The sequence below is a fragment of the Mixophyes fleayi genome, chromosome 12, assembly GCF_038048845.1.
Source record: "Mixophyes fleayi isolate aMixFle1 chromosome 12, aMixFle1.hap1, whole genome shotgun sequence".
Taxonomy (NCBI): Eukaryota; Metazoa; Chordata; class Amphibia; order Anura; family Limnodynastidae; genus Mixophyes; species Mixophyes fleayi.
The window spans coordinates 78,756,313-78,971,450 of record NC_134413.1 but is presented as its reverse complement, the minus strand read 5'-3'; the positions used below and the strand labels follow the sequence as shown (position 1 = coordinate 78,971,450).

Here is a 215,138-nt window from a genome sequence, read left to right as displayed (position 1 = left end):
AGAATTAAAGTATGAAATAGAATTAAAGTAGGAAATAGAATTAAAGTATGAAATAGAATTAAAGTAGGAAATAGAGTGGTATAGAGTTGTAGTGTGGTATAGATAGAGTGGTCCACACAATATAATAATAAAACCCTCAACTGGTCTGAATTCCACCAAACAAGTATCTGGACTGCGTAGTGGGGTGGCCCCGGTACACAATTTGGTACCGGGGCCACAATACCTCCTCCAAACATGGTACAGACAATTCGTCATTGAGAGACCCCAGACAGACAGGGTCGAAGTGTTATTGTTTGACTTTGTAAACCCAAAAAAATGTCCCTGTTGCACATAGTCGTGCAATGAAGACTGACTTTTTCATTTAAAGGCACGATCTTTAAAGTGTAGTGTTTGTCAGTCTAAGTCATATTATACTTTTGGTAAAATTGGTTTATTTTGTTCCTCTTTATGGTAATTAATTAGTAATAGAATTAAAGTAGGAAATAGAATTAAAGTATGAAATAGAATTAAAGTATGAAATAGAATTAAAGTAGGAAATAGAGTGGTATAGAGTTGTAGTGTGGTATAGATAGAGTGGTCCACACAATATAATAATAAAACCCTCAACTGGTCTGAATTCCACCAAACAAGTATCTGGACTGCGTAGTGGGGTGGCCCCGGTACACAATTTGGTACCGAGGCCACAATATAATTAAAAAATTGGGCATCAACTGTCACCGTTGTTTAATATCTGATACACCTAAATATGGACTGCACAGTGGAGTGGCCCCGGTAGTAAATTTGGTGCCGGGGCCACAATACCTCCTCCAACTTCCAAGTGTAGTGTTTATAAAGACACACAGCGTCGAAGTGTTATTATTAGTTGACTTTCTTAACCCTAAAATTGTCCCTGTTGCAAATATTCGTGCAATGGACAGTTACTTTTCTATTGAAAGACTCAAGCTTTCAAGTGTAGTGTTTATAAAATATAAACAACAATACAGTAGTTTTAGAGCACGTCAATACCTCTTGTTTTAAATTATGACACGGCATTTTACTTTTGGTTTAATTTCTTGAATTTTTTTACATTTGGTTTTACTTTTTGAACATGGCAAACGACTGTTGCTTGGTCATATAATGCAAAAAAAAAAGTTCCAAGATGGAATTGTCCTTGGGCCCTCACACCCACCCTTATGTTGTTGAAATAGGACATGCACACTTTAACAAACCAATCATTTCAGCGACAGGGCCTACCAAACAACTTTGGCTGAAATGATTGGTTTGTTTGGGCCCCCACACCAAAAAAGCTATTCATCTCTCCCTGTACAGACTAAACAGGCTCTACTGAGGCAAGATGTCGTCCTCATCCTCAACCTCTGATTCCTCTCCCCCTACAGTGTGTACTTCCTCCTCATCACACATTATCAATTCGTCCCCGCTGGACTCCACAACCACAGGTCCCTCTGTAGTATCTGGAGGGCAGTGCTGTACTTCATTGAGGAATTGATTATTCATTTTTATAAACATCATTTTTTCAACGTTGTGAGGAAGCAACCTCCTTCGCCGCTCACTGACCAGGTTCCCCGCTGCACTAAAAACTCTTTCCGAGTACACACTGGAGGGGGGACAACTCAGGTAAAATAGAGCCAGTTTGTACAGGGGCTTCCAAACTGCCTTTTTTTCCTGCCAGTAACAATATGGACTGTCTGACATGTCTACTTGGATGGTGTCAGCAAAGTAATCATCCACAATTTTTTCTATTGTGACAGCATCCAATGCAGCGAGAGTAGACATGTCTGCAATGGTTGGCAGGTCCTTCAGTCGGACCAGATGTTATCAGCATCCCCGCCAGTGCCTCTTTTGGGAAAACTGAGCTTTTTCCTCGCAGCCATAGATGTGGAAGAAAATGAGGGTGGAGCTGTTGGCATGTCACGGTCCTCTTCAGAGGACAATCTCCTGACCAGCAGGTCTTTGCACCGCTGTAGACTTGTGTCCGCCGGAAACAGAGACACAACATACGCTTTAAACCGAGGATCGAGCACGGTGGCCAGAATGTATTCCTCTGACTTTAAAAGAGTGACCACCCTCGGATCCTGGCAAAGCGTACGAAGGGCTACATCCACAAGAGCTACATGCTTGGTGTAATCGCAATGGCTTACCAGCTCCTCCCTCACTTTCTCCAGCTGCTTCTGCAACAGCCTGATCAGGGGAATGACCTGACTCAAGCTGGCAGTGTCGGAACTGACTTCTCGTGTGGCAAGTTCAAATGGCTGCAGAACCTTGCACAACACGGAAATCAGTCTCCACTGCGCTTGACTGAGGCGCATCCCCACTCCTTTGCCTATGTCGTAGGTGGCTGTGTAGGCCTGAATGGCCTTTTGCTGCTCCTCCATCCTCTGCAGCATATAGAGGGTGGAGTTCCAGCGCGTCACAACCTCTTGTTTGAGGTGATGGCAGGGCAGGTTCATGCTTTTTTGATGTGCCTCTAGTCTGCGGTAGGCACTGGCTGAATGCCGAAAGTGTCCAGCAATTTTGCGCGCCACCGCAAGCATCTCCTGCACACCCCTGTCACTCTTGAGGTAATGCTGCACCACCAAATTAATGGTGTGGGCAAAACATGGGACGTGCTGGAAATTGCCCATATTTAATGCCCGCACAATGTTACTGGCATTGTCTGACACCACAAATCCCCATGAGAGTCTAAGTGGGGTAAGCCACTGGGAGATAATTTCCCTCATTTTCTCTAATATGTTGTCAGCGTTGTGCCTCTTATTAAAGCCTGTAATGCACAATGTTGCCTGCCTTTGCATGAGCAGCCATTTTGTAGATGCTGCTACTGATGCAGCTGTTGCTGTTGCTGCGGAAGGGGATGCATCTACCCAGTGGGCTGTCACAGTCATATAGTCCTTCGTTTGCCCAGAACCACTTGTCCACATGTCCGTGGTTAAGTGGACAGTGGGTACAACCGCATTTTTAAGAGCACTGAGGACACTTGATCGTACTTCTCTGTACATTTTTGGTATCGCCTGCCTAGTGAAGTGGAATCTCGAGGGGATTTGGTACCGGGGACACAATACCTCCATCAACCCTCTAAATCCCACTCCACTGATGGCGGACACCGGGCGCACGTCTAACACCAACATTGCAGTTACAGCCGCAGTTATACGCTTTGCAATAGGGTGACTACTATCGTATTTGGTGGTCATGGCAAACGACTGTTGGACGGTCAATTGTTTTGTGAAAGACTTAGCGGTCTTACGACTTCCCCTCTGGGAAGATGACCGACTAACAGCAGCAACAGCAGCAGTGGCAGTAGTAGGCGTACCGCTGCAGGATTCCTCGGATGAATCCCGTATTGAGGAGGACTCAGTCTGGCTGCTGACTTGGGCTGCAGGACTGAATCTGATGGAGATTGTGGAGGAAGTTGACGAGGAGGGTGTTGCTGGTGTGTATCCAACTGGACCACGGGATTTAGGTGTCCCTGTACCGATGAGGGTCCTAGCCCCAGTTCCTGAACTAACCACTGAACTATGAAGGTTATTCAGGTGACGTATAAGGGAGGATGTTCCTAGGTGGGCAAGATCCTTACCCCTGCTTATTTGAGCTTTACATAAGCTACATATTGCCATACATTGGTTGTCTGGATTTGGATAAAAATAACTCCAGACCGAAGAGGTGCATTTTTTGGTCTTCTGACCAGGCATGACGATGGGCTTTTTCATCCCATGGACATCAGCTGTTTCCCCCCCTGGTGCCTCATTTACAATAACCACATCACCATCCTCATCATCAAGTTCCTCCACAGCGCCAGCTACATCATCAATAGCCTCCTCCCGAGCCACCTCTTCCCGTACAGTGATGGGAAGGTCAGGCTTGACAGCCACCAACACCCTTGGACTCGCCTTGGGGATTTGTGATAATTTCTCTTTAGAAGGCAGAGTTGTTTGCTGTTTTGTTGCTGACAGCATAACTCTCTTCAATTTTTTGTAGGGGGGGGGAGGAGGAGGAGGGCTAAGATCCGTGGGTGAAGCTGAACCACTAGTCATGAACACGGGCCAGGGCCTAAGCCGTTCCTTGCCACTCCGTGTCGTAAATGGCATATTGGCAACTTTACGTTTCTCCTCAGATGATTTTAAGTTTCTCTTTTTGCTACTTTTTCTTAACTTGGGCTTTTTGGATTTTACATGCCCGGTACTACGAGATTGGGCATCGGGCTTGGAAGACGACGTTGATGGCATTTCATCGTCTATGTCATGACTAGTGGCAGCAGCTTCAGCATTAGGAGGAAGTGGGTCTTGATCTTTCCCTACTTTATCCTCCAAATTTTTGGTCTCCATTATATGTAGCACAAGATACTGCAGAATGTGTGAACTTGGTAATATTGCAGTACCAATGGACTTATACTGCTGGATTGGTTTTGCAAATTTGGTTATAATTATTATATTTTTTTTTTTTTTTACATTTTTTATTTTTTTTTACTTTTTTTTTATTTTTAAAAAACTTGGGAATAGTGGGGAAATAACTATGCCCTTAGAAGCACAGAGCACAGGACACAGCACCACTGGACTGAACAGGACACGGCACAGGACCCAGCAGCACTACGGAACTCAGCAGGACAGAGCACAGGACACAGCACCACTGGACTGATACTGCAGAATGTGTGAACTTGGTAATATTGCAGTACCAATGGACTTATAATGCTGGATTGGTTTTGCAAATTTGGTTATAATTATTATATATTTTTTTTTTTTTAAATTTTTTATTTTTTTTTACTTTTTTTTTTATTTTTAAAAAACTTGGGAATAGTGGGGAAATAACTATGCCCTTAGAAGCACAGAGCACAGGACACAGCACCACTGGACTGAACAGGACACGGCACAGGACCCAGCAGCACTACGGAACTCAGCAGGACAGAGCACAGGACACAGCACCACTGGACTGATACTGCAGAATGTGTGAACTTGGTAATATTGCAGTACCAATGGACTTATAATGCTGGATTGGTTTTGCAAATTTGGTTATAATTATTATATTTTTTTTTTTTTTTTAATTTTTTATTTTTTTTTACTTTTTTTTTATTTTTTAAAAACTTGGGAATAATGGGGAAATAACTATGCCCTTAGAAGCACAGAGCACAGGACACAGCACCACTGGACTGAACAGGACACGGCACAGGACCCAGCAGCACTACGGAACTCAGCAGGACAGAGCACAGGACACAGCACCACTGGACTGATACTGCAGAACACAGCACAGCACAGCACAGCACAGCACAGCACAGCACAGCACAGAACAGCACAGAACTAAACAGCACAGAACTAAACAGCACAGAACTAAACAGCACAGAGGACCGCCTAACACACCCTCCCTCTACCCTGATCAATGCCCGAGTGAAGATGGCGGCGACTAGCGGGGAATTTATAGGATCCGAGTATCGCGAGATCCGACAACGGGATTATGAGTCAGAGCCTCAGTTTCACTTTTGAATTTGGCGCCAATACCCGGATCTGTCTCGGATCCGACTCGGATCCGCAACGTTCGGGTGGGCTCGGATTTCATAAATCCGAGTGCGCTCATCCCTAATTTTTTTCTGAATCGTTAAAATGGGTACAATATCCCATTGAGGTCCTCAGACCAAAAAAAAAGGTGTTGAACCCTTGGTATTGAAACACAGGTACCCAAACAGAGAAACAGAAAGTGATAAAAAAAAGAGGAAGATTAATTTGTTTGTAGTTTCATTCCATTCATGTCAGGTAGATGAGGAGCTCACTGGCTGAAAAGTGTGCTAACTATCACTTTTTTATCAGAAAGTGATAAAAAACAAAACAAATTAGTTTGCAATTTCAATCCGTTTATGTCGGGTAGTTGAGGAGCTTATTCTATAAAAAGACTGATACCTATATAGTGTGGCAATGGGAGTGGTTTGCCACAGGCCTCTCAGAGTGGAATTAGCTATGGAGCTAACAGTCTGCAGGTAAAAGGCTGTAAACCAAGTTATATACAGGTGTAGCACTGTGCTTATGTTCAGTTATGTACATGTCAGAGACATGTGATAAAGTAGATGTAAAATGTGATTTGCTTACATGCTTTAACATGTTTGTGTCCACAGCTAGCAGCAGAGCTGATTGGGGTGGCTGTACTGAATAGGCGTTACAGAACACCTGGGGAGACTTCCTTTAAAGACAAAGTGGAAGTGTCGCCTGTCAGTCATCCAAGCCTGTGGGAGGAGACCTGTGTATTTAACCTGGAGCTGTGCTCTTGTCAGATGTGACTGATGCTGAACTAGTTGGTCAGTCAGTAGTGAGCTGGGCTATGTCTAGTTAGCTGTAGGGTCACCAGGAGGTGCAAGCAAAAGGGAATGCTTGCTGGTGTCATCCTGACGGAAGAAGTGCTATTTATTGTGATGAAAACAATAAATATATTTGATTTAAAACAAGAAGTTTCATGTTGCTGATATCTGCTGGGTGTTCTTGCAACAGAAGGTGACAAAATTGCCATGAGAAGGGTGCGGTTTTGTTACAATAGGGATTGTTATATAGATTCTGCTAAAGTGTATCTAAAAACAAAACCACACAGGCATAATTTCCAGGAATGACAAGGTGGATATGGCCTTTAAGTGTTAATATGCAAAGTAGGATCGAGACCCAGATTCAAATGACTTATATAGCTGTAGTAAAGGCACATTCCCCCCTGATCACCTCCTCCCATGCGCGTATCCAAGACTTCGCCCGTGCTGCCCCCCTCCACTGGAACAAGCTCCCTCCCTCCATCAGAACTTCCCCTAATCTTTCCAGTTTCAAACGGGCTTTTAAACCCCACCTTTTTCTTAAAGCCTTCCAGTCTCCCACTTAATTTCCTACCTTTTCTTCTGCCTCTTCCCCTTCTTTCCCCTTCCTCTATCCTCCGTTCCTCCCTCTCTCCCCCGTGTCTCTCTGTCTGTCTACCACACCCTTTAGATTGTACGCTCCTTTGAGCAGGGTCACCTCTCCTCCTGTCTTCACCACTTTTAACACTGCTCTCCAGCTACCTAGCCCTCCTCCTCGAGGACCCTCTTCCCCCCGTCCCCTCTCGCTCCCTCCTCTCCCCCCTGGGGGTCTCCCTGTCATCCGTGCCCTCCCTCTTGGGCTCCGTCGTTTTTTGAGCTGCACCCACTTTGTGGAATTCCCTACCTCGAGGAATAACGGTTTGTAAGGAAATTCAATCCAGCTGCTGCGTTCAAAATAGATTGATGGGGTTCAAGTCTGACTTCGGGAAGACCAGTAAGGAGGGAATTACAATAGTCAATGCGGGAGATGATGAGTGCATGAATTAATGTTTTTGCGGTGTCTTGTGTCAGATATGTGCGTATTCTGGAAATGTTCTTTAGATGTATGTAACATGATATAAATATAAAGTTGATGTGGGGAACAAAGGATAGTTGCAAGTCAAGGATAATGTTCTTTTATTCTGCTTTTTTTTACAGCTTGAGGGAAATTGGCCTAACAGAGACTTCTTGTTATAATCTGGCTTCTGTAGTATGTAATAACCAGTCCCTGAGGAAACTTGACTTGTCTTACAATTGTAAGGCTGGTCCTCACTTTAATAACTTGATGACAGCTGTGTCCAATCCAACATGCCGGATTGAGGAATTGCTGTGAGTATAAAAGATCTGTATGTGGGTGAGACATTTACAGAAGTGTTGAGCACTGCACTGAAGCGGTGACATAAAACAAATTAAACGTTGAGTTTTGCTCAATAATCTTGTACAATCACCTCTATCACTGTCGACAACACCTCTATCTCCCCTTTCCCCCCAACTTCGCTGCCTCGGTGTCATCCTCGACTCCTCTCTCTCCTTTGGCCCCCACATTCTCTCTCTTGCTAAATCCTGCCGCTTCCAGCTGCGTAACATCGCTCGCATCCGGCCCTTCCTCTCCCAAGATGCCACCAAATGTCTTATTGACTCTCTGATCATCTCCCGCTTGGACTACTGTAACCTCCTCCTCACTGGCCTCCCCCAATCTCATCTTGCTCCCCTTCGATCTGTTCTTAACGCAGCCGCTAGGCTCATCTTCCTCTCTCACCGCTCCTCGTCTGTCTCCCCCTCTACCAATCCCTTCACTGGCTCCCCTTCCCCTTCAGAATCCTCTTCAAGCTCCTCACTCTTACTTACAAGGCTCTCGCCAACTCCACTGCACCCTACATCTCCACCCTCCTCTCTATTCATGCTGCATCCCGCCCTCTCCGATCTGCCAATGACCATTGCCTCTCCTTCCCCCTGATCACCTCCTCCCATGCGCGTATCCAAGACTTCGCCCGCGCTGCCCCCTCCACTGGAACAAGCTCCCTCCCTCCATCAGAACTTCCCCTAATCTGACCAGTTTCAAACGGGCTTTAAAAACCCACCTTTTTCTTAAAGCCTTCCAGTCTCCCACTTAATTTCCTACCATTTCTTCTGCCTCTTCCCCTTCATTCCCCTTCCCCTATCCTCCGTTCCTCCCTCTCTCCCCCGTGTCTCTCTGTCTGTCTACCACACCCCTTAGATTGTACGCTCCTTTAAGTAGGGTCACCTCTCCTCCTGTCTTCACCACTGTTAACTCTGCTCTCCAGCTACCTTGCCCTCCTCCTCGAGGACCCTCTTCCCCATCCCCTCTCGCTCCCTCCTCTCCCCCCTGGGGGTCTCCCTGTCATCCGTGCCCTCCCTCTTGGGCTCCGTCATACGCAGACCTTCCCCTCTCCCCTCCCCCGCCCTTGCTGTTCTTTGAGCTCACTGAGTTACTGTGCTTATTGTTTACTGTACTGTGCTGTCTCTCCTCGTATTGTAATTTCTTTTGTCCCTGTACAGCGCTACGGACACCTAGTGGCGCCCTATAAATAAAAATTAATAATAATAATAAAACAAATAACAATGGTGTACTGTACCCCATGGCAACCAATCAGATGCCGTCGCTCCTCAGTCTAAAACCCACAATGTCAGACAGCCACTCGTGGACGATGTTTACATCTGATCAGTTTCACTATGCATTTAATTTCATTTGCAGTCACAGGTGGTATTTAAGCATTTGGATGATACCTCTAGAAGGAAAGTAATTACTGAATTTTATATTGCATTTAAAGGAATACTGTAGCGCATAACTTTAATGCTGTTGTCCAGGATCAGTCTATAGAACAGGAACATATCAGTACTCGTACAGTCAGTTCTAATTCCAGTAAAAATAGTAATCTAAGAAAGTTTCAGAAAGGACTTGAAAATTTCTTGCAAGGACGAAACAACAGCTCTTTCAATCTGTATCAAGTTATTGTGGATATAATCGTAAAATACTAGCATAGGGAAAGAATGACAACTGAAACAAAAGAAGCAATAGAAACTTATTTTGCATAACTCAATACATGAGGTTAGCATGACACCAATGATGTCTGGATCAGTGTGGAGATCTCAATCCAATCTTGCCCAAGGATGGGAAGCACTTCACATCCAATACAATCTGCACATTGAGGAGAGTGGAAAATGATGTCTCTTCATCCAACAGTAAGATTCTGAAGAATGTACCCACCACATACCCTCTCTAGTATCATAAGAGTTAATTGTAATCCAATACCTATTTTAGACAATAGATGGCAGTACTTTTTTACTTCTACTAGTAGAAACCTTTGTACTCTCTCAATGTTACATTATTTGCAGCAAGTTCATTCCAGGAGTTTTTCACAAGCATGAACATCCCATATAGTAACTTGTATTCCAGCATCAGCTAGCAGTAGCATTGATTCATGTCTTCACCTGCAACAACACCATCCTAATCATTATGAAGTCTTGCAAAGTTCTGAAAATAGAGTCCCCAATGCAACCATGTCTTCCTAAGAAAAAAGTTTTGGCAGTAGGGCTGCTATTGCCAAATCTGATCCTCAATTATATAGGGGAACCTCTAAGACTAAGTATTGCCTACAAGTAAGGCGGTCTTGTTATAATCTATAAACAACAATTGACTGAAGCAATCATTTGCAAGAGTAAAAAAGCTTGACAAAGAGTATCCTATTTTATAGCAGATCCCTAGAGCCATGGCTACTATATAGCATTGGATCCGCATCCAATGTGTGCCTTCCGTTCATCAGTTTTGCACAGAATAGTTAAAGCAGCAGCTCCACACAGAAGATTTCTCTTCTTTAAAAACCAAGTTGGGTATCTTTTAAGCATGAATTATGTTTTGTTATGTTTCCTTTACAATAGCTCTCAGACAAACAAAAATGGCTATCAGATAGAGATATATTCAGTCTGCTACGCAGACACAGCCTCACCACTCTCAACATGTCATGTAATGTCAGAGGTCTAGAAGGAGAATGTCTCAGTGCAGAGATCAGAGGAGCATTCTAAAGTCTCTGCTCACTACATCATGTGCCATTTGACTGTGGTTGCCATGGTAGTCCATAAAAACCATTAATAGCAACCTGCAGAAAAAAAGAGAATCAAGGAAAAATAGTAAATACCAACATTCTTCTTACGCTCATCATCAGTAACTTAGGTTAAAAAAAGTACCTAATTTTTGCTGCTTTTGCTGTCCATACTGTCAAATTCCATCTTGATTCTATTTTTCTGGAACAGTAATTCCTTGGCTGTACAGGGAGGTTCAAGTCTAGGGGGTTTATTTAGTGTTACAACTCCGATTGTAGTGACATGTCTGATTTATTTTCTCCCCATTAATTGAGGCAATAAATATAATCCTCTATTGACGATATTTCTGAAAAAAATTCTCAAAGGCAACTGATCAAAGATCAACAATACTCGGATGCACCGGGAATGCTGGATCATGATCTTGTTATCTCACTGTTATGCAGCGAGGTTTTAATGCACATATTGTACATACTCTGGTTGTATCATAATGATTGATTTGGTAGCTCTTTATAACTTCTTTTATTGCTTTTCTACAGCTTGAGTCATACTCAACTACCAGAGAGTTCTTGTTCTACTTTAGCCTCTGCCATACATAAGAACCAGTTCCTGAGGAATCTTGACCTGTCTGGTAATAATCTGGCTGGCCCTCGCTTCAATGACTTGATGACAACTATGTCCAGTCCAACATGTCAGTTAGAGGAACTGTAAGTTCAACTGATCTATATGTTGACGTATACCAATTGTTGAGCACACATGAGACAAAGTCAAAACCTTGAGGCTCACTCCATAATTTGGCGCAAGGAACAATTATGTAGTGTAACCAATAGCAACCATTTCTCACTAATTTGTCTGCATTAAACTGCTAAATGAAAGGTGACATCTTGTTGTCTGTTATGGCTTGTTGCAGGGGTGACCAGACATTTGAACTCAGAAGCACAGAAAATCTTTTGCACCCTACAAAACGTTAGAAGCATGTTCTGGTTATGTATAATGCTGTTGCTAACAGTATTGGCATACCTTTCTTATAGTAGAAGGAGCACGCAAATGGCTAAATGATTTAAAATTATATATAAAACTATTTTAATAATATGCCCTTACTAGATTCAGGGATCGCCTCACTAAAGGCTAGATTTACTAAACTGTGGGTTTGAAAAAGTGGAGATGTTGCCTATAGCAACCAATTAGATTCTAGCTGTCATTTTGTAGAATGTGGTAAATAAATGACAACTAGAATCTGATTGGTTGCTATAGGCAACATCTCCACTTTTTCAAACCCACAGTTTAGTAAATATATCCCTAAGTCTTAAATTATATCTTATTAATGACAGGAAAGGTATAAGGATGAACATCATGCAATGAAAATATCTGAAGAATACATAAATACTTTAGTTCATAAATATGCCATATAAACTAAAAACATATAGCAGGTCAACTCATTACTGAATCAGATTCATAGGTATTCCTGCTCAAAATATAAAGATCAGTTTGTAAGAGAGAGTCGCCTTTTAGACGAGCGAAATTAAATAGTGACAGTGTTGCATTCGTGTTTACACTTGCCTGAAAGAGTTAATGTGTGGAGGTGGGTTGTACAAGGATGTGGAGGGGAGGTACTAGTGGCTTTGTTAGGTGATGCATTTCCTGGGATTAGTCACTCGTCTTACAGAATCCCACCCACCCACGCCAGTTTTATTAAGCTTAGAGTTTATATTTGGGCATAAGACGGTTTCAGTAGGATTACATTTTGGTGGGGGAGGAAGGCACTGCGATCAGTGGCTGATATAGACGGCCCTATCGTGGTTGGTCGCAGGTATCTGTCCCTTTACAAGGCAATCGGTTACTCTTGTCCCTTCCGTGGGGAGGGGCCTCGCCCGGCTCAGTGAGGGAGGGGGAGTGAGTAGTAAGGTGAGTGCAGTTTACTCTGATGCCAGGTTAGGGCCGACCAAGCAGTGGGGTTATGAGAGAAGTGGGTGGACTTAAGGCTATATTGCCATGTCCACGCTTGGTTGGGTATCGCTGGAGCTGATCTCCAGTGCCCTTTCTCCACCACCAGGGTTAATAGGTTATAATAAAACAGTTTTTTAGTGCCACTTTACTCAAGTCTCCGTGTCTTTATTCTATATAAGTTGGTGATATTATTTAAGGTATTGTGTGGAACGAAGAGCATACACAGTGTACTATTTATTGTTTAGTGGGAACAATAATTAGAGCACAGAGATCTATCCAGACAGTATCTGATACCGGTGGTAGTCATTTCACCGACTACCACCAACCCGATGGTACTTACCCCGACAAGGATTATCCAACCGTTACTTTTCCTACATACTTCACGACATGGATGTGGAAAAGGACTATTATATATTATTATGTTATACTGATTGCATTTACTGACTTTAACTGCCGGTACCTAGTATCGATATTCATTGTTTGCTTGTTTCATTGTACATTTCAAGCCTCTTATATAATCTATTGTCAGCCACTTTGGTGGTTATATGCCATTGTTTTATTGGCACGGGTTTTGATTCCCTTCCCTTTCTTTCCCAATCCTTTTTGCGCTATATCACATTTCCTTCATGAATATTCAGTCGCTTATTCACACAGAGCCCTATTGTCAGTGAAAAGCTGGACCATGATCTTGTGATTTCACTGTTATGCAACGAGGATTTAATGCACACATTGTACATACTTGGATTATATCACAATTCTTGATTTGTTAGATCTTTATAACTTCTTTTAATGTTTTTTTAACAGCTTGAGCCATACTCGCCTAACAGAGAGTTCCTGGTCTATTTTGACCTCTGCAATAAGTACGAACCAGTCCCTGAGGAGACTTAACCTGTCTAGTAACAACCTGGATGGTCCTCACTTCAGTGACTTGATGACAGCTGTGTTCAGTCCAACATGCCGGATAGAGGAATTAATGTAAGTTTAACAGATCTATATGCTGATGTATTATATATATATATATATATATATATATATATATATATATATATATATATATATATATATATATAATATTATATAGTAATTATTATAAAATATTATATATTATATAATATTAATATTATATATAATTGTTGAGCACTGAACGCAGTGAAATAAAATACAAAGCTTGAAGTTTACTTAATAATCTGCTACAAGGAACAATGATGTATTTATAACCAATCACAACCATTGCCCACTAATCTGACCACGTTCAGCTGCTTATAGGTGACATCTGATTGGCTGCTACGATTTACAGCCTATCATTGATCTATGAAACATGTTATTAATGAAGCCCCATAGTGCTTTTTGCTGCAGAATGCTATAGTTAGCTTTCATGTCAACTTAATTTAATGTCACATGTGCTTCTAAAAACATTTGTGTGATACCTCTGCAAGGAACTAATGAATCACTTATCTTAAGACATGTGCAACACAAAATAACCAATTAAGATCACAATTTTGCTGTGTGATATTTTCGGGTAAATTTGGGACATCTCAGTTTTTCTTTAAAATTATTTGTTTATTTAGTACGGGGTCACTGTTGTACATTTTAATGTGTACTGCATGGGTACATATGTACCTAAAGGGGGAGTGTTGCACAAAAATGCTTCTAAATTGTACAAAAGACATCTCATTATAAGTATAGGAAGACTCCTGGTCCTCGGACCTTCCATAACACCTGTGAAAAGTTAAAAGCAAGGGGCTTGGCTAAGCATTGAAGACAGATAAAGGTGTTCTTTTACTGTTACATTGAAGAGGGCCATAAAATCCTCATTTATCTAGCTTTGTATACTCTAAAATCAACACTAAACATATCAAAGCAGGTGCTAAATGACATTCTGCAACCATATGCCACATAAAATAGCATTTTTGTCAAATCTGACCCAAGTATCTGCAGCCAACTTACTACTCAAACCTGGGGTGGTCACATAACCCAGGGCCCGCAAACCACTGCATATACCAGGGTAATAGTGTCCCTTCTGTAACGGATTAGCTGGAATCTTGATTAGTGCTGGCTTACCTGAGGTACAGAATCTAACGAACTCCACGGTGTTCACCAAGAACCGCCGCAAGGCGGGATGGACTTAGCTGCTGGGAGTCGAAGGTCGCAGTCTTTAGGCTCGCCTCAAGATGTAGTATAGCGGGAGGAGCAGCGAGTTGCGTCTGTCCCGGAAGTGCAGCTTCCGGGACAGACAGAGCGGTGGTGGAACAAGGAGAAGGTAAGTTCCTAACAACTTCAGATTAATGGGTTCTTTCTTCACCCAAGCCCAGGTACTATACGTCTCCCAGCCTGTGCTGAATTAAGTCTATGCCATCAGTTCACTCCACTGGAGTCAGAAGACTGGCTCACTTCGCCGAGTGGAGGGTGGCTGTGAATTTACCTACGGGCAATCCATACCTTCATGCCTGCAACAATGACCAATTGCGTTAGTTCTCCTTCAGCCTCTGCTGCCTATACGAGCCTACAACTTGTGAACAGACCTCAGAGGCTTCAAGAGTTGTTGGGAAGGCTCTCTCTCTGGCCATCAACACTCCCACCAGTTATTTTCTATTCGCATTAGCTCTGTATTTGAAATTACATTGAACGGTTGTGCACCACATACCATCACATCAGGAGCCTCTGGAGCAGAGAACCTACAGCTGTACTCGTTGGGTAATACTTGGAACTATCTTTCAGCTATATCAGGCTGCAGTATTAATGGCATCACCTTACACCCAGAAGGTGTTTCCTTCGCTCTCAAACTAGGCTCCCAAGGGTATACTCAAAGTCACAATTTATACATTCCTGGTCTGGTCCACTTCTCTAAGTCAGCTGTGGCTGAAACCTGGACCTCCCTAAATGTAATTAAATCTGACCTGCTGCAGTGTCCTGAGATCATAATTTGTGACTGCACTAACCCCAGTGGTTTGCAATGGGTAACTATGCTCCACCATCGACCATCCAGCAATCCGTTGATTTGTTTTTATTCAAAGCAAAACTTGGAGGTCAGCAAACTGTTACACTGCCTCCAACCAATTAAAGCACTGCACTTTAACCACACATCTGAGGACACTTTATCTACCAATACATTCAGAGTCTATGATCAAGTTTGAATTTCTAATGTCACTGCTTCTGCTGTTTTTAATATGGGACTGGTCCTATGATGTTGCTTCCTTTTTTTTAAAAGGCACTCTAGCTCAGCCTCTGATCATCAGTTATTCATCAGCAACTTAAGTACCCCTCAGGTGCCTGGCCTCCAGACTGCCCCCATCAATGTATCACTCAGGGGGGCCCTATCAGATCCATCTTCCTCAAGTACTGCCAGAAGGATTTAGCAGACAGGGCTTTATCCACCCCTCATTGGGTAGGGCTATGAGTTCACTCCATTTTGACTCTCTTGGCAATTTGTTTCTAGACTTTCATGTAACAGGTCAACTACACCCAGAACTTAGGGGTATTCATTGTGGTGTAACATTGTGCAAGTCGCGACCCTCAGTATTAGTTGGCTGGCAAGGTATCAAATGAGGCAGAGGTGATGGAGCACCACGATGCAGGATGGAAGTCTGGATGCAGCAGTACGCAGAATAGTCAGCAAGCCAGGGTCAAAACCAGAGAGACAAACACAGCCAAATCAGGGGCAGGGGAATGGTCAGGAAGCCGAGTCAGAACCTGGAGTCACTCTAAACCAAAATCAGGAACCAAAGGAGAAATCAGGAACAAGCCAGGGTTAGAATCCAAATAGGTAATAACACACCAACAAACGCTGGAGCAAGGCTGAAGAACAAATACTCTGGCAAGCACAAACGGGGTGAGGTACGCAACCAATGGCCGATATGGCGCTGTGCGACGGACTGTGGTGCCTTGCACATGCAAACGGATAGTAAACAGGAAATATAATGGGGAATGTGCGTCGCTATGCAACGGGATGCAGCCATCGCATGGAGACAGGTGCCCGTCTGGAGGCAGAAGCAGGACGGCGTCTGACAGACTCATTTCCTCTCTAGTATGACCTAGTTTGCTTTGACTCAAAACACAAGTTGGGCACTCTAATCTCAATGCAATACTCAATAACAAGGTAAATAGTTATAATACAGATAGTCATTCTACTGTCTATATATTATTATCAGTAATGCAGCCTTAGCTTCTTCTTAAACTTGGCTCAATACATTTCCACCCTCACTAATACCAAACTGGCGCTTGCATGAATAGGCCTTGACCTGAAGGCCTCGGTTATGTCAAAATAACACCCAGTATTTGACAACCCATCCCTCACTTCCTTCCTTCATCTTAAGTGTCAAATCTACATTGTTCTCAGAATGTCTCAACAGAGCTAGGAGAGCACCCAGACACTACCCAATTCTTTAGAAAGAAATCTCAGCCTCAATTGCTGAATTCACACCCACCGAACCCCCAAAGTCCAACTCCCCAGGTGGATGTGGAGCTGGGAGCAACAACAGATGAACCCTCTCACTCACAAGCAGTTGACAACAATTGAGACATTTAAAAAGAAAAGAGCCTCTAGAAAATAGCTCCTGAAGAAATAAGAGCAGACTTTGGAACATTCAAGAAGCTGTAGAAACTCAATCCCATAATTTCCTAGTGTCTCTGTTTAACCATATTCTCCACTGGCATACCATAAACTGACTTGGTCATGGATAGTACACACATGGCCCTCAGGTTTAAAGCACCACCGGACACCAAAATCTGAGCAATATAATTATATGTTCATACAAAAATAAGGAAAAACTATTGTCTACCATCCATAATCGCCCACATATTGAATACATAAATCTATAGATACAAATATTTCGATGCTCCCTCTGCCATAAAAATACATTGGGAGATTAAAGGAATCACCCAAAAAATGTTAAGCTTTCATAATTATATAGATGGTGCATAACTATATAGTGGATATGTTGCCTATAGCAACCAATCAGATTCTGGCTGGCATTTATTTAGTACATTCTACAAACTGACAGCTAGAATCTGATTGGTTGCTATAGGCAACATCTCCACTTTTTCAAACCCGCAGTTTAGTAAATATACCCCTCAGTCAAGAACGGCAGAACTCCTTTTTGGTACAGAACGCCTCTGGAAACTAGGAGACCTTAATTTAAATTATTATATGGGCCTAACATGATGGTTAAGTGCTTGGTACAGTTTTTATGTTATAATATGTGTTGTGGGCCCCGGGGCCCCACACATGCTGCACCAATGGTAGTTCCACCACTGTACTGTACAATGTCCATGAATCTAATATTCTTCCAAATGTTGTATTTGGTAAATTCTGAATAATTATACATACCAATCATCACATTTCAGAGATCTCCGTTAGGGTGTGGTTTCTCCAGAAATTAATTTTAATATACCGTATATACTCGAGTATAAGCCGAGTTTTTCAGCACATTTTTTGTGCTGAAAAAGCCCCCCCATGGCTTATACTCGAGTGATAGTTAAAGACCACAATACACGGCCGTAAGGAGGGTGGTGCCTGCCTCCATAGCTTCAGCCCGCTTAAGGGCTGAAGAGAAAGAGAAGGAAAATATTAACTGAAGAGTTTGGTGGACAAACAAAATCAACTCACGGTCCCATTGCCTTATCCCCCAACTCACAAGAGTTTGGTGCTTGCCGTTAGTTCCGCAGTGGAACGCATGTGCGTTCCACAGACAGGAAGCTCGGCACTTGCAATGCAAGTGCCGAACTTTCGGCAAGCACCAAATTCTTGTGAGTTGGGAGGAGACATTAATATCTCTGGGGATAAGGCAATGGGACCGTGGGTATATATCTTTGCATGTGTATTTATATTATGGTGAGGTAGCTGAGCATAAAACATTACCTTTGTGTGTGCAATGATGTATTTTTCAGGAAGCGTGGTATTGAATGGAGCCAGGCTGCCCCCCTCTCTCCCTGAATGTCTGTGTAGTTCCGCAGTGGAACGCATGTGCGTTCTGGCACAGACAGTCTTACAGACATTCAGGGAGAGAGGGGGGCAGCCTGGCTCCATTCAATACCACGCTTCCTGAAAAATACATCATTGCACACACAGAGGTAATGTTTTATGCTCAGCTACCTCACCATAATATAAATACACATGCAAAGATATATACCCACGGTCCCATTGCCTTATCCCCAGAGATATTAATGTCTATAGCAGTGCAGTCCTAGTCAAAAGTTTATATAAATCACTTATAAGAAGATGAACAGGGAGAGATAAATGTGTATTTATGTGTCATATAGTCTTTGAAAAGATTTGTTGTATTCTTTTTGGGGGGGGGGTATTTTTGTAAACTGACAGATATCATCATCATCATCACCATTTACGGTATTTATATAGCGCCAATTCCCACCCTAGGCTTATACTTGAGTCAATAAGTTTTCCCAGTTTTTTGTGGTAAAATTAGGTCCCTCGGCTTATATTCGGGTCGACTTATACTCGAGTATATACGGTACTTATTTTGTTAAAATATTTGCATTTTGAAAATATGAATTGTAAATACCTCATCTGGGTCAGAATCGTGACCTCACTATTATACAGCATACATTGAATATGAATGCCACTTTGATTGCTCCACAACTCATGATTTGGTGGCACTTTATAACGTTATTTATTCTGCTTTTGTACAGTTTGAGAGATACTGGGCTGACAGACAATTCCAGCTCCCAGTTGTTCTCTGCAGTAAATAAGAACCAGTCCTTGAGGAAACTTGACCTGTCTAATAATAATCTGGATGGTCCTCACTTCAGTGACTTGATGACAGCTCTGTCCAGTCCATCATGTTGGATAGAGAAATTAGAGTGAGTATAACAGCTGTGGGTGAGACATATACAGAGACTGTTGAGCGCTGATCTGAAGTTGTGCTGACATTAGACAATGTGGAAACATTAACATCTACTCAATAACCGGATGCAAAGAACAATGATTTAGTGTAATCCATGGCAACCAATCAGATTTCATTCCACATTAGTCTGACTGCACTTGACTGCTAAAGGGTGACATCTGTTATGATTTACAGTATATCATCTCTATTTGCACCGTCCTTTTAATTGAACCCCTTAGTGTCAGGCGGCCTCACATGAAAAGACAAAGTCAAAATCAACCGGGGAGGGGGGGTAAGGTTATGTGAGCTCTCCAATGATTTAAAAAAAAATGTTTCCTACAGTTGCAGGACTCACCTATGTACTCTGCTTATGTGAAGTGTTGTGTGCACTACAAACACAGTAGTCCTTCACCTGGTAGGATTAGTTAAAGGTAATATGTTGTAATATATCTGGATATCCTGGCTACCAAGTTTGGAGGGCTGGAGTGGAAGGCATTGGTTCTGTTTCTCTGGTTGAGGTCTGGTAGCATGTCCTGTACAGTGTAGTCATAAATAGACTCCGGGTTCTGTTCATTGTGGATTAATGGATTAAGGGCAGCACGGTGACTAAGTGGTTAGCACTTCTGCCTCACAGCGTTAGGGTCATGAGTTCAGTTTCTGACCATGGTCTTATCTGTGTTCAGTTTGTATGTTCTCCCGATGTTTGCGTGGGTTTCCTCCCGCACTCCAAAAACATACTAATAGGTTAATTTTTTAGTTTGTTATTATGTTGTTAGCAGTTGTTGTTTTAATTTATGATCATATAAAAGTTATGTCTGTTCTAATGTCAGTTCATTGTAAATATGCGTGTAGCAAATACTCCTAAAAAAAATACTTCTACCTGAATGTGTGTCTACACTTATGGAATATCATGTTTATACAAACCGTATTTCGACCCCTATTCAAATCGTAACGTGTCTTAAGAAACGCTTTGATTTGAATATGGACAAAACTGCATATAGGGCCTGATTCATTAAGGATCTTAACTTAAGAAACTTCTTATTTAAGTCTCCTGGACAAAACCATGTTAGAATGCAAGGGGTGCAAATTAGCATTCTGTTTTGCACATAAGTTAAATACTGACTGTTTTTTCATGTAGCACACAAATATCAACTTTAAATTTCAGTGTACAAATAAGCTATCAAGTATTTGTGTGCTACATGATAAAACAGTCAGTATTTAACTTATGTGCAAAACAGAATGCTAATTTGCACCCCTTGCATTGTAACATGGTTTTGTCCAGGAGACTTAAATAAGAAGTTTCTTAAATTAATATCCTTAATGAATCAGGCCCATAATCTGCATATTCTTTTTAAACATGGGCATTACATCCAATTTGCATCCAGACTTGAATCAGCCCCTGAGTGAGAGCGATGTCTCAGGAGATTGCCACGTTGTGGGATTAATACGCAGGTTTGGAGTGCACACCTCTTGTAGGAATAACATTAGTGGGTATAGAATTTGAGTCATGAGTGAAATGTAATTTTGCATACAAGTCACCTGTTACCTTACATTACTTTTATCTCCTTCATGTTGTGTTTGTCTCTTATCTTGCAGTTTGGAGAATACCAAATTGACAGACCAACATGCTCCAATTTTGGTTTCACTGATTAACAAAACGAATCTGATATATCTGAATCTGAGTTGCAACAAATTTCAGGACCGTGGCTACAACGTCATCAAGGAGCTTATACAGAGATCTACCAGCCTGAAAGAGATCGGGTACATAGAACTTACTATTAATATGCATAGTTAGACACGAAGAGTAATATTTTTTTATACAGATGAACGACTAATAAAAATATTATTGTGCATATGTCTCATACGGTTATAGGATGTTGTCAGTTTATTCCAGTCCAATATATATTTATTTCTCTTTGTAATCTATTTATTTATATTGTTTTGTTGATCATTTTATGCACCACAAACACCAGATTCCTACTTTACACCACGCTGCCAACTCCTTCTGTGGACATGTGCATAAAGTACTTAAAAAGTGCTTTGATCAACTCTTGTTCACTGTAAAACTGTGAAAGGTATTTTCTAAATAATGAAATGACATATAACAATAAATTGTGCTGGTGTCAGTACAGATGTCATTAGCTGTCTCATTGTATGCAGGTGCCCTACATATAATGAGGTGCCCATGACGCTGGGATGCAGGCTTAAATATTTTGATCAAAATATGAACCAGTACCTCATGTTTTCAGTTTGCTAGACACACACAGATATGCAGTGTAAAGGATAAGCGCTGACAACTGTCTTTTTGTTTTGTATACATATATGGGCATTTATATTGCCACGCAGCTATTTCTCTGATATATTTTATATAGATATATATATACATATATATATATATATATATATATATATATATATATATATATATATACACACACACACACACACACATATATATATATATATATATATATATATATATATATATATATATATATATATATATAATATATTTAGAGAAAAAAAAAGCCTGCGCTCAGTATATATTGTAGATGGTACACTGCCACATGGCATCTGTAGCCGGTATCGAGGTAGACTCTCACTTGTTACATTTGGCAGTGTTTCCGGTGCACCCCACTGGTCATAGACTAGGTCCTATCATAATTGTCTATAATCTGTAGTCAGATGGAACATAGAAGTTTGTACTCTGTAATAGAAATGAATAATTAGTGTAGGCACCCATCTGAATGAGGTCACCTTGTCTTTGTAGATGGACACTCACAATTAGACCATAATTGGCAAACGTGGGTGTACAGACTAACTCTCCAGCCCCTTTTTTTATTTTCATACACATCAGCATTTACACATTTTTGGTTACAATCCCATTGGTGGCACCAAACATACCTTCAGACAATTAAAACATGGGACAGGAAAGTTTTTCAGTGGCAAATTGTGATCAAGTTTTTTCTGCCAATATTTAATTTGGACACATTGGGCCTGATTCATTAAGGTAAGTAAGTCAAAACAATGTGTAAGTTTTCTCCTGGATAAAACCAAGTTACGATGCAAGGAGTGTAAATTAGTTTACTATTTTAGACATAAGTTAATACTGGCTGATTTTTCATGTAGCACACAAATATTTGATAGCTTCATATTTTATACTGAAACTTAAAGTTGATCTAGGACAGACCCTACCCCAACTATAAATCTGTCCCCACATTTTAAATTTACCTCTCCCTCCAATGCAAAAAGGTTTTGCCAAGGAGCAAAGTTACTCATTTTGTTGGTTTACTTTCCTTAATGAATCATCATCATCAACAGCAGCTATTTATATAGCGCTACTAATTCCACAGCGCTGTACAGAGAACTCACTCACATCAGTCCCTGCCCAATAGAAGCCTACAATCTATATTCCCTAACATACACACACAGACAGACATAGAGAGACTAGGGTCAATTTGATAGCAGCCAATTAACCTAGTAGTATGTTTTTGGAATGTGGGAGGAAACCGGAGCACCTGAAGGAAACCCACGCAAACATACAAACTCCACACAGATAAGGCCATGGTCGGGATCAGGCCCAATAACAATAATTTATGCTTTCATCATTCTCTGTATTTATCTTGCAGACTTGGGAGTATTTTCATCCTCCCTCATTTAAAAAAGTAAAAACACCCCTCCATCATTCCCATGCCAATTAGATTTTTGGGGGATTTCCTAATTCCTAGGGAGGAATATTTGGTGACACTTTGACACTTTGTTGATTTCCAAAATTGCATTTATTATTCCCTGACTCCTTCTTAGGTGCAACAAAAATGTGCTCAATTTTCAGCTCATAGTATTTTAATGAATATACACTAGATACTATAGTGAGTTGCCTGTATTTATCTATTCCTGGATCTGTAATAGTGCGCCTGATCAAAACACGTACCAGTAGTTTAAGTGGCTACAGATAAAATTGACCCTAATCTGTGTCTGTCTGTGTGTGTGTGTGTGTGTGTGTGTGTGTGTGTGTGTCTGTGTGTGTGTGTGTGTGTGTGTGTTAGGGAATTTAGACTGTAAGCTCCAATGGGGCAGGTACTGATGTGAGTGACAAATATTCTCTGTATGGCGCTCCGAAATTGTGGCGCTGTATAAATAATGATGATGATGATGATGTTGATGATACTGGTGTTTTGCACAGAGGATATAGACTTGTGGCTTCATATCCCATGCCCTGTGATTGGCCTGATTATCCGATGGGCATTAATTATTTGCAGAATTTTGCACACCTTGGGATCCATTTGTGAATTATTTCATCAACACTGATTTAATGGATTCCTGTATGGGTCTAACTGATTTACCCATCTCTGGTAGCGGAAATATAACAGCATACAGCAATAGTGGTGACTTGCCTATATCTTGACTGTAATGTATATACATTTCCTGAATGGTGATTCTAATGTAATTTCTTGCTCTCTTCTAGACTCTTAAACATTCAATGGACAGAGAAACAGAAAGAAGACCTGTTGGAAATGCAAAGACCAGGTCTAAAGATCCACTGTACAAGAATAATCTTTCAAGATTTAACATTGACACAAAGGGGTGGACAGTGAACTCGCATAAAGTCACTGGACTAGTAAAGAGACGGATGGAATGTTCACCGAGATCTCAGTCTCTGACTTATTTAGGTTAAAGCATGTTCTTTCCATATATATTGCAAATTAAATATGGATGAGATAAGGGACATACAATACCCTATGGCTGAGACACAGTTATGTGGTGTGGTTAGAAAAATAGGGTGTTTACAATAAGGCAAATTGGTGGTTCACTTGTTTGTGTTTATCGATTTTTCTTTTCCTTTTGTGTATTGTTACAAATAATAAAAGGTATGGTCGAAATTACAGTCAAGACAGATACGTTGTCCAGATACTAAAACATTTTAACAAAATGTTAAGGTATCAAATAAACATTTTAAAAACAAACAAACAGGAAAAGCGTTAGTCTTTCTTTTTCTCTGACAGCGTAGAGCCTGCTATTATTTGTTTCTTTTGTTGTCTAAATTAAAATAAACACACTTGTACAAAAAACATGTTACAAAGTACAGTGAGAGAGCGAACACTTGGTATGTGTGATACAACAAATAAGGATGTACTTAATGTGCTGTTCATAGCACAGTACAGCTAGTAAATACTTATATAATTTGGTAAAATAATTTAATAATATATGCACAAGCCAACTGGCCTAAATGCACAGTTCAATGCCTAGGAAAACAGACTAATGTACACAATATACAGCTCTATGACACCTTAGCCCCAAATTAATAGTCTCAACAAGATGTAAATCACTAAGTAAGTTGCACAACATGACGTAATACACAAAGTGATAAGACCAACAACATCTAATGTGCCAAGTTATGTACACACTGTACACTATGCCAAACAAGATCTGATGTGTTAAGCAGTATACACACAATATAAGATGTCAAAGAAGCTGTCATATGCCCAGCAAGATGCCCGATGCTGTACCTGGGAGGAGCCGTGATGTCCTCAGCTATCACGTAACGCCGCTCTGCATTTCTCCACCAGGACCCACAGGTGCAATGCATTTAGACTGTTCCATGCAGGACCTCTCTCGGAACTTTGTCCATGAATGTTGAACAGAACTCCAATCTGGTGACTAGTGTACAACAGACCCAAAGCCATAATATAGCAGCAGAATCCACGTTATATAAATGTGCAAAACTTCTAAGTGTGGGATACTTCACTAGTCACACATTGGAGTGAGAAACCTAGGGGGAAAAAAAAGAATAAAAGATTCTTTGAGACCCCACGCGGAGTCTAAATACAAATAACAAATCAGAATGGCTTTCTTATACTCTAACCAATCAGAACAAAGCCACACAGTCCTTGGCATCAGTGCTCCACAAGGATTAGTTCGTCATCGAACAGTTTTTTTTCTCTCTGTTGGTTACAAGGAAAATGAGAAGAAATACAAGAATCTCATTGGAATTAGGAGTTTAATAAAGTGGAGAACAAGGGAGTTTGGGTGTATGTGTTATTTTTTTTAAACAGTATCTTCCTAATGGGCATTACAGGTCCTAGCAGGTTTTACAAGCATCAGTATACTCAAACAGTTTACGACTGCCAGGACCAGAAGAACCACGTTGAAGATGGAGATTGTTGTCTCTAACACGTGGCCATATCATGATATGCTTAAAGCATATCTTGAAGTGCTTTAAACTTATGTTTATGCAGACACATTTCACACACTATATTGAGTTGCACACACCTATTGCACAGCTTTCCATTTTACAGAAAGCAGGGGCGCACCCAGGGGGTTTCCAAGTGTTTGGAAACCCCCCTCCCAACCTGGGGCACTGTATGCTTTAGGTGGCTGGACCCTGCCCCCGGGACGAGCCCCTTTGCAGCTTGTGTGCAGATCTTTTCTGATTGTTTCTATCTTAATTGTCTCTCTCCCCTGCTGTGTGTCCTCGCCCCTCTCTAGCCTGGTCTGTCTCCCCATCCCTCTCCCCCTTCTGTGTCCCCTTCTCTCTCTCTCTCTCTCCCCTGCTGTGTATCCCCGCTCCTCTCTCCCCTGCTGTGTGTCACCATCCCTCTCTCCCCTGCTGTGTGTCCCCGCTCCTCTCTCCCCTGCTGTGTGTCCCCGCTCCTCTCTCCCCTGCTGTGTCCCCGCTCCTCTCTCCCCTGCTGTGTGTCACCATCCCTCTCTCCCCTGCTGTGTGTCCCCGCTCCTCTCTCCCCTGCTGTGTGTCCCCGCTCCTCTCTCCCCTGCTGTGTCCCCGCTCCTCTCTCCCCTGCTGTGTTCCCGCTCCTCTCTCCCCTGCTGTGTGTCCCTGCTCCTCTCTCTCCTGCTAAGTATCCCGACCCGCTCTCCCCCTGCTGTGTTTCCCTGCTCCTCTCTCCCCTGCTGTGTCCCCACTCCTCTCTCCCCTGCTGTGTGTCCTTGCTCCTCTCTCCCCTGCTGTGTGGCCTTGCTCCTCTCTCCCCTGCTTTGTGTCCCCACCTCTTTCTCCCCTGCTGTGTCCCCGTCCCTCTCTCCCCCTCCTGTGTGTTTCTGCCCTCTCTCCCCTGCTGTGAGTCCCCGTCCCTCTCTCCCCATGCTGATTGTCCCCGTTCCTCTCTCCCCTGCTAATTGTCTGCACCCCTCTCTCCCCTGCTTTGTCCCACCCCTCTCTCCCCTGCTGTATCCCCACTCCTCTATCCCATTGCTGTGTGCCCGCGCCTCTCTCTAGCCTGGTGTGTCTCCCCATCCCTCTCTCCCCTGCTGTGTGTCCCCGCCCTCTCTCCCCTGCTGTGTGTCCCCGCCCTCTCTCCCCTGCTGTATCTCCCCATCCCTCTCCCCCTTCTGTGTCCCCGCTCCTCTCTCCCCTGCTGTGTGTCCCTGCCCTCTCTCTCCTGCTAAGTATCCCGAACCCCTCTCTCCCCTGCTGTGTGTCCCCGCTCCTCTCTCCCCTGCTGTATCCCTGCTCCTCTCTTCCCTGCTGTGTGTCCTTGCTCCTCTCTCCCCTGCTTTGTGTACCCACCACTCTCTCCCCTGCTGTGTCTCCCCATCCCTCTCCCCCTTCTGTGTCCCCACCCTCTCTCCCCTGCTAAGTATATCCTCCCTTCTCTCCCCCCTGCTGTGTGTCCCCACCCTTCTCTCCCCTGTTGTGTCCCCACCCTTCTCTCCCCTGTTGTGTCCCCGTTCCTCTCTCCCCTGCTGTGTGTCCTTGCACCCCAATGACTTGGCTGCCATAATTCACCTTTTTGTGTAGGCAAACTGGTTCTATGAAAAAAGATCACATGAAAAACCACCTACAGGAATATGGCGCACAGTTAAAACCCCACTGACAAAAATGCCCACAAGAAAAATGCTCACTGTAAAAGGACCTGTGGTAGCGCCTCACATGCGCACGCTGTCCTCTTATTCTGTTCTCAGATACACTCCTTATAAAACTTGCACTTTTATGCACTTTTCCTTACACAATGTTGCCTTACTCATGACCACACTAAATAACACTTAAGCTTCACAGAATTATTTATCCAATAACCACTGTATCTCGGCAGTACTTCACAGTATATATTCGTTATAAATAACCAATACTCACAACATATGTATGTATTTAAATCAAAGTATTTTACTGTTAAAACAGAAAAGATTGTATTCACAGTTCACACATATATCATAGCGTTGTTCGACATAACATAGTATATCAATATACAATTAACCCTAGGTTCACCACCTTTATTCCTTACACTATCCTAGCTTTATATATGTATCCTTGATAAGAATCAGTATTTATAATATTGATTTAACTATCACAGATATCAGACAATAGCTACACAGTCATATGTATATAAATAGTAAATCCACATTACAAACACACACATAGCTTTATATGTATATATTATCAATCATACTTATTGAATTCTTGTATCCTGGATCCACTTCTTAATCTGCAGTGTAGGGAACGTTCGTGTAGTATAGAATCCTTTCCTGTAGCTTAGTGTAGGTTTTCTGTAGATCTTTCCTGTAGTACAGTATAATATGTATATTTTCTGTAGTGTAGTGTATGTATCTATAATATACCTTTTCTGTAGTGTAGTGTGTCCCTAGTGTAGTATAATGTAGTATAATATGTTTATTTTCTGTAGTGTAGAAATTCTTTATTGTAGTGTGTCCTAAATGTTTTCTGTAGTGTAGTGTGACCCTAGTGTAGTGCAGTGCAGTGTAATGCTCGTTGTCCAGGAGCAGCAGGCATCAAGAGAGAGGGGGGAGTCCCGGGTCTGGACTTTTATTTTCCAGACCTGGAAACTCCCAGCCTCCCCAGCAGCAGCGTGTGTGTGGTGATTCACCACAAACATGTAGAGCTTCTTGTGTCCAGGGGTGATGACATCATCACCCCTGTCGGATCTCCCCACTGTGCATGTGTCCAACAGTAAAAAGCAAGTGACCCTCCCAGTGTCCCAACACCCTCCTTTGTCTCTGGTCAGTTTCAGATAACAGCTTTGAAACCTGAGTTGTGTGTGGGGTTTTACAAACACATAGCAAAATAGCTAATGCTGCTATGTGGCTGGGAGGAGGGGAGATACTTTGAACAATGAAATGGCTTGAGAATCATGTCATAGGAGAATATTCTTCAACACTCACACAGAAAAATATCCACTATTATCTACTGCATGTGAAAGGCCCATGTATCCGTAAGGTGAGGAACCTGTGTTATCAAAGGGACTACATGATTGTGTTCAAGGGAGAGAGGAACCAAGTGAAGAGAGCGATATAACGAGGAGCCTAAGGGCCTGATCAAATTAAGAAGGAGAAGGAGAGAATTATGTCGACACTACCTTGTGGCGGAGACTGTATAGTTACCTGTACTTGCCTGACTTCCAAATGTATTTCTGTTTATGAAGATAAAGTAGCTGTGACTGAACTGTGTGTAGTTCTGGTATTAGTTATACCTGCTAGATAGATGTTGTGGAACAGTGTTAGAGGGTAAAGGGGAACCTTTTAGTTACTGTAAGCCTGAGGAATATATATATATATATATATATATATATATATATATATACACATATATATATATATATATATATATATATATATATATATATATATATATATATAGCATAATACATACTAAACAGTGTTGTTCATAAGTAATATGTAACTGTTTTTTTCCCAGGTCACAGAAATTTGTTTTAGAAAACTTACAAAGTTCTTTTAGAAGCCCATGTCCATTACTAAATGTGCCAATGTGGCTTCTACAGACCAACCTTGTATGATAATATTCCCTTTGTGTGTGCCTGTGGTCCAGTGTAGGGGGGTGGACGGTTCCTTGGTCTCTCTCTTGTTTTGCTAACTCCAGGACACTACCCCATGAAGAGTCTACAGTACTTAGACCAAGGTGGAGGCACTGCATGAAACTGAATACAAGGTAAAGAGTCCATTTGCAGACAGGACACACAAAGACTAGTACACACACCCTAGCCAAGGAATGGGGGTGTTACAGTGGAGACACTGCTGAGAAACGTGTCACAAACTCAGAGTTTTGTCCTCTCAAGGGACCTCTTCTGCCGCTCCCTATTTTCCATGCCGGGTAATACTGGGGGAACAGTTGCTGCGATTTATCTGTAAGTTCCATTGTAACAAACAGAAATGTTTTTATTTCTTGCCATGGTGGTTATAATGTCCGACAAAGCAGAGGACTATCTCATAAGTGGATACAGGTAAGAACAGTGCCTGAGCATGAAGGGGTTAAGGTTATGATATCACTGTGGTCCGTTTTGAACTAGATGCCTTACGCTGAAGGCAAAAAAATGTTTTACTATCAATGTAAACAAATGAATGGATTACCACAAGTCAAACTCATACAATCAGAATGGACCTATATGAAGTGGGTCTATTTGATAGATATCTATCAAATAGACCCACTTGATATAGGTCCATTCTGATTGTATGAGTTTGAATTATTTTTTAGCTGCACAATATTGGTGTAGTTTAATACGGAGCAGAAATGTTACTATCAGTGCACTGATATATATATCCAATCAGGGTATTATATATACTGTCTTTATCTAGTAGTCAGACACTTGATGTATTAGATAGCCATTTCTATGAATTTTATGTATTTGATGTAGTGGGGACCCAGTTATGAGGACCCACCTGTATTTTTCTGTATTCATGTATATTTATATGTATTGTATCTGATATATGTATTGTATATTGACGGGCTTATGCCATTCATTTTATGTATGCCATTCATCTCATTCAGCCTGGGATTATGTATTCTTTCTATGCACATTGATTTATGTAGTATAGTATTTATCCTGATTACCGCTGTAATAGATTAAGTCACTTGTTCACGATCGCTTTACCGGAAGTGCCCAACCGGAAGTGGCGTATCGGGATAGCGATAATCCCGCCCACTCCGGAAATCACGATCGTATTGGCTCCATACTAAGATATTTCAAGTATTTAAGAGCGGGCTGTTATCTGTTTCACTATGACTCCTTGGAAAAGTCTTCTTGAAGACGAAACGCGTCGGAGGTGTTGATATCTGAGTCCTGTGATCATCTTTTGGATGTTTGGATTGTCGCCGGCTGGTACCTTCCTCATCTGCGAGTGTCCATAGGACAGTTAAGCTGTTTTTATTCATGTTTCATGTACGGGCATTTATTTTATAGAGCCTGCAGTGTGAAATATTGTGCTACGAAATTCATGGCTTTTTAAGCATTTAGGTCTGGTTCATTTACGGTATCACACTATTGGGGCTTGTATTTGAGTTTGCAGCTGTTCATCTTGCCCTATGTCAGGAGGCGATATCTGCTTTCCAGGATTATCTTGATTACCAGGTTTACTCGTGGTGCCATCAGAGGGATTTCATCACATAAATTACTGGCTTGTATACTCTGAATATCTGGTACGGGAATTGTATATCTCTGGATGAATACCACTGTGTATCACTTATAATTGCACTATGTGTGGCGCCCCCTGTCTTCTATTTTTTCATTAGGTCTCACACCTGCAGACAGGTGTATAACGACTGGGGAGCTGCCTACTGAACTTAAGTATTAATTACTCACTTTCTATATCTGCACTTTACAAGCGCTCTACAGCTTGGAACTTTTGGGTATGTATTTATATTTATTTATATATTATTTTAGTTGTTGATTTTATTTATATGCTATTTAATAAATGTGACAATTTATTAATTTGCGTGGATTTAATTATCAATTATAAATTGTTTATATTATTGGCATGGACTGCTGTCTCTGCGCTAATTTTATTACTTCTTGATTTACTCCTTTTGTAGAACTCACAGGTTCTTTTTCAGCTGCGTGACAGCAGACATATGCCAATTTAGATAGTTAAGACTCTAGTGTTGCAGCGCCGGATTTATTTTGTGGATTACCAGAAGTGTCTGTGAACTGGGAAGTCAAGTTCCTGTCCTTGTGCAATTACAGAGTAAACAATAAAAAGTATTTTAACTGCAAACGTTCATCTTCCGCTAGTTCCTCCCCATGGCACAATCCTGGGTGTGTTTGCAGATTGTGCTGTGTTTAATTCTTCCACTCTCAAGAGAGAGCAGCTGCTCACAACGGCTTGAAAGGTAACCTTGTTCCTGAGTGTTATTCTACAACTATAGTAACTTGCTATAAATTGTGTGCAGCTAAGAAATTAAGGGGACATTACGCAGGACTTATACAGAAACAATGTTTGGGTAATAGAACCTTTTCCCCTCTAGGACTAGGGTATGAGACAAAAAAACACGGCCAATACTAACAAACAGGACAGACTGCAGGATACGCACAGGCATATGTGCAATATAAAGTCCTATCAAAACGAATGCAAAGAAATTTGTTTTATCAAAACAGGGGGAAGGAGTTCTGCTCTCCTCCGATTGTTGCAAGAGCAGCATTAACACAGGGCATCCCACCCTAAACATAAATATTATACTAAAAGTTAAGCGCTCATTGACTTCGCTAATATTCTAAGAGTAAATAAATTAAACAGATTAATAGATATGATGAAACTTCTGTACCTTGTGATTTGTATTGGGCTGTCAGCACTAAGATCAGTCTATTTTATGGATTAACATCTATTACTAGTTAAAACATGTATATTTTAATTCTTATTTAAAACACAATTTTGTAAACAATGATCCCCATACACAATAATGTGATTTGGTACTAATCTGAACCCCAAATTAGTACCAAATCACATTATTGTGTATGGGGATCATTGTTTTATTTTACTTGCATGTACGTGTTCTGTGCTGTCTAGTGGAACACAAATGTGCCAGGTTTCTCGGTGCCCTAGGCAAAGCCACAGCCTGCCCCCTTCCCCCAATACCCACTTCACAGCCTATCACATGCTTGACTTTTGTAAGATTAAAATAATAACTCTTACCTCCTCTTGGCTGGCTATTGAAGGTCTTTCCAGATAAAACAAAGCCTATTCAAAGCTACTTTGAAGTAAGAAAACGTGTTTCTTTTAGGTGTCTGCTCTTTACCTCCAGTACCTAAACCCATGGCTAAACCCAAATTTCGGTCTCGGGACTATGGTGAAATTCAAGAGTTCCACCAGCAATTGGCTGAGTATGAAAGGCATGAGCTGAGGATGATATATGAGTATTTCTGGGATGATCTGATCTGCGTTGTGGAATCTTTGAGCACTCAGCGCCTCCTAACGGAACTAAAGTCACGCACTACATTAAAGGCAGAGGTAAGTAGCCATAAGGAAATTTTACCAAGTCAAAAACAAATAATCATTCAGTAGCATATCCTGAAAGGTGCAAATCGGCAGTAAAACCAGAGCAACCAATCAGAAATCAGTTTTTATTTCTCGAGTGCAAGTTTCACAATGAAAGCAAATGTCTGATTGGCTGCTACAGTTTTACTGGAGAATTTTTGAATATTGTTTATTGCCGGCTAGGGGCCGTGCACTGACAACACTGACGGCTGAATGACTCTTATATAACAGTTACCCTGGACATAAGATAGGACAAAAACCTCTCCTGCAACATCAGCATCTTACACAACAAACGCATACAATGATGCAACAATCTGTTATAAAAAAATAAATTCTTAAATTCAGAAAGTAGTCTTTGACACACTCTTTGTGGTATAAAGTCAAATGCGATCTCATTGGTGACTCAAACACTTATTCCAGTGCCTGATTTATTTATTCATGCCATGTAGAGATCCGGCAGATTTTAAACAAGCGCTTAATTGGTGTGGAGCATAAGAGTACTTCTTAATGTGCAAAGACAATCTCGGTAATGGTTCCGAGTGGTCATAGTTCCAAGTAGCGGATGGCGATCTATGGTTCCCACTATAGTTCAAAGTCTTGTTGGGTCAAATCCTCGAACGCGTTGCTTGTAAAAGTAACTACTACTATTGGTAAGTCAAATCCCGATATAACAGAACAGGCAATACTTCTTGCACAAGTTAAAGTCCTGGTGCATTTCTCGGTGAGTGTGCCAGTTTCATAAAAGGACATTCTTAATGATTAGACCCAATAGGCAATTATACTACTAGTGGCCAGTCAAACAGTAGAGGTTGTCTATCCACCTGAACTTACAGTATATCTCAAACAGAAAATATAATCAACATTAGGAACGTTTGTATATACACAAAACACAATATATTCCATATTTATTTTGAATCTGTATAAAGAGCATATAGATCCACAGCTCACTATTATTAAATTTATATATAACATATACATGACATATTACAAATAAGGCTAAACAAAAGTAGAGTCTCCCATCCAAACAACAACAATGGAAATGCTTGCTTAGCATTGATAATATTTTGAACCACTTTTCTCACAGTGCACTGACTAACCTAGGGCATGATTCATTAGTGATCTTATCTGCCATTTTTTGCTTATCTTAAGCAAATCCACTCTGTGCATGCTCAGAAAAGGGAGATAAGAAGCAAAATCCACTGCGTAAGTGAAGAATTTCTTAAGTTAAGATGAAAATCCATCTTAACTTCACTCTTATCTCCCCGTTTCTTCTTAAAAATAAGCATCTTAACTTTTGCACAAGATAAGATCACTAATGAATCAGGCCCTTAATGTGTGCCTACAAGTTCTCAAAGACAAATTACTTATCACTAAAATACTCCTAATTCGTGTAAGACAGAAGCCAAAAGAGGTAAAGTGTAAGGCCCTTTCTTAAAACTACTATGTATCTGATTAATGGACAAAAAGATAGAAGATAACAATACTTAATAATCAAAACTGCATATTTATACCAATCACTGCACTCAGCACTTCTCCTAAATGTCCAGACAATCAGGACTTAATTACTTATGAGATATTTGTACACTCAAATTTGGGATTTGTCTGGTTCTAGAACTACGCAACAATGAAAGAAGATCTCGGAGTCACCAAATATTCTAAGAGGTTGGTACAAGACATTTTCGAGAAAGGAGCAGAAGCTGTAATAGGATTTTGGGAAAGTCTTTATGCACTACATAAGGATCATCCACATCCTAATTTGACTGGGATTTTGGATGAATTGATTGATATAGGTAAGATAGAATAACACAGTCCTTATTTGATTTTATGTATTAGGTCATGCCATTGTGATAAGTGGGTAAGGAAATTCGACCTGGATTGATCTTCAAAGTATGTATATATTAAGGGAGCTAAGAAAGTGGGGCTGTATTTTAACATTTAACATTTGTCCCAGAGGTAACAATAAAATAAATTTATGCCAAACATTGGGTGCCACCTAAACTAAGGTAGAAAGATTCATAGATGGCTTTTGTTGGATTTACTGAAACACAGACAAGAGGTAAACCAGAAAACTGTTCAGTAGACAGACCTATAAAAAAAAAGCAAAATCGTACCGGAAAGAGATCATAGTTGACCTCATCAGCATCACTTTGTAAATGTAACTTACTTTAATGAACTTGTTCATAAAAAGTCCACTTGGTCTATATTTACCTATTGTCCAATCGCTCCACAGGAAATCTTGCTAATCACTAAACAGGAAATGGGCTACACCTTTCCAAAATAAAAGTTACAAAAATATTGCATTCTGCTCCTATAACTTCCTAGACCCTACTTTAAAATACACATATATGGAATCCTTATAGTCAGGAGAACTACTAGGAGTAAATACATCTTATGGCCATTTTCTCCGTGATTGTTCTGAAAATGTATAAATACTGTAACTATGTCATACATTTTGGAAAATTAAATTGTTCTGTTGTATTTGAGTTTTTCCTAACTAACAGACATCAAATAGATCACTATCTATTTTAATATTTTACCAAAATGAATGACTATATATCCTGAAAAAATAATATGAAATTTGCTTGGGAATAAGAATGTAACAAGATATGGAGCCTTGAATACAGACTTGGTCACCTCCGGTCTTTAAGAGATTAATGAACTCTCTTGTCTTTAGGTCATACGTTGGTGCAGCAGATCCTGCTGGATGAAAATGGGCACAAATTATCTCCAGAGCTTAAAGGTAATTAGTCTAATTATTACATAAAATGAAGTCATATCTGCAATTTTACCTGATATCCAAAAAATCTGCATCAATACCCAACATTTGAGTATGTATGTTACATTTTTGTGATTAAATGAGATTGACACTGCAGAGTAATAATAATTTGGTATAGAGCTGGGACGTGCTGGATTTGGGTGGAGAATGTTATAGAAGCGGACACCCTGCCTCAAATCCGATCATTTATATCCAAAAACAATATTTACCTTTATTATACTTTTTGGTATATTTTCACCTTATCTCTTTCTAGTTTGTTTGAAGCCCTTTTTGATTCCTAGCTAAATGTATAATTTCAAATATACATATACTTTAACATGAGGGAACACATCTTAATATTCTCAGAAACCTTCACAGAATGTAAGCAATTACTAATTTTGCAGGTAGAACTATATGAATAATGTTTAGAGGCTACTTTACAAAGTCATAAGGCATATCTAATTGAAATAATGTACTAACCCAAAACCAATTACACATGTCTCCTTTCTTACCAAACTTCTCCAGAATCTCAGAAAGAACATAAGCAACACTTGCTGAAGAAAACTCAGAATCTTGTGGAGAACAAACCTCCGGGATCTATCCAGGAAGTGCAACACTTCTATATTTCTGAACGTTTCGTGAAATTGATTGTTGTATCTACTGATCACTTCAGACAGCGTTCTCAGAATGAGCTCGTGGAGACAGGGGAGAAACATGAACGTTATTTAAAAAAAGCACAAGATGAACTGAAACATCTTTACTTCAACAGGCTGTTCCACTGGTGTCATGAATCACAATGTGTGCCATGTAGTGTAATGGTGAGCGGAGTACCGGGAATAGGGAAGACCACACTGATGCAGAAGTTTGTCTATGACTGGGTGACTGGAAAACTCTACCAGAGATTTGCTTTTGTCTTCTTCTTCAAATTCCGGGAACTAAACAGACTGGATAAGGTCAGCTTGGCGACAATGATCCTTCAACAATATCCATATCTACAGAGACAGCTTGGAAACATCTTAGGGGATCCAAAAAAGCTACTCTTTATATTTGATGGCTTAGATGAAAGTAATAACCAAATGGATTTCAGATCAAACAAGGTTTGCAGCAATTCAAAACAGTTAGAAGATCCAATCATGATTGTGGGTTGCTTATTGAAACAATCTCTTCTCAAGGGTTGCTCTGTGTTAATGACCAGTCGTCCAACCAAATTGGCAACAATTAATACTGATGTTTTCCAGCGAATAACTGAGATAATGGGATTCGGCTTTAGGGAAAGACAAATGTACTTTGAACATTTCTTCAAAAACAAGGAATTATCAGAGAAGGCGTTTCATTACGTGAGAGAGAATGACACACTATACACATTCTGTTACATCCCATCGTACTGCTGGATCATCTGTACAGTATTATCAATGTGCTTCAAAGCCCAACCATCTAACAGTGAGCAGCTGATGTTAATATTGCCCAAAACGGTGACTCAACTCTTTGTGACTTTTGTTGCCAACATTCTGTCCAATCACAGCCGAAATAAACATGGTGCTCGAGAACTCCTGAAGTCCATTGGATGGATGGCGGAATACGGAGTAATGAATCACTTTATTGTATTTGATGAACGATATTTGAAATCTTTGAAAGTGGACATTGCTTCCCAACTCTTGTCAAGTTTTATGATAGAATCTGATCAACCTCCTAATGTGACCTTCTCCTTCTTACATCTCACCCTACAGGAGTTTTTTGCAGCATTGGTCCATTATCTTGATTACTGTCCTGGAAAACTGCAAAAATCTCTAGCGAAATCCCAATCTTTTAAAGACTGTCGTGGTGAAGTATTTGTTCGTTTTCTTTGTGGTCTCTCGGATGTCTCCACAAAAGCCATTTTGAAAACTTATCTGGGAGAATTCAGCAGTAAGTCATCCGAACAGGTCATCACCTGGCTTCAATCACGTCTTCCCGATTTAGATCATCTAAATTCAAATACATGGAACAAAAGGAAGGCTCTGAATTTACTTACCTATTTCTTTGAATCTAAAAATAAGCCTCTAGTATAAGAAGTTCTTGGATCCAACAGAAAATAAGAATTTACTGGTTTGCATCTGTCACCTCTTGATTGCACAGTGTTGTCGTTTATCCTTGAATCCTGCAGAAAGACAGAAGAGCTCAATTTAAGCAGATGTCTTATTGCAAACGAAGGATTGGAGAGACTTGCTCCAAATCTACATACTGTCGTAGACCTCAGGTAAGAATTAGGACGGATGTGGAAAAGAAGCAAGCAGTCCATATTATTCATATTGGCAAGTATCATTATCTAAGTTTCTAGAAACAAGTACTGATGCATTTTTAAGTAACATGCAATATTTGCTTATAGATAAGAAGAGACTTTATCTGCGCTCCCTTATGTAGGGAATGGGGGGATAGGAAATGCAGCCAAATGGAGGCAATAGAAAACCCCTAGTCCTAAAGTAATTGTGCAAAAAGAAGAAAAGCTCCAAGGCGCTAAAGGTCATGGAGGTGGCCAGGGGATGGTGATCTAGTATACTAGGCAGAAAGTTGTGTATATGAGGGACATTTATTCCCATCAACAATTGTACATAGACAGTATATACGTTTATTATGCACAAAATCCTTGTACATTCTGGCCAGAATCGTAAATGATATTATAATGTAATACAATGCCTATAGATAAGGTGTCACAGTTATCAAAAAGTAATAGGCAAAGGATGAGCAATATAGTGAAAGAAAACAAATCAAGAAAACAATATATAAATATAATGCTGATAAATAATCTGAAAACAATGCTGGAGGCACAGTTCATTTAAAGATGTCCAATGAACACCTAGTAAATATTGCACTGTAAATTGTGCCATTGTTAGATGTAAATAATGTCTTTAAGTTGTTCCAAAAAGTGTGAGCACAATCCACGGACAAATAGGTGAATTGTATATTTAAGCACAGTGGGACTGTAGTTATCTCTGGGAATTCCATAATATCAAGTTAAGATGATGATATGGAATGGACGGAGTAAACTTCACCTGCAACCTATAAAAAAAAATGTTTCTCCAAATTAGAAATTGGCTCAGAAACATCAAAGAAAAATGTGCAGAACATGTAGGAAGGGATAATGATGTTACAATCTACCATAACTGATTGAGAACTAACTAACTAACTAACCATTGAGAAACTACTTTATGTCTTATGACACTAACGTTTCCTCAGTAGTTCTCTTGTTCATTTCCTTTACAAAGGACCGTGACTTCCTATGTAAAGGGATCTCTGACAACTCTCTTAATAGTTTCAGAGGTTATTGAAACACTTGGACCATATTTTGCATTATTAATTTATTATTATATATGTAGCTCCACCATATTACTCAGCGCTGTTTACATCTGTCCCTTCCCCAGTGGAGCTTACAGTCGAACAGTGAAACAAAATACTAGAGTTAATTTCTGTCTGCAGTCAAATATCCTACTAGTATGTTTTTGGACTCTGGGAGATAACCCACGCCAACCTACACAGGGCCTGAATTCCAGATGTCCTCCTGTTTGCGTAGTGTATGTATCATGACTCCGCACTGCGCAAGCCCAGAAATGGACTTTATGTCAATGAGCGCAATTGCAGGTAATTCATATCCACACGCATCTGACACATACAACCCCTTATAATTTCAGAGGCAAGAAGGGGCGGACTAACGTGGTCCATGTTCAGTAAGGGACTGTTAACCCAGATGCGTTCAGACTTAAAATAGGCCCACAAACTCCACACATATAGGGCCCAGGTCAGAATGAATGGTTAGCACTTCTGCCTCACATCGCTAGGGTTAATGAGTTTGATTCACAAATAGGGCCTTATCTGTGTGAAGTTTGAATGTTCTCCCCGTGATTGTGTGGGCTTCCTCCAGTTTCCTCCCGCACTCCAAAAACTTACTGGTAGGTTAATTGGCGGCTGACAGAATAAACCAGTGTCTGTCTGTGTTAGTGAATTCAGACTGTAAGCTCAAATGAGGCAGGACTGATGTGAATGACAAATATTCTTTGTACAGCGGAATTGGTGGCGCTATATAAATAAATAGTGATGCTGATGATCACACCCGACCTGTAGTTGGTGCAAAAGATTCGGCTGAAAACAAGACTACTTATGAAAAGCAGGACTTGATTTGGCAACATCTGCGTTAGAACACCCTCACTGTACATGGCCTACATTAGTCCGCCGCTTTGCTCCACCGTTACACCCCTCAAGTCGTAGGCAGTCGTATTATTTGTGTTCGGAAGTGATTTGCATACAATTGCACCCATTGGTGCAATGTTCGTTTCTGTTGATGTGTAGTGCGGAATCATGCAAGATACACTATACAAACGGACGGACGTCCAAACATGAATCTGGCCCATAGGGCTGCAAAAGTCTTATTATGTCTTGTTGGGTTTTTTTTGTCCATTTGCAGTTTGTATCATAATGGCCTCGCCGACAGTTCATGTCCTCTGTTGGCCTCTGCAGTGAGAAGTAACCAGTCCCTGAGGAAACTTGATCTGTCTTATAACAATCTGGAAGGTCCTCACTTCAGTGACTTGGTGACAGCTCTGTCCAGTCCTATCTGTCGGATAGAGGAATTACAGTAAGAATAATGGATAAGAAATTTTAAGTGTGTTTTTTTAAATTAACAAAACATATTTGCCCAACTAATAACATCTGAGGGCACACACTCACAATAAATATACTTTATATATAGCTATAATGTATAACTGTTGTCACAATGTGCTCTGAGTATGATCCCACTATGCTGCTAGTGATGGGTTCTGGTTAGATCTGAGGTGCAGAGTCAAATGTGACCTCACAATGTCATCAGAGAACCCCGTAAAGGAGAGATAAGTTTCACTGCAGGGAAGTAGAAATGTAGAAGTGGTGGTTTGGGAGATGTACCGACCCCGACCCACTTTGACCTCTGCTGCAAATAATCCACTGGTTTCAAGCCTAGCGAAACTTGATAAAGCCTAGCGAAACGTGCGTCGGCGTTGTCGCTGTAGGCACCCTTTCCAGAGGCAGAACCTGGGCACATTGCATATGCTCCTTAAATCCAAAGTTAGTGGAGCAAAATTAGGTAGATAGCAAAGCACTCCCTGTATTTCCATCCACCATGCACGGAACTAGCTTTAGACAGTTTGCTAGTGGAACGTGCACAACAGCTAGTTTTCTCCTCGATTGAGAGTTCTAGTCAGGAGAGGCTTCTCTCAGATACAACTATAGAGTTGAGAGATTATTAGAGAGGAAATTTTAGATTATTTCTACAAATTCAGATCTTTATTCACACCTGTGTTTAGAACCTGAGAAGGTCTTTATATTACTCTCACACAAGTATTATCTCAGATCTAATGGAACGTGGAAGATAGAATTCTATCTACTATTGAATGATTATGTGCCCTTAAATTTGTCATTATTGACATTAAAACATATTGAATACATTGCTTCTTGAAACCCACTATTATATGGGGATTTGTATCAATTTGAAAATCTAGATATATATCTCTGGATAAGGAGTGTTCTCAGTGCCTTTTAATTCACCTTACACCTTGTATATATCCTTCACTTTATTTCGCTATTTTATTTGATATATTTTATTTGACCAATAAAAGTTACATTTTACACCTGATGTATCTCATAAGCTCAATATACATCTAAGCACTCAGGTGAGCTGCTGTCCATCTCTGAAAAACACAATCTTCTATTTTTTATACACAGTTCAGTCCTTTGCTGTTTTGAGATAGCCCCTATATACCTCTATAAAGAGTTTATTTTTAAAATGAATAGAGGGAAGCTCCCTATTTTCAGTGCGACGGTACCTTCTTCACTTCGCATATGTGTATATACAGTATGCATTTACAGAAAACATATTTATTGCATGTACATTCAGTTGCATTGATTTGTAGGTAAGGTAATCAATGGCCCATAAACAGCAGCGACAGATATTTGAGTATAATTTTTTGGGATAAGGTTTGTTTTTATTTTGTCGTGACAAGGTTCTGTAACATTTTTCATTTACCGTCTAGGTTGTGTAATGCTGGCCTGACAGACAGCTCAACCTCATCGTTGTCATTGCTAATAAGTGAAAATCATTTCCTGAAGAAGCTTGACCTGTCTGAAAACAAATTGGAGGGTCCTAACTTCAGTGAGTTACTGTGAGTATTGTCAAGCACAGACTGCAGTATAGAGGATATGCAGTAAGTGAAACTGACCTATGTAAGATTGAAAGATGAGTTGTAATGTGGAAAACAGTGACAATTATGTATACTAACCTGGGGGCAAATTTATCAAACTGCGGGTTTGAAAAAGTTGAGATTCTAGATGACATTTTGTAGCATGTACTTAATAAATGATATCTAGAATCTGATTGGTTGTTATAGGCAACATCTGCACTTTTTAAACCCGCAGCTTGATAACTTTACCCCCTGGAGTCAATTAATGTGCTACTTTGGTAACACACAAATGTTTAACCCCTTCCACACAGTGACTTTTCCCACCCGTATTAAAGGTAACTATTTTGGCACTTCTTGGGTTGGTCATATTTCCTCATCAATATCAGCCATTGCTTATGCAGTACCCATACAAAGTATACATTGGGGTTGTTTTCAGGAGAATTTGTTTATACATACTGTCACAGCAAAGAAAATCGGCCAAGAATGGACACAAAAGTGTTTTTATTATTTAAATTGAAATAAAAGCAAAAGTGTGCAATTTTATTCAAAACACCACCAAGCAATACTGTGTGTTCATTGCTTTAGTATCAACCCAACTTTCCAAAACAGCAAAAAGTAAGATACTACACATATGTAGTACCCCGTCAACTGCGGGTACCCCTGTGTTTATTGAAGCTAGAATGGAGGAGATCTGAGCATTAGAGTTCCCCACGTTTTTGTAGCATTGGGTGTTATTGTCTGGTGACCCCCAAACAATAATTACTAAGGGGACACATCGTTTGAAAGAGGGTACTGTGATGGGCAATGCAAAACCTCTCCGACAGTCTGGGTTCCTTAATGTTTTCGGCAGTGTAAGGTAATATTGTCTGGTGATCACATGTGGTCACCAAACAATGACTACTAAGGGGCCACATGACTTGAAAGAGGGGACTCCCCTCTTTCAAATGAGGGTATCCCTGAATTTATTAAAGCCAGAGTGGAGGGATCCTACCCATTCATGAACTTCCTAAGATTTCTGTTATGTAGGCATTATTCTCTGGTAATCACACACGGTCACCAGAGAATAACTTCTTATGGGCCATAGAGTTTGAAAAATGCACCCCCCCACATTATCAAACGAGGGTACTCCATGGTCTCTAGGTGCCTATATGGAGGAGATATGGCACTCTTAGGGCCTGCCCCATCCCCTGGCTCTTCAACAATTACTGTAGTGCAGTGGATAGGAAGGTGCAAAGCTGATGATGTAACGGTGGTTATGCAATGATGTCATCATGCCAAGCCCCTCCCTCCGGTCTCACCAGTATTTGCTTTATTATAAGTACTTGTAGATAGGTTTTTTTTTCATATTTCAACTCTTGAAGTCCTAAGGCTAGGTAAATGAAAAAGAGGAAAGGGTGTTCAATAGTGATGAACATGTTAAAATGAGAAAGACACCAATTTTATAAATATTCTCAGGGCCTTCACATTTCTGTTATACATTGGTAGCACTTTTCAGGGATGATCAACATGAAATAAGCTGAAGATCATTTATACTTTCATATCAAAGGTCATTTCCTCCAAATAAAAAATATGGAATGCAAGAGTGTAATAATATAAAAGACATACATTGTGTGTGTCCAAAATGGCCTGGTAATCCTCAGATGTCGTGATGCCATGCACACGTTGAAGACACCCAGGGCCAGATGCAGCACAGCAACCCCAAAACATCACTGAACCTCATGCATGTTTGACTGTGGAGAAGGCTTTATTTTCATTGAAAGTTCAAGCTTTACCATAAAGCTCTAATTTGGCTTCATCTGTCCATAGGACCTTATTTCAGAAGGTTTTGGCAAACTCCAGTCAGGCTTTCTTATGTTTCTTTCAGAATTGGGGACCTTCTGGGCATTCTATAATATACCCCCTTTTCATTGACTTGGTGACAGTTTTTGCGAGTGGAAACTGCCATACCTTGTAGTTTGTTCACCGTTCAGACCATCCTGTGTTGCAATCATCCATCAAGTTTTCTCTTGCAGCCACGTAAAGGGAGATTGCCTACAGTGCCATGGGCCTTAAGCTTCCTAATATTATTATATACATTGGAAACAGGAAAATCAAGTGTCTGGGGATTGATTTGCAGCCCTGAGATTATCTATGCTTGGCTAGTCTCTGTCTTACTTCTTCAGACAATTATCTGTCTTTCGTTCTTCTTTGCATGCTCATTGCAGTACACATGGTGGCATACAACTGGAGATTGTGTCATTTTCTCTAATCAAGCTTGTGTAATGAGAAAATGTTATATTACAGACACCTGCCACATACAGATGAGTTCAGTCCCAAAGTGAAGGAGAATCACCTGCTTGAAACCAAATTATTTCTTACTATTTCTAAAAGGGTGCCAATTATATTTTTTGGCCCCCTTATGGATTTCTGTATGAAATAAGCTAAGACTTTGTAATTGTTTTTTTCGTCTTGTATTTTATTCCACTGCAAATCAAAGAACAGTTTTTAATTTCAACAACTATCTGGAGTAATTGGTACATTATTAGAAAAAACTTCAAGTGGCCCTTTCGAAGGTTAGTGGGTCATTCATGCTGCCCCTGAAGTGTATGAGATAGCATTATATTGGTATAAGAGACATGTACTGAGAGAGGGGCCAATGTGTTTTATCACTCTAAATTTTGGAGAATGATTTCTCTTAAACATAAAAAAGGAGAAAACCACAGAGGCGGCACTATGCGTTGACATCTCTGAGGAGGAGGTGAAACTTGCCCTTAGCTCCCAGAAGCCTTCTAAAACTCTGCGACCTGATGGACTCCCTATGTCTTATTACAAAACTTAAATTACTCCCTAAATGTATGCAGCTCTTTAACTCTGTATTGCACAGTGACAATTTCCACCCAAATTCCACCTCCTCCATGATCATTGTCATACCAAAACCTGATCAGGACCTCACTTTATGCTCCTGTTTTCGCCCTAACTCACTTCTCAAAGTGGACATTAAGCTCTTTGCCAAAATTTTGGCAAATAGAATGAAGGGAGTCCTGGCCGAGTTATTTGACCCTAACCAACCCTATCCCCAACAGGCAGGCACTTTACAAAACCCGCAGAGTGGTCAGTCTGATACATTATATTAGCACAAAAAAACTCCCCTCAATTCTGCTCGCCTTGAACGCGGAGAAAGCTTTCGTTACCTGGTCCCTTTTATTTTCTCAACTGGAGACGTTTGGCTTTCGAGGAAGATTCCTACAGGCTGTTCGTATCCTGTATGGGAGTCTCACTTCACAGGTCAAGACTAATGCCCAGGTCTCCGGACCTATTTCCTCTACGAAATGGAATCTGGCAGGGATTCCCGCTTTCGTCCTTCCTCTTTGAACTCTGCATCGAACCATTGCTGGCTAGAATCTGTCTCAACCCTGACATAACCAGAGTCCGACACGGTACTAACCAACATAAGATATCCATGTTTGCTGATCATGTGCTTTAACATTGATTAACCCCTTGATCTTTCTCCTAAGCCTCATGACAGAACTGTCACGATTCTGGGCACTTTCAGGGTATAAGATCAATGACACCGAGGCTTTGTTCGCTCCACATCCCCATATGACCCAGGAAATCCTGCAGATTTCTTTCAAATATGAGTGACTTCCCCACTCCATCAGATACTTGGGAGTGGCAATTACTAAAGAGTTTTCCGGGCTTTACCAATTGCTTCTCTCTACTGGCCCGTTTCCAAATGACATCCAGGGGTAAATGTATTAACCTCCGGATTCTTGAACTCCCGCGAGTTCGGCGTCTTCAATGTACATCTCTTGGATCAGGAGAATCCAAGCTATAAAAATGAACACGCTCCTGCGCCTTTTGTACCTATTTCAAATGCTTCTGGTTCCGGTGCCCCATCGTCTAATTAAAATCCTCCAATCCTTGTGCAACAATTTCATTTGGGGAGGCTGGAAACCCAAACTTGTAAAACCTTGTTATCCTAGCCTATAGAATCAGGGGGTCTTGAACTCCCTTTGATACATAACTACTACTTAAACCCCATTCATACTGCACCAAAATCCCGGGTTTTTGCCGGGACGAGCTCAAACGACCCGGGTCTTGGTGCAGTATGAATGGTACAAGTCAAAAATCCCGGGTCTATCGAGGGGTAATTCCCGGGTCGGACCCGGGTTGCCTGCACTATGAATGGTGCAACCCGGGTGCCGGGTTGCACAGAAAACAAGCTGATTGGCTTGTGATGTCACAGACTGGCTTCTCCAGCATCAGGGCCGGAATTCTTGATGTTCAGTTGTACTGCTAGCACTCCGTCCAGGAAACAGGATTTTAATATCAGTGGATGTTGTGGCACTTTTATTGTTACCTTTATCTCCTGCTCATTTGTGGGTTTTTGTTTTTTTTTATCTGGACAGTATAACAACCTGTAGCCAATCAAATCACTGCAGCATTCACAGAAGCACAACTTTTTCAGGAAAGTTAATTTTGTGGTAGGCAGTGACTGTGTCAGTGAGGACAGAGCTGATTAGATGGTGGAAGAAGCAGGGTCCTCCCAACAGCACAGTGATATGAGTGTGTTTTATTGTCATTCCCCTTCACTAAAACATATCATTGAGGGCTTTATTTTCAGTATTTCAATGACATCACCATTTTTCAGCCAATGAAAACTGCTCTGGTGATGACTCCCACAAATTGCCAGGGCACAGACTTGTGCAGTATGAATGGGGTCAACCCGGGAAATTCCCGGGTCCGAGGTGCAGTATGAATGGTGTTTCTGAGCTGGGACCCTTCGAGCCCCGGCAAAAACCCGGCTTGAAAAACCCAGGATATTGCCGGGGCGGCAGTATGAAAGCGGTATAAGTCACCCAAGTCAGTCACTGTATCTCATGGCACATTAACCCATGTCTCAAGAAATGGGTTGATATATAGAGTACCCTGGCCTCGGACAAGCCTCTCCACTACCTCCCCTGGCTTCCAAAAATTCATAGACCTGACTCAGTCTAAACCTGCCGGGGGCCAGATTAAGGACCACATGAGTCTGGGGCTGAAAATTATTAAGGGCTTATTGTAAGAAGTGCCATCCCACTGGAGGTGTGGCCAGTGTGTGTGGGTGTGGTCAGCTGTGTGTGGGTGTGGCTAGCACCATGGAGGCTTGCACATCCCTTCAGCCACTTACATCTCCCTCCCATCCTTACTTATATAAAGAGTGCACCATTAACTGGTTCACACAGCTTTTATGTAAGGTGAAGAGTGGAAATAAGTCCCAGCTGTCCCTCTTGCCGGGACAAGCTCCTGTCTAATCAGGATAGTCCCCTAAAATTAGGAATATCCTGATGGAATCGGAACAGTTGAGAGGTAAAGGTATGTTATTTTATTGACCATTAAAGAGAAAAATACAAACAATGGTTGATTATTTTTATTTATAAAGTGTTTAACAGAAACATATATCATTTTCAGGTTTTTAACATTGAACAAAGCACAGGGTGCTGAAAACTAAAGTAAAATAAATAAAAAAATAAAACTGGAATCTATGTATAAATATATATAAATACTCTGTCTATTGTATATATCTATATTGATCCTCTATAGGTATATACAATAGACCGGGTAGGTGCCCTCACAAAAAAAAATATTTTTTTTTTTTACTCCTGGCTGGCCTTGGTCTATTTCTGTGGAGACGCCTGGGGCTTCAGCCCCATCAGGCCCATTGTTTATCCTGCACCTGCCCCTCTATTGCATTCACTTTGTCGACTTCACTAACCGTTGTTTTGACCTAGCCTCTTATCCCTCCCCCCTGACACCAATCTGGACTCATCCATGGTTTCCCCAGGCCAATCAGACACAGTCTTCCGATTGTGGAAGTCGTATAAGCTTTACCACTTTCTCCATATTATGGGCGAATAGGCCCCTGTGTCATATGAAGACATACGCACTAAATACCACCTTCCTCCCTTCAGGCACTTCCAATGTCTTCAAATTTGGGGATACATTCAATGTCAATCTCGATCCAAGAAACTTCGAGCACTCTCCCTGTTTTAATGGAACTGCATTTACTCCGCTGGCCGCAGAGGGAATATTTCAATTTTGTACCTCCCCATAATGTCTCCACCCGACCAAACGCTCGCAACCCACAAAGAGGCCTGGGAATGTTACCTCGGGGTCTCCCTGGACAGTGAGGAATGGATCGTCATTAGTACCCGAACAACCAAGGTCTCCATCAATGCTGGAATCTAAGGGAATTCCTGTAAGATTTACACTCGATGGTATACGGTACCGGACAGACTCCATGTATCCCCTGTTATCCAACTGCTGCTGGCGACTGTGGAGCCGCAGGCACCTTCTTTCACATATGGTGGGACTGCCCAATTATTTGAAACTTTTGGGACCTCACATTAGAAATTGTTCACCAGGTTACTGGGGTACAGGTCCCAAGGGAACCCCTTTCGATCCTACTTAATCAGCTAATTCCACATCTCAACAAACCCACAGACTGCTTATTGACACATATCTGCCAAACCTCCAAATTGCTTATTACTAGAGCGTGGAAACAACCCACCTCCCTCGAGAACTGAGCTGCTGAACCGTATCTGGTATTTCTCTTCGATTTAGTACATCACTGCCCTCTTAGACAACAAGTTACCCAAATACCACTCAATCTGGACCCCTTGGTTCTGCTTTAACCACACCCCGGCCCCCAGTATTGCTTAAACATGCTATGTCTCATCCTTAGGTGTAGATGTATAAAACCTCATAGAAAGGAAAAGTGAAGGTGTAGCCTATAGCAACTAATCAGACTCTAGCTCTCATTTTCTAGAATGCACTAGATAAATGATAGCTAGAATCACATTCATTATTACAGTGGGTTTCTATCTAACTGAACCTTAAACAAATATATATGTTTCCAGTATTGGGTGTAACATACCAAAACATATAATGTTTGAACAGAACACTTAGTTTACTTGAAGAGAAACTCTTGTGATTTTAGTCAGAAAAAGCTTCTAAAAGGAAAAAAGTCAGAATTTAATGAAAGGTCTACCAAACCACCAGGCATTTAAAGCGGTGGTAGTCATAATAACTACAATCATTATGCCGACAGCAAGTATCCACACACAAAAAATACAGACTTACCATCATAATAACTGTGTAGATGTGCGACATCCTTGCTCTATATACCGAATGGTGAAAATGCCGGAACTTTGTATTAACCTCATTCAGCTTAGCGACTCCCACATTTCTATATTTAAAGCGGCAATGCCAGCAAATAAACACTTTACTATCTAATTTTAAAGTTAAGTTTAGGATGAGGGTTAGGTTTAGGGTTAGGGTTAGAATACGACTGAAAATTCTGAACACCATGAACACTTGTACATTACACATGACTACTGACATTGCCGCTTTAAATAAACAAAACTCCAAGTGGTTATGCTAAGTGACGTAAATATAAACTGCTGGCATTGCTGCCATTCGGTATATGCCACAAGCCTATCGGGAATCGACACAGTCATTATGATGGTAAGTCTGCACAATTTATTTATCGCCATTTTTTACATAGGAGTTTTTTGTCTACAAACTTATTGTCGTTGTATTCATTATTGTTAATTAGTACCCAACCCATTTAAAGTCTACTACATGTTAGACATATTTGATAAATGTTTGCATTGCATAGTGCCAGATCACTTACTTTTATTGCATATGAAATGAACTTGATATTTGGGCATAGCCTGGTTTGCAATGTGCATTTTGTTGATGTCACAAAGCACACAAGGGTCGATAATGATTTTGTTTTGTCTGTATATACTTTCTTCAGTGGCGAGGATACGGAAATTATATTAAACAATGTCGCAAAATATTAATTCTGTTCTTGCACAGGAACGGACTGGTTAGTTCATAACACATTACTAAGTACTCCATATAGTCCATTCTTATGGACTTATTATATTTTTATTAAATATGTAGGACTGTTTTCTCTCTCAACCTGTCTCTTCACAAAATATAACCTTGCGCATTTCATTACTTTTATGTTGAGTGCATGATATAGATACTGATGTTCAGAGTTAGTTTTAACTTGCATTACCTATTGGTAATTTTTTTAATCCCTCTGTATATAGACTGAGCATTGTATATATTTGTTCTTATGTTTTCCAGTTTAAGCAACAAAGGCCTTACAGAGAGTTCTTGGTCTCAGTTGGTGTCGGCAATAAGCAGTAACCCATCTCTCCGAAATTTTTACCTATGTGGTAGTAAACTGGATGAATCTAACTTTGGAGCCTTAATGTCAGCTCTTTCAAGTCCAACATGCAAGATAGAGCATTTCTTGTGAGTGTTACAAATCCATATAAACTATAGGAAACATTGTATAGTAAATGTATTTTTCTCTCACATCCTATTGGGGGGACACCGGAGTCACAATTGGGTATAGAAGTGGTGGGAGGAGCTCTGGCACTTTAAAGCTTTAATGGTAATCTCCTCCCTCTCTATACCGTTAGTGACTAATGTCATTATCAACAGTCTTCACTGGCCTGCCTCCAACACTCAGCAGGTCACTGTTTGCTGACCTTCCAAATCCTTAACAGAATTCAGCCGGGCTCAGCCTCAAGCTAGAGAGGACATAACACCTCTCTCAGGTGTTGCCACCTCAGTGCCCGAGTACCAATTGTGTCCAACCTCAATACTCCAGCTCCAGGATTATACTAGGAAGTATAGCACCCCTTTGTGTTTCATCAACTCCTGTGTCCCGTCTCCCTGACAGCAGCACACCCATACCCACATCTCCCTCTGTGGTGTTTTTGGCAAAGTCCTCATACCAGGTAACTTCTCTGCTGCTTTCACAGAGGGAACCGACTAAATTGGGCTGCGACCTGAGTCCTCACTGAGCTAAGTCCATATCCTCTTGCAGGGAGCCCTGGTGAAGTCCAGTGGGGTCTTTGACTCTGTGCCAGTGTATTTGGTTGTGCCAATCCTACCTGCTACTTTTTGTCATCTGCATGTGTGTACTCCGCTACACTTGCTGCCTATCTTTTTCTATTCCATTGTATCCATTTGTTTACTGCCTTACCAGTGGCAACACCTTTATGTACTTTACTGCATGGTACGTGCTGTTCAAACAGTGCGAACACATCCGTGTGTCCCAGTACACACTACATGCTGCTCAGGCAGTGCGGTGTGAAGATCTCTGGTACTAAAAATAAAGCTTTAAGGATAAGCTCCTCCCCCCTATACCGTTAGTGGCTAATGTCAGTACTAGCAGTCTTAGACATCACTGGCCTGCCTCCAACACTCAGCAGAGTCCATAACCTGTTGCGGGGATCCCTGGTGAAGTCTGGTGGAGTCTTCGACTCTGCGCCAGTGTATTTGGTTGCGCCAATCCTACATGCTAGTTTTCGTCACCTGTGTGTGTGTGTACTATGCTACATTTGCTGCCTATCTCTATTCTACATGGTCACTGTGATATGTTCCATTGTATCAATTTGTTTAATGCCTTACCAGTGCCAATGCCTCTGTGTACCTCAGTGCACACACTGCAAGGGCAGTGCCTACAAACTCTGTGTACTCCACTGCACATTACCAAACCCCCACACTTCATGAATTCATCTATTCCCTCTGCATTTTGTCTACAGTGTCAAACGCCTCAGTGTATTCCAGTGGGACAACCTCTGTTTTTTCTATACAACTTCCGGTGTGTTCTCCCATAGATAGAAAATCCCAATTAACAACTAATATCTCGGTTTATTTTAAGTGCCTACAGGAGCTGACACATTTAATGGGGTTGACACAGGCAGTGACCGAGGCTCCTGACAGCTCCAATAGGTAAGGCTCTCCTCGGAGGGGGGAGCTGGGGAAGATCATGGGTGCAGGTCAATAAACGGAGCCCTCATCCATACACCATAGAGGGAGGTCCTTCAGTTACCAGTATCTCCTCTTTTGGTGGCTTCCCTCACTTGCAAGTCACCATTAACTCAGTAAACACACGTTTTTTAGCAGCTGCATCTACTGACAGATAAGCTACCTTGTCTCTATTCCCTCCTATACCTTGCTATATTGATACAGACTGCAGTAGGGGTCTATTTACTTATTTCTGGTGTGCTAGTAACTTAAAGTCTGTTAACTAGGGTGAATTCATGTTATATCAGGGCTATGTTGTTACATCATCTAGGGACTGTATGCTTAAGATTTAACCTCAACAGATTTGCAGTAATCATACCGTCTCTGTGAGCATATGCTTAATTATTGCTTTGATATACTTATTCCCTGGTACTTCACCCTGTAAGTGAACCTGTGAGTCTACTATTTAATATACAATATTGTACACAAAAGAAAAGTAATTCTATATATACTGTATCTGTAATCTCATATATTCTATGTTTTCCTCCCTCATTTTATTATGTCTTTGAATGGTAATGCTTCTACTGTCCAAGGAGCCTTGTGTCCAGCTTGTGAGGCGGAGGAGGGCCCTGCCAGAGGTGGGGTAACCAGTCTGGACACAAGGTTCCATGGTTCAGGCTATGATCGAACAATTAGCCACCAGTAGACAGCAGAGCAAAGACACTTTCTCCTCCGCTACTATTTCTGAACCTGAGGATCTTGGACTTCCCCAAACCCCTTCTCAGGGTCCCACAGATGTCGTTCCAGGGACTGTGACAGTAGCAGTATGGGCACAGGAAATGGCTAAGACTGTTCAGGGGTAGGCAGAGGTGTCATCATCTTAGAAATGAATGCTACAGAACGGTGACAGAGATGCTACATCCACTGCTAGATCCCAGAGATGCTCACTATCAATGACTTAATGTTCCAGGATTGATTCTACCTTGGATTTTTCTTCTCAGGAGTGAACCCAGAGTCATCCTCTGTGGCGGAGAAAGATGCAACCAGTAATGAAGCCTACATCCCTATTCAAGCACCAAAAGAATGTGGTAGTCCCCTTACCATCCTCTCCCTATTTGGAGGATCTTTTATGGGAGTACTGGGGTCATCCAGTTAGCAGGTTTCAAGTATATTGCAGGCTTCAGTCTATGTACCCTCTGTCTAGTGTAGATACACACAAGTGGGAATGTCCACCCAAGGTTGATGCGCCGGTAGCACCATGATCCCTGTTCCAGGGGAGGCTACTCTGAAGGACATCACAGACAGAATGGAGGTAACCCTTACGTCTAATTTTTCAACAGTAGGGGCTGTGCTGAAGCCGTGGAAAGGTGGATTAACCAACTGTATTAGAGTCTACAGTCTGGAAGACCCAGGTCCAAGTTGCTTTTACTCTTGTAACACATCTGTGATGCGACAGGGAACCTAGGAGAGCTCGTCATTGATGCTGGCCTGCTAGGGTCCAGGATCACGGCCTCAGCGCTGAGATTTTATTTGGGATATAGTTACAAAAAGTATATCTGTGGCCACAGGAGAAAACCTAATTCCGCCCATAAAATGCCCCTTCATGGCCTTCCTTTTGGTCCTTTTGACCCCAGGATAATCCAGAAGCCAAGCCATCTTTAGTGTCCAACTTTTGGTTCCTCAAGGAAACCAGCAGAGATGGAATCATAGGCAATCAGGTTTCCAGCAGGGGCATTGTCTCCAGTGGTTATGTGATAGACCTAATGAGGTCTCCCTGGGAAGATTTTTTACCACAGGACCACCATGAGAGCCCAAACAAAAAAAAAGGCCCTTAATGAGGCAATTCAGACTTCCAGAGTTATCTCTCCGATGCTGGAAAACGAAAGAGCATAGGGGAATTTTTACCCCAAACTTTATTATTAATATAGAAAGCAGAGGGGTCCTTCAGACCAGTCTTTGAACATCCATTTACAGGTGGACAAATTCAAAATTAAGTAGCTGAGGTCTGTAATCAACAGTATGGAGCAAGGGAAATCATGGTATACATGGACATCAGGGATGCTTATCCGCCCATACCTACCTGGGAAGGACACTTGTTCTCCGGGTTTGCTGTGAAGTCTCAGCACTTCCAGTTCAGGGCCCTTCCTTTTGGATTATGTATGGCCCTGAGGATCTTTACAAAGGTCATGGTTATCATGATAGCGTCACAATGGACAGGGGGATAACTATGTTCCCATACCTGCACAACCTTCTGATAAGGGTGAATTCCCTGCCATTACTCCTCAGACATGTAACAGAGATGGCAAGATCTCTGGAGTTACATGGGCAGATATTGAATTTCAAAAATCCAACCTGGTACTGTCACATAGAATGATTTTCTTGGGGGTTATTCTTCGATACCCTCCTACAACGGTTGCTTCTACTGTTTATCCCTTCAAGATATGGTGAAGTCCCTCTTGATCAAAAAGCAAGTGTCCATCCACTTTTGCATGAAACTCTTGGCCAAAATTGTCTCCTCTTCTAAGGCAATCCAATTCATCCAGTTTTGCTCAAGGGAGTTCCAGAAAGAACTCATCACAAAGTAGACCAGATCCTACTTACAGCTAAACTCTCAATGCATTGCTCTGTCCCTCAGAGTGCGCCAGTCCCTGTGGTGGTGTCCGAAGTTAGCCACCTCACCAGTGAACATTCATTCACAGTCTGCTATTGGATCCTTCTCACCACGGATGCCAACCTATGGGCTTGGTTGTTAGTTGTCCTCCAACAGCATTTCCAAGGTCATTGGATGCCAGAGGAGTCCAAGCTCACTATCAATGTGCTGGAGCAGAGGGCAGTACTAAAAGCACTGACCAGGGCCTGGCCCAATCTTTTAGGAAAAGCAGTCAAGATGCAATCAGACAATGCTATGGCTGTTACTTATCTGACTCACGAAGGAGGCACCCAGGCTATGAGGGAGATGTCTTGCATCATGCGATGGGCCGAAATACATCTTCAAGCCATCATGGCCATGATCATTCCCAGGGTGGGCAATCCGTCAGGATATTCATCTAAGGGAGTGATCAATCCACCCAGTGGTTTTACAACAATTAGTGGATCAGTGACGTCAACCAGACATAGTTCTGATGGCGTATCAACTCAACGGCAAGGTGAATGTCTATGGGTTCAGGTCTAGAGACTCCAGGGCATTGTATGTAGCTGCCATGGTGGTACCTTGGGACATCCCACTAGATAAAAAGAGATGGAGTCCATGCAATCCTCATGGCTTCGGAAGGCCCATGAGGTCTTGAGACTCAGATCTGTTCCGCATGCTGGATGCTCCTTCATTGAATCTTCAACTGTATCCAGACCTTCACTCTCAAAACCCATTCTGGCACCTACATTTAACACAGCTAGTTTTAATGAGTTGGCTATTGAAGCCGCCAACCTAAAAGCTAAGTGACTTTCAGACAGCATGGTTCAGACCATACTGATGGCCTGGAAGCCAGTCTCTGCAAGGAACTACCATACAATCTGTAAGGCTGGCATATCCTGATGCAAGCAGAAAGGGTTCCCAACATTGGTTTTTAGATTTAAAAATATTTTTTTTGTGACTGCCCTTGGCACTTCCTTATTGTACATTGTCTACATTGGTCCAACCCCTTCCCTCCCCCGTTCCACTTCTCAAGTCATAGGCAGTCGTGTCATTTGCTTTCAGACATGAATTGCATGCAATTGTGTTTATTGGCGTAAGGTCCACAGACCTATTTCACGCAAGGTACATCATAAAAATGGACGTACATCTGAAGAATTGGACTCATAATGTCCTTTACATTGCTGAACTCTCTCCACTTGACTGATTACATTCAGCTTGGCAAGTTTGGTTTTCACACTTTGATAAGTTTGAGCAAAAGTTGGCAAAATAAATTAAGTTCATCTTTAATTGTAAAGATAGACCCTCTAAGTGAGGAACCTAGTATCATTAATGTGTTGACAACTTGTAATCCAAGGCATTTTTGCACAATACATACATTTATCTCTTTGATCAATTTATAATATAACTCACATAGTGAATTGAAAATGTTGCCTAAAGTTTGTTTTAAAATAAATATTGAATTTAAAAAAAAAAGTTAAAGATGTTTGAGCAACTATTTTTAACATTAATGTCACTCCCTGTATTTCTACAAAATATGAAGTAAGTAAATTAGTGTGTGCTTATTACTTGATTAGTAATATTATCTTCATTATATGTGCTCTTTCTATCTTTCTCCAGTTTCAGAGATTATGGACTTACACAGATATCTTGCGGTCTTCAAAGTCCACCAGAAGGTGACCCACGTTTACAGAGGAAACTCCATATAACACTAGATATGGAGGCAGGATTTAGGTTTCATTATCTGGTTACATCTTTGTACTGTCCAACGTACAAGATAGAGGATTTGGTGTGAGTATGACTGTCTAATAACAGAGCTATGTGCAGTCTGGACTTCTTATTCAGGGCCCGGTTCATCTTGTAACGCAATGTGAACGCAATTTGCACTTTAAAAAATCGGACGTTAATTGCATTTACGTCCACCCATATTCCAGTACAAACGGATCTCAAGAAATGTTTGCATTTAAATACAGGTATAAGTACACTCAGGCTCTACTTTACTTGCCTTATACAAACAGACAGAACAGACTGCACGATAAGCACATGCATATGTGCAATATCAAGTCCTATCAGAAAGTATGCAAAAAAAAAATAATTAAATAGATTAACATTTCTTAATAGTATAATTATTAACAAAAATACATTTCAAGAAATAAAAATGTTTTTGGAAATATTTACATGAAATACATAAATCAGGATATTCTTAATGTATAGTGTACATAAAATGCATTTTTACAATTTCTCTCACTTGCAAACACATGTTCTGTCCGGCATACGTGTCAGTCATCACTATCAGTCTGCATTTGTATGTGCTGGTACAAATTATACTGCTAAAATACACGTTCCTAAGAGATGCCCAGAGCTTGAATCGGATGGATGTGCATGCGCTCGAACTTGGAAAACCCTTACTGTACATTGACTTTGTGCATCCGACCCTTCACTCTCCCGTTTCACCCTTCAGCCGTAGTCATTTAGCTCCATAAGAACCCTTGGGTGTATGCCATCTGCATCTGCCATGAATGCAATTGCATTCATTGGTGTAAGGTCTGTTTCAATTTCACGCCAGACACAGCGCAAAACAGGACTCGCGTCCGAAGATGAATCAGACCCTCAATGTGCAGTAATTGTATCACAGTGCACGATCTAAACCTGGTGGCTCTCATTGAAACATGGATCACTGATGTTGATACTGCCTCTCCCTGTTGAGTGGTGGTTTACATTTCAGGTACAATCATTTACTATTCTCCTGACTCATCACATCAATTTCTCTACATTTCACTGGTTTCCTCTCGCACTTTCTAGCCTGTGAAATACCAAACTCTCATAATGGATGACTTTAATATCCACGTTTCTTGCTTCAAAATTACTCTCTTTAACCTCTTTTCCAGTTAACTAAGTCTCCCACACATGAAGATGGTCACTCTCTCAAAATCACCAAATGCCCATTCTCTCTCAGATCACCATAATTGCATTTGATTCCCCTCCTCTAAGACAGACCTCTAGCATGAATCTAAATTCTATTACCATTCAGTATTATAATGATATTTTAAACTACTAGAGGAGGACAAAATTCATCACTCTCCAGTGAGTCTTGTTATCTTCTACTTCAAACACTTGCTTTGTACACTATTTGGACAGTCCCTACTGACCTGCTAGTATATATACAATCCTATCCTACCTCTTTTCCTGTTCCCCCTTGTTACCCATTCTCCCTGCCAAATATCCTTATCTACTTCAATCTACCCGCCTGCCAGTTTATAGCCTCCACCTCCTCTGCTGCCTACCTGGACCGCTTAGCTTAATGTCCATTTAGCTCTTATTGTCTCTCAATAGCCCCTCCCTCTAGAATGTAAGCTCAAACGTGTAGGTTCATCTACCCTATATCTCATGTCTATACTGTCTCTGTTTTCCTTGTTTGCCCCCCCCCCTCATGTCATGTGCTGAATTGTTTATGTTTGCCATGTTATTTGTTTTATTAATTGCATCCATGCATGTTTTATTCTGCCTGTACCCATGTACTTGTTATCATGTTTACTCTTTTCATGTATTTTATACCTGTACTACAATGTCAGACACTACAGAATCTGTGGCACCTTACAAATAAATGATGATGATGACGAACCACTAACTCCCCCTATTTCTTTCCTATCATGTAGTAACCTAATCACAGAACATTATAACAAAATATCTGCCTAAGGCCAAGTAGCTCCTTCCTCTCATTGCCACTAACAATATTGCTGGCTCCAACCTTGTCTTACCAAACAAACACATTATCTCCGAAGCTCTGAAAACCAGTGGAGGAAGTCACATTCCACTATAAAATTCCTTCATTATAAAGGTATTCTTTGATCCTGCACACATTGTGTGTAACAGCCACACAACTGAAATCTCCATTTGTGTGAGCAATGCTAACACCACTCCCAAACCACAAGTCTGCTGTCACAGGGTAATATTGGATTCTGGCATGTTCTTATCTCCTCACATTCAGTCCCTTGCAAATCATCTGGTCTCCAAATATCTCCTGCATGTGCCCTTACCTCACTAATGACACCACTAAAACAGTAATCCATGTTCCTGTTGTCATTTCTAAAGTCCTGTACAATGCTGTATATATCTGTTCTCCCCACTTACCACTCTATCCATGCTCTGTTGTCTGTCATTGACCTATACCTATCATCCTCCCTTATCACCAGCTCTCACTTCTATCTCCAACAATTCATCCATGCTGCATATATACTTTAGACTGCCTATCATCTCCTGGTATTATAGCCGCAGTTTAGTAAAGAATCCCATTCCCTTTTATTTACTCTGGCCATCGATGACTTATTTACTCTTTATCTACAGCATTGACTCTATACTTTCATTTGTCTTCATTTTTAATGCCCTTTATCTCTGTGCTTACATACAAACTAGCTGGGTAACTGGTTCAAAATACAAAGATTGTTCACGGACGACCGGTCCACCGATCAAAACAAACATGTCAATCCTGTCTCATATCTCCGCTCCTTTAGATTGTAAGACTTTAATAACCAGGAGCCTGATTAATTAATGATCTTAACTTAAGAAACTTCTTATTTCAGTCTCCTGAACAAAACCATGTTACAATGCAAGGGGTGCAAATTAGTATTCTGTTTTGCTCATAAGTTAAATACTGACTGTTTTTTCATGTAGCACACAAATACTTGATAACTTATTTGTACACTGACATTTAAAGTTGATATTTGTGTGCTACATGATAAACAGTCAATATTTAACTCATGTGCAAAACAGAATACTAATTTGCACCCCTTGCATTGTAACATGGTTTTGTTCAGGAGACTGAAATAAGAAGTTTCTTAAGTCAAGATCCTTAATGAATCAGGACCCAGGACCCTCTCACCTTCTGCTTCATTGTTTGTTGCTGGTTTGTTAATCATTGTATGCTTTTTTCCTTTGTTTTTCCCTTGAATGTAGAGCACTGTGGAATATATTGCCGCTATATAAATAAAGGATAATAATTATTAGATGACATCGACTATCTGTTGTGTAGAACACACAATCTCCATATTAAGCTGATGACAATTGTGCTGTATAACAACCTACTCTTGTTTCATTCCTTTCTCTCCTCAGTGTGAGCTTATATGAGGACAGCACAATAGATTGTACCATTCACGCTCTCCCAGCAGCTGAAATACCTTCCCAGGTGAAATATAAACTGGTTATATATTAGAGATGGGCGGGTCCGGTTCTCCGAGAACCGAACCCACCCGAACTTTGGGTATCCGAGTACCGAGCTGAGCAGCTCGGTACTCTCCCGCCAATTCCGAATCCAAATCGAGGCCGAACGTCATTGTGACGTCGTCGGATCTCGGGACTCGGTTCTCGCGATACTTCAACTTTATAAATACACGCCTCCACAGCAATCCATCGCCATTTGACAGAGGGAGAGAGCAGGGTGTAGTCATAGGCTAATTAGAGCAGGGACAGAGAAAGAATACAATATTGTTCTTGCAATTGCTCTAACCAAAATCGCTAGTGCAGAGAGGAGGATAGAGGTTTATTATTTTTTCTTCATATTTGGCACTCCCCAGCGCTTTTGGGTTGTCCCCCATAATTGTGCATTAATATTTCTGGCTGTCAAAAGTCATATCTGTCAGCAGTATCTACTCAATAAATGTTAGCACTCCTCAGTGTTTTTGGGGTGTCCTCTCTAATTGTGCATTAATATTTCTGGCTGTCAAAAGTCATATCTGTCAGCAGTATCTACTCAATAATTTTAAGCACTCCTCAGTGTTTTTGGGGTGTCCTCTCTAATTGTGCATTAATATTTCTGGCTGTCAAAAGTCATATCTGTCAGCAGTATCTACTCAATAAATGTTAGCACTCCTCAGTGTTTTTGGGGTGTCCTCTCTAATTGTGCATTAATATTTCTGGCTGTCAAAAGTCATATCTGTCAGCAGTATCTACTCAATAAATTTTAGCACTCCTCTGTGTTTTTGGGGTGTCCTCCCTAATTGTGCATTAATATTTCTGGCTGTCAAAAGTCATATCTGTCAGCAGTATCTACTCAATAAATGTTAGCACTCCTCAGTGTTTTTGGGGTGTCCTCTCTAATTGTGCATTAATATTTCTGGCTGTCAAAAGTCATATCTGTCAGCAGTATCTACTCAATAAATGTTAGCACTCCTCAGTGTTTTTGGGGTGTCCTCTCTAATTGTGCATTAATATTTCTGGCTGTCAAAAGTCATATCTGTCAGCAGTATCTACTCAATAAATTTTAGCACTCCTCAGTGTTTTTGGGGTGTCCTCCCTAATTGTGCATTAATATTTCTGGCTGTCAAAAGTCATATCTGTCAGCAGTATCTACGCAATGGATTCAAAGCAGTCCACATATGATCTAAATGAGCAACCAGGTTCTGTCACCAGTCCTGATGTTAGTGTTCCCAGTACGTCATCTGGCCAAGGCGATGTCAAACAACAGAGTGTTTTCAAATTAGTGCAAAAAACAAAAACCAAAAAAAAATTTACTGTATTGAAGCGAAAACGAAGTGTAACTGAGCAAAAGTTAAGTGACGATAAAAAAAAAATTGCAAGCATGCCATTCTACACACGCAGTGGCAAAGAGAGAATGAGGCCTTCACCTTTGGCTATTAGTGGCAGATCCCAAAAAGTTACCCAGCCTACAATTGGTGCACAACTACTGTTACGCGTCAAAGCCGAGCTGCAAGATAACAGTGAGGCATTACAGGAGAATATTTGCTCTGATTCACAAATGATAACAATCCCTGTGGAGAGTCCATCCAACAGTGGGATGTCTAATCGTGAGCCTTCTGCTGATGTGTGCCTTAATAGCCCGAGTGTAGCCGGTGATACCCAAATTGAGGATGCCACTTTGGAATTAGAAGAGGATGAGGGGGAGATTTGTGTAGGCGACGAGGGCGCTAATGATGATGTTGATGATTATGATGCAGACAGATACCAAATTGCCTTTCTCAATTTCTATTTATATTCTAGATTATATAACGGCTGAATAGTTTTCTATTTTACTCCTAGTGGAGAGAGGATCTGATGCAGACAGATACCAAACTGCCTTTGTCCATTTCAATTTATATTGTACAGTATATAATGGCTGAATTTTTTAGTATTTTATACAAGTGGAGGGGGGCCTAGAGAGACAGAAACCAAACTGGCTTTCTCCATGTCAATTAATATTGTACAGTCTATAATGGCTGAATTTTTTAGTATTTTATACAAGTGGAGGGGGGCCTAGAGAGACAGAAACCAAACTGGCTTTCTCCATGTCAATTAATATTGTACAGTCTATAATGGCTGAATTTTTTAGTATTTTATACAAGTGGAGGGGGGCCTAGAGAGACAGAAACCAAACTGGCTTTCTCCATGTCAATTAATATTGTACAGTCTATAATGGCTGAATTTTTGGGTATTTTATACAAGTGGAGGGGGGCCTTGAGAGACAGAAACCAAACTGGCTTTCTCCATGTCAATTAATATTGTACAGTCTATAATGGCTGAATTTTTTGGTATTTTATACAAGTGGAGGGGGGCCTTGAGAGACAGAAACCAAACTGGCTTTTTCCATTTCTTTACATATTTAACTATAAGTGTAGGGTGTAATATACATTCAAAGACGATGGCTGCCTTGCCAATATGCATAGATGGAGAGGAAGACAATCTGTTTTGTGTGTAGAATAGGCCTACCAACGAAGAATTAAACTGTTTTTTGGGATGATTTATTACCTCAACAATTAGATTACTTGTCTCTAAAACAGTTGGAGCACTAAATTGGGTTAATTTAGGCCCAAAAACATGGATTTTCCCAAAAAATAGCAAAACAAAACCAAACAAAACCAAAACCAAAACCAAAACACGCAATGGAGGTTTTGCAAAACCAAAACCAAAACCAAAACACGACGGTAATCCAGATCCAAAACCGAATCCAAAACCAAAACACGGGGGTCAGTGACCATCTCTATTATATATACAAATAATTACTTTTCTGAGGTGGTCTCAGAGCTGGGTCATTCAACATGCAGGATAGAACATTTATGGTGAGTATTTCAGATGTATACAAAATTGGGATATGTATGGGTGAGGCATGTTATAAATGTATTTATGGTTACAAACAAAGAGGTGACACAATGATGAAAGTCAAGTATGATGAAGAGGTATAGACTATGAATAACAGGACATGTTACTATATTATGATAACAAAGAGTAAGAGAATGCGGTGTGAGAAAGTCCAGAGGAAGTGACTGACACATGTACGGAGAGGGCAAGTGGCCTTGGTGGGCACAGGTTGTGCATAATTAAGGGCATGGGCCTTATAAAACCTGTAGGTAAAAGCCGTGTGATACAGTATATGTGTGTAAACATTGGGGGCCAGATTCATCAAGGAACGTAAATGGCGATACGTGCCGTATTTTGCGTTAAATCGCTCTGTGCATGCCTAGAAACGGTCTACACGCCAGTGAGAGGGCAAGTGGTGTTTGTGGGCATTAGGTCAGTGATCTTTGTTGGCACAGATTGTGCATAATTAATGCCATGGACCATATGAACAAAATAAATAAATAGTCCCCAAAGCGCTTTAACAACAGTCACAGCGGCCCTGCCTTACCAATAGGATTACCACCAAACCACCAAACAGAAAAGATATTCAACGAGGTTCGGCATCTGGCGCTACTTTGGGATTATAATTCCTGAAGGAAGGAGGTGAAGCAAGAAAGACCATGTCTTATGGTTGAATTCCATCTATTTGGATGTTAGCATATTACCATTGGGGCCCTCAGAGATTTCTCACTTTCTCACTATTGTTCTTTGTATCCACTGGGGCGGTGGTTCCTTTTCACAAGGTGGAACCTTCAGTATATTGGATTTACTTCACTATATGTGACACTTTCGTTTTTTATGTGTAACACCATCTGAATGGTAGAAGTGCCAATATAAGAGGAGAGGAGATTGCTTCATTTCATTTGGACTATCTATGGTGGTTGTGAACTAGTCACTGTTTTGTATGTGAATAGTACACGACCTCTAGCGCTAAGTGCCGAACCTGGTTGTATGTGGACCATATGAAACCTGTAGGTAAAAACTGTGTAATATGCACGAATAAACATTGTGGGCCAGATTCATTAATGAGCGTAAATGACGATAGGTACCATATTTTGCATTAAAACGCACTGAGCATGCCCAGAGACTGACTATACACCAGTGAACACAAGAACATCCAATAAATCTTCAAACGCAAAGGACACTTCTGGCAGCCTACTTTTCATGGGCGGAACAGGAAGGGAAATGGGCGTAGGTGTGTAGTCGATGTAAAGTGATTTTATACACAGTAGACATTAATAAAATCCTGATAAATGTATTTCATGGGGGGAAATATAAAATCATTTCTGTTTTTATTAATCATTATATTAACAACAGGTGACAATAATTGAGTCCTTTATTTTATTTCTGTGCATTCTACTGGGACTTTATATTCCACATATGTATTGGACGTATCTGTAACGGATTATCTGGACCTGCTACTAATCTTAATTAGCGTTGGCTTACCAGAGGTGCGGAGTCTAACGAACTCCCCGGTGTTCACCAAGAACCACAGCAAGGCACGATGGGCTTAGCTGCCAGGAGTCGGAGGTCACGGTTCTCAGGTTCACCTCAAAATGTAGTATAGCGTGAAGAGGAGCAAGTAGAGAGAGCGTAGTCAGGCAGCCAGGACTGGTACACAAGGAAGCAATGTGGTACAGAATCAGCGAGCAGGCTCAGCGTGAAGAATGTCCAGGTTCGGTACACGGGCTGGCGGCAGAGGTACAGGACAGAGGCAGACAAGCCGGGTCAGGGTCACCAGATATCAAAGAAGAGTCAGCAAGCCGGGTCGGTACACAGGGGCAGGAGAGGCAGAATAGTCACACAGGCAAATACTGGTACACAAAAGTTCACACAGGAGCTGTAAGCACAGAGATCCACTAGAGAACAGGAGCCAGAAGGCACTCACAAAGTGTCAGAGTGAAGATTAAATACCAGGTAAGATTCAAATCCCCCGCCCTGAGTTGCGATCATGTGACTGCTGAACCCGGAAATGCGACTTCCGATATCAGACAGAGCAGCGCTGGAACGGGGGAGAGGTAAGTCCATAACAGTATCCTGCGGTGTATTGTGTCTGTCAGAGCAGAGCGGACCTACACCCGTATTCAACAAGAGATATTTGTTCAGATACGCTTGTAGTCGAATACAGATGTTCGTGTGGCCAAATTACGTGTATTTTAAAAACATGCAAAATAAGTGCATTTTGTGCATCTTTTTTCAGTGTAGGTTACATGAACCTTGTGAATAAAGTGAGTATAAAAAGTGTGAGTACAATTGTTTTCCTTCTGCAGTGTGAAGAGCCAAGTCCTGGAAGAGAGGGATGTTTTTCAGCTGGCAAAGGATATACGTCATAACCAGTCACTGAGAAAACTTGACCTGTCTGGTAACAAACTGGTTGGTTCTTATTTCAATGACTTGATTAAATCTCTGTCCAATCCAACCTGCAAGATAGAGGAATTAATGTGAGTATAGCGTGATTTGCCAGAGATTGCTGTTCTCCTGCTCGGTTGTACCTTATCTCCAACCCGTAAAACAATAGTAAAATTTCATCCTCAACATCAACTGACAATGAGCTTTTTATCACTGCTGTGTCTCATACGACCAATGACCTTTCGCTTCCACTTAAATGTAAACTGCAATTGTCATAGTTTTCACCTGTCTGAGGAAACTGTATTTTCATTACATTCGCAAAATATTGAGACTAACTAGAGAAACCCCACTATTACGCAGTGATAAGTTTCTGTTGATTAAAAAAAAATCTGTTGCAATTGGTATTGTCATTGTGCATGCAAAACTATCACACCGTGACATTCCTGTTAAAAAGTAGTTACAAAAGATGTACAAACTCTATATAATCTAACAAGTCTGAGCAGTGTACAGTCTGAGCAGTGTACAGTCTGAGCAGTGTAGACAGCAGTGTACAGTCTGAGCAGTGTACAGTCTGAGCATTGTGCAGTCTGAGTATTGTGCAGTCTGAGCAGAGTAGACAGCAGTGTGCAGTCTGAGCAGTGTGCAGTCTGAGCAGTGTGCAGTCTGAGCAGTGTACAGTCTGAGCAGAGTAGACAGCAGTGTGCAGTCTGAGTATTGTGCAGCCTGAGCAGTGTAGACAGCAGTGTGCAGTCTGAGTATTGTGCAGCCTGAGCAGTGTAGACAGCAGTGTGCAGTCTGAGCAGTGTGCAGTCTGAGTATTGTGCAGTCTGAGCAGAGTAGACAGCAGTGTGCAGTCTGAGCAGTGTACAGTCTGAGCAGTGTACAGTCTGAACAGTGTAGACAGCAGTATCAGTCTAGCACTAAAGTGCAACTGCATTTTGGAATGTTACTGTACTTTCAGTCACAGCAGTGTAACATCTTTTGATGTATTTAGATATAAGGGTGTGCGGAACAGCCCCCCTGGAATTTTACCTATTTTGAAATATGTGACTGCCTTTTTTTGGGCCAAGAGCCCCACTCATCTATCCATAGGTATTTTTAAGCAGAGTAGAATATAGTTTGGTTCCTAATAATACTACTTTTAGTTTAGAAGCACTGAATGAGGCAAGTCCCATACTATAAAAGATTGTTAGATTGTTCGTGTACGTACCATCTGAATGAGGTCATCTTGACGTGGCAGATGGGCATCCATAGTTTGACCAAAATGTCATACCTCCTGTTTATTTTAGCACTTATATCAGAGTTTATATTACTGCAGAGTTTAATAATGAATAAATAAGTTATTAAGGGTTGAAGTGTGCGTCTTCATCTGCTTTTTGGATTGTGTAATGTACTTTCAGTCACAGCAGTGTAGCTCAATTTAATGCATTTGGAAATTGGATTTATATACCAGAGATGTGCTCTGTCTTCCGTGTTTTGGTTTTGGATGTGGTTTTGGTTCTAAAACATGTTTGTGTTTTGGTTTTGTGACAAGTTTTGGCAAAAAAACACGAAAGGTTTAAGTTTTAGTTTTGGTTTTGAATCTGGTTTTCATTAAAAATCTTGAAAAATTTCCAGTCTATTTTCTAATGATCCCTTCACAACTGTCCAAATTGTCACCAATTTCGGCCAAAGTCTTCAGCTGGGGTGCAGTGGGGCATCTGCTCCCCGGGCTGGTCCCATAGTGGGCTACCATGGGACCATTTTTACCTTTAAAATGTTCCTAATAGGCTACTGAATCGAGTCTTGCTCCCCCGGGCTAAAATTTGCCCTCCCCTGGTCTGCAGCGAGCTGTCTTAAAGAAGGATTTTGTAATTTTGCCATCATTGCATTTGCTTTTTCCCATTAAATTCCAAAAATAATTACTCTATATGGTTCTCTAACTCCATCACGTAGCGTAAATCATCAGCTATCATATTCTCCATCTATACATGTAATTTTTGCCAGGGCCAAATTCAGTCCTGTTAACTTCTCAAAATGTGGACTTTCAATTGCATTGTAAGAAAATTTTTCAGCAACCAAATCTACATCAATGTGAGTATTATACATACTTACATGTGTGGGAAGTGCAAGTATTGGCCTATCTGAACTGTCTGTTTTACATATTTCTTACACTTCACTAATAGAACATATAAATATTATATATACACATTCCATATTTATATACATGGATCTTGGGGACCATACCAGTTGAAAGTCTTAGGCAGTCCCCTTTACACTGGGGTTTGGCGAAGCTTCCCCCGGGGGACTGATTCTTCAGCCCTCCCCATAAATATATATCCCCTGGTTTGATTCAGAAGGGCAGCATTAAGACACAGTGCATATAAGTAAAAGAAGGTATGAAAGCTCTGTTTCTTGGATACCGATGAATGCTCTGCCATCGAAAAATGTAATGTGTGTATAGTCCTTGAAGTTTTGTTGTATGGGTGCAGGCCAACTTTGTCTTACATTATAAACATATAATTATATAGCGACAAGTTAAGGAAAACCCTGCCCTTGGCCACCGATGAGTGTTCTGGCCATTGTAAAATGTATTGGGTGCGTAGTCTTTGAAGATTTGTAATATGGGTGCAGGCCACCTTCGTCTATCATCATCAACATTTATTTATATAGCGGCAAGTTAAGGAAAACCTTCCTCTTGGCTACCGATGAGTGCTCTAGCCATTGAAAAATGTAGTGTGTGTGCAGTCTGAAGTTTTGTGGTATGGGTACAGGCCACCTTGGTCTATCATCATCAACATTTTTATATAGCAACAGCAAATTACCCAATTGCTTTACAATTGGTTATCTACTTGTCTAGATACCTACTGATGCCTCTGTCCATCGAATTATATCTGATTGTTACTGACTCTTCACTCTCCATTATGCATGCTGTGTACTGTTCCAAATTTAGTGTGTGCATAGCATTGCAGTATTTTTATTTCTTGAGCCTGAGGCTAAATTTTTTTGTTGTTTAATTGATCTAATGGGCTTACTTCAGTTGGTCGCATGGCAGATGACATATTTTTTGCAGTCGCAGCAATGCGATTGCTAAATGTGCCCAGAAAAAACTTTCACATATAAATACCCTTTTTTTTTAAATATAGATGCCACTGAAAGACCCTTTACAAACTGACAAGTATTGAAAAATGGAAAAGATTAGAATATATAACATTTTTGGGGGGGATGCAGCTGCTGCTAAATCTCACACGCAAACACCCTTTTTTGCAATATGGATGTCACTGAATGACTCTTTCAAAATTGACAAGTATTGAAAAACAGTAAAAATTACAATATATTGCTTTTTTTGGGGTGTGCAGCTGCCGCTAAACCTCACAGGCAAACACCCAGTTTTTTCCAAACTTCATTCAGATGTCACTGCCCCAAACAAGATTACTTTCACTAGCAAAACTTCAAGAAATTAATCTTTTTGTTTTTTGGATCCTGATGCTAATAGTCATACTGCAAAAGCCCACTATTTTCCTCCACTAAATATACTACTTAGTTCAGAATGATATCTAACTCAGTCTATATACTAGTACTATTATATATGCATTAACAACAACCAGTAGCCACTAGTCCATCTACTCTAAACACTTTGAAAGATTGAAATTAAAAGTAGTTGATCAGCAAACTATTAAAGCTGACTGATCTCTACAGATCTGCTTTTCAATAATGGCACGATTCTACTGCTTTCCCTTGTCCCTCTTTCACCCTGAACGCTATTTTAAGAGCAGAGCACCACAGGTAACCTCCTCCCTACACACTGTCTGTTCTAAAATGGCACTTAAGAAAATGAGGGAGGGCTTTATATACAGAAAATATTGATCCAAAACATTTCGCAAAAAAAAATAAATCCTGGAAATTACGTTTTGCCTGGTTTTGAGATCCGAAGTTGTCACTCGAGCCCAAATCGTGACTCGTTTCACTCGGATTCCCAACGTTGGATCTTTTTAGGTTTCAACAAATCCGATCCGCTCATCTCTAATATATATAGATTATGAGAGTAAGTTACAAACACAAACACCATACTCCAGCCAATGTACGGATGTATGTCATTAATACCGCAGACATATAAAAAGATGAATCTGCAAGAAAACATACCGCTGTAATACACAGTAAGTGTAATATATCTATTTGTTTGCAGCTGACAGATTCCAAATTGTTGTAGACTCTGTAAGCACTATTGCCAAGTACCCATTCATTTCTGTATTTGTGTAGGAGAGATTCATTGGCAGTCTAATCATTCATCTGACATGTCCCTAAACATGTTAATTATATTGCTTTATTGGCCAATACTGACCACATGGCCAAGCCTGGGGAGGCAGATATTTAGGGGAGGCCTTGTTTTCATACTACCACATTTTTTTGCAATCATCTCCTGTCATCATATATCAAATATTATTCTAATTACTAGTAGAATAATTTGTTTTTTAAATGAAGGTAGGATGCGGTGGTGTCTGAGCTATTGAGCTTTGTAGCAATGGGGTATATGTTAGTGGGGAATGGGAGCAGCAATAAAAGCAGCCTAGAGATATGTCTTGTGTATACTGTTATCTGTGTGTATGTTCCCCATAGACTCCAGGAAACTGGTCTGGGAGATGAACAGGATCCCCAGCTGGCTTCTCTAAGTCAGAACTTAAACATCACACATCTGGACCTGAGCAGGAATAATTTCTCAGATGTCGGCTATAAGTACATCGAAATACTTATAAAGAGCTCAGCTCACCTGAAGGAGATCAGGTATGTGGAAGAAGAACGTGTAATTCACCAACTTGATGTCATGTAGTCAGGGGCATTTAAAACACACAACAACCCTAGGCATTGACTCACATTTATTTATTAACATTTAGTTATATAGCATCAGCATTTTCCCTGGCGATTTACATTCACAGGAGTATTTCATTTTATCGAGAAAGAAAAATACTGGCCGCACCTTCCCTCCCACCCCCACAATGCAGACAGACGCAGACCTCAGTGAGTGAAAGTGGAGAATGATTGTGAGGATTCACAACACTAGCTCCAGATAATAGCTGTCAGAAAACAATTACTATGAGGATTCACAAGACTAGATGACAAGGTTTACAGTGACTGATAAGAACAGTAATCTAACTGTCACCTCACCTGGAATACTGAACAGCTTTCCATAGTCTGTAATCAGCCCTTAAGTGACAAGGTCAAGTCAATCAAAACATTTATCTCAGCTGTTTGTAGCCTTTAGAAGGTCCCTCAGTTCTACCAAACCTTTGCAGAAGTAAAGTTTTGTTTTGGATTACTTTGCTTGTGCTTTGAAAAAGTCTTGTTTTGTTTGAAGGTACATCACGATTCTACCTTATCCAATCCTTCGACCTTGGCTTCGTCTAGCACAATTCTTCCGTCTCCAATCCCTTGACTTTACCCTTCACTATTCTACCTTCTCCAATCCTTTGACCTCAGCTTGTACCTCATGACCAGTCCTCTCAGGAGTAAGCGGCTTGGTCAGACGTGGTGTGTCTCTGACCAAGCCAAGTGGTTCTTTCCTGGTTGCTGTCAGCACTGTGACAATGATTACTCTACGTGATAACGGTGGGAGATGTGCACTGACACTCGAAATGTAGACAGTCCTATGAACATTTGTTTCCCTTCTGTTCCTATAGTCAACACTTGCTTCACAAATCAGTGCACCACTGTGTACATCACAGGGCAGCTAATCCTCATTCACTTAAATAATTAGAGTATGTCATTGATCTATCTAGATGGTGCTACAGTCATGGGTGAGTTAAGCATAACAATAGAGATGGTTTTCTTTGTAGAGATTGTTATATGTGGATTTATTTTAAGTTTAATAATCACACATACTGTAATATAATCAGTGGTCGGAGGTGAAATTTATAAGTGTTGGTATGGAAAATGTAAGTGGAGTTTTTCAACCAAAGCAGTAGGAGAATTGACGGTTATGACATGCCACCATATACCAGCTCTCTTCCACCACTGAATATAATTATAACACATTTATATTAAACATACTAAATACACTAACTTCTATTTTATCCTCTTAGGATCGATTCCAACCATTTTTCTGAAAAAGTCAAAAAATGTTTAAAAGACCTGGAAGGCCGGAGGCCAGGTCTGAAGATTTTTGTATGACTCCTGGGCACACAAGCATCATGTGAATGGATTTAAGCACACAAAGACTGCTAGGAGGTGAAGTTAAGTGATGGGGTAAGATTTACTGAAACCTCTAAAAAGGTAAAGTGGAAGTGTTACCCATAGCAACCAATCAGGTTCTAGCTATCATTTATCTGGTACATGTTAGCAAATGAAAGCTAGAATCTGATTGGTTACTGTGGGCAGCACCTCCACTTTTTCTTTCAAGAACTTGTAGCAGATCTAACCCCATAGGGTTTAGATTTTATCTTGTATAGGAGAGGTTTGAGGGGAAAATGAAAGGCTATGGGCAGGTACAGGTCCAGGAACATAACAGGATGCTCGAAATGTATATATTTGGGACCTTTAGGAGCATTGTCCATGGCTTAATATTATCTGAAAGCTAATCATGCTATTAGTGTTGTGTTTTTCAAGTCCTACGTGTGATGGCTTTAACTGAAATGTGATGGTACTTTAGTGTAATTGTATATAGCACAATCATAAAAGTTTTCTTATTGGGAGCTATGAATATTAGTAATCTTACTTATGTCAGTTATCTCAGGAGAGTACCCTCTCGTTCCTCTATGATTCACTAAATCACACAGTTTATTTTCAAAATGAGTTGTAACAAACCAAGTTTTGCAGGATAGGTGGGGAGGGGCACCTTTTAATTTATTTGGTGCCCGAAGGAAGTGTGGAGTAAAGCTCTCGGCCAGAGAAAACTTCAGTTCACATAGGTGTTAAGTTGTTATACATATGAGCTGAGGCTTCTCCTGGCATACAAGCCTGGAGATGTTTTAAAGAAAACACTGCTCTATGGAAGATCATTAGAGATAACAGACTTCTCCAGGCATATTTACCTGGAGAATCATTATATACAGGAAATCATGGAGGAGAGAATCTCCTGAACCCCAGGTATCTCAGGGTGGTGGATCTGCTACTTAAGGGGAGGAGAGTTCATCAGCAAAATTCAAATTTTACAGTTTTCCTGAAATATCTCCTGGTTACGACCTGCCAAATGTATCATTATCTTATTCATTAGTGTTAATCTAAACTTCTCTGTGCAAAATAATAAAAAGCTGCTTGATTTATGAATGGTTCCTGTGCTATATTTTTCGTCATCAATGAGTAATGATATACAGTACTTATATATGTCAATGCTTGTTTCTGTGGTTCTATAAATGATAACATTTTTATTATGTGGTGTCATGTGATACGTTATACTGTATGGTACGAAATAATATTGGCAAATAGAATAAATGTTACACATCAAAGCACTGGTTGATGGGGCTGGAGACCTATGGATGGATTGCAGCAATATATGTGGAAAACGATTGTTCAATAATTGTTAAGCCGGGGTTGGTTGTGGTCATTGAAATAAAATAAATTCTCCAAAAATTTTACTCCAAGGGGTAAGAAACAGGACTGTACATAAAATTTTACTCCAAATGGGGCAAGCTGAGAGTTTTCCGGCGGGTTTGAAAAACCAATCAAATTCTAGCTTCATTTATTTAGTACATTCTACAAAATGACAGCCAGAATCTGATTGGTTGCTATAGGCAACATCTCCACTTTTCAAACCCTTGGTATTTTCCTGCTTCATTTTAAGCAATCATTATTTTTTAGCATCTAACAATTTTGCTCTATTATTGATTTTCTAACATTTCCATTTTTCCATATTTCACATTTGCTCACTAACCACCACCTACTTACCTTGATACCCACTTTCATTCCCTTTATCCATCTCATCCAATTACACTTCATCTCTAACCCTTCGTTCTGACTATCACCATCATCCATCTATCCAAAACTTTCTAATAATGTCCTACTACTTTAGTCCCTACTTCACTTCGCTGTCCCACCCTTGTCCCATTCATCCTTCTTTCTCCCATTTATTTTACTTACTATTCTATATGTCACTGTCTCTGTACTAAATAACTTCTACCCACCAAAGTGCACCACTTCAAGAACTCTGAAATACATCAGTTATTAACTCATTTAAGATTTAACACCATCAGTTTCCACCTTGTTGCTTCTTCTGTCATCAACCAGCTATGGACCCTGAAGTCCACACTAAATATATGCATCCAGGACATCTTGATACTTTATACAGCGCTCCACAGCTACAAATGGTAGTATTATGTTTTTGTAGGAGTACCCTGAGGAGAACACTGGTTTTAGTGCATATACAAACCTTTTCCCACAACCGCTAAGTGCATTAGTGTTAGTGCTAATGAACCATGCCAACGTCAGATCTGGTGTAGGACAAATGCTAGGTTCAAGGGTAAAAACTTTCAGTACAGTTTCAGTACAATGTATTTTTTACTGTGTTTTTGGAAACTTTTTTGTGTGTTCATTTTTAGAAATGTCATCTTGCTTTTGTGAATGGCTGTATATGTGGTCATGAACACCACAGGTTATAAAATAAAATATATAAAAATATATAAATATATAAAATATATAAATATAATATTATATAAATATATAAATTATACTTCTAACCCACTATCTATGACAACAATTCTCCCTTAATCATTAAGTTTCCTTCATAACATAGGTTATGTCATATGGAGTTGCAGAAGCTCCTTTCAGATACACATCATTTAACAGGATTTGTTGGCAGCTGGAGGGAGGCACTTACAAAACAATACAACAAATATTTAACACTGTGCATCAATACCAGGGGTTCACGGCATAATACACACCACTGCACAATACACGTCACTATTTTTTACCAGCATGTTTGGTTCATGCTCTGTGATACATCCTCATGGCAATTGCATCCAGTATTCTTGCCGACTGCTGAGCCATGCTCTTTTCTCCACTACCCACATAGTAGGGACAAGGTTCAATGTCATCCCACTTTTAGTGGGTTCACAAAGTGGCCAAATCTGTGGGTGGCATCAGAAAACACATGCAGTCAAACTTCTTCCATCCTGCGAGCGGGGTAGAAGAAATGCAAAAAGAAAAGCAGGAGTGAGACTGACCTCAGTCCCACATCAGTGTCCCTCCTATTCTAACAAGCACCCTCATACCAGGGGCTGCATCTGGACTCCCTCCCCCAGTTGGTTAACTCCCATGTCAGGAATGTGGATAAGCTAACATTTCCCTGCTCCATAAACAGAGGTAAATTAACATGGGATTACTCTGTGTGTAAATTCTATTTTACAAAACTGCTAATCCCTCAATACATTTAATGCATTACAATATACTATAATATAATGCTAAGAATAACATCATATTTTCGACCCCGCTCTGGCATCATTTAAGAGTTGTCACACTAGAAAATACAGCATTAAATACATATGTACATCATGAACACAATTAACACATGTTACACCTATGGTCTGATTAACCAGATACCACCTCTTAAGCAATACTGTGTTTTTTATGCATTTCTATATTTTAATAAATTAATGTGCTGGTTTGAAGCTTAGCGCTCTTTTCCGTTTGTTTTTCTTGTTCACTTAGTTATCAGAGCCTAATGATTAGAGCTGCAGCTTAACTTTATTTATAGGTATTTTTTAGCGCACATTATATTATTAATTTGTAATTCATACATGTGTTAAACACATTTTTGGACTAGATGGGGTATCTTGCAGGGTAGACCTGTAGTTTCAATGCCCTAATAGCCCCATCTCATCACAAAATTCTGGAAATACAGTTCTTGCAGTTTGGCTGGGTTTAACCTATCCACTGACATAAAAAATTGGAAATTTGATAGTGGATCTTGCACACATACATTTAAAACATGCAAACAGTATGTTTATACTCTTCTATTGAAGATAGTTATGTATTGAGCATTCAAATATTGGAACTCTTACCCTACTCTTTCCCTGTTTAGCGTGGCACACAATCCTCCACAATGTTTCCCGGCAGGTGTACTTAGGATAAAGCTTATTCCAGGAGAGATCTCTTAGAGGGGTAGAGGGTAGTTCCAAAACTTTATCCCTGCTTCTGCCACGTCCGCCTCCGTCCGAGAGTGAGTGGAATGCAGACCACAGAGTACTTCCTGTTTCTATGGATGCTTTGAAATCTCAAAAAACCTACAGAAAGCTGGTGCTAGCCGACGCGTTTCATCCTCAATAGGACTTTCTCTAGTGACATCACCCACCTCCTCCTTCCTCTTCCTAATTAATTTTCTTGCTGTTGCTTACTAAGTTCTTAGACAACATAATGCACACAGCTGCAGAAGTGGTAAAGATGGTGTAAACAGTGACATAAAAGGACCCTTATGTATTGAGCTTTTGGTTGCACAGCTTAGGGAGACAACGCCAGGGCATGACATATGATGTCTGGCTGGGCCTTTGGATGTAATAGAAGCCTGGTCCTGGGATGTTGGAGACATGTGGGAGTTTTGAGTTAGTGTGTTTTTCAAGTAGAGATTTTAGCACTGACCATAACAGGGGAGCCCAATGGAACGAATATCCCTGTTATTCTGTAACCAACCCACACTGGCATAGCCCCATGTGTTTGAAATCGGACTCCATGCTTATTTAGTGTCAGTTGTAATTTTTATTTTTACAAAGTTACATACTGTATTAATTAGATATCTATTTCTACAACATCTTTTGGTAAAGAAACAGAACTGTACATAAAAAAATGTAATTGAGATTTATCTCTTTGGGAAACATTGGCATAAGGATACGATGTATTTCCTTAAAGTATCCTAGCAAACTACATGAATGGCAGCATGGCACACTTGTTGCCAGTTCAGAAGTTGCAACATCTGTAAGGCACATTTATATTATACTCACTATAATTAATAATTTTTACAAATTCACCTATTTATACATCTGTCCTAACCCAGAAGACCAATATATTGTCTATATATTGCGTTTATAATATTTAATGTTTTCTAAAAACACTGATATTTTATATTTAAACTGAGATTCCCAGATTCCCACAAATATATTTGCATATCTGGAGGCAAATGTAGTGCCCATGACAGTGCCCTTAGTTTTTCAAAAGAACTGGTCCAAAAATAATGAAGATAAATTAATGAAGTGTATAGAATCTATTTAAAATGTAAGTTTAGGATTAGTTAAATTATTACTAACATTTAGTTGGTACCAAAAATGTCTGGCACGCCTCTGTTATGAGAAATTGAGATGTAATCGTTTTGAATGTATTTTGAGTATTCCCAAATAAAATCTTTCAGTGATTGTAAAATGACCATAGAATACTTTGTATATGATAGCAACCTTCTAACAAAATGCTGTGGATCAAGATCTATATAGGAAGAAAAAATAGATGGAATTAATTCCACAAATAACCAGCATTTCTTAGGGGAAAATCAATGATTTATGTATCTTTGGAATATGGTAAATATTTGATTTCACTATTTAACTATATATATATATATATATATATATATATATATATATATATATATATATATATATATATGACTATACTGTTTAATTCAATTGTAACTTATCTTAATGTAAGTATCAGTATCCTCCAATCATCTTAAAGCTTCTTCCGAATAGGAAGTGGAATCTAGGATAACAACTCACCTGCCTTTGTTGGCGAAAGATGGATTTTTCGTTGGATCATGTCAGTTTACATTATGAGAGTAACATACCGTTTAGATGGTCTTTCAATTATTTATAGGGACATTTAACAAAGTGTCAATGTAATGTTTGTGTGCTAATATATTGAATATGAATGAATAACTAAAATTTACTTTGAACTACTTGGGGAAAATAAAAATAATAATAAATTCAGTAATAATTTTGTTTGTCGTGTTGAAAATTCCTGAGGTCCTCTGAGATTATTTTGAAAGGTCCTATCTTTTGGAAAGTGTTTTCGCACCTCTTTTTTCTCATCTATTTGTCAGATCAGATAATGCTGCAGTACTATATACAACGTTTCTATTACTGTTCACTGTTATACTGTTTATGTGTGGTGCTCAGGATAATGCCTTGGTTACTGCATTGTCTTTTTACCTACGTTTAAATATAATCTTCAGAAAATCACATCATCTCATGTAGTGTGTGGTCATATCACTGTCATCCTCTGCTGATGATGTTTCATGAGCAAGGATGATATTACAAACATGAGAAACTTCAAATACTGCTCAAATCCATCAAAGTCCTTTATTTCAGTCATAACGCATTGTTATACATAACTCGCAGCATGTCAAGACGTCGTTCGCTTCATTTCCATAAGTCACCTATGTTATCTGGCCGACCTGTTACTTTGAGCTATAGCTTTTCAAGGTCTTGAATATATTTCTGTCAATAGCAAGTTGGACTGGGAAGACAGGGTAATCAGGATATTTCGTCCGATCTCTTTGATTAGTCGGTCATACTTCCAATTCGTTCAGTCTATGGAAACCCAGAGGCCTGGCTTGCGGTCTTCCAGCTTTCTTAACTTATCTCTTGCTTCCCAGGACAACTGACGGTTAAAAAAGAGGCTAGACGTGCGAGAACACAAACAATTATTTCAGCAAACGTTAGTGAGTTTAAATTTCAGTAGAATCCCTTGTTTAAAAAAAACATACTGTCTGTTTCGTCCACCCTCCCTTAGGATGTAAGCTCGTTTCAGCAGGGCACTCCTTCCCTCGTGTCTCCCCACCTGTTCTTCTGCTCCGTCCTTACTCCATTTGTCTGTCCCGGAGTTTCTGAAGCACTGGTACTTTGTGTTTACTGTTCTGTACTGTTTAACCCTGTATGGTTTACTGTTTGTACTATGTACGGCGCTGCGGACACCTTGTGGCGCCTAACAATTAAATGATAATAATAATAATAATATTGACATACAGTATTAATCAGCAAGTTAGAAAGCAAGTTATTGTGAAAAGAATTCTAGAAATGATGCAGAAGTCCTCCGGGTATTGTGATTAGGAATATGCTAATCGTTTCTTATACATGCTGTGTCCTATGTGTATTATGCAGAGTATTTAATTATCACATGTAAACAGAACAGCAGAACCAACACTCAATGTCTGTACAGTTGTCATGATCTTGAAAGGTCTCAATAATATGTTGAGTTTGAGCTACTGAAGAGGCTTTGCTGTATGTTTTGTTAATCTTAACCAATGTAGATGCTGTCTAGAGTCTAGTGTGTGATCATCATCATTTATTTATATAGCACCAACATATTCCGTAGCGCTTTACAATTGGGGACAGACACAGTAAACTAATAAACAAACTGGGTAAAACATACAAAGAGGTGAGAAGGCTGCTCACAAGCTTACAATCTATGGGACAATGGGAGTTTGATACAGGAGGTTAAGTCTACATTTTGCATTTCGGTCCAGCCAGACTGCAAAGGTAAAAGTGACTCATAAGCTAAATGATCCTGTCACACAACAATGTTGGTCAGGGGGCAGTTGTCTTGTGCGAAATTGTGTAACGGGTTGTAATAGGGTAATGTAGTGAGGTTAAGAGGGTGGTTGAGGAATATTATAAGCTTGTCTGAAGAGGTGGGTTTTCAGAGAATGCTTGAAAGTTTATAGACCAGAGGAGAGTCTTATTGTGCGAGGGAGAGAATTGTGATATTACAAGCGAGTAGTTACACCATCCCAGGTGATCTAGAACACACTTTATTAACAGTTGGAGAGATGGAGTAAGCTTTAATCAGGTCATTAAGGGTATGCCACAATCATTTTGGGATAACTGTGTTTATGGAGATGGATGAGATTCAGTACTAGGACTGTACTGCCCCCGTACAAGATACATAATCAATGTCGTATAGTGATTTCACGGTCTTTGTTTTACGTACCTGATGTGTTTCAGGCTGGGTGACTTCAGTATTAGCTCCTCAATGAAACTGGCACCAGTATCTGTAATGTAATTATGGCTCAGCACCAGGTGTGTGAGTTTTGTGTTATTACTCAGTGATACCAGGAATGGGACATGTTCATCCCTCAGCAGAATTTCCAGGAGCCTGTTATAGATCAGAGAAAACATCAACTGTATTTTCTACAACTACAACCAGCATGCCGAGCAAAACAGAACATTTTCTTACTTAAAGGCTGTTTCCACCCACAAAGTGAAATACCCACTGTGAGGACCTGCTGAATAGTGGAAGCACAGGTAGGAAATATTTAGTAATTTTATTTAAGTCACCAAACCAATAGGCTGCTAAATGCTGGAATCTGATTGGTTACTATGGGATACAGCACCTCGTTGCTCTTAGCAATGTGATATATCAACCGTTATAGATGGCACTTGTCTTGAGGAATTAGGATGACAGGTAAGAAACAAAGTGCTGGTTATAATAGATTTAACATTATTATCAACAGAGGAACATCAAGGAACTATACCACATAATTATAGAAAAGTTCTTGAGAATATTTGTCACTCACATTAGTCCCTGTTAGTCCTTAAAACGCACTCAGTCCGACTCACAGACTAGGGTCAATTTGTTAGCTGCTAATTAACCTGTGTGGGAGGAAACTGAAGCACCCGGAGGCAACTGAAGCAAACACGGGGGGAACATACCAACTCCACACAGATAAGGCCATGGTCAGGAATCAAACTCATGATCCCAGTGCTGTGAGGTAGAGGTGCTAACCACTGAGCCACCGTGCTGCCCATACTGCTGACAACAAAACAATGTATTTTGTATTAAATTTAATCATAAAATCAACAGTAGTTGGGTGGATTGGACCACAAACACCATGATGATGTGGTATTCGCTTAATTGCTTAATTCAAATAATTAAAACGGGATCCATCAGCAGATGGATTAAATTGTATAAATGGGGCAATAGCATATTAGATAACAGTACTAGAATTCTTCAAACCAAATGGAAAAGAGTATAGTTGAAGAACATAAAGATTTAAATGTCCCTGTGAGTGAATCTGCCAATATTCAGTATATTCAGAACATCCCTGCTAACCTGTGAGTGAATCTGCCAATATTCAGTATATTCAGAAGATCTCTGCTAACCTGGAAATTAGCCAGCCACTCATACAAACTATGGCTTTTCCTTTTTATGAATGATGTAGGATAGAGACGCTCCACCTTCCAAGGCACCTTCTCTGTGGGATAGCAGCATGCTTCATATGTTTAGCTTCTGTCAGGTTAGTTCTCCCTATGTATGTAGTAGGTCCACCTGTGCACCTTTTTTGAGAAGCAGTGCAGAGTGAAATTACCTTTTACTGAGCCAGATTATCGTAATGGGATAAAGGGAGGAAGAGGGTGCATTCCTACTGGTGTTCCATGTCATATAGGACATATGGCCATTTCCACCCCAAAAAGGATTTTGCACCAGCTCAAAGCTGGTGGTCCCCAAGACACGTCCTACACTTTTGAAAGTATCTGTTTCACACCTCCATGCTACATTTCACCATTGAAACGCATTTTCAGGAGCACACCATGTAATTTAGTAAAACGTTTTTAACACACTAATGCCACATGTAATAGAGTTCCGATATACTCTCATCGTTATGATTAATTTACACCATAGATGATGCAAAACCCAATGTGCGGAGTGGGTTCCGATAAGCAAAGTAATGCTTAAAGATAGCCTTTTACTGTGTCCATCCTGTGTGTGTTTTAAATGACCTTCTCTATGTCTATTGTGCACATATAGGCCCAAAATAAACAAATATCTATAGGACAATAATGCCTGTGAAATACCGAGATAGTCAGCTATTGCTAGAAAATATGTAATAATGAGGTGCAGATAACCATTTGTTTACTACAGAAATACATTTAGAATTACGACCAGATTGTAACATAAACATTTATAGCAATTCCCACCCTATATGTCTCAGAACTGTATAATGTGGTTATACTCACATTAATTGCTCTACACTGCACGATGGACTGGACAGAGCTGTCATTAAATCCCCAAAGTGAGGGCCAGTCAGGTCATTGCAAGATAGGTATAGTACCCTCAGATACTGGTTAGTTTTCATTGCAGATGCAAGATGGGAACAGGAACTGTCCTTCAGACCAGTACTGTCCAGGCTGGAGAAGAAAAGCAGAATAAGATATAAAGATAATTTAATCATTTAATAAAATCTCTCATACACTAATTTCTAAATATTGAAACCTTTAGCTATCATCAGCTCTTAGGGGATGCCTTTTAAAAATTGAAGCAAATGCATTTTCTATGGGAAAAGAGGTTTCTAATAAAAAGTTATAAAAAAAAAAAATTATAATATAACATATAATAACACTATATAATACCTCCTTCTACATACGTCTCCCCTCTCTATGTATTTGTTATACTCACTGTAACTCCTCTATGCGGCATGTTGGACTGGACAGACCTGTCATCAAGTCACTGAAGTGAGGACCTTCCATTGTATTACAAGACAGTACAAGTGTTCTCAGGGACCGGTTATTACTTATTGCAGATCCCAGATGACAGCAGGAAACGTCTGTTAGTTTATTACTTGACAAACTATAGAATACAATCAGAATATTAAAACAAGTTGGGCAAAGGTTTCATTTTAAAAGCACTGGCTGCATCTGCAAAAATGCAATTTCACAAAATACTGTTAGACAAGGCAAATTTTAAATATAGAGGTCACATTACTGCAAATAGAAAAGTGGGACAGACCTAAGGCATTACATTTCCTATTGGGATTGGTATAACATTTTATTGGAGACATCCCATGCTCGTATGGAGTAAACAAAAGGGGTCCCGCCTTCGGAATCCTTACTGTTGCCGAAAGCCAAGAGTTGGCGTGTGCCGTGGTTCTCGGTGCTAGAGAACTTAATTTGTCTATAACTCTACAACAGGACTCTACTGATGTCTCCATTTCACTGCATTGAAGTACAATCTGTAATTTATGTAATGGTAGTGGTGTTACTCCCACCACTGGAGGAGAGTGGGCCATGTCAATGTCAGGTCATCCACCCAAGGTCACCACTCTGGTCAGAAGAGCACAGCAGGAGCCTCTTCTGAGTACGCACTTGTAAAACTTTTGTGCGGTGATGCCCTGATCTTGTCTATACTGTATGTGTGTGTGTGTGTGTGCGTGCGTGCGTGCGTGCATATATATATATATATATATATATATATATATATATATATATATATATATACACATACACATACACATACATACAAGTTAACCCGTGCATGATACTCATGCATTCTAGTCAAATCAAGATACTTAAGGTCTTAAAAAGGTTCTTGTCATGCATTTGGGCCTAGCCCAGGCCTCCTCAGGGGAAGATCGTTACTTCCCGACGCAAGCGCCCTTTTTAATGTGTGTTCATGAGGTAAAATTACCTCACGAAAATGAGTTTGACCCCTCAACTCGTAAATTTAGCCTTTACTACCCCTCCCACGGGGGGAAGGGGGGATGATGGAAGTTAACTGACTTGACTATTCTAATTTTTTTGTCAAATAATGTCAGTATACCAAATTTCAGGTCAATTGGATGAGCCCTTTCTGAGAAAATAGTTTTTTCCACACACACACACACACACACACACTAACGCACGCCTCTACACATGTGTGTTCATGAGGTAAAATTACCTCACAATAATGAGTTTGAGTCCTACCAAATTTCAGCCCTTTTTGAATTTTTTTTCCCACACACACTAAGAATTTAGTAGGTCAGTGTATAACTCTGCCCAGCAGGTGGCGCTGCAACTTGGTTTTTTTCCACACACACACAGACAGACAGACGCCACTAAGCATTTATATATTAGATTTAGATATATATATATATATATATAGATATATATATATATATATATATATATATATATATATATATGGTTTACAGTATAATTGTGGAAATACAACCAGATATAACAAGATGACTTACGAGAGAGTCTGAATCTTGCACTCCGGGTGACTTAGGGCATCACATAAGAACCGAACTCCATCATCTCTTAGATTATTGTCACTAAGCCTGCAGAGAGTAAATGAGAAGGAAATCAATGGGGATCATTCTATACAAAACAAAATTCATTTTAATTCAAATAGCGAACAGTACTGTCTTCAAGTCCATCGTTCACATGGAAAACCATTAAAATTACTATACGATGTAGACATTTAAACTCAAACATGTTTGAAATGGCTGGTTTGAATCTTGCGCAATTCCACTGGCAGCACTGAAGACACGATCAGAAGTGAGTCTGGAACATTAACAAATGTTGGCAATTCTGGCCACATGTTCAAGCTTCCAATACGATAGTCGATCACAATCGAGTGGATGAAGTATAAGACAATTCAAATATATTTCACCGTGTTCTGTTGATAAGTTGCAGAACTGGGCGACTCTTCATTCTCTTTGATAAGCTAAAAACAAATCTGGATCTATCCCAGCAAAATGGATTTCTTTTTGGATTGGTGATGTTAGATGTTCTCTTTCCCTAAGATGAAGTTTGGGTGAGTTTGCTAAATATCATTTTTATATTCATATCCACTTGGGTCGTGATTAAGTAATGATGTGTTTTCTTGTTTTTTCTTGTAGATATTAGTTTTTCTTTTTTCTCTGTTTGCATCATAGATGCCATGAATATTCATTCTCATCAACACATAAAACATAATGTTCTATCTGTGTTTAATCCAGATCAATGATCAGTTCTTGGTTCTCATCATCGATATATATCAGACCATCAACATCATCATCAGTTGCCACATGACCACACCTGCATCTTGTTCTGTAGATATACACATTTGTGGTATTGGGTTGGAGAGAATGGCGGCTCATTTCACCCTCATCCTGTTGGATACAGCTAAAAGATCCAACAGTAACATAATGTGGTCTCTCAAGTAGAGCCAATGTAGATTTTCATCTTGTTGGCGAATCCCATATGAGCTGATCTTGTGGTATTTTTGAATCATAAGATCATTGCATGTACCATGTGATAGGTTAAAATGGGCACTCACCTGTCTTGACTTGGCTAAAATGCATTACATTTCTTGCTAAGTGCATGGGTATCTCTGTACTAATAGGTTAAGTACATGGGAAAAACAGGGGATGGGAGGCAATTGCTGCCGCCACTAGTCTGCAACAATATTTGAGCCATACCCAAACATTTCCGATATTCAGTTGTCTGGATGACAAGCAGTGCTCAACTTCTGTAGCCAGAATTTTGTTTGCTGCATATGTTTTCTGATCCAAACTGGGGAGACCTATAGAGGTGTGACAACACTTCAATTGCTCTTTACTTAAACATGTGGTAACAAAATACTAACCTCTATTTATAAAGCTCTGACAAATTACATACATTGATGAGAAGGTAATGATGGCCCTGCCCAAGTAATCTTATGAACTAAGAGGTGTGGTGAACACATGATACATGAGGTGGAGGAATAACAATTGTAGCTGCTGGTAGGGACAGATGCTCTTGAATCACCCATGTCGAACATACGTTAAGGCCTATTTGCAAACTCTTGTGCACAGGTCAGCTGGTGAGAATGGGAGGGGGTGTGGCCTCACCCCCAGTCTTAATTTGTGACATTTCGCTGCAAATTGCGTCAATAAGCCCCTGCCCCTCTTGGGATCTGTCAGAAAGCCTGATTTTGAGTCCGAATTCAGTAAACTGGGGCAAATATAATTTCAGAGGTTTCATGCACTTTTGCTTACATCTAATATAAAATTTTATGACTCTTTGGGGGAGATTCAAATCAGCGCAATATGTCTTCGGAACATGGAGACACATGGACGCGATACTCATCTTCATTCATTTTTCCTCACACCCAATAGATGAGAGCAGAAAAATGAGCGGAGATTTCATATGGTTATGTCTGGTGGCACATAGCTCCTAAATGTATATCCCCATATTACTCCATTTTTGGTCTATGCCATCTTTAGACTAACCCAAATTATCTGTAGCAAGAAAGACTAACACCATGTATCAGATATATGGAAATATCACTTAACGCTATAACTTAATACTACACACAAAGAAATAAGTAGACTAATACCAATATAAAATTACACACCCCACCCATGTTCAAAAACTTAAAATGACAGTTTCATTTTCTAAAAGAAGACACAAAAAGAAATATACTTAATTTTTTACCCTAAGTTATTTACGGTATGTAGAGCTGGTGCCAGTCTCTCCATGTTCTCACTGTGAATTTTACAACCTCCTAGGCCAAGTTCCTCTATATTTCTGCAGGATTCAAGGATAAAAGACAACACAGTATAATCCAGAGGAGTCAGGTGGACACCGGATAAGCTAAAATTTATGTATGATCCAAGAGATTCTGAAACTAAAACCTTATTCTGGGTCTCAAAGAGATCAAAAAACACATTGAGAACCTCTCTTTGGTCCTCTTTGCACTCCTGGACATCAATAATGGTCTGTTGGAGAAAGGTGATGACATCTTTGGTTGTTTGAGAGGACAATTCTCCCAAATAAGGCTCTAAAATGGACCTGGAGTAGTTGTCTGAGAGACCACAGAGGAAACAAAGAAATATTTCACCATGGTTGTCTTTATATGATTTGGTTTCTTCCAGTGATTTATGTAACTTCTCAGGACATTCATTAATGTAATGGACCAAGGCAGCAAAAAACTCCTGTAAAGTGACATGTAAGAAGGAAAAGGTCTTATTAGGAGATTGGTCTGATTTAATCATTAAGCTTGAAAAGAGCTGTGAGGAAGAGTCGACATTAAAGGATGCCAGATCTTGATCATTAAATGCAACAATGCGATTCATTACTCCATGTTCTGCCATCCATCCAATAGATGTCAACAGTTCTCGAACCCCCTCCTTATCCTGGCTGTGATTGGACAGGATGTTGGCAATAAAAGTTGCAAAGAGTTGTGTCAATGTTTTGGGCAATGGTGACATCATATTATCATTATTTGTCGGCTGGTCTTTGAAGCACTTTGATAATACTGTACAGATGATCCAGCAGTAGGATGGGATATAACAGAAATTGTAAAGTGTCCCATTATCCTGTATATAATTAAATGCTTTGTCTGACAATTCCTTGTTCCTATAAAAATGCTCACAGTACATCTGTATGTCCCTGGGCGAGAATCCAATAATCTGAGTTTGTCGCTTGAAAACTGTTGTATCAACTGATGCTAGTTTTGTTCGACTGCTGATTAGTACAGAACAGCCCTTGAGAAGTGACTGTCTCACCAAACTAACCACAATCACACCAAGATTTTCTATCTGCTTTATATTGTGACACAATTGTCTTAATCTGAAATCCATTCGGTGACTGCTTTCATTTAAGCCATCAAATATAAAGAGCAGTTTTTCAGGATCCTGTAAGATGTTTTCAAGCTGACCCTGAAGATATGGATATTGCTGAAGGATCATCGTCTCCAAGCTGACCTCATCCACCCCGTTGAGTTCCTGGAATTTGAAGAAGAAGACAAATGCAAATCTCTGGTAGAGTTTTCCATTCGCCCAGTCGTAGACAAACTTCTGCATCAGTGTGGTCTTCCCTATTCCTGGAACTCCGCTCACCAGGACTGTATGTGGCACACATTTCAATCGCTGGGACCAGCGGAACAGTCTGTTGGGGGAAATGCACTCCAGCATATTTTTCAAATAATCCTCATTTTTCCCTCGAGTCTCTATTAGCCAGTGCTGAGACCGCTTATGGATGGGGCGAAGATAGGCAACAATGAGATCCATGTCACGTTCAGAAACGTAGGAACTTTCGGATCCTGAGGACTTGTTTTCTACTAAGTCCTGAGCTTTATCCAGCAGATGTTGCTTGTGATGTCCTTGCATATCTGCCAAATAAACAAAAAACTAAAATAAAGCTCATTGCTAAAAATAGGATGTGTTATGCAATGGAAATACTTATATAGTATATTAGTGGTGCTGTTAGATGAAAATAGGGACATTCATGTAATGTAACCTTGCTTCTATCAAACTTAAATATACTTTTGGGTGAAGGTTTACTTACTTGAGATGTATTACCCGCCTAACCCACCTTTAACAGTCCCACCATGGCCACCTCTATATTAGTCTCACTTGCCGGATTTCAGTAGGTGGTTTGTCAATGGCCCTTCCCTACTACGTCATTTGTATGCACACTGTAGTATACAGGGGAAGGGTATCAATATCAATGTTGCCTCTTTAAGGCACATAAGTAGGAGTAGTGTATATGTGACTGGTGTGGGAGTAGAGACTTCGGGACCTGGTGGGTCGGGTAAACAACACAAGACAGGGAAGTAAGAAACAGGAATCGGTGGTGGTGGTGGGGGTAATGACAGGGATATAACACCTAAGGGCAAAAACAGACAAATATACACTTGAGAGAACAAGCAAATAGTAGAACCTATTTTGCTGCACAACTGTTTACTTGGGGCCACTAGCTGCCAATGGCACATTGATCAGGTTTCACTACAAATCTACAGAAGAGGATAAGGTAACAACCAGAGGATCCTGCAGTAGGACACTAAGGGGTAGATTGATCAAACCTTCTATAAAGGAAAAGTGGAGGTCTTGCCCATAGCAACCAATCACATTCTAGCTATCATTCATCTAGTACATTCTAGAAATTTATAGATGGAATCCGATAAGTTGGGCAACATCTCCACTTTTCTTTTTTGAAAGGTTTGATAAATCTATTCCCAAGACTGAGCAGCATTCCTTCCCATAATAACCTATTATTGTAAGTATGCCAGGGTTACTCTTACCATTAGTCACTGACCTTTGCTCCAGTACTGTGTTAACTTATGTCCTCAATTTGTTATATACAGGGCAGATTTAATAATAAAATCCCTATCTATGACTTTTACTCTTGGCCCAATCTAGCCTAAATTTGGTTCAACAGGTATAAGTACCAACTCCAGCACACGTGTCACGTCTCTCCTAACACGTTATCCTTTTTCTAATATAGCTTTCAGCTGACCTATTGCAGGATTAACTATATTATTTATTATAATATTTACCTTTCAGCTCCGAAGATAATGGATGTCCATGTTTATCTAATAGGATCTGCTGCATCAAAGCGTCACCTAAATGAGAAAAGTACTTGGTGAGATAATCAGTTACATAACTGACCCTCTGTATCACATCACTCACTTACTAATATTAATAAATATGCAAGTTACACTAAAAGTCTAAAAATACAGCAGTACCCACAACTACAACAAATGATGAGAGTCAACCTCCAGTCCAAAATTGGTCCAACAAATTCTGCTAGACTTGTCCAAAAAGAGGACCATAGTTCCTACTGCTCCATCCCATAGTACCAAATACCAACACCATGACATGGGATGGGTCATAGGACAGATATCATAAATGTCCACAATAGATCAAATGCATGGTCGATTTATAAAATACATTAATAAAATATTTTTTAAAGACTTTGGACACTTTGGTATTTTGCTTCCCCTGTCCTGGATATAGAATGGCTTTAAAGAAACACCAGACCAGGAAAAGATCAATTGGGAACAATTTTTTTTTAACTTTAAAATATGCACGATATTCATTCTCATTTTTTATTTATTTTGGGCTTTTCAGATATCATATTTTTAGTGCCCAACCCTGTCCTTTGATTATTCATTAATATCATTATTTCGGAGTGAAACCTTCAAGTCGGAGTGTTGGGTATTCCAGCTATATGGAAACACCGGGGAGCTTGGATGATGGTCAACGGATTTAAGTGACAGAAAGGTGTTTATATTCCATCTGATTTGGCTTTAAACACCAAGACAATATAAAATGAAACCTAATCCATGTATATTTAACTGAAAGTAAAACAGACGGGTTAAATAGAACATGAAATCATAATAGGGGGGAGACATGATAGATTGCTAGAACAATTCTGTCTGAAGACACACTACGTTCCTTGGAAAAGGTTATAGGAGTTTAAGATCCTATCTGATATAGTCATAACAGTGTAATGTGCTTAAAGATATAGAAAGTGAATCAGTCAGTGTTTGTGCAGTATACAAGTCTAGTAGATGATGACCTGATTATAAGAGGATTTGGTACAGTCTAGTAAACTGCCACTTGTATACCACGTGTATCAATCACCACATATTTTGCCCTGGCTGCAAATTAGCAAGAAAGCAATTTTGTACAAGTACATTTCATCATCATGATTTTTTTTAATAGCTCCGACAAATCTGCATCGCTGTACAGAGAATATTTTTTATTTACATCAGTCCCTGCCCCACTAGTGTTAAATTTGTCAAAAGCCACTATGTTTTTGGAATTTGGGAGGAAACTGGAGCACCCGGAGGAAACCCATACAAGCACGAGGAGAACATACTATCTCCACATAGATAAAGGCCATGGTCGCGAATCGAACTCATGAACCCAGTGCTGTGAGATAGAAGTGCTAACCACTGAGCCACTGTGGGTTTGTGGCTATGCCAATACAGACTGTGCTTCATTTAATTGAATTCAGACATGATTACAGGAGTAGAGTTTTCCTCTTTCTGCTTATCCAACAGTAAGTTGGGATAGGTAGGTGCCACCAGAATAACCTGGAGATATATATCATCAATGCATCAAAGGAGTACCATAGATAAATTAATAGTCCCCCTCACACCTTTCTGAACCACCACCGAAAGAAAAATCTGACAATCCTGTGCTGATCAAGTGATGATTAGACAATGATCTTCCTGCTTTAGCCTGGTCACAAATTTGTCTGCAGAGCCGCATTTCCACATAGGTTTTCTGCCTATCTAATGCACTGGAAGACACTACATTATTATATTATTATAAGTATTGTATTACATGTAGCTCCATAATTATTCTGGATCAGGTCCACCTTGAATTTTTCCTTGGACAGTTTTCACCATCTCCTCCCATTGTTGGTATCGCTGGTCCCCTGACAACCCCTCCTAAAATAAATACACTATTAAGTTAAACCCACCCATTCCTTCTGGTGCATGGGATGGGACCTCCCTCCTGTATTGTCTCAGCCCTGGAGACCTTCTTGTCCTTTCTTCTACATGCTCAGAAGGGACCTCACTCAAACCAACTGAATTTTTAATTTGAAAGACACCAAGAGATGGATTTGAAAAATATGAATGGGGAATGAGGTGGTGAAGAAGGAGGGAGGGTGGGGGGAGGTTCTAGACATCACTAGCAGAATGTTAAGTCCTCAATAGCCAAATATCTTCTAGAAAGATAAGAGTTTTACATGTTCATTAATATAACACAAACACAACATATGCAATTAAGATATAAAGACTTATTAAGCACATTTACTTGATATGTTGATTTCATACAGTAGTGCATACAAATTAGGCGATTGGCACTCAGTCTCTAGATCATAGAGACTTTCCCAGAATGCTATCACAGCTTCTCTTCCTGCTTCCAATATATCTTGCACCAACTTCTCAGAATATACAAAGTGCCCAAGACCTTTATTCACTTTTACATATTCCTGGAACACAGTTATAAGGATTTCAGATAGATATACGTAATACATCCAAAAAAACAATTACCAATAAAACTTCATGTCGCTGGATATGCACATTCTATATGAAGGGGGAATCCGTCTCCTTAAATGCTAGCTAGCCAGTTAACTTTTACTCTACCATCAATGTGCAGTAAAAGGGGGTATGGAAACTTTGTACAAAAAAAATACACATATTCTGATAGACCCACATTACGTCTTGTAGTTTTGTGAACCATGGTTCATAAAGTTATTTTTAGCAACATTGTCATGATAATTCAGTCACTCTACTATTGCAACCTTTAACAGGGATCATGGCACACACCTTGAATATTCTGGTTACAATTTTATTGGTTACCAATCATGAGTTCAAACTCCCTGTTCTATACTGTAAAAAAATTACAGTTTCTCCTCCTACCTCTTCAAAGAAGACATTCCGAGAGGCCAGTTCCTTCAGAAGGATCTTAGCATCTATGGCCTCCACAGCATAAATTAAGTCTCTTCTGAAATACTCGTATATAAATCTCAGTTCGTCCATTCCATAGCCAGGTACCTGCTGACGGAACTTCTCAATACCATCTAGATAACAAAAAGGACAAAAACATTATTTGGGGATCAGTTTAACCAATTGTAGATAGTCCGTCCGAGCTGAATTAGCAAGTGAATATATAGGAGATTTACAAATTTTTTTTATTTTGAACGTAATAGTATAATAACTCTTCAGCACTCTCATTGAGATCTACCATTGGGAGTTGGGCCAAGTGTATTAGATCTTCAACAATTGACTATGACAGTAATGTCAGGCAGACAGAATGAATCAGCTGTTCTCTGATTGGCTGGCAGACTGTTCTGCGGAGCTTATTTTTCCACGTAAAACATGATCTATATTGCACTGTCTGGGAGCCTTCACTGCGGGACAGATAAGTAAAGAAATGTGCTGCAGGTATGATATACCACACATGTGATACAGGTGAGGGGTGGGAGAGACACATGTGTTAGAGGAGACAGGTGGGTAAAAGGCGGTTTATAGGAGAGGGGTTTAAGTAAGAATGCTTTACAGAGGTTAGAGGAGTCCTAATGTGTTACAAGGGAGGGACATGCCACACCCCTTATATGGTATGGCCACACCCTTCAGTCACATGTTCCTATCCACACAGGGACTTTTAAAATGATGAGAGGAATGGTAGAACTGCAAAGAGGTTTCTCTTTTCTTGTAGTAAATTTTACATATGTTACATTTTTAAGAAAGTTAACATTTTATTCCAGACCCTTAAAATGGGTACAATCTCCAAATGAGGCCCTCAGACCATAAACACAGATGATGAAACCTATGCGCTGGAGAAATACTGCAAAAAACTCCAAATTAAACACAGGTACCCAAACTGAGAAACACAAAGCGATAAACAAAAAATATTTGTTTGTTTGTTTGTTTGTAATTTCAATCTCTCTATGTCGGGTAGATGAGAAGCTCACTGTATTATTATTGTTATTATATATTTCATTTATAGTTTGCTTAATAATTTATTACGGTGATTGTAATGTGCTATTAACGAGGGTTTTTCACTTATTGAACAGACAGAGGCTGTGCCAGCTAGTGTGTATTTGTTACAAGTGCATACACCATTTTGTATAGCAAAGAAAAAATTACACATGACTTGAACAATTGAGGAACAGAAGGGAAACATTCTACCAGAAAACACTTCTACATGAGGACAACATTCATCATTCACCTGCAACTCCATATTAAATCCTGATGTTCCCAACCCTCACTGTCTGCAAGCTTCACATCTCAAGAACTTTGTTTTGAGGATTTTAACATCCCTACCGACTCTCCTATTACTACTGCTGCCTCTAAACTCCTGGCTCTCTCTTCCTCTTATGGCCTCTCCCAATAGACAACTTCTGCCACCCACTGTGACGGTCACTCCCTGGACCTTGTGTTCTCCCATCTCCAACTTCTTCAATTTTGTCTTCCCCCTCTCTGACCACAATCTCCTTTCCTTTACCTCTCTTTACCTATTGCCCCTCCCCACTCAAAGTTGCTCGCATACTGTGTACCATCAACAGCATTGACCCCATCATTTCTGCATCCTCCCTCAAACCCTAACTTGCTCCCATTTCTTCCCTATCATGTCCTATGCTGCTATCTCTCTTTACAACACCACACTCTCTGTTGCCCTTGATACTGCAATCCCAGCCACCTCCTTCATCCCCGCCAATCCATATCCCCAACTGTGGGACTCCTCTCTTACTCTCTCTCGTCTCCTCCAAAAGCGCTCCCGCTCCTCTAAACGCCAATGGAGGAAATCTTGTTCCATTGCTGACTTCATCCATTTAAAATTCATTCTTTCTTCCTACTATTCTTCTCTCTTTCCTTCCAAACAAGCCTATTTCACATACTTCATCTCCTCCTTGTCCAATAAACCCTGATGGCTCTTTTCTATCATCAATTCTCTACTGTGTCCTCCCCCACCTCCTCTCCCCTCATCCAACAACACTCTTGACTTTGCCACCTACTTCAAAAGCAAAATTGACTGTATCCACAATTATATCTGTTCTCATAAGACTTGCTTCCCCCCACCTGTCCTCTCTAACAATCACTTAGCCACCCTTGGCTCCTACCCTTCTGTAACTGTGCCTGAGATCCTCTCTCTTCTCTCCTCCTCTTCTTCTAAAACCTGTCCTCTCGATCCTGTCCCCTCCAAGACCAATGTCTGTTTTCAACTCGCTCACCTCTTTAACCTCTCTCTCTCCACTGGTATCATCCCCTCGGCCTTCAAGCATGCTCTCATCTCCCCTATTCTCAAGAACCCCTCCCTTGACCGATCCTCTTTCTCCAACTATCGCCCCATATCTCTGCTTCCCTTTGCATCTAAAATTCTCAAACAACTTGTTTTCAATCGTCTGACCCACTTTCTCTCTTCCCATTCTCTTTTTGACCCTCTCCAGTCTGGCTTCCGTCCCCTTCACTCAACTGAAACTGCCCTCAATAAAGTAACAAATGACTTACTCTCAGCTAAGTCCAAAAATCACTTCTCCCTTCTTGTACTCCTCCATCTCTCTGCTGCTTTTGACAGGGTTGATCATTCACTTCTCACCACCACCCTTCACTCCCAAGGTCTTCACGAAATAGCTTTTTCCTGATTTGCCTCCTATCTTTCTGCCTGTTTTTTTAGCGTGTATGCTTCTGACTCTCCCCCTCCCTCTTCCCCTTTCTATTGGAGTTCCACAAGGCTCTGTCCTTGGCCCTCTGTTCTTCTCTCTCTAAACCACCTCTCTCTGTGAATTCATTAAATCATTTGGCCTCTAATACCATCTCTATGCTAATAACATGCAAATGTATGTTTCCTCCCCTGACCTCTATCCCACCTCCCTAACCCAGGTATCTAGCTGTCTCTTTGCTGTAACTATCTGGATGTCACAGCGCTTCCTAAAACTCAGCATTTCCAAATCTAAGGTCATCATCATTCCTCTTGCCAATGTTGCTATCCCTCCTAATATTTCCCTCATGGTTGACAACATCACTCTTTCTCCTGTCACCTAAGCCTGCTGCCTTGGAGTCACTCTTTATCCGTCATATCCAGTACCTCACCAAATCCTGCCAGTTCCTCCTCTGTACCATCAAGAAAATACATCCCTTCCTCTCTCAGGAAGCAACCAAAATCCTGGTCCGTTCACTCATCATTTGTCATCTCTACTATTGCAACCACCTTCTCATAGGCCTTCCTGACTCTCACATTTTTGACCTTCAAGTCATACAGAATGCTGCGGTAGGCTCATCATCCTCTCCCAATGCACCTCTTCTGCTTCTCCAATGCCTAAATCCCTTTTTATTGGCTCCCTACCCATTTCAGAATTAATTTCAAGCTCCTTACCCTCACTTACAAAGCCCTTACCAGCACTTCTCCCCCTTACATGTCTCGAGGTACATACCTACCTGACCACTGCTCTCTGCCTCTGTCCTCTGCCTAAATTTGCTCTCATTACCTCCTCCCATGCTCGCCTCAAAGATTTCTGCCATGCTGCCCCTAAAATTTGGAATGCTCTACCCCATCTCACCCGACTCTCCCCCAACCTTTAGTCCTTCAAACGCTTACTCAAAACTCAGCTTTTCAAGCTTGCTTATCATACCATCTACAAAACATTCTATCCATCACCTCCTCTTCCTCGGGTGCCACCTCCATCTTTTACCAGTTGATCCTACTGTCTCTCATCACCCCTCCCTCTAGAATGTAAGCTCTCGCGGGCTATTTCCTCTCTTCCTATTGTCCCATGTCTGTCTACTCTCTGACTCCCTCATTCGTCATGTCACGTCTTTTGCTGCACTCCGCGTGAGTCCCTATGGCAATATTCACACTCATCTGTGCTAATTATACGTATTATCTCATCTATTTGTTACCTGCTTCTGTATCCGGCGCTACGGAATCTGTGGCACATTATAAATAAATAAATAATAATAAATAATAATGAAAAGCGTGTTAGCTATACAAGTACTGTTAGATTACTCTTCTAGAGTGTATCTAACAACAAAACCATACAGGTATAATTATCAGAAATGACCCAGTGGTTATAAAAGGCATTAATCTTTAAGTGTTAATATCCAAAGTAGGATCGAGCACCAGATTCATATGACTTATATAGCTGTCACATTCACTTATAATTACATTTATTTATAATTTATACTTAAGTTGTACTAGACAAATGCCTTTAAAATTAAATAATCATAAAACTGACCTTTCGTATAATATCTTGTAGTGGACTGACCCATTTTCTCTTCCCTTGAGTAGAACAAGTAACACAACCTATAAAGGTAAATATAAACATGTAGATTGAATAGGAAACGTACTACAGCAAAGCTGTGAGATTCGGGTCCCTTCTGCCACTATAGGGATAACAACATTCCCCAAACCAGATAACCAATTACAGGATAATAACACTGTTCACAACCCAATGAGCTAAACACACACCAATTATATGGAGTAGAAAAGTGTAAGTGTGAGCTGATCAACAATGGTCTAGAAAGTGATTCTAATTAGTGCTTCCAGTGTCGTTCGCTGTCTACTAGTAATCCAGAGGACTATCTGTGAAGGTTGGTGAGCTCTGGCAGTGAAGACAGGGACAGTGCCAACAACTTCTTTGCGTAATGTTCTGCCTGGACCTGGATGTGTTTCTAGGCTTTCACCCCATCTGAGCCACGTCACCTTGTGAAATACAGTTACTGTTTCCTGTTTCTGTGCACTGGACTTTCCTTTCTAGCTGAGCTCTACCCTTTCACCACACCCAGTTCTATCTTCTCTTCAACTATTCTGTATTACTCACCTATATAAACTAGTTACTTTGCTCTCTGTATCTGCTAGTGTGACGACAGTGTGCTTAGTCATTCTTGTTGTATTGCTCAAACTCTCAAGAAAATGTAGATTGTACTGCTACCTTTATACTGTTTCTGTTCTGACTTCCTGGCTCTGACTTTCCTTAGCCTAGGCTTATGACCCCTGACCATGGGCTGACTACTGACCATCCCACCTGAAGACCTGCTTTAACTTCAGAGCAGGCTGCCGGGTTGTGTTTCAGAAACTCACAGCTGTCCAGCAGCTTCTACAATGTTTGACTCAATAACAGAAGCAAATATATTACTTTGTAAAATAAGAAATACATTTTTATCCATATAATTTTTTAAAAGTTCATGCAAACACTATGGGCCTGAATCAGAGTAGAACACAAGAGTAAGTGTAACTTGCGATGAATAAAGTTTCATGTAAGTGTATGTGTCTGTACGTCATATCCAGAGTTGATAATGTCCCCAAGTCTGAATGAGAAGTAGATATGTCCGCTTGACAACAGACGCATCCCTCAAAGAATTACGCCCAACTTGCGAACATGTACAAAAACCTTTTACTTTATATGTCATGAACGCAATTGCTATGAAGCACCAATTAAACTTGAAAAACCTAGCTAATAAAGTAGGAACAACTTCCTGACATGCGTACAAAAAGAGATGAGAAAAAAAGATCTTTTCTACAACATGCTCTGCAAATCTTAATCAATCGATGACTGATCAAGTTCGCTAGTTTGGGTGTTCCTCATCATCTTCCCGGGTACAGGATTTTTTGGGGCTGCACACACTTTGTGGAATTGCCTCCCTCGTACAGTAAGTCTTTCCTCTAGACTTCAAACCTTCAAGCGTTTTCTGAAGACCCGCCTCTTCAGGCAAGCTTATAATATTCCTCAACCACAATCTTAACTTTCCTAGGTTACCCTATTACCACCATTTACACCGTTAACACAAGGCAGCAACACATTGACCAACATTGTTGTGTGACTGGATCATACAGCTCACTAAGTACTTTTTACGTTTGCGCTCTGGCTGGACCAATATGCCACCTCATGTATCAAAGTCTGTAAGCAATTACTTGAACACACCCTTACTGTACATTGCCTACATTAGAACACCCCTTCACTCCCCTGTCACTCTTCTTAAAGCACAAGGAGTTATAAGTGTCAGGTCTGAATAGCTCAAGTTTTGAGCATGCGCATAGCAAAAACAAGGACGGATATAGTACGCAAATTGGCAAACGTCTCTCTCTGAATCGGGCGGTTAGTGAATAGAATCTGTCTCACCTTTGAGGGATCTCTGTGTTTTGAGTTCCTGGACAAACCCCAACTTATCACATCTGTATGAAACAGGAGAGATTTAGGAGAACAGGGTTGTGGGACAGAGACTAAAACTATGACACTCTAGTGCACAGAAAACTTTGCAAACACATTTATTTACACACTCTGTGGAACCAGATAAACACAGAAATTGGAAAATTATTATATATTCATCTCTTAATATTTACATTAGACAAATACTAAATGGACATTCTTCTGGAATATCATATAATAATCTTATTTTTAATTGCAAAACATAGTTTGTATAGCTTCCCTTGCAGAATGTAGAATCTTAAAAGCAAAACATAGTTTTGTTGCCATGCTGTGACATAGTAACATAGTAACATAGTAACATAGTTGATGAGGTTGAAAAAAAGACACCAGTCCATCAAGTTCAACCTATTTTGGATCTCCTGCGATCCTGCACTTATATTTGAAATTGATCCGGAGTAAGCAACCTCCAATCTGTTTCAATTGTGAAAATCCCCCCAGACACAATATTGCAATCCAATTTCTACCCTATATCCACTACTATCCTTTATTTTAAATTAACGGTCGTATCCCTGGATACACCTTTCCGCTAAAAATTTGTCTAACCCTTTCTTAAACATATCTATTGAATCTGCCATCACAACCTTCCCTGGCAATGAATTCCATATCTTGACTGCCCTTACTGTAAAGAACCCCGTCCTTTGCTGGTTGTGAAATTTCCTCTCCTCTAACCTTAGGGGGTGACCGCGTGTTCTGTGTATAGTCCTTGGGGTAAAAAGTTCCCATGAAAGCTCTCTGTATTGACCCCTAATGTATTTGTACATATTAATCATATCTCCCCTTAGACGCCTCTTTTCTAAAGTAAACATGCCTAAACTGGCTAACCTTTCCTCATAACTTAATGACTCCATACCCTTTATCAATTTTGTTGCCCTTCTCTGAACCCTTTCTAGTTCCAAATTATCTTTTTTTATAGAGTAATGCCCAGAACTGTACTGCATATTCAAGATGAGGTCTTACCAACGATTTATACAGTGGCAAAATTACACTGTCTTCCCTTGCATCTATGCCCCTTTTTATGCATGCCAATACTTTGTTTGCCCTTGCAGCTGCTGCTTGACATTGAGCACTATTGCTAAGTCTGTCTACGAGCACTCCCAAATCCTTTTCCATTATAGATTCTCCTAAATTAATTCCATTTAATTTATAGATTGCGTTCTTGTGTTTGATCCCTAAATGCATAACCTTATATTTATCTATGTTATACCTCATATTCCATTTGGCCGCCCAATCCTCCAGTTTATTTAAGTCCCTCTGTAGAGAAGCTACATCTTGCTCTGATTTTATTACCTTACAGAGTTTAGTGTCATCTGCAAAAATAGAAACTTTACTCTCTAAACCATCACCAAGGTCATTAATAAATATAATAAAAAGGAGTGGTCCCAGCACAGACCCTTGAGGTACACCATTTAAGACTTTTGACCAATTAGAAAATGTTCCATTTATCACAACTCTCTGTTCCCTATTCTCTAACCAGTTTTCGAGCCAAGTACAAATGTTGATTCCTAGACCCAGTTCCCTTATTTTGTAAACCAACCTCTTGTGTGGCACTGTATCAAAGGCCTTTGCAAAATCTAAGTAGACCACATCTACTGTCCTGCCCTGGTCTAAGTTCCCACTGACTTCCTCGTAGAAACTAATTAGATTAGTTTGACATGACCTATCCCTCACAAATCCATGTTGATTCCCACTAATACTTTTATTGCGCACCAAGTAATCGAGGTACTGGGATAACCCTTTGAGGCTACTGAGGAATCTACTATCTACCTCAGGAAAGTAACGGATTATATTTCATCTATTGCATGTTATTGCTAATTTTCGGAACTTTCCTAGCCGAGTTATATCAACATCTCCGGTGTGTAGTTACGTATGAAAGTATTACTTGCTAAGTCCAATTGCAATGGTGATACGGTTCAGAGTGACATTAATTGTACTCACATTACTGCTTCAATCTATGGTGAAATTTTCGATTGTGAATGTGGTTCATGGTTTAAATTACTCCTATAATTACTAGGACCAACTTGGAATAATCAATTGGAATCATCATTTTTAGAACTTTGATTTACTTAACCCAGACTATATCTGTTAGGAAGTAACTAGATCCTCCTGCAATATTGAAACTTTAGACTGACTGATTATTTCCCATTTACCGTGCATGCTATATATAGTGGAGTGGGATTGGTTATCAGTGCACTGATATTTGTATTGTATTAACGACCTGTTTTTATATAATTAAATGGTTTATTATTACAAACGTGGATTAATTACTAGGTTTAATCCTAAGCCTCAGCGCTGTTCTATATCTTTCTCTGCGTAAATTAATCCTGAATACTATCCCTTAAGATACCTTCCAGTAGTTTCCCCACTATTGATGTCAGGCTTACAGGTCTATATATCCCTGGTTGTGATCTCATCCCCTTTTTAAACAACGGCACCACATCTTCTATTTGCCAATCCCTTGGTACTGAGCCTGATGAGATTGAATCTATGAAAATTAAGAATAGCGGTCTAGCTATTTCCGAGTTTAACTCCATAAGGACCCTTGGGTGTATGCCATCTGGACCTGGAGCTTTATTTATCTTAATACATATTCTCTTTTGATTAGGGAAAGAGTAAATTTGTGAGGGATTATATCTGAAAATGGCCAAATCAGAAATAAGCTTCAACATTTACTTTTTTTGTCTTTAGAATAGAAAATATACAAATTAGATGTAGATTGTAAGCTCTGATGGACAGAAGCCTCTCAGACTTTCCTATCTTCATGGATGTTTACAGACTCAGAATGAAAAGGTCACATGGTAAGAACAGCATGAAACTCTTGTTACTAAACAGCTATTTCCCTGTTACAATGTATTACATTCTATACTTCTCAGTGTGTTACATGAGAGGTCAGTGAGTGCAGGAATAGAACAATGTTACTCACAGACAGAGGGAGGGAGGAGTAAGGGAACAGAAGGAGAGACAGGAAGGGAAGGAATAATAGTTCTCCAGCTTTCTCTCTCAGTGTAACTCTTTACATTTCATCAGCTGTCCGGATACTCCCTGTCTTTACAGCGTTCCTGTCACCTACATATAATCATATCTGAACAGACTCCATATAATATACTATATTTACTGTGTGTTACAGCCGTATAGTTACTTCCATAGTCACCTTGCTATACGTCTGCCTGAGCACAGCCGTCTTCTGGGCTGCTGTGAATATTCATGAGTATTAATGAGAGAGTGAACAGCCCATGTACTGGCTGGGAGCATGCTCAGTGGGTGTCTGCGCAACATTCTGTGACATCATCAGAATCCAGGTTTCAGTACGTTGGCTCTGAATGATCACATAAGATTATTGGCAGGGAAACGTTTGCCCAAACTAACACCTAATTTAGGTAAACTGTTACAGTCAAGGCCGGTGAGAGGGGAGGAGCGGGTACTATTTACCCGGGCCCGGGTCGGGCCCTCACTGCGGATTTTTTTTTATTTTTACTTTTTTTTTTTTTATTGCAATTTTTTATTTTTACTTTTTTTTTTTATTGCAATTTTTTTATTTTTACTTTCATTTTTTTCACCAGGGCTCAGGGGTGTCTCCGACCCGTTCATTGGTGGGGGGAGCTGGATAGGTTAAAAAAAAAAGTTATTGCGGCGCCGGCGTCCCTCCTCTCTTCTCCGTTCACACTGAATGTCGGGCGTGACGTCATCAAGTCACGCCCGTGAACTGTTTATGTACACACTGGATTCTTTCTATACTACACTATGGTGCTAGATGTCCTGAAAGTCAGAAGTGTTGGGACATATGTCATGCTCCAGCAAGCGGGCACTGCACCCTTGTGTCAATGGTGTACACAATAATGCAGGGGTTTTTTGTGTAGTTGGGTTGCCTAGCACTTTTCACCTGCTAGCCACACCCCAATGATGCATAGCCACGCCCCAATGATACATAACCAAGCCCCAATAGTATGATCACACCCACGCAAATTTTTTTAGCACACTCAACTATAAGGGGGGCCCCATGAAATTGTTGTACCGGGGGCCCTGAATTCCTCTTGGCAGCCCTGGTTACAGAACAACAAACAATGCAACAGGCAAATATCTACTTCCCTTGCAAAAAGTGTTTTATTACATGGACAGAATGAAACATATGCAAAGTATTCAGCCCCCTTCAACATTACAAGATCGCAGCTGGAAATTAATGAAATTCTGCTTTATTATTTGAAATAAGCATTTTTTTCAGTCAATGATAGTTAGTAAATATATTATTTTATTTTTTTAGTCTATTGTTAATTGTTACTTTTTATTTATTTATGTTACTAAGTACGGGCTGTCGTTACACTTCTGATGTGCCAACTGGCTAGCCGGGTCACGCATGGGTAGATCCCCTGACACTGGTTCGGTCAAAGCTGGAATTTAACCTTCTTCAGGCCAGTAATGCTCAACTGTCTCGGAGATATTATATTGATAAATAGCGCTTATAAAAGTTTTTTTATATCGCAGCGATATAGAATCATTGTTATAGGCACCTTTATCTCACAATATCCCTCCCAACATTTAGAATCATAAAATTGGGATGAAATAAGTCCTGCCCCCATTCCGCCTAAATCCAAATGCACAAATTTGGGTAAAACACCAACCTTTGATAAGTCCCACCCCTTTTGCAGCCTGCAAATCGGGAAGTCCTAACAAAATTGGGATAGTTGGGAGGTATATCACATATTTACAGTACATTCTAAAAAATATCTAGAATCTGATTGGTTGCTATGGGCAACACCTCCTCTTTTCCTTTTTAGAAAGTTTGATAAATCTACCCCTTAATGTGTAACACTATTTCACAACTTCATACTGATTATTTTCCTCATTAGACAATGCACAAATTACAAATATCTTCCAACCATTCCATACCTATCTCTAATTCATGAAAAGACACTCATTTAGCTGAACACTTTGGCAAAGGAAGCGCAGGATATATTAAATTCTTTTCTTTGACTTTTAGGAAATTGTGTATTTAATTTATGCACCCACAAAGCTTCTGTGTGGAACAAAAGTTTAGTAATATTACCTCCTTGGAAATGTGATCTATTATCCTCTATTACTCTCCCTCTCAATTTCTCTATATTATGTCTAGTTACTTTGCAATGCTTGGCTAGATAAATCTCCTATTTTCATAAGTCCCGACACCGAGACATGGAGAATCGGTGCACAATAATCACCCACCCCCCGATCTGCCCAAACCTTAATGTCTACTGCACTTAAAATACATTTTTACAGTTGCTCCTGATTACAAACACATGTTCTAGCATGTACACACAGCCGCCATCACTAGTAATGGGCACTTACACCCCTGACCTGTAGGTGGTGCAAGTGATACGACTGAAAATCATGTACCTGAGAGATGCCCAAAGCTTGAATCGGACACTGGTGTGTGCCCTCAAGCTTGGCACGCCCTTACTGTACTTGACTATGTGCCTACACCCATTCCCGTCCCCACTCCAACCATGAAATTGCAAGCTATAGTAAGGGTCTTTTGTGCTCGAAGATGAATTGGATGCTGCGCCGTTCTCTGGCGTATAGTCCGTTTCTGGGCATGCGCAATGCGATTTTACGCTAAATACGGCATGTATCAGCATTTACGTGGCTTTATAAATCAGGCCCATTATGTCTCCATTTAACACATAAAGGAGAAAGGGTTAATATAATAAAAACATTGTCATTTATAAAGTGACAGTGGGGGAGGAGCGGACTTAAACTTTTTGATGGTTCTGGCACCTTATTTTTATCACACTATGTGGCCTATTCATTAATCTGGGTTGAGAAGGCTGATTTTCTATAGCCGCTTATTGCAGCAATAGAAAATCAATGATCACGCCAATTTATTAATAAACTCTAGTTGGGTCAGCTGCTTTGGGACTTCTAAGGCGTACCTTAAGTCTTACATTACAGCATTGCTGGGCCGGTCTCTAGGGATATGTGGATGGGTGACCTGGATAACTGGGTCATTCATGCCCAGTGGAACTGCAGTAGAACTCTACAAACAACAACTACCAAAACTTAAACATCCCTGTCATGAATCAAGCTTGATATCCCCTCAACCAGCCTGTCCCTCGTTTCTCACAAAATATTTAGCTTTACAATATGTACTTTTTATAGTCCTGTTTATGTTCCCCAGCTCACCAGAGTATAAATGCAGTGTTTAGTTATATGTGGATAAGGGGACAGTGTAGCTCATTCCTAATATGTATATTGTTTATTGTATATTGTTGATATTGCAGTGAAGCTGTTGTCCATTGTTCTTGAAGTGAAGCCAGGTGGTTTATGGATAAGGATCAAGTTCCAGGACACTGGTGAGGGGCTGACTGCTATTCTATATCTGGAGGTAGGGAGGCCAATTAGTATCCATTGTCCTCCACAGGACTAGTCCAGACATTTTGTCTGCAACCCAGCATGGGAGCTTTTGTGGGAGCACAGCTCATCTCCACTCCTTCCTCCAAATCTCTGATCCATTGCCCATGTTTAAGAGGGATAGAGCCAGGGGTTTGCCCAGGGAGGGGAAAGCACTGTGGAAATTTGTCCCTGGATATAAGGAGCCACTCCAGGGGGGAGGGGGGTTCATTCTGTGGATTGATTCCTGGAAGGTGCAACGTATGGTGTTGAGTTGCCATTCTCTACCAGTGGGCTACATCTGCAGCTTAAAATGATCCATAGGTTTTGGATGCTGCAATTCAGGACAACCAGATGACTGTAACTCCTTACGCTAGTGGGATAAGGGACAGACAATGTGGTAAACCTGTCTGGCATTTATTTACTGTTTGTATATAATATTCTAGTGATTATTTTTATTGCAATAAATGTATTCCTATACTTTCTAACTGCATTTGCCTGAGTGACTGTAGGAACCTTAGAAGGTACTGGGTAGGCTTCCCTGGCAGTAAGGCACCCCTGGGTGGCCAACCAGCGTGAAGCGGGTAGAATAGGGCCAGAAAACCCGGTATCTTCACAACCCCCACCAGAACCCAAAAGAAGTCCACTAAGAAAAGAACATCCTGGAGAGGGCTGCAGTAAGAACTACATGGAGGGGGCTGCAGTACAAACTATATGGAGGGGGCTGCAGTAAGAACTATACGGAGGGGGCTGCAGTAAGAACTATATGGAGGGGGCTGCAGTACGAACTATATGGAGGGGGCTGCAGTAAGAACTATATGGAGGGGGCTGCAGTACGAACTATATGGAGGGGGCTGCAGTACGAACTATATGGAGGGGGCTGTAGTACGAACTATATGGAGGGGGCTGCAGTACGAACTATATGGAGGTCGCTGTAGTACAAACTATATGGAGGGGGCTGCAGTAAGAACTATACGGAGGGGGCTGCAGTAAGAACTATATGGAGGGGGCTGCAGTACGAACTATATGGAGGGGGCTGCAGTACGAACTATATGGAGGGGGCTGCAGTACGAACTATATGGAGGGGGCTGCAGTACGAACTATATGGAGGGGGCTGCAGTACGAACTATATGGAGGGGGCTGCAGTACGAACTTTATGGAGTGGGCTGCAATGAGAGAAATAACAGTTTTTCTCGTGAATGATGTCACTATGACTTTAAATTAAGACCATATGGGCCCCCCAATCATAAGTTCCCCGAGCCCCCCAAACCCTTAATCCAGCTCTGGGGAGGGAGTCACTATGTGAAAACAGATCATCCCATTTAAGTGTCACTAGCAGTGTAAGTCCAGGCTGTCTCAGAAGACGGACACTAGTGAACCACCTGATTTAAAACTCCGGACAGCTCCACAATCGCTCCGTCTATTCTGGACTGTCTGCACTTTGCCTGTTCTGTAGCCCATTATAGAGCTTTAGAATAAAAAAGAAGAGCAGTACTACGTCCAACGAAGGCGCACTAAAGACGTAAATATCTTGTCCAATACTGGGAAATTATTCCATATCATTGAGGGGATTGTTGAAGATGGATAATACATGAACATAACTCATAAAACCAAAATTTTATTTATACGCATTAAAAATTAATTTAATAATTAAAAAGCAAAATATTAAAATGTCGGAGTCTGGGACAGGTAAATAAGATGGGAGTACACATGAGAGTGTAGCGGTGGTAGAATCACCTATATTTATGTATCTCCCTATCCACGATAATCACAGTGAGAATCCCTAATTAACCATCAAACATGATCAAAAACTGCACAGGTCATCTGAATGAATAAATTTTTATATATATTACACATTATGTGTTAGTAACACAGATATCTAATGATGTATATAATTAATACAGGTGAAGTTCCTGAATGTAAGTTCTGTTTCTATGTCCTTAAATGATGATAAATATCTGTTCAATATTGTGACGATCAACGGAGTATTCGTGATACCAGTTTATTTCTGAAATCAGCTTATTTGTTATTATTATTTTTTATTGGTAGAAATTATACAAAGATCGTGTGGATGGTAAGTATGTTAGTTATAATGATGTTTCTCAGTGAGCAGAAATAAATGTATGCGTGACCGCGCATACACATGTCCGGGGACACGATCGCGATCCAGGTAAGTATATCAGTTTCACAGATCCCCAGTGAACAGAAGAAAAAAAGTATATATCTATATCTGTATATTTTCAGGTGTGATCTGGGTTTAGTGATTACCAGCCACACATATACTAAATATTCCTTCTATTCTCACTTGAAAAGTGGCCGCATATAATTTTCTGGCTAGCGGGTCACCCTTTGTAAGCTGTGTTATATAGGGTTATTATTCACTGACCAGCTATGGCAAAACGGATGCTTAGGAGAAATATATACATATCAAATTACTTTGTGTGTATTCACGTTATTTCATTGAGGGGCAATGATTAAAGAGTATTGAGCATATACATTTAGCATTCACCCCAGAGAACTGCTTGGTTCTATAAATAGCAGCTTTAGTATTATTATTGAGAACGTAATAAAGTTGTGTTCTAATATTTCAGATAACTACATTTATAGCAATCTAGGATTCTGCTCACATGAGGGCTGTGTTGATGTGTATAGCTCAAGTCTGATTACTAAGAGCATTAACATACAAAGAGAAGGTACTTTTCAACTTCTGTTGTTATATTGTATCAATTAATTGTATCTGTGGTAAGATAGGGTTAATGCCATGTAAATTGCTAATGTCCTTTTCACATCGTTTCATTGAGAGACTTTCGTAGTTAAAGTATATTAAGCATATGCATGTGACATTCAAACGACAGCCACTTCGTTATATAAATAGCAGTTTCAATATTGTTATTGAAAACAGAATGAGGTTTGTATTTAGTATATTAGTACCATAACAAATTGCTGCATTTGTGATAATCTAATCTGAGGTTCAGCTCCTGTAAAAGGGCTGTGTTGGTGAACTGCAGCTCGGGTCTAATTACTGGAAACATTCACGAATACAAAGACTGAGTTTATCAGCTCCTATTGTTATATTATGTCATTTACTTATATCTGTGATAATCTAGGATTAGTCCCCTGTAAAAAAGGCTAATCCTTTTAGAAAGAATTCATATTATTAATCGGAAAGGGCTGTAATAGCCAGCTACACTTAGATACGCATACACCTGACATACATTTCTCTACTAGGAGGCAACCCAAATGTAATTAGGGTTGGGTATTTAAACTAATATCCACCAATGAGCTCGATATAATTTGATTGACACATTTTTCAACCTATCAATTAAGATCTTTAAATGTGTTTACTATAAGGCCACAGGAACAAATATATAAAAGACTGTTTCTTGATAATTGATTACTCAAAGTTTTTTGGGAGAGAGTCCAAACTTATAAACATCTAGATAAAGAGAATATATAAAGTATACATAATATGTAAGGTGCATTTAGAATATGTATGTTGTTGATTATCTATAGATATCTACATAATGCTGTCATCTGTATCTAGAAGATATTGTTTAAATCACTATAAAATACATCTAATGACATACCAGGATAGGTTCACCATATTAAGTTTGTTTTCATCCACTGTGAAGATCATTTATTTATATGTTATAAAAGGGAATTTGGAGATTGTTATTATTGGTCCTTCAAGATAATACACATTATTTTCTTGAATTTTAATATTAGTATATGTGTGTTGATCGGTGACTGAGGATAAAAATAAAGATATATCTAGATCACACATGAAGAAATATGAGAGATATATATATATATAAAGGTTTTCCAATACAAATTGGAAATTGTGATATATATATATATATATATATATATATATATATATATATATATATAGTGTTATGATGTGCAAATAGTGTTTATCCAATATTATAAGTCACTAAGGAATTCCAATGGTGAATAAAATTAAATGGTAAATAATAATTGTAAATAAAACAAAACAATACAGATCGGAAATATCTGTATGTGTTTGTGTGTGCTGGTGCATATTAATTAATGTACAGAGTTGTAATAAGTGGTATAAGGGAGAAAATAAGATAACTCCATAGGACAAAAAAGGGAAAAGATATGTAAAACAAAAAGATGAGGGTGAAAACAAGGGAGTGACATTATAAAGCTTGCCAGCAGTCACATGAGCTCTCCCATTTACCTCATACTTACCTAATTTTGAAGCCAGCCGTCCGGGAGGTGGTCCGTTGAGGGGGGCGTGACCAAGCAGGATGCGCCATTAGGCTCCGCCCCTGTCAATCTTAGGTAATTCTGGCCAATCGTAGCAGGGGGCTGGGCCACGATGCCGCGTTAGCCCCGCCCCCACCATCTACAACAACAGGGATTTTTGCCTGCTCTCTCGGGAGTCTGGGAGAACTCCCAAAAATTCGGGAGTCTCCCGGACATTACCGGGAGAGTAGGCAACTATGATTTACCTGCAACACAAAAGCAGCACAGTATAAGTAATGTGACGCTGAGCCCAGTTACATGTCATTTTCTGCCTTTCCTGACAACCAGTGAGTAATATATATTGTTAGTCATCATTAGGTATCGTGGAATTGCAAGATATCTCCAGTGCACATTCCCCTTACACCCATCCTGCAACCACAGCAGCTTTATAAGAATATCAAAACAGAATACAATGTGATCTCATAATCACAGGCCAGTATAATCGTCAAGAGCAAGAATTAAAATGTGGATGGCTCACTCTCGGATTCCCATTGTTGGAGAGAAACAGGCAGCCAATGGCGAGGCTGAGTGGGGTGGGAGTGGCAGCCACGGAAGCTCTCATGAGTGTGTGACTCGTGCAGCCTGTATCAACTCCTACCCAGTCCCAGACAGAGGTCAGTGTCGCACAACACAACAGGTAGGAACAATTTATTGTTAACAATGTCATGTGACAACAGGGGCTTGTCTCCCTGAGAAAGATTTGCAAAACGGACGTCGGAGGACGAGCTGTCACAGACGCGATCAATGTCCTCTATCTGCCTCTCTCCATGTAGATAAACTATGATTATATCAAGGGAGCATTTTTTAGTAGCAGCTAAACATGATCGAGCAAGCACTAGTGGTGAAAGTGAAAGACAAATCCTTTGCTGTACAGAATATGAACTGTAACGATCACTCTGCTACATTGTATCCACAATAATCAGCTCCCACTAAGACTAGGTACACACTACAAAAACTTTAGACAAATTTGTTATCAGTAAGGATTTTATGAACGACTGAAGTCCCCATCAGTCTGTTGATTCAGGTGAACACGCTACACAAGATTTACCATCGATCTTGACATACAATAATATACGTGTCAGGGTTCCCAAGGCAGGACCACAGAGAGAAAGTAGGTGAACGAAGTGGTTTATTAGAAACACAGGTAATACAGGTTCAGGATGCAATAACTGGTAAGGCAGAAATATAACCACAGTTCTTAACAACAGAATAGGCAATCCTGTAAAGCAATGCAGAGAGGCAGTAGCCTGCGGGTTGCAGGGTCAGATACCTCTGGAAAGGTGGTGAGACAAGTAGCCTGTGGATTGCAGGGTCAGATACCTCTGGAAAGGTGGTGAGACGAGTAGCCTGTGGATTGCAGGGTCAGATACCTCTGGAAAGGTGGTGAGACGAGTAACTTGCGGATTGCAGGGTCAGATATCTCTGGAAAGGTGGTGAGACGAGTAGCCTGCGGATTGCAGGGTCAGATACCTCTGGAAAGGTGGTGAGATGAGTAGCCTGCGGATTGCAGGGTCAGATACCTCTGGAAAGGTGGTGAGACGAGTAGCCTGCGGATTGCAGGGTCAGATACCTCTGGAAAGGTGGTGAGACGAGTAACCTGTGGATTGCAGGGTCAGATACCTCTGGAAAGGTGGTGAGACGAGTAACCTGTGGATTGCAGGGTCAGATACCTCTGGAAAGGTGGTGAGACGAGTAACCTGCAGATTGCAGGGTCAGATACCTCTGGAAAGGTGGTGAGACGAGTAACCTGCGGATTGCAGGGTCAGATACCTCTGGAAAGGTGGTGAGACGAGTAGCCTGGTAATGCTGAAAGACTTGAGAGCAGACAGCAGGTAATGGTGGAAGCAAGCTGAACAGGTTACACAGAGAAACAATGAGCTGCAGAGACCAGAAGCACAGAGAACCGGATAGATGATGAGCTGTGTCTGTAGCAGTGAAATGAACAGCAAATCCCACAAGGTCAGGTACACAGGTAAGTATAACCATGGACAGGAGTCACAGGATGCTTCCTATCAGGCAGAGTGACCTGATGATCTGGTCCAGACTGCTGGGCGATACTTTTTAGGAGTAGTTAAGGGGAAATTAAACTGGAGACCAGTTTGTTTCTGCCATTCTCTGCCTTCCTATATACAATTGCAGTTTGTTTCTGGAAGGATCTTAGATAATTTGTCGGCTTTAAGTAGGAGAGGTCAGTGGTTTTTGAATACTTTTTTTTTTCAAATTCTTCAGCGTTGCTAGTGCATTGTGTGAACACCTGCAGTAATTACTATCTGTATGTAGTGTATATTCTGCCCAAGGCTGAAGAAAAAGAACACAGATGTTATCTGTAATCCTCTGTGTATGACTTGAGTTACAGGTATTTAGACACAACTTGCAGGAATGAGGCTCCATATTAAGGCAAGTCTAAACAGCATGAGAATTTATATATATATATATATATATATATATATATATATATATATATACATATAAATGTATTTTTGCAATGTTTCAAGGACAATCTGTTACTTCACAAGCATGCAAATCATGAGACACCACACTTTCAAAATAAAGCTGGGTACACACTACAGAAATTTCAACCAACTTTTTATGCCGAGCGATTTTACATGCGATCGATGGTCCGATCGCTCGGTCCATGGACTGCATACACACTAGCCTTGTTCAGGACGATAAAGGGAAGAGCGGACGTCCCTTTAGCGACTTTTTACAGCCATGTTGTCGTGAGCAATGACTGTAATTTCATACTCACTGTTGTGGATCGGTCAAAAGTTTATACACACTACACAGCGGAAACGAGATTGGAACGAAAATATTAAACGGTACGACCAACCAAATGAGGCGACAATCGTCCATTTGGGCAGACTTTCAACCATCGTGTCACTACACACACTGACCCGACTTTTGAATGAGCGGTCGTATGTCGGCTGATTTAGCCGATTATTGGATGAAAACTGTGTAGTGTGTACCCAGCTTAAGAGAAGCATGAAAAGTCAAACATGTTTTACGGTTGAAACTATTGCATCATTGCAAAAATCTAAACCTCGGCAGCTTTACAGCTCAGCTTTCCCAACACTCCCCTCCTACTAATCTGCAATTCTCAGTGACGGGATCTATAAGGGTGGAACCACAGCAACATTTTTTGTGGGAAGACACAGTGATGCAGTTTGTTCAATCATAGCCTCTGCACTGCTCTGCTGACCATACACGGGGACCCGCAGATGCTAAACTGCGGGTTTGGAAAAATGGAGATGTTGCCTATAGCAACCAATCAGATTCTAGCTGTCATTTTATAGAATGTACTAAATAAATGACAGCTGGAATCTGATTGGTTGCTATAGGCAGTTTAGTAAATATACTCCTTGGTGTCTATCACTGTGACAGTGTTATTCAGTATTGCTCATGTGGCAGCGCAGTGACAGAAGTCCTAGAATTCTCATACACTCTCCTGGCCGGTGGCTGAAAGATAACCTGGCCCCCCTAAAGGAGAAGGGCTGGAGTCTAAAGTAGTGTTCTCCAACATTCTGCTGGGGGCCCTAGCTGGCCCTATAATACAATAACTCCCTCTGCCCTGTCCCCACCTGGAGTAAGGGCTAGGACAATTTATTAGACCCAGGAAGAACTGGTGTGACAAAGAGAGTGTTGTACCTTTTGGAGAATGTGGAGGATTTGGAAAACTAATCGGCCCTATAATAATGTGAAGGGCACTATAGGAACAGGGATTTCACATTCGGGGAGCGGGGGTGGGGGAAGGAATAAACTGCAAACCTCGAAATGTGTGAAATATATATGTATATGTGGCACGGTGGCTCAGTGGTCAGCATTTTTGCCTCTCAGCAGTAGGGTCATGAGTTCAATTCCCGACCATGGCCTTATCTGTGTGGCGTTTGTATGTTCTCCCCGTGTTTGCGTGGGTTTCATCCGGGTGCTCAGGTTTCCTCCCACACTCCAAAAACATACTGGTAGCGCCAGATAACCCCAGTCAGGTGCAAGTTTTTCTATCACCGGCTCATTTTGGAGCATTTATTTTGTGGGCACAGCCACAGCACCCGTCATGGGGGGCGCAGTACATGGCAAGTAGCTGTGGAGGCCTAATGGGGAACCTCCAGTTTGGATTATGGGTCATCCCACACTTTGTCAGTCCTTAGGGGCAGGATTCAGGCTGCATCACTTTTGCTCCCCGACCATTCTCCCCTTACCATCTATGCCCCAAACCCTTCCAGGTTCCTACCTGCTGCAGGGTAGAGAAGAACAACACTGTGACTCATTCTCCGCTGGACACTGAATAACAACTGTTGGAGTGTTCAGCACAGTGGCCTAGTAGTTAGCACTACTGCCACACAGCAGTGAGGTCATAAGTTCGATTCCCAACCATGGCCTTATCTGTGAGGAGTTTGTATGTTCTCCCCGTGTTTGCGTGGGTTTCCTCCGGGTGCTCCGGTTTCCTCCCACACTCCCAAAACATACTGGTAGGTTAATCGGTTGCTATTAAATTGACCCTAGTCTGTGTGTGTGTCTATATTAGGGAATTTAGATTGGAAGCTCCAATGGTGCAGGGACTGATGTGAGTGAGTTCTCTGTACAGCGCTGCGGAATTAGTGGCGCTATATAAATAAATAAATGATGATGATGAAGACATTTCACTGCTCTTCTCTAATCTCTATACTTCATCAGAAAGGTAATCAGGACAGATGTCAAAGACACTCCATTTTTGAGAATATGTCCTAAATCTCATATGTAATATTCAGAGCACCATGATTATACTATATAACACATTTGAAAACTAGAGTGATACAGGGGATGCTGGGGTAATATGCTGGACACTAGGGATATATGAAAGGGGTTTAGGCCTGGTGAAGTGGGCCCTAAATTTTGCTTTGGTTGGGAGGTGCCTCTGTGTATTCGTTTTGTGCAACCATTTGCGAGATAAGAATGTGCATGATGGCAAAAGGATAATGACACTTCAAAGTTATTTGTTTGATTATTCAAGCTATTAGCCCTCCACTGACCAAGACATAAGACAGAAAGCTGTGAAATGCTGCCTAAAGACTAAATTGGGAATGTACAGGCCTGTAGGAAGAGTAACATTTATACAAACAGGGGCTCCGGTGTAAAAGTATAATACTTAGAACAGGTCAGAAAAACAGAAACAAAGTACAGAGACATTGATGAATAGTTATTTGTCTGAATGGTAATTACTCATTCTGGGTCTCATGTAGTGTGAGGAATAAGACTGAACCAGAACTGCAAACTGTGCTTTTCTGTACTGCTCATGGGCCATAAAAAGGAGTAAGTCTCAGACTGGAATGTATCTTCCAATTGCGCCTCTCTATGTTTGGAGAGACAGAAGGGGAAGAGATAGACTGACATGGCCCAGGTACAGTAAGGGCATATTCACGCGCCTTTCTAGGTATATGGACTAGGAAGCAGGCGCAGATACACCTCTTAGCATCTACTACCCCCCTGGTGCAAGATCCGTGCCAATGATGAATAATGATAAAAAAAATAGCAGCCCTCCCCGAAAAAAAAAGACCATACCAGCCCTAGTACTGCCAACCTAGGCTGCTGTCTGCAAATTTGGGGAGGTGATGAAAAGCGTGAGAACTACCAAAAATGCCAATACCAGCACTAAGCTATGCCAGCCCGAGCATAGCCTAGAAATGCAGAGTTAACAGCCCGCTTATATATCATATAGACATTTACCAAATTGTTACCATTTGTGGCTGCAGTGCAGTTGTAATGGATGTATGGCTATTATTTCTTAGTTAAAATTAAGGATTTTCTTCTCCATCTTTTGCAGCCAGACAATGGAGGTGGCTTAAATTTGAAGAGCAAATTAGTAGTTCTGATTAATACTCTTCAATGTTTCTCATACACTAACCCATGTCCCTCTGTGCAATTTAGAGACAACCAGTGTTACTACTATTTCACTCTGCACACCTAAGTCAGGTGTTTCTCTTATAGGGTCCTTTATATTGTCTGCAGTCCACAGACAAGCAGTTCTGCACCCAAAACCAGAGCCAGATTTAGACCTCATGGGGCCCTAGGCAAGATCCTGGTTTGGGGCCCCCTCCCTGAAAAAATCCATAGCACTATAGTTTTTAGCATAATATATACCCCTATTCAGGGGCTGGCTGGCAGACTTTAGCCCAGGGGGGGCAAGCACATAGCACTGGCCCATAAGTAGCGGCCCATTATTAAAGGTTGGTCTCACCGCCGGCCCTGGGAGTGACCGCTGGGCCCTAGGCAATTGCCTAGGTTGCCTAGTGGTAAATCCGGCCCTGCCTAAAACCAAATGTGCCCTCTTTCCTTACCTCCACCTGAACATGCATTATTTATCATTTCCACCTTTATTATTAATGCATTACCTAAAGTGCCCCAAAACACCAGCAGTGACCCTGCATTATACCAGAACTGACCCAGGAACAGTCACCCCACTTAATACACCAATACAGTGAACCTATTGCCCACTCATGTAATCCCCTTTCTCTGGGGACTAGTGTAGAATTCAGAGTCCATTCTGAGTGGCTAGTACACAACAGAGTCCATAGTCTGCTCACTAGTATATAATACAGACCCCCATTCTCTGATGGCCCAGTAGACAATAGAGGTCATGCCATGGTGGCCCAGTGGACAATGAAGATCCATTATTTGGCAGTAGCGTTTTAGGCAGTGTAAGTAGTACCATGGCTTTAGTGCTTCCACTGGGTCACTTCTTTGAACTCCATCAGACAATAATAGAGTTTGATAGACACAAAGCCTCCAATTGGGCCCCTATGCATCTGGGCCCCATAGCAGGATGTGCACCCCTGCAGCAGAGTCGCCACTATCTTAACTAGAGATGTTCACTGACCCCCGTGTTTTGGTTTTGGTTTTGGATCTGGATTAACTTTGTGTTTTGGTTTTGGCAAACCGCCCTTGCATGTTTTGGTTTTGGATCCCTACTTTTTTTCTAAAATCCCTATTTTTTTCCTAAAATCAAATACTTTGGCTCTTTTTTTATTCCAATATTATTATTAACCGCAATAACATTAATTTCCAGTCATTTCCAGTAAAATTTTGTCAAGTGACAAGAACACTGCTGCCCCTCCTGTTTCTGTGTGAGCAATGTCACTGGAGACTGGAGAGTGACAAGAACACTGCTACCCCTGTTTCTGTGTGAGCAATGGCACTGAGCAATGGCACTGGAGACTGGAGAGTGACAAGAACATTGCTACCCCTGTTTCTGTGTGAGCAATGGCACTGAGCAATGTCACTGGAGACTGGAGAGTGACAAGAACACTGCTACCCCTGTTTCTGTGTGAGCAATGGCACTGAGCAATGTCACTGGAGACTGGAGAGTGACAAGAACACTGCTACCCCTGTTTCTGTGTGAGAAATGGCGCTAGATCTCCTGGGGAGGGAGGTACTTATGGAACCAAAAACCCGCAAGATCCATCAACGCAATGATGACGTTTTGCCTCAATGCTTCTGTTACTGTTTTATAAATGACCATTTGTTGTTTGTCTTATTATACTGTGATATATGATAACTTTGCCATTCCTGGTATAAAGTGTTTTATATATTGATTTCTTTCCTTGAAGGTTGCATCGGTCACTTAACCTGTTGAATAATGGAGCAGTTCTATGAAGCCATAACCAATGGTCAGTATTACTGTATGCTATGTAACTGTATGTGTTTCTATAGCTAACAGATAATCAAACTGAGACAATTAAATGAGGACCAAATAATTAGTGTACGACCGGGGTTTCAACAGAATAAGCACAATTTTTTTTTCAATGGTTTGATCAGAAACTGGTCATAATACAAACAAATTATGTTTTATGTATACTAATGTCTATAAGGCTATGACCTAAACTACGTGCCTTACCGATTTACATTTTGTATATATCATAGATGTGTTGTAATTAGAGATGGGCGGGTCTGGTTCTCCGAGAACCGAACCCACCCGAACTTTGGGTATCCGAGTACCGAGCTGAGCAGCTCGGTACTCTCCCGTCCGTTCCGAATCCAAATCGAGGTCGAACGTCAACGTGATGTCGTCGGATCTCGGGGCTCGGTTCTCGCGATACTTCAACTTTATAAATACACGCCTCCACAGCAATCCATCGCCATTTGACAGAGGGAGAGAGCAGGGTGTAGTCATAGGCTGATTAGAGCAGGGACAGAGAATACAATATTGTTCTTGCAATTGGTCTAACCAAAATCGCTAGTGCAGAGAGGAGGATAGAGGTTTATTATTTTTTCTTAATATTTGGCATTCCCCAGCGCTAATTGTGCATAAATATTTCTGGCTGTCAAAAGTCATATCTGTCAGCAGTATCTACTAAATAATTTTTAGCACTCCTCAGTGCTTTTGGGGTGTCCTCCCTAATTGTGCATTAATATTTCTGGCTGTCAAAAGTCATATCTGTCAGCAGTATCTACTAAATCATTTTTAGCACTCCTCAGTGTTTTCGGGGTGTCCTCCCTAATTGTGCATTAATATGTCTGGCTGTCAAAAGTCATATCTGTCAGCAATATCTACTAAATCATTTTTAGCACTCCTCAGTGCTTTTGGGGTGTCCTCCCTAATTGTGCATTAATATTTCTGGCTGTCAAAAGTCATATCTGTCAGCAGTATCTACCAAATAATTTTTAGCACTTCCCAGTGGTTTGCGCTCAGAATGGATTCAAAGCAGTCCACATATGATCTGAATGAGCAACCAGGTTCTGTCACCAGTCCTGATGTTAGTGTTCCCAGTACGTCATCTGGCCAAGGTGATGTCAAACAACAGAGTGTTTCCCAATTAGTGCAAAAAACAAAAACCCAAAAAAATTTTACTGTATTGAAGCGAAAAAGAAGTGTAACTGAGCAAAAGTTAAGTGACGATAAAAAAAAAATTGCAAGCATGCCATTCTACACACGCAGTGGCAAAGAGAGAATGAGGCCTTCACCTTTGGCTATTAGTGGCAGATCCCAAAAAGTTACCCAGCCTACAATTGGTGCACAACTACTGTTACGCGTCAAAGCCGAGCTGCAAGATAACAGTGAGGCATTACAGGAGAATATTTGCTCTGATTCACAAATGACAACAATCCCTGTGGAGAGTCCATCCAACAGTGGGATGTCTAATTGTGAGCATTCTGCTGATGTGTTCCTTAATAGCTGAGTGTAGCCAGTGATACCTAAATTGAGGATGCCACTTTGGAATTAGAAGAGGATGAGGGGGAGATTTGTGTAGGCGGCGAGGGCGCTAATGATGATGTTGATGATTATGATGCAGACAGATACCAAATTGCCTTTCTCAATTTCTATTTATATTCTAGATTATATAACGGCTGAATAGTTTTCTATTTTACTCCTAGTTGAGAGAGGATCTGATACAGACAGATACCAAACTGCCTTTGTCTATTTCAATTAATATTGTACAGTCTATAACGGCTGAATTTATTAGTATTTTATACAAGTGGAGGGGGGCCTAGAGAGACAGAAACCAAACTGGCTTTCTCCATGTCAATTAATATTGTACAGTCTATAATGGCTGAATTTTTTGTTTTTTAAAAAAAGTGGAGGGGGCCTATAGAGACAGAAAGCAAACTGTCTTTTTCCATTTCTTTACATATTTAACTATAAGTGTAGGGTGTAATATACATCCAAAGACGATGGCTGCATTGCCAATATGCAAAGATGGAGAGGAAGACAATCTGTTTTGTGTGTAGAATAAATGAAGGCCTACCAATGAAGAATTAAACAGTTTTTTTGGATGATTTATTACCTCAACAATTAGATTACTTGTCTCTAAAACAGTTGGAGCACTAAATTGGGTTATTTTAGGCACATGGATTTTCCAACAAAATAGCAAAACAAACCCAAACAAAACCAAAACCAAAACCAAAACACGCAATGGCGGTTTTGCAAAACCAAAACCAAAGCCAAAACACGACGGTAATCCAGATTCAAAACCGAATCCAAAACCAAAACACGGGGGTCAGTGACCATCTCTAGTTGTAATACAAAACATCTAGATATTTACTCCCTATACGTTTGTCCAACTTGCACTACTGTGTAAACATCACATGATAGTTTGTAATGGATTATAGTAAGTTTGTGCTGCTAGTACCATTTGATTATCACAGTCTGGAATAAACCTGCATTCATTCATCATTCTTTGTCCTGCTAAAATATTGAAACGCAATGTTTACAACCCGTAGGACACAACTTCCCCATACATGGCATAGAGATTTACCAAATTAATACCATATGTGGCTACAGTGCCTTTGCCATGGATATACAATATAGCCATTATTTCTTAATAAAGATTAAGGGCTAGATTTACTAAGCTGCGGGTTTGAAAAAGTGGGGATGTTGCCTATAGCAACCAATCAGTTTCTAGCTGTTATTTTGTAGAAGGTACTAAATAAATGAAAGCTGGAATCTGATTGGTTGCTATAGGCAACATCCCCACTTTTTCAAACCCGCAGCTTAGTAAATCTAGCCCTAAGAATTGTTTCTCCATCTTATATTTAGACGGCACAGAGAAGTTCCATAAGTTTCTAAACCAATATGAAGATTCAGCACTCAGGATGATCTATGAATATTACAGAGTCGATTTTATCTACCTCCTTGAATCATTGAACAGTTTGATGTTCTTCAATCAACTACAATTACGTACTAGACTCAAGATAGAGGTATGGGATCTCTTGCCATGTTTGTTGATGAATGTTACATTTTGAAACCATTTTAATTTTTTTGATAACGAACTACATTAATGTAGATAAGGTAGATCAATAACTTCAAAACTAAAAAATAATTTTGTCAAGAAGCCTTGTATTTGTTTATACACTAACTGCATTTTCAAGTACTGGATATGTCTTGCTTACTAGTTTGACCCTTGCACCACCATCATTATGCTCTTTACATAACTGATTAATATGCAATTATTGGCTATCATGATGTCATTTGTCAACCTTGTAATTAAGAATGGAAGATAATGTCAGTGGGATTAGTGGAATGAAATTGCTTTGGGCATGACCCAAAAAGTGCATATGCTTCTATGGAGACTTGCGTGTTTCGGGCTCTTACACCCACCAGTGCTTGTAGAGAGGGGATGAGGGAGGGGGCGGGTACACCTTAAAGGTGTGTTTATGCAAATGCACCTGATACAGAAATATGCATATATTCTGGTTTGGAGGAGTGTCTTTGCACCTGCAATAGAACAGGTGCAAATACACTCTGATGACGGTGACTTGTAAACCAGGAGCATCTCAAGATGTGAAACGACACCACATATGGGCAGGAAATACACTTATCTCCTGTGCTTTTTTTTTTTAACAGAAATTTATTTCCATTTGGTGTCCAAATCTGCATTAGCCCCGGAATGCAATAAACAACTCTCCCTCTTTCCATTTTCTAGACCCAGAGACCCTAAGCAATGTGTTCTAGTCATATTGGGATTAACACAAACACTCTACCAAAAGCTTTTCATTGGTCCAGACCCAAAAGTTCTTACCCATCCTTTCAGACCTGCATTACTCCAAACGGTGGTAATCGGCATCCCGATGCTCAGGATGCCGGCAAGCAATATTCCTACAAAAAAAAAAAAAGATTTGTTAAAAAAACGACATGATGACGATATACACTTACTTTTATAGCAACAGCCTGAATATCCGAAGACTCTGGAATGTGACGCGTGGTAATCCCGAAGATGCTGCATGCCAGCGTTGGATTGTGACAGAACTTATTTAAAGAGGTACGTTAATGTTAGGGTGAGGGTTAAACTCCCGATACTTACCCGATGTCACGATCCAGCACTGGGAAGCAGCATCTTTGGAATTACCATGCGTCGCATACTAGAGTATTTGGAAATCCATGCCGTCGCTGTGAAAGTAAGTGTATATTGTCCTCATCTTAATTTATGGAAAATCGTATTTGTTTTTTTGTTGGAATATTGCTTATACCCCCCAACCCCACCTGCCCCATTGCCCTCCAACCATCATCCTATGTGCTCCCTCCACCCCACCTTGAATAAGGAAGTCCATCCTCTACTTATGTCCTCTCCCCCTCAACCTGCCTTCTAGATCCCATTCCCTAGCACCACCATAGCACCCTCTCAACTACTGCCTGCTCCCACCTAGGCAACCTCTTCAACTTATCCCTCTCGCCTGGTATCTTCCCCTCATCCTTCAAAAATGCTATTGTCTCGTCCATTCTTAAAAAGCTGAATGTTAACCCCCCTTCCACCCTGTCCAATTACCACCCCATCTCTCTACTCCCTTTTGCTTCTAAATTGTTCGAACAGCTTCTCTATAGTCATCTCATTAGCTACCTCACCGACAACTCCCTACTTGGTCCTCTCCAATATGGTTTCCACCCCCGCCACTCCATAGAAATTACCCTGACTAAATTCACAAAAGATCTTCTATCTGTCAAATCTAAAGGCCACTACTCCTTTCCATAATTCTTGGATTTATCTGCAGCCTTCGACAGAGCTGATCAACTTCTCCTGCTACAGATCCTTCGAACCATTGGCCTCTCTGACACTGTTCTTTCATGGTTCACCTCCTATCTCTCTAGCTTTCTCTGTTTCTACCTCGGCTCCTCCCCACTATCTTCCCCTCTTCCCAGAAGAGTCCCTTAGGCCTCCATCCTTGGCTCTCTTCTCCTTTCATTGTACACCTCTTCACTTGGGCAGCACAGTGGCCTAGCGGTTAGCACTTCTGCCTCACAGCGCTGGGGTCATGAGTTCAATTCCCGACCATGGCCTTATCTGTGTGGAGTTTGTATGTTCTCCCTGTGTTTGTGTGGGTTTCCCCTGGGTGCTCCAGTTTCCTCCCACACTCCAAAAACATACTGGTAGGTTAATTGGCTGCAATCAAATTGATCCTAGTCTCCCTCTCTCTCTGCCTGTCTGTGCCTATGTGTGTGTCTATATTAGGGAATTTAGACTGTAAGCTCCAATGGGGCAGGGACTTATGTGAGTGAGTTCGCTATATAAATAAATGATGATGATGATGATGATGGGTGGATGCAGATTTTCATTCCAGACTATATAATAATGATAGACCATATATTTGAGAATCTTATACTGCGAAGAACTAGATGATTACCATTCAGGGTAAATATCTGGCACTGCACTATTTGTGTGAAAATAACTATGGGAAACATTATACAGTATTTTTTTCAGATGTTGTACCCAATTTCATTAAATAAATGCCCCCCTCCCTCCAAAAAACCCTAATATATTTAATTCTTGTTTATTCCCTAAATTTAAAAATAATACATTATTTACTTAATTAATTACAGGATAACTGAATGAAAATTAGAAAATTGTCATGTTCTCAAAGGGGCAGATTCCGTCTGGCAATAAATGTTTTCTATAACAATCATCATCATCATCAATTATTTATATAGCGCCACCAATTCCGCAGCGCTGTACAGAGAACTCATTTACATCAGTCCCTGCCCCATTGGAGCTTACAGTCTATATTCCCTAACACACACAAAGACAGACAGAGAGAGAGACTAGAGTCAATTTGATAGCAGCCAATTAATCTACTAGTATATTTTTGAAGTGTGGGAGGAAACCGGAGCACCCGGAGGAAACCCACGCAAACACGGGGAGAACATGCAAACTCCTCACAGATAAGGCCATGGTTGGGAATTGAACTCATGACCCCAGTGCTGTGAGGCAGAAGTGCTAACCACTAAGCCCAAAACAATAATACTTTTGATTATTTTACTTCTAAACTGTCTATAAAATGAATTTTGTGATCTTGTTTCTTTCTAGCGCTATGTGTCAATATCAGACGATGGTAACCATGTAGTTGCCGAGAAAATGGTACAAGATATTTTGGAAGCAGGAAGAGAAGCTGTGATAGGATTCTGGAAATGTCTCTATGTTCTACAGGCTGATCTCCCACATCCTAACTTACTCACAGTACTGGATGAAATCATTTGCACAGGTAACTGTAGGTCTTGTGGACCGTTTGAAATAATTTCCAACAGTAATACAAAATATGTTAAACTAGTACAATGAGTGTGCAAATCAACATCTACAGATAGACACAGATGTTATAAATGCTCAGAGAAAATTAAGGAACCAAATTAGTCCCTCTCTGGTGGCAGCAGGGGCGGACCCAGACATTTGTCCTACCCCGGGCGATTTTAGGGGGGGGCGATTTAGGCCCCGCCCCCTTTTTGTGTTCTAAGGCTGCCGGCGGCTGCACAGTATGTGCTGGTCCGTTCAGCAGTGAAAGTGTGCTGCCCCGCTGCTCTGATTGTTTTTAAAACACAATCAGAGCAGCCGGGCAGCACACTGTCCCTGCCTGTCACGGCTGGACGGACCTGCACAGTGTGCAGCTGTCGGCAGCAAGCCCCTGGTAGGGGGGACGATCGCTGTCCTCATCTGCTCCTGACATTGGCCTGTTTGCTACCCTGCATTAATCCTTGCCAGTCTGGTTCTCAGTACACTCTGCTATTGCATTCTCGGTTGCTCACTTCCTCTTTCCATGTTTTGTACACTCCACTGGGCAATAAAACTGCTGCTACTACCTGAGCTTAAGTCTAGGGGCAACTGATTACTTCAGAACACATATAGTTCTTTGGAAAGGGACTGCTATAGGTGATTACCTCAACAATTAATTCTGATAGTTGAGGATCACACGCCATATTGCCCTAAACACTCAAACTCAACTGTAACACTTTGTACTTGTATGATTTGGTGCATTGCAATGTCGAAGTCAAAAAATCCTCTCAAAAAACATCTCTTCATATCTAAAGAATAGGGAGTCCAAAAATTAAACAACTGCAAACCAAAATCCAATTATTAGAGCAACAATAAAGGATGTAATCATATCTCTAACTGCTGAATTTAAATAAGAGCTGCATTGTTTGTGCATGACAGCTGACACGCTTGATAAAAAAAAAATAGGATATGTGTACACTCTAAAATTTGTCTGAAATTAAAATGTATGAAAATTGCTCTCTTGGTAATCAGAGAATTCAGTTTTGTGCTGTGAAAAATACATGTACATAACTGGGTCAGTTGTACACATTATGTTGCAAGGTCACACTATAAATTTAGGCTAGATGCATGTCAAATTTACAGTCATTTAAAAAGAAAAAGCAACGTGTGGAATTAAAGAACTCTAGCATTGTCTACAAATCAAAATACATGTTGGGTTTACGACCCTCATTTATATAGAGGTGTATTTAATTGCACAATCTCCGTGCAAGAGTGTGACAAGAATATGACTGTGTGTCAATCTACCTAATAATACAATAATGTGCTCATACCCTAGTACAATGCTTGTTAAAAATGCCACACAATGCAAAACTGTTTTTGCCTTGCAGATGTGCTAGAAGCTTTCAATATATCATCATCCTAGCTATCTAAACATGTGTTTAATAATATGTATTTTCTTGCGTTTAGGTAACACATTGGTAGAGAAGATACTATTGGATGTATATGGACATAACCTGACTCCAGAACTGAAAGGTATTCTAAATGGTGGGGAAATACTCCTACTTTGAGACATTTGGATTCAGTAATTAATTAATATTTATTGACCTACAATGTGATATGTGTTTTTAAGATAATGGCTTGGTTTTCCTAGTTCATGTACAGAATGATGAGCCCCCATATATTACCAGTATAGATGACCAAAATGTTTCAGCACATTTCAAGTGTCTACAAATTTTTAGTGTTTAATGGTCAGCTGAGTATTTTTGAATATGTGGCCAGAATAAGGTTTGTAAGTCAATTTCAAAAAAAGCCAATGAAAATTCAGAAAATCATCACATGACTTTACCAGGTATCCCTGCAGTGTATATATATATATATATATATATATATATATATATATATATATACATATATATATATATACATATATATATATATATATATATATATATATATATATACAATAAAATATCATATATAATAGTGATATAAAGCTACATTTTATATGGGTGCCACCCACTGATTAGAAACAGGGAGTGAATGTGACAGAGAATGAGTGTTTCCGCAACCCTAGAGCAACAAGCACCCAAATTTTGCCCACTCGCTAATAATCTCATCACCCACCAAATTGGGAAAAAAATATAAACCATATATAAATAAGCTATGTGAGAATACTCCAAACACAACCCTAAAATTAAATGATATGACGCTTTTGTGGCACTAAAACTGTGTTAGATGTATAAAGTATACATTTATATACATTTTATATATCACTACATTTAGAAGCTGGGTACATTTTGGAATAAACCACTGGGGTTGAATTAGTTATGTGATGGTAGCTATTGAAAAAATAGGAATAAAATCCTCCCAATTTGACCTGGCTTTCTCTATACAATGCCCATAAAAAATTTTACTCCACTATTTAATCAAATAGTGCCTCCCAAAAAATAAAATTCACATGGGTAGGCTATTATATAAAAAAAGTTATCATAGTGACAATAGCATTACACATAAAAAGGAAAATTCGTGGGACCATTAAGTCATAAAATGCCCTGATCGTGAAATGAGTAATGACAATTATTCTCCCTTCAAAAATCATAAGAATTGTAGAACAAAATGTCTGCATTGTCCTGCCCTATTCAAGCTTCCTTTTTCTACAACAAAACAGTCACTTCTGCCCTAGAGAAAGTAGCTCCAGTATCCGACGATCCAAACCCCAACCATGTCACACCAAACAGACCCGCAATCTGCAAAAGTGCTCCCGCACTGCAGAGCATCACTGGAGGAAATTTTGTTTCTATCCCGAGTTCCTCCACTATAAATTCCTACTTTCATCTTACAGCATTGCCCTTTCAATTCTTCAAATCTCTAATATCCACCCAGTCTTCTAACACACGTCGCCTCTTTGCCACCTTCAACTCACTTCTCTGCCCACCTGCATGTCCTCCCCCTTCCTCCCTCACAGCCCATGATTTTTCCACCTACTTCTATAAAAAAAATCTACACCATTCACCAAGATGTTTTCTCGTGCCAAATTCCACACTCTCAACCCACTCTACTCACCTTCACCGACACACCCCATTCACCCTTAATTCATTCTCTCCAGTAACTGAAGACGAGGTCTCTACACTCATCTCATCATCTCCACCTACAACCTGTCCCCTCGACCTTATTCTCTTCCAACTTCTCCTCTCCCTCTGCTCCACTCCTCTCCTCGACTTCTTCAAGATTGTTTATTTTGTATCATTGAACATGTCTATGGAGCTGGACATACATGATTGCTCCAGTTCCTCTAAACTGGCTAATGTTTGTGTTAGGAGCCTCCGCATAAATCGCAAAGTCTCACAATAATACACTTACCTTCTGCCATGGAGCCGCCGTGCTGTTCGTTGTAAGTTAATTTGGAGGAAAGTCCATTCTGCCTTACTACATGCCTCTTTTCGCTAAAAATGTTCTTGGATGGGCATACTAGGATATGCACCTTCAAAGTGGGTGATAGAGTCTGGTCGTCAACTTCAAATATCAGACTCAACCCTCTAGAAAATTTGGACCTAGGTAGTGTTCCATTCAAGATAATTAAGCAAGTGAACCCTGTTGCCTTCTGATTGGATCTACTTAGATCATTAAAACTTCCAAACACCTTTCACTTTTCTCTTTTCAATCCTGTTGTTTTCTCTAAGAAATTTGGGTCTAGCCTCTCCACTTAACCTTCTCCATGGGATATCAGTGGGCATCAAAAATTCATTCTAGAAAAAAGTTTTAGATTCTCAAAAAATGCAAGGCCAAATTCACTTTTTAGTCCACTGGGAGGGCTATAGATCTGAGGAGAGATTGTGGATTCCTGCAAAAGATTTACATGCGGAAAGAAAAAAATCTCTTTTCAAGCAATTTCCAGATAAACCTGAATATAGTGGTTCTTCAACCCCTCCGCAAGGGGTAAGGAACTGTTAGTAGCCACCGCGCTAATTGCTATGACTCACAGTAATATACTTACCTTACACGTGGAGCTGCCTGCCTCTTCCAGTACTTGAATCCAATAAATGTTTCCTTATACTCCTCAAGAGGCTGTTTTTTTCCTCTGGGGCTGCTAATTGCATATTGTGCTAGGAATTTTCAGCTCTATTAATTAACTAAAGGCTTATTCAAGGTACTCAAACTCTATGCATCCTGTTGTACATCTCTTACAGAGTATTGACGCCCTGACATACTAACTAGTTAACATTCAAGTGCATTTAATACAACACCCCTAACTTACCAGTTACACAGTGCGGGTGCCTTTTGGCTGTTTGGGTTCTGACTTAGGCTCAATTCATTGCCAGGTATAGCTGACTCAGTCAATGTCCATGAACACAATACATCCCAAAGGCAGGGATTCTTTCTGCAGCTCAGTGTGCGAATATAGTTTGGTCCAAATGGCAAATGTCCAAAAAATTGGTGATAAATTTGAATGAATGCAGCAAATCTCGTGCGCCTGGGTCATCAGACCTGACCTCGGCTTGTTAGCATAGACAAGGAGCATCTCTGTGACCTGTGAGAAGGTAAGCCCCTTCCTACAGAAAATAACAGACTGCTACCTGCTCTAGCTGTACTAGAGAGAGGGAAAGAGTAGGAGCTACCTTATAAACCATCCAGGGGAGGGGGGGGGGGGTTGTTTTTGTTACCAGTCTCTATCGAACTAGAGAGAGGAAGCTACCCATTGTTATGTCTGAAGGAGAAAAATGTAGCAACAAAATAGCCATACAAAATATACAGTATGTGCATGGTACACATACAAAACGAAATATGCCCTAATAATCTGCCACCAAAGTGACATATAAAGACGAATATATAAATGTAACAATTATATTATCTCATGATCACTCGTATCGATCACATGACCATATGTAGATCAATAAAATAATACCGCCTGGCCTCATTTCAATGAAACTTGCAAAAACATAGTGATCCATATGACAATTCTATCAATCATAGTAAAATTGAATTAAAGTAGCGAACTTCTCTATGCTCTAAAAGATGAGGAATTATAATTCCTTATGTTCTCCGGATTGGAAGATAATCTCTCTTTGCTTGTTGACAGTTTACTGGATTATTTGATATTTCTGAATAAATATATCATGTCACACATCAGAAGTCCCTGCCATGTAATAAAGCTGAGAGGAAATCATTTTCATCATCATAGATTAGATAAGTCTCATCTGTCATAGAGATGATAGAAGGTGCAGAGTAAAAAGTTTGGATGTAGAACCAATGAGCATGAGTCATTAAGGAGCGCAAAGCATAAAAAAGAGTAACTTTCCACCTTGGCAAAACCATGTTGCATTGGAGGGGAAGGTCAATTTAAAATGCCCCCTTACATTGTAACAGGATTTGTCCAGGAGAAAAATTACTCTTTTTTTTTTGCTATGCTTTCCTTAATGAATCATGCCCTATGTGTTCAAATATGTGTATATCAAAGTATATGAATATATGGTATACCTGTTTACACTGTCCTTGTGTATGTTCTTATTTGGTAGTGTCTTTAAAGGGGAATCCAATACCCTTTAATTGTATGTCGTAAATGAGATTGCGTGTGCCACGCTGAGCACACAGAGGTTGACACTTTTTGATGTGGTAGTAATCATAAAGTGTATATTTCTGTGCCGGCATGGGCTTTATATATTAAAAACACTTGTAGGAACACGGAAATCAATTCAACCTGTTGTAGTATGTCCTACTATTACGGTAAAATAAATCATAATAGATAGTGAGTACACAATATCTTGGCTATACATAGCACTATTTCCAGGTTCAGGTGTTTTATTGTTATTTTTGTAGATTTGTAAGGCAACCCAGTGCTCTGTAGTGTCGTACAGTATGGACAACAGAACATACATAAAACAGTGACATACAAGGTAGACAAAATAAATGCAGACATGGAACCCTGCTCATTACAGAGCTTACATTCTAAGTGGAAGAGGGCACAACTGAGACAAGAGGAGCGAGTGTGGCCCAGAGTGAAGATTGGGACAGTGGTGTGGGTACATTAGTGTGAGTAGTATCAGGTGTATACGTTCTTGTACTCACTGGTACAATCATGTGTCCGATGTGGGGGCAGAAAGATTGTTCACAACACTAAAAATGGGTATAAGCATAAAATCGTTTTATTTTTATTTATTTTTATCCTTATTAATACAATAACATTAAGTGATAGCTTGCATTTATGGCAATTATGATAATTATTTTCCTTTTAATGTGGGAAAGAAATTTGGATTAAGAAAAAATATACATCATGAGCTTTATCATTGTGTTGTTTTTTTTATTCTTATTATTTCACTTTGTATCATTTTTAGATATTCAGGGTACTCACAAGAAATATCTTCTGGAGAAAACTCAGCATCTAGTGGAGCACAGACCCCCGAGGTCTACACGGGAAGAGCAAAGTTTCTACATTTCTGAGCGTTATGTGAACATGACTGTTGTCTCCACCAATCACTTCAGACAGCGATCTCATGAGCTAATAGAGACTGGGAGAAAGCATGAGGATAGAATGAGAAAAGAACGGCTTATGCTGGAAAATATATCCATTAACAAGTTGTTCCGCTGGTCCTGCCAAAAACGATGTGTCCCAAGTATAGTGATGGTGAGCGGAGTACCAGGAATAGGGAAGACCACACTGATGCAGAAGTTTGTCTATGACTGGGTGACTGGAAAACTCTACCAGAGATTTGCTTTTGTCTTCTTCTTCAAATTCCGGGATCTCAACAGACTGGATAAGATCAGCTTGGAGTCGATGATCCTTCAAAAATATCCATATCTTCAGCAGCAGATTGGAAACATCTTACAGGATCCAGAAAAACTGCTGTTTATATTTGATGGTTTAGATGAAAGTAATCACCAAATGGATTTCACATCAACTCATTTAGCTTTTAATCTGAAAGAAATAAAACATCTTGGTGTGATTGTGGTTAGTTTGCTGAGGAAAGCTCTTCTAAACGGCTGCTCGGTATTAATCACCAGTCGCCCAACTAAAGTGGCATCGCTTGATAAAAGTGTTTTTCAAAGAGTGTCTGAGATCATGGGATTCTTCCCTAAAGAAAGACAGATGTACTTTGAACAATTTTTCCAAGATAAAATATTGTCAGAGAAGGCGTTTCATTACGTCAGGGAGAATGACACACTCTACACTTTCTGTTATATCCCATCCTACTGCTGGATCATTTGTACAGTATTATCAATGTGCTTCAAAGCCCAACCAACAAATAATGACTCGCTGATGTCATCATTGCCCAAAACAGTCACTCAACTCTTTGTGACTTTTGTCAGCAACATTCTGTCCAATCACAGCCTGGATAAATGTGGTGCTCGGGAACTGCTAATATCTATTGGGTGGATGGCAGAACATGGAGTAATGAATCACTTCATTGTATTTGATGAACGAGATATGCGATCATTCAATGTAGACACTTCCTCACATCTCATGTCAAGCTTTGTGATGGAATCTGACCAATCTCCTAATGTGACCTTCTCCTTCTTACATCTCACCATCCAGGAGTTTTTTGCTGCTTTGGTCCATTATCTTGATTATTCTCCTGAGAGGTTGCAGAGTTCCCTTGACAAAGCGAACATATATACTGAAATATTTCTCCGTTTTCTTTGTGGATTTTTGGATAGTTCTTCCCGGTCCCTTTTGAAATGTTTAGGAGAATTTCCCATTAAAGCTTTACAGGATGTAACCAGTTGGCTGCAGAACTCTCTTGCGTATGTCCAGAAAGACAGAGATGTTGATATAGGGAAATTCCTGAATATATTTGCCTACCTCTTTGAGTCTCAGAATAGGATTTTAGTAGAAGAAAGTCTGGGATCAAATAAAAATTTCACATTTGGCAGTGACTGTCATCTAACACCTGTGGACTGTACTGTGTTGGCTTTTGTCCTCAAATCCTGCCGAGAGACAGAATCACTTGATCTACACCATTGTAATATTCAGACTGAGTGCTGGGAGAGACTGGCCCCAGTTCTACACACTATCAAGCACATCAAGTAAGATTCTATAAATCACATACATGTTTCTATTTAAAAGTGAAATATTCATCTAGCTACCAAGCTAAACAAAACATTTATGTTAAAAAGTAATACAAAGTATATTAAAAAACATACACATAGGGGTGGTTCCATCATTTAAATAAGATATCAGGTAGGTCCTTATACCCATTTGTTTTGTCTGCCAAGACTTTGAGGAATGGATACTTGTTGGGGCATATTTAAGTAGACTGCCCCATTGGCAGATGTTTCAACAGAAACAGTGGGTAAAATATAGATCACATGGTAGTTTGAGGGTAAGATATGTTCATCAAGAGGTGATTGAGGATGAACAAGATTCTGGAGCAGTATCTGAGACGGCTTTTCCATCACCATTAACAAAAACAACAGCCAATGGAATTTCTGTGGCATCCCTCCAATACAGTTCTATACACTTGTAGGGCCTGAGTCGATAAGGAGAGCAAAGCATAGAGAAGGAATAACTCTGCACCTGGGCAAAACCATGTTGCATTGGAGGGGGGGGGGGTAAATTTAAAATGTAGGGACAAATTTATATTTGGGATAGGACATGTTATAGATCACCTTTAAATTTAAGTGTAAAAATAAAGCTATCAAGTGTTTGTGTACTAGATGAAAAAAACAGCCAGTATGCAAAATAATAAACTAATTTGCACCCCTTGCAGTGTAACATGGTTTGTCCCAGGGAACATTTACTCCTTTTTTTGCCTTACTTTCCTTAATGACTCAGGCCCATTATGTTGAAAGGTCACACTATAAATTTAGGCTAGATGCATGTCAACTTTACAGTCATTTAAAAAAAAAAAAGCAACGTGTGGCCCGTAGAATATATGTGAAGACCCAGTGAAGTTATTTATGCCCAGGGAATTTATTTCTGGTCGCTCATCATGGTCCAACACCCTATATCAGATGAGCCCTCTTGCATAGTGTAATCTCCTGGTTTTGCTTTGCAGCCTCTCTGCTACTGGCTTGAAGGATTCATATATTCATTTCATATCATCTGCATTAGAACATCATGAGTGCAGGATTCAACAGCTAATGTAAGTTGTTTTTTTTTTACTGTAAATTGTTTACCTCCATAATATGCTATTACCTTCTGTGAAATTCTACTTTTTTGACGAGAGTACACAGGTCATTGGGCTATTAAGGTTGTCCGCATCCTTCTCTCTCCTTACCCTAAAAAAAATTCTGAAGAAATCATATGACAAATGACATAATTATGATGACATTAGAGAGAACATTTCAAATAGTAATACATCATTGATGTCTGACATCACACAGTTCCTCTTTTTTTAATTTTTCTTATATAGTATATTATACATCCCATATGACATCAACGATTTCATTGCATTCCCTGTGGTCATTTAGGTAACCCTATTAACATATGCCAGCTGGTGGACTACCAAACACATTGTCACGGGCACTAGGAGTCTTTGCCCAGGATATCACCAGATGATGGACTTACCAGAGTAATATAGTTTGTACAATGGTTCTCTGGTAGCAGGGTGACAACGGAACAGGAGAAACAGCAGATGGTGAGAGAATGCTCGAGGAAAGTCTATGACTAGCAGCAACTGGTAATGAGTAGATGAATGTACACGAGGAACCAGATGGATAAGGGAACGTGAGGAAAGTCAGTGGTCTGCGTATAGCAAGTTGTACCACTGCTATAGTGAGGAGGAATGTCCAGGAGTAGCGAGGAGGTAGTGAGAGACAGCGGTCTGTGTATAGCGAATTGTACCGCTGTCTAGGTGAAGGAATGGAATCCAGGTGAAGGTAGGTAACAGGGAAGTCAGTGGTCTGCATATAGCAAGTTGTACCGCTGTCTAGGTGAAGGAATGAAATCCAGGTGAAGGTAGGTAACAGGGAAGTCAGTGGTCTGCGTATAGCAAGTTGTACCACTGCTTATGTGAGAGGAAACTTGAAACTGGTGTCACAGGGAACAGGAGTCAGTGGTCTCCGTCAGCAAGTTGTACCACTGCTATATATATGTGAGGAGGGGCACGAGGAGATGAATGTAAAGCAGAGTATACACGGGGCACACAGAACTTGATCCCACAATAATATCCACAATACAACGATAACTGACAAGCACTGCTTAAGTATACAAAGTCACAATAACTATCCAGGCAATAGGAAACAAAGTCAATGGTAACAATAGCTTCAGTGGATAGGAGGCTCCGGAGGAGAACACAACTCAGTCCAGATGGATATGCAATACACAAGCAAAGTCAATGGAAAGTATGCATACCGCGGTTCAGGAGAGCAGGCTGTCAGAGGGACGTGCAGGGATACCTGAACGGCTGAAGGCCGGCAGGAGGAGAGGCCACTGGAGGGTGGAAGCGGTAATCAGGTTGGTGCAGCGCACGGCAGGTAATCCAGAATGAACGAAGCAATACTCAGGAAGCAGTAGTAAGTGGAACTGGAAACATGAAGAACACGGGAGAGTTGAGGCTGTCTGGTATCCAGTAGTAGTGGTGAAGGCAGCGGAGCGCTGACACGATAAACCCAGGAGAGTTGAGACGATCAGGAACTCTGTAGTAGTAATGGAGGCAGCGGATAGGAATCAGCTGAGTGCAGACACGATGAACACAGGAGAGTTGAAGTGAGCAGGAACTCTGTAGAAGTAACGGAGGCAGCGGATAGGAATCAGCTGAGTGTAGACACGATGAACACAGGAGCGTAGAAGTGAGCAGGAACTCTGTAGAAGTAACGGAGGCAGCGGATAGGAATCAGCTGAGTGCAGACACGATGAACACAGGAGAGTTGAAGTGAGCAGGAACTCTGTAGAAGTAACGGAGGCAGCGGATAGGAATCAGCTGAGTGTAGACACGATGAACACAGGAGAGTTGAAGTGGTCTGGAAACCACAATAGAAGTAAACAGGAATCAGCAGGAGCAGAATACACGAGGAACACAGGAACACCTTCAGAGGCTCATGGGGAATGAGACTCCAAGATCAGGCAACCAGGTAATGATCACAGGTGGTTTAAATAGGGAGGGTTGCCTGATCATCCAATCAATTAAAAGCAACAGGTACTGAAGGTTTGAAAGGGCTGCACATGCGCAGACCCTCAGGATGGCGGACGGCCACGGTTCCTGAATACACGGGAAGTGGCACTCACAGTCCGGTGAGTGACACACATACAGATACTGGGCAGCATGGTGGCTTAGTGGTTAGCACTTCTGCCTTACTGCACTGAGGTCATGAGTTCAATTCCCCACCATAGCCTCCGGTTTCCTCCCACACTCCAAAAACATACTAGTAGGTTAATTGGCTGCTAACTTATTGACCCTAGTCTGTGTGTGTCTATATTAGGGAATTTAGACTGTAAGCCCAAATGGGGCAAAGACCGATGTGAGTGAGTTCTCTGTACAGCACTGCGGAATTAGTGGCGCTATATAAATAAATGGTGATGATGATGAAACATGGTTTGCTATTCACAGTGCACTTAAAATGGTACACCATCAGGTTTATTTACCTCTTATTTTATCACTTGTATCTGTCTAGTACCAGTTAGACCACAAAAAGCATATTTCTGATTGGTTAGTATAGTTCAGTGCACCTTTCAGCAACAGTTGGCAAATATTTTTCCATGTATTAAAAACCAAATCTACGTAAGTATTCATCATTGCAGAGAGGCAAAGGAGATAATAATCAATTTTAAGAAAACGGTTATCCTATCGGTAGCTTACTACTGTATGGCCACAGTTGTGGGGATGCTGAGAGGGGGGGGGAGGTACAGATTACTGGGGCCCTGGCCTCCACTGCCAATTAAGGTATTTTTTTTCTAAAATGACATTTTATTTTAAAATTCCTTTTTTTCTCTGACTTCGGGTAAAGTCTTTACTGGACGTGATGTGTCTCTGATAGTTACCCCATCAAGTGGTTCTCACCTGGGAGCAACCAGCACTGTGACACAAATGTGCGTGTTTTTAGAACTAAACGCAAGTCTTAAAAGATCAAGGGTCAACTAAGATGGAGCAGCACTTTGCTCCGGTTGGTAGGAACTTCAATTACTTCAATCTTCTCTTTGTTTCTTACTTTGTATATTCACTTGACACTTTCAAAATGTATTTTCTTGGGCTTCTTCTTATAACACTTCCATCATCAACTTGCTGATTTTCTTTTATACTCTGCTAGTGTTGGGTTTTTAGCTTACACTTGAAAATGGCCAGTTGGCTATATGACAAATGTTATAATAAAAGGTTGGGCTTCTTGTCACAAATTCCACAAGTATCCTTTTGTAGCTTATATTATATCTATGTTATGGAATGGTAAATTACCGTATTTCCCCATGTATAAGACGTACCTTTTTCCCCAAAATTTTGGGTCTAAAACCTGGGTGCCTCTAATACATGGGTAGCGGGGATACGTGGGGGGTGGCAGCATTACAATGGCAGTGTGGGGGATGGAGGGGGAGCGGGGCAGCGTTATAGTGACAGCAGGGGGATCCCAGGAGGAGGGGGGGCAGACACAGTGGCAGCGGGGATCACGGAGGAGGGGGACAGACACAGTGGCAGTGAGGATCCAGGAGGAGGGGGACAGAGGCACAGTGGCAGTGTGGATCCAGGAGGAGGGGGACAGACACAGTGGCAGTGGGGATCCAGGAGGAGGGGGCCAGGCACAGTGGCAGCGGGGATCCAGGAGGAGGGGGACAGAGGCACAGTGGCAGCGGGGATCCAGGAGGAGGGGGACAGACACAGTGGCAGTGGGGATCCAGAAGGAGGGGGCCAGGCACAGTGGCAGCGGGGATCCAGGAGGAGGGGGCAGAGGCACAGTGGCAGCGGGGATCCAGGAGGAGGGGGCCAGGCACAGTGGCAGCGGGGATCCAGGAGGAGGGGGCCAGGCACAGTGGCAGCGGGGGTCCAGGAGGAGGGAGGCAGAGGCACAGTGGCAGCGTGGATCCAGGAGGAGGGGGGCAGAGGCACAGTGGCAGCGGGGATCCAGGAGGAGGGGGCCAGGCACAGTGGCAGCGGGGATCCAGGAGGAGGGGGCCAGGCACAGTGGGAGTGGTGATCCAGGAGGAGGGGGACAGAGGCACAGTGGCAGCGGGGATCCAGGAGGAGGGGGACAGACACAGTGGCAGCGGGGATCCAGGAGGAGGGGGCCAGGCACAGTGGGAGCGGGGATCACAGAGGAGGGGGCCAGGCACAGTGGGAGCGGGGATCACAGAGGAGGGGGACAGAGGCACAGTGGCAGCGGGGATCCAGGAGGAGGGGGCCAGGCACATTGGCAGCGGTGATCCAGGAGGAGGGGGACAGAGGCACAGTGGCAGCGGGGATCCAGGAGGAGGGGGACAGACACAGTGGCAGCGGGGATCCAGGAGGAGGGGGCAGAGGCACAGTGGCAGCGGGGATCCAGGAGGAGGGGGCCAGGCACAGTGGCAGCGGGAATCCATGAGGAGGGGGGCAGAGGCACAGTGGCAGCGGGGATCCAGGAGGAGGGGGACAGAGACACAGTGGCAGTGGGGGGGGGGGGGGCGATTGCAGGGAGAGTGTGCTGCCATTACACTCTCCCTGCCTTTTTTGACAACTACCGTAATATTTTTTTTTTCAAATTTCGGGGTCAAAATGAATGTGCATCTTATACATGGGAGCGCCTTATACATGAGGAAATACGGTATATATGGTCATATATAATATGGTCTTTCTTACTACTGTAATATGGTAGAGCTCTCTTTGATGACTTATCATACCCTTATATTTCACAGGAGTGGGATGCATTATGTAATATGTTAATTTATACAGATAATGGTGACGTGAATTGCTAATTATACACTGACATGCCAGAGTTTATCATGCAAGTATTCTTGTCTTATACGGCACTTTTTGTCCTTTTTTTTCTAATACTTACAAGCAGCGACAAACACAATAAATTCAATCTATTTTTTTTCTCTTGCAGTTTGGCTACAAATATGCTGACAGATAATTCCTGCTCCCTACTGGCTTGTGCAATAATAAACAACCAATCATTGAGGAAACTAGACCTGTCTAATAATGATCTGGAAGGTCCTCTCTTCCGTGACTTGGTGACATCCCTGTCCAGTCCGACATGCGGTATAGAAGAGTTAGAGTGAGTATAATAGAACTGCATGGAAATGAGACATGTGGGACGTTGTATCAATGTATGAGATAAACAGAGAGTGCTGTTAGGGGTGGGGTACGAATTTACGGAGGTGATAAAACGACAGGTAGTAGGATGAAAAAAAATAAGCTAAAACTGACTTGCCCAACTCGTAATAAATGCTGACTGAGCTTAAGAATGACAAAGCAAGTCCCCGACAGTGTGCTAAGAAATCACCATCATCAGTAATAATGAAAACCTGTTTTGACGTCAATTTAAATTGCGACCTGTATATCAGTATTGTTAAACTGGCAATGCCGCTTCTCATCCGAGATAGCTCTCCAATGAGAAGCGTCATTAAGAGGTGTAAGGAATAGTTCCTACATTAGGTAGTGGAATAACAATTGTAGAAGGTGGTGGGGAAAGTGACTGTGAGTACTTTAGGACAGATGAATTATCAGCCACTAATATTAAATTCATCCATGACCGGCATTAGGTGACTGATTCTTCCTGTAAGGACACAAGGTTCTCAGACCACTCGGGCAACCAGTTAGGTGAAAAACCATAACTATGTTTTATTATGTAACAACACTCTGACTTATATATCTAATAAAATAATAGTAACAAAATGCTACATGTTTACCGTCAATTAATGTTCAGTACATTTTGTGACCATAATATCGTCCACTCCAGCCAGATCTGCGAATAGGTCAACGTCTCGAGGATGTTGACCGTATGCGCCAATGTAATCCGCATTATCTTTCAGAGCCAGCCTCTAAATAGTCATAAAAGCTCTCCTGCTCGGATTGTCTAGGTCAGTGGTTCCCGAACTGTGCACCGTGGCTCCCTGGGGTGCCACAGCGATCTCAAAGGGGTGCCGCAGTCAGGGCCAGTGGTAAGCAAGGTTGGGGACTACTTGGTAATTATTTTGGTGGTGCCTTGAAAAAATTTTGAAGACACTAAGGGTGCCTTGAGCTGAGAAAGTTTGGGATCCACTGGTCTAGGTGGTTTAGCTCAGCGACTTAGAATGGTCACAATATTATGTGGTCCATACCCCTTTATATTTACACATCTACCAGCTTGGTAGGACATGATTATCTGTCACCCCGCTTGTTAGGCAGGCAAACTGCTGCACCAATCCATGGCCACTTTCCCTCTGGTTAACGAGCAGGAAGGTCCCAGGAAAATAGCAGAATTGACAGCAACAATCCAATCCTTTTTGCAGGTTGTGTCCGAACATGACTCAGGCCCCTGGTGTTTATAATTGTTAAATGACAGATAACCCAATTGTGGGTTATGTTTACCTAATTATCTTGCTTTTAGTGCATGCTTCCCAGTTATTTGTGGACCCGATTTGGTACTCATTATTGCAATATACGAACTGTTTGTTTGTACTTTTTTTTTATTTGAATCTTACTCTCACACTTCAACGCAGTAGCGGGTGTGCGGTCATCAACTTGTAGAGCTTTAAGGTGACGCTTGAAATTGTCCGAAATGTCGTAGTTAAAGGATGGACTTCTTGCCACAAATTCTGGGCCTGATTCATTAAGAAACAGAAGTCTATTTACGTGGCGTATTTTGTGTATTTTCGCTCTGCGCCTGCATGAAACCGAGACTTGCGGCAGAGAACGGATTTCATGTTTGCACGTAAATGATAACTCCAACTGCCTACAATTTGAAGGGGACAACGGGGGCGGGAAGGGGTGAACTAAAGTTGGCAATGTACAGTAGGCCGAGCGGACGCACCAGCGGCCAATTCAAGCTCTGGAAATCTCTATGGTATGTGCTTTTTAGCCGTATAACTTGGTCCAGCTAAAGGACAGATATAAGTGCCGACTGGTAGTGTTGGCAGATATGTATGTATGCTACAACATGTGTTTGAACTAAATAAATGTAACGAAAACCCCACTTTTTGTCCCTTTCAATGTCTTCTTGCCTTTTTCATAATGAATATATTATTAATAGGAGAGAATAATTGTGTACTTTTCTGTGCATTTTGCTGGGACTTTAAATTACACATATGTATTGCATGTATACCATAGTGTGTCTGTCAGTCGCAACACGGCAAGTGCCATAAAGGTAGAGCGTACCTAGACCCGTATTCAACAAGAGTCATTTCTTCATATCCGCTTGTAGTTGAATACGGGCATACAAATTGCATGCATTCTTTTGTTAACACAATGTACATTTTTGCGTTCCTTAATGATTCAGACCCTCTGTGTCTTCTTTTGATTACTTTGATTCGCAATTCTTGAATGGTTCCCAGACACATTTTATATACGCTTACAGGGGCAAATGCAAGATTTGTAGAGGGGGGTTTTCCACACCACGCTGCCAGTGGGCGTGACCAGTATGCATGGGGGCGTGGCTATAATTTTAGAGAGTGCTTGGCTGCTCTTCAACTCTTCCTATCCCCATAATATACATGGGCAATGCTGCGTGCACTACTGTTAGGTGAACGCAGTGCTCCCTTTTCAAGCAGAGCTGTGTGAAGCTGGAGCAGGGTCCAGTCACCTCAATTACACAGTGCCCCAGGCTTGGAGGGGGGTTTCCAGGCACTATGCTATCCTATGGCTTACGTTGTGAAAGCATTGTTTCGAGATTTACTCATGCTAATATGTGGTGACATACATGTAATATTTTTTGTAGGAGGCGCATTATCCAATTTTTCATGAGTCAGAATCAGGTAATTTATGATGCAGAATATGATGACTTAAAATCTCTTGTTATGCACTAATCTTCTAAAAATAACAGTTTTCTTTTTGTAATATTCACAGATGGCAACAAAAATGTATCACTCAATCTATTTATTCTGATTTTTCTCCTGCAGTTTGAGCGTCAATATGCTGACGGACAGTTCCTGCTCCCAGCTGGCTTATGTAATAAAAAATAACCAGTGTCTGAGGAAACTTGACCTGTCTGGTAATCAGCTGGCAGGTCCTCACTTCTGTGACTTGGTGACAGCTCTGTCCAGTCCTACCTGTCGGATAGAGGAATTACGGTGAGTATAAACAGATCTTTACAGGAAGGAGACACGTAGGAGATCAATGTATGAGATACACAGAGAGTACTGATGTAATATAAAAATAATGGTCACCAGGTGCTAGAGAAGAAGGCAACCAATGAGGAATCATGGAATGCCAATACCAATAACACCTCATAGTAAATATTTGTTAAAAAAAACGCATAGTGTTGGACATAGAATTCCGCCAATAGCAATTGTGACTGGATCACTTATAAATAACTTATGGCATAAATTTATTTAAAGGAAAATAGCGCAGGGCTCTTATTTATATAATTGCACATGCACTTATTTTTGATATTGTGTATATTTTGTTAAGGGGAATCTTTAATTTCTGAGACCAGGGGGAGAAAATTATTTTTTTCTGTTTTAACCTTGCTAGAGGAAATACCTTTTTTCTGATGTGTATATCTGATACAATAAGCCTTTGTTTAGAAAGCCTTTTGTATATCATGGTGTAAGGATATGTCTTGTTTGGGGTTTGCAACATTTCTTGGGGAATTATTTTCTTTGGAGGAAATGTGTATTCTGCAACTCTTGGAAGAAAGTACTCATGCTAATCTCATGCTGATTAGACCTTTTGATGTGTGAGGGTCATAGGAAGATGCATGTAAATCTATGTTTTGGTAAACAGTTTACATCCTTATTCTAAAAATAGCCTGTAAGACTATATCGAAAATAGTATAAAAAGGGAGCCATTGTAAACTGAAATGTATCATTCTGATGTTCCATCTGACCTGACCACTGATACCTTTAATCAGTGGAACTGTCCTTGTCAGGACACTTGAGCAATAAACATCACTCTTTGCTTCAAGTCCCTGTTTGACAACTTCTTCAATATTGCTTTAATCCTGTGACCTACAGATTAGACCCTAAATTTAATCCGTCCTCTGGCTGTTTCTGAGGTTTGGACTCAGCTTTCCAGTACCAACTCTGCCGCTACCCAGCAGCTGGCCAGTGTGATAGGTCAGGGGGGATCCATCCACAGCACCCTGATCCATAATACACCGTCAAGGGTACCAGCCCAAGTGTACCAGAATGGGAGTACACTAGCAGTGACAGTTACCCAGAAGGAACGTGGTTCTGGGCGCCATAAAGGAGCCCAGTGGTGGCAGCAGGCTCCTCCTACTGCAGCAGGAGGGGCGTATTCGGAATAACGAAAGGAAACAGTGGCAAAGTAAGCCCAGCCGGTTCCCAGCAATAACAGACAGGGTGGCATAGGCGGTCCATCCAGTCACAGTAATACAAGTCTAAATTCCGATTGTGATAGAAATAACCTAAATCTAGAGAGCCAGTTTTACTAACAAACATAATTTATACTATATTTCTCAATAAAAAACAAAATTATATAGTAAAAAGAAAAACCTTTGCATTTTCAATGAGCAATATTGTTCAGTAAAATGTAAATAAAAACAACCGGTATTGACGGTGGACTCATAGATTAGTCCATGCAAGTTAAACCACTAAATTAGTCAGAACTAGTCACATAGGACCTTTGCAATAATACATTCTCATAAGATATTAGCCACTCACCACTCCCATCAGGACTCTATAATATTTAGGAAGCAACAGCCCAAAACAGCAACATATTTCATCAAGTCCTAGGTGTTAGCTGGATATGAGCAGCGGCGCACGCAGGGGGGGTTTCTGAGTCTCTAGAAACCCCCCCTGCGCTAACTAGGTGGCCACTGTCCTATACAGCAGCCGCGGCGCTGTCAAAGAAGCGTCCGCGGCGGTGCTGTAGTGTATACAGCACCGCTGCGGACGCTTCTTAGACGGCGCCGCGGCTGCTGTATAGGACAGCGCTGGCAAAACGGAGCTGCTGCGCATGCGCAGCAGCTCTCTCTCTGTTTTTTTTTTTTTTGGGGGGGTTTTTTGGGGTCGGCGGGGGGAAACCCCCCCCACCCGACAATCCTCCGTGCGCCCCTGATGAGCTTGAAATCGGTCTTCGGTGGCCATTTCCATTCAGTACGTCTACATACAAAGCTGTCAGGGTGAAAACAAAAGGATATTAAGACCCGTTCCTCCCAAAATTTGAGGTAACTGATAGATTCACTGTCTGCCGGTATTGCTGCAATGGTGAAGCTTTTTGTCCACTACATGTAGACCTTTTCACAGCCAACAGCCAACACTCTCTCATTGGTTAATATAAGTTTAGCGAGAGTGTCCCTTTGTTATCTACAATGACCTTTTCAGTACCTGCATTACAGGTGTCTCTCACAAAGCCACAAAGCTCTGATAGACCCTTTAGCACCCAAAGGTCTTTTCAATTAAGAATATTTTTAATTGCAAGAGCACCTGCAAAAAGTTAAAACCCAGGTGGCCTATTTCTCAAAGGGTTTTGTTTTTGCTTTGCTCTCTGTATTAATGGATTGCCATTGTTGAAACCTATGCTAACATTAAGAGGCACCCCGTGAATTTTGCATTCTTTTTTTTTTTTTTATAGCAGTAGAATGGAACACTAACACTGGGATCGTAGTCCCATACGTGCATTGGGCATTCTTAGTAGAGCAAAAATAGCCTTTACAGAGATAAGTACCTCTTATCAGTATGGATAGCTGTAAAGTATTCATACATTACAGTGAAAAGTACTTCTTTTAAATATAAACTTTAAAGTCAAAATAACAATATTTTTGATTAATGGGTCCCCACATGCTTTTATTGGGAGAAAGTCTGTCAGTGGCCACTCGCTAAACCAGCAATTCTCCTCAGATGTGTCTTATTTAACCTAGATTCTAATTTACATATTTAGTTCCTAGTTTTGCATATGAGTGCGTAACTATTGCATAAATATTCTAGCCCACACCGAAGATGCCATCATCTTGCTTCACTAGCCTATGTGGGTATTGTTGAGCAAGAATAGGTGCATGATATCACAGAACAGATTGTGCACTGTGGGTTGCGTTTGTACATTTTTGTAAATTAGACTTTGCCTATTCATATATTGCACAAAATAAGGAACGATCTTACTGTGTATACCGACTAGGGAGATTCAATTCCTGCACCTCAGCACAGTGGAGCCTAAACTTATGCTGCCTAAAGGTAAGTGTGGCGACAACTCCCCACCCCAATTCCCCCCATCTAAGACCTTCGCTATGTTCTCTAAAGAGCAGAGCAAAGGACCTCTACTGATCATCACATGTGCCGGACCACAGATGCCCAGTTGAGCTTCCTCACTCTGCTCATTTGAGACAGGGGCAAGAAGAGTTCTATTTGCTGATGACTGGGCAGCACGGTGGCTCAGTGGTTAGCACTTCTGCCTCACAGCACTGGGGTCATGAGTTCAATTCCTGACCATGGACTTATCTGTGAGGAGTTTGTATGTTCTCCCCGTGTTTGCGTGGGTTTCCTCCGGGTGCTCCGGTTTCCTCCCACACTCCAAAAACATACATACAAAGCCATGCTGCTCTAATCTCTTTTAGGTAGCAGATATCTCTATTTAAACCAACAGTCTATTTGGGAACATATGTAGCTGTGATCCCAGATATGAAATAGACAGTCTTGTAAGGGACACCACCGTCCCAGAGATAGGTAATTCATAAAATTCCAGACCTATAAATCCCAGTTCATTAGCTGACTAATATCAGCAAGTTGCATTCGTCATCAGGTCAGAAGCAAAAATAAATGCGCCGCACCTTAAATTGTTGGTGGCCACCTCTAGCTAAATAAGACTGGTCTGCTCTGTCAGAACTCTGTGTTTCAATTATTACCATCTTTCTGATACAGCAATGAAGTTCCAAGTTGAATGTTTCACTTCAAGTTTGGTAACAAATTATTAGTAATCGGGTTCAGTACCTCTAGCACATTTCTTCTCCTGGGGCAAGACTTTTCCAAAGAGAATATTACTGACTCCTAACAAGTTCCTGACACTTTTTCTCCTGCAGTTTGAGCGTCAATATGCTGACGGACAGTTCCTGCTCCCAGCTGGCTTATGTAATAAAAAATAACCAGTGTCTGAGGAAACTTGACCTGTCTGGTAATCAGCTGGCAGGTCCTCACTTCTGTGACTTGGTGACAGCTCTGTCCAGTCCTACCTGTCGGATAGAGGAATTACGGTGAGTATAAACAGATCTTTACAGGAAGGAGACACGTAGGAGATCAATGTATGAGATACACAGAGAGTACTGATGTAATATAAAAATAATGGTCACCAGGTGCTAGAGAAGAAGGCAACCAATGAGGAATCATGGAATGCCAATACCAATAACACCTCATAGTAAATATTTGTTAAAAAAAACGCATAGTGTTGGACATAGAATTCCGCCAATAGCAATTGTGACTGGATCACTTATAAATAACTTATGGCATAAATTTATTTAAAGGAAAATAGCGCAGGGCTCTTATTTATATAATTGCACATGCACTTATTTTTGATATTGTGTATATTTTGTTAAGGGGAATCTTTAATTTCTGAGACCAGGGGGAGAAAATTATTTTTTTCTGTTTTAACCTTGCTAGAGGAAATACCTTTTTTCTGATGTGTATATCTGATACAATAAGCCTTTGTTTAGAAAGCCTTTTGTATATCATGGTGTAAGGATATGTCTTGTTTGGGGTTTGCAACATTTCTTGGGGAATTATTTTCTTTGGAGGAAATGTGTATTCTGCAACTCTTGGAAGAAAGTACTCATGCTAATCTCATGCTGATTAGACCTTTTGATGTGTGAGGGTCATAGGAAGATGCATGTAAATCTATGTTTTGGTAAACAGTTTACATCCTTATTCTAAAAATAGCCTGTAAGACTATATCGAAAATAGTATAAAAAGGGAGCCATTGTAAACTGAAATGTATCATTCTGATGTTCCATCTGACCTGACCACTGATACCTTTAATCAGTGGAACTGTCCTTGTCAGGACACTTGAGCAATAAACATCACTCTTTGCTTCAAGTCCCTGTTTGACAACTTCTTCAATATTGCTTTAATCCTGTGACCTACAGATTAGACCCTAAATTTAATCCGTCCTCTGGCTGTTTCTGAGGTTTGGACTCAGCTTTCCAGTACCAACTCTGCCGCTACCCAGCAGCTGGCCAGTGTGATAGGTCAGGGGGGATCCATCCACAGCACCCTGATCCATAATACACCGTCAAGGGTACCAGCCCAAGTGTACCAGAATGGGAGTACACTAGCAGTGACAGTTACCCAGAAGGAACGTGGTTCTGGGCGCCATAAAGGAGCCCAGTGGTGGCAGCAGGCTCCTCCTACTGCAGCAGGAGGGGCGTATTCGGAATAACGAAAGGAAACAGTGGCAAAGTAAGCCCAGCCGGTTCCCAGCAATAACAGACAGGGTGGCATAGGCGGTCCATCCAGTCACAGTAATACAAGTCTAAATTCCGATTGTGATAGAAATAACCTAAATCTAGAGAGCCAGTTTTACTAACAAACATAATTTATACTATATTTCTCAATAAAAAACAAAATTATATAGTAAAAAGAAAAACCTTTGCATTTTCAATGAGCAATATTGTTCAGTAAAATGTAAATAAAAACAACCGGTATTGACGGTGGACTCATAGATTAGTCCATGCAAGTTAAACCACTAAATTAGTCAGAACTAGTCACATAGGACCTTTGCAATAATACATTCTCATAAGATATTAGCCACTCACCACTCCCATCAGGACTCTATAATATTTAGGAAGCAACAGCCCAAAACAGCAACATATTTCATCAAGTCCTAGGTGTTAGCTGGATATGAGCAGCGGCGCACGCAGGGGGGGTTTCTGAGTCTCTAGAAACCCCCCCTGCGCTAACTAGGTGGCCACTGTCCTATACAGCAGCCGCGGCGCTGTCAAAGAAGCGTCCGCGGCGGTGCTGTAGTGTATACAGCACCGCTGCGGACGCTTCTTAGACGGCGCCGCGGCTGCTGTATAGGACAGCGCTGGCAAAACGGAGCTGCTGCGCATGCGCAGCAGCTCTCTCTCTGTTTTTTTTTTTTTTGGGGGGGTTTTTTGGGGTCGGCGGGGGGAAACCCCCCCCACCCGACAATCCTCCGTGCGCCCCTGATGAGCTTGAAATCGGTCTTCGGTGGCCATTTCCATTCAGTACGTCTACATACAAAGCTGTCAGGGTGAAAACAAAAGGATATTAAGACCCGTTCCTCCCAAAATTTGAGGTAACTGATAGATTCACTGTCTGCCGGTATTGCTGCAATGGTGAAGCTTTTTGTCCACTACATGTAGACCTTTTCACAGCCAACAGCCAACACTCTCTCATTGGTTAATATAAGTTTAGCGAGAGTGTCCCTTTGTTATCTACAATGACCTTTTCAGTACCTGCATTACAGGTGTCTCTCACAAAGCCACAAAGCTCTGATAGACCCTTTAGCACCCAAAGGTCTTTTCAATTAAGAATATTTTTAATTGCAAGAGCACCTGCAAAAAGTTAAAACCCAGGTGGCCTATTTCTCAAAGGGTTTTGTTTTTGCTTTGCTCTCTGTATTAATGGATTGCCATTGTTGAAACCTATGCTAACATTAAGAGGCACCCCGTGAATTTTGCATTCTTTTTTTTTTTTTTATAGCAGTAGAATGGAACACTAACACTGGGATCGTAGTCCCATACGTGCATTGGGCATTCTTAGTAGAGCAAAAATAGCCTTTACAGAGATAAGTACCTCTTATCAGTATGGATAGCTGTAAAGTATTCATACATTACAGTGAAAAGTACTTCTTTTAAATATAAACTTTAAAGTCAAAATAACAATATTTTTGATTAATGGGTCCCCACATGCTTTTATTGGGAGAAAGTCTGTCAGTGGCCACTCGCTAAACCAGCAATTCTCCTCAGATGTGTCTTATTTAACCTAGATTCTAATTTACATATTTAGTTCCTAGTTTTGCATATGAGTGCGTAACTATTGCATAAATATTCTAGCCCACACCGAAGATGCCATCATCTTGCTTCACTAGCCTATGTGGGTATTGTTGAGCAAGAATAGGTGCATGATATCACAGAACAGATTGTGCACTGTGGGTTGCGTTTGTACATTTTTGTAAATTAGACTTTGCCTATTCATATATTGCACAAAATAAGGAACGATCTTACTGTGTATACCGACTAGGGAGATTCAATTCCTGCACCTCAGCACAGTGGAGCCTAAACTTATGCTGCCTAAAGGTAAGTGTGGCGACAACTCCCCACCCCAATTCCCCCCATCTAAGACCTTCGCTATGTTCTCTAAAGAGCAGAGCAAAGGACCTCTACTGATCATCACATGTGCCGGACCACAGATGCCCAGTTGAGCTTCCTCACTCTGCTCATTTGAGACAGGGGCAAGAAGAGTTCTATTTGCTGATGACTGGGCAGCACGGTGGCTCAGTGGTTAGCACTTCTGCCTCACAGCACTGGGGTCATGAGTTCAATTCCTGACCATGGACTTATCTGTGAGGAGTTTGTATGTTCTCCCCGTGTTTGCGTGGGTTTCCTCCGGGTGCTCCGGTTTCCTCCCACACTCCAAAAACATACATACAAAGCCATGCTGCTCTAATCTCTTTTAGGTAGCAGATATCTCTATTTAAACCAACAGTCTATTTGGGAACATATGTAGCTGTGATCCCAGATATGAAATAGACAGTCTTGTAAGGGACACCACCGTCCCAGAGATAGGTAATTCATAAAATTCCAGACCTATAAATCCCAGTTCATTAGCTGACTAATATCAGCAAGTTGCATTCGTCATCAGGTCAGAAGCAAAAATAAATGCGCCGCACCTTAAATTGTTGGTGGCCACCTCTAGCTAAATAAGACTGGTCTGCTCTGTCAGAACTCTGTGTTTCAATTATTACCATCTTTCTGATACAGCAATGAAGTTCCAAGTTGAATGTTTCACTTCAAGTTTGGTAACAAATTATTAGTAATCGGGTTCAGTACCTCTAGCACATTTCTTCTCCTGGGGCAAGACTTTTCCAAAGAGAATATTACTGACTCCTAACAAGTTCCTGACACTTTTTCTCCTGCAGTTTGAGCGTCAATATGCTGACGGACAGTTCCTGCTCCCAGCTGGCTTATGTAATAAAAAATAACCAGTGTCTGAGGAAACTTGACCTGTCTGGTAATCAGCTGGCAGGTCCTCACTTCTGTGACTTGGTGACAGCTCTGTCCAGTCCTACCTGTCGGATAGAGGAATTACGGTGAGTATAAACAGATCTAAATATTCTAGCCCACACCGAAGATGCCATCATCTTGCTTCACTAGCCTATGTGGGTATTGTTGAGCAAGAATAGGTGCATGATATCACAGAACAGATTGTGCACTGTGGGTTGCGTTTGTACATTTTTGTAAATTAGACTTTGCCTATTCATATATTGCACAAAATAAGGAACGATCTTACTGTGTATACCGACTAGGGAGATTCAATATGAAAGATATATGATATGGCAAGACTTTTCCAAAGAGAATATTACTGACTCCTAACAAGTTCCTGACACTTTTTCCTGCAAACCTCTTTAATTAGCCATCTTCTGTGCTGATTAGCCGTTTTCAGTGTCTCAGTATCCCTAACAATAAAAATACAAATCACAATATAAATGCCAATACGTTTTAATACACCATAATTTAACTTCTATTCTCATTCCGATATTATCGATTAAAATTACTTTTAAAATCCAAATCAACTGTTTCACTGTGTGTTAATCTTAAATGGAACCTAATTTATATAGGCATATTATGTGACTACTTAATCAGTATTAATCCATAAATGGACTAGGGGGTAAATTTATCAAGCTGAGAGTTTTCCGGCGAGTTTGAAAAACCAATCAGATTCTAGCTATCATTTATATAGTGCATTCTACAAAATGAAACCTAGAATCTGATTGGTTGCTATAGGCAACATCTCCACTTTTCAAACCCGCCGAAAAACTCTCACCTTGATACATTTACCCCTAGGTTTGGTCATTTTTTCTGCAAAAGTGGCATTTGGGAAATTCAGATAATTACACAAACCGATCATTACATTTTTTTAAACTCTTCTTTGGCTTTTAAAAATCTGAGTTGCAAATACAATACTTGGGCAATGTGATCATACTGGTAGGCAGCACATATTTAATGTACATACACACCTCGCAATTCATTATTAGATGTATGCTTAGGTTTTATTCTGCTTTTTCTACAGATTGAGGAATACTGGCCTAACAAACAATGCTTGTCATTTGGCTTATACAGTAGGAAATAACCAGTCCCTGAGGAAACTTGACCTATCTAATAATGACCTGGCCGGACCTTGCTTAAATGACTTGATGACAGCTCTGTCCAGTCCTACCTGCCGGATAAAGGAATTGGAGTGAGTATAATGAGTATATTAAAATTGGTGGTACTTGGTAGTGTATATCCTTCACCTGTTCGATTTCTATTTCCCTTTGATTGTGTGTGTTGTATCTTGCAGTCTTGAGGGAACCCAGCTGACAGATGAACAGGCTCCGCTGCTGATTTTACTGAGCAACAGCACAAACCTCACCTATCTGGATCTGAGTTCCAATTGTTTCCAGGACCGCGGCTACAACGTCATCAAGGAACTTATATGGAGATCTAGAAGCCTAGAAGAGATCAGGTATATAGAGCTTATTACTATTAAAATGATTAGAAGAAATGAGAGCACTACATAAGGTAATACTGCAAAATATTAAAAGGTGCCCATTTACTGCACCATGTAGGCATTTAATAAAATACTCATCTGCTTAGAGGTCTTGAATGGTACAGAAAATACAGGAACCTTTAGAAATAAGGAGCCCATTATAGTGTAGTAAAATCAATGTTTTTAATAACAGTTAATAGCAAATAGCACACAGAAGGAGAGAGCCTCCCTTAGATGCTGGTATACAAACAGATCCAATAACCAAAGCTGCCAGATAAAACTATCATCATCAACATTTATTTATATAGCGCCAGCAGATTCCGTAGCGCTTTAAAATGGTCACTGTTCAGATCATCTACATCTCTTCCGCCCTCAATTTCTACAAACTGTGCCATCCTGCCTATGCGTTTCTTGTATAGAACACTTCGTCAGGGGTTGGCACTATGGTGGGATTTAAATTCTCAGACATGAGCCACTGAATATCACGGCGATGTTCGGCTGCACTCATGTCCTGGTACTATAGTACCCGAACATCATAGATTTTCCAGTGCACCTTGTGGCACGGTGGCACGGTGCCATTGCTGCCATACTGGAGGAACTCAGTGGCACATCGTGGGGAATTGAATTCTCCCTTGTATGTCTTAGAACCAGTTTTAATATTTCTAATAATGTTCTTTTATTCCAGCTCCTCATTGTCTTTTGCATACATAGAAGAGCTAACAGATACACTATGTTAAATAGACAACAAAGGTGCTGTTACAATAAATGACACTTCTGAAACTGTGTGTCTGGTAGTGGTACTAAAGTTGTGGATCTCTTCTTCATAAATTTACAGATATTGAGCAATGTGAACATAGATAACTACAGTTTTACATAATTTGCTGAAGCCAAATAATATTTTTTTTGTTTGGATTTTTGATGTGTTGAATTCTAATTTAAATAGGGGCCAATATTGATTTAAGCCACTGCTATTTTTATAGTGACTGATGGGCCTAATAGAGAATGTTTTACAATTATTTTCTATTGTCTTTAAAAATTGATTCATTTTTCCTTCTTGGAGGTGTTACCCATAGCGACCAATCAGATTCCAGCTATCATTTATCTACCACATTCTATAAAATTATAGCTAGATTGTGATTGGTCGCTCTGGGCAACAACTCCACTTTTCTTTTTTAGAAGCTATAGTAAAATTACCTCTAGATATTACCAGACAGGCAAAGGGGGAGATTTATTAAGCAGTGGTTTTGTGTGTGGTTTGCAACCTATCACATGTGTTTTCAGTGCCAAATCACCGGATTTACTAACCTGTGGTTTGGATACTGAAAGCTCAAACCGCAAAGTTGCAGGCCACGTGCACACGGTTCTAATGATAGTGTTTATCAGGTTTAGTCTTAAGACCAAACTAAAGAACCTTAGTGCTAGGAAATCTTCTTCTTGGAGCAGTTAAAAAAGGGAATCTTCATCCATAACATAATCTTCATCCATAACATACTCTTCATCCATAACATAATCTTCACCCATAACATAATCTTCACCCATAACATAATCTTTACCCATAACATAATCTTCATCCATAACATAATCTTCATCCATAACATAATCTTCATCCATAACCTAATCCAAATGGAAATTAAAATGAAAACATAGGAAAATAACCCATCTGCTACTTAATACTATCTGGCATAAAAGTAACGTTATGCTACAAATATGTTCCTGGCGCACAATACAATGTAGTGCAGTGGTACAGTATGTTATCTATTTTCGCTCTATGCACGCGCAAAAACAAGACTTGCGACAGTCTCTGGTAAAAGTAAATTATCTGGTAAATTAGCAAAGATTAAAGCAGTTTCAGGAAACTGCAAATATTGATAGAGGCGACTTGTTGGTTTTCTGATTGTAATGTATTTACAACTAGATTGTAAGTTCTCACAAGCAGAATCCTCATAAGGTTCTTCTTCTCTAATAATAATAATAATAATAATAATAATGGTATACTTGTTTCTCTCTTCTAGACTTTATGGCATTGGATGGTCAGAGAAAAAAAAAGATGACCTGATGGACATGCAAAGGCCAAATCTGAAGATATTATTGGATATTCCATATTGACAAAATTTGGCAGCCTGTGAACTCACATGCAGCTATCAGACTATTGTAGAATGGAAAGAGGGACATGAAAATTTCACTGGGAACACAGTCTCTGATATCTTTAGCTTAGAGTGTGTTCTTTAAGTTTTTGTTACAAACAGAGTATGAGATAAAGGAAAGACAATGTTTAAAAATAAATACGCCAACCCCCCCCCCCCCCAAAAAAAAATCTACCTCACTCGTATTATTACACACAAATGCTTATCTTGGCGACAAAAAGTTGTTGCTGTAATGAAACATTATTTAAGTGCATTCAATGTTTTTCTTTTTCATTTCCTTTTTTCATTTTGCTAATAATAATGGGTATTGCCCCAAACACAATCGACCTTGTCAATATGCTGGCTAGACACTAAAAGGTTTGTAAGCAAATGTTGACATATTCAATATACATTTTTTTTAAAAAAAATTTACTAACAGGAGAAGTGTCAGCCATTCATTTATTATTCTGTCCGTGCATAGCATGCCGCTATTATTTAATTTGTTATATTGATATATCTCGAGATGTGTTTACAGGTCATCTGTAAGTCTCTTTGGGATGTTGGACACAGAGGTGAAAAATCGATTCAGGCTCCATACTCATGTAATCCTGGAGACTGTAAAGATTGTTCAGAGTGGCTCTTGAGTCTACAATCGGCATCCACACTGCAATCACTGACTAAATTGTTGACTACGCTAAATATCTGTGTGTCTCAGTAATTCCAGACCACAGTAGCTATGGTGGCATAAATGTCACAGACTGCTTTTAGTCATGTAGTGAAGCTGGTGCTACGGACATTCCTGTAGTGCATCAGGCAGCTCATTGAACATAAATTTGATGAATTTACTCTAATGAAGTTAATGAATAATTACTTCTAAAAGTAAAAAATGTAACTAGTGTAGAATTTAATTGGTGCAGTCACAGTACACAATATGACGGCAACAAGATGGTTATAGTCAGGGTATAAATGTGTTTATTGTTTGCAAATGGGGCAGTCGCACTGCCCCAGAATGTTCGCACTGCACCAATTCATACAGACAATCAATACATACATTAGGAGTGTGCCCCACATGGGAATGTGCCAACAGCAAGTAGAACAATTTGAAGATCTGAATTCTGATGATGAAGGCTAATGGTAAAGTCCAACTACCATAAAAGGTCCTGCTAACCTAGATGTAATACTCCATTCCACATCCATCTTCCTATGTGTTCAGGTCCAACTTCTTCTCTGGAAAATGTTCGATATGAGATTCTGGAAGTAAGAAAGAGAATATTTCAACATATGTTAGCAAACAGTTTAAAAATATTTCCAAAGCTGTCTCTAGAGCTATTTATCTTAGATTGTATAGACTATTTAAAGTACTTTCAAAGCTGAAGGTTACCTGCATGGTCAGTAGGGACAGGGTTCCATTATGAGAAGATATGGTAAGATATAGGTAAAAAATGTTTTATAGATAATGGAGTCACGGCTCGGAATTTTGGAAGGGATGGGCCAGGCCAGTTTTGGTTATTTTCTGTGAGTTTCCACTTTGTGTGACACTCTGTTCAGGGTGCCTCCCTTGAGGAATGTATAGGGTATCACTCGTATACAAATGTGTTAGTGTGGGAGGAGGATAAAGAAGGTACAAAGGAAGTATAGTGGTTTGAGCATCAGACAATGATGAATAACTGATAGAAAACTGAAAAAGCAAAGATATATAGTAAAAAAAGTAAAACATAATAAGGATCTTTAAAGTAGGGCAATAATTGGCTGAGAGTCATCTATTGTAGCCCTAGAGCCCCACCACATCAGTGTAATAGACATGGCCATATTGTCCTTTAGTGAAGAGCATGCATCTTCTCTGTGGAACTTACTTGAGCTCTTTCAGGCTGAGTGACCTCAGAATTTGTTCCCTGATGTGATCTGAGATAGTATTACGGTTCAGATCCAAATGTGTGAGGTTGCTGTTACTCAGTGATGCTAATAATGGAGCATATTTGTCTGTCACCTCAATCTTCTCGAGCCTGTAGAAGATATACAGAAACTATTTTAAATTAATAATTCATGATAAGTTCTTCTTATATAACCTAGAGCATACAATTAAATTATGGCTTCTACCAGTCTCACTTTAAATAGCAGAGAAAATAAGTTCATATAACTCCAAAATGTTTATTCTGGAGGGGTAGTTCTTCATTTGGAGACAAATGTCTTGTCTATCGTTGTATTACCAAACTGTTTCTCTTTTGGGTATCTGTTTATATCTATATCTATATCTTTCTTGTCTGATCTTGATTCAAAATATTGTTTTGAGATTATCTAAGCATCTGTCTTTTAGGCCTTTATAAAGACTTTTGGGTGTGGCCCACAAGCCAGCTCTTGCTAGATGTAAGTCCCTGTACCGGGAAGGAGAGTTCATCTGATTTTACCTGCATTTTACTGGTGTTTCAAGCATATAGGTCAGGGTAGGACCTGCATACAATGACGTCAGGATGCAAGCTTAAATGTTTTCATAAAAATATGAACCAATACTTCATGTTTTCATTTTGCTAGATAAACACAGATAGGCAGTGTTAAGGACAAGCACTGAGAACAACTGTCTTTTTGCTTTGTATACATAAAGGGCATTTATATTGCCGTGAAGCTGGTACTGTGTATAATTTGGGATTAACCGGTTATTTCTTCTGATGTATAATACCGATAGCAGTTCTGTGTATAAAGGAAATGTAGGGTGTAAACTGTATTAGTGACCAGAATAACCCAACCAAGTCACCCAACATTACATTATCTATTCATACCTAATGTTTCTGCTCCTCATGCTAAATAGTCACCTCCCTAATGATATGTGAACACATGTAGAATAATTCCATCCAATTAATTCCATATATAGTAGATCCCTTATACTTACATTAATACCTCTATTCTGCATGTTGAACTGGACAGAGCTCCTATCAAGTCACTGAAGCGAGGACCAGACAGATTATTAAATGACAAGTCAAGTCTCCTTAGCGACTGATTTCTATGTATTGCCATTGCCAGCTGGTAACAGGAATCATCCGTCAAGCTGTTGTCTCTCAAGCTGTAGTAAAAAATAAGAACATGGACAGCAATAAATAATTGTTATATCTTTGTTAGTATTGCCAAACCAAACACACTCAACATTGAACAGCACTGAAAAAATATAGTTACAATAAATTTATTTATATATATGTGCGTGTGTCAAAATTCTACCAAATTAGATCAGAATTTATTTGCATAGTATATTTATACTATGAAATTAAAACTCTTATTTAAATATGCTTATAAAAACACATATAAAATGTCACTCAGCATAAAAAAGAGGTTAAACAACAGAACATATAATCCAACAGTAAGTGGTATCAGAGTATAATTATTACATAAGTACTTGATTTTAACTAGATGCAAGGTATAGTAACAAACAGAATGTAAAAATTGTTATTATTCGGCAACTGAAACAGTTTGAGCGGCTCTGAATTCCAATCGCATACCGGTATTACCCACGTGGGGGATTTGCAAGCTGTGGCTTCTGTGTTAAGATAACTTGAACAGTATAACATAAACTGTCTTAAAATTCCAATCAAGAGCCAATATTACCCATGCTGGGAGTTTGCAAGTTGTGACCACTGTGTTTAGATACCTTGGGAATATTACTGGTGCCAGAGATAATCCAGTACTGGAACCAAGTGCCTTGTTGTCATTGGTAGGCACCAACGTTATTTATAGCCTAGCCGTTAGAATCCTGTGCCTTCAGCTCAAATATCCCAATCTGTACAGCTAGAATATCTGATATTACCAATTGCTGATTCCACACTCAACTTCTATGCTAACATTCTCAATGTACCCTTTAGTCCTGCATTTCGCCTATAATGTTTGACCTTTTTTAAGCAAATGCCCTGGTAAATAATCTGACAGGAGGAACACACCTCGTTGTTATTTAATTAGAAGGTGTGCTCACATTAAATAGCTCATATTAGTAAATCCATAACATGAGAGCTTCATCAACTCCCCCACAAACTTCTCACACTCACCCACTTCCACCCCCATACCTGTGCTTTGGACCCCAGTTAGTGCAGTCCATTGCTATTACAATGGAAGTTGCTGCCACCAATCACGAGACCAACTGGTACTTTGGCATGCTGCTCTGATCCATGAAGCATTCAGGAAAGATGTCGGAGACACGGTGCCAATGCTCACAGTGGGTCAAATGATTGGTAGAAGAAGATCTGCTAGAATGGTGAGATGTATAATTAGCGCATTCTGCCAAAACTATTATAGATCTCGTATACTCACATTAATTCCTGTATTCTGCAGGTTGGACTGGACAGAGCTGTCATCAAGTCACTGAATAGAGGACCAACAAGATAGCTTCCAATCAGGCTAAGTGTCTTCAGGGACTGGTTTTTACTTAGTACCAATGCCATCTGAATGGAGGAACTGTCTATCAGTCTGCCATTACAATTGAAGCTGCAGGAGAAACATAAAACAATAAAGAAGATTGTTATAGAGCGTACTGGGAGTCTACTTGAGAAGGAACTTTGCTCTCAGGTGCTGTCCTTAAAACATAGGTTCTCTTTGAGCAGTGAAGCATTGAAGATGCACATGTTCAACTAGACAGTGTTCTCCTTTCTACCCATTCTCCATGACCTTATTGTAACACTATGTAGGTTCTACATGGATAAGCATTAGGGTACAAGATCTTTACTAATATAGCCATGACCAAGGCTAAGAGACGAAGAACCTAAGAATATGTCACAAATACATGGCAGTGTCAAGGTTAAGGTCAGTTGGTAATGACCATAAGACAATCAGTAATCTAGACAAAGCCAATAACATAACACTCTAAATGACCCAACAATGTACCAGTGTTATAAAGCACAATACAGACAGGACAAGGTTTAAATCGACCAAAATGTTTGAGACAAGGTGCGTGAAACCGAAACCATTGGCATATATGGGCCTAGATGCATCACATCATGTCCCATTACACTACCCACAGATAGATATGTTACACAACAATATGATAATCTACGCACAATAGTGGATACCTGCTAGAGGACGTGCAAATGCAGGTTGTTGCTGTGATACAAGGCACTGTGTGTGATAGAATTCCAAGCAACAATGTGTCCTATTTCTGCATTTTTGATTACACTGATTTATGTGCATATAAAAAATGTGCATTTCCATGTAAAGTGTGTTTATATTGGACGAAAAGACGTTCCTTTGAAAGTAATTACCATTGCCTAATCACCATCACTTCAAAAGTCATGTCAAAATCAATAGGTCTACGGAATCTGCTGGCGCCATATAAATAAATGTTGATGATGATGATGATGATGATAGGTCTTACAAGGTTTTCTCTGGGCGCATACTAAACTGACAACACTCCCATATTGTACAGTATTCACCTCTTGATGCTCATTAAAATATCCTACACTGATAGTATTGAGTTTCAACCGCTTCTTGTGATATTTTGGAAAATTGTGCTGATACTTGCTGTGCACTGTTCTGAATAATTCTGGGTGATACCTGTTAAATGCAAGTTGACCCTTGGTAGTCTTTGTCTGCCTGGGGTTAATCAAGCAGGGTGTGGGGACCTCCTAACATTGCTGGAATTAAAAGTCTATAAATGGGACATAGTTGTTACATTTTCTTAAGTGAATCTGTAATGATTTATCTATGTCCTCTATCCGGGGCAGCATGGTGGCTTAGTGGTTAGCACCTCTGCCTCACAGCACTGGGGTTTGATTCCCAACCATGGCCTTATCTGTGTGGAGTTTGTACGTTCTCCCTGTGTTTGCTTTGGTTTCCTCCGGGCGCTCTGGTTTCCTCCCACACTCCAAAAACATATTGGTAGGTTAATTGGCTCCTATCAAATTGACCCTACTCTGTCTGTGTGTGTGTGTTATGGAATTTAAACTTTAAGCTCTGTTGGGGCAGGGACTGATGTGAGTGCGTTCTCTGTACAGTGCTGCGGAATTAGTGGCGCTATATAAATAGATGATGATAATGATCTCTTGTCCATCTATGATATTTTGATCCCGTATTTTTATTTATTTAATTCCCACTTATGTCACTCTTTCACATGATGTGTTCTCAAGATGATGTGTTCATCGCATGTACATTTTTGCCTATCCCTGCCAAATTAATTTGTTATACTCACATTAACTCCTCTAATCTGCAAGTTGGACTGGACAGAGCTGACATCAAATCACAGAAGTTAGGACCCTCTAGTCTGTTATCGGTCAGGTCAAGTTTTCGGAGAGACTGACTGTTGCTTAGTGCAGAAGCTAAGTGAGAACATGAGTTGTCCGTCAGGTTACTACGAATCAAACTGTAGACGAAAATCAAAACAAATACAGATTAATTTTGAACATCCTTCATCAAGTATTCCTGGAATTAACACTACAGTACCTTTGTCTATTATAGAAATAGCTCACATAGAGGCGAACTGCTAATTTAAAAGGAACAGGATGATGAATTTTTTGGTCTACTGGATGTAATGTCCTGTTATTATTTAAGATTATTAAACATATTTTATGATTTTGTATTATATGAGTGGCAAAATAGATGAAGCAAATAGTTAGTGGACTGCAAGTGAAGAATAGATGTATCATATATATTCACTAACCTGCCCATGTGATATGAAACCATCCTAATCCATATGAACAAGTCACGGATGGTGACCATTTAGACCAGTGGCCAAAATTTTGATTCATAATTTCATATCAGTGTTGATTGAAAAAACTGGTCTATAACTGGTACAACCTATTAAATTTCTACTTTCTCACAGCCTCAACAAAATGTGAGCTAAAATCTCAGTAATATCTCTTAGATAAACCAATGCATACCAGGCAATGTATTAGTCTTATTTGATTTGATGACATTTTGAATAACCTCTACTGAAATTTGTGCCTCTAGAACCTATGATGTTTACTCTGTCAATCTAGGCAGGTTTACAAGCATCCAAAGAAGGGTAGGGAGATCATATTGAGATATATGGAAATAGATCTCACAACCTCTATCTGTATACTACTGAGTTCCCCCTGTGTACAGTCCAGCAATACCAGGTAAACTAAATAAACTTAACATTTCCAACCTGACGTGTCTTCGTCCTGTAGAGAAATCTTACACTTACATTAATTCCTCTATCCTGCATGTTGGACTGGAAAGAGCTCTCATTAAGTCATTGAAGTGAGGTCCCTCTTGGTTGTTATAAGACAGGTCAAGAGACCTCAGGGATCGGTTACTACTTATTGCAGATGCCAACTGGGAACAGGAACTGTCGGTAAGACCGTTATCACTCAAACTGTAAACGGAGAGCAGAACATCATAAGAGATTTAAATATCCAGTGTTCTAGTGTAAGATCTACTGTTCACTCAGTCTGAGATAGAATATAGTTATTTCTTGTTTATTTTAGCAAGCAATTTTAACCTTGAATTACATTTGACACTGTTTTCACAAATGCTTGTGAAGTTGTATTAAGTGCTGATGATGAAGGTGAACAGTCATGGAACTAGATTCAGCTGCCATTTATCAGACATATGATTAGGCTAAAATAAATTGTCTACACTACCAACCACATTTGTGGAGTACAACGCCCCCATGCTACCCAGTAAAACAAATGTAATTTATCATAGGCTGAAAACCAGACATTGCAATGGCTGTAAGTTCTCTATCACCAACAACTTTACAACCAAGACCCAAGAAACACCCAATTCAAGAAACAAAAAACCCATATATTATTTAAATGGCCAGACACCATTGTAAGCTGAAGGTAGTTGGTTTGGAATTTTTTCACGAGTGAGATGGATACCATGGCAATGGTTAAATGTGTATTTTGTGTACAAAGCTGAAACTGCCTGCTGCTACGACAGAGATTATAGGTAACAAATAAGAAGTGAGTAGATTGAATCAGAGATGGGATCCTGCAAATTGGAACAAATTGCGAAAGCAATAATTTTGCAGTGATGTGTGAGTTTTGGACAAAAATATTACCAAATTGGGATGAACTGAATTTCTGGGTCTTCGTAGAGCATTGAAGAAGACTACTTACCAGAGCTTCTGGATCTTACAGTTAGGATGAATTAATGTAGAACATATGGACTTTACACCACCGTCCTTCAGATTATTGTCACGAAGGCTGAAGATAGTAAATGACAGAGTAATCATTATAAGCTACCATAGTGAGAGAGGCTCATAATTTAACAGGTAAATAATAATTGGTACATATATGATATAGGTCTAGCTTTGCTGAGTTAAGGATAGTTGTGAAAATCAGATGCCGAAATAAAGCCTGCTTTATGTAGAGTATATATCAATTCTATTGTATCATATAATAAAACACAGTACAAAATCATCTTAATACATGAAAAAAAATTAAGGTTTCTAAACACATTCCAGAGGGCAAAAATTATTAGTTTGATCTCTATAATTACAGAAAGAAAAGGATTCATATTTCATTTTTACCTCAAGTCCTTTATGGTGTGTAGAGCTGGTGTAAGTCTCTCCAATCCCTCACTTTGGATATTACATGACTCTAAATTAAGTCTTTCTGTCTCTCTGCAAGATTCAAGGATGAAGGGAAACACGCTACAGTCCAAAGGTGACAGGGGGACATAAGAAAAGTCAAACCTTTTGCATGATCCAACAGATTCTAGCACAAGAGCCTTATTCCGTGTCTCAAAGAGATAGACGAAGACATTGAGGAGCTGCCTCTTGTCATCTTTGTACTCATTCACCTTCCATACTTCAAGTATGGATTGTTGAAGCCACGAGATGACAATATTTGGTGTTTGAATAGACAAATCTCCCAAATATGGCTTTAAAATGGACCAGGAAGATATGTCTGAAAGACCACATAGGAAACGAAGAAATATTTCACAACGATTGTCTTCATATGACTTGGCCTCGTTAAGTGATCTTTGGAGTTTCTCGGGTGAATAGTCAAGATAATGGACCAAAGCTGCAAGGAACTCCTGTATAGTGAGATGTAGGAAGGAATAGGTCACATTAGGAGGTTGGTTAGATTCCATCATAAAACTTGACAAGAGATGTGAGGAAACATCTACATTGAACAATCCCAGTTCTCGTTCATCAAATATAATAATGTGATTCATTACTCCATGTTCTGCCATCCATCCCATTGATGTCAACACTTTCGAGAAATCTTTTACATTCTGGGTATGATTGGCCAAAATGTTGGCAACAAAGGTCACAAAGAGTTGAGTGACAGTTTTGGGCAATGATGACATCAGCTGATCATTGTTTGTTGGTTGGGATTTAAAGCACATTAATAATACTGTACAGATAATCCAACAGTAGGATGGGATGTAACAGAAAGTGTATAGTGTGTCATTCTCCCTGACATAATGAAACGCCTTTTCTGACAATTCTGTGTTTTGGAAAAAACGTTCAAAGTACATTTCTCTTTCTCTGGGGAAGAATCCCATGATTTCAGACACTCTCCGGAAAACACCAATATCAGTTGATATCAGTTTGGCTGGGCGACTGGTTATAAGTACAGAACATCCCTTGAGAAGGAACTCTTTCACCAAACTAACCACAATCACACCAATATTTTCTAGCTGTTTTATATTGCAACACAACCGACTTGACCTGAAATCCATTTGGTGAGTACTTTCATCTAAGCCATCAAATATAAAAATCAGTTTTTCTGGATCCTGTAAGATGTTTCCAAGCTGATTTCTCAGATACGGATATTGTTGAAGGATTATATCCTCCAAACTGACCTTATCCAGTCTGTTGAGTTCCCGGAATTTGAAGAAAAAGACAAAGGCAAATCTCTGGTAGAGTTTTCCAGTCACCCAGTCATAGACAAACTTCTGCATGAGTGTGGTCTTCCCTACCCCTGGTACTCCCCTCACCATCACCGTGTGAGGCACACTTCCTGATCGATGGCACCAGCGGAACAGTCTGTTGGGTATAATATGTTCCATAACAGTCTTTGTTTTATACATATATTTCTCATGTTTTATTCCAGTCTTTATTAGCTCATTTTGGGAATGTTGTCTGACTTGATTATTAGAGACAACAACCAGGTTAACAAAACGCTCAGAAATGTAGAAGCTTTGCTCTTCCTGCTTAGATCCCGGGGCTATGTGCTCCACTAAACTCTGAGTTTCCTCCAGCAGATGTTGTTTATGGCATTTATGGATGTCTGGTAAAAAAAGCAAAAATGCATTTATAGGTCTTCATAACTTAGTAAATAGGATGATCTATGCAACATAATATATGTATTCTTCAGCATTACATTTAATCCCCAAATCAGTTTTACTTATAACTCCAGTTTTTCAGTAATCTACTGTTATGTTATATAATATAATGATACATACATGCATTTTTCAGTGGTGTTGCTGGAGATACAAAGTGTCATTTACAAACCTCAAAAAATATGGATGCGATCAGCATTTTTAAATGAGTCATTTTATGCATTTAATAGACAGGGTCTGAGTTAGAGTTGGCCGTAGACATGCGGCCCAGATGTGGAAGTAAAACTAAAGATGCATTGTAATATATGTTCAGCTTAAAATACATGGGTCTGAAACACCTAGGGGAATTGGGCCAGCACTCTGAATAGCACTGGGGTTCTTCCTGGTCCCACAGGGGTAGTGATTACTGGGTAATAGGGGAAAGTCAAAAACAGATTAATTACTATAGTGCAAGGATAGGCATGGGACGGCCCTCTAACCTTCAGAAGGGCCGCACATTACCCTAAATCTCAGTAATAAGGTAAAACATCATCATCATCATCAATTTATTTCTATAGCGCCACTAATTCCGCAGCGCTGTACAGAGAACTCACTCATATTGGTCCCTGCCCCATTGGAGCTTACAGTCTAAATTCCCTAACATACACACACAGACTGAGAGAGACTATGGGCAATTTAATAGCAACCAATTAACCTACCAGTATGGTTTGGAGAGTGGGAGAAAACCAGAGCATCTGGAGGAAACCCACGCAAACACGGTGAGAACATGCAAACTCCTCACAGTTAAAGCTAGGGAATCGAACTTACAACCCCAGCGCTGTGAGGCAGAAGTGCTAACCACATCAATTAGATAAGACTAGTAAAGAAACAAATCAGTTATCTGCCTTCCCCCCATCCAGCGAGTGCACCTGTAATGTTAAGAGCAGGTCATCCTTCCTCTTGCTACGGGTGCGTTATTTTCAATCTCCAAGCAGAGTTTTCAAGGAGCCTCCATTGTGCGCTTTCCATTTATAAAATAATGCGTTAGCAATTCACCACATGAGTGCTTTACTTTACTGCTCTGTCGTCCCTGATACCTGAATTCTGGGTCAGCGTGATTGCATTGGAGTGCCCAAAAGAGCATATCGATGACATGCTAAGTCATGACATTGAGGGCCCAGAAAGGCATGAATCTGCCTGTTTAGATCCAGTAGTGGTGTTCTTAAATGTCTATTATAGGTTTTGTTTGTGATACTTACTTGTCTTCTGTACATTGGAGTTTCACCATTTGTCTGGCTTGAGCCTCTCTTGATTGTTGCCATCATTTACCAATGTATGGATTTTGATTACTCTTCTTTTGGATTGTGTTTTGTTCTTTTTCTATATGACCTACTTTTGACCTAGAATGACTTTAATCTTGCTTTTCCCTACTGATTTGTTGACTTAACTACACCTCTGATTATTATTAGTATGGTTCCCTACCTTCCTAAATTTTAAAGGGTAACTGAGCACTGGTAAGTACATACAGATTTAAGGAAAAGAGCACAGACATAGCATAGTTTTTCTTTTTTGTTATCACATTTAATGCCCAAAATATACATAATAGGTTATTCTGAATTACATAAAGTGGAAAATACCTTTGCTAGATTACCGATAGTTAGAAAATAACTGGAAGGCAGCATCAGTAGAGCACTGTACAGAAAAATGCAAAGAAATCCCGCTCAGGCATTTAACATTCAGCTAATGGAAAAAGCCTGATGCATGTATTATATGCAACTGTCAGTCCTGGGCACCAGGGGCAGACTGGGCTGGGGGGAAGGGGACATCTGCCCCCCGGGTCAGTCCCATAGTGGGTTATATTGGGCTGGGTCAATGGGCCACCAGCATATTTTGTCCTTCAAAATAAGCTGCTGAGTTGAGTCTTCCCCGCCCCCCCAGTATTAACTTTGCCAGCCCTCCCCTGCTGGGCGCCATACCATGTCATAGTATTCAATGTCATTGTACACTACCATCAGCCTACCCAGGGTATAGGCTTTGCATGCTGCATTGCAGATGAATGTTTCTCGCTTTCACTGGACTGCAGGAAAAATTGCAATGCAAGATTGTCAATCAGCTTTGACATAAATGTCTGATGGTGGTCACGTTTCCATGACCCATTCAAGAGTTGAAGAACCACTTCATTATGGCAAAAACTGATTAACAATTGGTTGAACCCATACACTTATCTTTGCACTGTCCCAACAAGCATAAGAAAGTGCCCCTCTGCCCGCTCTCCCAAACTTCTAAAACTGTTAAACAAAGTGACTGATTATTTTATTGTACCAGACTCCACCATCGACTACCCAACGTCATCAATGAGCATCACGGGAACAATCTGCTGCTGCTACCAGAAAGTTTACTGCAAAGTCTCCCTAACAAAAGGAATATTTACCTTTCAGCTCAGGGTTCAGGTTGTGCCCATGTTCATCCAACATGATCTGGTTTACTAGAGTGTCACCTAAACACAGTCAAAACATTGGGTAAGATCATCTGTTACAAACGTTATTCACAAACCTTATAGCAGGTTTGTTATGACAATAGTGGAATTTAATCTTATTCTGTGATTCAGATACACATGGACTTCCATAGCCCTTCAACTATCACATTTAAACGTTGCCTTCTTACCAAGTTCTCCCAATGCACTGCTGGTTGGTGAAAATATAACTCTATTAAAATTTTATTTGCACAATTTAATGACAAAATTATGAAATCTATAGAATAATCTTTCTGTAAAAGAGGGCCAAATACTTTATTAATAGCTGATATCATTAATCGCAATGGTAGTTTACATTCCTTTATATTCCTTTTATGCTTTGAGTTGTATGAATCAATATATACTATTCACATGCACACCATGGCAGACATCCTAGATGTGGGACTTACAGTCATATAAATGGTACATATAATTCCTTTCCAGACACTTACACACACATACTGTTATACATTTATACAGTACAAATAGATAGCCATATACACTTTAGATACACCACATAACACATCACAGACACAATAATACTTATATCAGGAAAGATTGCACGCAGAAACAATGCTTTAGTTTTAAATATTATATATTCTTATTAGCATAAAAAATCTTAAACATTCAACATTTTAGCATATGTGGTACAATACATAGTCAAGTATTCTTTACTCTGAATTATTTATCTGTTTTATATATATGTGTATAATTACCATAATGTCTTATGGTGTCTCTCATAGACTACTATATGTGTCTGTAGACTCCTTTATGTTTTATAGTGTGGATGAAAGAAGAGAGAAGAGGGGGATCACATTCCCACATTCCCACATTCTTTCACATTCCCTGACCTCCCATCATTCTTAGAAGCTACTTGTGTTTGATGATTGTCTGGGATTAAAAAACTTAATCTTCAAATTCAAGTTAATAGCCTTTAAAATACAAACCCTCGTGGTTGGCTCATAAAACACATTTCAATGTTTTTGTTTAGATCAAACGTTCAAGTTCATCATATTGGGACAGTTCAATTGAATTTCGGACTATTAGTTACAACATCTCTAGGCCGAATCTTAAAAGAACAAATTAAACACAGCCATTAATGTTACCTGTTTGAGTGATTTCATTCAGCACTGCCAGTAAATTAGGGTCTGAGCAGTCGGTCCTTAGAGCATAGAGACTTTCCCAGAACCCTATCACAGCTTCTCTTCCCTCGCGCAAAATATCTTCTACCAAGTTCACAGAAAACGCAAAGGCACCAATATCTTCCTTCATTAATAGATAGTGCTGAAACACAAATGAGGTCAATGCATTCAATATAAAAATAGCTCAATCCTATATAGACACAGATAATACATTCACAATATATATAATTTCAGGCATCAATAATACAATCCCCTTTTAGTTAGGAAAAAGGGGATTGAATATAAATATGTATTGCTCAGATTTGTACAAGTAATCATTTAAATACGATTCCCTGCTGTAAAATGAATCTTGAGGATAAACTTAAAAAAATGAATACAAGTCCAAAACATATCAGGTTATAAAATGTTGATCACATTATACTGCTACTACTAATTCTATACTATTTTAAAATTACTGCTTTCACAAGACTACCAAAGGGCCCACTGAGCATTTGGCACCCAATTAAGTACAGGATTAACAGCAGCGTCATAGAGAAAAGTACACATTGATATCTAGTCATCTTTCATAAGCCAAATTTGTTAATGATTTTAACATATAGCGAGTGTCAAATATCACCATCACTGAACACTAATGAATCAGTTACACAAATATCCAATAGACTTGCACGGTGGCTTAGTGGTTAGCTTTTCTGCCTTACAGCACTGAGTCATGAGGTCAATTCCTGTCCATGGCCTTATCTGTGATGAATTTGTATGTTCTCCCTGTGTTTGCGTGGGTTTCCTCCGGATGCTCCGGTTTCCTCCCACATTCCAAAAACATACTGGTAAGTTAAATGGCTGCTAACAAATTGACCCTAGTCTGTGTGTGTGTGAGGGAATTTAGACTGTAAGCCCCAATGAGGCAGGGACTGATGTGAGTTCTCTGTACAGCACTGCGAAAGTAGTGGCGCATACATAGATAGATAATAATGAATAGACTTGCAAGGTACCCTTTATTAAATTGTATTCCTCTAGTTTATCAATTTTTATAATAAACTATATGGTCTTTTTTACACCCATTATGTGCTTGAGATCTTTTTGAACTACCTCAATATACTATATATATATATATATATATATATATATATATATATATATATATATATATATACATATATATATCTCACCTGCAGCTTTGTGGACCATAGCTGGCTGCAAATATGTTGCTGGATCAAAAAGAGATTGAGTTCTATTTGGATAGCCTACGTGTTAAATGAATCACTGCCCTATATTTTGTAATATGGAACAATTTGATTAAACTAAACTAAAGAATGGGGCAGCAGATTTTAGAATAACTTTGACAACTTTAGTTTAGATAAGATCGTTTTGCCATGTTTTGGGTTGACCCCTTTTCGAAACTCTATTAGAAGCCCTGGTACTTTTCTTGGAGGCTCTTTTAATTGATGTGCTTGATGTACTGGCAGCTGTTATGATTTTTCTTTTGATTGTGTTTAGTTTATATGTTGCTTATTTGTCTTCCCCCTCCTATTACATACTTATTACCCCCACCCCTTTTATCACCAATGTCATTCTTTCCATTTATGTGGAATAAAACAGAATTAAAGTTAAGACAAATAAAAGTATACGAATATGTAATACATTTCTCATACCTCCAATCTAAGTCTAGTCCGAGATTTCAGTTCACTCAGAAGGCTTTGGGTTTTTAAGGCTTCCACAGTGTAAATGAGATCATCTCTGAAATACTCATATATCATTCTCAGTGCTGAATCTTCATACTTACACAGCTGCTGGTGGAACCTACGTATGTCACCTGGATGATGGAGAAGACAACCATAAACCCACTAATGGTTACACCACTCTGAAGCAGCTGGTATGGCTGCATTTATTATTTTGTCTTATTGTAATACCATCTCTACGCTGATGACACCCAAAACTATATCTCTTCCCTGACCTCTCTCCTTCTGTACTATCTCGTGTAACCTACTGTCTCTCTACTATTTTCACATGTATGTCCCAACGCTATTTAAAGCTCAATATGTCCAAAACAGAGATTATTATCTTATTTCCTACCAGAGTGACCACCTGCCCTGAAATCTACCTCACTGCCAATAACACCACAATTTCCTCAGTTTCCCAAGCCCGCTGCCTTGCTGTCACACTTGACTCCGGCCTCTGATTTATTCCTCACATCCAGACTCTCTCCCATTCCTGTCGACTCCACCTTGAGAAGATTGCCAGAATACGCCCATTTCTTACTCAACATGCTACCAAAACTCTTATCCATTCTCTCATCATCTCCCATCTTGACTATTGCAACCTCCTGCTATCTGGCATTCCTGACACCCATATATACACACTTCAATCCATCCTAAATTCTGCTGCAAGACTGATTTTCCTCTCTCACCGCTCCACATCTGCTGCACCACTTTGCAAATACCTACACTGGCTCCCTGTGTCCCCCAGAATCAAATTCAAATTACTCACCCTTACCTACAAAGTCCTCAACAACACCACCCTGCATACATCTCAAATCTTATATCAAAATACTCTCCCTCCCACCCTCTCAGATCTACCTCTGACCTGCACCTTGTCTCATCTCTGGTAACCACCTCTCACTCCCACCTACAAGACTTCTCCCGTGCTGCTCCCCACTTATGGAATTCCCTACCACGGTCAATCAGACTTTTCCACACCCTTCAAATCTTTAGATGTGCTTTGAAAACCCCATCTCTTTATTAGAGGTGACCTTATCCCCAATAACACTTTATCCTTAATAACACTATTCATACTAATGCACCCTCACAACTATCCCAATCTCCACTCTGAGACACATTTACTCCTCTTGTTTCGGCTGTTCCCTCTTCCACTTAGAATGTAAGCTCTCTAATGAGCAGGGTCCTCCACAACCTTTGTTTTCATGTCTGCATTTGTTTTGTTTATCTTATATGTCCCTGCTTTATGTATGTACTCTTCTCCCTACTATACGGTGCTGCGGCGCACTTACAAATCTACGATAATAATAATAATAATAATAATAATTATAATTGTAACATGCTACTTACCCTCCATTTCTCCAGCTCAGAATTACTCATTAAGGTTGGTCAAGGATTGGTTCCAAGTTATCTGGGTAAAAATTGGTGTAACAAGAATTTTCTATTATATTATGTATAATACACTGTTGATTTCATTACCTCTAATATAATTTAGTTTGTACAGTTTGTGGTTTATTTTACTGAGCCAAGTTTCTATGTCAGCACATAAAATTATATTTTATCTGATAAGCTATGTGATAATGGTTCTCTCCTTCTTTACTTGTTCCTACAGCAGAAGTAGAGATTTATAACATATGATGTATATGTATATGATGTTAATATATGTATAAACGCCTGTAAATAACATCTATATAAACAATATATATTATTGCAAATCGCACACTTCTGTTGTCTTCACTCTATATTATAAGTTATAATGCACCCCCGCTGTAAATTGTTATGTATATTAGACGCCATTGTGATTTTTGTGACCTGTACAAATACAATGACCTGGTAAAATATCCCCACATAACATTAATACCACCCCACATAACATTAATACCACCCCACATAACACTTACCCTCTAGTACACTTACCTATCCTTGAAAGAACAAAAGAAGAAAGAGGTTGATTTGTGGTTATATGGACACCAATATAAAAATGAATAGTTAATTGAAGCAGCGTGCTCTATATCCTTACGCATGGACTATTTTGCTTTCATTATGAATGCTGGTGTGTACTTGATTGTGCATGCATGGGGGCGTGGCTATAATATTAGACAGTGCTTGGCTGCTCTCCAGCTCTTCCTATCCCCATAATATACATGGGCAATGCTGCGTGCACTACTGTTAGGTACACGCAGCTCTCCCTTTTCAAGTAGAGCCGTGTGAAGTGGGAGCAGAGTCCAGCCCCCTCAATTATACAGTTCCCCAGGCTTGGAGGGGGGTTTCCAGGCACTAGAAAGCCCCCCCCCTCGGTTTGCCTATGCTCACTGCCAAATTGCAACGTCTACAGATATCTACACGAACTGCAAAAAGAAAGAGTTGTGAAATGAACACAAAGCCAGTTACCTGTACCAGCTAATGCCAGCACCCAACTCCATTTGCACCCTAACTAATTAATAGACTGCCTTTAGTGCTTACTAAGTTTCACTTGTTAATCTGCTGCGGGCTAAATACGGGTGCCCAGTTATCAACATTAATAAGATCTTGTAAACTTGTATACTTGATGTGTATTACTAATAGTAAGAAAACAGTACTGAAATTATTAGAATTAAATAGGACAGATACAATTATTTCCTTTGACACCCTACATATCATAGAAACATTTGGCGCGTTAGGTTGACAGCAACATACAAACATATTTACATATAAACTTTGACATGAGGTTTAGCAATCATGTGAGCTGAGCTGCATGACAAAATACAATTATGTAGGTCTTCACAACATGCATTTAGTAACAACGATAGAAGTGCAGAGTCTGTTGTCGTAAACACTTCCCTAGAACCTGTGTCATGCTATCTCATTTCTTGTCCGTATGCAATGCTAATTTAAATAGCAAATATTCAGTGTATTGCAAGAAACTGTGCTCACAATAAGAACTAAAAGATACTTACCCGTGCTCTGATTTGACAGCTACCATCAAGTGATCAGTCATTACTTCACCAATTTTTTACCAAAATCATTCTTATAGGGAACATGGGTCACCGGTCTAGACGTCTCCTTATCCTTGTGAAGTCTACAATGTTTCCCTGAAATGCACTTGTGCAAGAGCCAAATGATTGATAACATTATCAGTGTCACACCATATCCTATGTAATCTTACACGCTTCCCTTGACAAGTTTGTGCATGCATAACTATTTTTATGATTACTTATTGTTGAACTTTGCCTGATTAATAACTACTACTGTACTTTGTCTAATTCGGTTCCTGTTAACAACCAAAACAAAAGTTTACAGTTTAACCCAGCTCTGGGTCAGAAACACCAATTATTACAGTGGGGAGAGTCACTAAAATGTTGATGTTACTTGTTATTTCAGATGTGATTTATAAACTGTCCGAATTAATAAAGGCAAACTCACACATCAAATATCAACAAAACCAAAGTTGACGATGATGACTGGCATTTCTAGTACGCTTAAAGCGCATCTTGTTGCACTTTAAAAGTATCTTTGTGTGGATGCGTTTAACACGCTATTTTTGCAACTCAAAATATAGACATGAGTGAGCCATTTTTGTGGCACGCATTTTGCGTGCATGTTTTAGACTTGACTTCAACTCTAGTTGACATTCTGGGCTTGATTCACCGTTCAGGTGTATGCCCGTTTGTGTAGCAATATCTTGTGGGAAATAGCTCTTTGCATGCTCGGAAACAAATATTATGCCAAAGAACGCAAAAGCAGGCAGGGTTGGACTGGCCCGGCGGGACGCCAGGCTATCCCCCGGTAGGCTCCGACCCTGATCGCTCCCCTCTTTGTTGGTGGGAGGGAGCGGGAAACTTAAAAAAAAGCAAAAATACTCACGTGACCGCGGCGCCAGCATTCCTCGCCTCTGCTCCGTTCACACTGAATGTCGGGCGTGACGTCATCATGCCCGACGTTCAGTAAGGAGCGCCGCAGAGAGGAGTCAGCAAGAAGACAGAAGACAAAAGAGAGAAGAGAAGAAAGAAGCCGATTGAAAAGGTAAATGAAGGAACGGAAGCAAGGGGGGAGCATGGCAGAGTGAAGGGAGCACAGTCAGCATGGCAGAGAGTGAAGGGGGAGCCAGGAGAAGGGGAGGGCAAAAGCAGCAAGGCACAGGGTGATGAAGGGGGGACAGGAGAAGGGGGAAGCAAAAGCAGCATGGCGCAGGGTAATGAAAGGGGGCCAGGAGAAGGGGGAGTAAAGGCAGCATGGAGGGCACAGTGTGATCATAAGGGGTCACAGCATGGTGATGAAGGGGCACAATAATGTGTGTGTGATGGCACAGCGGGCTTGTGGCAATGTAATGTGTGTGTGGTAGGTGGTGGAAAAATAATGGGTGATATTTTGTTTGTGGGGTGAAGGTGGGGCAATTTAATTTTATAGTGGGGACTATTAATTTAAGATGGGTTGGTATGGGGGCTATTAATTGAATGTGGGGCTGAGTTTGAGGAGCATGAGGTCTATTTATTAAATGTGAATATGAATTATTTAATGGCAGTGACGGTTGCGGGAAATAGGTATATTTATTATTCGGAAATGCGATTAATCTATTGCAGGGACTGACTGGAGAGAGAGAAATAGGTTTATTAAATGGGAATACTATTACTTTAATGTTGGGGCTGGAGGAAGGCCTAAGTATTAGTAGTGGGTCCTATTGATTTAACGCCGGGGCTGGTTGGAATTTTCTAAATGTACCCATTATTTTTTCCAAATAGGGCCCTCAACATTCCAGGACCCAGACAAGCCGCAACTAAAGAAACCAACAGCCACAGGTGGTAAAAGTCACAAGAACAGGTAGGACAGCCTGTCAAATGTTCTGAGTCTAGTGCAGGCTTGGCTACCCTGTGGCGCTCCAGGAGTTGTAAAAATTCCCTTGATGCGTTTTGTCTATAGCAGACTTTATCAAAAGGGTAAAGTCTGCTACAGACAAAATGCGCCAAGGGAATTTTGAGGTCTGTTATCTGTAATTGCTGATGAGAAGGAGGTTCCTGTTAGGCTTCTAAAAGGACCCTTGCAAGCGCTACCTAAACAGATAAGCCTGTTTTATTTTACCTGATGTACAGGCATTTTATTGTCTTTTATGGATATAGCCTTGATAAAAGTGAATTTTATCCTATGAATATGTTCTACTCGTCATGAACGCACTGCACTATTTTTGCTATCTCTTCTGAGTCTTAGTATGAAATCTATTGAGTAGAAGGTGTAACCTACACAAGAAGGGGATTGAAATATTCTTCAGAAGAGCCATTATATGACATACTTTGGTATGAGGCCAATTTGAATGTTTCTGGTCACGTCTCTCGCTTGATGATATCACACTATGTTTGGCGCTTCTCTTTCTTTTGTATATATATGTATATATACATATATATATATATATATATATATATATATATATATATTGTAACAAAAGGAGGCATATAGCTGGCAATATACAGAGAAAGCAGGGAAGCAGAGTAAAACATTTGTGCAGTAATGCACCTAGAGTAAAGACTTATGTATGAAAAACAATAGTTTAAATTTGGTTAAACTTACATGATCTGAAATCCTTCCTCTCAGCAAACAGACAGGGCGTGTCTGGTTGTGCAAACAGAGGCAGTGATGGTTGTTTTCTTTTAAAGAGAAGGTGGGTGGGTCACCTGTCCATCAAGCTAAGGCTGGGGGAGGAGCATCATGTATAAAAGCTTGTTTGTTTCATTTGTTCAGAGAGACCAACGCTGGGGAAGCTGGCTGGTCCTGAGAGAGAGCTGAACTATGTATAGCTAGTGTTTAGGGTCTCCATGATTGCTGTACAAGTATACGGTGTCAAACATTTACCATCCTGAAAATAAAGCACCATAAAAAGGAAGTTGATGTTCGCGTGTGCTTCTGCAGTAGCGGGCTCTTGCCACAATATATATATACAAAACAAATTGGCAATCCATATCTTTATTAATGATTGCTTTTTAGAGCTCATTTATTTTATAACATAATCTTTTTAATATGACCTAATATTGTACATATACACATGCACATATTACAGTCTGTTCTGTCTAACATACATCAAGTAACGTTTAAATGACGCATACCTACACCCAGATTCAGATAGAAATTCTTGAGAGGCTCTTGGACTTGAATACGATTGGATATAGAACTATGCTCAAGTTTCGTGCTCTATAAACCGCAAATTGTGTACTGAAACGTGGACTGTGTGCTCATTCGTGTATAGTCCATAAATCGAAATTGCTAAAACAGAAAAAACTGTAGTTTAAATGTTCGTTTTAGAGCCGAAGTCTAAAAAAAAAAGTTGAAGTCTTTTATGCTAAAAAATTTCCACAATTTATTTTCTATTTTAAATAGGATTAGGGTTTGAAAATAAATTTGGAATAAAAAATGCAGTTTTCAATATTGCAAGAGATAAAAGCAGTTCAATAATGTCAATTAACCAGATCTATTCAAACATATTCTACAGTTTTTGTAGAGATTGTCGTAGCGTTTCCCCCTCCTGCGTCACGTCAGTACAATTTATTCTAATTGAAGATAGGATTCTAGGTATTTCTATTACTAATTAACAGGGCTCTGCAATATAAAGTACCGACACCCAGATATGTAGTGTGAATGTTTGCACTTCAGCACTATAAAATACACTTTAAATAAACTTTATTGATAAAACACAAGTGAAACTGGACAAGCCAGTTCATTGACAGTATTACTAATCTTCACTGATACGGGAATAAGGCTAAAACATCCCAAACGATTCTTGAAGCAGTTAAAGCGATGATTTAAAGGATAACTTAGCTTAAAATTATAATTTTTCAAAAATGTGAATAATTAGTCTTACCCGCGCCCTCCATTGCACAGTTGGTAAAAAAAAAAAAAATAGATTAGCTGCCCAATTTTTATTTCTTTATTTTATTACACAATTCACGGTTTGTACCTTTATATATTGCATAATTTATATGTGTATGGGTTGATGATAAAACGCCGCTCTTCATATAAACAGCTGTAAGCGACTGGTTTACTTTTGGGGTGGAGCTGAACCACAATTATGTTTAACCCCAATGCTGGGTCTAGTGATTAAAGTGGAATTTATAACAACTAATTCTAATTTTGCACAGGGAGTGATGCAAAATGACAACAACAGAGGCACTAGAGGTTAGAACAGTGAGGAAATGTATTAAACATGGTTGTTATTATTATTGTCTATTTCTAAAGTGCCAACACATTATGTAGCACTGTACATTAGGATGATCATGATATGAAAAACACATTTACACAAAACAGAAGGTAAAGACAGCCTTGCTTAAGCATGTTTACAATCTATGTGGTGTGGAGAACAGTAGATACATAAGGGGATGTAATAACAATAACTGGGGGGGGGGTCGTGTGGCTATTGTAAAACAGAAGCATTATTAACCGTCAATATTAAAGCAGACATTGGTGACCGCCATTTCTCCACGGCTACTGTTGGTGTGGAAGATTAAAACGTGGCAGGTGGAGACATGAAAAATGACCCAGTCACTGTAGGAATGTAAAAATTGTCTGTTGGCCATCATGACTGACCATCATCATTTATCTCAGCCAAACCTCCTTCTTTTCTTGATCTGGAAAAGAATGCCCCAGTCCAAATGGGGCAAATGTATTTCATATATTCAGTTATGTTCCAAATGTCCTTGAAAAAGCTAGAGAGCGAAACGCGCCTTGGCGTCCCGCTTTGCTGCACTGTCATCCGCTATCATTCCTCTCCCTGGATCCCTCCCCAGATTATTATCAGGCCTTATCAGGGTCTTTCACAGATTCCCGCGATCACAGGGAGTAGGGTATGTGGATGGGCAGTTTATGATCTCTATCTGCATACTGCTGGCTCGTAGCTTGGTGTGCTTGATACAAAAAAAACCATCAGGCTGTGATTTTCACATGACTCCATGATCATAGGGATTTGTGTTTATGAAAGAGTAGTACAGTTTCTACATAATTCAATGGACCTAATCCAGAGAATTTATTGAAAAAGACTAGAATGCCACCAACATGACATATTCATCAACAGTGTCTTAAAAAAATGATCATAACATGTAAAGTGGCATGAACATTACCATCTAAGGGGCAGCATGGTGGCTCAATGGTTACCTCTTCTGCCTCACAGCACTGGGATCCTGAGGTCGATTCCCGACCTGGACTTATCTGTATAGTGTTTATAAATCCTCCCCGTTTTTGTGTGTTTTTCCTCCTGGTGCTCCAGTTTTCTCCCTCACTCCAAAAACATACTGCTAGGTGAATTGGCTGCTAACAAAAATTAAACCTATTTTGTGTATGTTAGGGAATTTAGATTGTAAATTTTGATTGCTATAGTGTGGCGCTGAGACTCAGTTTGCCGAAGGTCGAAGTGAATAGATATATGGAACAAGCATTTTCAGAGGAGCAGAAGTTTGCATTGACCAATGTTGGAACTTGGCAAAATTAGGGCGTTCCTTGTAAAGAAGAGGTTGGGGGTACTAGCTTGCCAAGTTCTGTGGAGCAAAAAACAGAAATTTGTTTTGTGGAAGGTTATTATGAAATAAGATAAAGGAGTGGAAAGAAGCATGGTCAATATTTATTCAATTTATTTTTCTCATTTGTATTGCTACTTCACTTTTTTGTAAGACATTATTGGTGAGATGTAGTGGGTCCCATGCCCCAAAGATCTAGGGGATGTGGTGTGGCCCTGAGGCTACCAGAAGACAGAAGATTCTGTGCAGAGAACATTGCCTTCATTTCTGGTCTCTTAGGCAAACTACTTGGCAGTTTGTCTCTTTGTTTGAGTCCCCAGGTAAAGGTTTGCTACTAAAGTCATGAATGTACTCTGCTTATGTCTTTGGGATTTACTTGCATGTATGCAACGTCCTTCCTTACTAAACCTAGGTCTCCCAGCTTAAAGGCCGAAGACTCAGAGCCATAGCCTAAAATTTAGCGCCTGGGGCGAGGAGCAACACCGACACCCCTTGACCTCAGTTTTAACCAAATGAACCTAAAATATTCATAATCTGCGCCTTCCCTTTCCCCATTCAGGGATGCGCTCTAGGCGGTCGACCCTCTCCCACAGCCCCAGTTATAGCCCTGGCAGCGGTCTGCCCACTTTGTGAAGGATTCCTGAAAGCTTGTTGCCTATTGCGAAGTGCTTTAACTGTAATGTGATGTATTTTACTGCCTCCTGCTGGCCAATCAACAAGAGTGCCTGGCTATGTAAAATCATTGCTTCTTGTGCACAAATATAGTTTTCCTTTATAAGTCTCTATTTGTGATTTCTAGTCTGACTTGTGTTTCCTGGTCTCCTCTTGCTCTCATCTGCTATGACCTTAGGTATGTGTGGTCTCAAGTTTGCTTTTGCCTTCTGAATTGATACCTTGCTTGTTATCCTTTAACTGATCCAGCGTGTTCCTGATTATACCAATGAAATCTGCTGATAAGTCATCTTTTGTCTCAACAGTGGTTCTGCTTTACTAATCTTCATGTAACTCTGTCAATCTCTCTTGACTGGCTGTTAGGAACATTTAGCTGCAAACCTGGTGCCTATCAAGCACTTGAGGGCTTCTCTTGACTGAAAAGTTGACAATTACAATTATAAATTAAACCACATGCCTACATTAGGTCCTTTACCCTCTTTTAGACATTGCAGAGTAGCCATAGCCTTATAATATCTCTTCATATAAGCCTTGACTGCTCTGAATCCTAGTGACTAGCAGTGACGGTCCATGACAACCAATCACTTAAACTAACACAAATATAAAGGAGTATCACTATCATAGTTTGTATTTATTGCTTTACTATTTATTTCAGGTGAGAAATGTTTGGTCACAAAAATAAGAATTTATTCAAGTATATATTTACATAGCAGATGCATGAATGACAAGGGCAATATCTACAGTTCCAGTTCGACATATAATACTTTGGAACGATTTTGCTTTCTAGAATCACTGTATTATTATTATTATTATTTATTTATTTATAGGGCGCCACTAGGTATCCGTAGCGTGGTACAGGGACAGACAGAAATACAGTACAGGGTGAGACATCACGGAACAGTTAACAAAAAGCACAGTAACTCGGAAGCTCAAAGTACAGCTAGATGACAGGCGAGAGCCCCAGCGGGGTAGCTAGAGGGGTAGAAGGGCCTCACGGAAGAGACAAGGAGCTGGAGAGCAGAGTTAAGGTGGTGGAGAACAGGAGGAGAGGAGGCCCTGCTCAAAGGAGCGTACAATCTAAGGGGAGATGTATGGACGGTCTCATGACTGAACAGTGGTATCTCTGTGTCTATTAAGTTATAATATGTAAACCTGGCTTGCGGGCTTCCAACCGTTTAAAATTGTCTTCTGTTTCTTTAGAAAATTCATTTACATCAATCCTAGAATGAGAAGACGGAAGACAGAAGACTGTGATTACTCATTTTCAGGTGTTCGAAAAAACCTAGCTTGAGATTGTGGTTCTGGTTTATCTTGTAGTCAACGATTTGCTTCACTTTTAAGAATCTCACAGCAAGGGTTTTTTTAGAAACCATGGCAAGGGCCATAGAGAAGCCGGGTGGTCAATGAACTTTCCGAAGACCTGGGAATTAAGTGCAATGATACAATTTACCAGGAGCAGAGTCATCAAAGATTTTATGGAACAAGATATCTATATAAGATGGTAGGTATGGAGTCTGAGCAAACATGAGCCATTCCTAATTTTAAGTGCCTCCCCCCACCCTCAGTGCTGATTAGACAATTTACTGACTCAGTATCACTGGCAGATAGCAGTACTTTTCTTGTACTCTTATATAGTTACACCATGCAGAAAGACATAATGCAAATGTATATTCTTAAAGTATTAAATTATAGTCAGTTGAAATGAAGACAACTCTAATGTCTCCTTAATGTCCAGAGTTATTTGACATAAAATGAGAGTCAGGTGACCTAGATACTGGGATTAATACATACGTTTACATATAGACTTTTAATTTCATTGTGGGGTAGAGAGGGGAGCCATCTATAGAAGTGATATTTTAATTTATGTAAGAAATGCGTTGTGGAGCCCCATCTTCTAAAACAAGGAAATTAAATACATTGGATGTATAGATGGACCATAACTCAATAACATAGTTCAATGCATAAAATGGAAAAAGAGAAGTAAAAGAAGAAGAGAATAAAAAGAAGAAGAAGAAAAAGAAAAAGAAGAAAAAGAAGAAGAAAAAGAAGAAGACAAAGAAAAAGGAGAAGAAGAAGGATACAAAAAAGAAGAAGAAGAAGAAAAAGAAGAAGAAGAAGACCTAAATTGCATATATAAAACATCATCCTAAAGAGAATGTATAAATGACGGCCTACTAATAGTATTAATAAAAATGCATCCTATATGTAGTGGTACCAGCAACATTCTTGAAACTCTGAAGTCAAAACAATAACTGTGTATAGTACAATGCTGATGAAACTGCATTCATATTTAGTGGAGAAATGCGTCAAGATTAGTGAGCATTGGATGGCATTCTTGGATGATAGAAAGATTGAACACACTGTATCTGGCAAGTGGCATCTATGCACATAATTGAGATTTGGAAACTCTGAATCCAGACTTGCTACATACAGAGTTCAGCCGCTGCTATGAGTAGCGACAGCGTCAGTTTTCAGAGCGCATTAACTTCATCACCCTGCAGGCTCACTTTTATACTGATTGATAAGGAAGTTTTAATGGACGTCAAATAGAGAATAATTGTGATGCAGCGATACTGTCTCCGATGTGTATGCTAACCGAGCAGTTTAACAGACTCTGATCAATATAGTTTGACTTTGAACTGATTACAGCTTGAGCCTCAAAGCAGGAGTAGAGCCTAATCGCCAACTCTTGTTATGAATTAACTGTAACCTTCTGAATTGTTAAACATATTAATCCGGTGGGAGGATTTAATCTTGCTGGATGAATCTGTATTAATACTATTAGCCATCTGGGATTTATACGTTCTATTTAGGATGACGTTATATATGCAATCCCTAGCTTATATGTTTTATTGTTTTTTTTTCCTATTATTTTATTAATAAATTGCACTAATCTTTTACACATACATGCATCATTTGCTTACTATTGGAAAGTTACAAGTGGGGTCCTCTCATGGGTTTCTTAGTGTCAATTGTGTTGTGGGATCCAGTAGTATGGCATAGACTGAGGTGGACACCGTGGTTGACAACACTTATAGACAGACGCTCCATCACACAATCTGTTTTGTTTTCTTGTTACTTTGTCTTTTCCTGCCATCGATTTTTCCCAATATAAATTATGAGGGGGGGTGTATTGTAGAGAGGGGTATGAATATGTGGGCTACACAATTGCTAATTTAGGGGCATATTTATTCACAATGTTTGAAGCAGAATCAACTGAAAATATAGCCCTGGACATCTGGGCTTCCTTTGTGCCATCATTACAACTTATCTTTAGCAATACATTGGTTTACAAAACGCGCCAGCTTTGTGAAATGCGTCTACTTTGTGCAAACCCCATCAGAACCCTCCATGATTTAAATAAATACCTGATCTCTTTTAAGCTTGCCGACTTCAGTATAAGATCCCTGATGTACCCGGCACCAGTATCGGTGAAATAATTGAGATTTAGATTCAGGTGTGTCAGGTTATTGTTGTTACTCAATGAGACCAGTAATGAAGCATATTCATCTGTCAGCTTCACCTGTTGGAGCCTATGAGAGACATATAGAACCAATATGTATATAGGAGATAGATGGAATACAAAGCACAACATAAAGTATAATCAATGCCATATTCCATTTAAGGATTTTCCAATGTAAACGATCAACCACTACTTTCCATAACAGTTTATGAAACTCTAAGGATCAGTTACAATACTGCAAAACTGTAGACGCTAAATTAATTTCTTTGCTCCCATCCACCATGTTGTCTATCTCTATTTGTTGTAACATTTTTGGGCTTGTCAGCTGGGACTATGGTTCTGAGTACGGTGAGGAAGAAGGGTTGTCCGGACAATGGGTCTCACTTCCTCCACTGGACACTCCAACAGTTCTTCCTCCTCCACCTGATTCCACAGCAGGTAGAGTTTGGACCACACATGACAAGGGGAGAATAGTGGATGATCATATGTAACAAGGGGAAAGAGGAGAACATATATGACTAATATACCCTCCCCACTCTCCCCTTATCACATATGTCAGGCAGCATGGTGGCTTAGCAGTTAGCACTTCTGCCTCACAGCTCTGGGGTTATGAGTTCAATTCCCGACCATGGTCTTATCTATGAGGAGTTTGTATGTTCTCCCCGTGTTTGCGTGGGTTTCCTCCGGGCGCTCCGTTTTCTTCTCACACTCCAAAAACATACTAGTAGGCTAATTGGCTGGTATCAAATTGACCCTAGTCTCTCTCTCTGACTGTGTTTGTGTATGTTAGGGAATTTGGACTGTAAGCTCCAATGGGGCAGGAACTGATGTGAATGAGTTCTCTGTACAGCGCTGCGGAATTAGTGGCGTTATATAAATAAATGACGATGATATGCTCCCCCACCACACTCCCCTTGTCTTATGCCCCCAACCCTTCCACTGTCATATATATGTGACAACTGGTAAGAAATTAGGGGTCATATGAACTTTGCTCATCTCTTCCTAGAGCCAATTCATGTCTAATTTTAACAGCCACTTAAAATACATTTACAACAGTTATTTTTATTGAAACCTGATACAGTGCTAATTATTATCTTCCTGTTAATCAAGACCTATTAAAATATGCCACTTTACAAACTACATAGGAAATAACATGCTATGGCTCATTGAGTAGTCTTGCATTTTGTTGTACGATTTGCACTGAAGCACAGCAACCAATCAGCAACGACCTTTAATCTGTCCAATGCAATGGAAAGGAAATGCGCATCTAAATGCCATGTGATGTCGATTTGACAAAGACATTCTCATCTGGATGAAAGGTGGCATCCTTTGATGTCATCAAGTGGGCGCTTCTTTTTCTAATCCACAGAATAAGCTAATCACTAAAAGCCATTTACAATGGATGGATAAAAGAAGTAAAATAATATAGCTTTTATGGTCGCATAACAAATCCCTTCCTTAAAAACATATTCGGACTATCATGTTAGGGAATGTAGATTGTAAGCTCCGATGTGGCATGGACTGATGTAAATGGCTACATATTTTCTGTACAGTGCTGAGTAATTTGATTGCCCCGATATATACTTAATAAGGAAATGAAAGTTGCTCAATCAATTTATAGGCTATAGCAGGTGCGTGAAAGGGTGGGGTTATCCTAAAAGGAACAAACACACGAAAAGAGTTCCCCCAGCACACTGCTATAGGCCTATATATACTTGTCACATGTTTGTACAAATACTCACAACAAATGAGTTATCTTGCAGGTTTCACTGGACAGAACGGTGATCAGGTCGTAGAAATTTTCTCCAGCCAGATTGTTCCGGGAAAGGTCAAATTCCTGTAGCACCTGCTTAGTACTACTCTCGTTACTACTTATTGCACAAGCCAATGACATACAAGATTTCTCCGTTAGAGAATTGTTCCTCAGACTGTAGAAAAAGAGAGATTATATATTATGTATGTAAAATGTATTACAATTAAAAAATGCACTGTTGAAAAGAAACATTTAAATAAAATGATGGTTTACTGTTCAATTACTTTTATAAAAACAGGTATAGATACTATGCAATATCAGATGATGCAAATGAATCATCCATTTGCCTGGTCCTTACATGTGCTGGCCCAAGATGTTCATGCTCAGTTGGCAGCTGTCATTGCATGAGTAGGTCATTGGCTACAGGTTGTCCTAGCCCCAGACACTACATCTACTCTATGGCCCTAGTTGAATGCATACAAAATCTGCAACCACATGGAGAGTTCAAGCGTCCTGTTCGATCACTCAGCAACTTTATCTATGGCCAACCTAAAACGGTTGTTCAGTGGTCAAACCAAACAGCTAGATCTTAAGGGTACCTAAGTAGTTCAAAGGGCCATTGGCCATACATACTTATATAGCCATTGGCTGGCCAGGTTTTCCATCCAACATGACCAAAACTGAGCCATATTACTTTGTGTCCACACACGGAGCAATGTTGGTTCATTTTACATTAAAAAGTATAAAACAGATTGTGAAGCAAATGCCAACAACCCTAAAAGTAGGGTGAGAATAGCATCGAAGGTCAGATGTGTTAATATACGGCAATGCTGTGGGAGGTGGTACAGTCAGCTTGTATCATCTCAAAGTTTTCCATCTCCCAAGTGTGGGACCAGTAGAGTTGATTAGAAAAGACAATAATACAGAATTCATTTCAAGAAGCCAGAGTTCCTGTGGTAGATTTATCAAGCCTTCCAAAAAGGAAAAGTGGAGGTGTTGCCCATAGCAACAAATAAGATTGAAGCTATCATTTATTTAGTGCATTGTAGAAAATGATATGATGCGGACATGCTATGTTATAATGTTAACATAAATGAATACCTAACTTACATTTTAAGAGGAAATGATTATAGATATAGAGTGTATAACCTAGTAGTTGTGTAAATATGGTTGATATATTGGTGTGACTTATTTTTACCTCTTCATAAATACTTTTATAAAGTTGGCTAGCTGTATTTTGGTTCATAAAAGTATGGAAAAAAATATTTCATTTTATACATAAAAATGGGGCAAACAATAAAAAACATCAAATCAAATAACGTAAGACTGACAAATAAAGGGCTTGTAATTGAGTAGTCCTATTCCTAAAATGTTGTTCATAAAAGAATATACAGGCTTACCCTACGCCCTTTGGAAGCATCTTGGGAGACTTCTGATTACGTCTTTTTTGGGGCACATTTTACGAATACATTTTATACACACTCTACATGAATCCCTTACTGCCCCTTTATGAAGGTATAATAAAGCAAGTATAGCATTTTCTTCTATAAATAACTTCAGTGATTACGGAAGTGTGCCCACAATCAACAAGTGCAACTCCAAAGATATACTCAAAGATTAATTGACTTCTCACAAAGAGTGTGTCAGGGGCAAACGCAGGATTTGTAGAGGGGGGATTCCACACCACGCCACCATTGGGCGTGACCAGCATGCATGGGGGCATTGCTATAATATTAGACAGTGCTTGGCTACTCTCCAACTCTTCCTATCCCTATAACATACATGGGCAATGCTGCATGCATGACTTGTTGGTGCGTGCAGCTCTCCCTTTTCAAGCAGAGCCGTGTGAAGCGGGGGAAGGGTCCTGCCACCTCAATTATACAGTGCCCCAGGCTTGAAGGGGGGCTTCCAGGCACTAGGAAACCCCCCCTTCTCGGTTTGCCTATGTGTGTGTACGTGCGCCTGTGTGTGTAACATTAAATATTGTCTGTAAATCGCTATGTAATATCTAGGCACTATGTCAATACATGTTAGTTTATCACTCTCAGTTGAATGTTGCAAGGAGGATAGAACCCCATAATTGGAATTGAAAACGTACCTTAGCTTCTGGATCCCGCACTGTGAATGACTTAAAATCTGATATATTAGTTGAATGTCACTATCTTTTAGGTCATTGTTGGACAACCTATATAATGTAAATAAAAATGAATTTGTCATTTTGTTTGATATACTAAATACTACTACAAACAAGACATCAATAAAATATAAATAAACTCTGCACAATATTTCACACATAGTTATATACAGGAAAACTAGACTCTTGCCTAGAGTTGCACAACTCAGGGAGCACTGCTTACATATGATTTTTCCAGAAAAACTAATGGAGGAATATATAACCTCTAGTTAAACTATTGGAGGGCTGTGGCTTACACAGTTACACATATGGGGATGGGGGGGCAAAACTAAAATGACAGATCTAAATATCTAAATTTTGCAGAGGATGCATCCTACTGTAGTTCAACTCTAAATTGCTGAGCAAAAATAAATCTGCTCAGTATTTGTCTGCTACATTCACAATTCTGAAGGCAGGGCCCACTCTATATACAGCAGCCCTCTTTAAAGTACCTGAGATCCTGGATTGGATATAGAACAGGTGCAAGTCTCTCCAGTCCCTCACTCTGAATAAAACATGAATCTAGATTAAGACTTTGAATGTCTTTGCAGGAATCAAGGACGAAAGTCAACACAGTGCAGTCCACAGAGGTCAAGTGGATTTTTGAAAAATCCAAGTTTACGTTTGGTCCAAGACTATTTCGCACCACAGGTTTATTCCGAGACTCAAAAAAGTTACCAAATATGCTAAGGCGCTTTTTTATATTAAAATTTTCATTCTCTTCATCATAATCTTCCATGGGTTCATTTTCCAGTGAAATGCACTTAGAAAGCCAACTGATGACATCTATGGAAGCTTGTTGAGAGAGCTCTCCCAAATAAGGCTTTAAAAGAGACCTGGTGGAACTATCAGACAGACCACAAAGAAATCGTAAAAATATTTCAGCACGTCCGTCTTTAAAAGATCTGGAATCTTGTAGAGATTTCCTCAACTTCTCAGGAGAATAGTCAATAAAATGGGCTAAAGCAGAAAGAAACTCTTGAATGATAAGATGTAAAAATGAAATGGTCAAATCAGGATGCTGATCAGATTCAACCATAAAACTTGACAAGAGTTTTGAGGATGTGTCCACATTGAATGAGCCTAAATATTTACTATCAAACTCAAGAACATGATTCATCATTCCATATTCTGCCATCCACCCAAGGGATGTTAGCAGTTCCCGAGCACGCTGTGTATCCTGACTGTGATTGGCCAGAATGTTGGTAACAAAACTCACAAAGAGTTGTGTCACTGTTTTGGGCAATAATAACATCCGATCATCGTTTGTATTTTGGGCTTTGAAGCACATTGATAATACTGTACATATGATCCAGCAGTACGATGGGATATAACAGAAGGTGTATAGTGTGTCATTCTCCCTCACATAATGAAAAGCCTTTTCTGACAATTCCTTGTTTCCAAAGAAATTTTCAAAGTACATCTGTCTTTCTTTGGGGAAAAATCCCATGATCTCAGATACTCGTTGGAATAGATCGGTATCAATTAATGACAATTTGGTTGGGCGACTGGTCATTAGCACAGAACAACCCTTGAGAAGAGACTGTCTCAACAAACTGACCACAATGACGATCACATTGTCTGCCCATTGTATATTGGTGCAATTTTGACTTGATGTGAAATCCATTTGGTGATTACTTTCATCTAAGCCATCAAAAATAAACAGCAGGTTCTCTGGGGCCTGTAAGATTTTTCCAAGCTGTCTCTGTAGATATGGATATTGTTGAAGGATCATCGTCTCCAAGCTGACCTTATTCAGTCTGTTGAGTTCTCGAAATTTGAAGAAGAAGATAAAAGAAAATCTCTGGTAGAGTTTTCCATTCACCCAGTCATAGACAAACTTCTGCATCAGTGTGGTCTTCCCTACTCCTGGTACACCACTCATCATTACTCTTCGCGGAACACACCCTGATCGAGGGCACCAGCGAAACAGTCTCCTGGGGGAAATGCGTTCCAATGAACCCTGAGCTTTCTTCAAGTAATACTCATGTTTCCCACCAGTGTCTATGATCTCATGCTGAGAACGACATCTGAAATGCTGGCTGGAGTTGAGAACTAGATCCAAATAGTGATCAGAAATGGAGAAATGTTGAGGATCTCTGTTAGATCCTGGGGCTCTGCACTCCATCAGATTTTGGGTTTTCTCCAAGAGATGTTGCTTGTGATATTTCTGAATGTCTAAAAAAATCCAAACAAAATATAAATCTAAAAATAGCAAAAGAATATAAAACATGATCCGTGTAACATAAAGCGTACTAACCTAATATTTTTATTTAATGTGTTGTAAATCAACCAAACTTTAAAGAAAAAAAATTATACAAAATAACTTAGCCATTTTAAGTGAAAGGTTCATTTACTTGAGCACAGAGTAACCATATCTATGGGTGACTTGGTCACACACAGAATAGACACATTTCACAGATCGTGTCATTTGGTTCATTAATCTAATTGGATTTAAATCACATGATCATGCTTTGGCCCAATTTGGTTGAGCACAAATATATCGGCTGATTGGATTGTATCATATGTAGAAAATGTCACTCATATAAAAACAACTTAATCAATATGGATTTAATCTAAAAATGCTCTTTAGTTCTCAGACAGGTCTCTTTACCTGCTGTGTTTTGAAGCTTGGAATTAGGTATAATGCCATACTATTAATCCATTCAACAAACAACTTTCTCACTTGTTTATAATTTGGTATGCTTACGATTAGTTTTTTTTACCATTAATCTCTGCATTCAGCGAATGTCCACTCTGGTCCAACAGAATCTGATCCACCAGAGTATGACCTAAAATAGAATAAAAGCTCTTGAAATGTACATAGCGCTAATTTTCTTATTACAATAGTTAATTTAACCTGCACAGCTAGTTCAGCTTCTCTACGAACTGTCTTGTCAAATTAATAATTAACAAAAATCTATATTACCAATTACAGAACCTATAGTATTACTAACAAATTTTATGTGTCTGTACTTTTAAGAGAAAAAAAAAAACTGGTCAGAAAAACACGTTATAAAATAAGACAAAAACGTTTACGAGTATAGACAAGGAACGTATGTTCTGTAAATTTCCATGATCTTTTGGATAAAATAATAACAGGATACGGTCGAAAATTAATGTCCAATGACATGTCAACTTAAGGAAGATTAATGTTATAAAGGTCTCGAATGTCAGCCTTGACGTAAATCTGGGAGGGTTTGGTTTTGGCAAGGATAATTAGTGTTTTTGGCAAAGATAAGTAACATTTTCTATAAAATAATGACCTACCTAAAGATACGTTGACAATTGGCATTGAGAAACTAAGTGTACTGCTTCACTTAGAATTTTGGTCTCTTTTGATAAAGAATAGAAATATTATAGTGGAAATCTGGTCATCTCAATTATTACTTAAATAGAAGATTAAGAAAACTAAGTCAGTCTATTCAAGTGATCTAGAAGTGGTGTATCAACAGACTTGCCGATTAGCATTCATGGACATACTCCTTTCACTACACTTTACATTACTCAGGAAAAGTAGGCTGCCTATCAATCTAGAATCTGAGGATCTGTCACGATTCGGGAAAATGGATCCTTCGGTTTGCCCAGATTTGCACTACTCAAGTAAGGCACAGAGTCTAACGGAGAGACGATATTCACCAGCAATCGCCGCAAGGCGGTTTGGCCTTTGCTGCGTCTATGCCGCAGCTTGTGGCCCCTACTAGGAGTACCAGGCAAAAGCTCTTAGGAGAACATGCAAAGATGGTCAGCAATGGCAGACAACACACTGAGAAGAGTAGTGGGGATCGGCAGGTACCACTGGAGAGATGGTACAAGTACACTATGAAGTGTTAGTTCAGCAGTAGACAGGTTACCACTGGAAAGGAGGTGGAGTATACAGTAGAGTGTTAGCTCTGCAGACAAAAGGTTACCACTGGGATGGTGACAAGTACACTGTAGAGTGTCAGTTCTGTAATCAGCAGGCAACCACTGGAAAGGCGGTGAAATACACAGTAGAGTGTCAGCTCTGTTGACAACAGGTTACCACTGGAATGGCGGCAAGTACATTGTGGAGTGTCAGTTCTGTAATCATCAGGTTACCACTGGAAAGGCTGTGAAATACACAGTAGAGTGTCAGCTCTGCGGACAACAGATACCACTGGATAGGCGGCAGGAACACTATGGAGTGTCAGCTCTGTAGTCAGCAGGTGAAGATGAGCCACGTCTAGCACCTAGGAGGTAACTAAAAGAACATGCACCAAACATCAGTAGGAAGTGCCTTTTAAACTTTGGAGCCAAAACTCTTAGCCAATGGGAATGGAGCAGAGGGAACGAATAGATCAGGTCTGCGCATGCACAGACCCGAAATGAAGATGGTGGTGGCCTGGACGGAGCGAGTGGTTGGCGGGACCAGGTAAGAGCGCCGGGGATTGGGTGTGCAGCCCGGTGTGTTACAGGATTCTAAATTGTTACAGAGTACTTCTTACCTTAACTTTCAGAACAACTTCTCAGATCATCCCATCATGGGTATCTAGCATGAACTATTCATACCTTTTGTACAATACAAAGCTGGTGGAAGCATTGACACAACTAGTTTGGACCACCTTTCAGAATAGCCCACTGGACTGACTGATAAGTAACCTAGTTATTATGCTATATAGGTTTTTACTATTACTACTAGTGTTGCAATGATATAATGTTACAAATGTAGCAATGCCCTATGTATAGCTATGTAGCATTTATAGCAGCCAAGTTTATCTGGCACACGCACCTGTTAAGAACACAAAGATAGAACGTTATTGAATGTATTTTGATATGATGAAGAAAGCCACAATGCTTACGATCTAAAACAATGCTAAGAGGGCATGGCTTGACAGCCATTAAAGATAGATGTGGTTGCCAGATCTGTATTCTCTTTCCATATTTTTTGCTAAATAAGGATTATTGAATTACGGGGGGTATGATCTTATTGGTGAGACTACCACAACTTTAAATATATAGGGCCTGATTCATTAAGGAACTTAGGCAAGAAATTTCTTACTTACAAAACCATGTTAAAATGCAAGGGGTGCAAATTAGTTTTATATTTTGCACATAAATTAAATGCTATCTGTTTTTTTCATGTAGCACACAAATACTTGACAGCTTATTTGTACACTGAAATTGAATCAACCTAGGGAGAAACAGACTAACAGATAAAATCTTGGTCTTACCTGTGCGACTAATTTCATCCAAGACTGCAAGTAAATTAGGATGTGGGCGATCAGCCTGTAGAACATAGAGACTTTCCCAGAATCCTATCACAGCTTCTCTTCCCAAATCCAAAATGTCTTGTATCAGCAATTGAGAAAATACAGAGGCACCAAGTTGTTTTAGCACGTCTGCATAATACTAAAACATAAATAAAAATCAAAAATTAAAACAAGATATTGTTCAATATATAATGTATCCAACCAAATCCAGATGAAATGGAAAGATAATTATATTCTACAGCTGAAACACACTTTACTGCAACACTTAGCTCTTTAGGTACATTAAATAAAGAACAGTTATAGCTGTAACATACAGGGCCGGATTAACCATAGGGCTAGCTGGGCTACAGCCCAGGGGCCTATGGCATCCAGGGGGCCCTTGAAAGTGCTCAGCAGCAGTATTGATCGGTCGGGGGCGGGAGCGCCCCCGGCGCAATCAGTGCTGCTGAGCACTTTCACTGCGGTCCTTCTCCGGTGCGCTGTAGTCTCCTTACTAAGGAGATCTCGTGAGTCTCATTATCACGAGATCTCCTCAGTAAAGAGCGTACAGCGCGCCGGAGAAGGAGGTAAGGCGGGGGGGGGGGGGGAGCATGGGCAGCTTGGATCACGGGGGGCGCAGGCAGCTCGGATCGCGCGGGGGGGGCCCTCACGGGGGAGTGGAGGCCCCCTTAGCCCAGGGGCCTCCATTCCCTTAATCCGGCCCTGGTAACATATGATAATAGGTTTTCCTAACAAGTGTCATAGATCTTACATTACAGTATATTCCATCTACAGAAAGTTGTGAATTTAAGATAATAAAAACCCTTAACATGTACAGTACATTGGATGGCACTATTTGTTTCTATTTGGTTGTATCGTACAAAAATGAAAATCAACTATTGTAATCTATGGGCCAAATATCTACAATGATATCTTCTTTCCACCATTTAATGTTGTTTGGGTATAATGTGTATTACTATGTTTCTCCTCCCCTTTTCTGAAAGCATGGTGACAAGGTGACACTCCATAGAACCTCACCCTATCCCCAATGGGCTATGGATTGTGCTCGTAGACAGTAGACTTAGCAATAGTGCTCAATGTCAAGCAGCAGCTGCAAGGGCTAATAAAGTATTGGCATGCATAAGAAGGGCCATAGATGTATATATTATTCGTTGGTAAGACCTCATCTTGGATACGGAGTACAGTTCTGGGCAACACTCTATAAAAAAGACATTTTAGAACTAGAAAGGGTTCAGAGAAGAGCGACAAAATTGATAAAGGGTATGGAGTCATCACGTTATGAGGAAAGGTTAGTCAGTTTAGGCATGTTTACTTTAGAAAACAGGCTTCTAAGAGGGGATATGATTACTATGTACAAATACATTAAGGGTCAATGCTGAGAACTTTCAAGGGAACTTTTAACCCCAAGGACACACAGCCACCCCCCCATGGTTAGAGGAGAGGAAGTTTCACAACCAGCAAAGGAAGGGGTTCTTTACAGTAAGGGCAGTCAAGATATGGAATTCACTGCCAGGGAAGGTTGTGATGGCAGATTCAATTGATATGTTCACGAAAGGTTTAGACAATTTTTTAGCTGAAAAAGGTATCCAGGGATACGACCATTATTTAAAAGAAGGACACTAGTGGATCCAGGGAGATATAGGACTGCAATATTGGGTAAGGAGGGATTTTTCCTGATTGAAACAGATTGGCGGTTGCTTTATCTGGATCAATGTCAAATATAAGAGAAGTATCGCAGGAGATCTAATATAGGTTGAACTTGATGGACTGGTGTCTTTTTTCAACCTCATCAACTATGTTAATATGTGACCATAAGTCATGACACAATTCTATTATTTTCTGTTCTGTATTAGTCCATTAGTCCTACCTCAATATCCAAGATTTTCCGAAAACTTAGCTCTCTCATAATCTCTTCATCCATAGACTCCACAATGTAGGTCAGATCCTCTCTGAGATACTCATATATCATCCTAAGTTCTGAATCTTCAGACTTAGAAAGCTCCTGACGGAATTTCCGCACATCGTCTGGGTAACGAGGAAAGAAAGACACAATAATTAATGTAATATGTGAGTTTAGACCTCAGGAAAACCAGGCAGCTGATTCACTGATGTCAATATTCTGTAATGGTGGGAGATGCATTGTATTTAATGTTCTGCTTTATTTTTACTGCAACATGCTGGGTCTTATATTAAACAAAATCTCAATGTGTCCTTTATAATTTAGATTGTATTTATTGGTTTGCAATCATTATTTTCCTCCACTTTTAACGGTTGATAAGCTACTACCGCAGTTTATAACATGGCACAACTTAATAAAAAAAAAATTACAAGAGAACTAGATGCGTAGTAATATTCAAGTCTGTTTATTGTACAAAATAAATTTGTTTAAAAAATCTGTTTTCCATTTTTTTCTCATTTAAGACACTTTTTTTTCATTTAAAGCAATACTTACCGTCCATAACAACTTTCCCACGAAACTCATCCATTGCCTTTGTTCACAGGGGACTAACATACCAGACCTTGAAAGGAATAGATCACAATAATACATTTATAAAACACACATTAGCATTTAGATTGGTGGATAAAAGTACTGCAAATATTCATTGAGAAACATTACAACCAACAAGAGCCTTCAAAGAAGTACAATCGGAAAGCAGAGATTCCCTTCTAGGATGCAGTCACCAACCATCCCAACAAACAACAAATTATATTTCATCACCAGATTCAACAGTTCGGCCCAGAAGATGAAACATAGTTTAACAAAACATTGGGCAGTCCTTTTGAAGGATACAAATTTGGCCACTATTCTACCAGCTGCTCCAGAGGTAGTTTGCAAAAAAACTACAGACCTAAAAATGAGATTAGGCAAGAATCACATCAAACCACGTTGCAAGATACAAACTCAGAGAGACCCCTCGGTGGAGAATGGAGGTTTCTTCCATTGTCATCACTAGTAATCAGGACTTAGACTAGCCCTGTAGCTGGAGCAAGAGGTACGGCAGGAAAACAAGTAACTTTGAGATGGGCAGAGTTTGAATCGGACTTGCTGGGTGCACTCGAGTTTGGCATGCCATTACTGTACACTGACTACAAACAAACACCTCCTCCCCGTCTCGTTCCCTCCCAGAAAACGTTAGATGTAGTAAGTTTCCTTTGCGCACGTAAATGAATTGAACGTTGCTGCGTTTCGTTGCCTATGGTCCGGTTCAGAACATGCACAGATCAAATTTTTTTACGCACAAAATCAGCATTTACGTTCCTTGATGAATCAGGTCCACTATCTATATTTATCTTCTAAAGTGCACATTGAATACTATAATACAAATATTTATGGTCATTTATTTTGTGTAAGAGATGTCATGACGGTTGCCCACTCAATCATCTGAATGATTAGTCCTATTTAACAGATAATAAGCTCCCTCTGTATATCATGTGGGTATAAAGTGAGAATCTATCTATAATCAGACATTGGACAGTACTGTTCTATAACATGCTGAAATTGTTGTCCATTTTTTAACTTTAATCATCATCATAACCATTTATTTATATAGCGTCACTGATTCCTCAACGCTGTACAGAGAACTCACTCACATCAGTTCCTGCCCCATTGGAGCTTACAGTCTAAATTCCCTAACATACACACACAGACAGACAGAAAGAGACTAGGGTCAATTTTGATAGGAGCCAATTAACCTACCAGTATGTCTTTGGAGTGTGGGAGGAAACCGGAGCACCCGGGGGAAACCCACGCAAAACACGGGGAGAACATACAAACTCCTCACAGATAAGGTCATGGTCGGGAATTGAACTCATGACCCCAGCGCTGTGAGGCAGAAGTGCTAACGACTTAGCCACCGTGCTGCCAAGCAGAATTAAAATGGATTACATACTGTACAAAGAGAGTGAGAATTTAAATAAAGTAGAAAGACGGATTATACATTGCAGGCTGCAAGACACAAACTTTAGTACAGAAAGGAAGCGTTACTTATCTAAGTAATTATTCTTTCTCAGTCCTTTGTTATACTTGTCACTGTTTTATTCAGTCAAATAAGGAATCTATTATATACATTTCAAATAAAGAGGAAACATTTTTACCTTTTATTCCTTTTTTGCGAGATATCCACCTTGCCGTTTAAGTATTATATTATGCAGGTTCAAAGTACGATACAAGTCACATGACCAGTAATACAGGAACAACACGTCATATATAAGTGCTACATACAATAAGGAAATGATAAGAAGAGAATGTTGCTAGACTGGACTGCACTTGTAAAACTGATATTGTAACTTGTGTTTGACCATGAAACTAATCGGAGTATTCTATAATATTATAAAATATTATCTGGAAAAGGTATAAAAGTATTATAGCATGGTAAGGTTTATTTGCTGAACGAGGAAGATGGCAAATAAAAAATTATCTCTGTCTGTAACAAACGACACCATGTCTAGAGTATCAGCATTACTGAATGGTATCCTTCATTTTCACGCTGGCCCAACATCAGACATTATTTATTGCTACTTCATGCAGGATGTACACAGTAATTAAGTAAGGTTGGGTACTCAGCAAAGCCGATAGCCCACAAGTAATGATCCGACACTGCTGAGATCTGATAGGATCTAAACATTTTGAGCCTGATTCATCTTTGGGTGTAAGTCCACTAGCATGCCGTACCTTGCGTGAAATAGCTGTATTCGTTTCTAGAGTCTATTCCTAAAACTACTACACTATTAGGTGCCATTGTCCATCTGTTCCCTATTGTCTGCAGAACCTTGTTTGTTCGGATTTACCAGCTGACATATAGAAGGAAGGTAGCCGCCATTCAAGAAGGCAGTGTTTTTTTTTTTGTGAATAGACTTTATGGGGGGTATTCAATTGTTCCTCTGGGCGCCGACGGAACGAGCGCGTTAAAACTATTACCGTTACTACGGTAATTACTCGCTGAATTTCATCTCGCAGCTCCTGAAATTCAGCGAATAAACTACCGTATTAACGGTTTTTACGCGCAAGTTCACCGTATAAACGGTAATAGTTTTAACGCGCTCGTCCCGGCGGCGCCCGGAGGAACAATTGAATACCCCCCATATTGACCGTCTTTAATATTGTATTGAGCGCCAGTATGTGTTGTGCACACATTTTCAGTATATAAATCCTAGTACATACTTGCCTACTCTCCTGCAATTTCCAAGAGGCTCACGAATTTCGTGGAGTTCTCCCGGAATCCCGGAAGAGTAGGCATCCTCCCGGAGTGTGGTGGAGGCGGGGCTTAATGACACAAATTTGCATCATTAAGCCCTGCTCCCGCTATGCAATGCTGCAATTTTTGGAATTTTCTATCAGGGGACGGGGCCGCTGTGACGCAATGGCATCATCACACACCCTAGTACCCCTGCCACATGGGGAAGGAAAGTTATAAAAGATGACAAGTATGTCTTAGTATTTTATATTATTTTTACACTCTCGTTTATACAGCGACTTTATGTGAATGTATTTATTTTTTCAATGTCTGAATTTATATAATTATTTATGTTTTTGTCAACTAATCACTAGCCAATTTCATTTAAGACAATTGCGACAGCCTAATATTTCATGGGCGTAGCGGGGAAGGGACTGGGCATATGCACGTAGTCAATGTACAGTAACGGCATGCCAAGCTTGAGTGCACAAAGCAGCGTCCGATTCAAACTCTAAGCCAAGTTTATATGTCGTATCACTTGCACACTTGCACCAGCTACAGAACGGATCTAAATGCCGATTACTAGTGATGATGTCTGTGTATACAGCTAGAACATGTGTTTGCAAACAAAAGCAGCTGTAAAATGCATTTTATGTGCAGCAGACATTAATACCATCCTGTTAAATGTATTTCATTGAAAAATGAAAAAAACTTTATATTCATATATGTATTGTACGGACCTGTCAGTGTATTGTGTCTAAAGAAAATGAAAAGAGTTAATCTGATGTAACGTATTGTGTTGACCCATATTCTACAAGAGATGTTTCTTCAGATCCGCTTGTAGTGAAATAGAAAAAAAAACGCACAATACATTCATTTTCTGTGCCTTAATGAATCAGACCCTTGATTAGAATTTTATACTAATTTACAATGTTTCAACAGGATGTCTGACATGTGAATCAGATGTTATAATGGTGATATTATTCAGTCTTTTTATTTTAACAATCAAAAGTACAATCAGGTACTTGTAAATGTCTCTCACCATGTTTCTGTCTTCTGCTTCTCTGATGAACTGTATAACAAATATTGATCGGTCTGCGCTCTCCAGGAGATTTGGGGAAAGGGGTTTCGCTCCTGAGACTGCAGATCGGGGTTGAGACTGCAACTTTACAAATGCGCTTCTCCTGTTTTATATATGAGTGCAATCCTTTTCTTTTAATATGTTTTAGTGTAACAATATTACACTATTGCAGTGGGATTTTTTAAAATGAAATAAAAAATATTTTGTTTACGGATTAATCCTTGGCTGACTGCTCATGGCTCTATTTGGTTCTTATGCCTATTTTTCACCAGTTTAAGGTGAACATATACATATTTAACCCATATCATGTCTATGTGTTTCTGAACATACTACATTATAATTCTCTTCTCTTTCTTGGTCCTTTGTGCTGAGGGATCTCCTTTTGCTACTTTAATACATGGAAGGATTCAAGGGATCTTCAAAAATACCTTTATCCGGCAATTTGGTCAAGATTACCAGAGTGATCTCTGATTCTGACTAAACATTGCTTTTGGTGACGTAGGTCTTCTACTTTTAAACATGTGCTGTATTTGGTAGGCTGTCTCCTTCTGTGAGTCCCAAGGTAAAGCTTAGGTACTATAGTCTTGGGTGTACTCTGCTTCTCTCTTTTGAGTCTTCTGGTATTTGTGTAACATCCTTCCCTGCTAGGGTAGGTAAACCTAGGTTTCCTAGTTTATAGCCAGTGGTCTTCCTACTTTGGGTAGGATTCCTCACTGCTTGCTGCCTCTTATGAAGACTTTAACTGTAGTGTGATGTATTATTACTGCTGGCCACTCAACAGAGTGTCTGTCTATGTAAACTCTGATTCTTGAGCTCAAATATAGTTTCCATTTATAAGACTCTACTTGTGACTTGTCTCTGCGTTTCTAATCTGACTTTGTTTTTTTTCTCTGGTCTCATCTGACTCTCACTTTCCATGACCTTGAGCTTGATTTTGTCAACTGACTTGACACCTTGCTTGCTATCTGGTAACTGACCCAGTTTATTCCTGACTCTTCCAATGAATCCTGATTTCTAAGTCATGTGTCTCAACTTTGGTTCTCATCCACTAATCGTCAGGTACCTCTGGTACTCTCTCTTGCCTGGCTTGGAGGAGCATTTAGCTGGAACCCTGGTGGCTATCAAGTACTCCATGGCTTCTCCTGACTGAAAAGTTGACTGTTATAAATTAAACCACATGCCTACATTGGGGGCCTTTGTACTCTTTCAGACATTACAATTAATCCATAACCTTATCATTTCTATTTGTATGAGCTTTGACTGCTCTGAATCCTGTTATGTTCACCAATGTTGAGCAGCAATGATGGACTATGACAACCGTTCATTTAAACTGACATATAGAGTAAAGGAGAATCAATATCACAGTATTTTTTTTTACTGTTTTACTATTTATTTTAGGTCAGAAATGTTTGGCCACAAAAATAAGAATTTATTCATACATAGATTTATACAGCATTTACATGAAGGACCAGTGAAATATCTACAGGTACAAGTTCCCAGATGAACATAACAGCACGGTGGCTCAGTAGTTAGCACTTCAGCCTCACAGCACTGGGGTCATGAGTTTGATTCCCAAACATGGGAACGTGTTTCCGTGGGTTTCCTCCGGGTGCTCCAGTTTCCTCCCACACTTCAAAAGCATACTGATAGGTTAATTGGCCGCTATAAAAAAAATTGACCCTAGTCTCTGTGTGTGTATGCATGTTAGGAAATTTAGACTGTAAGCTCCAATGGGGCAGGGACTGATGTGGGTGAGTTCTCTGTACAGCGTTGCGGAATTAGTGGCGCTATATAAATAAATGATGAAGATGATGATGATAAATATTGGAACAGTTGGACTTTCTACAATCACTGTAAGAATGGACGGTCACATGGATGGACAGTAGTATCTCAGTGTTTATTGCGTAATAACTTGTAAACCTGGCTTGCGGGCTTCCAGTCCTTTTAAATTGTCTTCTGTTTCTTTGGAAAACTCATTTACATCAAGTCTAGAATGAGAAAACAGAGGACTATGCTTACTGATTGTCATGTGTTAGAATACATAGCTCAAGAATGTGGTTCTGGCTTGTCCTGTAGTCAATGGTTTATTCTGCTGAGAATCTCACAGCAAGGGTTATTTACAAACAGTGGCAAGGGCCATAGAGAAGTTGGGTGGTCAAAGAACTTTCCGAGGAGCTGGAGATTAGGTGCAGTGATACAGTTTACTAAAAGCAGAATGAGCAAAGATTCTATTTTGTGGAAGAAGATATCTATATGAGATAGCAGTACTTTGCATGTAATTTTAAATAGGTGCACCATGCACGTATAGATTAATTGACATTTTATACATGCAATTCAAGTGTTATTATTAATATTGAATATTCCATTGTATATTCATTTTATATATCTTTTTCTTGTTTTTTATTAATAAAGTGTACTATATTTTGACATATACTATACATGCAAAATTTGCTTACTATTGGTAGTTCACAAGTGAGGCACTGTCAATGATTCCTCATTCTTTGTCAGTCTTGTAGTGGGATTCAGTAGTCCAGTGGATCCCAAAGTTTCTCAGTTCAAGGCATCCTTAGGGGCGTGTTCAATTGTTAGCGTTAACGCTAAAAAACGAGCGCTCAAAAAATATTACCGTTTATACGGTAATATTGCGCGCGAAAAGCGTTAATACGGTAGTTTACTCGCAAAATTTCAGCTCGCAGCTCAGGGAGCAGCGAGCTGAAATTCCGCAGGTAATTACCGTATTAACGCTAAGATTTTTTGAGCACTCGTTTGATAGCGTTAACGCTAACAATTGAATACGCCCCTTAGTGTCTTCAAAATTTTTTCATGTCACCACTAAGCTAAAATAATTACCAAGTAGCTCCCAACCTTGCTTACCATTGGCCCTGGCTGCGGTACCCCTTTGAGATTGCTGTAGTGCCCCAGAGAGCCACTGCACACAGTTTGGGAACCACTGCAGTAGTCCCTTTTTGAGAGCAGCCATTTTTGGGCCCTAAAGTTCACTGCATTATTTTAATAGGCAATATCTATAGCGCCTGTCTAGGGACAGCATAGAATTATATGTTCATTTTATTTACAAATGAAGCGCAATTCATTTAGACATATGGCACAATTCAGCACCTCCCACATCAAGGTGGAGGCACCAGATTGTGCCCTCCATTCCATTTAAAAGTACGGCACGGATATAGATGGTTGATGTGATAGGCAAAGCTGATAGACATTTGTTTGATCACACCAATCGGCTAAATACGTTTATAGCCATATATACTGTTTTCTCCAACTTGTTTTCGTTTTTACCAACCATCCATCGACCTTTCCCAATACAAATGATGTGGGGGTTTTGCAGAGTGGGGCACGAGCGTGTGGGGTGCACAATTGCTAATTTAGTGATATATTTAATCACAATTCCTAGAGTCAAATAAACTCCAGATATAATACTGGACATCAGGGCTTCCTTTACTTACCATTTCACCTTTGCAATATATTAGTTTGTAAAATGCGTCAGTTTGTAAAACGCGTCTACTTTGTGTAAACTTCATCAGATCCCTCCATTTTTTAAATACATACCTGATCTCTTTTAGGCTTGCTGAGTTCAGTATAAGGTCCCTGATGTACCCGGCACTGGCATCGGTGAAGTAATTAAGGCTCAGATTCAGGTGTGTCAGGTTATTGTTGATACTCAGTGACACCAGTAATGGAGCATATTCATCTGTCAGCTTCACCTGTTGGAGCCTGCAAGAGAGAAGTAGAACCAGTATGTATATAGGAGATAGATGGGATACAAACCATATCATAACACATAATCATTGCAATATATAATTTAGGACAACTCATTCCATACCAGTCTATGAAATCTAAGATTCAATTACATTACTGTAGAAATGCAGATGCCGAATGCTTTTTTTTGCCCCCATCTGCTGCCTCCTGCCTATTTTATTTTTTTCATTTTGGGACCAGCAGTTAGGACTGTGGTGCTGTGAGCAGTGGAGAGGAGAAGTGTTTTGTTGTGGGTCTGCCCCCTTTAATGGACTGTCCAACAGTTCTTACCCAGCTGCAGTGTCCAGTAGAGTAGCAGTCACAGTACTGCCCTTCACTACTCTGCAGCAGGTAGGAACCTGCATGGGTTTGGGGCATAGATGACAAGGGGAAAATCATCGGGGAGCAAATGGGCCACAATTCAAATGCCACCCCTACCCGGGGGCTGAAAAAGTCTGGGATTACCCAATCTGCCCCCATAATCCAAACTGCAGGGTCCCCATTAGGCCTCCACAGCTACTTGCCATGTACTGCGCCCCTCATGACGGGTCATGTGGCTGTGCCCACAAACAAAATGCTCCAAATTGAACTGGTGATAGGGAACTGAATTCTGCACATGACTGGGTACATCAGGCTCTCTCCCGTTCGTCCAGGGAGTCTCATTTTCTTTTTGTCCTCTCCAGGTGTTTCTCTTCTCCTAATTAGTCTTCTGTTCTGGATCCAACTGGGCACAAAGGTATATCTACACCACCTGTAATCCCCCACCACTCACAGACAGTGGTGAGTGCAGTCATTCAAAGGTCTATGAATTTATGCTTCTGGTACATCCATATCTAGGTCTAGAGGCCTAGGGAGCACATGCTTTCCACATAACTCCTGCAAAGCTCTATCTACCTTCGATAAACACCATGGTCGCCCTCACCCCACCATGTCCTCTATTATCCCCCTGATTATCTTGGAATCCGAAAGATCAGCTTAACTAGATTACTGTGTTCACTTAGACTTCACGCAGTCTTATTCATTATTGTTATCTTCTTGCCACCCCTGACTCTTCACTCATATGCTTCCTACCTTCTCTCTTCTTGAACTCCCTCAGAAGCACCTGCTACCACACTATCATGGACCTTCTGCTTAATGTCTTGGTGCTCCACCACTATGTACCTCTATTTCGCTCGTCACTCTCCATGTCTCTCCACACTTGGTCCTACTGTCACTAGCCCCCAACCCTCTAGAATGTAAGCTCTCACGGGCACGGTCCTCTATAACTGTTGTTCGTCATCCATCTACCACCCTTGACCCTTGTCATGTCTGATGCTGAATGCTGAATTGTTCTGTATGCCTTGCAATTTGTTCTGTTCATTTCATCCATGCTTGTATTATTCTGCTCAATTGATCCCACGTACCTGTTATTACCATTTTCATGTATTTCGTTTATGTCAGGCGCTATGGAATCTTTATCTTTTATTTTCACATAATAAATTTCTTCCTTAAGAAAATATTCGGCCTTGTGACATTCACTAGCTTGTTATTGTGTCAGCGGAGGTCTTTAACAATCAGTGGAGACATTGTGGGCCTGATTCATTAAGACAAGCAAAGCAAAAGAAAAGGAGTAAATTTGCACCATAGAAAAACCATGTTGCATTGGAGGGGGAGGTAAATTTAAAATGTGGGGACAGATTTATAGTTGGGGTAGGACTTGCTCTAAATCAACTTTAAATTTCATTGTGCAAAAATAAAGCTATTTGTGTGCTATATGAAAAAGCAGCCAGGATTTTCCTTACATACAAAACAATAAAATAATTTGCACCTTGCATTGTAACATGGGTTGTCCAGGAGTTAATTTATACCATATTTTGCTTTGCTTGCCTCAATGAATTTCTAAGTCAAATATTGCCCCATCCTGTCTTAGTACCTCCCTTCTACAGTACTGTATACTTGTCCAATTCTTGTACAAATACTCACAACAGATGAGTTACCCTGCACATTTCACTGGACAGGACGGTCATCAGGTCACAGAAGTGTTTCCCGGCCAGATTGTTCCGGGACAGGTCAAGTTCCTGCAGGACTTGCTTACTACTGCTCTCGATACTACTTATGGCACAAGCCAATAATGTACAAGATTTCTCTGTTAGAGAATTATTCTTCAAGCTGGAGGTAAACAGAAATCATACACCATCACTCTCAGTGGAAAGCTGCAAAAGCAATAGAACCCCATAGTGGAAATTGGATATTTACCTTAGCTTCTGGATCCCGAACTGTGAATGAGTTATTATCTGATATAATAGTTGAACATCACTATCTTTTAGGTCATTGTTGGACAGCCTGTACAGTGTAAATAAAAATTAATTTGTTATTCATTTTATAATAACTACTTCAAACAAGACATTAACGAAATATAAATCCACTTTGCATAATATTTCAGACATACTCAACACTGTTTAGTGACCTAGCAGTCATAACTAAATTTACCATATAGCCAAACTTGCCACCTGCCTAGAGCAGCACAGTTAATGGAACAGCACTTAAATGGGATTTTTGTTCCCAGGTAAAATGATCGAGGAACCTATTTCTTCCAGCTAACCTAATGGAAGAAGGTGTGCATATACATGCATGTTTGTTGCACAATTATACATATCAGGTATCATTCACAATTAGATTTAGATCCAGTTAGAAGCAATTTTTCCAGCTGCAGGGGGCTTACAAAGGAAAAGGACAGATTTGAAGTTGGGAGGGGGTGTATCCTACAGTAGCTCAACTCTCAATGGCAGAGAAAAAAAAAGCTGATCGGTATTTGTGTGTTTCATGCACAATGGTTAAGGCAGTGTCCACTCTATAATTCTTGCAGCCCTGTCTACATTACCTGAGATCCTGGATGGGATATAGAACAGGTGCAAGTCTCTCCAGTCCCTCACTCTGAATAAAACATGAATCTAGATTAAGACTTTGAACGTCTTTGCAGGAATCGAGGACGAAAGCCAACACAGTGCAGTCCACAGGGGTCAAGTGAACCTTTGAAAAATCTAAATTGACTTTGGATCCGAGACTATTTCGCATCACAGCTTTATTCCGGGACTCAAAAAAGTTAGCAAATATGCTAAGGCGTTTTTTTATATTTAAACTTTCGTTCTCTTCATCATATTCTTCCATGGGTTCATCTTCCAATGAAATGCACTTAGAAAGCCAACTGATGACATCCATGGAAGCTTGTTGAGAGAGCTCTCCCAAATAAGGCTTTAAAAGAGACCTGGTGGAACTATCAGACAGACCACAAAGAAATCGTAAAAATATTTCAGCACGTCCGTCTTCAAAAGATCTAGAATCTTGTAGAGATTTCTTCAACTTCTCAGGAGAATAGTCAATAAAATGGACTAAAGCAGAAAGAAACTCTTGAATGATAAGATGTAAAAATGAAACGGTCAAATCAGGAGGCTGATCAGATTCAACCATAAAACTTGACAAGAGTTTTGAGGATGTGTCCACATTGAATGAGCCTAAATATTTTCGATCAAACTCAAGAACATGATTCATCATTCCATATTCTGCCATCCACCCAAGGGATGTTAGCAGTTCCCGAGCACGCTGTGTATCCTGACTGTGATTGGCCAGAATGTTAGTAAAAAAACTCACAAAGAGTTGTGTCACTGTTTTGGGCAATAATAACATCCGATCATTGTTTGTATTTTGGGCTTTGAAGCACATTGATAATACTGTACATATGATCCAGCAGTACGATGGGATATAACAGAAGGTGTATAGTGTGTCATTCTCCCTCACATAATGAAAAGCTTTTTCTGACAATTCCTTGTTTCCAAAGAAATTTTCAAAGTATGTCTGTCTTTCTTTGGGGAAGAATCCCATGATCTCAGATACCCGTTGGAAAAGATCAGTATCAATCAATGATAATTTGGTTGGGCGACTGGTCATTAGCACAGAACAACCCTTGAGAAGAGATTGTCTCAACAAACTGACCACAATGACAATCACATTGTCTGGCCATTGTATATTGGTGCAATTTTGACTTGATGTGAAATCCATTTGGTGATTACTTTCATCTAAGCCATCAAATATAAATAGCAGGTTTTCAGGATTCTGTAAGATGTTTTCAAGCTGACTTTCAAGATATGGATATTGTTGAAGGATCATCGTCTCCAAGCTGACCTTATTCAGTTTGTTGAGTTCCCGGAATTTAAAGAAGAAGACAAAAGCAAATCTCTGGTAGAGTTTTCCAGTCACCCAGTCATGGACAAACTTCTGCATCAGTGTGGTCTTCCCTACTCCTGGTACACCACTAATCATTACTCTTCGTGGAACACAGCCTGATCGATGGCACCAACGAAACAGTCTCCTGGGGGAAATCCGTTCCAATGAACCCTGAGCTTTCTTCAAGTAATACTCATGTTTCCCACCAGTGTCTATGATCTCATGCTGAGAACGACATCTGAAATGCTGGCTGGAGATGAGAACTAGATCCAAATAGTGATCAGAAATGGAGAAATGTTTAGGATCTTGGTTAGATCCAGGGGCTCTGTGCTCCATCAATTTTTGTGTTTTTTCAAACAGATGTTGCTTGTGTTGTTTCTGAATTTCTAAAGAAAATCCAAACAAAATATAAGTCTCAAATAACAAAAAAAATTGTAATATTATCTTTCATGAAATATGATGACTAACATAACATGCAGTAAACTAATCGTTTCATTCAATGTATCATAAATGACATCAAATTTAACTTGATGCCATTTAGGAACAAAAAAATAAATAAAATACTATGAGAAATAGTTTAGCAATTTTAAGTGAAATGTTAATTTATTTGAGCACAGAGTAACCATATCTATGGAAGACTTGACCACACACAGAACAAACATATTTTACAGATCTGGTCAGTGGATTTAAATTATGTATCATTTGTTGGCCCAAATTGCTTGAAAACAAATATATTGGCACTTCTTGAAAAATGTAAGTACCATGAAACGAATCTGAAAATGCCCTATATCTCCAAGACCCAATTTGGGTCTTGGAGATCTCCAAGGTCTCCTTATTATTTTGTGCAGTTTTCTCGTACTACTCGTATTTTGAATTGTCAACTACACCAACCTCAATAGGTATAATGCCTATAGTATACTGTATGCACCTACCTGTATTTATATGCCATCCATTAAATAAACAAAATTCTCACAAGTTAATAGTTTTGCCATGGTCAGGATTAGTCATTTTTACCTAGAAGCTTTGCAGTCAGTGAGTGTCCATTTTGGTCCAACAGAATCTGGTTCATCAGAGTTTGACCTAAAAATAATAAGAACACTTGAAATTTACATAGATTGCATTATCTTACGACTATGGTTATTGGAACCTGCATAACTATGGCAGATCCTTCATGAACCGTCTATATAACTGATCCAGTCCCAAACTGCACATCTCCAGACTTGATGGTTGGCATTCATGGACTTACTGCTTTCATTGGTTACTCATTCACCCCTATAAGCTAGTTCACAATACTGGGGCCCTCCCGTTTGGCATATTTATGCCACATAATATCCGGGACTGCAGGCCCCAACCGGCATAAAAGTTTTCTTCTTGTGTCCCATTGCGGACTACACAATCCATTACTATACACCCTACAGAGACAAAGCAATATATTTTACATCGCTCAGGAACACCAAACTGTCTATCAATCTGGAATCTGAGGGCCCTAAGGTGTTACAGAAGACTTCATACCTTGATTACCACAACTACCTTGCAGATCACCCCATGGGTTCTAGCAGTAAATATTGTGTCTCTATTTTCCTTACCAAGCTGGGAAGAGGCAAGGCAAGAGACAAGGCTACTTCTGTACAGCAACACATAACCTTGGTGCCCATTACACTCACTGTATTAGATCGGACTACCTTTCAAAGCAGCCCAGTAGACTGACCAACAAGTTCCCCAGTTACTATCACTATACAGGTTTTTACTATTATAACTTATAGAGCAAATTGTCTGAGAGCCTCCAGGGAATGTTGAACCGTCTAAGCGAGAAGAGACAAGAACGGAACATGGCAAAATAACTCAAGATGGATAAACTCAATTTTCAATTGTATTGTGAATAACTATGTTCTCTCTACAGAGACTTTTTAGCAGACCCTAATACCCTGAAACATACCCATGAGTGTTTGATCTACAGTGGTCTCCCTAACATTGGTGACTCTCTTTCCCTAAGTTTAAACAAAAGAAAATCAATGAAGATGAAGTCACTAACACTATTAAGTCACAAAAGACTGCAAAAGTTTCATCTTCAGATAGGTTTCTCATGAAACATTTGTGTTAAATTTAAAATAGGGTTCAGCCCTATTTCCATACAGGATCTGTAGGAAGCTGTGAAGACTCTGGATCATGGCCAGTATCTCACGCTTTCACCATGTTGCTAGTGAATTAGCATCTTTTTCCTTCGCAAAATTACAAAAGAGATGCCAAATTCATAACATCAGATTCTACTAGTAATTGTAAATACATAATTTTGCTGTTCAAGCCTAAGTGGGACACCAAAGAAGAAATTAACTCAAATAGAAATTACATGTTCTTATTTCCCTTATATAAAGTTATAAATTTCTTTGCTCTACCACAAACATCTATCCGCAAGTAGCACTGTAGTTGAGGTCCACAAAATCATCTAGGCGGTGGACTTGTCTTCAAGTAGAGACCTGGAAAAGGTTCATACCAGAACAACAAAATATTGTATAAGTGTAGTAACAGAACAAAATTCCTACAAACTATATAGTCACTGACATATACTCCCAGAATGGTTACATCGCCTGTACCCAAACATGATAGATCTGTAATGGAGACCATTTAACCAGGTCCGCACCTTCTTGCTTGTATAGTGGGCCTGCTCAAAAATAGTGGCCTTCTGGAAAATAATCACAGATAGGATAAATAGTCTTATAGAACAATAACGTTATAGATCATCCTCTCTGGTCACGTTTTCAAATTAATGTGCACCACTTATGAGGGGGTGCTTTTTTCCAACATATATTGAATCATTTGAAAGAAGCAAAGGTTGGACAATGAAGAACTCCAGTCCTGGATAAAGGACTGGAGTGCTTCATTGTCCATCATTTGCTTCTTTCAAAGGATATATAGTCTCACAGGAATTCGGTTAAATTGGTGTCCATTTGTATTTCTTTTATGCATTCTAGTAGAATCTAACCAACACCAGATTCTACCAGTACATCTCAAATCTCAACTCAAATCTACCCATGTTCCCCAGATTTTACCTCTTCTCATCTTGTTCTTCCCTTCTAACTCATGTAACCAGCTGCCTATCTGCTAAGGCTACATGGATTTCCCTTGAAGCGATAGTTTAACATGATGAAAACAGAGCTTATCATCTTCCCACCTCCCGGAGTTACCACCACACCTCAAAACTTTCCTCATCATCAATAACACCATAATTTCCTCAGTCTACCAAGCTTGCTGCCTTGGTGTCACAGTTGACTATGCACTCTGATTTATTCTCACATACAGTCTATCTCGCAGTCCAGTTGCCTTCAGCTTATAAATATTGAAAGAATACGAAATCTATCCTGGCTTCAATCCATCTTAAATACCGCAGCAATACTGATCGTCCGATATCACTGTTATACTACTTTGCAAATCCCTACAAAACCCCTTCATACATCTCACATCTTCCTCTCATCTTTTTAGATCTATGTCTGACATGCGTCACTGGTAAACACCTCTCACTAACACCTACATTACTTCTCTTCTATAGGAGCTATGGTATTTCTATCACTCAATTTTCCAGAAAACTTACAGAAAATGAAAGCTTCTCTCAACCCCTCTCCTCCACCACCTCATCCCACGCAATCCTCCCGTTTGCTGTCTCTCCAAATCCTTTCCAATTTCTTATCCGTTAGCATTTACATTTACAATGACCCTACCCAAATTGATCTAGTACATGATAATTGCATAGCATTTAATGTTAGCCTGTGAAACCTCAGTTACTGTGCAGTTAAATGAAAGACAAACGTTTTCTATTCTTTAATGGTGCGCACAATGTTACTCTTACTGTTGTACTTTATTATTACTATTATTATTGTAGATTTGTAAAGAGTGTTCCGCGGCGCTGTACAGTAGGGAAAACAGTACAAACATAAAACAGGGACGTATAAAGTAGACAAAATAAATAAAGCGCTACGGAAAGTGCTGGCGCTATATAAATAAATGTTGATGATGATGTTGATGATGAAAGACATGAAAACAAAGGGTACGAAGGACCCTGCTCATTGAAGAGTTTACATTCTAAGTGGAGGAGGGCACAGCTGAAATAAGAGGAGCAAATGTGGCTCAGAGTGGAGATTGGGACAGTTGTCAGGGTGCATTACTGTGAATAGTGTAATTGGGGATAAGGTAAACTCTAATAAATAGATGGGTTTTCAAAGAGCGTCTAAAGATATGAAGGCTGTGGGAAAAGTTAAATTGAGCGTGGTAGGGAATTCCATAAGTGGGGAGCAGCACGGGAGAAGTCTTGTAGGCGGGAGTGAGAGGTGGTTACTACAGACGAGACAAGGCATGAGTCAGAGGTAGATCTAAACGGGCAGGAGGGAGAATATTTTGATATGAGATTTGAGATGTATGCAGGGTGGTGTTGTTGAGGGCTTTGTAGGTAAGGGTGAGTAATTTGAATTGGATTCTGCAGGACACAGGGAGCCAGTGTAGGGATTTTCAAAGTGGTGCAGCAGATGTGGAGCGGTGAGAGAGGAAGATCAGTCTTGCAGCATCAGTTAAGATGGATTGAAGTTTGGATATATGGGTATCAGGAATGCTAGAGAGCAGGAGGTGGCAATAGTAAACACTTTTAAATAAATGGACTAAAAAAAGTATAGTAGAAGTCCCCTCAATATTCAGACTTAATATATATATATATATATATATATATATATATATACAAGTTAACCCGTGCATGATACTCATGCATTCTAGTCAAATCAAGCTACTTAAGGTCTTAAAAAGGTTCTTGTCATGCATTTGGGCCTAGCCCAGGCCTCCTCAGGGGAAGAGCGTTAGTTCCCGACGCAAGCGGCCTTTTTAATGTGTGTTCATGAGGTAAAATTACCTCACGAAAATGAGTTTGACCCCTCAACTCGTAAATTTAGCCTTTACTACCCCTCCCACGGGGGGAAGGGGGGATGATGGAAGTTAACTGACTTGACTATTCTAATTTTTTTGTCAAATAATGTCAGTATACCAAATTTCAGGTCAATTGGATGAGCCCTTTCTGAGAAAATAGTTTTTTTCCACACACACACACACACACACACACACACACACACACACTAACGCACGCCTCTACACATGTGTGTTCATGAGGTAAAATTACCTCACGAAAATGAGTTTGAGCCCTACCAAATTTCAGCCCTTTTTGAAATTTTTTTCCCACACACACTAAGAATTTAGTAGGTCAGTGTATAACTCTGCCCAGCAGGTGGCGCTGCAACTTGGTTTTTTTTTTTCACACACAGACGCCACTAAGCATTTATATATTAGATATATATATATATATACACGCTATATACATTTAATAGCTTATTGGCTTATTATTTATGAAGAGATCAGGCCCACTCACCTCTGTGAATATGGACAAGTGATTTTATACAGGCCAAGCTGTCAACCATTTCTAAATATATATGCTCAAAAGTGCATGAATAAGAAGTACATAATACGACTGCGTATAACACTTATAATAACCTAATAAAAGTCCTAAAACTGACCTATGCAGCGGATGCTGGATTGCTTTAAAACGTAATCAGAGAAGCAGTGAACAATTAATGGTTTAAAACTGTTACAAAACTGGTAATGCATTAAGGGTATTCCCCAATAAATAAAAAATATATGTATATTCTATATAAAGCATTGTTACAACAATCCTAATTGGTGGGTTGGGCACGAGCTGTCGACGTTGAACCTGTCAACGGCCATACTGTTGACACAAAATTGCCGACAGTCAGAAATGACAAGAGGTCCAGTCTATCTGGTTAAAATTGTCATTGTGACTGCTGACAATTCAGTGTCGACAGTCTGGCTACATCCCCTAATTGGTATTGGTGTTGTATAAGAACCAGATCAGTGACAGACAGATAAATAGACAGACGGATGGACATAACCTTGGTTACCTGTGCGAGTGATTTCATCCAAGACCGCAAGTAAGTTAGGATGCGGGCGATCAGCCTGTAGAACATAGAGACTTTCCCAGAATCCTATCATAGCTTCTCTTCCCAAATCCAAAATATCTTGTATCAACAATTGAGAAAATACAGAGGCGCCAAGTTGTTTTAGCAAGTCTGCATAATACTAAAACATAAATAAAAATGTAAAATTAAAAAACTATTGTTCCATCATATACATAAAATATCCAAACAATCTGCATAAATTGTGATGACAATGATATCCGATAGTTGATGCAGACTTTACTGCAATATAATTGGATTTTTTGACACTTTGAGTAGATAGATCATTATTATATCTTTTCCTGGGAATAGTAATAGCTGTAAGATAATGCCACTATTTTGCATAAAATGTACCATGCAAAATGTACATTATATTCCATCTACAGCAAGTTGTACATTCAAGATAATAAAAACTAATTTCCAGAAGAAACAGAATTTTGGATGCTGGTTGGCACCATTTGTGTCAATTGGACTTAAAGGTGTTGTTTCATACAAAAACCAAAATCAGCTATTGTAATCTATGGGTCAATAATTTGCATAATAAGAAAGTCCTTACACCAATCACCAATGAGCTTCTATCATTCCTAAGCTTACTACACATGAGTAGCATGCTTGTGATTGGCTGAGAGATTCCATTTGATGCAACAGGAGGAGAGGAAACTTGTGAACAGAGCATTAAAAAACTATGTTCATAGTCCATGGTATAGTTATTTTACTTTCTGTTGCTGTATTACTCTATTTTGCAACCCCTACCTCAATGTTGAGGATTTTCCGAAGGCTTAACTCCCTCATAATCTCTTCATCCGTAGACTCCACAATGTAGGTCAGATCATCTATGAAATACTCATATATCATCCTCAGCGCTGAGTCATTGCACTTCTCAAGCTCCTGGCAGAATTCTCGCACTTCGTCTAAGTAACGAGGAACGAAAGACACAATAATTAATGTATTATGTGAGTTTAGACCTCAGGAAAACCAGGGAGTCGATTCAGTGATGTTAATATGTCTTAGGGGTGTTAGATCTATTCTATTTAATGTTGCTACATGCTGGGACCTTTTCTAATATTAAACAAAGTCTTATATATCTTTAGATTAGCTTTAGCAATTACTTCTACTCCTGGCTACATTTTATTTATTCCCTCCAACCCCAACAACTTTAAGTCCTCAGCATTAAATGTAAGCTAGCGGGCTGTTGGGATGTAATTCGGGTTAGGATACAATTATTTACAAATTGGCCAAGCTCATTATTTTGTCATTAGAAAACCTAGTATAGTTTTGATTGATTTTTTAGTTATTTCTTTATTTCCCTCCAAACTACTACTGCAATCTATGATATGGCGCAACTTAACAAAAATCACTTTATAGATAGATATATAGTAAATCACAGATATTATTTCTAACTGCATGAATCACAACACTGAATTCTGTTTATCGTACAAAACAAATTTGCTAATATGTTTTCTAATTTTTCTAATTTAAGAGTTTTTTCTTTAATTCTTTTTGAAAGCAATACTAACCGTCCAAAACAACTTTTCCTCGAAACTCGGCCATTGTCTCTGTTCGCCGGAAGATAGCAAACAAGACCTTGAAAAGAAGAAATCAAGTAAATACATTTTGAGAAACACACATTAATATTTAGATTGGTGAATAAAAGTACTGCACATATCACTATAAAACAAAACAAAAAAAATCTAAACAATTATCATTGCTTAATAAATGTATCCTTTAAATAACACATGTTAATTATATTATACAGAAGTTTGTAAAAAGTGCACAATGTCTTGGTCATCATCTTTTATTTTTATAGCGCCACTAATTCTGCAGCGCCGTACAGAGAACTCATTCACATCAGTCCCTGCCCCATTGGAGCTTACAGTCTAAATTCCCTAACATACACACACACAGAGAGACTAAGGTAAATTTTTGATAGCAGCCAATTAATCTACTAGTATGTTTTTGGATTGTGGGAGGAAACCGGAGCACCAGGAAGAAACCCACGCAAACACAGGGAGAACATACAAATTCCTCACAGGCCATGGTCGGGAATCAAACTCATGATCCCAGTGCTGTGAGGCAGAGGTGCTAACCACTGAGCCACCGTGCTGCCCATATTGAGTCTGCCCACACTAGTCTTGTACACGTGGGCCAGTGTTTCCTGAAGCGCATTTCTCATTTACTTCTCTGCTTCTCTTGAGATTTGTAGGGGCACCAGGGCGAGTGCACTGTGGAGACCAGTGCCCTCCAAAACTGAATTGTCAGAAGTCTTTGCAGAATGCCCTGTTCTTCCTATGTGCCTGGAGACCTATCACTGATTATTACCTTGCGCCAACATTTTTTTCTGTACTTCTATCTCTCTCCTTCCCTGGCCTCTGCCAGTCACTGTTTATTCCATCTGCTTCACTCCCATCTCACATTCTAATGCTGTCATATAGTAATGCTTTATTATTCCAACTAGTTGAAAAAACAATCGACTTGGCCAGTTTACAGGCCTGGAACCTGTTAGCGGTACAAACGTGTTTTTCTAATTGGGATCAACTGCAAATACACGGCTCAAGCTCACATATGAGTTCATTAAAAGTAGAAATAAAATGTTGCCTATAATATTTTTTATGTGTTTTGGGTTGGGTTTTTTTCATTCGAGTTTGCAGTTCACATTAAAAATACTACACATTAAAGCCATTTACGGTTGAACAAGCTCGAACATGGTTGAACTATCTAAACGTCGTTGAACCCGTTAGGCTCACTCAAATTAAGCTACTTTTTTTGTGTTTTTAAACCTCAAGAGTTTATTGTAAATTTGCAAAGCTGCTCATTCGACAAACCGGTTTGAGAACCGCTTTGCTCTAATGTTCAATAAAACACATCTGACACTATTGGAAGAGTCTCTGTCGCTGCTGCCTCCTGGGGGATTGGAGTCCCCCAAACTCTTTCTGCCTTGCTCCTGGAAGGTCCATTAGAAACCCTGCCAAAGGGGCTGTAAGCCCCCTGGTGCTGCCTCCTATTGGCCTCTGTACTTGAAATGAAATGGTTAGTTGGACAACACAGAGGCCCCCAACATTCCCATTGGATCGCCATGTGAGCAGTATTGTATCTATTTTCTTTACATATTATTATATACATAGGGGCATATTCAATTAGGTTACCGCGGAACCTGCGCAGTATTGACAGTAATACGGTAACGAAATAACACAGATTTTCCTACGCAACCCTATGGGGTGCACTGGGCACATTCAAAAGTGAATAAGGATTGTCCAATATTTGTATACAGCAAATATATATGGTCTGGATGTGATGTGCGTTCACCCGGGCTAAACAGGCTACTCAGTGTGTCCCGTGGTTCTAAAACTTTAAATGTCAGATGTTTCCATTGTTAAATACTCTCAATATGATGCAAAGGCATATATTTGAGACAGGAAGATTTGGGCAGCAGTAACAGGTAGGGACTAAAAATAAATCGTATTATTATTTATCTTGCTGCAAAAGTCAAAATGATATAATGATATAGCAGGATATAAGATGTTACTTTTACTTTCCTTTACAGAGGGACCTTGTTATGTCCCTAAAAAGATCAAATAGTTAATCTTTCTTATCCCTTGTTATACTTTTCACTGTTTGACAGTCAAAAAAAAAGTAATCTATCACCAGCAGCAGCAGCAGCTATTTATATAGCGCCACTAAATCCGCAGCGCTGTACAGAGAACTGGCTCACATTAGTCCCTGCCCCATTGGAGCTTACAGTCTAGAACACAAATGTCAAATAAACAGAAAGTTTTACCTTTTATTCTTTTTTGGAGATATCCACTTTGGTGGTCACGTACGACATTATGTAGGTACAAAGTACAGTGCAAGTCACATGATCAGTAATACAGGAACAACACTCACTTCATATATAAGTGCTACATATAATAAGGAAGTGATAAGAAGAGAATGTTGCTAGACTGGACTGCACTTTGCCTTTCTGCAATCTCTGCAAGTAGATCTGACATTTTAACTGTTTCACAATGGGATTCATTAGAGTATTTTAAAAATAGTGCTAAAATATCATCTGGAAAAGGCATAGTTGCCTACGCTCCCGGAATGTCCGGGAGACTCACGAATTTTTGGGAGTTCTCCCGGACTCCCGTGACAGCAGGCAAAAATCCCGGATCCAGCTGTGGCCGTTCTTTAAGATGGCGGGGGCAGGGCTAAATGCGGCATTGTGGCCACGCCCCCTGCTGCGATTGGCTAAACTTGCCTAATATTGACAGGGGTGGGGCCTAACGGCGCCCCGCGTGTGGCCACGCCCCCTCGACTGACCCCCCCCCCCCCTCCTGGACAGCTGCCTCCAAAAGTAGGCAAGTATGGGAAAAGGTAAAGAATGTATTCTAAAAAAACAGGTGACCTGACTGTCCTCTGCTTCTTACAGGGTTTAACCAAATCTTTTTTATTACTAAAGTTTAGAAAACATAATTGAACTCTGTGAATAAAAAAGTTAGGACGACGACAAAAGAAAATATATCTCTGTCTGCAATAAAGGACACCTTTCATCAACATGACTTTACGGTATCCTGATTTTAACAGGCCCTGTCCTTGATTTTCATTCTCGGCCAAACCACATTGATGTACTATTGCATATATCTCCACAAAGTGCAAGGCCTCTTGAGGTACGGTATAGGGCATACTTGTCAACTTTTTCTTGTTGGCTTCAGGGAGTGCGGGGCTTGACGAATTGCATCATTTTGGCCCTGCCCCCTAAACTATTGTCACAATTTTGGCCAATTACAGCAGGGGGCGGGGCTAAAATGACACGATACCCCCCCAACTTATCTATTGCGGGGCGAAAATCGGGAGGTTGCCCTGATCTCCCGGGAGGTTTCCCAGAAATGCGGGAGTCTCCCGGACATATTCCGGGAGAGTAGGCAACTATGCGTTAAAGAAAAGCAGCTATTGAATCTCTAGAGACTGCAGTGTCTTTTACATTTCTGTCTCCATTACTGAAGTCATGTTGTCTTACCTGTCAGTCTTTGATTAAAGCTTGGTCTCCATGAAAATGGCCACCTCCATAGTCATCAATACATGGACATAGGACACAATTTCTGAACTGTGTCATCATGCCACAGATGGCGAAGCCAACCACGTCTTGTACTGGCTCAGCATCAGGGAGAATGCCAGACTCTTCAGGGAGTGAGGGAGATCACCCCTATTTCAGGGAGTCTCCCTGACATTCAGGGAGAGTTGGCAAGTATGGTATAGGGAGGGCCTGATTAATCTAGTAACGCAATAAAAACACAACTTGCATTTTTTATTTAAAATGCACGGAACTTGCACTCGCATCCGCCCATATTCAAGTACAAGTTTATCGCAAGAAACGTTTCCATTTGAATATGGGCCTATGTACGCTCTGGTTCTACGCTAATTGCTGTATGCAGGCAGACATACAGAACATATTGCAGGATACGTACATATAGATGTGCAATATCTAGTCACATCAGAACATATGCCCAAAAAAATGCATAAAAGACATTTAAATCTATTAATACTATAATCATTAATAAGAATGCATATACTTTTTTTACTTTTCATTTTACAGGAAATATGTATATCAGGATGTTCTTAATGCCTACAGTAAATAAAATACATATTAACGATGTGGCACTTATACCTGCCCTGTAGCTGGAGCAAGTGATACAACTAAAAAACACGTACCTAAGAGAGGCCCAGAGTTTGAATCGGCCGCATGTTCGTGTGCTCTCCCCTGGAACATCCTTACTGTACATTGCCTACATTAATCCTCCCCTCCCCACCCAAGTTCCGTCCTTCAAATAGTAGGCAGTTGGGGAAGTGTCATTTGCATGCGACCATGAATGGCATGCAGTTGCGTTCACTGGCGTAAGTCTAGCTCTGGCACATGCGCAGAGCGATTTTGCGCAAGAAATGGCACGGAAATGGACTTTCCTAGATGAATCAGGCACTGAATGTTTAGCAGAATTGGGCCAAAAGTTTGAGGCATCAATTCATAATTTGTTATCACTGATTCCTACAGAATGTCAAATACAGTTTATTAAGGATAGTTAGTTATGTTATGTAAGGTTGGTTACTCAGCAAATGCTGTAGACCACAAGAAATGATCCATATCCTGCACTGCTGAGATCTAATAAGGACTGAACATGTTGGGGCTTGATGTAGAGCGGGCTTACATCGGTTTGTGTAACGTATCTTGCATTAAACCGCTCTGTGCATGTCCAGAAAGTGGGCGCATACATATGCAACCAGCTAGGAGGTCTATCAATTGCACCTGCTATAGGGCAAGAGCAAATACTCACTGATGATGATGATGATGATGACTTGTCGTAAACCAGGCTCATACGGTGCTAATGTGGAGGTGGATGCATCTTGAGATGGGTAGAGCTCTGTATATGGACGGAAATATGCTGTTTTCTGTGCTCTTTATTTATCAATAATAAACTCAAGTTTTGCAATCAACTCGGTATCAGTCCCGTTGTCTGCAAATTGCATTGATGGCTACGCTCCTCTGGGTGTATCAGTGTTAGTAAGAATGTGGTTCTGGGCACATGGCCAATAGGGGCAGGTAAAGAGATAGTTGCATGTCTCTACCCAGAATTCCAAGGGAAAGGCTAAATCCTTTTACCCTTGGATCCTATTTTTTACCAAAGTGTTTAATAATTTAGTTCACTGGGCATTATCACTAATATTATTTTGTGGCATCATCACTGGCATATTAGAACTTGGTATTGCAGTTGCTAATGGCTTGTTAGTTTGTGATTTGGGGGATTTTTTTAATATACGTTCACAGAGTGGATGATGCAAATTAGACATAGGCCACTTGGCGTAGCATAAAATACACAAATTGGTTCTGTGCATACCCAGTGAGGAAAAATTAAACAAAAATAATTGTAAGAAAATAAATAAAAATATCTAAAAACAAGTGAGTTCAAAGTATTGTTTATTGAAAAAATGCTTTATTCAAAGAATACCACTGCTACTGCTACCACTAATTGTAGTTCAAGAGCGGATAGTATTCAGATGTCTTACGTTACGCTATGATTTTTTTCCCCAAAATGCAATCACAACTTAGTGTAATTAGAGATACAGTAAACAAAAAAACTCCATGTATAAACATTACGGTATAAAAAGAAAGACTATCTGACACATGAATTACTTAAGAACACAAAGACAGAACAATAATGCATGTGTTTTAATGTAACAAAAAGTCAAAATGATTATTGCATACAAATAGAGACATACATGGATATAGATGCAAAACAGTTACTTTAAAATAAAAGAGACATAAAACACAGAAACAGATAAAATACAAACATACTTTTTCAAACAAACTGGCGCTTGGGGTAGGCTAGCAGGAGAAGTTTGATTAAATATGCATTTTAAATATTTGCACTATCATGCATATAGCATAATCAGGATAATTATGTTGTCAAGGGACAGCTCTCACAAAATGAGCCTCCATTTTGTTTTAGACTTAATTCTTCTTCTGATTAAGTATTAAAAATGTCTGTACAAAGAAGTTCATAGAAATGTTTTTGGTTTGTGTGTTTTGTAAGGGATTTAGAGATGGCGCTTTAGGAGCTGTTTGAGGTAGATAAATAAAGGAGAAAATAGTCCATTAATATATATTGAAACAAAAGCAGACCTAGGACACCATAAAATCTTACAAGGTTAAAAAACGAAATTAATCTTACATATAGTTACATATACTTGTAGATCTGTCTGTCTGTTTCTGTCTGTCTGTCCCTGTCTGTTGTGTGGTGTTAGGGAATTTAGACTGCAAGCCCCAATGGGGCAGGAATTGATGTGAGTGAGTTCTCTGTACAGTGCTATGGAATTAGTGGCACTATATAAATAAATAGCAATAATAATAATAATACATATATATATATATATATATATATATATATAT

The 215,138-nt window shown here is 40.0% G+C and overlaps 5 protein-coding genes and 1 pseudogene across 7 annotated transcripts; 2 read left to right on the top strand and 4 right to left on the bottom strand.

Moving 5' to 3' along the window:
* Nucleotides 1-20,485: 20,485 nt before the first annotated feature.
* LOC142108384 (NACHT, LRR and PYD domains-containing protein 3-like) lies at nucleotides 20,486-70,476 on the top strand (annotated as a pseudogene).
* Nucleotides 70,477-76,416: 5,940 nt separating this feature from the next.
* On the bottom strand, nucleotides 76,417-99,499 carry LOC142108907 (NACHT, LRR and PYD domains-containing protein 3-like). Of its 2 annotated transcripts, XM_075192878.1 has the most exons (12): nucleotides 99,443-99,499; nucleotides 96,208-96,260; nucleotides 94,324-94,391; nucleotides 90,008-90,168; nucleotides 89,400-89,577; nucleotides 87,125-87,190; nucleotides 84,280-85,957; nucleotides 82,071-82,157; nucleotides 80,519-80,689; nucleotides 80,080-80,250; nucleotides 78,053-78,217; nucleotides 76,417-76,742 (listed from the first exon to the last, which is right to left on the bottom strand). In XM_075192878.1, the coding sequence occupies exons 3-12, from the start codon at nucleotides 94,355-94,357 to the stop codon at nucleotides 76,649-76,651; spliced, it is 2,805 nt and encodes a 934-aa protein (XP_075048979.1). In that variant the 5' UTR covers nucleotides 94,358-94,391; nucleotides 96,208-96,260; nucleotides 99,443-99,499; the 3' UTR covers nucleotides 76,417-76,648. The 2 variants fall into 2 exon arrangements, with proteins under 2 accessions (XP_075048979.1, XP_075048980.1); XM_075192879.1 differs by lacking the exons at nucleotides 89,400-89,577; nucleotides 94,324-94,391; nucleotides 96,208-96,260; nucleotides 99,443-99,499 and having other exon boundaries at nucleotides 90,008-90,067.
* A 7,998-nt stretch (nucleotides 99,500-107,497) lies between these two features.
* On the top strand, nucleotides 107,498-149,862 carry LOC142108911 (NACHT, LRR and PYD domains-containing protein 12-like). Its single transcript, XM_075192883.1, has 14 exons — nucleotides 107,498-107,560; nucleotides 114,504-114,563; nucleotides 117,431-117,591; nucleotides 120,690-120,864; nucleotides 122,334-122,399; nucleotides 127,196-128,885; nucleotides 129,857-129,943; nucleotides 134,808-134,978; nucleotides 137,800-137,970; nucleotides 141,876-142,046; nucleotides 145,952-146,122; nucleotides 147,103-147,270; nucleotides 147,373-147,537; nucleotides 149,574-149,862. Exons 2-14 carry the CDS (start codon nucleotides 114,533-114,535, stop codon nucleotides 149,665-149,667), a joined length of 3,321 nt encoding a protein of 1,106 aa, XP_075048984.1. The 5' UTR covers nucleotides 107,498-107,560; nucleotides 114,504-114,532; the 3' UTR covers nucleotides 149,668-149,862.
* An 808-nt stretch (nucleotides 149,863-150,670) lies between these two features.
* On the bottom strand, nucleotides 150,671-166,613 carry LOC142108383 (NACHT, LRR and PYD domains-containing protein 3-like). Its single transcript, XM_075192007.1, has 11 exons — nucleotides 166,607-166,613; nucleotides 165,194-165,354; nucleotides 163,509-163,686; nucleotides 162,322-162,387; nucleotides 158,149-159,859; nucleotides 156,817-156,987; nucleotides 155,842-156,012; nucleotides 153,972-154,145; nucleotides 152,569-152,739; nucleotides 151,538-151,687; nucleotides 150,671-150,935 (listed from the first exon to the last, which is right to left on the bottom strand). The coding sequence occupies exons 1-11, from the start codon at nucleotides 166,611-166,613 to the stop codon at nucleotides 150,848-150,850; spliced, it is 3,048 nt and encodes a 1,015-aa protein (XP_075048108.1). The 3' UTR covers nucleotides 150,671-150,847.
* Nucleotides 166,614-175,254: 8,641 nt separating this feature from the next.
* LOC142108909 (NACHT, LRR and PYD domains-containing protein 3-like) lies at nucleotides 175,255-195,259 on the bottom strand. Of its 2 annotated transcripts, none has more exons than XM_075192882.1 (10): nucleotides 195,192-195,259; nucleotides 189,469-189,535; nucleotides 188,884-189,041; nucleotides 186,978-187,155; nucleotides 184,512-184,577; nucleotides 182,238-183,963; nucleotides 181,711-181,797; nucleotides 179,602-179,787; nucleotides 177,765-177,929; nucleotides 175,255-175,616 (listed from the first exon to the last, which is right to left on the bottom strand). In XM_075192882.1, exons 2-10 carry the CDS (start codon nucleotides 189,500-189,502, stop codon nucleotides 175,529-175,531), a joined length of 2,688 nt encoding a protein of 895 aa, XP_075048983.1. In that variant the 5' UTR covers nucleotides 189,503-189,535; nucleotides 195,192-195,259; the 3' UTR covers nucleotides 175,255-175,528. The 2 variants fall into 2 exon arrangements, with proteins under 2 accessions (XP_075048983.1, XP_075048982.1); XM_075192881.1 differs by lacking the exon at nucleotides 195,192-195,259 and adding an exon at nucleotides 191,112-191,180.
* Nucleotides 194,676-211,074, bottom strand: LOC142108908 (NACHT, LRR and PYD domains-containing protein 6-like). Its single transcript, XM_075192880.1, has 10 exons — nucleotides 210,999-211,074; nucleotides 208,741-208,807; nucleotides 207,977-208,134; nucleotides 207,170-207,347; nucleotides 202,239-202,304; nucleotides 199,885-201,610; nucleotides 199,260-199,346; nucleotides 198,987-199,172; nucleotides 196,836-197,000; nucleotides 194,676-195,259 (listed from the first exon to the last, which is right to left on the bottom strand). The coding sequence occupies exons 2-10, from the start codon at nucleotides 208,772-208,774 to the stop codon at nucleotides 195,169-195,171; spliced, it is 2,691 nt and encodes an 896-aa protein (XP_075048981.1). The 5' UTR covers nucleotides 208,775-208,807; nucleotides 210,999-211,074; the 3' UTR covers nucleotides 194,676-195,168.
* Between the last annotated feature and the right edge of the window lie 4,064 nt (nucleotides 211,075-215,138).

Excerpts from the sequence above, each read along its gene's own strand:
- LOC142108909 (XM_075192882.1), bottom strand. The coding sequence starts at position 189,502 with ATGGATGAGTTTCGTGGGAAAGTTGTTATGGACG. Across the intron at positions 184,578-186,977 it reads GGATGAAATTAGTCGCACAG|GTCATACTCTGGTGGATCAG; the intron begins GTAAGACCAAGA and ends ATTCTATTTTAG. Across the intron at positions 177,930-179,601 it reads TGCAAGATAACTCATTTGTT|GCTCCAACAGGTGAAGCTGA; the intron begins GTGAGTATTTGT and ends TGTCTCTCATAG.
- LOC142108911 (XM_075192883.1), top strand. The coding sequence starts at position 114,533 with ATGGAGCAGTTCTATGAAGCCATAACCAATG. Across the intron at positions 122,400-127,195 it reads CCTGACTCCAGAACTGAAAG|ATATTCAGGGTACTCACAAG; the intron begins GTATTCTAAATG and ends TATCATTTTTAG. Across the intron at positions 147,271-147,372 it reads TGCCGGATAAAGGAATTGGA|TCTTGAGGGAACCCAGCTGA; the intron begins GTGAGTATAATG and ends TGTATCTTGCAG.
- LOC142108908 (XM_075192880.1), bottom strand. The coding sequence starts at position 208,774 with ATGGCCGAGTTTCGAGGAAAAGTTGTTTTGGACG. Across the intron at positions 199,173-199,259 it reads TTCGGGATCCAGAAGCTAAG|CTTGAAGAATAATTCTCTAA; the intron begins GTAAATATCCAA and ends GTTTACCTCCAG. Across the intron at positions 195,260-196,835 it reads GCAAGCCTAAAAGAGATCAG|ACTTGATGTAAATGAGTTTT; the intron begins GTATGTATTTAA and ends TTCTCATTCTAG.
- LOC142108383 (XM_075192007.1), bottom strand. Across the intron at positions 156,988-158,148 it reads CACACCATAAAGGACTTGAG|TTTGAGTGATAACGGTCTTA; the intron begins GTAAAAATGAAA and ends CTCCGTTTACAG. Across the intron at positions 151,688-152,568 it reads TGCAGAATAGAGGTATTAAT|GCTCGAGAAGATTGAGGTGA; the intron begins GTAAGTATAAGG and ends TATCTTCTACAG.
- LOC142108907 (XM_075192878.1), bottom strand. The coding sequence starts at position 94,357 with ATGGGTCAGTCCACTACAAGATATTATACGAAAG. Across the intron at positions 90,169-94,323 it reads TACAAGATATTATACGAAAG|ATGGTATTGAGAAGTTCCGT; the intron begins GTCAGTTTTATG and ends TTTGTTATCTAG. Across the intron at positions 89,578-90,007 it reads GGAATGTCTTCTTTGAAGAG|GAATATGTAAAAGTGAATAA; the intron begins GTAGGAGGAGAA and ends ACTGTGTTCCAG.